Source organism: Struthio camelus, chromosome 6 (genome assembly GCF_040807025.1).
Source record: "Struthio camelus isolate bStrCam1 chromosome 6, bStrCam1.hap1, whole genome shotgun sequence".
NCBI classification, from domain to species: Eukaryota; Metazoa; Chordata; class Aves; order Struthioniformes; family Struthionidae; genus Struthio; species Struthio camelus.
Window position 1 is genome coordinate 10,890,119 of NC_090947.1, and position 288,358 is coordinate 11,178,476.

General features: G+C 43.6%; 1 protein-coding gene across 3 annotated transcripts; it reads left to right on the forward strand.

Moving 5' to 3' along the window:
- Nucleotides 1-97,680: 97,680 nt before the first annotated feature.
- Nucleotides 97,681-238,143, forward strand: SATB2 (SATB homeobox 2). Of its 3 annotated transcripts, XM_068948224.1 has the most exons (12): nucleotides 97,681-97,931; nucleotides 98,860-98,938; nucleotides 102,520-102,738; nucleotides 122,707-122,883; nucleotides 159,991-160,117; nucleotides 162,269-162,392; nucleotides 167,223-167,325; nucleotides 180,325-180,797; nucleotides 194,719-194,931; nucleotides 199,878-200,033; nucleotides 211,052-211,249; nucleotides 235,012-238,143. In XM_068948224.1, exons 3-12 carry the CDS (start codon nucleotides 102,570-102,572, stop codon nucleotides 235,465-235,467), a joined length of 2,196 nt encoding a protein of 731 aa, XP_068804325.1. In that variant the 5' UTR covers nucleotides 97,681-97,931; nucleotides 98,860-98,938; nucleotides 102,520-102,569; the 3' UTR covers nucleotides 235,468-238,143. The 3 variants fall into 3 exon arrangements, with proteins under 3 accessions (XP_068804325.1, XP_068804324.1, XP_068804323.1); XM_068948223.1 differs by lacking the exon at nucleotides 97,681-97,931 and having other exon boundaries at nucleotides 98,516-98,938; XM_068948222.1 differs by lacking the exons at nucleotides 97,681-97,931; nucleotides 98,860-98,938 and adding an exon at nucleotides 102,015-102,159.
- Nucleotides 238,144-288,358: the final 50,215 nt, after the last annotated feature.

Here is a 288,358-nt window from a genome sequence, read left to right on the forward strand (position 1 = left end):
GTTTAGCGATGGTAGTGTAAAGAAATAAAGTTTTTTTTTAAACCAAATGATACCATTAGAAGTAGGTAAGTTTTCAGGCACACAGTGCTATTCTCAGGCCTGACAAAAAGAAGAAAAGGAATGCTGAAGTAAAACCAGTTCAGTAGCGATGGCTCTTAACTTTATTACATTAACCAATTAGATAATATTAGAAAAATAAAAAGTAATATTTCTGAAATAGAAAGAAATACTAGCAGAGTGAGAAATGATGAAAAAGATAGGAAAATTATAGTTAACATCTGAAGGAGAGAGGTATAAATAGATGATAAACTAATGTTTCTGCTGAGTCTATGATCTTTAGTATCCCATAAAGTTATGAGTTTTAGTTTCTGGGCTTATTGCTTTGGGGGTAGTTTGTAGGTCTTCAGTATAATAGGGTTATGAGGCAAGAGATAGAGCAGTTGCTTTGTGAAAACTATTTTCCTACTCCCAAGTGCACATAATAGGAAGAGACTTCTTGGATATTTTCTGTGATGTTCAGGCCAAAAATGTAATGTAAATGTAATTTTAAGTGCACAGGTAGGGAGAAGAACATTAGAAAACTTGAAAAAAAATTTTTTTACTAATTCCAAGAGAGCAACACTAAACAAGAAGTCATTTTCATATTACATTAAACAGTTATTGCCTTGACTGGAGGAAGTGCTTACCTTGAAATGATTTGCTTGGAACATTTTTCAAACTACTTTCTTAAGAAATGTTCAGCAGACCAAATGAACCCCAAATGGAACCAAGAATCTTAAAGCTCAAGAGTGATTTTAAGTGCTCGACTAGCATTAATTATAAAGTTTGAATTCCTAACATTGCTCAAGTGTCTGGTAACTCAGGTACTTTTCACATAGCATGATATGATTGCTCCAAAACTAAGCCATCAAAAAGCATTGGTAACTTCTGAAATATATAGCTGTAAAGAAGGACATAAATCATTTTAGTAAAACTTCAGAATCCAAAATTCGTTGAGGCAAATACACTTTTCTCAGAACAAATAATCTCATAGATGTCTGTAGTAAAATCATGCTTGTTAGCAAAGCACTACCTTTAACAGTGTTGTTCTACTTCACATGCTTATTGGTTTTCATCTCCATGCATTTAATAGTTTTCAGCTGCCAGCTGATGAACTAGCATGTGATCAAACTAACACTGATGAACAAAGGTTTATATATGCTTGTTGACAGCTTTGGCTGAAGTCAGTGAAAAGCAACATAATTCATAAGAACAGCTTACAGGGAGACTTTCAGTGTTGTCATAGCTGTTACCATACAACTGATCTCAATAGTTTCATCACCCTGACTTCAAGGGCTGGATGCATTTTGCATCAGACCTTATTTTAGAAGTAATAGAGATAGTTGAGTTTTTTTCAGAAGGTATGGAAAAAAAAAAAAACCAAGTGGGTGAGTTTTTTCTTTCTGTGTATTACAATTCTGATAAATGACCTTTAAGTTTTTGATATAATACAACTTAGTTGTTAAAAAAAGTTCTAGTCCTTTCTGACAGTGCTGGATTTTCCAAAGCTTTATTTCATGGATAAAAATTGTCCCATTTACAGCTCTCGTTAGTTCCAGTAATCTTTCAGTTTAATACTTGCAACATGGATATCTGTATTTACTATTAATGCATTCTTCTAAATAAGTTACATTGGTCAAAAGCATAATTCATTCCTGTGACCTGCTGAACAGTCAAGCTTTTCTACCTTGTGAATAAGAGAAACGGAGCCCAGCTTTCACTCCCTTTCTCCCTAGCTTAACTCAATATACAAAGAAAAATACAAAGTAAACTATTCCACCCTCCTCAAGCGTATGCTGTTAACTACTCCAGTACTTTTCCCAGTACTCTGGTCTGTGTGGTTTTCTCTCTGGCTGCTTTGTCAGAGTTCAAGTCCCCCCCCCAAAATTGGTTCTGCTTTTGCAATTTATACTGCAGGATGTGGTTCCATAGCAATACAGGACAGTGAAAGCTGGCATAGTCCTGTGTTCCTATTTCCATGGTTTTACCCTTTCCCAACAGTGTTCCTTTGTGTGATCAGGGCCTGAGCTGATTCAGCTCTGTGACTAGTCACTTTTCTGTTGGCTGATTTTCTCTGAACTGCTTCTCCATGGGATTATAAGCATACCAGTGTCATAACTGGAGAGGAGTGTGAATATGTTGGTAAGGATGGAGAAGTGGGTGGGGCAGCAACTTTAGCTGCTAAAGTTCAAATGAGACTGAACTGCTGTGCTCCCTGCAGAAATGTGCCAAACATAAAAACATGGGAGAAACTATTCCCTATCGGTTGCAGCATGGTATGGATCAAACTTTTAAAAGGTGTGTAACAGCATCTTTCCTTTTCTTTGAAAAGGACTGCCTCTTAAATTTGTAGTGAGCAGTTATGACTTCTCAAATTCTGCTGAATGAAAAGTAAAAAGAACAGTATGCAAGATACACAGATGGCAAAGACGCAATTTAGAGCAAGCAATTTAGCTTTTCCTTCTGTTCCCACATTGTGAGCAGTCTATGATTTTCTCTAGCTTATTCATTATTCAGAATTATTCATCAAATAGCTGTGGGCATTTGTTCCTGGTCTGTAGTTTAGACATAAGCAACTGACTGCATGTATTTAACAACTCAAATTTTGAGCTGGTATTTTTGATTGGATGTTCATAGGATGCATTTTCTTTCTCCAACTTGATCATCTTTTTTGCTTTAGATTGATTTCCCACATGCATTCCATTCTTAAATTATGTGCAAATAATTTGTACTCATAAAATTCCCTATTTTCATCACCAGTGCTGATCAGTTCAAGTGCTAGAGTGTCTGTAAGCAGTGGACTAGACCTAAGAAATTAAAACAAAAATTCAAATGAATGTGGGTAGAAAATGGAAGTTTTTCAGTTCTATCTCCATCCATCAGAATTTGAAGCACAGGAGTGAGTGAGATTGGAGCAGGACATCATATTTGTGCAATTTTAGAATATCCTTTCTCTTTATAATGAAATAATTGATCCTTTCTATTTAGGAAAGGATAATGATTCTGTGTAGCTCAAATGTACTTTCAAAGGAAAGTGTGATTTTTTTTTTCGCCCTTTGGAGAGTGCTCTGGTCCTGCAATATGCTTTTATGCAAGCAGTCCGTCTTTCTGTCCTAAACTTATTTCCTTTTCTTGTCCATAGAACATGCAGATTGGAGCAGTTTAGTCTGAATCTTTGAGCTAAATACTGACTTAAGACTACAATGTCACCCTTGCAGCATGTTGTTCAAATGTTGCTGTTACTCAACGTGTTATGTGCATGCTGTCAGCTTTCTTCGTATTTGTCACTGCAAAGTTCTTTGCAAAAACCAAGCTCAGATATGAAAGGAGAGAAATTTCCCTACTTCCTCTTGATTACAACTGGAGCTCATTCATATGCTTTTGTAGAGCATTGCAGGATGAAAAGTGCCATGCAGATACTATTGATTCTGTGGCTGGTTGAAAGTCATCATTATTTCCCTGAGTTTCTGCACTTTGAACTCTAGAAGATTTCTAGAAGGTGTATGATAAATGTGTATTGGCTTTAAAAAGAAATCTTGACTTTACATAGTTGGTTGGTGCAATAAATAATGCTCTAAATAGGAACAAGTGCCAAAATACCTGTTTATGGTATTCTGGGAAGCCATAACAGCAAGCCTTAATTTATAGTTGTCTTGCAGAAAGGAATGCTTTGCACTTAATTTCCTGCATGTTTAGAAAACAAGGTTAGATTAAATGTAGCTTTAATTTTATTCAAGCAGAGATGGGTATTTTTTGTATCTCAAAAAAGACAACAAACACTGCTCTGAGGTGGCCATTTTTATGTCTGGGCAAGAAAGGAGGGAAGCTCCTCATCTGATGTTGACCCTTGCAATGAAATCTGGGCATAAGCAATTTCAGGAGTGTGGCTCCATTGCATGATAGGTTGCCTGAGAACAAGGCAAAGTGTAGGAGGTTTTTATTTGCTACCATAAATATGCGAGAGCGAACACTTGCATTTTGATTTGGTGCTTGATTTTGCTTGAAATTTTACTGTATTTTGATTCTGAACCATCTGTGTTGTGGTAGCGCTCTCTGGACTAAGGTAACCTAACACAGAAAAAATTTTGGTGGAAAGGCCTGTTTATTCCACAGTGCTGTATCTCTCCTTTTTGTTCAGCAGAATATATTTGTTTCTCATTTGTATCTCGTCAGCACAGGATGAGTTGCCCCCAGCTTTGCAACCTTACCTATTACCATGATTGCTAATTTGGGATTTGTTGTGGAGTGAAGAAGAAATAGTTGAAAAGCGTGGAGCACAGCCCCATCCTTTCTGAAATCATTAGAATATTTAGTACTGGGTAGATGGGAGCTGGAACAGATTCACAGGGAGTAGCGAGAAGTCAAAGGAAATAATGTAAAGACAGTGTCTAAATTAAACATAAACTGTTATTTGCTGTTGTCACGGGAGCTTTACCACATTGCACTTTGAGCAATGCTTTAGCAGCAGTGGAAGAAAGAGTGGTTTTGAAGGAGCAAGATACAACAGCTGCATTCATATTCTCAATGTAGTTACCTTAATCCTAAGCCCTGTGAAGGCAGCAGGGCTGGCCGGAACCACAGAAACGTTTGTCTAAATGGGCAGCAGCAGGAGTGGAAAAATGTGTCAAGTGTAACACCTTATTTTAACTCTGGATTGTAGTGAGAGGACTTAGTAATAACAGATCACGCATTTAGGCACTACTTTCATTCTTATTCACCCAGTTCAGTGGTTATTCTGCTGAATCTTTTCTTTTGCAGCTGCTTGAACCCCACGCATATATGCAGAATGCATTGTGATGTAAATTGTCGTTGTAGACCTGATTCAGTAGTAGTTACAGCAGTGCAACTTGACTGACTTCTAATTTACAGGTTTATAAACTAAGATCAGAACAAGGTTACTTCAAGTGTTTTTTTCTCATTGTGATATTTCATTTCAATAAAGAATGCAATATGCAAATAGTCCTCCAATGTCTATTTGGAGGTAGGTGGTTCTATCCACCCTCTCCTTGTTCTTCCATCCTGTTTGGAGGTAAGATTTGATAAAAGCATCAGAGAAGTCAGATACAGCTTATTTGTAGAGGCTTTTCTGGCTTTGTGTCCTCAATTAGCCATATCTTACAGAAAATACTAGTAGCAGGAGTTTCTGCTGAGTTAGTCTTTTGGAACAATACGTTGCATATGGTTCTGAGTAGCACAGGAATAGGTGAGGAGATAGCTTTCTGTCTAGACCAGAGGCTTTGTATAATATCATTTTCTGTTGAAATAACTTTTCCCAAATTATTCTTAAAGGAAAATATTTAAAATATTTCCAATGACAAAAGCTATCTTTTCTTTAGGAAAAAAAAACCCAAACCTCTCCTTTGCAATTACAAGGAATCCTTTCCTGTGTTTTACTTAAAAACTGGAACCTATCTTTGCATGGACATGGGATTCAGGTCAAGCTCCACATTCAGAAGTTAGCACTTGGCCTTAGAGAAGCTCATCAAGGACCCACTGATTTTTAACTTGACCTTTGGCTCCTTTTGTCACCTGTGTTTCCATTTTTACCTGTCCTTGTGTTTCATTCATGTCATTGAATTGGCTTCAATTTCTCCCGATTTATGTCTGTGCACATGTGTGCTGGATCAGACTTTTGGTTATTTTTAAATAGTTCAAACTGGACTAACATGAAAATCAAGGTCTTCTCCCTGAATTACACGTTGCTCATGCCTTGTGTTTTTGAAAACTAAGTAGGGCTGAGAACTTATCAGGGCGTAGGAAGATGGAATGGCATGTAATATCATTGCAGCACAAACTGCAATACAAAACCTTTCCCTGCCTCCTTAGTCATTTTTCAAATTGGCTTATAGAGCTATATGGAACCCTACTTACCTTCAAACTCTAAACATTTTGTAGATCTTGAAAATGCATATTGTGACATTATCCTGAGGTCTCAGCATTTGCAGAGTTGTGTATTTTTCACTCTTTCATTAGAGGGCAGCAGCTGGCTACTAATGTGTGAATCTCTCACAGTTAGCAGTATCCCTTTTGCTGTCATCTTGCCACCCAGTGGCTAAAGGAGGAAGGCTGCAGCGTGTGAAAAGCAAACACTTCCTGCTTTTAGAGAAAGCCTCTCCTTGAACTGAGCACAGTGGACCAAGTCCTATCTGTTTCCCAACAAATCTAGCTTAAGCCTCCAAATGAATCACTTTGTTTAAAATGCTGCGAGGATTTTCAGAGGAGCCCAAAGGAGTTAGGTGTTCGGCTTGAAAGAAAAAATTGGCTTTCTTAGCTCCTTTTGTCAAAATGAGCTTAAAATACTTGATTTGGTGTATCTGTATCTCAGAGGGCTGAACCTAACTGCTTTTGCTGAAATAAACAGTAAAATTTATGTTGACTTGCGCTTTTGTGAATGTTGTGTATAATAGAAGTAAACATAAATTGTTTACCTCTATTTAACAACTTCAGTGCTATGTTATAAAGTGGTCGTATAAAATCTTTTCTGTTTATTTTTTAAATGGTTACCACACAGTAGCATCTGAAACATACTGCACAGTTTTCCCTGATTTAAACAGACAACAGCTCTGATGTGTTGGTAGCACATGGTGAGTTTTTTTTGATGGCAGCCAGTGTAATTATTTTAAAGCCCTCATAACTGTTTCTAAATTACTTCTAAAATGCAGCTCAGTTCTTTGGAATACACTAGTGTATCAGTATCCTCAAAGTTAATAAATAAAAGTTAATGCACAATTGATGACAGGAGTTCTCTAAGTCCAGGATAACTATTCTAGGGACCCCTGTGACATTTAAAAATTTAGGCTTAATGTGAACTTAATATTTGAAATATTTAATTCCTTAATTTTTTGAGTTTCCTTATAACAAGATCCTAGTATTACATAGTTTTTCAACTGTTGCTTCATCAGGGAAATAAGATATATTTCCTCAGTTTTTAAATATTTTTTGGTACACTACTTTTTAACAAATACACACTACTGCTTAAGAAATACAAGCCTTATCTCTTCCTTAAGGATGCCATTACTGAGCCACTTGAAGTATATATTTCAATGATTACTAGCAGTAAATATATGATTATCTGATGGAATTTAAAATACAGCATGACGTAGATTTACTCTATTTTCCGTCTTTTTATAAGTAAGGTTGTAGTTTTTGAAATATCTGGTATGTTGAAATGTGTAGTGCAATGCAAGTTGAACTTTTATGTGTATGTATAAATATAAAGCCTGAGGGAATATATACACAAACATTCAATCATACATCCTTCAGTGAAAATAATTACTTCATCTTATACTCAGAAATGCTGCCTTCAGTTAATGCTGTTTTGCTGTTGATTTTGTTATGATGCTTAATTTTTAATGAAATTAAAATGTAGCGCGCTCTTTATTCCTGGACTATTTCACATTCAGTTCCTCATGGAACTGTGCAAGGGCAACATTAGGTTTGCATTAGTGTTATTTTTCAGATCATGCACATTTTGCAGTCATTGAGGGTTCAAAGCCCATGACAGTTTAAATAAGGCAGCCATTTGAATTGTAGAACTGAGAGCTTTTCAATTTTTAATGTTTGCTGTCTGAATAAAAAGATGCTAGTATAGTGTAAGATAAGTTATTGAATGAAACGCACGTAAAGAGTGTGTTCATGATGAAGGGGGTTCACTGAGGTAACCTTGGCAGTGGGGTTGGTGGGACTGATGCCGGTTAATCAGTCTGAGTATTTGACTTGGAATCTCCAGTTGTGCACTGAAACCTGGACATTGGCTTTGGGTAACTATTGTGTCAGAGAGCTATCAGATACCCGGATAACAGTTACTGAATAAAAACAGGTTTTCTGTTTACCAGCAATGGCTACCAGAAGGGCATTCATTCCTCCAAAGCATGTTGTTAGGCTGTTAATCTGCCTGGTTTGTGTAAGCAAGGCTACAGCCACTTCTTAAAGTACTTATAAATTTTGTTAAAGCATCTTCAGCTTGCAAACCAACCCTGTAGTTCCGCAAACTGCCTAAGCTGACAGGAGCCAATGCTGCTGATAAAGAAGTAATCATACTCTCCTCCAGTGGTCATTCCAGCCATTTCACTCTCTCTTCCTCTGTTCCAGCTCAGTTATTTATGCACATGGTAAATCAGTTCAGAGTCTGCGCTGTTAAAGAAAAGCAGTGAACAGGCTGATCCCACTATAAAGGAAGGTAGATGAATTGGAAAGAGCTTGTAGCATGAATGATGAGTTGATTTCATCATGAAATGAAGACAATGGTATGGCCAATTTCTTGAGGCATTCATTTGTGTAATCACCAATCTTCTTAAAAAAAAAAAAAAAAACAACAGTATGATGATAAAACAGTACTAATGCTGTTCTTAAGGAGCTATTTATTAGGTAAATCATCTCAACAAAATGACTTTATCAGTAAATACACACAATAGCTGGCAATTCATTTGAAAATTACAACTTCATATTGCCATCCTTAGGGTAAATCAGTACCTATGGAAGGCATGCATTAAAGCTCTGTCACCTTAATCATTTGATTTCTCCTCAATAGCAAAATTCCATTTTCTCTGACTTCTCCAATATACAAAAGCAAATCTGATTTCTGTTTTTTTTTTTTTTTGCGGGGGGGGAGGTGAGGTCTTATTTACTCTGTGGCTGAGAATAAACATGTATGCTATGCTACAACCATTGCATGCTGTGGTTTCACTGGCAATATTTTTCCAGCTTCCTTCTGAGTAAGGAAGGAACTGTTCTAATACCTAACATATCAAAGATCAAGTGACAAAACTGGCTAGTTCAGTGGAACACACTGAAATGAGTATCTGTTAAGGGAACAATTCAGCTGTTTCAGTTTTCACTGTGGTTGGCTGGAGAGTATTGTAACTTTTTGATGCCAAATGCAGATGCTAGCTGCGTTTTTTTTATGGGTGACAATGCTGCGAACCTTCATCTTTGAAAAGGTATACAAGAAAGGTTGCACTTCCTGCAAATCAATGCAGTTTGCTTCCTGGGATAAATTTCAATAGTGAGCCCAGATGAAAGCAAAGATGTATCCCAAAGAAAAAGGTGATATTAAGTTGCACAGAGATGGAGAATAGTATGGGAAGGTTAAAGTGCCTTTGTAGAAAAAAAGACTAGCCTTTACTTGAAAAGCTATGATTTGGTTAGCGTTTTTCAAGACAAGCAATTGCAGAAACAAAGATGGTTTTGGTGATGAAATACTTTGAAATAGTTCATAGGAGCAGAGGTTGAAAATGTTGAAACTATTTAGTTTCAAATGCTGATGACTAAGAAGGTACGTGATAGAATGAAACGAAGCAATGGCTAGTATAGATTAAAAAGGTAGAGTGGAAGCTTATTTCCCATTCCTCATTATATCAAAAGGAATCTAGTTAAACTGGTGAGGCATTTAAAATACGTAAGAGCAAATTCCTAATTAACCCGTGGAACTCTGCTACAAGATCCTGAATGACATGTGTCAGAAGAATTTGAGGCTATTTTGTGGAAATGAGAATTACTGCCCCATTTCAATGGGGGATGGGAGGGGAGACCCTCAGTTTTCAGACCATAAGCATAATTTGCAGATCTTAAACAAAAACTTGCATTGCAATCAACTTTTCCTGGAGTACTTTGAATTTCAGCCACTGCTAGATATCAACTGCCTATCCCAAATTTGTTTTAATTAATCCTATGTCAGATATATACATAAGAGCATTTCTCATTTTAATGCGTTTCCATATTCCATTTCAACACTACTACTTGACCTTTATCTATCTCAACACAGGTGATGAAAATGAACTGTATTTATCTTTTCTCATTTGTCAATTTGTTTTTTTCTTTGTAATTACATAATTTGGTCTGACATAATCACATTCCTTCAAAATTTTATATATATATATATATATTTGAAAACATTATTTATGGCTTGTTTAGCCTAGCAAAATGAAAACTGAGAGGGGAGATGGTGGTTTTATGGGAGAACTAGAGATGGAATAAATACCAAGGCAGGAAAAGTTATTTAACTGAAGGACAATATTGGCAAAGAGGTATAAATAAGGTTGTAAGTATTTTCTGATAGAAAATTAGAAGGCTCTTAACCATCATTAGAGTGAAGCTCTCTAATTAGAGGTTCTCTAGGTTGCATTAGATTAGTGGGAGCAGATGACACCACTAGTTTTAGTTCAAAACTTGATAAATTTGAGTAGGATAAAATTAAATAATCAGGAGATAGGTTCTATAACCTAGGGGAGGTCCTGTCTCCAGTCCTATATCTGTAAATTAATTGTTCAAGTGCTAGCATATGATATGGATGTAATATAAATTCAACATTTCATACAGTAACACTCTTAAATGTGTTAATACAACACATTAAATAACGATTTCTCTTTAAATTTAAGTGTTCAGCATATTTGTTTTGATAGTGCATGAGAGAGCTAGAGAACCACTCTGTAAAATTGCTTTGTAAGTTGCCATAGCGATTAACTTGTAGGGTTCTTCAGTGTTACATTTCCTTTCTTGGGTCCCAGTTCTGTTGTATGATTTTCAATCATAAGCCAATATTTCATGTTTCAGCCACGTTTTTCTGGCTATTTAGAGAACAGATCCAAATCTTTTTGATTTTTGATGTGTTCTGTATATTAACTTTGCTAAAGTATGTCAGCTATCTTAATTTTCCCATAATTTGGATTCTTTCTGTCTGTCTAGATTGCACATGCAAACTGCAGACAGCACAGGGCACAGCTAATGCTTTCAAAAGATCTCTGACAACCTGGGGATCTGTTCTTGTCTTGTAAGTATTGTCCCTCTGCATGGCTTCATTTGACAATACTTCTAAGCTGTATTTCTGCTTTAAAAAGGAAGAGAAAAATCAGCCAGATCTCTTTTCCCCATTTTTTTGCTCTTGGTCCTTACAATTGTTAACTCAGGCACAACTTAGAGAGACTAAGCAGAGCTTCCTTATTACTTATATTATTATAGTGCTTCCCAGAGGCCACAAATTAGCACACAATAAAAGATAGCCCCTCTCCTGGAGTGTTTTCAAATCAAACACACAGGGGGAGGGAGAAGAGAAAATGATTACTGCCATGTGACAGAGGGGGAGCTAAAACACCCAGGATCATATTCAAGATTTCTGCTCTAGTGACTATGGTGGAGATGGGCTCTTTCTGAGGCAACTTAACTTCAGGAAAGCAATGAACAGTTCTAACTACCTTCTATCCAGAGCCATTGCACCCTAGCCCCCAGAGACATGGAGTTCTATGACTACATGGAGAAAAGCATTGTGGTATCTGAGTGGGACACACAACCTATGCCAGCTGAATATGGCCCAAAGGGATTAAAGGGGAAGCTAGTAGGAACTGGAAATCTTTATTCTATGGAAAAATTCACAAAAAAAACTCTGAAACCTTCAGGAAATTATTCCAGTTGGGAGAAAAGCCTAGAAATTTTGAAACTTCTTGCACAAAGGAAATTCCAGAAAATTAATATTCATGAAAGCTCCAAAAAATCTGTATCATTTATTTTTCTGTTATTGAAATGGTACACACAGCTGCCCTCAACTCCTGGGAGATGTCCTATGGAATCTCACAGCATCAGCAGATCCCCACTACAGAATAGCAAATAGCAACCTTGCCAGGTGAGCTGCTGGGAGAGTGGCCAGTGTTACCGCTGAACTTCATTGAATGTACAATTTCCATGAAACATTTTTTATGAATCAATATTTTCCATTGAAAATCCTTTCAATCAGAAAATGATCAACTATAATTAGTTCCCAGAAATAATTAGAATATTTCCTACAGGCCATCCAAGAAATCCATGTCAAAGCTGAGAGCTGAAAAAAACACTTCTCTGGGTTCTTGCTGTATTGGCAAGACTAATTCCAAGCCACTGGAGAGGTGTAAATAGCTATGTCCCTCTACATGAGTAAGGTGATTAGTAGTGAATTCTACTAAAAAGTGTGTGTTTAATAAAAATCCTTCTCAATCTCATGTGGGTAGGAAAACTTTTTTTAATAGTTTACCTTGTATGGTGATCTCAGTTCACAAGACCTGAATGGATTGCTCAATTTCTTATTTTGTAATTTTCTGTGGAAAGATTATGGCTTTTAGAGGACAGCAGAGATCTCATCTTGTTTTCTAATAAGCTAATGTGTATTAGCCCTAGCCAGATGTCTCCTGTGAAATAAAAATATTTGAAATATTCTGAAATTTGATGCAAGGCTGTTTCATCCCATTGAAATGAGAGCCTCTCTGAGGAGGTGATTTTGTTGCAGTGTACTTGAAACTCCACATCTCTAGTAGGAATGAGTCAGGTGGCATTTCCTCTGGTTTCCTTACTGGATGATACCACCCTGTGGATTCTGGCATGTCTGTGGACCTCTTGTTGGCTATGGAGGAATGGCTGAGTTTTGTGCTGCGCTTCTGAGCCAGTCAGAAATAACGTATTTTTTCTGTCATGAATCTTAAGAGCTCAGATTATGTGGTTTCTGGCACAGGCACTTCCAGGTGTCTAGTTATGATGTGGGCTCTGCTGATGAGTTGTGTCAATAGGGCAGTGCCCTGGAGCCTCTCTGGGAAAAGCTGTGGTCCTAGCTAGTGGTCCTGTTTCCTGGATGATATCCTCAGGAGGAAAGGTACCTCCTATAGACTTGAAATCCAAAGTGAGACAGCATCAAATGCCTTTCCCTACCTGAGAAAACAGCTGGGAAAAAGCATATGGTTATTATTTTGGGAAGGCCTTATTGCAAGGCCTTCAGCTCAGACTGGGACTCTTGGAGGCTAAGTAGAGGCAAAGGGCTGTTTGAGGTCTGGTGGGCCTTTGTAAGATTGGATGTTTCTGATCCTGAATGCACAGCTTTAATATTCTACTATTACTAAGCTTACTTGTATATTACTTCTTTTTTTGGAGTTAATGTATGATTTTGCCTGTAAAAGGTTACCTGTAGTGCATACCTGTACAGTGTTTTTCCAGAGGCTCACAGTACAGATGTGGAGTGTTGTAAATATCAACTTAACATGAAACAATAATAAAGAATTTCATGGGAACCATGTGTGCATTCCTCTAACAGGAATCAGACATAGAGAACAGATCCTGATTTTATCAATGGCATTTACAAGAGAATTAGGCTCAAGTTAGAAGCATGTGACTGGCCATCTCAGCAAGTCATGTCATCTTAGACACAGTATTTTTCCTCCTACAGCCACCTACTTTTCTTTATTCCTACTTTTCTAGCATTGACAGATCAGCACAAATGGGACAATTCAGGTTCTACAATTTTTGGAGAAAAATAAGCTCTCCTTTATCAGAATGAGGAAACCTCCCCATGACAATGCCTGTCAGAGAGGGAATTCTCTTCCCAAATGTGGGAACCAGCAATCACCAGCTCCAAAACAGTGCTCACGGCATGCAGCCTCCCCTGCTGCCATCACCTCTCTGGAATGCTTGTTCCTGCCTTCTTCCAAAGAGAGACTGAACAGCTGCCCTCAGCTCTATCTAGGCATAGCTAGTATTGCGGACCCTGCTGTGGCAGGCCTTCAGCCAAGATACAGAACAGAAACTGGTCTCCAAATATGGAACACCCTTTTGGAAGAAACCATAATATCTAGTTACAGATGTCTTAGTTCCATCCCTTCTCAAAATAGTGTTGTCTTTTAATGAAGTATCTCCACTGAACAGAGGAAAAGTTCTTCTGTATAAACCCTGTTTTTGGGAAGTTCTTAAATCCTGGAAGAGCCTAGACAATGTTTTGCATCTGAGCACTCTGCACTGTATATACAGAGCATACAATATGTATATGTCTGTACAAATAAATACGCTTACATGTGAGTCTCTATATATACACACATGCATACACATAGACACGCATATAAATCATGTGTGTGTATTTATTTATGAATCTTCCCAGTCTGTTTTCCCAGGCTTTTTCTGGGAAGGAGTGGGAACTGGGTAGGATACTGAGACTGATGGCTTGAAGTCATCTGCTGGCATGAATCCAATTTGTGTAGTTTCTGTGCAAAATGTAAAACATATGTTAAGAAAGTGACAATCAATGCATTTACAGTAAGTGCATTCTTATGCATAAACTCTGCTTACTGTTTAGCTTTCAAGTAAAAGACTATGTACCTGTGGCCAACCAGTATCCTTTTGTTAAACAATACAAATGAGAAACCATATACTTCTCCGTTTATATAAATCATGGAAGTACAGCTGATACTATAGTACAAAGCTGGTGGTGTTAAGGCATTTTATACTGGCTGAGGATCTGGTCTCATGACCTCAGAACTGCTTGATATTATGCCAGATGTTTGAGTTCTTTGCTCACAAAATTTTTGTGCATACATTCAAGCTCCAAGAAATGTGTCTCAAATGTAATACTTTTCTGTTTTGAGGTAATAATGTTTAAATGACTGAGAAGCATCCAAAACTGCTTAAGAGCTTACATTCTTTTATTTGTATCCAAATTCTAGAGAGCTTATAGGGGGAGGTGAATATAATATGCTTCTTTCTCCCCCTTCTCACCACTGTATACAGAACATGAATAGTTAGTGCCTTGGAAGTGACAATAAATGTTTAATCACTCCCGTAGAACCTCCATTGACAGGGCAGAGATCAAAAACACTCTGGAAAATGAAAAAAATAATATTGATGTAGTATTGTTCCTTTCCAAAGTATGTACAAGTCCTATTTTGCAGAACAAAGGAGCTGGCAAACAACAGGAAGCAGTTTCTTTGCATACAGCTCAAAGCCTTCTTCAGCTACCACTCGAAGAAAGCTTTTTCATCTTTTTTTTTCAGGATCATGAAACTAGTGCTTTTTGAGACTACACTTGACTATTGTTTTGTTTTTCTCCTTTGGTGCTTTATTTATCCCATACCTTTATTCAGAACTTTATTCAGAACTCCACATACACAGTTAAAATTTCTGACTAATTTCTCAATTTCCTTTGCTCAGTATGGTGCCATACGCTAAATTTGAAAACTATTTTAATTTCATGAAGAAAAATAGCTCTTTTAGGTAAGGGGCAGCAGTTCTCTTTTTAACTTCAGGGCTGTTGCACATCACCTGCAACAATGTATTTTTGCTGGAGTTTCTCAGTAATGGTGTAATAATTGAATGAGAGAAGTTTGGTGTTTTTTTGTGTGTGGGATTATCCTTGACTCATGTTAGTATGTAATGTACTGTTTAATGTACTGCAAGTCTACTCAGGCTTTTTGAGATCTGAGGCCTGATCCAAAGCCCATTGAGGTTGGAGAGGTAACATTGCTGTTGTCTGTAATAGGCTTTGGCAGAGGCCCTTTACATCTCGAAGGGGTTAAGAACCTGATGTGAATTTGTGGTTTGGGAGATCTGATATTAACATTTTCTTAAAATCTCCCCCTTATTTCCTTTGTGCTACCGTAACTAATTTAGGTTGGTCTTTTTGATAAACGTTTCCTATTTATAGCGTAATCTTTCCAACTGGAAACTTAACATCAAGCCACAGTGTTGCATTCTTCTTCTTCCATGCGCAATAACCACAAATAAGCATTTTAAGGGCTTTTTTTTTGTGTTACCACACAGTTCAGTAACAAAAAGAAGACAGAAATAATTGTTACAAGCTAAATGTGCTTTGGGGCTTTTGTTCAATATTAGAATAATTATATGGAATGAATTACTAAGCAACAGAAAGCCCTATTTTTTAAATATGTATGTATAATATGGTATCATTAATTACAACAAAAATAACCATGAGTATTATATTTGCAGGAAGAGAAGCTTTCTGTTTTTGAGGCATTTCTTTTTTCCTCCTTTGGAGGGGAACCCCCCCCCCCCCCAAGCATTCTAATGCTGCATTTAGCTGAAGATAGGACCTAATGTTAAGCACCTAGTGCTTGCACCAGTCTTTCATCTCAGTGGGGCTACTTGGATGCAGAAAATTAAATATCACCTCTGTTTGCAGGCTAGAGGCCTTGGACATTTGATGCAGTAGTTAATAAGCAGCTTTTCATGTCTGTGTGGTAGACTAGATAAGCCCAAAGCTGTTTAAACATAGAGGTTTCACCAATCATACTACTGGTGTAATCATACATCTGTTTAGTTTGATGTCCTCTTCTAGAACCTAACATACAGGCTACAGAGATCGCTGCCACTAGGCTTTCATTGTGGCCAAACTCTCCCACAAAGCTGTTGAAGAGACCACTTCCTAATATGTCGCCACCAAACACAGACTTGCTCAGAAAGACTTGCTCTTCTAACTAAGCTAACCCAGCTGACCTTGTTTGTAACAGGTAAGGGGCACTTTAACAGTAGGTCTGCTGGTAGAGTGCAGAGGGAAATGAGAGAGATTAAGAACAAGCAGAAGAGGACCAAAGTACTGTTCTACTGGCACAGCTGTTTGCCAGGCCTAGGCCAGTACATGCTCTAAATATACCAATAGAAGGCAAGCTGATGCTAGATTGCTTGGAGAATGTCCTTTCTCACACATATTTGCTCTAGTTAATTGCTCAGAAGAGAAGTTCTGCCTTTGTATAAGGTGTATGTTTTCTGTAGAATGTGGTTTTGCACCAGACTCAGCTCAAGTTTTAAACATTTATAAAAGAAAACTGTTCTGTCAAGGTACCAATAAATAAATGAATCTAAATGACATGTTGATGGCAACTGATGTTGCTGGATCCAGGCAATAATCTTGCTGAACTGGATACTGTGGAGATTTAATAGTGAAGTCAGTCTATTTCTCTGTTGAATTATGACTTTCATTTCGTTCTTCAAGACTGTTTTCTCTCATTATCTGGGATATCTAGAGAAAGAAATAAAAACCTGAGACCTGTTCCCAGTGGCTAGTTTGCCCCTCTCATGCTACCTCTGAATGCTGTGCTGCCTTGCAGGGCATGTCCCCATTGCTGTTTCCAGTGTTGGGCCAGCTGTAGGATCAGTGGGGATCACAGTGCAGGCAGTGCTACCTTCAGTACCATGGGCCTCTGAAGTGCCTGCTTGTTGCACTGGAACTGTCATTTCCATCAAAGAGCTCTTTAACTGTGATTAACAGACACTGTTTAAGATGTGTTCTTTAACTGTACCCTATTGGATTTGTAGTGATAGACACACTATTTATACTGGATTAGCAAATCTATAGCAAAGCTGTCATGCCTGATCTAGTAATTTTTCTCCCAGTGAAATTTGTACTGCTTTCGGTGAGTGGAATGAGGTGTTTAACGATGTGGAATTTAGGAATGAGTGATGAATTTGTAAGTCAAGTGACTTCGGATTGTTGAAACACCATGGGCTATAGAGTTTGCTTACCCTATAGAAATACTAGGGCTTTTTAGCAGCGTTGCTCACCATGTGATTGGTTCACAGACTTGAAAAATTTTGTTAGTCTGCCTAATCTCACGAGCAGGGTGAAGAAAGAATGAAAATTGTACCAGTTGTGATGCACTCAGTCACTGTTTAGGTTGGTTTTAAGAAGAGGCTGAAGCAGCATCAAAGGGCTGATCTGATTCTGGTTTCAAAAAAGGAGAAAGTGGTCAGAAGTTTTACTTCCTGGGGCCTAAAAATATCCCGATTTCCCTTGTTCTATAAGGGCAAAAATATTCTTCCAGTGACCTGTGTTTTTTTTCAGAGGGTTCCATTTAAGGTTTTTTAAGTCTACGTTAGAAAAAATGGATTGTATATGGATAATTTCTAAGTGCTAACACATAAAGATATAAGTGAAGATGACCTTCTTTAAAGGTTGTAATTTTCAAAGGAAAAGATTATTCCTCAGTTCAGGTTATTATTCAAAAACGACACATTGATCATTCTCCATTATAGCATTTTATGTCAGTTTTGCAAACTTGAAGAACTTCAAGAGAAAGAATGTTTTTGTTTTCTGTGAATTCCGAAAAGTGATTGGCATTGTGGGGTTTACTATCTTCATGTGATAAGGGGAAATTTTCAAAGTTGCCTGGGAGGTGAGAGGAGGAACACTGTAGGGAACCCAATTACGTTGTCTGGTGTGATACACTGCTCAGGCCACACAGTCAAACAGTCACTGGCCTTTCTTTTCCTGGCTTGCATCCCCCCATGACTGTTCAGCCTGTGGTCTGAGTCTATTCCGTTCTTTCAAGCAGTGAAACATCAGCAGGCCAAATCCTTGCACAGTTTATGCGCTCAAACACAAGCACAACTCTGTGATCCTAAGTGGGTTTATGCAGATGTGCATATTGGTGAAGTTTAATAAGCAGTCTTATTAATAAACTAGGATGAGGAGTGGACTTTCCAGTTCTCTTTCCTCATAAGTGGGTTATATAAGGGTTAACAGAATTCAAGAGCAGTGGAACGTTTTTCCTGTGGGTGAGTAAAGCATTCAGCACTTTGGAAACACATGGGAACCAGATCTGCTGAGTGCAAAGGTGTCATTTTTCATAGCTTTTCATTGCAGAACGGCATTAAAATTCATCATCTTTAAGAATGTGGCCTTAGTGTCCCACTGTATCCTATTGCAACTGTACTGAGTTCACAGTACTCCTGGCACTTTTATACCTTGCAGTGATGTAAATCAGCTGGTGGAAGTCAAACATAGCCACGTGGACTTCTACAGAGCTACCATGCTGCACTGTAGTTGAGGTTATGGATCTATGGGACAAAATTGCTATCCAGATATTTAATGTTAGTGGAGTTAGACCTGATGTGAACTCATCCTTGTGCAGATGAAAGGAGACATTAATAGAAACATGGCAAAATAACTATCTATTGAATGCCAATATTATAAGTATTACTTGGATAAAAGTGGCTTCAGAACTGTTAGAAATAGGACTCTAAGTAAATGTCCTTATAAGTCACTTTGATATAGGGTTATTCACTTTTGATATGTTATAAATATCAATGCAAATTTCATGTCCATCTGGACAGTAGGTTTTTGCCAACTGCTACCAGACCAGCTGCAAAATACACTGACTACAAGCTAGGCAGCTGCCACACGCAGTCGGTGCCAAGAAGGAGCATACTGCTAATGCTCCTTCAAGTGCTTGGGCTGGTATGCCGTCAGCACAGGGACACAGTGTTGGAAAAGAGATTAGCAAGGACAGAGACTTCAAGCAGGGAGAGTCAGGGGCTGTGTGTGTGCAGATGTTTGTTTAAGAATATCTGGACAGAGAAGCCAGCTGAGATCTAGTTGCCTTTGTTTGCATTTGCAGTGGCCCTCATGACCCTTCAGTCTTGTTAACTTGTTGGTTCATATGGTTTTCTGTTATAATACATGTTTTCTACATATTCTCTGCCCTTTGAAATGTGGTATGTTGTAGTAATAAAAGCTACACAAATACATAACATCTATACATACCTATGATTTTGATGTCTGCTTCTAAAAGCTTTTGTGTTTTTAATACTGCTTAGTCTTTGGCTTATAGGCTGCTTATTTGAACAAAACAGTAGTTATCATTCCTTAGGGGACCTCTCTGTCAGCATTTTCAGACTCTTGTGGCCGCTGTGGTTTTGGACCCACTTGACACTCTTAAATATTGGAGATCTCCTCCTTTTCTTTAGGCAACCAGTCATCTTTGTCACTGGGGATTTTGCTGATGCTCCTCCAGCTGCTCAGTGTTTTGGAATGTGTGTCCCAGTGGGTCTGAAGATGCTGATGAGGAGCCTAGGGCTAACACTCTGTAAATTGAAACCAAGAGCTCGTAGCTAAGGCAGTTGAAACTCTGATGATGAGGAAAAAAACCAAGGTCTAAATTGGAGTTGGAGCCAAGATTATTGCAACTTTTTTTTTTTCATTAAGAAGGTGTTCTTCACCTTCAGGGAGATATCCATGCTTTTTCACCACTGATATTTATTAAATTAGTTAATATATTTAGATCCTTCTAAGCACAAAACCTGTGCTTTGAGCACCCTACATTGCCTATTTAAAGCAATGCTCAGATATGAAGAAATATTGCTCTCTGACAAGAAGTAGATATGAAGAAATATTGCTCTCTAACAAGAAGTTCAGCTGGACAAATGTACCTGTCTTAAATTGAAGACATCTGATATTCAGCTGTGTCTTCCAGCTGCTTTAAGGCTCAGGATAGATTTTCAACTGGCAAAAATCAGTATCAGCTTTTTGGCTGCATTGGAACTATGCAGGTTAACATGAGCTATGAAGCACATGTTACCGTGGTGTATAGACGCGTGCATATGTTGGGGCTGATCATGCTGCTCTGCTCCTGTTGTTCACCAAGCCTAGCAGTGGACTTGAGTGGTTTCAAGAGCAGGAGGACCATCCTGGTTATCCATTCCTGTCTTCCAGACTGCAAGGCATGGTCTAGCAGGAATTACTCTTCTCTGCTACAGAGAGCAGCATCATAGCACCTTAGTGGAGAGGCATGCATAAACATATATATTCAGCAGCTGTGAAATGCCTAACTAGCCTCTTGGGCAATACACATTCAAAAAGTCCTGATTCAGGCAGATTGGTATGTTATTGTGAGAGCGATTCAAGGTTTTCCTTAAGGTCACTTACATTATGCTTCATAAAATAGGGTTTCACCTTGCATGTAATCAAAGAGCAAAATAAATTCTCTTTTTGCCAATCTTGTTTTCCTTTTTCCATTTATGATGTTTCTAGTGGCTCACAACGTGTGCAGAATAACATCCTGATCCCACTTCGATTCATCTGTGTATAGTCCATTGCATTTGTATGGACCCTGTTAGAGAGCCAGGCCTGACATCCAACTCTGGATATGTCAGGCTGTATGTTAAGCTCTTGGTTACAGGGGCCTGGCTTTTCATACAGTGTATGTGGGGGCTGTCCTGAATCCTAGACTTCAGAAAAATACACATGGTTACCTCATATTTGTCTTATTTCCACTTTGTTTTGGAAGGTTGTTAATGTTTCATCATTTAATTTTTTTAGTGTTCCACAATACTTTTGATTAAGGCCATATTTTAGACTTTGTACAGAATATTTTCTATATAACACGACTGGTTTTATTAATTTCAGTAGAACTCTTATAACACAAGTTGAATGCTGAACATTTGTTTATCGCAATAGATAAATATTCCCTTTCACTTTTGACGCCAGATTTCACCTGGGGAGCTCAGGTATTATGAACTATAAATTGAGAAGCGGAGGTGTAGCACAAGTATATGATTTGACCAATACACAAAGCCGGGGCAGATCAAGGACAAAACCCTCAGATTTCCTTGTTCTTGACTTCTGTTTAGTCCAAGTACTTAAATTTACTATGAGAGTGGTTCTACTGTGTCAATGTGACTATCCTTAGGTTTATAGTTCAGGGTGTGCTTGCCTGCTGTACTGAATGAGAGCCCAGTTCCACTGTGCAGCCCTGACTGTAGTGTGATGGCCATCCATTTATGTAAGCTTAGTAGTGAGGAAAGGGTATACCTGACCCTCTGTCTTTCTCTGATCCTGACTCTCTTTCTTTCTAAATTCCTTTGACAGTCAAGCATATTTCTGTATTCTTCTATGACCTAATTTAGAAAGGAAATTTTTAATGAAGCTAAGATTATACTAAGTAAGAGGGGAATTACCAGACCCTCCAAGTAACAGGAGCCACAAGGCATAATCTGGAAAATATAAAACACATAGATTATCAAAATGGAAACCAACAGGCATAAACAGAAGTGATCTCTAGCTATGTAAAGCAAAGGGATAAAGGGGCATTGAATCACAGGATAATTTTGGTTGGAAGGACCTCTGAAGGCCCTGGTCTGAAGCCTGCTTGAAGTAGGGCCAACTTCAAAGTTAGACTCAGCTTCAAAGTTATGCCAAACTGCTCAGAGTCAAGGTCTGAATATCTCCATGGATGGAGATGCTACAAACTTTGTGCTGGGTTAGCACAAAGACACCCACTGGATTCTCTCCTGTTACAGGAATCTGAAATTAGACCTTGTTTGTCTTTTGACTGTAAACGTGTTGAGCAGAATGTATTGAGAAATGTGACCCTGTTACGTTTCTAGTCCTGGTTACCTCTACATAGACAATCTCCTCCCAGGTTACAGTAATAAATACTTACAGGTAGTAAACAAGAATTGGATTTGGGTTGAAAGGGATGGCTGTACTGCTTCAGAGTTTGGAAAGCCCTCCTTGCCATGCATAGAACCTTCTCCTCGAGGTCTTGAGTTGTGGGAATCAGTTATTTGAAGTTAATGTTATCTTTGTATGTTATTTCATCTTGAGACAGAACAAATAAGTGCCAAGTTACTTGCTGGTGTTTTCCCAAAATTATGACCTCTCCTAATGAAGAGGGATAAAAAGCAGGAGAGCATTGCCCTCTAGGTGTTTAAGAGAGCCCTGTCAACACATCAGTGAAGCTTGCCTTCCATGTCTCCCTGGGCCCTAAATTAATGTCTCTGATATTACTCCAGCATGCTCAGGATGTCCTGCTCTGAAGAGGACACGGTGGGAGGGTTAGAGATAGAATTGCTGTGAGGCAGTTAGAGTTGGAAGCCAGTGCAAAGGCTTAGCAGATTTGGGGGCATCTGCATGTCCAAAGATTCCCTGCTAGTCCTGCTCTTCCAATGCACTCAAGGTTGCCCAAATAAGGGGAAGCCTGTATAAAGATGTCCTCTTCCCTAGCTTGTGTCAGATTTACTGTAGATTCTGTATCCTTCAGTCTGACAGAAAAAAAGCTACTAATTAAAAGCTGAAGATTACCTTGTTTTTTGGAAATTGTCAACCTCTGCTTGCATTTCTCATCCGGGTGCTCACTGAGAGCTTTTTTTCCTAAGTGGCTTTGGAGCTGGATTGTCTTTGCTTTAGGAACAAGGCCAAGACAAACTGCCAAATTTTGAGTTATTTAGTGCCATTCATCCTTTTTTTATGTATCTATGAATTGTGGTTTCAAGTTGCTCTTTTACAAATGTTCTTGGAGACAAGAGAGTTTTAGCAGTTAATGAATCAGCTCAAACCCCGAAAATTCACGGTGATGTCCCAGGCATTTAAATCATTTCAGTGAAAGCAAATTTTTCATTAATGTGCGATGAGCCTAGGTGCAGTGTTTCTTTACAGTAGTAGTAAAAAAAAAAAAAAAAAAAGGATGTACAAAACAGGAAATTTTCTTTATATTAAAAAAGTTACATTTTCAGTTTCAGATGAGTATAATTCTTCCTACAGTACTCTACCACTGTTGTATTTACCCAACATTGTAATGTAAGTAACTCTGTAGGGGGACTGTTACTTTAAGACATCAGAGAATTTAACTGCTTGTACTATAATTTTTTCAAGTCAAGTAAAAACATCATATAGAAAATTAACAGAATTCTTCCAGAACTAAGCTCAACAGGAAGCGCTTATCCTAAGTCCTGTGTGCTAGAGTTGGCTGTTTCTACAGACTTAAAACTTCAGCTACCCCCAGTTTTATAGTTTTCATATTTAACTGTCCAGTGTTTATGAAAATGAAGCGTGCTTTGGGCTATTCATTCTAATAGATTGCTTACTGAAGTCTATTGTCAAAACTACTAAACCCCAGTATCTGTGTACACTGAGATTTTATAAGTCCTCTTTGTGTTTATGATGGACTCACTAGCCCTCAGAACTCAACTAACCCAGCTGTATTCAGCTTGGTTCCATTTCTGTTAAAATCTATTCTGTGCGAACATGTGATAACATCAGTTTGCTACTAGGTAAAGCTAATGAATTGGAGACAGTCATTCTGATGACAGGGTGGGTGTTGTAGTGTAATAATGGATTTTGATGGCTAGTGTGCTGCTTACTGTGCTATTATGGTCTCTAATACAGGCCCTGGAGAACCTTACTGTAACTGTAGAATATTACTTTTAAAATGTGAAACATATTTCTAAGAATTTGCAATAAGTCAAAGGTTGCTTTTGAGGAAAATACTGCAGTATAAAATAGCTAATTCAGCAATATAAACCACAAACGCTTCAGGAAAACTTAAACAAAATACACATAAAGCTGAGTTTAGAAATCTGCTAGCCTTTTTTTTTAATAAGTATTTCTGCATCTAGCAATGTTTCTTTCAAAAGCTGACAGGCAATGAGGAGAGTGGAGACAGAACTTTGCTTCCATGAAAGAAATGGTAAATTCCCCTTGATTCCCATTGCCAGTGACTTTCTTAAAACAAGGAGGTGTAGAGAAGAACTGAGAGACATTGATGGAATCAGGAATAACTTCTATGGCCTCAGGAGGCTTCCTTTTAATGAAGAATAGGAGACATTATTTTCCATTGTTCATTTTTGTATCTAGGTCTATAAGGCCTTGGGAGCAAATACAATCATGGAATTAATACATAAGTTTCAGGAAATCTTGGCTCCAGTGCAGCCAGTGGTGAAACTGGCCTTTCATACCTGTAGGCTTCATGTCTTGTCCACGTGAACTCAGTGTTTGTACCTTTTGTCAACTTGTTTACTCTCTACCTGCGTCATCTGCAAAATGGAACAATATTAGTGTAGTTCCCTGGAGCTAGGTAGCAGTTATTGCAAAATCCTCTGCGATCAATGGATGTTAAATAGGTTGAAGACACTTTATTGTTTCCACTGGGGAGTTTCTGTCAAGCTGCAAAGTGGACCGTTAATGAAAGGAGTGAATGCTAAAGCAGCTGAAGATTACCCACTCTTTTCCTCAGTCTCTCTATTCATTAGAGCATATTGTCAAACAAAAAGTTGTCAACATAAACATGTTTTCTGAAGTACTTCAAAGTAGACTTAACACCTTCTAAATGTTTGCTAAAATTTTGCATATTTGTTTTTCATATTAAAATTTATTTTAAAATTTATTTTTTCATATTAAAATTTATTACATCTGTGTATTACTCCTGAACTACCAAATTTTAAAATGTATTTCAAGTTTATTTTAAAAAAAAAGCAGTTCTTTTAAGCAGTGGATGAGCATTTTTGGAGAAAATTTATTCAGATTTCATGAAATAAAAGAGAAGTAACACTTTTGTATAAAACAATTTTGGTACTAGGGTTTTTTGGGACAAAAATCTATTTTGAAAACGCTGACCCACATTGCTCTTTTAATGGAAAATTCTGTTCACTGTTGTGTTCCGAAGTAGTTACTTGCCCTGACTTGTTTTCAGATGGCCGATGTAGTTGTTCAGCAGGACTTTTAAGATCATGGCTTTCCCCAGTGAGGAAATTACTCTGATGACTGTGATAGCTCTTGAGGTTGAGAGATCTGTAATTGTCCCAGTCTGTTTGAGTTCTTCCAGTCTTTGCTTAATAGAGGAATGCAAAGAAGATCTCTATGGAAATCATTATTCATGCTCTAACAGCTGCTATGGACATATTCAGATCATGAATAGAAGTTATGGAGGTCCCTGTGATACGCCGGCTCTGGTGAGGTGGTTAAATAACTCACCATCAGATGAAAGAGCTGATTTGGCAGACTGGAGCAGCTATAGTAAAATGCTGAGATATTGCCAATGTAGTTTTACCTATATAGTAGGATTAATTGCAAGTCCCAGTCAAGTTCCCTTTGGAGACAATGGAAGTCTCAAATGAGCCCAGAATGAGGCTAGATATTTGGGCTGAGATTTCCAATGCTATTTAAAGTATTTGGGAATTCAAATCCCACTGAAATGAATGGAAACTGGGCATTCAAACACTGTAGGTGGCTTGCAAATGACAGTCCTGAATTCTAACAATGGTCTCTTTCAGTCCTACTGAGACTTTTAATAGGAGGTATGAAAGGAATAAACAGCAGCTCTGACCTTAGTCTGACTTCTTTGTAAAGACAGACTATGATAAAACATGTGCAAAACTGCAGGCGCATCCACATATTCTGCCTAATAGATCAGCCTAGGTGACTTCCAGTGACGTACTGTCTGTACAGCAGAGCTACTGATTGGGTGAAGAGCTTAAGTATATTAGTATCAGTGCCTTAGGCCAGGTATCAGGTGGCTTTTTTAATGGCAATCTGTGTGGTCTGATGTTTAACCCTCTAGATACGTCAGCAGAGAAATCATTGTCATCCTCATTTATTTCTGATATTAGATAGCTGAACATACACCTTGTCTTTCAGATCTTCACCCTTTTTTGCTAAGCAGTGCTCTTTTACATTATTTCAATGAAAGCGATCTTAAAAGAGATTTCTGGCCTGAGGTGATTAACTAGTTGCATAGGGACAATCTTGTTGTTAGCGTCAAAAAGACTCTGCTCCTTCCTTTTGTATTTTTATATTTTTTACTCAGTGTAATAAACCCCCTGCAAGCAACTCTGCGCTGTTTGATTTTAGTGCCTGTTAGCACTGGAATGGATTTCAAGTATTACATCAATTAGCACTGTATATATCACGATGAATTTATATCCTGCAGGAAGCAGATAATGCTCCATCTTAAAGTAATATTTAATTAGAAAAAAACCAGAAAACAAAATTGGAAGTGATGTTTCATTTTTAAAATAATGCAAAACAGAAGCAAGTGCCTTTTGACTACATGGCTCAAGAACCAATTGTGTGGTGTGGGGCAAACAGGAGATTAAAGCATTAACATGATGATACTTAGTTTATTACAAGTAAATTAGGAACACCATTTTTTTTAATGAGACTGTCTTCCTTTTGTTCCTTTGGAGCCATAAATTGACATCAGAATCTCAGCCTTCTTTAAAAGATAAGTTCTCAAGGTAAACTGAATTAATCTTGAAAATGTGCACAGAAGGCTCAAAACAGGAGGACCAATAAAAGGAAATCCAGCTTTATTTATTTATTTTTTTAAACTCTTGATTTAGGTGGCCTGGCTCATAATCTTTTCATTTTTGGTGCAGGCAATGCAGTACTCCCTGGTACTTTATATCTTTATTGAGCTCTGCATGCACTGTTAATTCCCACCAGACCCTGGCAAAAAGATTAGCTCATTTAGAGGTAGAAAACTGAGGCAGAGAGATTAGATAGTTTGCCTAAGTGTTGGCTCAGTTGAGAGAGGCAGCAGTTGGAGCCATACGCGGTTTCTGCTCTGCCAGGCTCAAGGCTTTTGTTACTTAGCACTAGGACAACTTTTCCCTCCTATCTCTCATCTCATGTTTGTTTCAGGTCGGTTTGTTTTCTTTCTCTCTAGGCTTATCCCTTCTACTTCATGCAAGAAAGTCCTTTGAAATGTCCCTTAGCCTTAAAAGAATCCCAAGACTTCTTAAACACAGGAAGGTATTTACAGGTCTCAAAAATATATAAAAAAAAATCTTTAACCTCTTGGAAACCTGGTTGCCAGAAGTGCCGAGTTTCTGGTGACTTCAGCTGGCTTTGGGGTGAATTGGCGTTACAGCAACTCTCAAAAACCAGACTGATTTCTTTGAATGCTTAAATAGGTGCCTAGTTACCTAATTTCACCCTTGAAAATGTTGACTTTAGTTGTTTAGATTAAAAAAAAGAATATTAACCTTCAGAGGCACTGTTAGTGATCCCTGCAGTGTTAGTGGTTATCCACTATACCTTCTTCAATAGGAAGAATAAGTTTTGGGGTAATTTTAATTTCTTATTTACCTCTCTGCTTTAACTGACTTCCTGCCTCCAACCCAGCCCTGGGTGGCTGTGTCAGAAGGTGCCAGGAAGTCCAGTGCCAGATATGCCTCCAAAACTGTCCTGCTCACTTTGCTGTTACATTTCTTTATAAAGAAACCCCATCTGGAGTGTTTAATTGCCCAGCTCTTCATGCCCAACCTCAGATGCACACACAGAAGTGCCCTTTGGGGGGCTGTGGTAAAGTACCTCTGCATTGACCTAACTCGCTTGCAGAGTTCAGTACTGCAGATGATGTCAACATCAAAGATGTTGTGGGCTGAGTAGTAAAAGGTATTGTGTCAGCACAGTAGACTATTTCCAGACAATCCTAAGTAGTAATTCGTTTAAACAACATGTATCATTGCTATACATTGCCTTTTTACTTTGATTACTAGTAACTTTCTTTGGACTAGCTGGTGTTGCTGCAAGTACAAGTTCTGACTGGTCATGTGAACTACAGTTAGCTGTATTTTACAGGTCTAAGAAAAACGGACGTCTTAATGCCTGGCAGTCTAGAGGACTGCTCCTTCAAGTGCTCCCTGAAAGAGCTATTTGCTCCAAGGAGGTTATTAAAGCATTGGGATCGGTGTGGCTGAGCCCACCAAAAGAAAACCTTTGTGTGCTTTATGAATAGCTCTCATGCTAATATGGCCCAGGGCATAACAAACTTGGTGGTTTTGGCAGATTATCAGTTGTTTGAATGTGAAACTCAAAGCAAATCTTGAAGGGTGTGAACACAGATGTGAACCAAACCCACTGAAACCAGAAGAAAAGTTTGTACAGCCCTCTTAGAATTGAAACTGTCTTTTGTACTGTTCTAGTCTGAAAGGGAAATGCATCAAGACACAAAACCTCCATAGTACCATTTCAGTGAAGAAAGATACACACATTTGATACTTCTAAAAATGTAACAATTCAATTTGAGTGATCAACAGACATAACTAAAGAAGGAATAGAAGCCAATCTTGGGGTCAAGGAGGGAGTCTCCACTTTTTTGAGAATAACAGAAGGACTCAAATCTTGATTCAGACCCATGCTAGATCATTACAGTTTGATTTCTTGTTTTCTAGGATTTCAGTCCTAGTCAGGACTGAACTAGAAATTCAAGTTCTAGATGTTCCAAAGATTAAAATTCCAACAAGAAAACTTATTTTATTCTTCTGAGGTAGGTTCATCATTTAGCAAAATATGATTCCTCTTCCATCAAGCTGCCTCACTTAATTTTTTTTAAAGAAAGGAATGTTCTAGTTCCCTGTGCCTTCTTTCCCAAATCACTAGTAGTTTGCATTTATCAAATGTTCAAACATATTTAGGACCAGATTGCAAACTCCGGTGGAGGTGGACATAAATTAGTCACATCAGCAATCAATAGGCTCACCCATGTGAGTTCATCATCTACAACACAGATTCACTAATATGCCCATAGACATTTAATTGTGAAAAATGTTATTAACCAGTGACTGGCTTGATTTCTTTCTGTGACAAACAAATGTAATATTTGCATTTTGGCAACAGAAAAGATCCCTAGTAAGCATTATACTATACAAAGTGCTGACCTTTACCAGAAAAAAAGGATAGTCCCTGCCCCAGAGGACTTATAGTCACTGTGTAAATGGCAGTGCATGGGCAGGAGAGCACAGTAGACATGGTACAGAACGCTGTGACAGATATCTCATAGGCATCATGGAAGAATGTATGAGGTGATGTGGAAGAGAACAGTGAAACAGTTTTGTTACAGTTACCTCGTCTCATATGTGGAAGGCCATGAGGAAGAAAGTGTGAGGCGGCTACTCTGCAAGTGTAGCCAAGTGGGTGATGAAGGCTAGTATTACTTGCAAAATGGGGGCAGAAAGCTGCATGACACCTGAGATGATAAAAGTAGAGTAAGACTAGTTCTTGAAGGCTTTGAAATAAAGATAACACCTTGCCAAGTTCTCTCTGAAAAAAGCTGTTCAAAATTGGAGAGAGCTGTGTGAGATTAAAAAGAAATGATTCTTTTTTCTTATTCTGTGATCACTCCATAATTAATTGCCTGATTTCTGAGTGTTGTGGAATTCCTGAGAAGTGGATGTCATAAACCAATGTACTCAGAAGAGGGCAGCATCAACCTAAACAACAAGTGGAAAAAAACCCAATTTTAAGGTTTTCAATCTATGTGGGAGAGACTCCAAAAGATTTGTTGAACACAAATTTCCTGCACACAAATCCTGCTGTTAGGTTTGTTAAAACCAGAATCTAATCTGCATTCTGACATTAAAACAAAGCAAATCTACACTCCAGAATTACAGGAGTCCTGTAGTGCATCTCTGGTATGACATTATAATATTTGCCTTGCTTTCTTGCAACAGTTGCACATTCCACAGAGTAGTGGTTACAGCACCTTAACTATGGTTGTGGCACCCATAGCCTTCTAGATTGAGGAATTCAGGTCTTTTGAAACATAAAAATTGAAACAAAATAAAAAGGGCCAAATAAAAAAGGGCCAAACTCCATGACTGAAATGCTGCTGAAGTCAGAGCCACTATTCTGACTAGTCCCAAATAGCTAATGCAAGCTAGGTATCAATACAGGTAGCAACAGCTATACTGACCCTGAAGATCTCAGCTGATAGGAAGAGTCTCAAAGACTTAATTTTAGCTTTGAATCAGGCCGTGGGTCAGATGCAAGATTTGGACTAAAGTAAGCACGTGGTTATGTAATTACATGGTGGGCTTAAGTTTAAGTGAGCTCACTAAATGTTTTGACTGAACAAGGACTAGACTAAGTTTAGCATTAACGGGTTAACCATTTTCTATCCAGTTTCCCATGCAATGGGTTAAATTCTGTTCCCACTGAATGGAGTCATATGAGTGTAACAGGGTTTTGAAAGCATTTACAATAGTGTACAAGTCCCATTGGTGTCAGTGAGGCTTACGCACATGCTGAAGTGTTTTGCTGAAAGGTGGGCTGTAAAGTGAAGTCCAAATCCCTCAGGTCATCAGTGCAGTAAGACTGCCAGCCTGCACAGTGGCAATAGGCTGTCCAGGAAAAACAAGTGTAGAGGCTTTTCTCTTAGGAGTTAGCTAACTGTGTTCTAAATCAGGACACAGGGAGATAAAAATGTATGCGGCAAACACTATTTTTCTCCTGCTAGCTACATTTTTGTAGTGTTTGGGTAATTACAGCTTTTTTCCTGCATGTACTTAGAGTCCTCTGGTTGAGGAAGGTGCCTCATGATTCCTTTCTTAAAAGCTAAAAGAACTGGAGCATTTAACCTGTTGTATTTTGTGTATCTCAAGGTGGGTTATTTAACCTTGCATTATGTGTCAAAATCCTGTTTCAGCAGAAAGGCTGCATATGTACATGTTTAATGAATAAGACCCTAAAGGTTTGTAAAGAACCTGGGTTTATATATTCCATGAAACATGATATTCACAGGCTAATTAGTTAGAAATTTCACCCTTGCTTATAGTAGACACCATTTTATGGTCAATAATAGTGAAATCTATGTAAACGGTGCTCTTTATTAATAAACATTATGTGCTTCTGGCTTTCAAATAAGGAAATGGATTACTTGTTTTTCTCTTGTGTCTGGACTGCTGGCATTGTAAAATTCAAGCAATGAGCGTTATGGATATATCGTTTCATTTGAAGTATGAAAACCATACAGATAATTTTGTTTTATGTAAAAATAGCAAGACTCCAGCAAGGACACTAGCACTGCTGTAAAGAAAACTTAGAATAGTAATAACCAAACTCAGATACTGCTGGGAGGGTGGGAGATCCCTGGGGTTCAGTAATGAAAAATATGACTTTCCTCTCTGAGTTGTAGCTTTGGATCCAACCAAGATTAGTAATAACTAGAACTGATTGTAGCTGCTTGCTGTTGGATAACTTTTGTCCAGTTTTTAGTGGATATCGCATGTACCTCTAAAACCGCCCCCACGAATGTCGCTATTGGCCTTGTTGACTGAGATACTGGGAACAGAGTAACCTGGACATGCACCACCCTCTCCATCCCTGCAGAGGCCCCTCTGGGTTAGCGTTTGAAACAAAATGGTGAAATAAATTATCTCTGTGAAGCTGTAAACTTATGCGATAAGACAGTGTTCTTGCCAAGGCATACAGACATGATCATCCTTGCTATTCCAGTCTAAGAGCTCTCAAAACTATGTGAATGTTTTGGGATGCGTATAAAGGATCAACTCGTTTTATCTTCTCAGCTAATAGGAATTGCAGTTTATGTCACCAGAAAATAGCAGTGGCCTAATGTTGGTACCTCCTACTTCCCCACAGAGTGACATTATTGAAATAAAATGGCCACTCATCCTAGAGTGACAGGTTTACGATGTACAACAAGAGGCATGTATATCATATACCAAAACATACAAACGTATATCAGAGAGAACAAATATATTAAATAAATGTCTTATGATAGCTGTGTCTTCCTTAGCCATACTCTACAAAGAGATGCTGAAAATATTTTAATGATTCAGTTAGAAAAATGAACCTTGTAGTTCCTGTGGCTATGAATAAGGATTTAGATTGCCTTTATATGTGCAAATGCAGTTGTTTTAGCAGCAAAAGGGCTTTGTACTGGGTGAAGAACAATTGCTTTTTTGCAAAGGGTTCATCATATTGGTGTTGTCTGAAAAAGGCAGAATGTTCAACTTGTTATGAATATGATTTTGTTTAAAATAGTAAGGGTATCACATAGTGTATCTCCCCAGTCCCTCCAAGGCTGTTTCCTGAGTACCAAACAGAAATCTTAGAGGCACAGAAAAACATGTGAGACCATAATCAGCTGAGAACTAATCACTTCAACACTTGGAAATGGAGTTTTTAGATATGGGAGACTCCTATCTGTCCTGTATATTCCATTCTTCCATTTCCTTTTTACTGTGTTTAGAAGGACTCCAGTTTAGGAAACTTTTCCTACCTTTTTTCTCTCCTATAACAATTTCTCCAAAATACATACATTGAATTAACTTTATGGGCTATGATTGTTGCTGAGATGGGAGTCCTGGGAAGTACGAAGGATAGGGTAACTTTTTCCATTGGTGCTTTTACCTAAGCAGCTTTACAGTCCTCTCTGAAGCATCTGCAGAGTCTTTTTTTGTATTACTTAACTAGACTGTGCTAGCCAGTCCAGGGCAGAGCTGACTCATGTATAATTAAATAATTTATTCCTATGTGCTAGGGCACTACTTAATCATGAAGCCACGTTTGTTTTTTCAGTTTAGAGCAGATTCTTGGCTGATCAGTTCCTCTGAGAGGTAACAGGCAAATCCAGATGCTGTGAACGTGACCAAAAGGACCCTCCGTGGTGGATGGGTGTATGGCATTGTACAAATGAAGGGCACAATGTTGTGCCAAAACGTCACGCATGAATGTCATGCTCCTCATATCTTTTTCTTTCTGTATCAGTTTCTCTTCCTTTAAAACAATCTTCTTCCAAACATTCACACTTTTAGATGCACTCAGAGGAATACTTCTAGAGGCACCCCAAGGTTATAGGAATAATCTTTCCCTTCCCACACTCCTACTGCTGTCCCTGACCCCTTAATCTCACAGGTGCCTAGCCTCCTTCAAGTTCTTCCCCAGCCAATGGGACCAAACTGCTGGTGTCCTAATGTATTCCACATATATCAGAGCTACATAGATTAAAGCACCTAGGGACATACTGTAGGCATAGGCAGAATACTTTTTTCCCCCCTCAAAATGCAAACTCAGAACGGTGTTTAGCCAAGCTGATTTTATGCCCCTCCATTTTAAAGGAAAACTTCTCCTTCTGAACATGTGTTATCCAAAGTAAATTACCTTTTCTTTATTGAAGCAAAGGGAGGTGTTCAGATCTCAAAGGTGAACTTCAGTCTAGAGCAGAAATTGTCTCCATGTGCTAAAAGTAAGAGCTGTAGGCTTGTGAGGATGCTTGTGTTGCTGAACTTGGATGATGGATTTCCCTTAGTAGGCCGCCACCATCTTGTTTACGGGGAAATCTCAACTATTAGTATGTGTGCAAACTGCTTATGGTTGGTTGATTGGCTTTTAGCAGAGATGGCACAAGGAAGAAATGAGACATCTACTGGGTTGAGGTAAGCAGTCTATTACCACAGCTATATTTCTAACTTATGTTTAATTGCTTGGCATTTATGAGGTTCATAGTTTATTGTCTTTCTTGCCACACAATAGGCTGGGCAAGTTAAAAAAGCTCCAAGTTTCAAAGGCTAGAGTTTTTGGGTGCCTGCCAGCACTGATCTATTTAACAAACAGGCAGCAGGGTGCTTATTAGTAGGTTGTGGTTTGCAAACCGTGAAGCCTGTGGGGCCAGATGCACTGATCAAATAGTGAATCTATAGATCAGTAAGCCCATTAGATGAAAAAGAGGAGCACCACTGAGTATAAATATATTTTTCATGGGCTTCAATTAGGCCACCATAAATGACTCTTATAACTCTTTCTGTTGACCCAGCAGTCTAAATATTAAACATTAGTATAAGCAACGTTTGTTCCAAACTACTTCTCCCAGAATTTCCCAATGACTTATAATTATATAGTACATGGTACTAAAAGAACAAGTGCCAAATTGCTCTTATTATTTCTATTTATTTCAGTGTAACAAATAGTGCCTACTTACAACTCAAGGTGCTGCTATATTATTCATAAAAGCACAACACGAATTGGCAGTGGATCAACAACTGCGTAAGGCCGGGTGATTAGCTGATCTGAATTGACATAGGTCGATGAAAGCCAAGAAGGGTTTATGAGTCCCTAAAGTCACTGGGCCTGTGATAATTTCCAGTTGTCAAGGATCCAGCCAAAGGACTCTGCAAATAACACTTCACCCCTTTAATTTCCAGTTTCAGCTGGAAATGTGCAGTCAATGAATTCAGTGGCTTCAGCCATGAATTTTCCATGAGCAGGTTTTACCAAGTTAATTGCGTAAAATTCTCTGACAATTGAATTTTTGCAATGGTTTCAACCTGCAAATTGCTTGTGAATTCTTTGTGATGATACTGCTAAAAATAGTTGATATTCATGCTGTACCTCATCACTTAAGTCCTGTGGCATGGTTCCCCCTTACTGACTGCATACCCGCTAAACTCATGGCACTTCCAAAAGGTCTGCTTGAATATTCTCAATCCTACCCCTTTCTGTAAACTTTCTTGTGCATGCAATTTTACTCTCATGAATGTTTGCATGGAGAAAATGAAAGAGGTTGCAATGCCACTAAACTATCACTCTTTTCTATGCAAAGATGTGTGTATTGTTTTTGCAGTAAGAACCCAATTCTGGTTTCAGTTGCCTCCTTCAGGAAAAAGTAGACAAGAAAGACATGAAAGAGTGTTTTTCAAGCTTATTAAGACAATAAATAGGAAAAAGGAATAAAGTTTTTCAGTTGAGAATCTTCTGTTGAAAATGTAGGCTCAGCAGGCACAGAAGAAAAAACAAGCACTCTCAGGCATTTTCTATCGTGTTGTCTATGCTTCTTCTTTGTTTTCCTTCTGCTAAGTAACTCAGGGCTGCTCTAAGTTTTGGAAAAAAAAAAGGAAGAAAAAAAAGGAAAAGGCTGTTAAAGGCTGACACAGAAAACATAAAGGCAGTATCCTTCAAATGTGAATAAGGGAAGTTTGTTTCAACCTTTACAAGACTGACATCAGTCACTCTAGTTAGAAAATACTGGTTGTTGGCAAAAAAAAAAATCTTTCTAATCTGTACTTTCCATGTCAATAAGTGATATACTGCACCAATTTGTAAGGGAATCATTACAGATAGTAGTATCAGAATTGATATTTAGTTTCAGGTCTCTGCCCACTGCCAGAGAAGCACATATTGTTATTATATAAAAGGTAATCAGAACCCATGGCTTGATTTTACAACAGATCAGTTTGAATCTCTTCTCTTTTAAATTCTACAACAATCTCAGTGGGATACAATTGTATTTTAGGTCTTAAACCTGGCAAAATACTTGAGTATATACCAAGTGTTAAATATGTCAGTAGTTCCACGCTGACATACTAAGAAGAGTTGTGTATTTAAAATTCAGCATGTCCTTCTGTTGCTTATGCTAGCGCAAATTGGGTCTTTGCACTAGTGAAAGTGGGAGCATATTCAGCCTCAATGTCACCAGCTCAGCAAAATAAGAAAAAAAAGTCAGGTTGGCACTTTCAGAAAGCGTGTTTTGCTTGGATGTTTCTTACTCTTCAGTTATGAGTCTACTTTAAGTCAGATCATCTAAAGGCTACATTAGCTCTTTCTAGGTAGGACACTGGAGTATATTGTTCTGTGACTAAATTAGGACTAGAGGCCAGATTAATAAGTAATATGATTCACTCTTCAGAATTCTTAAGTGTCACTAGGCAAGTATACATCTGTGAGGTTTATTAGCCGCATTATTCCTGTGCAGAACTGACATCTAAGAGTGCAAACAGGAACAAAGACTAACTGAAAAAGAGCCTAATGCTAATGCAGAAAACCTACATACTCCGGAATATAGGGCAATCTAAAAACCAGGAATCTGTGTTATAAGCAACTTTATTTTTCAAGGTCCAGCACACTTATTACAAGGGAAATACAATTACTCTATGACCCTTGCATTAAACTGATCCTTAAATGAAGGTGTTTTCGTTCCCAATCTTTCTTTTTGAGGGCCAAAGACAATAATCCAGGCAAAGCAACCACTCACTCCTCTGTGTATGTGAGCATGGATAACCTGATGCCTCAATCCAGTTTTTGAATCTGTTTTTGAAGCCCGTGAAGTTTCAGCTGCATTGAATGGGAAAAGGGTAAGGCCAACGTGCCTCACTATATTCTCTTCTTTTTCTACAATATTTCCAGAAGGAACCAGAGAAAATAGCTTTCTTTTTTTTTCATAACAGAGCATCTCTAACTGGGGAGACTATCTCTGCATGTACAGCTGGAGTAATAGGAAAACCTTACAAAATGGCCGTGCAGGAGTTTCGCTTTCCAGTGGCCCTGGCCCATCAAGAGGAGTATTATATGAAAAAGCAGTATTAGTCTTTCGTGGCTAGAATGTTTCTTCAGAAAAAATAAGAGGGACTATTAGTCCTACACCTCTCCATGTCAAGCTCAAAGCCTCAGCCTCTGGCCAGCAATTAGTCCAGTTTGGGAAATGATCTTGCTGGAGCACGGCTATGTGGTCCTGACATACAGGTGCAGTAAGTAAAGGAGTGACACAGAAAATTGTTCAACCCAGAGTCTTTATCCCATCTTAGTTCTTGTTTGCATGACCTCAGAAAAGGGCCAGAACTGTTTGGATTACTCAAGTGGAAAAGTCTTATTCCTGCTCTGGCAAAACTCACATAGAATGTATTAACTCAGAGTGGCCAACCCAAGTTAGCTACCTTGAATTAAATGCCATAAAGTCCATAACTGGGTTTTAACCTGGGATAATGCTTGACTTGGACGCCAGGTTCTCCAAAAGTCTGTTACTTTAGCTAATAATCTGAGTTAAAGTCTTAATTGTCTCATCTTTACTGCTATTATAATCTCAGGTTATTATAATCTCAGGGTTCCAGCAACCCAAGTTAAGAACACTTTTCTTTTTTTTTTCTTTTTTTTTTTTTCCTGATTGGACATATCCTTTGAACCTGATTCACCGAGGGTAAGTGTTTGCAGCTCCCAAGGGTTTTCTTTGAGTTGGAGGTGCTCAGTACTCCTCAACTTCAAATCTTTAATGCTGTTTGGGAAAACCAAGATAATATTGACACTCCAAGAATGTCACATGCTGCATATCTGTAGAGAAAAGAAGATGAAAACTCTTTTCTTCTACTAAACCAATGGATTATAGATAATGCCATGAAACTGGACCAATGTTTTCATGAAAACAAATCTTCTTTTTTGAATTCATGCCATCTTGCTTTGCCTCAAATGCTCTATTTGGCTGAAGTTCAGCGGGGGTATTAGGAGCTGCTGCTAGCTGAATGCAGAACAAAAACTCACAGCCAAAATTAAGAACAGTGCTGTCTTCTGTAGAGTTTTTAAAACCTAATTAAAGCAAATACTTTGGAATGATTAAAAGGCACACACCATTTTAAGATAAAAGTTTATTATATTTAAAAAAGGAAGCTCTATAATTTAAAATGGAAAGTTTATGAAGCTTGAGAATAAACCTCAGCTAGGAAAAATAACAGGTTTCAGATGTTCCAAATATCATACGTTAACCCCAAATGATCATTCTGTAACACCAGTTTCCTTAGTCCGTGGTACTCGGCGTCAGAACACCCACTCTGCTTAAAGGCACAGGGCTTGCTACAGTCAGCGGCTCATCACCTGACTCCAGTCCTGTACCAAGGCTCCAAGTGTCATAATTTGATATGGGAATGATTGTACATCTCTCGCAACTGGATCTGATTTTATAGCTAGGTCTGCTTTGGGCAGGGGCTTGGACTAGAGACCTCCTGAGGTCTCCATTTCCAACTTGAATGATTCTAGGAGTCTAACAAATTAAATGTCTGCTAGAACAATGCATAATAAGACTGAACATCTAGGAAATAGCATGTTTTGCAAGGTTGTTAGCATAATATCTGTATATGAGAGAGAAAAATAGAGAATATTCAAATGTTATTTACTGAAGAGCGGCTGTTACTTAATCTACAGAGTTAAATTTATTTGAATAGTTACTATAATTAAATTCCAACTGACTACTAGGAACATATTGAAAGTTAACTGTGTAATAAACTTTCTAAGCAACAATTAAGTATGTTGGGGAGACAAGTCTACACATCTTTTAAAGGTGCAATCAGAAAGGAGGCAAAAAAATTAGTATCAGAAAGGGGTATAGTTAGAAGTAAATTTAAAAAGTCAGCCTTTGTTTTGCCCTTTTGGGAGTACTCTCCTGAGAGTGAGCAGTAAGAGACTGTGCAGTAGATTCTTAATGGAAGGACCTATAACCCCACTGTGTGAAGCTTTTAGTGTGCTATAATTGAAATCTCCCAAAACACGTAAGCTGGAGCTTCCTCACTGTAAACACAAAGTAATTAACAGAAATTTTTGATCAGGTAGACCTACTCAAGGTATTTCCTGATTCAGAATTTACTACCTCAGGTTAGCCCGCTAGTGCCTGGCATTTTTAAAGCTGCAGCAAGTTGCAAAGTCCATTTCTCTTTTTTTTTTCTCAAACTGTTTTTCTTTTTTAAATTGATATGCAACAACTATTGCTTTGGGTACTTCCCAGTAAATAATGTCATCGTATAAATATCTTGAGTAGTCAATGTGATTAACTGAGTGATAGTGTAAGCCTGTATTTCTTCAAGCTATTCTGCTACTTTTTTTTTGATTTCCTACCAAAACTGTGGAGCTTCATTGCAGATATAAGAGTTATCTTGTTATAATCCTGTTTTATAAAATGGTGTCAAGAGTGCTAAGGATTGCCATTATGGTGAAATTATTAAATGTTAAACGAGATATTTTAGAATTAACCTCAGAAATACTGTGATTTAGGCAATGAACGCTTCATCTGACATTGGGTGGTCAACTGGAGTGAAAAGATCAGTAACTGATAATTTTAAAACCAAAAGACCTTCTTAACAAATGCGTAACTAAATGAGATTGAATAACCTTTAGATGTTTCCTAGAAGCAGGAAGATATCCAATATGCAACAAAGTACATAGTGCCTTCAGTGGGCAGATACAGTCTGTTTACTCAGAAGGTCATAGGCAGATATTTGAAATATTTATTGAAATAGCTGTTTCCCAAATCAGTCCAGAAATGGTGCTACAATGCTTCTTAGCCTAATCATCAAGATTCCAGCACTGTTGGTAGCCTCATGGAAAAATAATTGTAGCTACATAGGTAAACGAATTTTCACAAAGCCTTGAATTTCGTGCCACCGTTAGCCACATGCCCTCCAAAAGTAGAATTAGTTGCATATAGCCATGATGGTATCTTTGTTAATTAACAAGAAAAAGTGGGTCAACAGAGCCTGAATAATCTGTAAAAGTTCTATTCATTCTAACAGAAAAATGGGAAATGTTCTTGATAAGCTATATGAAAGAAATGAAATAGATATTGTTTGGGTGAAAAACATCTCTCAGTTTCTAGCATGACACCTGCAGTGCTATTGGGCCTAAACTATTACATTTCTACAAGTGATAATCGATAAAAAGCTCTAATTATATCTTCGGGTGGTAGCCATTTGACTTATTTACCTTACCTTAATTCTGTAAGACCTAGCAAGATATTATACAATTTGTTCCCCATCCCATACTCATGTACGGAATGGTGGGTTGGTGTTTGCTTGCCTAGCTCACTACTTATTCTGAAACAGCTGGTGTTTCTTTGTGGTCTTGCGGCTGCCACGCAGGTGGTATTTTCTTTCTCCATGGAGCTCAGAAATGTCCTGAAAAGCCCATTACTTAGGCCAAGAAAAGTTTCTTCAAGAGTGGGCCAATAGGATAGAGGATGGACGTACAGACCTGAAGGGTGTCTCTTATCATGAGAGTAAAAACACTACAATATATGTTTTAAATTACGTTCTGGATCTTATCAGAAAGAAGATTAAAATAAATGTTTGAGCAAAAATATGTTTGCAGAGATGATTGGTCACATGTGGTATTACCTCACTGAGAGGAGAACTCTAAGCTGGAGCTTAGAGCTGTCAGTAAACACCTTTTCACTCTGGAAGCTCAGGAACCTCCAAGAACCATTTGATGCCCCAACAGATTTGCATTATAGATACACTGTAATATAGAATGGTGAAGCACAACACTTCTGCTGCTGCGTCAACCTTACTGGAAAACATGATTACCTGAGGATTCCTTTCAAAACCTAATCTTTAATGCAGAAAACCCTGCCATCCGTTACATCATAGCCAGTCTCCCAGCCCCAAACCAAAGCCAAGGAGATCTCAGATATGGACTGATGGAGCCAGAAGCTTTAGTCTGTCTGAACTACAGAGAGACCAAATGATATAACAGTCGCATCTTCTGGGCAGTGCACAGGCATACATGTATCACACCCACTGTGCAAAGACACAGCACAGCCCTTGAAGAATCTGTCAAAAAATATCTTGTTTCTTAGGATGTTCAGTTTAGTGTATTCTAGCTATTAGTTTCCTCAGCAAGGAAAGTCCTTAAAGCCTTGTCTGTATGTATAGGTGAGTGTGAATTTGCTGCAGAGCTTGGGTCCTAGCTATGTGACTAAAAGACAAGCTATCAACCTAACAAGCTGAAGAGGTTGACAGTACTGGATGGTGCTTCCTGGCTGAGAGGCTTAGGTCTGTATGTCTCGTGGAGCCTGTGGTAGGAATCCAGTGAACCTCATCATGTTTAAGAAGGCTTTAATTCATAACTATGGTGGGCAGAGTAGCAACATTTCTTGTTTATTCCATTGGCATAACCCCAGAGTATTAAAATTAAACCTTTTTAAACAAGGAGATACTGGACTCTTTCTTAAATTCAGCTCTGTTGTGATAAAGCCTGAATGGATTTCTTGGTGCAGACAATACGTTGAGGCCATTTAATTTGTTTGTCAGATACATAACGTGGGAGTTTTTGACAGTGGTTGTTCTCTGTCATTGTGGGATACAGTGATCTACTGTGCATTATGTCAACATGTGATTCCAGCTCTTCCTCTGAGTACAACTCTGTTTAGTTTCCAATTATAACTGAGATTTATCTATTGTGGTAAAACCACATATTGGTTTGGATCTCGGAACATGTGGGATGTTAACAAAGAAATGATAAAGAAGAGCTTTCTCTTGTGCTTTTTACCAGGCAAAACTCCTATTCACTTGCTGAATCTGCTCTGAAAATGGTGCAGGTTGCTTTATTGATAGAACCTTTACTCTCCTGACTCAGGAACCAGCAGGGATTTTTGCAAGAATGAGTAATAAGTGGATTTTGTTATTGCTCTTTTTTTTAAAGAAAAGAATAGTAAATACTTTGGTGCTTACAGAGATGTAGTACTTTTTAGGACCAGTGGAAGTCTAATTGCTGCCTCACTGCTCAGCATATGTGGAGCATCCCAAACAGATCCATAGAGTGGGACTTCATGAATGATATACCATCTTCACCCTTTTTATTGCACTTCATCCTTGGTCATTCTATTGACTATGCGTAACTTAATCCTGTGACTGCTTGTAACTGGGCATTGTCTTTAATGTGGTGATGGTATCTTCACAGTAGTGAACATCTGTAGGATTTGACCTTCAATATATGATCTCCTTGCGGTTGCAACGTTGTTATTCCGTCTATCTTAGAAGTGCTTCACGCACTGCACCATTTTTATAAACAATAATCCTGAGCAACTCTTTGCAGCTACAGAATTCAATAATAAGTTGTCAGCAATCAATTGTAGAAACACGTAATGTTCAAATACACTGTTTGTGTCCTTATTAAAGTAAAATAAACTCTCTTACTCAGAGAATAATAAAGGCAGTTAGAATTTTTACAAAAGATATATTAAATCTCCAGAGCCCAGTCAAAACAGCCTCTTTTCTGCCATTTTCAACCTTGTTTAAAGCTGCTTCTACTCTCTTGAAAGAGCTTTCATTCTTCCTTTTCTTCACAGTAGCTTCATGTCACCTCTATTTTATATTCTCTCCCATAAGAAAAGATTCATTTCAGGATCAGGCCTCAGTCACTGGAAATTTCTTAACCAAACTTTTAAACAAGTGAAGCCAGGGGGTCCCAAACTACTCTTTTTTGAGCACACCACTTTAAGCAATTACTTTAAGATGTTTTTTCCTTAAACCAGCATATCCTGAACTATTTTACACACCTTCCAAATGAAGTGTATGCCCCCTCTTTATCTGCCACAGTGATCATTTATTAAATGAGCATATTAAAACTACCTCTAGCATGATGAGCTTGTTCTGGAAGTGGTATAACGTGCTTCTTAGCTTCCTTAGCCTGACAAAGTTATCTATTAATGTACAATCAAACACTAATATTTCTTAGCTAAAGCTGATGACTAGCTCCAGCCTTTTCAAGGATACGCTAATATAAATGTCTGCTAAAAACACTTCTGTGATTATTTAACCAGGCCACCCGTCATTTACTATTGGAAATTCTTCCAACTCAGAAAAAAATTTAACTTCATCTTCCTATAATGCAGACAGAGCACGTAGGCTATCAGATTCTTTTAAATATATTTATGGTTGATTTATTTCACAAAGTCTTTCAAATTCTTTTTTTTGTTGTTTTTTTAGTTTTGTTTGTTTAATATTTGCCAAGCATTTGATCTTGGGAAGATGAGCTGTGGCATTGCTAGTTCATGCTCTGGATGGCACAGTAAAGGTGAGTACTTGTGAATGAAACGGCACGAGCTACAGAAAAAAGGATTGTCTGCTTTGGTTTCAGTTAGGATCAGTTCCTGTGGCAAAACTGCTCCGTACAACCTGGAACTTGGCATTGATCAGAGAACCCTGGAAACTTGTCTTGTGCGCTTTCCTTTCACAACTAGTGTATCTATTTATCTCTAAAGGTTATACCTAGCAGAGGTAAAGATTTCATGCTCTGCTGTGTCGCCAGACAGGCAATACTCTGGTCTCCTATTCTCTCTTAGCATGAAGGTGATAGTGGTATCAGAATTAGGGCATGCTGAGTAGGAGAAATTGTACTGAGGGACCTTTTGTAAAAATATTTTTTTAATCAGGCCATTCTTAATGAAAGAGGGGTCTTTGGAAAACTGTTTGTCACTCAGTTATATTTCCCAGGAGGCAAACTTTATCAACTTAGTCAACTCCAACTTGCCGCTGTGCATGAGCATATTCAAAATAACAGGAAAGTTAGACACAGGTAGGAAGTAGTTTTCCATCTCTCCCTATTTCACAAGAAAACAGTAGAAATTTACACGGAAGCACTCTGCAGTTCACAAGATGTGATTATATTTCTGTTCAGTATCTTTCACTATGTTTATTTGTAGGCTGCTTGCTTAGACTCTGAAATCAGCCTCTTTTACTATTTAATTCCTCAGAAAAGTCAAACTTCCTTGTCTCTTGAAAATCCAGTTACAAGCATAGGGTCTCTCAAACTTTCTTTCAGTAGTGCCTGCTGTGCTTTAGTAGTACTCAAGGAAATGCCTAAGAACTAAAGGAAAAAATTTTCTAGCTAGCCAAATAAAAGTTTGCACTTTAAGGGACCCAGTTGGATCCTTCCCATGATTCCTGGTTTAAGAGGTAGCTTAGCTGTATAGAGTCATCCATCCACAGTTACTGAAAATTTTGGCAATGGAGGTTCCTTTCAAGTTGTTTTCAAAAAGCAAGTGCTGGTTGATAGAAGTTAGCATAACCATTATAATTGTTCCCGCTCATCATTAAATTAAATTCTTAACCTTGTTAATGGTAACTTTTGTATTTATAGTAGATGGTACTATATTTTTGGCTCCAACTTCTTTTGTCTAACATAGCTAGTCTATTCACTTAGAAGTCAATTCTCATCAGCGGATGCAGCAGGAGGGTGTCACCTGTTAGTTATGAGTCTCCTAAGTTACATTGTATGTTGGTATTTCAACATTTTAATAGGTCTTTGGTGAAACAGCGTAATAAGATATAAGCAAATAAACTGGATATGAAGAAAGCATCCTCATTCATGACAGCAGAACTTTTCTGGATTTATTTTAATACTGTCTTGGGGTGGGTTAGGTTGACTTTTTAGACTAAAATAGCTGTAGCTTTCTTTAGGAATTATCTTTCTGAGCAGCTTTGCGTCGTTTATGCTGAATTAACTTACAAAATGTAATTTTCTGTGAATGTTATTTTGTATAATCTGATAATAAGCACAGTTAAAAAAAGGCATATACATCATGTTTTGTGGGGTGCAATGCAGTTTTAAAAGCACTTCATGGCCTGCTGTGAATTAGTGTGTGTCTGAATGGGACTGAGGACTGTTGTACCCATGAGATCTCAAAACACTTTACAGAAAAGCACATATTTCAGGTAACTTGGACACTAATCAACAGGCTTCTGAGTGTTCAGCTTTATCCACTTGACTCCTATATCTGTAACGGTCTTAAGGAGATTCATTGATTTCTTGGCTAATGGCTTGGGCACAGTTCATGTTATCAGCAGTGCTTGCTATGTTAGGGGTGGACATCATAGTATTTGCAGACTGTCAGTTCAGAAACGTAGTCGCTCACTCCTCCACCTCACAGATTCGTAAAGAGAGCTTAAAGAAAGACTCCTGAAGTCGTCTTTGTGCTGGAGTCTTGGTAGCTTTTTACTAGCTGTAGAAGAGATGGAATTTCCATCCCAGGACAAGGTGCTGGGCAAGCTGCTGTAGTTGGCCCTGCTTTGAGAAGTGAGGTTGAACTAGATGATCTGTGGAGATCCCTTCCAACCTCAACTGTTCTGTGATTTTGTGATTGCTTGCTGAGGTGTAGGACTAACCAGTAAAGAACAAGGAGAATTTCCTTTGAAGAAGTACTTGTCAGGCTCTTGAGGAAGACAGTAGGAGAAAAGAGTTAATTCCCTGCAGCCCTCAGCAGTACTATTTATGCAACCAGAAATCTTTCTTCACATGGGAGTACTACTGCTGTTCCACTCATCATGTCACCAGGGAAGTGAAAAATAAGTAGAGCTCTTCTGATGCAAGTTTTTTTTACAGTGTTTCAATTCAGTTTGTATTTCAAAGTGGCAGAAGGTGATTTAAGGTGTTTTAAACAAATTTGAAGTGGCTTATATCTAGCTATCTAGAGAAGAGTGAGTCCCAAGAACATTTAAGAGACAGCAATCTTATGTTGCTTTGTCTTGTGTTCGGGAGGATATCCCTTGCAAAAGCTGAACTTCATAGCCACATGAGAGCTTGTAATCAGAAGCAGAAGTTGTTGGCTATCATCACTGAAAGGAAGTATCAGCCCTTATTATTTATGATGTATGGTATGGTAGAAGCTACATGTCATACATATAGAAGCTACAGAGAGCACGGCTCAGATGTGCTGGGCATTACAAAAACAGAGAAGAAAACATGATTACTGCCCCAGAGAGCTCACTCTGTAAATATCCGTAACTCTGTAGCTCTGAACATACCAGTGACTGCAGGATGTCATGAGAGGTTTGCCCTTTTTCACTAGTTTTATGAAAGGAATTTATTTTTTATTTTTTATAAATCAGTGTTTTTATTTCTATATTTTATTCATCAGGATAAAGTACCACAAGATAGGTCAGAGGAGGAAAAAGAAGGCAACTTTCTACTTTCAAAAGGGGAATAATGTTGTCTTACGAACTAAGACATAAGCTAGTTATTTATATTTCCGTCCCTATTGATAGGGGCATGAAGTTGTTATTCTGCAGCATGCATTATACATCCTATATGTACCATATTGATTTGAAGAATTAGACTGTTATCATAAACATTAAGATTGTAGTCATGCTGCCTAAGCTTAAGTCTGGTGCTCTTTTAATTTGGTGAGCAGATCAGCAGCACTGTGGAATAGATTTGGAACCATTTTCAGTGATATCATTTGGGAGGTTCCTAAGAGTAAATGACATTTTCATTTACAGTCTGAAATGGCATTATAGCTGGAACTGTTGGCAATAGCTGTAGTGAAGTTACCCAAGCCTTCTCATTATGCATCCTTATTTTTAGGGCCTTAACAGTTTGAGACTTCTACCCTGAAAATTTTATTTTCTTCCATAGCAGACCTCAGCCCAAAGGTGACTGTATAGAAGATTTGAACAAGATTGTTTCCATCCTATTTGTGGAGAGAAAGAATGAGTATATTGCATAAGAGAAAAGTGACTGATTGTCTTATTAATGTTGAGAAATATAATGTCCTGAAAATCCAGGGAAGGAACAATATGAACTTGAATTTTTGAGATGATGACGTGGAAATCCTATGTGCTGCTAGCTCAACCATAATTACAAATTAGGGTTTTGTTTTTTTTTCTTGCATATAGTCCTCTATCCCCTGTAGAGGATTATTTCCCAACTGTCTGTTTTCACCCCCAAATTTCCTTCTTATTTCCTACCTCTTTTCCTTTCTCTTTATGGCGCTTGTGATGTCCATACTTTTGTTAGTAAGATTTTAACACTGGAGGGACACGATCTATTCCAGATCAACTGCATGTTGCCAAATGGAATGACATAGCGGGAAAGGGACTGCATCAATGAAAGGGTGTCCAGCATTGCATTTAGTTTTGTGTTAGTGATTTCGAGTTGAAAAGGAATTCACTAGCCTAGCACAACAGTGATCCCATACTTTGGGATCCTTGGTGACATGGCCATACAAACAAATCATGACAACAGCTTGTTTGCTTGCATCTGAAATTAGTAATTCAGACTGGGTGCCTGACGTGTTAGCATATGTGTGTGTCTGTGTGAAAATACAGGACAGGCAAAACAGAAAGGTGTTCAAACTAGATTCACAAACAGTATTTGAATAGTCTTGGGTATGAAGAAAGTAAACTGATCAAAGGCATATATTTCAACTTCGGATGGAAAGATGCATGAAACTCCTGTGCTTTCTGTATGTATTGCAAATATTCATAATTCTTTAGGAGAAGTAGACCTTAGCATGCTGTTGTTGAATCATATTATAAGGATTTTTTTTGAGGAAAGGAAGTAGTTATTGTAAGACTGTGGTCAAAATCATACTAAATACTGGTATGTAACTGTTTATCAAGGTGGAAAGGGAGCTGAGAGTACAGCCTGTTTATTCACACTGGAAACCCTTAAAAATCCAGGGTCAAAATTTCACTGATGCAGGCCTAAGTCCTACCAATGGACCTGTGCTAGCATGGACTTTTTTGCTGATCTGCAAAAAAGTAACAGAGAGCAAATGTATGTGGACTAGAGAGGGCTTAAGAGAAGGAGTGTTCCTTTTCCCACTGTGTTCCCAAGATCACTTACCACTTCACATTTAGAAATAATTAGGCAGCTGCTCAGCTGGTGTAAACTGCAGCTCCATTGAAATCAATGGTGCTTTGACTGTCCTGCTGGCTGTGGGGCTGCCCCGTATCATTTGTACACTGCTGTCTGAGCGGCTTTGATGCATATGCTGCAGGCTGTGAGATAACTACGTAAGTGTGCTGTCCACGCGGTAGGTAAAACATAGAAATTTTCAACATAAATTTTGGGGCTGTATGCATGCATCCTATTACTTATTTTCCTTTGCAAATAAAATAATTGTTCTGTGAGCTCAGAAGATGCTGTTTGCCTTTGTTGAGTCAAGGTCAGCGAGAGGGTTTGAAAAGAAAAACACCCACAATGTCCTCAGTGCTATAGTTAAGAGGGAAATACTTTTTGACAGAATGGGCTTGTACTATGGTGTTGCTGGAACTGTGTAATTACTCCCTATCTCTACCTGCTGGGAAGGGGAAAGTGACTTTGATTTTAAAATACTTTAAGGCAAATTAGGTTGCTTTTCCATGGTTAGGGTTTGCTTTCTGAACAAATGAGACGTTGTTAGCAGTGAATATAAGCCACTGGTGGAGCCACAAACAATATAGCTGCAAGCTTTGGCAAGAGCAAGCCCAGTTCAGCCTCATTCTCTCTTGGCACTTTCTGTCAGTGAGGATCTCTTAATAGGTAAGTCCTTACCAGCCTTTGGACTGTGAACCCTTGGTGGTCTCTAGAAGCTTAAAAAATTAAATTGCCTGCACACATATCCTTGCCCACAAGCAAGGAAACTGACAGAACAGAGCTAAATAGAAGTAAGGAGTAAACCCCTTCAAAATTGTATTGGATTATAAATAGGGCAACTTTGTACAGGATGATGCTTGTTTTTTCCCCACTAAGAAGTTAAAAAGTTTTACAAAGTTTGAGAAACCCTGTACTAGAGTTTGCCAGATGTAAATAGCCCTTTCCAGCTATGGATCTCAAATGCTTTGAAAGAGAGATGTTATTTGAGAACAGGTGTATGGTGCGCTAGGAGGCACAGAGATATTGATATGACCAGGACCATCCTGAAGCTCAGTGGCAGAGAGAGGAACAGACCTCAGGTTTCCTGTATAAAGGGTTCACCACTAAAATGCACTGTTGCACCGAAAAGGATCTGACAGTGCTCTGTCTCTGGAGTGCTTGTCACTCACTAGCCCTTTAATCTCTCAGGATACTGGACAACAGAAGAAATTTCTGTTCTCTACCTCTCTCCACAGACATGTGCAATTCCTTACCCTCAGTATGCCCTCAGCACTGAAGTGGGGGGGCCATCAAGAGCAATTCAGCCCACATGGTGTATTTGGTTTTTGGTTTCTCAGATGAGGCTGCCAAAGCAGGGAACAGTTAATGCCAATTACAGTTAATGCCAATTACAGTGGTGGCTTTTGTGTGAAGAACATTAGTCAAGTAAGAACTGTCCTGGGACCACCAGGCTGTTTCACAGAAGCCAGCAAACAAGCCACGCAATAGAAATCATTTTCAGTCGTGAATGTACTGTATCTGGACAGAGTCTTTGGAAAAGCTCTTGCAAATGCAAACTTTCCTTCACTTGTTGAAACCAAGAAACTACTTTCAAGTCCGTGGTGATGTTTCCACCTTGAAATATTCTTTTATAATGCAATTCTGTTTTTTCACAAGTGCTTTAAACTGATCTTCTAAATGTGATTAAGCTCTGTATGTGCTTGAGGCTTTCATGAACAAAACAGACTTTAAAGTGACTTTTCCTGTTAACATAAACTTACATGTAACCAAGGGGCTGTGCCAGAAGTTACTGGGTGAAAGCCTCTGTGCCAGGTAGGTTCGTGTTTCACCAGGATAGCATTGGATTTCTTTTCTGTCCTCAGTTTACATTTCCAAACATATCAGTACACAAGTCCTGGAAGATTAATTTGACATCTTGTAAAGAGGTTAGCATTGTTCGTGATAATGCACAGCCTTTGTTATAATTACAGCAAGTCATGGGAAGGTTCAACTATTTCATTAGCTGACTGAAAACAATGAAGTCTAAAGTTTCATTAAAATCAGATGTAATACTTGCGTTCCAAGATCGGTTGGAAACTAATAAGAATAATCTAAGCCATAATATCCTGACTGAGGCTGAGCTGTGCTAATCATATTGTGGATCATGCTGCAGTGATTCTGTATTAAAATATGTCATATTGCAATCCCAGTCTCTGGATATAATCTCCAGAAGATGTGGAGAATTAAGGCAAGAGGTGTGCTTTGCTTATGGAAGCATAATATGCGGGGGCACTTTCCTGCAGTCAGGTACTAGGTTAAAGTGCTGAGCTGGAACTGCAGTTGTATTTTTCTCTGAACTTACGCTGTCACAAATGACATCTGGAAAGCATGACAGACTGCCTGAAGATGGGCCAGCAGTTTATGGGCTCCTTAGTGTGGAGGCTGTGCAGAACTGATGCTGGGATTCCCTCTCCAATTACTTTTTCCAGGAAATAATTGTAGTTGTGTACAGAAGTGAAATACAGCATCCTGATGACTATTAATGGTCATATTTGGCCTTTCATTTCTTAAGCCAAGTTGGCCAAAACACCCCAGACAGTAAACAGTGAGGTTTGGTCATATATGCTTCATATTTAAAAGCTCAGGACTGAAGAGTAGCTCCTGATGGTAAAGAAGGGAGACGGGGATTTGACTGCTGTTATCCCAAAGACAAAGTCACTTTAATGGCAGCAGTGTTCAGTGCCAAGCTCATAGCTCTCCTTGCTGGACAAGGAGTCATGTCCATCACACTGGAGTAGGCAAAAGGGGTACGCAACTGAAGGGTTATGATGGAGTCTTCCAACTGAATTTCTGTTGCATCAGTTTCTACTTAACTGGGGAAAGAAATGTGGTTAAGGGTTAAGCCAAAAAAATGTAAACAGGCAATTTTTGACAGGTCCCTACAAGTGACAGGAGAGAGAGGGAGCTCCAGTTTTCCCCTCCCCTTAGTCCAGGCACTAAATTATTGTCCTACTTTCTTTTCCCTTGCAGATAGATTGGCCTGTGCCAACTGCTCTCTCCCATGGGTGTAACCACCAGGGATCAGCACTGGTGTCCTGACCAAAACCCCCTTCACTTTAGGTTGGAAATGAAAAACGTTCTGGAGATAATGTAGCAGCATGAGAAGAAAACAAATACCTCTTTCCCTCTCCATTTGTCAGCGTATTCCCTGCACAGCACCCTTCATGCACATTTTCTAAAATCCATCTATTTTCTCTGCAAAATTCTCTACTCTGAACTTTGTAACCAGGATCCGGCTACCCGAAGTGGTGTTTCTTTCAAAGGATCCTCTCCTAGAGCTATTTGCAGCCCTAGCCCTGTCTTAAAATAATCAATGCTTAGGACATCTGACAAAGGCCTCCCGCCGTTCATGTACAGAGGTGGCAGTTTTCAGGAGAGCAGCTAACCCTCCAGCCGTGGCAAGCTGGCCACATTTGGAGTGTTTAGGAAACACTGTATTTTCAGCAGTAACAGTAAGATGTGGTGGAATATTGGAAACATCTTCTGAGGTCTCTGTACAGGTTATTAGTGTGACCACATACTCCAGGGACTGTGACTAAATTATCTCAGCAACCCAACATATTTTGGTGCATACTATGCGCGTAGGAGAGGCTGCCTCAATCACCCTGTTGTCTGAGAGTCAGATCACTGCCTTGGAGTCTCCGCAGCATGGAAGCCGGCCACAGTTATGTGGCCTGGCTCTACTCACCACATACAGAAGCTTAAGCAGATCCTGAGAGGGAAGAAAACTCTGCCTCAGGGTGGCTCTGCAGTGCTTGCGTGGTTGCCCTCCCTTGGCCTATCTGGAACAGATATTTTAACCCTTCCTCACTGGTCACCAGGGTTTGAATGAGAAAGCACTGGATGTGCATAGTACTCCCTCATAGTGCCAGTGAGGAGGGAAGGTGTTTTCTAGCTAATTGGCAGTCAAGGAAGAGCATGGAGGTAACATTCAGAGTTTATGATGTGGACATGGGGACGCAAGGGAAAGTAGAGGCTTATATTTTTGCTGCTTGCTACGTTATGGCATGCGAAGGAGGGCTGAAAGAAGAGGTTTTAAAATAAAAGAAGCAGAGGATTTGGTTTGCTCCTTACATAAAGCATCCAATTCTTGGCCAGCCTGAAAGGCTGTAGTTGTGGAATGAATAAAATGATTACACAGTATCTAAGAGAAAAAACCAGAACCCTTGAAATGTTTTGTTTGTTTTTTTTTAAATATCTATTTAACTTTAGTAACTGACACAGTGGAGAAAAGAAGCCTTTGTTGGAGACCAGAGAACCTTGTCTGTTGAGTCAAGTTGTGAAAGCTCTCGACATACATCTGAGCAAAACACAGGACACAGGAAAGCTAATTCACCACTGATGTGCTTAAAATCAAAGGGCAATCTGGTAGGAAACACAACAGCCACAGCAAGAACAAAACAATGACATTAGAAATACAGCCAGAATCAAGACACTCATGACCAGCTTTCAGCTCTTCTTCTTAAAAGGAGCGTTATGATTGAAGGTTTGGCCTTACTGCCTGTTTTCTATCACTAAGCCTCAAATACTGAAGTAATGGAGGGTAACATAATCCATCGGCTTTATCGGGAGGTAGATTGAGAGCTTAGCTGAAAACCTGCTAAAATCAAGAGGAAGAATTCCCAGGGTCTGCAGTGGGATTGGATCAGGTGTTAAATCATTTGGGGTCCTTCTTCCTAAGTCTTAAAAGCTGGAACCCTGCCTTTTCCTTAGCTCCCATGAGAAAAAAGTCTGTGGTGAAATGGAATCAAATGCAATAGAACAAGCTGTATCTGAACCTCAGCTGGACAACGAACACCCCTTGGATAGATACGAATGAGGCTTTAAATGAAGGTGAGAGTACAGACATCAGCAGCTTTTTCAGTTGGTTTGCAGTGCAAAGAGTGAGAGCTCGGTTTGGGGAGCTTGAGAGACTGTTCAGTGTTGGAAAAAGGTCTTTATGGGTTGCTAAGCAGGAGTTTTCTTAAACTCCATGATTCTGTATCCCAAGGAAACTTTGATGTGATCCTGGAAAAGTGATTTGTTTTATTAGAAAGTTTTCCTGTGATAAAGACACCTACATAGTGAAGAAGGTCTGACTGGGAGAAAGGTTAGAAGAGAGCTGGGCATATAACAGCAATGCAATTGAACCTAACTGGTGTTTGCTTAAAGAACCCCCTCATGGAATGAGTTGAAGTAATTAAACTTCACATAGCAATGCAACCTTAGTTGTATCTCTGCTACTTTTCATCACGCAAAATGATACCCAGCCCAGAACTAAAACATTAGATCAGAGGATATGGAGTGAAATATAAGAAGCAGAAAACATGACTTTTGACTAATGAATTGGCTGTAAAAACTAGGGTGAAAATGTTCAAAGCTCTCTTTGCAATTTTTGCAGCACTTTTTCAGCCACAGATATGCTTCCCCACATAAAACAGTAACTGCGTTTCTTTGTAAAGCTATCATTAAGTACAGCAGAATGCCAAGCAAATATCAAAGCTTGGAACACAAACTGTTAGTGTTTACTTTCTTCCTTTCTTTAAAAAAAATGGAGAGATTTACTTTAATTATGCATTTCTAACAGATTCAGATTACAGATTAATATATTCTACACACATACAAAACAGGCCATGTTGTTGAGAATTTCTGTCTGTAAGATCTTTCTAAAAGAGCTATTCTTTCTTGCAGAATGTGTATATAAGGCCTTTGGGAAGGAGGAATATTTTCAGCATACAGATGGCAGTCTGCTTTCTAATTCCACTTTCCCTGATTAGCCTGGCTGAACTTTCTTACTGACCAGTAGTGACTGGCTCATGCCTGAGAGCATGGTAATGCGTAGTGCTGAGACAATGGTAGCTGACTGAGAACAAATATTGCAACTGTACATCTGACGTATATTTCAGTCTTAGTAATTTTGGAGTCTCGTTAAGTTTCTTCTTCATAATTAGATTGTTGTGAGAAGCATGATGAATGAAATGCAATCATCACAACTCCATCTAGGACTGAGGTTGCATTACAAGAAACATTAGTTATGTCTACATGGCACAATGCAGTGTTGTGTAGCTATAGCAAGGCTGGCTCTGAGGATCAGAAGTATCGCCTTGTCAGCTGCAAATATATTCCTCGTGTTGTGTGACAGAGGAAGCTCAGGAATGCAAGCTGGTGCCTAGGTAGCTACAGGCAGGCGTACTGTGAGGTCTCTGTGGCAACGACCTCCCTCCTACTGCGCTGTTGACCTGCACTTTTCATTTCGTTGTTGGCAACCACAGAAAATGGTAGGCATGCATAAGTTCTTTCTACACTAGATGTAGATCCCATTGCCGGAGTTGTACTGGAAAGAGTTCTTCGAAAAGGATATGTTATGTGGAGCTGAAGAAGAGGACTCTCCAGGTTCAAGGCCTATATTCCTCAAGGTTACTGCGTGTAGCCTTGGCCTCTAAGAATGGTCCTGTCAGTGGGTGTTTCCTTCTCTCTTAAACCAACTGCAGAGTTCACTAAAATATCATGTGTTTCAGAGTGTGTCTGCTTCTGCCTTATCTTCAGGATACACGTATACTGAAAAGTTAAAACTTCTTTCTTTTCTCCTTTATTAACAGACTGTTCTATTAGTTCTATTCTATTAGTTCTATTCTCTTAGTTCTATTAGTTCTATGTTCTATTAGTTCTGTTCTATTAGTGCTAAAAAATCTAGTTGCTCTGTGTACTGACCCCTGTGTAGTTTCATCCAGTTATACAGTGAGCTATCTCACTGAAGAGTAACAGTCTGAGGACTTTTTTATGTGTCCGTTCTCATCTGGAATATTTTAGAAGAGGATTAATCACTTCCCAGTTTTGTTGAACCTGAAACAAGACTTTCTGACTGAAAGGCACATAACTTAATTTTCCTGTGGCTGGATATAAAAACCACCAAGAAATCATGCCATCCAGTGAGGATGCTTTACTTTGGTTTTAGAGAGAAAGGGACTCAGTTTGGCACAGAGTCATGGAGTAGTGTGAGTATTTAGACAAAGATAATGCAGACAGCCATTTTCTTCTATATCCCTTATGCAGTAAGCATATTTTCATTTGCAGAAACAGCAGCCCCCTTGCAGCGGTTTCCATGTTTTTAGGGAAGGTAGAATCAGTTGATAACAATCAGATTTTTGCTCTTCCAGTTTCATGTTGCTTGCAAGGGGAGCAAAGGCAACAGCACAGATTCGGCACTGGGATGAAGTAAGTTATATGATTACAAAAATTAGGTATAGAAAAGAGAAAATCATTGTCTATATTTGGGAGTAGAACATGAGGAATGCGTCAAAATGCCCCAGCAAGCTTTGATCTTACCAGCCTGGTAGGGACAGTGGTGCATGGGAGGAGGCTTGCTCTTCAGCGCAGGCTGTGACCTTCTGTTCCTTCCCATGGAAACACACCCTTTGCTGAGCCTGCCATGGGGGTGGCAGAGGTCCTGCAGACCATAGGTGGCACAGCTGCTCCTCAGCGCTCCTCTGGTGGAGGTGGCTACCCTGCCGGAGCTCCTGGTGGACTGCTGGTGGGAGTGACGTGGAGCCCATTTCTGTCAAATGGAAGGAATTGGTTTAGATGGATTTTACGCAGGCTAGAAAGCAGGTGCCTGAGCATCTCCGATGGCAGATTTGAGGGAGACACTAACCTCCAGCAAAGGGCAGTGTTTAAGCAGCTGGGATGCACTGGGGAAGAGGATATTTCTCCACAGATTGATTGTTGAAGTGTGTCCTATTGCACATTCACTGCAGTCATTATCAGTTGATTAGGGAAGTTAGAGCTAACCTGAATATGCTAATAGTTGCTGTGATCAGACTCCAGCGCAACGCAACTTGCTCTCCGTTTTCTCTGTGAAGGGTGTTAGGACATGTTAAGTCACATGCCTCAAGAGGCAGATTCACAGCAGCTGACTCCCATCTCTCACTTCCTTGTGGTTAGGATGGATTTTTCTTGCAGGCATGCAGTGGAGAGTCACACACCCATGGGCAAAGTAGAGTTAGTTAGCGGATCACAGATACCCACCATCCCTTGTGTCTGGCACATAGTGTCATGGAGCAGGAGAGAGGCTGCAAAGCTATGAAATGTTTGAGGTTTGAGCCACATATCTGAGCTCTGTACTCAGAGGGTATTTACTAGTAGTTTAATACAGTGGTCTCTTCTCTGTTATATGAAATAATATAACATAATAACATAATGTATAATATAATATATACAACATATACAAATATAATATATATAACATAATATATAATATAATAAGATGCATTAATCAGGCTATGACACTGTCTAGTCCTAGAAAAGAATTCACTGCCCTTCTAAAGAGGAATGAACAAACTGCTCTTATTAAGAACTAGCTTCAGTTCTGCAGGTAAATAGTCCTTCAGGTTATTGCAGAGCTTCGCTTGCCCCAGTGCACTTGGAACATACTGAGGGAAAATGCATTAGAAGCACTGAAACAATCTCTTACTGCTGAAATGCTCGGCTTGAGATGGGGATTACTGCTGAGATGTGCTGTGATACTCTTCAGGCCATAAAGCACACTACAATCCACTAACGCCTCGCAGAGAGAAATTCTTCACCAATAAAAGGCTGAGAAGCTTCTAAGAGTAGAGTGGACCAACAGTTTCCTATCAAAAGATTTTTAAACCTGGCATAGACACTTTTTTTCTCAATGAGAATTTTCAGTTTCTGTTAAATGTCTCTATTTTTTACCAAAGAGACGTGGTTTTAAGGAAATGAAAAATCTTTTTCTTTTTCCTAAAACAGCAATTGAGTATGTAACATCAAAACCTTTTCACAGTAAAAAAGGAAAATAAACTGGGGGCTTTGATTTTCCCTAAAAAAAAGTTTAAAATGGCAGTGAAAATCATATATGTGAAAATTGATTTTTCATGTAATGCAAAAAATATATTTCCATATTTGAGCTTTTTCTATTTCTCTGTATGGGGAATAAGTCTTTATTTCACCATTAATAACCTCGGCAGCCACATGTGTGATCATCAAAGTGGCTTACAAGCAAATAATAAGTAGTTTGTATATCTTGGTGATTTCTTCTTCAGAAAAGTACATTTTAAAAATGAAGCTTTAACTGAACACTTTTCCGTAATGTAGCCATTTCTATAAAAGCCCAATAACACATCAGTAACTCAGTTTCCATTTCTTAAAAAAAAAAACTGCTGGGACATCTGTGTTTTAGCATTAATATCTTTATGGATGTAGAATTCTTACTCAAGCCTGGTATCATGTTAAAGGATTTGTGCATATAGTGTAGTGTCAAGTGCAAATATTGGCATTTAAATGCAGCATTTTCCAGACTGCCAGCCAAAAGTGTGCTTAGGATGTCTGGCTATAGTTACATAAATGGCTGGGTTTTTCCTACCCTTCTGTTGTTACTGGTTGCCTTCTATAACTGACTATTCAGCTTGTTATGTCAGTTTGAACATTTATTTTTAGTATTTGAGTATTTGAAATAATTTCCCTGTTCTAGCCACGTTGAAATGTAGATACCTGAGGTAGGTGGGTGCACAGCATGAAGGATATGGGGTGATTTTGGGTATCACAAGATTTATGCCTAATTTGAAGTGCCTGAAGAAACCTAGACCAGTTTAAAGTGTTTCAGATAATCCATTCCAAAACTGAAACAGACCAAAATCGCTTCAGAAACTTCCCTTGTAAAACTTTTCCTTAATGTACTGTGGCATAGCTTTGAGAAGTTCAACAGGGACAAAAAGATAAAGCTTTGCTCTGGGATATCAAATGCAATAAGCAGTGTGACAGGCAAAGAGCACTTTCCAAACAGGAATTAACGCCTATTGCTCAGGGTAATCATGGTTGAAACAGGGACAGTTAAAGAGAGAGCACATCATGGGAAGTGAGCAGGAAATACTACAGGGCTTATCACTTGTAAACATTATTGCTCATGTGTAACACATCAGCAATTATGGCTCTGCTGGCTTTCACAGCCATGACACCTTTCCAGAAGTCCTGAAAGGGGAGAGGTTGAGAGGGCTTTGTGAATGGATTTATCTTGATCCCTGTATCAGTATCAACTCAAATTCCTTTTTTTCATATATTTTGTTTTCAGGGGTGATAGCAGCTTCAGACAATCCAAACACATTGTGTTTCTAGGATCCTAAAGTAAAATGGATTGTTAGATACTCTCTCTGTCCCAGGACAGTACAGTGTGTTCTCAAGGACTGTGTGCAGTGCCGTTTGAAAAAGTTCAGCAACGGAGGTCTCACTGCTTCTCCTTAAGAATAGGCTAATAGTGCTAGACTTAGGAAGCCATTCCTCACATTCCTCATGTCTGACCAAAAGTCTCCTCAGTCAGTGCATTCTTCTCTTATTAAGGCTAATAATGGTGTGCATTCCCCCACCCTCCATCGCTAAGTGGTCTCTATATTTCCCTTCCAATTTTCTTTACTGTTAAAGAAAGAAAACCTGACATTAACCCACCAAAACCATGATGAAGGTGTATTTTTGGCGTAAGACACAAACATGCGGCTATAAAGCTTGGCTAATGCCAACAAAGCACAGGAGCAGTGCCTTGGTTTGATGTAACTCACTGGATAACGTAGACTTTACAGATATTAATATGTAGAAAATTAACAAGGACATTTTTAGAAGAGAGCTGTATTTTTTTTTTCCTGCAGGTAGAAGCCAGGAGAGTCAGGGCCGATGCCAGATCCTGGAGATCTGGGGGAGGAATCTGGGGGAGTTCAGAATTCTGAGAGCTCTTGAGCCCCCTGCGTTTGCAAACAGCACACCTTTTGCAGTTCCAGTAGGACTGCTGGTCTTGTATGCCTTCCTGTAACTATCTCAGCCGCTTTCCTGAATGGAGCGGTATAGGAAGATTTGAATACACTAAGGATCTGCCCCTCTCTTGGTAGCAGTATGGGTGACACTGCTACCTGTGCTTGGCTTAAGAACAGGAATATACCCAGGAACTATAAATATTTGAAATGTGCTCAGAGAGCGCTCAAAATTGGATCCAACTTATTTGTGCATTTTCTCCATGTTGCCCAGCTGCTGCACCTATGACTTGGCACTTTGGACATCTGGCTTTAGGGTGAAGTTTGGGAAATGAAAATATTTTTCTGTAGTGCTGCTTCATGTTTGCCAGTGTAGCTTAAACATACTACGCTGTCTAACTCACAGGATGCTGCAGCACTTCCTAGCTCCTGGGTCAATGTGCATTTCTTGGTTGTCGTGATGCTGAACGGCATGAGCATGCATCACGTGCTGACTTTCCACAAGCCTTATTTCAGTGAGAAGCCAGATGCACAGCTAGCAAAGAGCTGAGGGATGCTGTGGGACGTGCCATCCCAGATTATTTAGAACACAAATGCATGCTGCAACACACCTGCCATGCAACACGTTTAGAAAAGGGTACTTGTGTTTAAATCTCCCTTCCTTCTGATTTTGTGGCAATACGGACTCCATACATATGGAAGTAAGATGAGAAGGAAATTTACTTCAGAGTTCCATCTACCCTCTGAATTTGCATAGATTAGTTGAGGTGCAGGTATACATGTGAAAATATGGTAAATGTTATTTTTAATTACATGAAAAATTGTACTTCTATATAGAAATCAGAATATGTATTTCTATAGGACATAGCTCATGCATGCTATATGTCTGCCTCCGTCCCTGGGCAAGCTTGACCATATTTCAAGGATGCAACAGAGGAGGTGTGGGGGAAAAAAATAAGATTGTAACACTATGAATACGTGGGGATCTCAACTAGGTATGTGGGTGCAAATGTACAGCACTTTGCTTGCTCATTACACTTTTCCAAAGTGCTGTAAGACCTTGTAACATCGATGTTATTCTAGATAGAAAATAACAATTCAGAAGAGGATTATTTCTCTTGTTATGTGATACACAATGAACATAGGTCCTAGATATGCCTTAATTTAGAGCCTTTGTATGCAAGTTTCTTACCATGTTAAGACAAAATCCTCACATTTTTAATCATATTGCAAAGATGATCAAGAGAGAATACTATGTGGCTGCCTAAAGGATGATGATTACAGCCACTGTAAAGAGGTGAGGAAACATCTCTGCCATGTTCTCTGCTGCAATAGCAGAAGCAAGGGGTTGCTCATCAAATTCCTTGTGCAGTTGGTCCCTCGGGGAGATAAGTGTGGTCACCTCTTTAAGTTTGCTAGTTCTGACACATCTGCTTTGAGAGTATCAAATTAAAACGTCTGAATGGAGTGGAGACCGCTGCTGCTGGTGCACGTGGCCCACATGTGGAGCTGTGATCTTCTCGGGATCTCAGAGCAGTCGTCACAGGCCCGGAGATGGGCCAGCCCTCTTTCGAGCTGATGCAAGCAAGAGTTTCCAATCCCTGCCAGGCAGTTAAAAGGCTACAGAAAAATAAAAATCTCTCTGGGTTCCTGGAAAGTTTCTTGCATTGCCTCTAGCTGGTCTGACAGATCTCCAGTTGCTCTCTGGGAAGAACAGCAATGTTCTTTTAGCATCCAGTCTGCCTCTGGGTTTCTAGACTTGTGCTAGAGCCATTAGCTGAACGTGAGGCCTCTAGAAAGTGCCAAAAACCATAATACAAAGAAATTTCATTTGTTGCAGATACTGCAGCCTCCTACTCATAGGACACTGGTGATATCAGTTAAGTGATACAGAAGTACTTTAACACCTAGAAAATATCTCTGCCTTTTCTTTGCTGGAAATGTGTTTAGCATCAAATTAAATGTTCATGACAGTTCACCACGAGTTATTTTATGTTACTCACTGACATTGCCACATTGCAAAAGCCTCAGTGGTAACTGGGAATAGCTTTTTAGACAAATCTGAATTCACAGCATTTGATACAAAGAGTCTTTCAGAAGAAAGATGTCCAAAGAACTTTAGCTTTAAATTATTTTATTCCTGTCATTTCCTTAAATAGATATGTGAGATGAATTAATCCGTCCTCCCTCATCAAATCATTTCTCACTTCTCAGCTGTGTAATTTTAGGATATTAAGAAGCTTATGAGAAAGGGGTGTTGATTGCCAAGTCAGCAGAAACTTTAGAAGTCTGTGTCAAAACTAAGCTTATTTGACATGTGAGGCCAAAATATTTGGAGTTGTGCAATTATGAGGGGGCTTTGGTTTTTGTTTTTGGTTTACTTTTTAGTAGTTCTGGGATAGCAGTTGATGTCCTATTATCCGAGGCACTAGTATTAAAGGACTCTGATGTGGAGAGGAAACTGCACTGTTTCCGCTTGGATAGAAACACTGGAGGTTGTTGCTTCATGAGGATGGCCAAAAAGTAATGAAAACTGTAACAATCAGACTGGAGGGCTGGAGATTTCAGGCATACACTGTTCACAAAGGAGCATGTGCTGCTTTGAACTGTAGGCATCGTGTTGCTTGTTACAGTACGTGTAGTGCATGTGGATGACTCTCATATTCCCATGTCTGCATGGCTGTCCTCTACTGGGTGGAAGCTGGGGCTAACTTAAATGCATACCAGTTCCTTGATTAGATTATCTAGCCTGTAGATTTTTATAATCAGCATGCAGGTCTTTATCAGTATGCCAAGACTTGAGGATTGTGACTGACATGTCATTAGGCAGGGCTGACACTAGTCTGGCAGTGGCACAAGAAACTGTTAGTCTTGGAAATTTTGGCCTGCTTGGTCCAATTTTTAGATGATTGCTTCTTATTCATTATAAGAAATTATATATTGTAGTAACTACTAGTGTGTGTGTTCCAGCCCTACCTGTAGCAGCAGTGCAGACCTGATACTTACTCCAGGTGACCTGTGTATTCCCAGGGCAGGATGTTCTGGAAGAAGGAAACGAGTAGTCATGGTTGTTATCCTGTCTGTTTTCATTGTTTCGAACAGTGCTATCTTTAGATATGTGGTTAGTGGGATGATGCCATTCTTTGTATCTTTTGCAGCAACCTTTCCTCCCTCCCACTTCCTGAAGAGCCTTCTTACTTCTTGGTAAGGGGCTTGCATGAGAGAGTAGACAGACCTGTACACAGCATTTTCTTCCCCTTGGCAGCAATAAGCTGTTAACCTAGAGAGGCCACAGATTTTTGCAGGGCTTTGGTTGATAGGGTGGGAGCAGAGGATCCTGCACACAGCCTCTGAAACAGCAGTCAGAGATCCAGGGATTCCTGGGATTGAGCCTCATGCTGTTCTAGAGAGGGGTAAATCCCACAGCTGTTTGCAACAAGCTGATTAAAAGTCTGCAAAAGGAAAATGGCAGAGAGGTCCCCAGAAATGATATATCAGCCCCTAGAAAGTATATACCCTTAAATAAACAGTTTGATCAGTTTGAACAAAGATAACAGAAGACTTGCTGGCTTAACTGCTTTTTGGTCACTAGATCAGAAGAAAAACATTGTGATTGAGTTGACGGGCTGGAACTCAGGAGACCTGTATTCAATTCTTTCCTCGGCTGCAGAATGCCTAGGTGACCTGGGCAAATCACTTAAGCTCTCTCTTCCCCTCACAAAAGGCCTAATGATAAGACTTCTTTTTTCTGTCTTAAGGTTTTAGGTTGTGAGGTTTGATGGCAGGGGTTGCCTCTTCCTATGGGGATACAAAGTATTCAGTAGGAGGGAACCTAGTCTCAGCTGGGCCTTACAGTTGTCTTTGCTGTTACACAGGTAATAGTGGTGCCTGGGAAATAAAACTGTCCTATTATTTAAATTTAAGAATAAAGAAAAAGTTAGGTACAGACTCCAAGGCCTTTCAAGTTGCCAGGGGATTTCTTACACCTCCGAGAAGTGTGTATTGTTATAGAACTGGCAGGAGGCAGAGAGCCTGAGAATCTGGTACTGCCCAAAGGAGAATGGGAGAGAATGGACACTTGTATTAAAACAAACCCCCTCAGTGATCATCTTATCGGTGGGAGAATAAAGGCACTGCTATGCACACCAGAGCAGGTGGGCTACTGAATTTGGGGCACAAAGAGGGAAGTTACTGCTGAGACACAGGCTGGCTTCCTTTCATGTTTTAGGTGGCAAAGGCAGCAGTCATTTGAGTGTCACTGCATGACTTTTGAATGAGTACAAAGGAGCAGACGGTTCTGCTTAGTTCTGAAATGAGATGCAATCATATCTGTAAATCACACAGTGGCAAATCACAGTAATCTGCATTACAATGCATGATGCTGCTGCACTACCTCACTGCAGTGTACCGCAGCAGTAGAAATGCTGCTTCCTGGCCTGGCTGTATCTGCCTAAGGCATGGTGCCATACTGAAGCAGTAAGATATAAAAAGTGCTTTCTGATGCAAAAGAGAGCAAATTGTAATAGGAATTAAGTCTCACTAATGCAAGACTAGCATTATTTTGCTCACAGTTTGCATGATTGCATGTTGTGAGTAGTGTGTGTTGGCTATTACTATTATTGTTCTAAAAATAAGCTGGCATTTCTTAAATTGGCTATTTCATTAACAACATGACTTCCCTACCAACTTAGTGAGGTGCATAGAGTAGTGTGAAGAAAAATGCTATCTTATACCTAACCACTTTCAAAAAAAATTGAATTTCTCCTGTATTAGCTGCCACTCCTATTTCTGCTGTCTTGCGATGCTATGAATACAACCGGTTCATGAATCTTGCCAGATCAACAGGAGGAATATGGTCAGAAATAATTTGTTGGAGCATCAGGATTTTTGATTCTCTGGATTTTTGGTTAACTGTAACGTTGAAAGTTCCGCCTCTGTGCAGAAGAGTTCACATTCCAAAGACTGGCATTTATGGGAAAAGTATGTGTGCAAAACCAAATTTCCTGAATAAAATAGCATATGTATTTCTTTTTTCAGATATTCTGAACAAAACACTTTATTGTGGAGTAACTATAGAAGTTCTTGTGTTTGGCTTGACAGTAGCTTGTTAAAGCAAGGGACACGTGGATTAATGAAGTAGAAAACATTTTTGGGACGAAGAGTACAACAGATTTATTTGATTAGAAGTAGCCCTCCAGGCTACTTAGGCCTGGTGTGCCTAAACCAATGGCTAATGTGTTTAGAACTACGCATGTATTCACTAGTAATGATGATATCTAGGACCTGATCTCCTCTCTCCAAAAACCGCTATGTCTACTATTTAAGCAAAAGCATACCTTGCTATCAAGTCCAGAGTCTTTATATACTATAGTCCCCATGCAATTACAGATTACTACAAGTTCATGTTTTCAATCCACTGTGTTAGAGGGGAGAGCAATTAGAGCAACAGGGAGGAACCAAGGTCTCCAGTATCTGTGCCCTTTTGTGTTGTAAGCACAAGCCAGCTAGTAAGAGCGTAGAGATTAGCAGGGTGTGGAATTCTAGCATTACTCATTCATTTATATTAATAAGATGCAAGCTAACTAGCTGTGAAATGTTTTAGGAACTTTAAGAAGTGGTTATGCAGTTGAAATAAAATAGGAAGCAATCCCAATATGTAAATAGGCAGGAGAGAAGGTGTGATGGATTGAAGAACATGTTCATATCTAGTTTTAGGTTCACTGCAATTGCCTCAGTCTCTTAAAGCATTCTGTTTCCCAGTGGAGGAAAGCGTTCAAGACCCCAGCCCAGCCCAGCCAGGAAGGCTGTCTGCTGTTGGCAGTTGTGTGGAAACTGAGAAGAAGTAAACAAGGGGTGGTCAGGGCAGGAGGCTGTGGAGATTTTGCTCTGATACATCAACATCTCCCACTTCACCTGAGAAAGGAGGAGAGTAGGAGAGGGAGCTGGAGGGGAGAGAGAGCAAGACCATGGGTTTGAAGGGATATCTGCAGGGGTGGCTCCTTACCCTGAGGCTGAAAAACAGGTGTAAGATGCCGAGTCTAAGCTTGTAGTGCCTGAGGACTAGTCTGCACACCTGCAGTGTCCAAACAAAACACCGGTCTGTCACGGCCAAGCTGAGTTGCCTGTGTCAGTGCTGAAGCTTGGAGCCCAGCAGAGGGAAAGACTTCCTGGCGGCGCTGGCAGCACTGTGTGGAAGCCACGGGCTATTTGAACTGAGGCCTGCCTGCTTCACAGTGCTTACCCTCCAAGCAGTAAATAGCAGAGGCTGTTTTCTCCAGTGCATATAAAAGAGGACATAAGGAATGATAAGTGAATGAGAAAGAGCTATTCTTGCCTGGGATCAAGGAGGTTAGATCTTTCAGAAAGGAAGATTTGTGTGCCACATAACGGGAATATACTTTCCTGAAAGAGATTGTGAGTGCATTGCCGGACAGATGCTAAGGGAATTTTTGGCACTGGGGTGCTTGTTGAGGATCAGACAACCACACTGTAATTCTCTGGCCAAATGTTTTCTTATTGTTTCTAAATTACTGACAGGGATGACTAACAGGCAGCGTCTTCACTACTGTGACTTTCTTTCCTTCCTTCTTTCCTTCCTTCTTTCCTTCCTTCTTTCCTTCCTTCTTTCCTTCCTTCTTTCCTTCCTTCTTTCCTTCCTTCTTTCCTTCTTTGAATGTTGATATACTTTTTTAGCAGGTGCTAGCAGTGTTGCATCAAGCTGTTGTGATGAGTTCTGATCTTGACAGTAAAAGCGAGGAGTACCAGGCTGGCCATGTTTGATGAGCTTTTGACAAGTGCTCTTCACTCAGGTCAGAGTAAGGTCTCTGGCAAAATCCAACTAGCTCCCTGAAGGTGCAGTGTTGACTGCTGATGAAAAAGCTGAGGAAGAATAGATGGCTTTTTCTACAACTGACAGCATGTAGCTTTATGGCTTTTGACACTGGTGTGTAGTAATGCAGAAGTGCAGTCTTGTCCACAGTTGTGTCATACCACTGCACGTCCTGTTCCACATTGGTGTGGAGCATTCAGTGCTGTAGAGGCTTGAGTATCATCCTGGTGTAGAGAAGCTGTAAGCTGGGAGGTGAGCACACTTTTTCTGCTGAGTATTTTTGTGTAACAAGGCAAGCAACTATTTTATCTGTTTATCTATACAATGCAAATGCCTCTTGCCAAGAGCCTGTCTCTCAGTTTAAGGATGTGTTAATTGAATAATAGACAGTGTTTGTCACAAGGGAACTGTATGTCTCAGGGATGTCTGCCTTTGGATCATGACAAGTTCTGCAGAGCAATATTTTTTTAAGAAGCATATCCCTGCTGCACCGTGTGGGTTCTGCTGCGGCTATCGTTCCAGACAGGACTGGCCATAACCCCTGGAATAGATCAGCAGTGTGAGCTTTGTTTTGTTATTGTGGTAACCCTTGTAACCTGAGAAGTCAATAGCTGATTTTTTTAGTTTAATTTATCTTATAATACAGAAATGGCAATGTGCTTCTGGTAAGGAAACCCAATTCTGTTTATTTTTTCCAATCAGTAAAGAAACATTGTGTTCACCAGAACTTGCTTCTTCAATCATCTTGAGAATACAGTCTTGAGATTATGCCCCTAAAAAAGCCTAAGAAGAATTCCTCTGTCTGAGTATTCTCAGGAACCAGTGATAATTATTATGTTTTTAGTGCTTGTCTCAGTCTAGGATCCCAAGTCACTAATCTTCAGGAACTTTTGGAAAAAGTTGCAAAAGACTACCCGGAGATGTTTTAAACAAGCTTGGCTCTCAGATGGTAGCTACTCACTGCTTACTAAAGTTAGTCCCCTTTCAGATAGATCAGATGCTCCAAATCACTAGTCAGTTTTGAAAGCCAGTGATTCTCACTGAATGCTCTTCCGTGATATATCAAATTGAAATGTGACTTGTTTTTTAAAGCTCACAACAGCTCAAGACATCTAGTGTGATATGAGCTATAGCTCTATCCGCTGTATACAGAAAATTGGACTGAAATTGAATCAGACTATTCCTTCTTCTGGGACACATTTTAAAAGTATTGTACCAAATCTATGTCAGCAATGACTCAGTTGACTTTGACATTAACTTCCTATCTGGCGTCTGGAGACACCGAAATGAATTTACTAATTGCACAAGAAGACACGCTGATTTGTCCTGGTAGCTAACTTCTCACCAGTTAGTAGACCAGTAAAACAAACTGCATGTGCAGGCACAGTTCTGAGGATGCCCAAGAAGACTGAGAGCAAAATGCCAGTTTTGTGTAGGCTGTGGCTACAGCAGGAGGTTCTTGCTTAACCTTCCAAGCTATTGGCACTGTTTCGTTCATGAGATAGCTTGTGGGCAAAGTCCCTACTGCTGACAGTGCCCTAATAATCACTGCAGGGATGTGTCAGTTCACTTTGAGTAAAGTTTGATGATATGAAAACTAAACTAGAATCACATTCCTGGGGACCAGATTATAACTTGTGCAGTGATGACAGATGATAGAAGAAGTCTTAGAAAATCTATCCTAGCTGAAGTGCAGCATCCTCCTCCTACTTTTCAGCCACCTGCTCTGAATAATTTCTCTCTTTTGTTTAAATAATTATTCACTTGCCCTGGAAGTTCATTCAGAAGTGGGAATAAGTCTTGAAGCAGGGCTATAATTAATCCTTGCCTATCTCTAATATTAAACCTCTGTTTTTTCCAAGGCTGAGTATTATTTCTGGTTATTTGGGAGATAGATTTTGTTCTGGCTGACAAACTGAGCAAGGGCTTCGCAGTGAAAGAGCTTTGATAGATGACAGTGTACAATCCAGGGGAAATCTAATGCTGCATTTTTTCTATAATCTCTTTTTTAAGTCATATTGTTTTTCTTGAAGAGGAGTTGCCTAAAGACCTTGAATATTCAGTTAAAATAATTAACTTAAATATTTCTACTATGCGCTGATTCTTTCTACTGTTCATAGCTGGCCAACTCAATGAAATAAATGTAAATTTTAAAGTGAGTAACCTCTCCCATTTGGTGCATCTAAAAGTGTGCATATTGTCCTTAGTAGAAATAACTATAGTCTGTTTACTTGCCTTTACCTTCAGTGCATCTCTGACTAAACTCCTCTTTCACTAACGGTACAAAGCAATAGAGATTATAAGATAGCATCAGAGCTGCATTAAGAAACATTTCCAAGAGTCCTCTCATTTTTGAGACTCATCCTGAAGGCTTGCACGGCAGATGTAGCTGTTTTATCTGTAATGCTTTTGCCTTAACTGAACCAATCCCTTAACTCTTAAAGGAAAGAAGCAGGTGTATTTCAAGTTACCTGAAGAGTGTAGACAGAGAACTGTACTATCTTAGAAAAACTTTACTGTTACTGTTTATTGTCTCCTTTAGTCCTATTCAAGCTCTTTAGTTGAAAAGCACTGATATTTTTGATCAGTCCCATTACTAAGACAATATAAAGGTTCCTGTGGCCCAAAGAAATTCTTAGAGGAGCCATCTATGTGTAAAGATCTGGTGTAACATCACAAGTCAGAGAACTCTCTAGCCTCTTATTGTAACAGGGGCCCTGGCACTGACTGCCCTGCTCACTCTGTCTCTATCTATTGTTGCAAAATGAGAAATCCCCAGGATATTCAGTATTTGGCCAACTGTCTGTGAGGAAAACAGGACAAAAGAAAGTGGGAAAAAGGAAAGCAAGGTGTTCTAGACACACGTCTTGGTTGTTTCTTGAGTGAAAGTGTTTTAGTGGCTAAATGATGCCTGAAAGATGTTTGGAGCTATGAGCAAAGAAACTGTTTCCTGCAGTCTGATTCCCCCTTTGTTCATTGTAAATTCTTCGTAAATAGGCAGGATTGTATTAAAGACATACCTGGCTAGAGAAACAACACATGGGGCCCTTAAATTGGACCAGCTTGCAAAAGAAAAGGCTGATCCTAGTTTTCAAAGTGGAATTCACTTTCTCAGATCCCAGATGGGACCAGAATTTGGTTGAACTGAGACAAGGTGGATGCTTGTAGAACTCAAACATGACCAAAAAACTTAAAACAGAATCTAAAGCATAAGTGACTTCTCAAAGGGAATTTAAAATAAGATCCCCAATAAGATATGGAGGCTCCACAAAGGGAAATAAAGCAGCCTCTAGAGCTTTCTCAAAAGAGCTATACAGAGACCTACAAAAGGAATGAAATCTGTTCTAGATCTGCAGCCACAAATTGCTGAGACTGACAGGGGATCTCAAGAGGAGATCATTGCACCCTGCTCCATCAGGATGACGAGTGGAGCAGGCCAGGATGTGCAGGGCTCAGAAGCCGTGCTGGTGGGCGAGAAGAACTTTCGCTGGCTCGGAGCATGTGCGCAGAGGCAAGTTTCAGAAAGTGCTGGATCTTGGACTTCTTCCTGAAAAGAAATTCAAAGCTTGAATTCAAATCACAGGTCAGAGACCTATCAGAAGACTTGGGTAAATCAGCCACAGCTTCTCACCCCATTTAACCAAAAGACCTCTGGAAGAAGGAGGGAGTCTGGAGTATCTGAGTGAGTTAATGCAGGAATTTCTTATCCTTCAAGGGTAATTTCCCTGCAAGACTTCTGTGATGTAATTCAAAGTCACACCCTCTAATGAATGACTAAGAAAATGAATGAGAGCAGGGGGTTTCTTTCACACACTAGAGTAGCCTAGCTGACGATGCTGTAAAACCTAACTTTAGAAAAAAGATTCTGATTTAGTACTTTGATCGGGTACAAACTCTTTGTGTGTATTTCAGATCCAGCCAGCCATTTCAATTAGTCAGGTGCATCAGAGACCACAGAGGAGCTGCCTGCTGAATAGTCAGAGAAAATAAACTGAGACAGATCTTTAGCAAAAAATTGGTGTGAAGTTCTAGAAATTCGATTATATTTGGACTTGCAGAGAAGCATCAAAGATACAGAAATGGCCAAGCCTACTGCAGAAGTTTCCACAGAACTTGCACCCTTCTTTCCAGTTGTGCGTCTCCAAAAACCTGACTGCTGGAGGAAGGGGTAGGGGCTGCGGGGCATGAAGGCTGAAATCCTTTGTGCTGTATGCATATAAAGAAAGGGAAAGACAAATGTAAAGTAGCTCATAACATTCCTATTAGTCATTAGTGCAGTTACAATATATTTGGAAAAGAAAGAAAACTGAATATAATACTGAAATTAAGGAAGGCAGATGAGTTTGAAGTTGGCAGTATGGAAAAAAGTAGCTACATCATTCTGGAAATGATGTTTAGAACCAGGCCGGGGGGAAGTGTAAAAGTCCAAAGACTGGCTCTTGTCTTCCCCTTCCCTGCTTCAAGTTTTTGTTTAGATCTGGGCAGTTCTACAGCAGTAATGGGAGTTTGGCTATTGAGTAAGTTTGTCATAATTTTATTTTACATAGACATTTATTAAACCTAGAGCTGTCCTGGGGCATGTTCACATTTTTTGGACCAAAACTGATCCATTTCCAAATGGCCTGTGATAAACTTAAGACTGCCAATTTGAAAGTAAACCCAAAGACATGTGAGATGTTTCTAAAAGATGTGATCTATTTTTGCACACAAAATCACTGAGGGGGGAAATTTCCATTGACAGAAAAAAAATTGAATCAAGAAAGAGTTGGCTGACTCCCCTGACACTCCTTGCTGGGCAGGGTAGTAAATGATTTTGCTTCCATTGCAGAAGTTTTATTTGTGTGCTGGCCAGTATTGCTAAATCTGCTCTCCAAGTTGCAGTGGGACCATTTCAGAGGTCAGCAGAGCAGGACTTGAAATAAAGTTTCCAGAGTTCCTCAAAGATTTTTACCAACTGTTCAACTTCTTGGAGACCCCAAGACATCAGTTCTCAATGCAATGAACACGTCTCAAGTGAAGGGTTGGCTGGTGTGAGGGAGCAACTGGAAATGTATTTTGTGAAGAAACAGTGAATAGTTTTCTGCCAAGTCAGCAATGTGAATTGGCTCACCAAGAAGTCCACCAAAGGAGCCTTGGCCAAGGAGAAGAGAGGGTTCTGTGATCAAGAGCCGTGGCAGAGAGGAGCCAGGCAGGTGTAGGGGCAGCAGCATCTTTCGCTTTCAGCAATGGTGAGCTGCTCGATTTGCTGAGCTGTAATGTGGAGCTTAACCCTGCTAAAACACGTGGAAAAAATGGATGATAGGAATCAATCCTAATGGACAAATAATGACTTGAAGTGTTAAGGTGATCAGAAAGAGATGTTTCCCTTATGGCCATAGAGGGTGCTTGCTGGTTCAGAATGTGTAAGGATGCTGAAACCAGAAACCAGGGACTGGAAGAACAGATCCTCAGCTAGTTCTCCCTTGACGGACTTTGTCTGCTGCTGCCATCTTGAATATAGACATGAAAAATGATGTGGTTATTCATACGTATCTGGTACATGGAAGAAGCAGGTTTAATTCCCGATTTTATCACACATTTCCAGTGCTACCTTGGGGAAGTCTAAGTCTTTTTGTTCTTTACTTCTTCTTCTGACAAATGATCATTAGAAACAACAGCATCTCCCAGTTTTGTGGGGTGTTGTGAAAATAAGTGCATTAATGATCCTGTGGTAAGAGACCATACTGAGACATGAGATGGATGGCATTATGCATTAGTTTCTGTTCAGCAATGAGGAAGAGCATTCTTTCTTCCAACCCTTTTAGTTTTTTACTAAAGTATTGGTATAGTCTCTAAAAATACACATTACTTTCCATCAAGACTTTCTGAGCTGAATGAGTCAGGAAGGAGGAGAGCAAAAAACCATATTTTAATACGATTATGGATAATTCAATTTCCATGCTGGTGATCAGCAATTAATTAGCAGCTGAAAACATTAATCCAGTCTGTGGACCACAAAGCTACAGTCTATTCCAATGACTCCAAGATAAAGCAAACCTTTGGAGCCAGTTTAGTAATACAAGAAGAGCACGAATCTGACCAAAGTGATCTAATGAAAAAGTTCAAGCGCAACCCAATGGTCTCTAGAAAGTTAGAATTCCAGAATAATTGAATTCAGAGTAATTTCATCCATTTGTGTGGGCTTCTGTGAAGTGGGAGATGGACAAGAGTTTTGTTTCATTCTGGCTCATCTAAAGAAATCTTAGACTTTTCCTTACTGATCAGATTACCTTTAGTTTTCAGTATGACATTTTATAATGGTTTGTTGGGACTGTCTGCTATTGTTCCTCATATAATCTGATAGAAATTCTGGGTAGAAGTAAGCACGATGGTTTTACCACCATGACTGGTACACATTTTCCACACTTGATAAATGTGAGTGATTTGCTAAATGCCTGCCAATTACATACTGTAACTTTCCGCTTTTATGCAATTATTCATATATGCTAGAGACTCCAATCAGTGCTAGTTTGCGAAGCTGCCTTTAGAACAATTAAACCAGTTGTGGTATGGAAATGAGTTCTTGTATCTTCTACTGGCAGCTACAATTTTGGTTAAAAGGATGGTGAACATAATCTGCAGCAATTCCAAAAGAGGGAAATATTGCAAACAAATTCCAGCACAGTTTTTTGTCTGGCTATTTGCAAAGTTTCCAACAACTTCCATCTGTCTACCCCTGGCTTCCATGTAATAAGTTAATAGTGCAATAATAGCTGATGAACTGGAAGGGAGCAGAGGAAGCAGCGGAGCTGTACTAAGAACGGAACGATGTGCCCTTACTATGATAAACTGATCCCATTCCATTTAAATCACAAAGCTGTCTCCACTCTTCTTTTCATCCCCCATGAGCGGCTGAAGAAAAAATCATGGAATTGCTATCGCTCACTGCAGCTGTCAGGAAATGATACTAATTAGTTTAATTTGCAATAACACAAGCACTTAACTTTCCAAATAATCTAAGTTAGTAAGTCAGTTTTTATATTATGACAATGACATGTTTAAGAGCCTCTGGAGCAGTGATTTCTTTAACCTCTGACTCAAACGCCTTATAAAGGAACACAGCAAAACTCTTTGTCCCATGTAATTCCCATACCTGCTTGTGAGGGCAATTACGTGATAGGAAATTGTGGCAGCATTACTTAAAGAGGAGAAAATCTGACAGCTGTCATACAGGAGTATTTTGCAAGGCAATGTCAAGAAAAGAAATCTTATTTAGAACAAGAATGCCTCTCCTATGGCATTAATTACTATGAGATGATACCAACTGAAAATGGTCAACTGACTTTGTTTTTCACCATTTCATCTCTCTGTGCTGTTTCCACGTTTGGTTGTTGTAGTTTCTAATTTGCTTCACTTTCTGACTTTCAGGCGTTAGTCTTCTGGTATTGTGTGTGAGTTTCTAGTGCTTCTGGTGAAGGCACTGTTGCTGAAACATGCAGAAATATTAGCCAAGCTCAAAGAGAAAAATTAATCATTAGATTGGCTTGAAAATCGTGAGATTAAAAAAAATCTTTTTAAAAAAGGGTGGTTTTAGTTGCTACCTAGTTTTAGACCTCTCAGATTTCAACCTGGAGAGTCACAGGAGGTTGTTCAACTTTGCGAAATTATTTAATATAATCAGCAGCAATTTAATGTAGCATTAACATGCCAACTTTAGAGCTGCAGAGTAATCAAACCTTGGAGATGAATAGTGCACTTCATGCCACTCCACACTCTTGTTTCAGGCTCTGTGCAAACTCAAATGTTACATTAATTAATGCATTGCTTGCATTTTTCAGTGGTTACTTTGGTTTTGCTTAATATGATGATAATGATGATGTGGAGAAAGAGCAGGAATGGGCATACACTGTTATGGCTGATCTTCATTTTTGAATAAAATTTAAATTTTGGAGGAGAATTTTGTACAAAGAGAAGTGCTCAGCGGCAAGTTCCCCAACTGTGGAACTGTGGAAATTGGTGGCTCCTGGAAACAGACACACTAAGCTGATTTAGAAGCAAATCTATTCATTAGCCTTGAATATGTTGTCTTAAAGTCTTCAGTCAAACTTTAAAGAGCGGATTCTAAGAGCTCTGTATAATTGTTACAATTTCACTGAACAGGCGAAGAGAACCAGTCATATCTCAAAGTCTCTCCTCTGCTTCCTGGATTTTATTTGAAAACATTATTTAGAAACATACTCTTCCTGGCTCTGCCTATATAGTCCAGAGAGGATCTGGAAAACCTAAGTGTCAGGAACAGCAGTAACAGTTTTGAAAGTGTATCAGTACAGTAAATAGAAAATAAATTCTCTGCAATTGGAAAAAAGTAGAAAACGAAAGTTAGTTTACTTATGGAAAAAAATTCCTAGAACTCTTCCTTTGTCCTAGTGTCTTCAAACCTCATAATTCAGTTTATCAACTGTCAATAACCAAATGCATGTTTTTCTTTTCCCAAGAGCTGATTAAAGCTGTGGTCTCCTCCTGTAATTCATGGCATTCCACTGTAGTTGTTTCTCCTGGAATTTTCAGGCTGAATTACTGTAACTAATATACCACTAACTCTGTACTGCAAAAGCCCTGACCTTTTGGATCTCTCATTTTTAGCAGAAAATTGGCATAGAAGATTTTGACGCAATAAATGCTTTTAACGTTTTTCTTTATCTCGATCCAGAAATACATATACACCATCTAATTAAGTTAGTATGCCACCAGTATCAGGTTGGGTTAGAGAGTTCTGAAGATGAGAAGACAGGAAAAGAAGAACTATTCCATTTGCAGTGGATTAGCAATACCAGGAAAAGACCAAAAACGCAGTCCTTTTGGCCTCACTCTGAAGGTGGGAACATAGCGTTAACTTGTGTGTGCATGCACCCACACACACACTGATCACAAGTCCTCCTAGAACTCCTTTTCCTTTTGGAAATATTCAGTTTTTCATGTCTGCTTCAAAAACAGTTGGAGAAGGGTTTTGTAGCTTTGGATGGCTCTGATTAGTCCTTGAATTCAAAACATAGCATTAGCTTTTTAGACCCTGCACATATTGAAAATGACTGTTAAATGACCGGTGCTAAATATCTTTGCCAGGCAGACAGGTACCATTTTCTCCTGGTCATTGGAACCATATCGAGATTTCTGCTTATGACAGGCTTAGCAGTACAGTCTTGTGTCATATGAAATGGAGGAAAGGGGAGTTTATACAGAAAACAGAGTCTTTTATTAGGCTAACTGCATGCGGTAATTGGAGGGTTATGAAATGCCAATCATCTGGCGATGCTGATGAGTCAGTTTAGGACGTTGATGTTGCTGTTCAGTCTGGCTTCTTTTTTCCTTATGTTGTGGGGCAAATGTTGGTTCCTTTCATGCTTTAGGACTGTACTATGTTGGTTTTGCAGCCACATCATGCACTGAGACAAAAGCAATAAGCTTTTTACCAGGATGGCAGAAAACATTAAGTGAAATTATCCTTGGCCAAGGACTTTTGTGCTTTCTTGGAAATGTAGGGTTCCTGTGAGAAATAAAACTTTGCAGCACGTGTGAAACAGAAACCTTAAACCAAAGGTGAGTGGAAAGCAGATCTGGTTGCCGCTGGAGGGACCTCACTGGACAGGACTGAAGATAACAATATTGCTGCATTTTTCCTAAAGCAATGGTTTCTGACACCCTCCTCATTAAACTGGAGCTAGTAATTCCAGCTAAAACTGCGTAGGACAGCTTGCTAGTTCCCCCCAACACCTTTTCTCAACAATTGTTGCTGATCCTCCTCCTAGTTATACCCATTTTCCAGTGTTGACTTCAGTGTTATAAATTTAGCTTTTTGATGAGCCACTTCACAGCTAAACTAGACAAATTCCTGTGCAGCTAGATCTTTCCAAGAGTAAATAATTCAAATACTCAGCAAAACTAAAAAATGTTAAGATTATTGGTGAACAACAACAAAATCCTTATTTAAATACAGGATTTTCCAAACCAGCTACATTAAGCTAAAGTAAGTAATTAAGAGAAGGACTTTTTGTAGTGTTTGCAGTATTTGTACATTTAGTTAGAATCAAAGTCAGAAGAAGATTTTTTTAATGAAGTTTGCTCTCTGAGGACAGCAGTGTAGCTGAATTGAAATACCCACATTCTTTTTGCTGTTTTTTGAATAGGTTGTTATATCCTAAACGCGTGATGAAAAATATCTTCTCCTAAAGAGTGTAATTACCCTCTGTCACTCTCAAATCTTCTCTGGTTTCTGAGCTCATTTTATAATAGTGAACAGATGAGCAAAAGTTACAAATGAAGGTACTATCAATTTGGTACTCAGCACATAAATACCTATAATGATAGTGTGCTTGTCAGCAGCCATTGTTTCCAGTTCTGTCCATTTTCTGTTTCTACAGGGAGCACCATCCTCTTGTGCAGAAAGTGAGAGACAAATACGGATTTCAGACTGTATAGAAAGGGCTCCCAAATTAGAGGGTGTGTATAATGGTCTCTGTATTTCCCTAGGCTTTAAACTGCTGGATCAAAAAGTTGTGTTTTTGAGATTCTCATCTGCAGAGATCCAAGACAAGAGTGTTCAGATTTACCTATTTGTAAAAAGAGTGTTGAAAGCATGAATCAGGGCAATAGGAACAGGCTTATTTTTAATTTGTCAAAAGCACAAGCTCATTTTGAATGTCACATTCCACTTACTCTATCTCTTATCTAAATGAGCACAACAATGAGGAAATGTTCAGAGAAAAACGCTGGAAACTTCTGCAGGGATGAGTGTGGGGAGACCTATTTTGTATGGGGAGAGTGAAAGGAGATAAGCCAAAGCATATTATAAAACAAGAGTCCCTTATAATCTCCCTTCCAGATCCTTTGGCGTGGGACTATTGCCTTGGTCTTGCCGCCTCTCAAAACTTCTTGGCAATCACCGTGCAGTCATAACAAACATTTAATTGCAGATATTAGAATAATGAATATGCTCTAATGGGACTGTCCCAGTGATGGCTGTGTGCATGGCTGGCTCATTGTATTGATGCCTTTATAAATGAGAAAGCTGCACTGTGCCATGGAGTTTTTCAAGAGGCCCAGCAGGCATGCCGGGCTGGTGAAAGGCTACCATGGAAAGAGCTGTGTTGCATGCCACCTTGTGGGTTGCTTGTGGGTGGAGCACTTTAAATGATAGATAGTCCAGATTTGGGAGGTGCTGTCAGGAGAAGAGCTCCCTGAGTCCTCCTCTAGCATCCCAGTAAAACTGACCTGCTCTCTAGAGGCAGGCCTGGGGAGCACTTTGGCATCTCGTGTGTCACCCTGGGAGTGCCATACAGTTCGGGGTTTTTTCCTCATTTTAAAAAATGTGCTCAATTTGCATCCATACTTTACAGCCTCTTCTAAAAGGAGGCTTCAACTTCATGCTCCAGAGTTTTCTGGAAATAGAGAGTCTGACGCCACTCAGGAGACTTCATAGGCCCCAGCTTTTTTGCTCATGCACTTCAGATGCAGAGAATTTTGGGAGGGAGGGGCCATGGGGCACACATATGGGTGAATTCAAACATGCTTGGACCCTGCCAACCTTGCTAGGAGAAGTGCCTCTTGTGCCTGACCTCAGGTCTCCCTAAGCCCAGTAGGGATCCTATCTGCTTGAGCTACAGGCAGGGTAGGGCCGAGTTAGAGGTAACAATTCCCGTGGAAAGCGTGTGGACCATGGGATTTGATCCTGCTCTTCACCCTTCAGTGCAAATATGCCTATCAGCTCTCCTGTTGATTCTGTTTTCTTCAACCTTTCAATTCAAACAAAGAAAGGATCTGAATCTGCTATTTCACAGACCTGGCCCTGCTATTTTTTGCAGGTAAAGCACCACTTTGTGTGTATCTGCTTTTAATATATTCCTTTCTTAACACTTTAAATGGAAAAAAAAAAATCACCACTATTCTGTGTAATGTTTCAAACATCAGTATTTACAGTGTCGGTTTGTCCAAATGGGTTGTACTGATGTTGCCCTGAGAAAGCACAGTACAGATGGGACAAGGCTAGGCTGTGATATTTTTTTATGAGCAGTGGGAAAATCCCCTCAGGGCAATCATTTGCTTTGCTACACACAGACATTCCAGGGCAGAGTCAACAGCAGTCTCTAAAATACCTTCCTCTACAAAACGTCCATGTTACTGCGACATAAAATGTCGGGCTTCGGCAGTGCCCCCATAAAACCAGCTCTGCCGTGTTCCACTGTTTGTTTCTATAGGGAGATGTCCCATGTATCTTCACCCTAAAAGGAAACCCAGATGCTACTTGTCCGTCTTATTTGCCCCATTGCGTTTTCTGGAATCAAAGGAGCAGTCGATGGAATTTGAGATATATGTAAAACTAACAGAAGAAAATACTTTGAAGGAAAAGTGGAATTAACCTCTGGAACACGCTCCTGTGTGTTGTTCCGTCTCTTCTCCGTGGTGCCCAGCAACAGGACAAGAGGCGATGGGCACAAACTGAACCACAGGCAGTTCCGTCTAAACCTGAGGAAAAACTTCTTTCCTGGGAGGGTGACAGAGCACTGGCACAGGTTGCCCAGAGAGGTAGTGGAGTCTCCTTCCCTGGAGATGCTCAAAACCCGTCTGGATGTGATCCTGGGCAATGTGCTCTAGAGGACCCTGCTTGATCAGGGCGGTTGGACTAGATGATCTCCAGCGGTCCCTTCCAACCTAAACCATTCCTGGGCTATTTGTTTTAAAGGATGGTTTTATCTTTAAAAAGCTGAGGGAAACAGTTTTTAAACTGATGATAATTTTGGGATCAGCTTTGTTAATAATATAGATAGGTACTGCCTGGCAGGTGTCAATCAAATATTTCTGAAGACTTAATTTACCACTTACTTTTCACTTGCTTTTGGTGACGTTTCCTTAGGATGTTTGCTAAACTGCCAAAACTGCTGGCAGTTAGAAAAGGGCATGTCTGCCTTCTAGCTGAACCCAATCTTTCAGTCGAATCCTGTGCGTGCCCTTGGCCCATCTCTCATCATTTCCTCAGCTGTTAGATTGTGATTTTTATTGCAGGATTGAAGGGGAGTCTCAAGGAATCAGGCAGTTAAAAGAAAAAACAACCCAAAAACTAGAGCTTTGGTAAATAAAGGAGGACAAAGAAGAAACCCGCCCAGAGACAGGTCTGCTCCCAGCCCTCACTAGTGCTGCTTCCTAGTGAGGGTTCCTGTGTGTTAGTGCATGCACAAGCACGTGCACGCCTGCACCTCCACGGTAAGAGGAGCTGTTACGTCCTTCATTCACTGTATTTGAGTTCATTGGGTGGGCAAGACCCTGGCGTGTGGATAATAAACTGTAAGTTACATTCATAACAGAGAAAAGGGACTACCAGCCTTCACTCTGTCTTTTGTATCTTTGCTTTTGTTCAGATCAGGTGTTTTCTGTAAAAACATTCTCTGCTTTTTTGTCTTACTTTTATAAGAAAACAAGCTCTCTCACTGTTTCTGTGTATTGAAGTGAAGGTTAAAAACAAATACTCTAATAACATAATTGGATAAAAAGCCTTTTCTATATGATGGGGTATGTTGGGACCCAAACCTAGAGCCTCGCCCTCCGATCAAAAGCAGCCCAGGACGTGAATTCTTGGTCCCAAGACCAAGAACGGTCACAGACTATGAGTCACTGCCGTCATGCAAATATTCCCCACCGATCCCCTGTGTCCCTCCACCCCCTTTCACTGCAAGTTTCAGCCAGGAGCGAAACGCTGCACGAGAGCTCTACCCGAGGGATTTCTCGTTCAGCCTGTGTCCCTGCTGCTTAGTATGGCAGCACCAGTGGGCTCAGCTCATGGTGCAGAGCCATGCATTCTTTGTGCATTAAGCCCGTCTTGAAGTGAACAGGATAAACTGCAGCGCTTAACTTCCAATTCAGATGTAATGTATGGGGCAACAGACTGTGAGACTAGATGAAATAAAGGAATGGGTTATTTTTCTTATTGATTGAATAGATGTTCAATCAATATAAACCTGAGGCCAGATTTATGTTGTAACTGAGCCCAGTGATTAGTATCACAACTGTGAATACCACAATCAAATTCTCACTGATTTTATACAGTACTTAAAAGTAACTTGCAAAAACACAAGGTGATATTACCTTCCTATAGATCTTTCTTCTTATTAGTTTTTAGGTTTAATTATATTCCTACTTGTCCTGTTCCTCTCCTAGTCCAGTCTCCCCCTTCTCACCCACAAACACACATGTACAAGTAATATACAGAATGTATTGAAAAGACCCAAAAGGGCTTTGCAAATTGTGGGCTTCGTTCTCTCTTCTAAGCCATTATCTTTTCACCTGTGAAGGCGTATGACGTGCTAGCTAAGCCAGCTGTCAGGCTGTGTCACGTAACTGCAGCAGTTCAAGGCACTTGCAAGCAAGAGAAGGTTTGGCGTTGGAGATCTTGATGTCCTTTTCTCTAAAGAAAGGGTCTTCTCCATCCCCATCATAGAAACATGCCTAGAGAGACCACTGGAGTTAGCGGCCTTTATATGTATGTGCACACGGGAAAACAGATGCTGACTTCAAAAAAACCTGTGAAAAAGGACTGGAAAAGTCATCTGTTTCAGTGACCTTCTGATTCTGCTGTAGTGCTGCTCCAGAGGACATTGCTGTCAATGGCATTTACATCTAGGAACTGAAAGGGGTGTATGGCCATGAGACAAGGACATTCAGCTACCCTTTAAAATTGTTAGTTGACTCAGTTCCCCCAGTTCCTGTTTGCAACAGAGGAACGTTGTTTTCTCAGAGCATTTGTAAGACCTAGCTTTTGTTTTCCTCAAAATACAAGTACACAAGAGCCAACTGTCGGGGTTCATCATGTTCTTTCAAAGGCGACTAGAGGTAGTGTTACAATTAACAGTTGACCAGCTGTTCCAGGATGAACACAAATCAGTCCAAATCCGAGGGGAGGAGGAGGGAAGGGGACACGACTGCAACCATGGCCATGGCCACATCGTGTGACACGCAAACGTGTCACAAGTTGACTGGTGCTCAGCAAGGGCAAAAGCCTCATTTTCCCCTTGGTAAATCTGTTGTCAGGTGCTAGCCAGCAAAATGTGCAAGTCTTTTTTCCTTCTTATGGAAGGAAAAATAACAATGAAATTATGTTGTCCACGTAGTTCCCACAGTGGATTAAATCTGTTTCTATTGATGTACTTGATTTTTCTTTTCGTTATCCCACAGTCCTTATGTTATGTAACCCTGTCTCCTGTGACAGAACAGCTTCCTAATATATTCTTTTAGATATTTTTTCAGAAATACTTGTTTTCCTGTTTAAAGAAATCAAAAAATACAACTTTTGAAGTAACAAAACTTACTTGCACAGGCTCAAGTAAAGTTTGTTTTGTACCAGCGATGAGATTTTGCCAGCTGAAGCTTGGGTATGTGTTCAGTATATCTGAAAAGAGCACTGCTGTTCTCGTTGTTCAAAGTTCATACTTTGATGTCACATTTTACTCAGGAAAGAAGGAGTTTGCGCATTGTTTGAAAAAGCTCCTCAAACAAGATTTAATAACTAGGAAAGCACTCTGCTATCGTTTGAGATTATAAAGTCTGTGCAAGTTTGCATATCAATAAATTATAGTACATCTGCCATTCAGGTCTTTTTCCTGGGAGCTGGAGTGGAAGAGCATATATTGTAACCTCTGCAGTTTTACTTCTGCCTGAGGCAAGATCCTGGCTCCACTGCAAGCAGCAGCAAATCTTGCATGGGTTTAGTGAGACTGGATTGCTTTTCAGACTACCAGCGCTATAGTGAGCATCATGCGCTGTTGACAAAGTCTGGCTCAGTCTCCCTAGCATTTACAAATTTTATCTATTATGGTGAAGTTATTTTATCTATTAGGATAAGCATTGTGCACCATTGACAAAGTGGTTCAGACATCCTACCGTTTAAAATGTTATCTCTTAGGATGAAGTTCTGGCACTCTCATTACCAGAGAAAGTCTTTCTGTTTAGAGTTACAACGGTTGTGGCTGAAGATCTCACCTCAAAACACTGCAGTAGTCTAAGGCACAGGATGAGTGGGAAAGTACACTTTGCTTCCGGAACACCAAAAATTCAATTTTACTCCTTGATTTTTTCCACAGTATAGACCTAGGTGAGTAATTGTCAGGGCCCTGAATGCACTAAGAGGCCTTAATGGCCCTGACCAGCCTCACCTGGCACCTCTAGCCGCACCCCCTTCCCATGGGCCTAGGGACTCTGTTTAAGCTCAGCCCTAGGCTAGCCCTTGCTGCTTCCTGAAAATAATAAGCCGTAAATTTTGTAAGTCAGAAAAAAAATTCTAGGGAAAGACTCAGTTCAGATTTAATACAACATTATTTTTGGTGACAATTAATAACATTGAATAGGATTTCACAGATTAACCTAATATATTCCATTGAGGTCAAAGGTAAATATTTTGTTCATTTTGAACTATTGACCTCATCTTTAAGCCTTTTTTTAAATTGGGTTACATTTTAAATGAAAAAATGTGATACCAACATGAAAAGTGTTGTTTGGAAAATATTGTGAAGAAACAGTTGTGTCTAGAATGGAAGGGTCTTTGTCCCTGCATACCTCATGTGCTAGGAGGGAAATGGGAAAAAGCAGGTAGTGCAGAGGTCTCTTTACCACCCCATAAAGTTTCTATGTATAAAAGGAATTTCCTGAGGGTTCCTGACCCCCTCACGGCATCTCACTGGCTTCTCTCTCTTCAATAAATTCTTAAACCAAATGTTAGGTTCAGCCTACTAGTTTGCAAGTTCAAGAATACTGTGTATGCTGAATAGGGGCTTTTTAATGTGTATTTTAGCTCCTGATCCTCTTCCAAGTTTTTCGTGCTGTTGCTTGTCAGAGCAGTACTTTGTAGCATCCTCATCTGCCACCTGTCACTAATTATTTTTTGATGGCTGCATAATTCTCTTGGCTGACCATTCTGAACTTTTTCCACTAGCAACCAAGGACTGGCTAAAGATGCACTGAGAATATAAGGGAGGTGAGATAGAAGTGTGGTATGCAGTCCATGTGAAATTAGAAATTAAATGCACTTATGGTTTCACTTTCATGAGGTAAGCACATTTCCATTTTTCACGTGAAACTATTTTAATGGACATTGTTCTTAAAATGTACAACTAACATAAAACCAAAACAGTTTTGAGAAATAAATTTCTCACAAAGAATGCCAGCCTACAGAAACATTACAATGAGCTAGAGCATGTTTTTTTAATCAGAAATACCCCAAACAGTACACAGTTGCCTTATTTTTGCACAATGCTTATTAGTACTGCACTGTCATAGAAGAAAAAACCCAAATTCCTAAAAATCATCTTGAATAATTAATTATAGCCACCTGTTTAAAGTGAATGTCTCTAAACCCTCAGGCAGTAGGATTTGCAGAAAAATAGCTCACCAAAAACAATAGCATCTCGCTAAAGTCAAGGTGAACATCAGCTGGAAACTAGCAAACGCAAATGAGTTTGTCCAAGAATTGTAGCTTGGCTAGTTGCATGTAAGTGAAGAAGGATGATATCTTCAAGACAGGTACCTCAGCAAGGCAGCTCTGTCTGAACTGTAGCTGACTGCCTTCATTTATTGTCCTACAGAATATTCTAGGAGAAGAAAATTCTGCATATCTGTCAAAGAGTCACCCTCTGCAAGTCTTGTTTCTTTCTTAACCTCAGGTCATCTGGGCTGTCCTAAACCACTGGATCCCAGGCTTGGTTCCTATGCTGTTCCCGGCTCTCTGACTTTGTTCACAGCTAAACGTTATTCATGTTGCTTTAGATACTGGTAAACAAGTTGGAGTTTCTTCACTGTGTAGAGCCCCTTATTTTATGACAAGTTGTTTGAATCTAGTCAGGATTATCTGATTGTTCATTTTTGTTGCGTTGACAATCTCTTTCTTTGGGGTTTTTGGAGCTTTTGACCCAGAGGAAGGAAGAAAGGAAGGAAGGAAGGAAGGAACACAGCAGTAGATGTACCTGTCTCAAAGTTTGCCTGAAACCTTTCTTCCCACCTTTTTACTAGGTACTGATTTTGCCTGTGTAGAAGGGGCTAGGTGGTTTTGTTGATATGGTGATACTGATGGCTCGCTAGCTCCTTTGATTTAGTAGCAGCAAAAGAAGCTCTCTATGAAATGGAAAAGACTTAGTGATGTGAGCTAAGCATGCCTGCTGGAGTAACCCAAAGAACAACTAAAGGCAGAGAGAAAGATTGGGCAAAACTTTATTAGCCTGTTACGTGTGTTACTTGTCAATAAAGTCAACTGGCATTTGGAATAAGATTGTTCTAATGTGCTTTAGGCTGTGCAAATCCTAGACTACTTCAAAATCAGAGTAGAAAAGAAGGGAATCATCTGAAGCCTTATTCAACATCTGGACATTCTCTACCACAACAGTTGTCCGTGTAGAAAAGGAAATACCTGTGACTGGGTTTATTTGGTTAAAGCTTCAGTAAATTGGTCCGTAAAATGATAATTGAATGCCAAAGGATTAACACATTTTAGCTCTTGGTTACTTGTGTAACAGTACAGAAAACCTAATCCTGATGCAACTGTAAAAATGGGACTTTTGCCATTGATTTTTATATGTATAAGATTCAGGCCTGTTTCTGAAGCTTCTTTCCCGTATTGAGTTGATTATTGATTCAGACCAGGTGATGAACCAAATGAAGTTTTAAAATATTTTAAATATGTGAAAGAGGAGATAATAAGCACATACTGTTCTCCCTAGGGAATTTCTAGATGTTACTATGAAAAGTGACCTACGAAATGTGTAATCAAAATATTTGTGTCCCAATAGACAGTTCAAAATGATTCTAAATTTGGAAAGTTTGCAGATCATCCAAAAGCAAATGAAAATCTGAGAGTGTGAATTCTGCCTTGCATTTTGGAAATATTTTTCCAGACTGGGAAGCAACTTGGTCTGGACAAATGCACAGCACTGGGAATTGGGAATGAGGGGGGAATCTGCTGGTGGCCAGCTGTGCAGCCTTAGGCAGTCACTCATTTCCTTACCTTGCTTCCCTCTTGCACAGAGTGGGGCTCAGCACACAGAGGGGGGTGAGAAACTGGGGAGCAGGGCAGGATCCTTGTGGTCTTTCTCAAGCCTACCTCTGTGTGGAAGGGAAATGTGACAGGTCTGTAGGCTCTTGGCTCCTCATTCAGAAGGGGCAAGAGCTGCCCCTCGTGAGTTCAGTGTTAAAAGACTTTACAAATGTCAGCAAACAAGTCCTTAAAAATCTCTCTAATTTGCAAACCAGGTCAGGGTTGTTTCCTTTTATAGATGGGGAAAATATGAGATGGCTTGAGAGGGAGAGGTTCTCAGCTGTGCTTGTGTGACTTCAGAGGTGGGGTCGGGTCTGGTAGAAGATTAATTAGACTTGTTCTCCTGAGTCAATAATGTGCTTCTAAAAATCCCACCCAAGAGATCCCTCTATAAACAGAGGGAATAGGAGCAAAACCAAGTCTGTAGCCCAGAGTAGCCAGCCTGTGTGCTAACCGTTAGGACACCTCCTTAAAACAGAAGCTAATGAGTCTTGAGCTCCCCCAGACATTAATAAGTAAGTAAGAATAAGTGATCGCTCATGTGGAAATTATCCTGTGGGATGTAGTGTTGCCATTTGACAAGTTCTGTTATTTGTTATGTAGCTTCAAGCCTACTAAGCCTAAACCCACATCCGGTAAAATTGTTCCCAGACCACGCTGGCTCTCGTTGTGTAGGGCAGATATAACTCTTCACTGCAGAGCCTAGGTCAGTCTTGATTTCATAGGGCCAGATTTCAGCTGCTGCAAGCTTACTGTCTTCAGTGGTTTGTGCTGGACAGTGGAGGAACGGATCTAGACCTATATGTGCAGAACGCATGTTGTTTGCTTTAACAACTTGGGAAGGAAAAATGTGTTTTATATGTACTGTTTCTGGTCCATTGCAAATCCTTTTTCTTTACTGAGGATCTGCCTGCTTTTAAGTATCTGAGAGTTTTTATCTATTAGCAGCAGAACAAGTAACTTCCTATTTCTGTGCTCTCCCCACCAAATTCTGAAAATCTTCCAATGGACTATAAAACATGGGGAATAAGTAAGTGAGACTGCAGGTTACTAATGTATGTCCATTGAATATGAACTTTGCAAAGTTCCTTCAGCGTTTGGGATCAGGCCCTAAAAAGGCTCGCTAATCTCTCTCTTCTCCTATGCCAGCCTTTGCTTTTGGAGACTGGAAGTGCAATTAGAAAACCGTGCCCCCATCACATGTCATGTAAAACTGCCCGTCCCTGATCTGCTACGCTTTACGGTGTTGTCAGAGTCAGAGCAGTTTCTCTTTCCACCAACGGTTTCTTTTCCTTTCTGTTCTCTACACAAACATTGACTTACTGTCACTATTAGAAACATGAAGAGCAAAAGGTAAGGCACAGACAGAAAGCTGTCTTCTATGTAGTCTGTCTAAAAAGCTGAGCGTTCAAAAGCAGATATTGAGTGTGTTTCCAAGTCTGAATACTACTCCAATTAATAGTTATAGTAGTTATGGGTTTTTGCCCTGTGATTTTTTTTTTAAGCTAAATTCTGATCAGTGTTGTAATTGAGCTGATTCATTAGTGACTCTTCTTTATACTCACTGGGAAAATGACTGTGAAGCATGTAACATCAAATACTAAGCATTATTCTTCCATTTATTTTAATGTACTGATTTCTTCTATTACGGAGGCAATGTCTGAAAACTTAGGATGAAATCCTGATGCTATGGAAGACAAATGGAAGTTTTTATCATTGATTTGGCTTGGTGTAGGGGTTTACCCTTAAACGAATGAGATTTTAGAATAGTCTCCAGGAGAAATAATCGATCAAAAATCTGAACTAATTTTAGGATGGATCGGTTTATGAAAAGGATTTGATTACATGGTTGCCGGGAATTATCTGAATCATGGGAGCAAGGATTGAGGCTTGATGACCAAAGAAGCTTTTTTCTTGTCTGCTTGATGAGAAGGAGAAGTTTTAGGGTTTTACCTGTGTTCTTGCGTGGCCCAAAACATTAAAGAAGTAGATATGTTAGTAGATATGTTTTCACTGCAATGTTGCTCCCCTGTAGATTGCCAGGCTGCTCTACCCTGGGAAGGACAGATGCCATACAGACTTTGAGAATTCAATACTAATAGCACAATACAGAACAAAATTCTGATTTTTTTTGATAAAACTATAGAGACACATAACAGCAATAGTGAATGGCCATTTGTGTCCGTCTCCAGCTGGTTTATATGTTTTAGACAGTACCACATGCGTTTTTACAGCGCTGTGCAGGAACCTGGAGTTCAGAAGCCTGAGTTATGTTCAGCCTATGCTACTCCCCCTTACTCACCTAGGACTGACAGAAGCAATGTCTGCACTGGTACATCAGAAGGGCTCAAGGCTGTTCTCTCACTGAGGCTAACATGCCCAGAGCAGTCTGCATCCATACTGTTAAGCTGTCTTGCTCCCTGCAAAAAACAAGGGGGCCCACATTCACTGCCTAGTGGGGTTGAATTGTGGCCCGGGCTAACACTTGAGCCATGCTCGGGAACTGATTAGGAGGGTGTCAATGGGCTTGAGCCAAAACCATGCCAGGAATTGCTTTGCTGGCACAGACTGTTGTGTTCTGGGGCCCAGGAACCTTCCTATAACTGTTTGGTATTTACTAGTATTGATGGAGACAGAGTGCTAGCTGGCACAGCATTTGGCCTGCTAAATATATATCAAAATACAAGAAAGTATTTGAAAATTCTCACTTGCATCAGCAGGTGTGGATGCAGTGGACATGCACAAATGAAGTGGAGCATCAAAACATGGCGCTATTGAGGCTACATGGAAAGTAGCAGTGAGAGCTTTCAAGGTCCTTCAGGACTGGAATAGTTATGGAAGCTTCCACCACTTGAGCTGGTGGTAGGAATAATTAAAACTGCCACTTTGCCATAGGTGTGCAGTGCCCTTGTGGGAGGGGACTTGTGATCTTTCTCTATTTCTAAACAACAGCAAAAATAGAATGGAGAAGGAAGGACATGTAGTTCAGAAAGGAGTCACAGTCCAAATTAGATTGCCCTTACCCCCTTTAAAAGTTCATGAAACTTTCAAAATTTCAACTTTTTGTCATGATTTGAAATGGCAATTGCTTTTTGGTATGCTGAAAATTTTGTTAGGCACAGAAAACATTTCCTACCCAGCTCTAAGCAAAGTATTATAACAAACCTCCATCTAGAACATCACCAGCAGGCCAAAAGTGATTCTGCAGCCCACCAGAAGTCCTAGAAAAGACTTGGTGGTGCAGAAAAGGTTGATTTTCATTTGCAAGAAAAGAAAAAGATTGCATGAATTTAGAAGTGATGAAAGATAACTGAATAAAAGCTCAGGGAACTGTGTAGTGAGGGAAGTGGGTGGACAGATCCCTGTGTACAATAGTGCTATGAGATGTGAAATTGCTAAAATAGCCCCTGCCTAATGTAGTCACCTTTCAAGGATTATTTGAGAGGCATTTTGTCAGTCAAATGTAAACAAAGACTATGTTTGAAATTCAAAACTTGTCCAAAGCCATTTTTTTCCAAAGATTGGTTCCCCTGCTTGTGCTCATTCTAGTGTTTTGAAAAGACTTCTCTTTAAAGGAGAAGCTATTTTTAATTGTAAAACAAAACAAAGCAACCCCCCCCCCCAAAAAAAAAGTTTTACAAAGCAGTAAGGAAAGCCAAATGCATCTTTGAACAACTCTACTCTTCTAGGAGCAAGAGTGAGCACAATAGAAACTGCATAAAAGCAGTTACATCCCCAGAACTTTTAGGAAATGCTGGCACTATTTCTAGCAGAGATCTCATGAGAATATAGGGACAACAGCATGCCATGATACCGATAATTTTTTAACATTTATAAAAAGACTGTATCAGGACAATAACTTCAGATCTTATAATGATTTCTCATTCTAAAACATCTCAGATTGCTTTACGAACTAGTAGCATGATCCCTTAGCTGTCCCTGCACAGGGATCTTGTTGGCTTCAAAGCGAATGTGGTGTGCAGACTGGCATGGGAGCGTGACCTCGACCTGAGGACAAATTATTCACAGTGGTCACTTCAGCTCTCACTGAAAAGCAACTGCTGAGGGGAAAGGGAGCAAACTGCTTAATACTGTACTTAAACTGTTGTTTAAGGCAAGAAATTAAAAGTAGTCTTTTTGCCACTACAATTGTGTTGGGAATTTAATTATGGAGGACATAAGTCAATGGCATTGAAATAGGGCCCTGGATACAATTATAATTAGGACCAATCCTCAGGTATCTCATATTATCACAAATAATCAGCTCCTTCCTTTTACACCAGAAATAGTGATGTGTGGTTTCTCATTGATTCATGTCTTGTGGCTGACTATATGAGCTTTGACAAGTTTTTTTTCCCTGCAGGTAGCATTTATATGGGCTTCATAGGCTCTCCGCCTGAGTGGATTCCCTGTTGTCTGTTAAGATGAGTTTGCCTTGTGGCTTTTCTGGAGGCAGGTCATGCAGAGGGAGGGCTAACAGCATTGCCTTCCTCCGCCCATCTGCTGATTACACATCACCAGTAGAAACTTACTGCAGGTCGCTAAGCTCCCTACCCTCTGTCAGGACTGTCCAAGGCCCTGTTCGCTTTTGACCGTGGCTTCAGCTAGAAGCTTTTACAGGGAGATGTGAATGTATCACTGCTGCGAAAGATTTGTTTTATAGGAAACTGTTGAAAAAAACCACACTGCATCATTGGCACTATTTACAGGCATCAGTGAAAAGGATCTCAAAAGGAAAAGTGTCCTGGGCACTGGCATAGCTTTTCTTGCTTACACTGTAGATCACCAACAGATTTCAAATCAATATATCACTTTGTATATTCTACCCTTTTTAAACATGCAGATTCAAAAAATACAGAAGTCTTGTTCCAAGGAGGCCTCTGGGAGGGGGGTTAGCCTAGGTCTTCTCAGACCCTCCAGTGTCTTACTGGGGAATCCTTGATCATACAGGATAACTGGGGGGGGGAGGGACTGTGAGCTACCAGTGGTCCCCGCTGCAAGAGAAAGTCGCTCCCCTGCCTATTCAGGGCCTTATCCTGCTGTGCGTGTCCGTGGAGATGGCCAGCTGCAGCCTAGGCCTAGGATCAGGCCCTAATCAGTAGGAATTTGGGGAAATGAGTTGTGCATCAGTCATAGATAAATGAAAGAGGAATGCAGCCTGGCAGTTGCAGAGTTACTTTCCATGCCTAGTTTCCCGTGAAGCCTACCTCATATTTTGCTGCTTTATTAGCTGTTGTTTCTAATTTTTGTGAAAGGATTAGGAAGCCTGTTTTAGCCGCAGTGAGTAAACTGTCTTGGCAGAAATGAGGAAACTGTTAAAAGGGAGGGCCTGCTACATTGTGTGGGTTACTTAATTGTCTTAATCGAAAATATATGAATAAAAATAGACCCCAGACTTCCTCTCCTTTCTTTCTTTTTCCAAGCTGAAAGACATCCAAGGCCGTAATCAAAGCAATGGCTGTTTGGTGGAAGAGGGGAGGTGCGCGGAGGAGGAGGAGGAGCAGCTCGCCGCGGCCGGGGCGCGGTGCCGAGCAGCGCCCGGCCGCCGCGCCCCCCCGCCTTGCTTTATGGGGGCGGGCGGGCCCGCGGAGTTCGTTGGGTTTTACTGTTTGGAGCTTTCAAAAGCGGTGTAAATCTGTGTGCACAGGCTGCCGGGCCCGCTCGTAAAAGCAGGGCCATATAATCTAGGTGGAAGTCGAGAAAGTGATTTATCTGCTTCTCTTCCTCCTCCGCCCGGCTCCCCCGGGCCTGGGTGCCGCGGTTGCCCGCGGCCGCCCGGGGGTCCCCCCGAGCCCTGCGGCCAGAAGTGCGTGTCAGCAGCCGGCGGGCCGCCTGCGTGCGGGGGAAGCCGGAGGGAGGTCTATTTTTATTCGTACGCCTGCGACTAGTCTGCAAATATTTGTTTGTCTGTGGTCACTGCGGAGGCAGATGTGGCGGGAGGGGCTCGCAGGGCGCTCGGTTCCCGTCCTCGGCGGGATGCGCGGCTCTGGGGAAGGCGGCGAGCGGCAGGGCGGCCGGCGCGGAGGCGAGCCCCGCGGCGTGCCCGGCGCAGCCCGGCGGCTGGGGCCCTCTCGGGCACCGGCGCGGCGGCGTTGCCTGGCCCGCAGCGCCCGGCCAGCTCCGGGCGGGGGGGGGGGGGCGCAGCCCCAGGGGCAGCAGGGGCGAGAGGCAGCGGGCCTGGGCGGTTTGTGTAGCCTTCATCTTCCTTGAAGCTAGACTGGCCGTGCAGTCCCCCTTACACCCCCCTTCTCCAGCTGGTACAACTGCAACTCCCTACAGATCGGAGGAAAACACCCAGAGCTGAAAACCTGGGAGAACTCCCTCGATTTGTACGCGTGCAGAATACCAGCAAAACCTGCCAGAGGGACTCTGAGGGGGATAGTGAGGCTGAGGGCAAGTGGAAGGACGGAGTTAGCTACGCTGCCTGCACCCTCTGAGCCGCTAGCGAGGTTCGGCCTTTGCAGGGAGAACCGACACACTCCGACAGTGGCTGCGCGAATAGGAAGGGGAGGCGGCCGGGGGGCATCCTGCCCCGAGGAAGGGCACTGCGGGGCGGCGGGACGGCCCCGTGCCCGGGTGCTCGGCAGGGTCGGGCTGCCCGCCTGCTGGTGCTTCAGCTCGGCCGTCCTGGTGCGGGCAGTGCCGGGAGGAGCGACACAGGGGACGGGCGGGGTGCAGCGCGCTGGGAAGGAGTCTTGTGCTCCCCGTGCCCCGTCCCGCACGCTTGGCCCGCGCCGGACGCTCCCGCCTCGAAGGCCGGGCGGGCGGAGGGTCGCCGCCGGCACCGAGGGGACGGGGATCGCCTCCAGCCGCGGCTCCCTCGGTGCCGGCGTCGGGGCGCGCCCGGCCCCGCGGCACCTGCCGCCCTGCTCTCGCCCGGCTCTCGCGGGCGGTCTCGCTGCGCTGCTGCGCCCGTGGCGCAGAGAGTCGCCGAGGTTGCAAGTATCAAAGGCTGGATCGCGCTGTCATTTCCCCCCCAGGGGGGCAGGAGCAGGTCCGTCCTGTCCCCTTCCTAAAGCAGTCGGAGCCCGGCAGGCTCCTGACGGCCTCCCCCGTCAGCCGGGTACGCGCAGCAGCGTCCCGCCCGCGGGCAGCCCTACGGAAACAGAGCATCGCTCCGCGCCTCGCGGCCAGGCTTGCGCGGAGCCTACTCTGCGCCCCTGACTTGGGCGGGCACTGCTCACGGCGGGGTGGGCTGGGTGCCGGAGCCGCCTAGGGCCCCAGCACCGGAGCAGCCAGAGGGGCTTGAGAAGGGGGCAAGGTAGAGCCGCCGGGGTGCGGAGTGTCATGAGCTAAGCCGGCCGCGGTGGGTGTTCGTCCCACGGCTGCACGCACACACTCAGCTAACGCGTCCTCTGGCTCGGATCGAGGCAGCTTTTTCAAAAGCTTTCGGAGCTGACCGACAGCATGGTCGGGCATTTGAGCAAGGGTCTCTAACAAACGGATGAAAAAAAGCTGCAAAACTTTAACAAAGTTGGACAAATTTCTTCTCCCTGTTGTCCGAGGTGAAAGTGAAGCTGCACGGCACGACCCTCTCTGGCTGGATGGCAAAGTGCATGCCCAGGGCGCAGCTGCATCTCCGTGCTGTTGTCCTCGCTGTGGGAGATGTCGCAGCGCGCTCGATCGCAGTCGGAGAAATCTTGCCGAATCTGGTTCAAAATAGAGTGATCCAGAGGGTCCTGGCGCTGGCAAAGCGCCTTTCCCCTCAGTAAGCGACCGCAGAGACGCCGCAGAAGCGGAGAGACCCTTGTTGTCTATGTCCGTGTTAGCGCGGCGGGGTGTGCAGAGCTACCCCCGGGACAGAATAAATACCTGCAAAGAACTGAGGGCGCCACAAGTTATTGCACAAATGAATCGATCCAGTAATCGCTAGGGCTACAACACCCTTATTTATGCTAAAGCATGTGACACAGTCTTCAAAATGTGGTAGCTCGAAGTTACCACCTTTTTATTACTTATACAAGCTAATAGGTGAAGTGCCTTTTACCTTCTTTACTTGAAAGAGGCACAAAGAAGCAGACAGGTAATTTCCACGCTGCTAATTTTTACGATGTGATGGGTAGGGAAGGGAGAGGTTGAAGTAAAAAGTAGAGAGACCGACTGTGAAACCTAGGAGTTTAGTTAATAGTGACCAGTTCAGATCTCATATTTTTTTTCTTTTTAACTGCGGTTGCAAATGTTAGAAAATCTGGCACGTAATTTACCCTTGTGTGAAACGATTTGTTCTGTCCGATAGGATGATTTGATAATAGGCATCTCTGTCATAATTTGAAATCTCTCATTAATATTAGCATTTTAATTATGTTTTTAGTGGTCGCATTTTAGGGTACGGGGAGAGGGAAAGGGTAGTTATAGCACATTTCTCTCGATCCTAGGCTCTCCTGGGCCGGAGGAGAAAGGCAATTCAGTTCTGAGAGCGGAGCGCTAATTTTGCAGTCTCCTGAAATAAAGTTGCGGTAGTGTTACAGTTTGTCTCTCGGATGAGACTTACCAGGCTTAAGAGTAAAAACGTGTCTCGTATACAAAACAGTCGGAGTGTTTACAGGTAATTGTGGATGTCAAATACTGCAGCGTGCTGACGAAGTGCAGAGACCGCGGAGCGTTTGGTCGCGGCGAGAGCGGGCAAGGCTGGGCGGCGCGGGGCGCTGCGCGGGGCGCCGGGCGCGCCGCCCCGCAGGGAGCAGCCGCGCGGGATGAGCCGCAGCCCCGGGGCGCTCGCTGGGCCGAGGGACGGTCGCTCCGTCGGCTCCCAGGCAGACGCTGGTCAGAAAGGAAATAATCTTGTCCCCGCGGAGGGGGGGTATGGCCGAAAGGCAGTTCCCGGGGCAGAAGCGCAGCGGTTCGTGGAGCAGAGCAAAGGAGAGCTGCCATCCCCGCTGGGGACAAACCCGCTTGTTAGAGCCTGATTTAGTTGGAGCGATTCGTGACAGGCAGCAGACGAGCACTGCGTCTGGTCTGGTTTTGTAATGTGATTTCAAACGGCGAATACCGCTAAACGGCCCCCTTACAAACCTGAAATTTGTCATGAGTGCTCGCTGGCGGTGCCTCAGATCGGCGTCCCCCTGCAGAGGGGAGAGCGGAATTAGCCCGGAGGGCTGGCCAATGCCGCAGACCGGGAGAAGCGCTTGAGCGCGTGGAAAGTGAGACTTTCGGCAGCGGTCGCGCACGCTGCCTGACACCGGTGTGTGGTGCCGCGGTACAGCTCCGCGGAGGCTCGCGGGCGAGGCGAGGCGGCGGCTGCGCCCGCGCTGCGGGCTGCCACGCTGCAGCCCTGGGCGCCGGGGAGCGCGGCCGAGCCAGCCCCGGGCACACGCCGCCGGTCCGGCTCGGGCAGCCCCCTGCCCCGCCGGCCCCGCCAGATCGCCGGCTCCGTCCGCGCTCGCACACGCCGGCGGTGCCGCCGCAGGGCCATCTCGGGGCTGCGCTGCCCCGCTTCCCCCGCAGTCCGGCCCCGGCCCGCGGCGTGGGGAAGGGATGCCCGCGGTGGGGCTTCGCCTGTCCTGCCCTGCTCCTCATATACCACCCCAGGCCAGGCTTTCGCAGGGGCGATGGGGGGCGAGTACGGGGTTCAAATACAGAGCCGTGAGAACAGCTGCCGAGGCGCGGGCAGGGCGCGGCGGGGCAGCAGCGGGAGGCCGGCCCGGGAACCCCGCGGGCAGAGGGCACAGAGGCGAGGACGGGCAGGCTCCGGGGAGTGTCCCCTGTCCCCCGGCTGCCCGGCGGGTGCCCCGGAGGCCTCTTTCCCCGTGCCGGGAACCCCTCCGCAGGGCTGCCGCGGCCCCCCCACCAGCGCGGCGCTCCGGAGCTCTCGGCCTCCACTGAACCCCCTGGGAGCGAACAGGTAGCCCCAGACCCGGGGGCTCCGGACGAGCCCGGGCCCCGGAAGCTCTTTACAAATGTCTTTGCATATGGAAAGGCAAAGGTTTGAGGCCATGGGAAAAGACGATGGGTTTGTTTGCAAGAGGAAAGGGGACAGGATTTGGCCCTTCCTGCTCCGGTACCCCATAGGTGTGTACTCTGCAGAGAGCTCTCTGCTTAGTTCCTGTGGTGACAGTACAGGGCTCGTGAAAGCCTAAAAGGACTGAGTGTTCCCGGGTCCTCTCCTTGCAGCTTTCTAGCTGCGGGGATTGCGGCAGGGGCAAGCCCGGTTCGGCACTGAGAGGTGTGTGCGCGACCAGGGAGGAACTGAGCTGCCTGATATTTGCTGAAGTTGGGCTGTGGGATGTTTGCTGCTGTTGTGTATTTGGGTGCGTTTCCTCGATCTGTTCAACGATGTTTTTAGCCTTTACAGTTCAATAAAACCTCTGTTTATCTTCACTCGAAATCCCCTGCCGTGTCTGCCCTCTTTTTCTGGGCAGATCCACGGACTTCATTATTTGCACGGAAAACTATAAACCTTCAGCCAGATCCTTCCAGCGCTGGCACCCCAGCTCTCGGCTGGGTGCAGCTCTGTTACACACTGACCTTCCCGAGACTTCAGCGGAGCCTTTGGGAGCAAGGGCTGGAAGGTGGTGACCGACACTGAAACCTGCCCGTCCAGTCCCTCGTACGGCTCCGATCCCTGAGCACCATTTTGCTTGTTATGGGGAAGGAGTTTGCGAAGGAATCGCTGGGAACTCGATCTGGTTGTTGCCGTGTGCTATAAAACGGGAGGTTCTGAATACTCATTTGCTGGTCGTTTAATTTATATGGGGCGGTTTGTGTAAAAGGATCGGACTGTCTGTTACAGGCAAAGTTTGGATTTAGGGGGAAAATGGCACTGTCTTCTGCACAGAATTCAGTGTGTGATGAACGCGCCGTCCCCGGAAATCAGTGTCGAGGTGTGGCGAAGCTCGGGAAGAGCGCTGCCGGTGGGGAAGGTCCTGGGGACGGCGTTTGGAAGTGGGGTCTGTAGTCTCTACTTCGCTGTTTTTCGTATGCTCATTTTCTGGTCTTTGCCGGCCGCAGGAACTTGGAGAGAGTCTGGGAGCCGGTGGTGTCCAACGTGGGCGAGTGATGCTCTGTGCTTTCGGGTCGGAGCGGGGGGGGGGGTGATATCTTGCTAATTTACGTAAATCGTTGCAATTAAAACGATTCATGCCTCGGGGTACAAGTTCTCAGCGCTGCACACCCGGACCGTCCTGCTGAGCTCCGCCGTCTCTCGCCCCCACCTCGAGCAGTAGAGCGGTTTCAGGGCAGAGCGGGCTCGGCGCAGTCTCCCTCCCCCTGGCACCTCGCGCCTTGCCAAACGCCTTTGGGGTGAAAATGCGGGTGTCGGGTTTGTTTCTGGGCTCAGGCGGGCAGTTCGCCTCTGCAGCTCCCTCCCGTATTCGTTCACGCTGTAACTCGGGCAGTGTGCAAGAGAAAAGACGCTCGGTTCCCCAGCGCAGCGCTGCTTGGCGCGGCCACCTCGGGGGTGGGAGCTGGGAGCGCCCTCCGGCCCCAGGCAACCGGCCCTGGAGTGGCCGCGGGCTGGGGCGAAGGAGCAACCGCAAACGGGGCTCGGGTGGCGGGGCTCGTCTCAGTACTTGTTAGTGACTTCTTTCTCGGATCCAGGGAGTTTGCTTTGATCGCAACGAAGGCGGCGAAACTCTTCCTTCATGTCTAGCTATGAGCTGCTAATATGAAGAAGAGCCTCAGGGCACAGGCAGTTCGGTTTGTGCTCTCTGCTCCTGACAGTGTTAAAATCTAAACAGATTTATTTTAGAAAATCCGTACAAAACCGAAGAGTCTCGCAAATCTGCTGAGGTGAGGCGGGTCGATGACTGTGAAATCTCACGCAGGAAATCCCTTGCGGCTCGCAGTGCAGGCGTGTGATTGCGGGGAAACGCAAACCCGCGGCCAGGGGAACAGACAATAGCGAGAGCTGGAGAGTGAGAAACAACGGGATGCTGCAGATCGCGGGGGAGAGCCAAAGGGAGGGAGAGAGCCCGGCGGGACCTCGGCACCGTCCCGTCACCGAGCGGTGCCGGGTCGGCTGCCTCCGCGCAGAGCCGGCCCGGCCCGGGCTGCCCTGTTCTGGGCACCCGCATACAATATAATAATAGCCCCAGCCGTCTCCTTCCTTCCCCTGCGTGTTGTTAGCTGTAGAGATTTCCTCTCTTTAGTCCGCAGCTCCTTCTCTATGCAATTAACTTTAGCAGCAAACGACTTCGGAATAAAACTACGGAGAGGAAGGCGCAGGGCGATGGTAGGGTCTGGGGAGATATTTTCTCCCGAAATCATTTCTTCGGAGCTCGGGCGCCTTAAAGACGCTTTTTTTTTGCTTTTTAATTGGTGCAGTACCGAGGAGACGTGGGGACCCCGGCTGGGGCTGGAGGCGGCTCGCAGCGCGCAGGGGAGGCAGCGCCGCCGGCGCCCGCCTCCGCCGGCACCCGCGGGGCCGAGGCGCGCAGTGCGGCGGGGCCGCGGGGACGCGCCGGGGGGTCGGCGTCGGCCGGCGCTCCGCGTCCCGGCACCGCCCGCCCGCGCTGCCGCCGGGGAGCCCGTGCCGTCCTGCCGCCGGCACTGCGGGCTGGAGCCAGAGCTCTCCCCTCGAAGCGCTCGTGGCACGGCCGGGCTCGGCTCGCCGCTGCGGTCGGGGATAAGTCCTGCACGCAGCGAGCTTTCGTTTTGGCTTCACTCCCGAAACCTGGCCCGAGCGAGGGGTGTCGGTAGCGTGGAGAGACTCCTGCAGTGTCAGGGGCAGACGGCACTTCCATGGCAGCGAGAGCGAGATGGAGGGGCTGATCCGGAGAGGAGCTGGGGGAAGCCAGCTCCTCGGCTGCTCAGCACCTCCCCGGGTCTGCGGGAAGAGTGGGAAAAAATGCAGCCGTGCAGCGGGCAGTCCCCTCACGGGGTCTGCTCCGCGTTTTCTTGTACCTGCCTCGCCTCCCTTGGTCTCTGCCTCCCGCAAGCGCCCCCCGGCCCAGGGAGGACCTGCCGCGGGCCGGGCCGCGGGGCCGTCGCGCCGGACGAGGAGGGCGGCCTGCGGCTGCGAGAGCCTCGACGGCGTGTGGCGCGGCGGGGCTGCCGGGCCGGGGCAGCGGGGCAGCGCGCAGCCCAGCGGCGCGGGCCGGGCCCGCCGGGCCCCGCGCAGGTGCGGCGCCCTCCGCCCGGCCGCCCCGCGCCCCGCCGGACCCGCTGCCCCGCTGCCGGGGCTGCACCGCGCCGCGCCGCCGCGGCCGCCCGCGCGATGGCGCTGTGCGAAGGGGAAGGGGGGAGCGGGCCGCGCCGCGCGGTGCGGGGCGGCCCGGCCCCGACCCCGGCCGCGGCAGTTAGCGCCGGCGGGCTCGGGTCGCAGCCGCGGTGGCGGCCCGTGGGAGGGAGCCCTGGCCGCTCAGGAGCCGGGGGCAGGAGCGCCCCGGCCCTCGTGTGCTGTCGCCGCCCGGCTCTGCCCGCGCCCGCCTGCGCCGGTGCCCCGGCGGCGCTTGCTGCAGCCGCGGCCCCGCGGGGACCCTGGGCTCGGCGCCTCGTGGCGGTGCCCCGCGGGCGGCGGGCCGGGCGCCCCCGGGGCTCAGGAGCGTGGCGACCGCGGGCCCGGCTCGGGCCAGGCCGCGGAGCTCTGCCGCCCCTCGGAGGGGCCCCGCCGCGCCGGCCCCCGCCGCCGCCGGGCCCCGCGGGAGGCTGCCGGCCCCGCGGGAGGAAGCCGTGGGGATCCATCCGAGCAGGTCGGCCCGCCCCTCGGGGAAAGAGCGAGGCGAGGGGAGAGGGGCCGTGGTCAGCTGCGAGGGGCCCGCGGGGGCCCGGCCGCAGGGCAGCCGCGCACGGCCCGCGGAGCAGGAGGCGCGGGAGCGCGCGGCGGCGGCGCTGCCACCCTCCACTCCTCAAGCCCGTGCGGGAACGGAGCGGCCATCGCTTCAGTGCGTTTTGGCTATAAAGTGGTAGTTAATGAAAAACAAACCTTTCCAAGGAGGTATTTTTGTTTGTTTGTTTTGTTCCGAAAATTCTTTGGCAATCAACCACTTGAGGCGTCCATAAACTCCAGTAAAGGGGAGCGCTGGGGACTCGGAGCGCATCCACGCCTGCTCTCACCAGAGTACGCGAGAGCAGCAAATCCTCGCACTGGCATTCGCGTTAGAAGAAGAAAAAGAGGTTATTAATAATAATAATCAAAAAGATCTTGTGCTTTTTATAGCGAGATTGAGAACGGATGAGGGAAAGCGATGGGAAATAATCGCCTTTTTTTCCAGTGGAAATAGGGACAACATGTGAAAATAATGCACTGTAAAAAAGCATTTGTAATTTGAAACAGAAAGAAAAGGCTTTTATTGGGAAAAATATGTAAAAGAAAAACAAACATCATATATCATAAAATCTCTCTAAATTAAATGATGTTTACAAAACAGAAATTACCAACCAGCAAAATTTATACGCAGTCGGTTCAGTTTTAGATTCGGTTTTACTAACAAAACCTTTTGCTTCCGTGTCGAAATTTTAAAGTGATTACCGCTCATAATTTCAAAGTTACAATAAAGTTAGAGTATTTTATATAAGCGTTCAGTTTATAAAGAGGAATAAACATGTATGTGGCGATCGTAAGATTTCAGAGAACGCGCAAATGAAAAACAAGAGAAAAAAGATAATACTAGAGAAAAAAAGATAATAGTGCAAAGGATTCATTGCAAATAAAGCAATTGCTACATATATATTTAAATGTATTTAATTGTATGCATTATTCAAATGCCCTTCTGACTAGTTTAATAATTTAGAATCGATAGTTTTCCTAAAAACTTTATAAAATATTTACACTTAATAAAATATTAATCGATTAACAAGCCAGTTGTACTCGTACAGGAGCTTTACTAAAGTCCTGTAATCGTGCTGTTGCCACACGTCTCTGCTGTTAAGGAAAGGATCATTGACAAAATGTAAATGAAGATCTTCAGACGGTGGTGTTTATAAAATAGCTCATTAATGGGCTTGGATTGAATCTCTCCATCCATCCACATCATCAGATATAATAATAGTAACGAATCAGACAGGGAAGATCCTGGCTAAACCATTGGCATTTTTTTTCCAGAAGTACTGAAGTCCTAAATCACCAATTCTTCTAACTTTCTGGCCATTGATCCGCGGGAATTCGTAGTTCAACATCAAAGGTAAGAACAAAACATTATTCAATTATTCGATAGCTGGTGGAATACGTTAACTTCCCTTATGACCTGCTGCAGAGCTTTAGGAGATTAAGAACAAGGAAAAAGTTAAATTGGGCTATTTAAAAGAGAGAAACGCGAGTTCTTCGAACTTCCAGGCTTCTTTTTAAAAGAGAAAATAGGGAACGCGGCTGGCGGAGCTGCGCTCTGCCCTCCTCCGCGCAGGCGGCGGCTCCAGCGCCCCTCGGACAGCTCCTGCGAGCTGCCTGCCCGGCCGGCGGCGCCCCTCTCTGCCCCCGAGCCTCTTGCTGCCATGCGCCTCTTCCCCTGGGTGCCCCCAAGTTGAGGCGGAGACGGGACCTGGCTCCCACCCCTCCCTGGCCCGGGGCGAGGGTGGCACCTTGCCGAGGCTTTCGCGTCTACGCGCCGGGACGTGGCGGTGCCCCTTCCCCTTGGCCGGCGGGGGAGGGAGCGGCTCCTTCGGCGGGGCCGGCGCGCTGGGCTCGGCGCTCGGGCCGGGCCGGGTCGGAGCGAGGCGACTTTCTCTTACCCTGGCCAGGGATCCGCCGCTCCTCCCGGCCCCGCGTCCCGGGGCGGCCCCGAGCCGGCGGCCGCGGCCGCTCGGCAGCCCGCCCCGTCTCTCGGCACCGCGGCTCGTCCTGCCCCTGCGAGCCCGCGGCCGCCGCCTCCCGCCGCGGAGCGGGACCCCGCCGAGGCGGCCTGGGGCGCGGCGCTCCTGCTCGCCGATACCCTCCCGGCAGCCGCCGCCGCCGCCGCCGCTTGTGCGACCCGCCGCCTCCCGAGGGACCCGCCCGGGGGTGCGCGGGCCCCGCGGCCGCCCGCCGCGGCCGTCCCCCGGGAGCGCTCCCCGTGGCGGGGACCGGCGCGCCCCGGCGCTGTCCCCGCGGCTCGGCGGTGCCTCGCGGTCGGGGTCGCGGTCGGGGCTGGGGCCCGGGGCCGGGCGGCGGCAGCGGCGGCGGCAGCGGCGGCGGCAGGGGGCTCCGCTTTTTCTCACGGCCCCTCTTTTTTGACCCTCCGGCGCCACCGTAAAAGCCAGACATCTTAAGGGGGCCCTGCGGCGGCGGGGCGAGCGGGCGGCGGGGCGCGGCGACCTCCGGCGGGGCGCGCGCCCCCGCGGCGGGGAGCGCCCCGCGCCGCCGCCCGCCGCCCCGCGCCCGCCCGCCGGCCGCGCGCGCCCGCCGCCCCGCGCCGCGCCGCCTCCCCGCTCCACCTTAACGGGGCTCGCGCCGCCGCCGGGAGGCCGGTCCCGGGCGGGGACGGGGACGGGAGGGCTCGGCGGCGCGGGGCGCCGGCTCCGTCCCCAGCGCCCCCGGGGCGGCGCGGCCGCGGGGGCGGGCAGGGGGCGCTGCGGGCCCTCGGGGCCGCCGCCGGCCCGGTCCGGCCCGGCCCCCCGCGGCGCGGCCCGCCGGGCCTCGGCCCGCCGCGAGGGCAGGGCGGGGAGCGGCGGCGGGGAGGGCGGCGCGGGGCCGGTCCGCGGGGCGCGGCGCGGCTGCACCTTGCACCCGAGGGGGAGGCGCTCGCGGCGGCCCCGGCCCGTCCTCCGCGGGGCCCGATCCCGCCCCCCGCGACCGGCGCGCTCGGACTTCCCCGCCGACAGCGCGGGCGGCAGCCTCCGGGGCCCGGCCCCGCGCGGCAGTGCCCTACCCGGAGCTCCGCTACTAAATAATTTAGCAGCAGCAGCAGCAGCTCTTCCCGCCCGCCTCTCACCTCCTCCCGGCCCGACATCAATTATTCAGGGCCAGCCCGGCAGCCGCCTGGAGCCGGGCGCGGGGCGGAGGCGGCGGCGGGGCCCTGCCTGGGGCCGGGCCGGGCCAGCCGGCCGCTCTCGGCGCCCGGGCGAAGCGGCACCGGCCCTCGGGGCGCCCGCCCGCCGCGCTGGGAAAAGTTACTATCGCCTCGTCCCGGCGGGGAGAGGCAGCGGCAGGGTCCCCCGGGGCCGCGCCGGCCGCCTCGCACCGACCCGGGCGCCTGCACTGGATGCCGGTGGCAGCTTTGCTCCTCCCCGGTCGGTCCCGTCGCCCCAACTCCAGCAACCCCTCTTTTTTTTTTTTCCTCTCCCTCTTTCTTTCCCTTCTTTTCCCAGCTCCTCCTCCACCTCCTCTCCTTCCCCCTCGGCCCTCCCCCAGCCCGACTGCCCCTGTCCTTGCGCCCTTCTGCCCCGGCTCTCCTGCTGTCACCGCTAGCACCGCTTCGTCCTGCCGCGCTGCCCCCTCCCCACCAGCCTTCCCTCCCTCTCCCGCCGGTGCTGCGCCGCGCTCGCTTTCCGCGTGCGGCTGCGAGCTGTATTATTTATTCATTGGTGCTTAATTTCCTGCCAGGTGGGTCTCTGCCTCCCACCCTGTGCGCGCAGCGGTGCCGGCCGGAGCGGCGGCGGCTGCAGGCTGGGAGGGGGGAGGAGGTGGGCTGCTGCGCTCCCGTCTGCGCCCGATCCCCAGATAACACCGAGACTTTATTTTTGCGGGGGGGCGGGGAGGGGGAGGGCTGTCGGAGGCGAGGAGGGGTGGCGATGTTTGGGATGCACAGCCCTGGGACGGGAAAGCCGCGCAGACAGACAGGCAGACACACACACACACGCGCGCACACACACCAAATCTGAAACCAAGGACAACCCCAAAAAGGACTCACTTTGCCTTGATGACTCAACGCAACTAATAATCATTTCTCGGCTCTCTGTGGCGAGTCCCTCCTGCTGCTGCTGTTGCTGGCAGAGGAGGGAGAGATTGAAAGTGACACATCGGGGGCCGCCGCCGCCGCTTCCCCGCCGCCGCCGCGGAGCCCGGGAGAGCGGCCTCTGTGGGAGCGGCGCTCCCTCCTCTTCTCCGCCCCTGTCTCCCCCGGTATTGATTTTCTCTGCTGAAGGTGTGAGAAGTCGTCTCCCTCTCCCCCTCTCCTCCGCGCCGGAGCCGGCAGCCCCGCGGCTCCCCGCCCCCTCGCCCGTAGCTCCCCGCTCCGCGCCGCTCGCCACCCGGGACCTCCGGGAAGGGGCTCTGGCCCCCGCCGCCCCGCGCAGCGCGGGCAGCCGCCCCGGCCCCGGCGCCTCGGCACCCCAGGACGAGGGCAAGAAGGGGGCTGGGGGTGGGGGGAAGGAGTAGAAGGGAAGAAAGCGACGTGAAAGGAGGAAACAAGAAAACTTTCCACCCTGGATTCTCTACTTTTGATCCATGGACAGAGCCCAACTCAGCCAACTTACAGACAGACTATAAGCAGTAAGTACGGCGGCAGCTCCCGGGAGCCGCTCGCTGCAGGCTTCGCCGCCGGGAGCCGGCTACTTTGGCGACTGCACAGCTGGCCGGCGCGGGGGGGCGTGCGAGCGGGGCCGCCGGCCCGGCCCGGCCCGGCCGGCAGCCTCTGCCCCGCGGCCGCCGCCGGGGCGCAGCACCTGGCTGCGGCGGGTGGGCTGCCCGCCCGCGGGGGCCGGGGCGCAGCGCTGCCTGCCCCGCCGGGCCGGGCCGGGCCGGGCCGGGCGGCGGGACCTGCGCCGGGGGCCGCGGGCGGCCGCTCGCTGTCGCTGCGGGGGTCGCGGGCGGGGGCCGCGGCTGAAGCGCGCCTTGTTGCTCTCGCCCTAGGTCCCTGCTCCTTCTACTGCGAGCTGCCAGCGGGAGCCGCGTCGCCGAGCATGGAGCGGAGGAGCGAGAGCCCCTGCCTGCGGGACAGCCCCGACAGAGGCAGCGGCAGCCCCGACGTCAAGGGCCCCCCCCCCGGGAAGGTGGCCCGGCTGGAGCAGAACGGCAGCCCCATGGGCACCCGCGGGAGGCCCAACGGCGCCGTGAGCAAGCCCGTGGGAGGTAACGTGCGGCCGGGGCCGGGGCCGGGCGGCAGCGGCGGTGCTGGCGGGCTGCCGCCGTGCGCGGCTCGCTGGCCGTCTCGGGCCGCTCCTGGAAAGCGGCGAGCCGCTCAGCCCCGCGGCGGGGCGCAGGGCTCCGCGCTGCCTCCGGCAGCCCCGCGGCGGCAGCAGGCCCCGCTCGGCAGGAGGCGGCTCGCGAGGGCCGGGCCGCGTCCTCCGGGGCAGGGGGCAGCGGAGCAGAGGGGGCCCCGCGCGGCGGGGGAGCGCGGGGGCGGCGGGAGGCGGCGTGCCGCCGCGGGGAGCGCCTGCGGCCGTGCCCGCCGCAGCGCCGGCGCCTCCCGAGGGCGAGGCAGCGGCCAGCCCGGCGCTCCCTCCCGGGGGCTGCCGGCGAGGGGGCACGGCCGCTCCCCTAGGTGCGGGCAGCCTGGCTCGGTCCAGGAGTTTGGAAGACGTGAACTACGTTTGTAACACGTATCGCCAGGACTGCGAGAGTGGGGTCTCCTGGGCGGAAAAAGCGGCAGCGCGTGTGTTCGCGTTCGTAGCACTGTCTTTGCTGTTAATAACGTTTTGCAGCAGCAGCTATCTCTTTGTGGCAAAGGACAAGGCAAGACGCATGCAAGATTAACAGTTAGCTCTTTTGGCAAAATCATTGAGCGCTAGTTGGGCAGCATTCGTGCAGTTCTGTATGTCGAGCAGTGCTTTAACTTTCACGCGTACTTTGCTGTCTAGTTGCTCGTCGATTTTATGTCGTTAGAGCACGTTTAAGTGATACGTATGGTCGCCTGTTTTTTCTTCCAAGTAGCTAAACTTTTCAGTGACTTCACCTAAATGCCCTCTTTTTTCATCTTAACTCTGATGCTGTCGTGTTTAGTACGGTGTAGCTTCAGGTTTAGAAAAATATATTCAAAAATCTTGAAATTAGCTTGATGTTATGAGCAGACTAATGCCAGGAAGGCCACAAGTATCTTTACCTTTTTAAAAAATACCCAGCTCCTGTATTTGATTCAGAAATGTGCTCAGTGGTAATACACAAGTGTAGTTGTTTATACACAAAGAGTTTGTGTAAATGACATTTCAAGAGATACTTTGATATGGTCGTCACATGACTCTCTATTACGTGAGATTTATTTAGCGATTTCACCATTAGATGCTTGTTTTAGACCTCTTTGGCTCAATAGGCTTTCTAATTGCTGAAGTTTGCTAAGGGTCTGCAGATTTTGTTTCATTTTATTTTAAAAACATAGGATTCATTTATTTACCTAATGAAGGGTAAGAGATCTCACTAGTCTTTTATGTTTTTTGAATGACTTTTTTTTAAAACCTCTTATCTATGTTCTTCTAATGTAAGGAAAAGGAAGAAACAGCTTTGCAATGAAAGCTGTTTCCATTTAGAAATTAATGGAAAAGTAATTTATGGCATAATTGTAAAAATCAATTAGTTAATTTTTTAGAAAGTGCTAAAATAGTAATATATGCAGTTTTGGGTGCCTTTCTAGAGACTGAGGCATTATAGCTGCTTGATCTTGAAGAACAGGTTAGAGCTGGAGCTAAAGTCTTTTTCTTTAGAGAGTTATTGAAATATACTTTAAAGGAATGTTTTTGAATGTTTTGGAATATATATGTTGCTTTCTAATCGTAGCTGTGCTTAACTAAAAGAAATGCCCAGGCTTTTGTAATTATGTTGGTGCTTCAGATTGAATCTGGCCTGTTAAGGTACAGAAGATTTCTTACAGTTATGGCAAAGACTCTCGTTTCTGAAAGCAAACTTTTAAAAGCTTACACTTTTATTCATTTCTCTCTGGCTTGTTTATAAGGTTGGTGTAGACTGGAGTGTAAAAATGTGGGGGAATTGGAAACGCCAAAGTTTTTTTTTTTTTTTTTTTTTCCCCCTCTGGTGTTTTTTAAACAGTCTGAATCTCTTTGTTTTTAGGCTATTCATAATAAAGTTTGTTCATTACTCCTTATTGATACTGAAAGCAGGAAGAGAATTATTCTTGTCTGAATATTTATCTAAGTTCTATAAATACTCAATACTAAATTGGTTAAGGTAGATTTTTTTTAATAAGATAATGGTGCTGTTTAAAATTGATTTCATTTTTTTTTTCCTCCTGGAAATGCTCTCAGGATAAATCAACATAGCTAATTTTCAAATATTTTCTTTGTCTGCTCTTTTTAAGGTTTGATGTTTAAGAACCTGCGTGACCAAGCGTTCTTTCTCTGAACGCAAGTCACACTGCTTCTGGGTATTTCCAGGCTGCTGTATATTTGCAGTGAACACTCTAATGTTAGTGATTTTTTCACTTAAACTGTGAAATGTATGTATAAACATTTCTAGAAATACTTTTAATATATTGGCAAATTAGCATAAAAGTTCTCTTCAGTTAAATATTAATAAAGACTTTTCCAGTGTTGTTCATAGTACTTGATGAAAAGGAAACTATTGAAAGATGTGGTGTAGTGAAATGATATCTGAGACTTTAGTTGGCAGTCTTTGAGTTGATACTTATTTTTTAAGCTTAAAAGAAGTGCTAATATTTATAGAATGTGAATTTCATTCAGGAAAAATAAATGAAAAGCTTTGCCTAAACTAAAGACCATTTAGTTATGATTTTTTAAAATTCTCTGGGGTGTATGTAAAGATTTGAAACCAAAGATGGCCAGATGCTTGTAGTTCTTTTTTAAACTCACTTTCGGCCTTAGATATGAGAATGCTGAGATTTCTTCCTACTTATTATGTGCCTTTGTGGTATAGTAATGTGTGTTTCTGAGCAGTATCCCTGAGCACAGAGAAATAAAATGTCAAGTAGCTGGTGCTAAGACGAAACTGAGGCTCTTTAGTAACAAGTTTTGTAATCACAGTGTTTGCTACAGTTATTTTTACTGTGACTTCTCTGAGAAATAGAGAAATGTTGTCGTGATGTAGGTGTTTTTTAGCTTTCTCTCTAGATTTATGAGTGAAAAAGCATATTATAATAAGCTTTTGTAGTGCAGACGGAAAATCAATTGTTCTCGTGAGAAATTTTGCCTTATGACTCTCTCTCTTTTTTTTTTTTATTTTTTTATTCCTAGACTGAATATACATAATTCAAAGGGCTGTTACGGCAGCCATAATAAACTAGGGAAGGTCACAAAAAAGATAAACAGAGTCTTGAAGGTTGCATTTAATAGGATTTTAAAAGTTTAGGTACTATTTACAGTGCTGTTACCATCAGTCCAATGTGTTAGAGTCCAATTTTGTTTTGCTCTGACTAACCTAGTGCTTTCTGAAACATTTCAGCAGTTACCCAAAGAGTCTGTTTTAAAATTTGTATTTAATAAAGGACGAGTGCCCAGTTGTCTGAGTGGCAGCTTTTATAGAAGGTCTCTTGGAGGGGGGGGGGAAGCTAATATCTCTTTAAAAAACATATGAAGCCTGGGAGGGAGTTTAGAGCAAGCAAGAGCACTATGGTGTTGACAGCTTTATATCCCTGTTGGGTAACATTCACTTACTAGAATTGGCGTCTCCTCTCAGTTAGTAATTCACTCCATAAGGATAAAAAAAAAATATTTAAAAAAGGATGATTAATTGCTAGGAAACTTATAAACTTATATTTTCAAAAATTGTTGAGTAAAGCTCATGAAGCTATGTGTAAGTGGATATGCATATATTTGTATGCGTTTGTTTTGAAGAGCACAGCAAATAAGCCTCCAAAGTGCCTGAATGCAACTTAAAATGCCAGGATACTGAATGAGCTGTTCTGAAGTTTGGTTTTGCTGACCTAGAAATGTGAACCAAAATACAGCGAAGTAAAACATTCAAAATTTAGGCAGGAAATTATTGCATAAAATTTGTTGGTTAGATGAGTTTGACGCAGTCTGACAGCAGCAAACTTCCAGACAATTCAAGCTAAGTAGTATGATCAGTGTATTAATGTGTAGCTGTGGTTAATGTGCTTGTGTGAAGTCAGATGTACGAGAGATAAGGATGACTGCAGACTGCGGCTGCTAATTGCCGTGAGCCCTTTACAGTTTTCGCCGTCTCCTTAGGTGTGGCTCAGAAATCTGATTTAATATCTCTCAGAGGCAACCAAAATGCCAATCGAGGGTAGTTCAAGAGCTGTTTGCCAAAATCGGTTATAGCGGCTGCTGCAAAAGTGTCATAGGTTTTTGTTACCTTTTGTGTGTTTTTCAAGGATTGGAAGTACCTTACTGGAGAAGAGTGAAATCTACTTTTATACAGCCTGAGGTGTGCAGCTGAAGCAAACTTGCTCCTCTATTCTGAACTGTTAGGTAGGGTTAAGTCCCAAAAGAGGTCCTGAGAGCAGTAAGGAAGCATGTTTTAGTTGTCCTTATGAAGTGAGTAAAGTGAAAGGTTAAGTGTTACACAGTCTTCCTATCTAGATGAAGAATATCTTCTTGCTGCCTGAAAGAAGTATGTGAGTATTTGAAGAGCTGAGCATATCAACGTATAGGAGTTAGGAAAGCCGCAAATCCTTGTTAGTTGAGGAACCAGCAGTATGCGAGTCTGCGTTATGTTTTATCTGTTGCAGAATAGTTGGAAAATGCTGCCTTTTATTTTGATATAATTCAGTAGGCATTACAAAGAAATGTAAATTCTTGGATTTTAGGCATTTCTGATACATAACGAGGAAGAGACCTTTAATCTAACTTGAACAGTAAGAAGAGCAAGGCACTGATTTATTTTCCATGACTAATGGTTAAAAATAAGTTTCTGGGTTTTTTTGCTGATTTTTTTTTTTTTTTGCCTTTCCCAATCAGATTATGTCATGTAAATAGAAGAAACAGAACAGTCACTCCTGGAGGGTCATGTAGTGTATCATCTGTATTTTTGCTGAGGTAGAAAAATAGCCTTTCTTTGTGTGTTTTCAGTGCTTGGTCTGTTATTAAAATAAGGACACAGTTGGTTACAATATATATGCAATTGAACATACACATTAAACAGAATATAGGGTATCCACCCATTCAGTGACCTAGGCATAATTTGATGTTTAGAGTAATTTTGGAACTCTTAAGTTGCATCTGCAAAAAGCCACTGACAATTTTGAATTCAAGATTTAAGATTAGCTGTAATAAGATTTTATTTTATCTTTTTCCTGCAACAGTTCCTCAGTATTTAGAGCCACCTCCTCGCTTCCTCCGCTGCCCCATACGCGCGGCCAAGTTAGTTAGTAGATGCTATTATGCTCATCGTGAAGCAAAGGCAAAGAGAAAGAAACCAACATCTTTGGAAAAAATCAATGTTAATTCTTTTTTTTTTTCCCTTTATAAATTGGGTCTTGCCTTTTCTTATTTTCACTGGGACAGAACAAAGTAGATTTACTGCCAGTTATTTATAGGGCGTTTATTTGAGAACTCCTGTTGGGTTATTCTGTCAGTGACTCCCCAGAATTGTTTTTATGCCTGAAGAAAATGGCAAAATCATATTAAAAACTGTAAAGACACAGTGAGGGAACTTGCTTTCAAGAAATTAAATAGCCACATCTTTCTCATCCAGACATTAGATGAAGAATTCAAATATGGTCTAAGGAAGAAAAGCAATATTTAATTGTTATTGTTATGAATAAATACAAGGTGAGATTTAAAGATTTCTTTCCTAGATACTTAGTGTTAGGGTGCTTGGATATTCTATTTAAGTTATTTTACTGTACTGAATGTTTTATCTAGATTTAAAAGTAGAAGAAAACTAGCAAAATGGAATTGTAATAAAGTCATCAGGTGAACAGGCAACTATGTCATACTTAAAGTTTCTATTTTGTAGCACAGCCTTTCAGATGATATCAGTTACCTTAAAATACCTTGAAAATGTGTTTTTTGGCTTTAATGCTGTTGACAGAGACACTAGTCTGAATATTTATTTTTGAAGTTACCTACTTTTATTACTGTTTTTCTTAAAGTTGTCTGCGTGGAATGGGTGGGAAAAGGGCCCCGACAATGTTGTGGAGCTTAAGTAAAATACTTGAACCAGTAAGATTTTTGCCACTCACGTTGACATGGAAGATGGTAATACAATATGACATCTAGGTGTTGTAAAATGAAGGCTGTTTTACTGCAGTCATGTATTTATATTTGTAAAACATCTGTGTGACCTGCTATGGAAAACTCTTAATTTTTGTGACTGAGCAGCCCCCCACCCTCTTTTAAATCTTATTTTCAACTTTTTGAAATAACTGAAAATTGGTAAAGCTTAGGAAAATTTTGTTTCTAATCCCAAATTGTGAAGCATAGATAAATTAGCCCTTCAATTACCGCCTCCCATCCCAATACGGTTAAATTAGTAACTATTGCTGTGTTTTAGGATGAGAGGCCCAGTTTTTCAAGGTATTAAGTATTACCAGCTCCCTTTGAATTGATGCCGTCAGGGTTTGTTCAAGATAACCTGTGGCTGCTTCAGGCTCCCTGTAAGGACTGAACAAGCGCGTTCTCCTTTGGAAGCACAGAGTAGTTGTTGAGAACAAACCGGTGTGTTGAATGATGAATCAATGTCTTTTTTTATCTTTGAAAAAAATTGTCTTACAGTAATTTGTGCTTACTGTATCAAATGCACTGGGTCAGATGCACTGAGCCACGCGATGATAGGTGTCTCTAAAGCTGATATAAGAAATAAAGTCGCAACGGACAAAAGCCAGCTGAGTATTTGATGGCCTCTGGGCATATTTTCTAGCCTCTAGCCACGCTAAAAGCATTGCCCTCCAACAAGCTTAGTGTTTGCTGCAGAAAGCTCATCGATTCCTATCTTCTTTGGGTTACATACAGATGAGTTTAAATTGATTAGCGGTGTAAAAGACAGAAACTGCGTTTTCTTCTATAATTTGCGAAGAATTGTTAGCCCATTTAGTTGAGGTTCTTCTGGCCATGCACAAAGCGTTGACTGCTTTAATGTGTGATACGCTGTCTGCCCGCAAGTGACAACGTCGATACTGTTACAGTTCAACAGCTACATTTTTTTTTTCAAAAAGTTCCTACGCTTTGTACAAAAGCACATTGTAGCTATTATGTGTACTTTGTCTCTTGTCTTCGTTTGCATTGATTCAAGTATTAATAAGGGGAAAATATTTCATTCCATTTTCCAATTTTATTTCCCTTACTACGGATAATTTTTTTTAGCAGAAACTAGTATTTTAATAATTTTTTCCTTTAAATACCTGTAGAAGCTCTGGTAGTATCCTCCGAAGATTTAAAGGAGTTATCTTAAATGCATTCCTCAAAGCTGAATTAATCCTATTTACAAATATACCAAGGTGTCAGCGTTTGTCTGTTAGCAATACATTTATATTTAGCGCTGCTGATGTTATGAAATCTTTATGAGTAATGTTTGGAAGGCTATTCTCCCCCTCATTTTCTTCTTTTTAAGTGCAATTGTTACTCTGATTTTTAAGGTAGATGTGAACACTGCTGCTGCTAGTATATGAAGACTTCTGTAAAATCTTTCAGGAAGCTTTTTTGCTTGGAACAAGGCTACACAAGTAATTTACAGGATTGCGTAAAATTGACTGTGAGCGCTGCATTGCTTGTATCTTAATCTGGATGCTAGGGGAGAGATTGCATGTCTGAATTCAAGATATTTTTTAAATTTCCTGTCAAATGCTAAATGATTATTGGAGTTATATGCAGAAACATTAGGAAAAAGATAGGATGATCATAATTTGTATAAGCTTTATGAAATTTCTAAGGGAACAGCAAGAGCTTGAAAAATGAGACAGGTAGCTCTGGATAAGAATTTAAGCATAGAGAGATACCTGGCTAATAGTCTAAACCTTGTTAGTTATTTTGCTTTAACCGATTTTCCTGTATCAGAGGGGCATTCGGTACTAAACAGTCTGAGCACAACCGTAAGTTGTTAGTAGCAGTGCCAGCAAGGTAAAAAGGCTCAGAAGAAGTTTAATAAAAATAACCTGTCAGACTGTATTTTATATGAAGCTGAGGCACCCATGAGAGAACCGTACACCCACTGCGTTTTCAAAGTGTGGTAGAAATGTCTCCCACTTGAATATGCTCCCTTCTTATTTTTTCCGTAAAGACGAGCGCTGAGATGCAAAGACGCTCTACCAACAGTAAACCTTTTAAAAAGTACGAAATCTGGCAAGAAACGTTGAGGGCAGTTTCTTGCATCAGAAACACGATTTGCATCCCTGCCTACAACCACAAGGTTACCTTCTTTCTCTTTCTTTCTCTTGCTTTTTTTTTTTTTAAAATAATTTTAAAGATGTTCTATTTATATTTGTATAGTGTTGAAAAGTGACTGGATTACTCTGTCTTTACTTGTGTATCGCCTACTCTTCACTCTCTAGAAGTTGCTGACTTTGTCTATATTTGGACTGAAACTTCAGATAAGTGAGGAAACTTAAATAAAATACCATCCTAGTAATCTAAACTCACGGAGAGAGTTTTGTCATAAATTTAGCTGACGGGCATATATTGGAAACGAAGCATGTCGTTTTCAAAACGATAACCAGACTATCCAAAGTAATATAAATTCATATTTTGAGCATATTTTGGTTTATATGCATTTCCATTATTTATATATTAAAATTAGATGTGCGCAATTTCCAGCCTTATATTTTTGAATGGTTATTAAGAAATGCAGTTTTAAATTATGAGTTATACAATACTTTGGAGTAAAAGGTGCTTTTCATAATGTCTTTTCCCAACTTACAAATAACTTTTTTGCCATAACACAAACATGCTAGCAGAGCAACATGATAGATGTCTCTTTAAGTATCGTAGTAAAAGAAAATGACTTGTATTCTGAGGCTGTGGATAGTTTATGTTGTTTTGGACCCATTTCCCAAGCAGTGATCGAAAACAGATTACAATAACAATTATACAGTCAGAAGATGCAATATCCATTTCTGCTTTAATTGAGTGAAAGAATAATAAAAACATCATTAAGAAAAATGAGGTGGACCTGTCATACACTCTACCAATTTTTAGACTTGGAGAAAATGCAGAGTAACAGAAGTGTGGGCTTTTTTTGGTTGCTTTAGCTGAAAGTCTGGATAGTAGACTTCACACAGGCTGTTATGAGCAAATCTGCAGTTAGTAGGTGTATTGCTTGACAGTAAAGCTCAAGCTAGGCATTATCTGAGTGCTCGGTTTGCCTTAATAAAGAATGTACTGTTTCTGTCACTGGTTTGAGCCTTCCTTATTGTATGAGTATGATCATAGCGTCATACTGATCTGACATGAAGACAAGTTCAGAGAATGCTTTCACAGAGGCACAAAATGGTTGAGGCTGGCAGACACCTCTGGAGATCCTGTGGTCCAACCCCTCTGCTCAGGCAGGGTCAGCTAGAGCACGTTGCCCAGGACTGTGGCCTGTCAGGGTTTGGGTATCTCCAAGGATGGGGATTCTGGGCAACCCGTGAACAGGTAGGCAATGGTAAGGAAGACTTCTTACTCCTTTCAAAATAAAGTGCTGTGCTACTTCAGGGGAAATTTTCTACTGTGCTTTATTCCAGCTCTTCGCTCTCCCAGTCTGCGGACTTGTGTACCAATAAAAGTACTCAGTCTCTTAAACTACCAGTAGCTGGGACAGACTCTTCTGTGACTGTTTACCAGTGTGCCATCTTGGTCTTCTGACTAAAGCCTTGTACACAGAACGGCTCTGTGCTGGGCAGCAAACTTAAGCTGTGTTGCCCTTGTAAAAGGACCTAATTCCAGTCCAAGGCCTTAGGCTGAGGGAACCCGACTCTCCCATTCCTCAAGAGCTGCGTCCTAGAGCTGTAAAAAAAACCTGTCGTTTCAGCTGTACGTTATGTGGAAAGAGAGATCCTCTCTACGGTAGCCTTGGCTCTAGTCATGTACCGTACAGCTTTATAAATCAACGTTTGGAATGGCATCCGGAAGTGAATTGGGAGCCAGTTCAGCCTTTGGAGAACAGATGTAATCTGCTTTCTTTGGCTAACACCTCTAAGCGAGCAAGCAAGCACATGCGTTTTGCACTAGCTGAAGTATCTGATTCTCCAGGGTAGCTCTGTGTATACAGCGCTGTAGCAGTTCAAAGCCTGCTGAACCCCAAAAGCATGGATTGCTGACTCTTAGCAAGAGAACCCATGCACAGTAGGGCTGCCTTACAGGGTCCTTTCCGCTCTCTCCCCCAAAATATTCCTCACTGGCTAAACAAAATAAGTGTACTGTGCATACTTGAGGAACAGATGGTACCTCTTAACTCTTGTTCCTAGATAGACCTCATGACTTCTTTGGTTAAGATGTGGCAGTTATAAGGAACTTGGATTAATGTGACCAACTAGCTGATAAAAGTGAATGTTCCTAGTAGTGTTTTAAATGGATAGCTGGCAAATGTGTGACATCACCTTTGTGAAAAGGTGGAATACTTTCCCACTCTCTTTATCTTTCCTCCTTGAGAAAGGAGGAACTTGAGAGAATGCCTCTCAAAAGTAGTGTTCTCTCTGCAGGGGCAGGAGGATTTGAAGTTGTAAGCTGAGGTGCAGCCCAGGTGCTGGTTCCTGATCTGTAGTGTGGTAGGTCATGAGTGCAGGCTGTCTAGCAACTTTCTGCATATGCAGTGGAGGAAGCTTGTTGCCTTCTAGAGAAGGGAATGACCAAACAGCTCCTCTTCTTGATTGTGGGATTTCTCCTCTACTCATTTTTCCTGAAGATCCGAGGAAGAATTTTGTGGTCCCTTTATACTAGAAAAATACCATCTATTATTAATTATACTGCCAGAACAGTAGCTGAACCCTTGCTGAAAGCATAGCAGGGTGAAGGGCTCCATCAGTAACCGCTGAGTTTCGTTGCGGTTATTCTGAGGCAATGTTTGATGTGGTTTGTCCTACCTTGTACTTTCTGCTGACTTATGCCCATAACCAGTTCTGCCATATCTGTTAACGCTGTAGCTTAGAAATGAATTTCTTTAATGCAGCCAGGATTAATCTGTCTAAAAGGCATGAGGGAAAGGGGCAAAGATTACAGATCCGCTGGGCTCATCTTGCAGCTGGAGCCTGCGATTGGGCTTGAGCAGAGAGATGTCGCTGTATTAGTTATTTTAGACTCTCAGTAAGCTATTTATCTGGTAACATGAAGGAGGGGTGACACTGTTTCTGCTTTTTCTTGCCAGAGGGTGGTTCCCAGAGGAATGGACAGCAAGGAGAAAAGAGCTTACTGGTGGGTCCCAATGGAGATCCCAAAACAGGCCTGAGTGTGGTAGGCAGCTCTTCTCCAGAGCTAAAACCTCAAACCAGCTAAGAAAGCTTTCCTGTTACATTCCAGGGGACTTACTCCAGCACCAGGAGACTAGTTAATAGAACTTTCATTAAAATGCTTTTGCTAGAAGATGGTTTTTGCTTTAAAAATTACATAATATGGTGGCATCTGCTAGCACCACCAAAGTTAGGGGCTTATTAGTGGTTCCAGTTTTCAGGACTTTAAAATGTTGATCATTAAAATTAATTCTGGGTGGAATTTGGCGTAGATAATCTTAGCCCCTTAGGCAATTTTTGTTATGCAGCTAAGAAAAAAACAACAGAAAGCAATCCCCCAAACCAAAAACCCTCTCAAACCCTAAACTTGTTTTTAAGTTACAGGAACCAAAACCTAAAACTTATAGGAAATTAATAGCTTAAGATGACTTTTTTAAAAAATACCAATTTAATTTGAAAGGGTTTCCTTGACTGGTTTTGAGTGAAATCTTAGTATATTTTCCATTAGTTCATATTGTAAAGTACTGCTGTGGGGTATTTTTTTCTTCTTCTTTTTTTTTTTTTTAACTGGGGAACAAGTTGAAATAGCTCAACTGTTTTATTTAGGAAAACGTAGCTATAGTATGCTCATGTTTGCCTTTTAATATGCATTGGAAGGGCTGTATATGGTCCTTGGTGTGCGCATGGGACTGCGCTGACAAGCATATTGGCGTGTTTGTGGGGCTTTGACTGGCAGCGGAAGTAATGCCTTCCGCTGGAGTAACAGTGAGGGCTGTTTGTGCTGTCCCGGGCTCCCTTAAAACCGTATTTTGAAGCCTGGGTTATCACTCTTGCTTTCTGCACGTTTAGGTGGCTTTGGGGGAGAGCCGGAAGCGCTTTATTCTCCTGTGTAGTTGCTCCCGCCTGCTCCTGACGGCCCTGCGCGTGGCTTTGCCTGGGCTCCCGGCGAGGAGAGGACGTGCGCAAAACCCTGCGTTGGAACTGAAGCGGCTGCTCTCTTTCCTGCCCTTTTAACCCAACCAGCGTGGAAGATTCAAAGTTTAGGCTGAATTGGTGTAGCTAGTTTAGCAAAAGGAGTTAGTTGTCAGAAGCAGCTGACCCAGTTTCCCCAGCAAAAGGCCTCATCTCCCAGGAGTAGCACTTCTCTCCCAGGCATGCAGCAGGAGAGCGCGCGTTGGGGGCAAATACCTCATGTACTGCTTTATTTCTCTTTTTTGTTAGTGTGAGCCCACGATCTGAATTTTACTTTTCTTTTATATGGTCTTTTGAGAAACTCAAGTGTTATCGAATGAAATTAGGAGTTTAATAATATGTTTCTGCAATGGGCTGGTGGCCTGGAACGCGTTCTGTGAAATGGTAAAGCAGTGTTTCCCTTTGGAGACGGATTCTTTGGCTAGTTAAGCTGTCAGAAGCAGGGGACATCTGCAGGGACGTTAGTGACTTCTTTACCAAATTTCCTGAGATCTGGGATAGTGGTGATGGTTGGGAGATCGAAGCCACAGAAAGGTCTGGAAGCTGAAGAAGGATGTAAATAATATCTTGTGGTTTGCATTCACCATTGGCTAAAATATAATATGCAGACATGCATTTCCTGCCTACAGATTTATTGACTATTTAGAGCCAGAAAAAATAACTGAGAAGGAGGAGAAAGGTATTGTCCTTACTTTATTTCCTCTGGTCCTCCTTAGAAATCCATTACAATGTACTATTACTTAAAATGATTTTTTTATTTGTTTCTTTGGCAAACATTGTATTAAAATCATCTGTGGCCTGAAACCTTCTTTACTAAATTGCATCCTGGAACACATTATTTGCAAGAGGCTTATAAACCCTTGAGGAGAAGGAGTTTAACAGCACCACATTGCTGGCTGCGTACACAATCAGATATCTCGCGTTTTGTCTAAAACAAGCTGGAGATCAATGGATTAGCAGAAAGTAAGGTTCTTATTTTTAAACAAAACTTTTTTTGCTGTAATAAGTTGGGGGTTTTTGTTTGTTTGTTTTTTGATAGGATTGTACTGTTGTAACGATCCTGCTACGGTGTCCTATGTTTGACAGAGAGATTTCCCCTTGGCCTCCTGTCAGCGTGTACGTACAGCTCTCTTCACATGGTTCCCAGTGCTTAGTGACAAACAACTGCACAGTAATTCCTCCAGTCCCCAGTAAAAAGATTTACAGTGAACAAATTTGCAGCCTCATAACAAGACTGTTGTAAGTTGGTGCTTGTACATAAAAGGCTGAAATACAGCCCATGTACCCAGACCAAGCGTTTATTGTAAACAAGTTATGTGCCAACAGCTTATATTCTGTCTCATTTAATTATATTTAAAAGTTACGGGTAGCTTGACAGCGGGTGTGAAAGGACATGGCTAACACCTGCTGAAGTGCCTGAGCTCTGTCTCATCTCCCTCTTCCCTAACCTGCACAGACTCGGGCTGAACCTAGGACTTGTTTCAAGCCTGATCCTTCGTGGGCATGAGTAGTAATATATGTGTGGCACCGTGGAAAATGGCAGTATAATTGTATCTATTCAGCCTGCCATTACGTACCCTGTATTCACAGTCCTTAATTGGACTCTGCAGGATTTTTTGGGTAAGATCTCACATCATCGCTAGCTAGAGCTGTGCTGCGATTTAAATAAAAGCGGTGCTGAGATCAGAACAAAAATTTTTTTCAAATACTTGTTGGTTTCCCTCCTCTCAGAAAAAAGCTTTTAGGAATGCTGTTGATCTTTTCCATTATAAATTTATCTCCTCTCATTATATGTCTCTTCAGCTAGTAGACTCTCAAATAGCTATCTCCTGATTATTAACATATGCACTAGATTTTCATTTCTGATCACTTCAGAGTCTGCAGTTTGCACTCTTTTGAAGCCATGCCCTCCTGCAGCTCCACTCTTCTGTTGTTGTGTTTGGTGTTGTGCTTGGTGGTGGCGGCGGCGTTCTGCTTTTCAGAAAGAAATGATGGATTTACGTAGCAGTAGGATGTGGGATGGATGTCTTAGATGCAGAAGTTCAGGTGCTCCTGAAGAACCGAGAGCTGTCAAAGTTAATTGTTTTCTGCCTTTTCAGTTAGAGGTGCAAGACATGAGGAGAGCAGGCAAACCTCTCTAGTGCTGGCTGGATGTTGATTTATCTCTCTTAAAACAGCTTTCTCAATTTAGGTTCAGCTTTCACATTTGTTTAAAAGAAAAAGGAGGAGAGTTAAACAGCAAATTGGTATATTTAAGGTCAGCTCTATTATAGCACAGACAGAAAGTGAACGTGACTTTAAACAAAATAAATGGACTGCTTTCCCGTCACTGCCTTTGCTGAATGAAGTGCTGTCACCTAAATCATAAAACAGAAGCCCATTAGATATAGGGAGTGTTTGTAGTTTGATTGCTTCCCATGGTTAATGTCGGTTGTGTAAGCATGTTTTATCGTTAACTATGTGGAATCTTTATCCAGGTAGTTTCGTTAAGATGACCTATGCTTTGCAGATAAAGCTGCGTAGTCTCTGTCGCCGGGTAAGAGCCGCAAGCTTGGAAGTCCCGCTGAAGTTGCTAGTAATGCCGTATTTTGAAGGCGTTCAGGATTGACTCTCCTTGCAGATCAAGTGCAATCTTAAAATGCATTTGACAGTCAGAGATGGGGAATAATGTGTACTTTTAGCAGCTAGATTTTTTTAGTCATCTTAGCTTCCTCTACTGGTTTGATTATTTCTTTTTTGGCCTTTTTTTTTTTTTAAACACATTGAACTTGAAGGTGTGTGGGGGAATAAACATTTGTGGATTCTGTTTGCTTTTCCTAGACTTGAGGGTTTTTTAACTCTGCATTGGCAAAGACTAGCTTACAGAATGACCCATGTTACAATCTCAGCTAGGGAAAATGTTTTCTGCTTGCAGTAATGAAGAGTTTTCAGTAGTTTGTGAATTGTCAAATAAATGCCCTGGTTTCTGAACTTTCAGCCATAGAAATTGCTTTGTCTGTGAGAGAGACTACTCGGGGGTGTGTGTGTGTGTGTGTGGGTGTGTGTGTGTGTGTGTGTGTGTGTTGTTTAAAAAAACAAACAAAAAACCCCAAACCCAAAGCACAACAGCAACAACAAAAACTTTGTTTTTCACTTTCTTCATTTGATAAAAATCTCTCCACTCTAGAATGATTTCCTTTGGGTTTGACACCACCATTTGATCTCAGTTTTTAATAATTTTGGTGGGTTTCACTCCCAGAAGAAAACATGCTTGTGCTATGAAGTATTCCCACTAGAAATCTGGGAAGTCTTAAAGCCTCATGTTACTCAGGGCTGAGAACTGGCCTCTTTATTAATTCCCTGCTAGACAACCCCTGTACAGTAAATCTTTCCATAACACCATGCTGCTGAAATTAATCAAGCTGATGTTTGGAAATTGTTCAAATTAGATTAAATTAAATAACACCTAGACGGGGCTGAAAACTTGTGCTGATGGAAAGAGATTTTAATCTAAAAAGACACAAATTTTATTGGTGCCTCTTTTCATTGGTTGGTCTTCATATTATACTTATTAGGACAAACAAGCCCTGCTTCCTATCTAATGGGTTGGAGAGGTGGGTGGCTGTGATACTGTTTAGCCTCTTCCTCAGCTTTCTGTATCCCTTCTTCTTTGATTTTTAGGGGCCAAGACTATGGTGCTAGTATGGAAGTGGATAATGCCAAGAAGTTCAGTGCTGATAGTTTCAGGTTAATTACTTGCTTTAAAGCGTGCCCTGCGCAAAGTATCATTTGAAAATGAGCAAAAGAAATAGTACAGGACTTCTTAAATATCTGCCCTGTCTTCTCCTTCTAGTCATAAGAAATGTGCAACTTTTACTTGTAAATCTTTCAGTCAAAAGCACTGTTCCGGGAGCGGCATCGCTTGAGTTTGATCATTCTTTTAATTGGCTTCAAGTGTTTGAATGCTGTATGCAGAGGAGTGGGCAGAGTTTTCATTTCTTGAATGAAATGTTTGTTTCCTTTTTCCCTTGCTTTCAAGAATGAATTGCTCCCTAGTAGAATAAATCTATAGAATGAGCTGGGCAAGGAGAAGAAAGTGTGTATTTGGACACAAGCCTCTTGGGTATATATTTAGTTTCTCTGCATCTCAGAAGAGTCTCAGCAAAAATGCAGCTATGTTTACAAAGCCTTCTCTGTACGCAGCATTTTTCCCATGAAAGCAACAGTGGAGGTTAAGTCTCATCTTGGATTTGCTTTAAAAATACATGTTGCACAGAGATACCGGTCACCGCTAAGCATTCTGCTCTTCTGGGGAAGAGTCATAACGGTTTGTCTCTGTTCTCCTCCATGGATTATGAGGAATTCTTGCTGTGCATAGGTGTTCTTGTAAAAGCTTTTGTGTGGGTCTTGCTTTATGTTCCCCTAACATTTTATGGAGATGCTCCCTGTGTGGGGTCAAAGCATTGTCAGAAGCAGTGAGATGCTTTTATAAGTCAATGAAATAAATTAGCAGCAAGGAAAAAGTCTTTTGGTTAGTTTGTGATGATTATTAATGTTTTGTGTGCATTTCAGCATTGTGCTCAGCCTTTAAGGAAACAAAATGTGTCCTTTTTAGCCCTCAGACTACCCCTTGATTTCTCCGTGAGTGAAAATCAGTGCAGTATGTCATCTGCCATGAGCTATAGAGCAGTATTCATTGAAGCATCTCTCTGAAACTGGGAGAGCAAACGCACAGACGCTGTGGGGGATCTAGGCGCTTTTGTGGGAATATACATGGGAGAGAGAGGAGGACAGTAGTTCTGGCTGCTCAGGCGTTAGGGAAAGAGCTGCGGAGTTTCAGGATTTATGGGTCAGGCTTGGCTTGTGTTGCTGTAGCACTGCCTGCAGGACTTCATTAGTGATGCTTGGGCTCTTGCTCTCTTGAGTATTGCTGTAAATTCTCCAACTGGAATGACAGTGAGCACTGACTAACTTGCATTGCTCTTCTGCAAGGTCCCTGTAGTGGGGTGGAGGTGTAATATATGTATCTAGGAGCAAGACGCTGTGTATATCAGTGTGTGAAAACTGCGTTGGCTTTAGGCTGCATATGTTTTTTTTTTTTCTTTTGAATTTTAATGTACTGAAAGAATGTTAATTTATTTTCAGATAACGTCACGAAACAGGGAAGTTTGAGGTAATAAATCTATCGGAGAAATTATAGCTTTACTCTCTCCAATGTGAAATAGAGGGCAAAGCAGATGGAACTTCCTTGGAGTGAGATTTAATTTTAAAGAAGTTGGATTACTGTTGTTTTTTAGTGAAGTAGGTTTGGTATTAAGATTCCAGAAGCTATAGCGAGAGGCCTCCAAGTATGTTAATAATGGCAGATGTTGTAACCTGTCCTTTGCTCTCTGTTTTCAAGGTACTAATAGCAGCTTATCATCACCTGTGCTGGGTCACAGAGCTCAGAGATGTTCTTGCAAAAACTGTTCCTGGAGCAGAGGCCCTGCAAGCATGGGCAGCAGGAAGGGACCATTTAGAAAGTCATTGCAGGCAAGGGTCCTGCGAGTCCTTCGTGCTGTCCACAAAGTGAAATCGTGAACGGCATCAGTTCTAGCTTGGAGATGCTTTTAGTACCAAGACACCAAAGGATGGCATAAACTGTGCGGAGAATAGGTGCAGCTTCTGTGTTGAAAGGTGGGAAGACAGTTCTGTCACAGGAGAAGCATCCAGCAGGAGGGTAAAAGATGCTGTGGCATCCCTGTCATCAGCTTGCGTTCACCCGCTTACGCTGGCTTGCCAAAATGTCGTTTACGCAACCAGTAACAGCCTCGGCATTTGGCAAATTGTCTTAATCTTTTGTTGAGAAATTAATAGCCCCATCAAAAGCGCTGTGACAAGCTGTACGTTGGACGGCAAGTTTGTCACTGACAGAGGTTAAATTTCGTTTTACCTAGTTAAGTGGTATATGAACAAATAGGATTCATTTTTTTTTCTTGGAAGGGGACAGGGATTTTGTCACTGACTTCAGTGGGAAGCTGAAGGGACTTCAGGAGCAGCTTTACGCTGTCTTTCCGGGAAAGCACCCAGAGATTTTCTTTCACTGCGTGTTCTTGAGGGTGTCAGAATTTGGCTGCTTGAACTTGCAAAATGCATCGGTTTAGCCCAGAATCAAGCAGCAAAAAGGGAGCGGCATCAGTATGATGCCATAACCTACTTACACAGTGTTTCAGCGTGCGCTCCAAAACAAAGACCTGAAACGTATCAACCGGGTATGGAGGCTCGTACCTGCTGCTGCTGAGACGCGGTCCCAGAGCCAGCCTGGGAGCCGCTCCGTGCCAGATATATCACTGAGGGAGAACTGCATGTCCGAAAAGGGATTTTGGCGTACATCTAGTCTCTGCAAGTTCAAGAGAGGAGGATTTAAGTCCCTTAGCAGTTGCTGCTAGTGTGACAGCATCTGTTTCAGGGCAGGGTGCCTCCTCTGAGAGGAGTGAGCGTTTGTTTGTAGGTATTGAAGCTGCTGATAGTAGAAAATCTTCAAGTTAGTTAACAGACTTTGTACAGAAAGAGAACTGAAATGTGGTTTTCTCCTTTTTTTCCCATAAAGTGGTGCCCAATCCAGGAATACAGTGATTTGTGTCTGCCCTTACAGAAATATACGCAATTATTCATAGTTATTATCTTTCAGAAGTGCTTATATTTAATTTCAAAGAACAGGAGCGAGAGGTAAACTTTCTAGCAGTATTACAAGCCCTAGACAGTGCACATGGCGAAAAGCTTCAGACGGAGATTTGACTTTGCCCCCATACTTCTAGCACATCTAGAGGCTAACAAATTGTATGTAGCCAATTAATACATTTCTGTTACTGGAGATAGTCGGGGGTTGGCAAAGGAGGAACCGTTAAAACATGGCCTACAGCAAGTGATGGAAATGAAAATTTGGTGCCAGCAGGTTTGTGTGTGCTCCGTTTCCCTTCACGCACGCGCTCAGGGGAGTGCAGTAAGGCCTGCTCCAGTCAACTGGCTTGTTTCTGTACTGCTTTAAGGTTGAATCTCTTTAGTTTGTGCCCCACAATTTGTTGCCATAGATCAAGTTGATCCTGTAACCACAAAAGTAAATTTAAAATAAAGCAGAAGAAAATTGATTCCAGACCACCCCTGGAGTTTTTCCCTCTGGTGGTTCCTCTCTCGGGACTGCTCCGTTCTCATCTGTGATCCTCTTTCTGAGAGAGCTGTTCTCACTCTCTTCATACATACGTGGGAGAACAGCCACTAGCCTCCCTGGGTCAGCAGGACCATCAGCTGCCGACAGCACAAGATTATCATTGCTTTCAGCAAGATGTGTGCAAAAGTATTCTCCTTGCACAATGAGAAAACCGGCTATGGGCTAGAAACGGGCAAATTACACTATCCCACCCAAGAGCTACGTATGGGACTAGTCGCTGTTGATAGCCCCATACCATTTGCTGGGCAGAGAGGAGCAGAAGTGGTGTTTGTGTGTGTCAGGTTTTCGTGTGCCTGAATGTGGGGAAGCCCTGACCTGAAAGAATAGGGAAATTCATGGAACTGTAGAAAACTTCTGAAATGTTGAAAAGGTCTTGTTAAGAAATTTTGTTCGTGCTCATGCTGACTGTGATTTTCTTCCTGTACTGTATTCTCTGGAGCTTTTAGTGTGGTTTTTAAATGAGTCAAGTGATGAGACTTCAATGTTTCCCTTGGAAAGAAAACAAAAGCTATCCCCACAGGGAAGAAAGGCAGATCTCCACTAAAATTAGCCTTCTAGGAGGTGTTTTAATTTACAGTTGTAATTGGAGATGTATGACACACTTCTTGTTCCTTTCTTACTGATGTTTTTTTTGAATCTTTTTCTCATCTAGGTTTGATGATTCCCGTCTTTTGTGTGGTGGAGCAGTCAGATGCCTCTCTTGAATACGATAATCGAGAAGAGCATGCTGAGTTCGTTCTGGTTCGCAAAGATGTGCTCTTTAGCCAGCTGGTGGAGACAGCGCTCCTGGCTCTGGGGTATTCCCACAGTTCTGCAGCTCAGGCACAAGGTATTCAATAATGTTCTTTCCCCCTTCTCTGCACTGGCAGAAGAGAGCACCTGAGATTGTGCTGTGCGAGGACAAGGCAAGAAAATTGGGGCCAAGTCTTGGAAGCAGTTAAATCAATTGTATTGGTTGCTTAATCTTAAGCTAGGTATACAACAAGCCCTACCTTGTTAGCCTGCTTAGAAAGCTTTAGCTGGATCTTGCTGAAGTGTGAAAGATGGTAACTGATCAGTCAGCAAATTTATGACACATTTGTTCTGTATCACGAGGCAGGTTACTGCCTTGCCAAAGTCATCACAGAAGAGCCCGACTAAACCTCTAGGTGTATAGGTAGATGGTATCTGGTATTTCTTCTTGTAGCAGGGCCATATTGAACAGCATACTGTAATCTTTCTGTATTTAAAATAGTGCATTTTATATAATGACTATATACGTACAGGCTCTCTTTTTAATATATATAATCATATATATATATGCATATAAATGTTGTCCTTTTTGACTGATAGTTATAATGCTAAATGTGCAGACTGATTTCTCTGTTTTGACTTGCCTGATACACTGCTGCAAAGCCCTTTGTGGAGCTCTACAGTGCCTTGCACTTGGAGGTGATCCTCTAGCAGCAGTGAAACCTTCAAATAAACAAAGCTGTCCTCTCTCTACCAAAAATGTCAGCTTGAAAAAACAAAAAGCAAGAAAGGGTGAGGTGGGAGAAATCTTTCTAAAACAAACTGTTTTTCAAGAGGATTTGTTATACTGAACAGATTATTTCATTGCTTTTTGTATGAGAAGTCTCTAACTTTCAGTTTCATCTCTCTCATCAATAAAACTGGTGCATTTTTAGAGTAGCTTAACAGTAGCTCTGCTTGGAGATTTGGATTTTATCTGCTGTCTTTAGTTATTTCATGTTCCTAGGAAGCTGAACTCAGGATGAGAGGGAGCAGCAGTAGTGTTGAATCCAGGCGTTTAAGGCAGTGGTTAATAGTGCAGTGCTTCTCTACAAACTTCTTTCCAAACAGGGTGATAATGATTCATTTCCTCTGTCAGTCTCTCTGCTCTGTGAGAGAGGCTCACGATCCACATACAGGCAAAATTCATGCACGGCTCCAGTGTGTTTAGTTAGAAAACAGGGTATTAAAAGCTAGATGAGAAGGTAGTTTTATTTTTAATACAAAACATTTCATGCTGTTTTAGGGATAATTTTTTCTGAATGTAAAAGGTCAGTGTATCCCACTGTTTCCATCCTGGTGAGCCAGCTTCCTGTTTGACAGCACTATCCATCTCAGTTAACACGGTTGCTCAACGCGTTGTGAGCTAGCATGTGGAACACACTGCATTAGGTGGCCAAAATTTGATTCTTGGCACTTCTGAAGGGGAATGGGCTTTGCAAGAAAGCTGCTCCAAGGAGGCATGCCCTTCAGTGCAGTGATCCACACTGGCTGAGCATCTCACTGGGGGAACCTCGCTTTTGCAGCATCTCTCCGTTGTGCGAATACCAAGGAGGAGAGACAGATTGACTCACATAGGAAATTTAGGAAATTAGTCACTGTACAGGGAGGAAACAGCCACTGCGTTTTTGAACTACAGACTACAAATAAGCAGGTTCAGATACCAATCTGTCGCTTGATGTGTTGCTCAAAGATCTCATCTAGAAAATAAAAGGTGAACCTCTAGTTGTTTTAATTAGTTTAAAAGAAAAGAGTACCATTTTTCTCCTTAAGGCAGCTGTTACTTTGCACTGGGAAACAGTTGGTCAGCTACCAAATCTCTTATTTGATCAGCTTATTTACCTTCGCACTGAAGGACAAGTTCTCCAAAGTTCTGTTGTTCCTCCTGGGCAAATCCTGCAGGGCATGCTGATTTTAAGAGATGAAGCTGATGTATGCAGCACACTGTAATAGCTTGCTTCTGCGCTAGCTGCCTGCAAGCTAAGAGGCAAGATACAGGCAGAGACAGAGTGCTAACAGATCTCTGAGACTGCTTAGGTTCACGAGAAAATTTGTAGAATATTGGGCTATAATCTGTCACCCAGGGTTGACCGAAGCATGCTGGTAAATTGTTGATACAAGGATTTACTTAGGTATAGTTTGCTGATTTTAAAAAGAGGAAAATAAAGCTATTTGCTTTGTCTTTCCTGGTTGCAGGAGAAGCCTGCTTGTGTTCTAATGCTTGGGATGGATTTCATTTATCAGTATACACCGATAAAGAGTCACTTAGTTCTCCCTTATGCCTTTTGATCAGCTGAATTATAGTATCCACGTGAGAAGCTGAAGATCTTCAGATTTATTTTTCAAAATAGTCAAGCTTTGAGCAACATACTCTGCAAAACACTGACATGAGTAGATGTCCTTATGCCCTCTAGGGACAAAGTAAATGTGAGCTTGTCAAAGCTTTTGTATTATAAATGCTGTCTAGGCAGTAATGTAGTGTGGAATAATTCCCCAGCTCAAAAAGGTGACAAATGTTTATGTCCCCGCACCTCCCCTTGCTTTGGATGACTCTCAGCTAGGAGCAGCAATGTTTGCTTCATCTCGTGGGAAACTTCCTCTTGCCTTTGAACTTTCCCTTTAGAGCAGCATCTCCAGTAGCAGATGAAAGAGCTAGTTATGGGGACAAGGGATTGCAGCAGCAGAGAGAAGAGCTCTGTCACTTCATGCTGCTGTTGCCGTGGTTTGCTGTGGTGCTTGCGCAGAGCTGCGGAGGCTCTAGCGGGTGGCGCGGGACTTGTGCGCGGGGCCCCCATCTCATACTGTCCGTCGCGGTGCGGCGGCGCGCCTGGCAGGCAGAGCCCTGGCGCCGAAAGCAAACCTGGCACGGAGGAGTGGCGGCTCTTAGCATACATAATCTTGAGAAAAATAAGTATTAGGAGGTATATATCAAGGTGGTCCCATGTCTCACTGGACGAAGCTCTTTATTCCCACACAATTTGGGCAGGACACATTTATTCCACAAACAGCTGGTTGTGAACATTTTTTGTTGACGGTGGCAAGAGCGGAGACTTTTGCAGCGAGCGCTGCCCTCGTGAAACTTCCCTTTTCAGACAAGAGCTGTGAAAAGTCTTCTGGAACAGAATGGGAATTCGTTAACAGCTTGGCCCTGGCGTGTGAAAGTTGGTGGTGTGAATGGCAACAAAGGTTTAATAAACATTTATGTATTTTTCTTTCATCACTTGAGTTTACACCTGACACTAGGGAGCCTGCTCCATGTGCCTTCCTGAGAGGAAGAGTCATGCTTTAAAAGGGCACCTGTTTTGTAGGTAGTTTGATAAAACTTGTGTGCCCTGATGCTTTTATTTATATATATATATATATGTATGTATGTATTTTTTTGGGGCAGGGGGGCAGTATTCTGACTGGGATCTGCAAGAGGAGGGAACTGGTGGAGGCTACAACATCCAGTGCTAAATGTTAAGACCAGAGGCCCCGGCAGGCTGTCTTTCCAAAGTAGAAAGTATGAAAGTGGTGGGAAGCTGGAGTGCTTTGGGTGCAGTCCTGCAGCTCTGGGACCTGCTGTGAAAGCCGGCTCCCTCCTCCTCAGTGTGGGGTGGAGGAACAGGAGAGCTTGTTTGACACTTTTGGCAAATTCTGCTAATTTCTTGAAATCCATATGAAAGAGAAACTAGTGTGATTTCTTGTGGGTATGTGTATATATTTTTTTCTTTTGACCAGTTCTGTTTTAACTGTCGTGAGTTTATGCAGAAGTGGTGTACATTGTCTACAAAAGCTCATGAAGCTGAACAGGTCCTTGAAATGGAGTTTGCTTCCTCCTCCACTGTGGTCCTGCTAGCTGCGTTGGTGGGCAGTGCAGAGTGCCTTCCCTGACGGCGGTTCGTAGCCTACCTGTTTCATAGCTTTAGCTGGGCATTGGCGAATGGTTGCCTGCGGTGTCCATTTCGAGTGTGGGTGTCGTGGCTGTAATTCTGCTGTGTGATGTTACTAGTGCTGATACTAGTTCCTGGGAGCAAAACCTGTAGCAAGTGTGTGGCTGAGCAGGGCCGGGGAGAGCGGTCTGAGTAGAGGCACCAAGGAAAGGGAAGTACGGCAAAGGGAAATGGTGCTGGGGTGCCACTGGCTGCAGAAGGAGAGGTGAGAAAACAGCAGAGGGAAGTTAATACAAAGCAAGAGAGACACAGCTTTCCCACCTCTGTCACTGAAGAGATGGCTGACTCCTGGTTCTTAATGTGCTGGCCGCAAGCAGACCCACTGCAAGAGGTTTCAGTGCCCTGGAGGTCCTTTGTGCTGCTCCATTTCTCCTGGTGCTCCGTACAGAGCTAGGGGCTAGTCTTTGTGGCTGCAAAGGGCTGGGAGGAGCGGGAGGCCGGAAGCAGAGACACGACAGGAAAGGTGTTCAAGGCATAAGGCAAGGATGGGAAGTAGAGAAGAGCAGAGCGTTTTGTCCCACCACGTAGAGTTGCAAGAGCTGGGCGCAGAGGAGAGCGATGCTGTGGGGCGGGAGGGAATCGTGACTTAGCCAGCCGAGGTCAGGCATCGTCGACCCTGTCTGCCTTGCACAACTGGAGGGGGGGAAAGGAGAATTGTGTTGGTGCTGCGCCAACGCCTGGGCAGAGTAGCTGATGAAGTACCTTGGCCCTCGCGGCCCAGACCACAGGCGTGTTAGCGACAAGGTGTTCATTTCTCTCAAGGGTGTAAATACATGAGCTCAGCCCTGCTCCCTGCTGTCAATTGGATGCCTCTTGCAGTTGCTGCCTGCCTTTAAGTGGTATTTCAAAGCAAGGACCAGGTCTGTTTGGTGTGTTGACGTTCAGTGGATCAGTCCAAGCCCACAGTGTGCTCTGTGTGTGAGAGCGGGGCAGCCTGGGTGCTGAGCTCCTCTGCCCTGGCCAGCCTTTGCAAGACCACTGTGACTGTCCTGTCCCTTGCAGGATTATAACCCTGGCTACAAATACTTGAAGGATGTAGATGCCAGTGAGGGAATGGATTTGCCTAAGTTGGGATAGGGCTCTGGGGCAATTAGAAGAACTGAGCAGGAGATTAGGAGGGCAAGATCCTGGGAAATGTTCCCAGCTGTGCTGTCTGTGGGACTGCAGTAGCTTTCAGCTGAATACCAGGTAAAGGCAAAACATACCAGCTGGGGGCTGTATTGAACACATACAAGCTGATTTTGTGTTTCTATATCGGGGAAAGTACAGTAAAAATGTAGAGAAACCCTGCTAACCTGTGCTTGATGTGTGCAGCGATGATATTGAACTAAGTATGTGCAGTTGGGAAGACTAGAGATCTTACTCTTTAATACAAGTGCAAGATGGCTGTATGGGCAAAACGAGAGGAAACCTTGGATCAGGTGTCTCCTGTGAATAATGTGCAGCAAATTACAGGTATGCTGGGATCTTCTGACTCCTCAGCCAAGCACCCAGTGATATTTGCACATCTGGGCCGCGGCTCCCTGTTCATTTGATCAAACGTCTTCTAGTCAGTATTATGGTGATTTTAACAAATAGAAGACACATTGGCGATATAATGACTGAAGTAACAAGGCAGTACATTAATCAATAAACTAAAGGTTGGGTCATTTCCTAGCGCTGTCACTGTTTTCTGCTACTTTTTCCTTTTTCATTTGTTAAAGATAACTCTGTTAGCTGAGACCAGCACGTTGTCAGTCTATGTGACTTGCTGTTGATGTTGCTTTTACGGCATATTTGCTCCTCTGATTTTGTAAATCTTACTCATTTTGTAAATCATCCCGCAGCTTTCCAGTGACCAGTACAAATCACTTCCATGCAGACTTGCCATATTTCTCTCTGTTGAAACTCTTTTGCTGTAGACCATAGTCACCCTCCTAAACTAATGAATCTTAGGAAAAAAGACCAAACCAGACCTCTTCTTGAGCTCTTCTCAGCTGCATAGTCTTATTCTGTGTGTAGTTAACAGCTCTTTACCTTTAATCCCTTTTGTGCACCTTGCTTCTATTTTGGATATTCCCTCTTCTTTCCTCTCTCCAGTTTTGCAGGTGAAGTTGTCAGAGGCCCAAATGAAATAATTTAACAGTAATATATGTCGGGGGTACAATTCCAATAGACATCTTGTGATAAAGTCGGATGAGAAAGTTAGTGACAGCTTTGACAGGGATTAAGCTGACTGGATTTCTCCCACCCACATGCAGTCATCCAAATGGAAGTGTCCCTTGTAAGCAGCTCCTCCTTGAATTCCACATTGCCCGAGTTGCAGCCTTTGTCTTTGTCACTGTTGTTTAAAGAAAGGGGGCTGACTACGTCTCAAATATTTATTTCCCTTCCTGTATACAGACATTTACTGGCAAATCACTGTTTTCTCTGCCCTACAAAACTTCATGACAACTGTAAGTAAAAGTCAATTACAGGAACCAAGGGAGAAAGTCAGAATTGGAGAATGCTGAAAACCTCTTCCTTTTTGGTTTTCTAACGGGCGTTTCGGCGCCTAACGGACATAGGTTTTGAAAGACCCTGGTGTTAAAAGCTCAGCATCTCAAAGCATTTCAATTAAAGCCCTAAAGTTCTCTCTAAACATTGCTTGAAACTTTTAAGAAATCTTATGTAAAAAATAAAAATGAAAGATAGGGATTAAGGCTGCTTCTGTTTGTAGGGTTTACACAAATTTTGTGGGAAATATGACATAAAAAAGTGTTAGAATGTCATGTTTATATAGAGTTGTATATATATGTGTGTGTGTATGTGGAAACAAAAGATCAAAATCCAATTAATAAATAACCAAACTTTCAGGTTGTCACCCTCATCCTCCATGTATACTATTATTTTAAGTAATCTCATCGTCCTAGCAGCGTGAGCGTATAGTCGCTATGCCCATTATGACAATTGTTGGCTTTTAGAAAGCGGTCAGTGAGGGTCTCTCTCCTCCTTTTCTCCTCGCCCCTCAGTGCTGATGTGTGTAAAAGTTGCCATGTGGTATTGGCTTTCGGGTCCCAATATATTATTTACAGGATTCTTGTGATGGAACAAAACCTTCTACAAATAATAATCTATTTTTCTAGATGGCAAACATCTGGGTAGTATAAGTAAATGGGTAATTTATTAGTGTTTGAACAGCTTAAAGGAGAGTAACCAAACGTAGCCCTGAACAGCTCAGCACTTCTGGCGGCTGCTTTCCGTCCCATTTGCGGTTTGTGACTGAGCGAAACGCGGCTCGCGATCAGCAGAGGAGGCAGGGATGAAAAGAGGAGAGAGCTGAGCGGCCGGAGCCGACTCGGGCTGCCACATCGAACACGATGAGAATTTTAGACCCAGCGCTTTGAAACGCGTCGTGTTTCGATGACTGTTTCGAGGGCTCTAATGAATCGTGAATTTGTTGCAGCGGAGTGTGTTATCGTTTGTTCGCTCCACGCTAGTAATTGATAAAACTCATACTATGGTACAGATAGAAAACATTAAATTTTTCCCCCCTCTCTCCCTTTCTTTCTTAGAAATACTGCTAAGGCCGTAACAGCAAATCTGTGCTCCTGTTTTATGAGGGTTGTATTCTTTAATGCTTTCCATTCCCTCAGCACACGCTGCAGGCTATGTGCAAAACGATAACTCTGCGGGACAGAAGTTTCTTCAAGTTTCACACTCTTCAAGGAAATATTTTCACATATTCTTCCAGTTTTATAAACTAATGAAGACATTCTGGGGAAATTGAGCCACAGGCTTTTTTTTCTGTCACAACAACCCTTACAGTAATTTGGGGTAAAATAAAAATCAAGTCCGCTCCAAAAGGCCTGTATGTACTCAATTAAAAACTTAGACCAGCTTATAATAAATGCTGATGTTGTTGGCCCCCTTCCTAACCTCTCAGCTAAGCCCACAAGCCCGTGAACCACTGGTATTTTTGAGGAAAGTTGGGAAATGGTGTTTAGTAATTTTAATTTAAAATAATATTTTGTTGTGTTTTTCTTGCATGAATCTGATAATGAAGCAATGCTGTGTTTAAAAGATGGGAATAAATTAGGTTAGACTAGATCCTCCTCTGTCCGGAGAAGGAAGATGAGGTACATTTAGCAGCCTATTGGGTAACAAGGTAAATATACTTAAAGCAGTCAGTAGTAGCTGAGGAGAGCGAAGCCGGGTGGTGTCTAACACAAGTTAGGGTCACTCTTTTTTTTTCTTTGTAAACATCCTTGTCTGCTGAGATTTTTTCCCGTCCCTGCTCTAGTTAAGTGAGGTGGCGTTTCAACTCTGCGACGGGGAGATCGCTTTCGCCACAGCCACAAATTGCTTTGCCCCGTGTGCTTTCCCCACAGGGGCGCCGAGCCGGGCCCGCCGGCGGCGGCCGCTTTCCTTTAACCTAGCGGAGGCAGCACTCATCCCCCCAGCGGCCTCCTGCTTATCGGGAAGCACGCTGCCGCTTTTAGGCTCCGTGACCCGCCTGGTGCTAGGTCCCACCGCGCGGTATTTATGATGGGTGGGCTGCTCGGGCCAGAGCAGAGCTCTTTTTGCTGGCCAGCCTGCCCTGGGTGCCTTGGTCGTAGCAGTGCCCCCGTCCAGGTTTCGCCGGCGGAGGGAAAGGGAGTGGGCGAGCGCGTGCGGAGAGGGAGCGCGCGGGCCGGGCGGTCCCGCTCGGGCTCGTGGGGTTAGGCAGTGCTGCTCGCTCCCCTGCAGCCGCAGTTGAGCCTAACCGAGTAAGGGGAGAAAACTTAAAGGGCGTAAACGGAAAATGTGCTCTGTTCCAAGAGAAGAGGCCAAACGCTCTGAACCCCTCTCCTGTGTCTGTGGCTCTTTAGGAAATATCCTTCTGGCACTGGCAGCAAAGGTTCAGTTCAGTGTGTTCCTCGCTACTGAAAAAAAGAGCGTTTTGGAAGAGACCTGGCTTTAGCCCCCCCAGGCTTTACCAGAGTGTAAATGAACCTTCAGATCAGCGGCTGCGTTTGGTGTCTGCGTCTTTTCCCACCAGTTGAATTTTGCAAGGACGCTCTGCTCTCCTGCCTTGTTTGTCGTCAGAGGCCGGCTCGAGATTAAATGGCTAAATTCACAGGGTGGAAGAGGATGAGCAAAAGGCAGCGCCGTTAGCGACCTCCTTTTACCGTCCAGCCAGGTTACTAGGAACTCATTTGGCGAGTAACCGGCTTGGGTTCAAACCCCAGCTCTGGCTGAGAGAAGCTGAGCGTGTGCGTCCGCCTGTGCGCTGAGCCGCATGGCAGGCCGGGGGGGTCTCTCTCCCCCTCCCCGCCGGTGCCGCGGTCGGGGAGGACCGCCCTTGTGCCCTGTCATTTCTGGGCCAGGGAATACCTTTGGTTTATCCAGGCAACTTAAAAAAAAAAAAAAAAAAAAAAGTGTTTATACAGGTGCAATTGAAAAAGAATACATCAAGTTGCATGAGATGAGGTTAGGGCTTTTTCCACTCAGCATTTACAGGTGATGTTAACTTTCAACTTTATTTCAACAGAAAAACATATTTCATCTAGGATGAAGTAAATGTCAATTAAATAAAGCCACAGTAATTCTAGGATCCAGGGTCTATATTTTATTCCCTTTTTGCTCCCTGGTTCGGCACGTGCAGCATCTTCAGCTTCACCTGGCTGTTTCCCGTTAGCAATGAAGAGCTGCATTCAAACAAGCGGGCTAGGAAGCGAACGTGGGTGCCAGTCAGGATCCTCAGCTAAATTGCTTTCATGTTTTGTTTTTATAATATATTTGCTGCCTAGCCACATTTTGGCCTTTTTCCTTTCTCCAAAAAAAATCATTATGTGGGATAGCTAGTAGATAGTTCTTACTTTCACAGTGACAAGTCCGTGCTAAAAATGTCCCTTGGCACAGGGATCGTTAACTGATGGCAATTTGTCTGCCTTTCTGAGTAGGTTTTTCAGTACAAGCCATACAATCTATGAAATAGTCTGTTGGGGGGGGAGTGTTTATCTTGAGCTGAAACTGAGGATGGACCAAATGCTTGAGGAAAAAATATATCAAATAATGAGCTATAGATAATATTAAATCTTTTCAAGATCCTGGAAGGAGAGGTTTAGGCAGAACTGTACAGCACTCAGCAGGAGAAAATTGGCATTTTGTGAAATGCTACTACAGACTATATTTCAAACATCACTATTTATTTATCCATGTATATAGATAGCATCAATTACATACTTTTTAGTGTTCGTGTTGGATTTAAAAACTGCATATATTACCAACATAAAACTTACTTTTTTCTGTGGCTTGAGCGTGGAGAACAAGCCCATTTTTCTCAAGGTAAAAGCTCTGTTTGTTTGCTCAAAAGAACGAGGAATGGTATTTTGCTGGTAATAGTCACAAGCGTGTATTAGTATTATCACGATGCTTTCAGATAGAGCGCTGCACATGCTAATTCTTTTTTTTCCTGACATATCTGCTTAAACAGCATAGCAACACCGTGTATTTGCATTTTCTGATCACTAAAAATCCCCCCTAACATAAATGTGTATGTGAAATTGAGAACCTAATTAAAAGATTAACAGCATGTACAGTACTTTACCCAAAAGGCATGTGTTAATTTGTTAAAACACTAAAGATTTTTATGCTGTCTTTTTTGACGCTATCAAAATATTTTCAGTGGAAGTGGTTGAACCTGGTCTCTTTATTATAAATTCTTCTGCAGAGTAAGATGACTTAATTTCATATCTAATTGCATGAGGAATTATAAATTATCTTTTCTAAGAGACCTATGACACTAAAATGCAGAATGAACAAATAAAACTGATTTGTTCTAGTACAAATGAAGATATATGGCAGTATTTTTATTACAGACACCATTTGTTTGGGTTGAGTGTCTGAATATTTTACAATAAGATACAAACTGCTCTTTGTAGAGCAGTCATTCATGCAATGCCTCTTAAGGTATTTTACAACTAATTGCCAAGAAATGAAGAAATCCAAATCAACAAAAAACAGCCCCACCCATAAAATAAAACCCTATGCGGAATGGGATAAATCTGTTCAAAAGCAGATATGTTTTACATGCCTTCATAGAGACAGTGAAATCTGCTGCTTGGATCAGACATGGAATTTTTATGTTGTTCTCTGAGGAAAGACCTGTTGGTTTCAGTGAGTGTTTCATCTTAGGAAAACCTGACTTGCTACATCAAAAACGGCAGTTTCCAGGTACCTGGACGATGCCACAGTCTAGTTTTGCGCACGTAGGTGAATCACTGAAAGCCGGGTGTATGTATAGCGGCGAAGCGTGGTCGCCGCACTGGCGGTAGGCATTTCCCTGGTGCCGAGGGAGGGCGAGCGCGGCCCCGGCCGCGTGAGCGCCGCGCACCCTGGGGCACCGCGAGGAGGATTCACTTCCCTCCGGGTGACTTCTGCGGAGTCTTGGACAAATCATACCAACTCTCTTGCTTTGCACGTCCCTTCCTCTAGAACGCGATCGGGGTACCGTCTCCTTCGGGAACGGTTGGGTCGGCCCGAGTGGGGAGCGGCGTGTGCCCTAGGAGCTGAGCGGTTCCCTTGCGGCAGAACTTGGTAGAAACTGACGGTTGTTGAAGGTTTGTCTGTCGTAACTGCTCTCCGTGGAGTTTTATCCTGTAACGAAAGGTTAAAAATGGCTTCTAGTAAATGTGCAGTTCTGTCTTGAACTGTATGGGTGTTTGTGCCAAGGCTGTTAAAATGTTACGGAGCGTCGGCTTAATTGGGTTAGGTTAGTTCTGATCAAATTCTTTAAATTTGACGTACATATGTTGTTCATAAGGAACGAGTCCGTTCTTTACTAACCTCACCAGGACTGAATTAATAAGTTATCAAAGGGATGAGTTTGGTATTGTATTATCAGAGATTTTATTTATCTAAAAGTACTTTTATTATGAAGTTTGCTGATCTAAAGCTGCTTCGCTTAAGCTGATTGTTATTCCCCGATACTAAAAGAACAGTGCCAAATTGTCTAAATCCCAATGTATGTGTGTGGTGGTGATTTTTTTAGAAAGGGGTCAAAAGGCCCCTAGTATTTGACTTCATAAAAGCAACTAGAAAAGAATAATTTTAACTAGAGTGCTTCTGTGGTTTATTTTGAGTGAAACGAGGAGAATTGCAGCATTTAAGGTGAAATGTGGATTAAACTTTTAAAAAATGTTCATGCCTAATAGTCAAAAGTGCTTTAAATAACAAGGTTAAGGAATGTTTTTGTTACCATAAAACACCAGGTATTTCTAGCTCGCCTTTCTCTAGCTCTGTAGTAAAATTTCATTTTACAATGAATTCCTGTACTTCACAATTTTGAGTGTCTCTCTTTACAGGAAAGTGGGAGGGAAAGATCAAAAAAGAAGAGATGCAGCCCAGAGAGTAAGTGTTTCTGAGCTGTTGGCAATAGTAATTTCATGTCTCTGGGAGGGCAGTTTGATTTTGGCGCTGTAGTGAACACCTGCACCACCTCACAGAGATATCTCAACTCCCCTGTCCCACTATCTTCCTTCCCCTTCTTGAAGCAAAGGGGGAATGAAGGCCCGGATACAGCTGTAGCAGTGAAGTAGCACAGTGATACCCTATGATCACAATATGGATTTTGTGGAAGGAGAGGCTGTTACAGAACAAAATTACCATCAAAACATCTTCATGGCTTCTTTTTATACGTGTCTGAATAACATCGGTTTTTGCATGTAAATTTGAGGGAGGTGGAGAAATCTTAGCTGCAGATAGAAAAAAAAACCCCACTGTCTTGATATTAAAAAAAGATCCAGAATTAGAAGGAGATAAATTTGTGTAGCCTTTGCACCATAATAATGTGGAAAGACCTGACACAAAGCCATAAGGCTTTTTTCACAGATTCAGTTGTCTGGAAATTGTGCAATGCTGTTTAAACGGAATGACTTTTAACAGATCTCAGTAAATGGAAAAAAAAATCATGTTTTCACCAAGGATTACATGATGGCAGTGCTAACTCCCATACAATTAATAGACAGTGTGTACTTTGTTTTCCTTTGAGTGCTTAGCATTTTGTCTAGATTATATCTGGCCATGTATCCAGGAACTGGGTATGGATGCAACTGCTGTTAATTGAGCTGTATTCAGGACTGTTAAAATCACCGTGTGCTGTATGGCAAGATGTGTAGCTGAATTTGCATTTGTAGCAATGTAACTGCAGCATACGTATCCTATACTAGATAGGCAGCGCCTAGTCTCTATGCTTTTAGGTATGAAACGTAATTGAGTTATGACAAAATAACTTCTCTCTGCCTAGCATCTGTGTTTTACCAGACATGCAGTTATTTTCCCACGGCAACTTGTGAGGTGCACTTTGTAGCTTTACAGAAGGAAACATGGAGTATGTTCTAATTTTGGCTTGCATCTTTGGCCCATTGAGTCAGGTCTTGTGTTGTAGCAACTTCTTTATAGAGGAAGGTTGGTCGTGGTTTCCCCTGATCTCACACACCTACTACATGCCTTCTTACATCCTGCTACTTGAATGCTTTAGTGTTTGGGAGGAAAAAGATGCCATCTGACATAAGGAGTGAAGAGTTTAAATTTGAAAGCAAAAACCCCATTATTTTAGTGGTTGTTGGAGAAAGTCTTTTATATAACGTGTTTTACAGAAACAGGGCTACGTTTGTACAGAAGGAGGTGCCAGAACTCTAACAGAAGTATAGTAGCTCATCTGATGGAGGGGACATGCTTCTGCATCCTATTCTGGAGCAAAATTAACCCTGTGTGGGAGTAGAATACCTAGCATTGCTGATTTTTGCCATTTTCATGCTATCTTTCGCATAGTTCTGGGGCTCTGGATTGGTGGGGAGGGTGGGGCGGAGCTTGAGCTTTTCTTTAGAAATGTAATCATTAAAGATTTAAAATCTGAGGGGATTTCATAGGGAGCACAATCCCATCTTTGGTACAAAAACATGGAACAGGAAAAGAATCCAGATATTTTAATTTCGTGAGAACAGAAAGAGAAGCTGATTGGTAACTTTGCGATATGGTATTACTATCTGAAACCTGCTGCTCTGCGAGTGTGCAAATGTGTGATAGGGTGATTGTGTATGTGTCTGTGTTGGTTTTAAACATAACTGGGGCCTCCTGTGACCCACTGGTTAACTCTGAGCCTTTGGCGTTGAGTGCTGGGGTGGGGGAATGTGTAGAAATGGGGGAAAATGAGAGAATCTAGGTATCAGGAGCCAGTAGCAGGCTTAAATTAAGCAGAAACCTCAGCACATTATAAACTTGTAAGGCTATATATACACTATGGTATGTGGCTGGACCATAGACGTACTCAGCAAACCACTGAATATTATAGGACTATTCATATGTTTTCTAATTCTGCCCAGAAAAAAGAGGATTTCATTACTGAGTAATACCTTATCATCCTGTTCCTATGATTAGCAGTCGAGCAATTTGAACTTGCAAAAATAGCAGATTGGATATTTCCCTAAAAGTGTGTACGCTATTGCACGTCTTACTGATGCTCTGGCAGAAGATTGTAGGGGTTAACAGAAACTGGGGCTGACAGTCACTTCAGGGAGCGAACGTAGTTTAGTGAAGGTTATGAAAAAGCGGTGCTTTTCTTTAAACGACCTGTGACAAGTTGATTCCTTGGGCAGCATGGAGATGGGAAAGGGAGAGAGAGGCCAAAGAGGAGGCTGCACGCCATGAGCGTATCTTTTTGAACCGGGAGGAGTCTAGGCCAACAATTTCATTTTGAGCTTTGCTTCTTTAGGAGAAAAGGTTAGGAACAGAAGTGAAAGCAAGTAATAGGACAGATAATGTCCTGAGCTCTTAAAACCTAAGGTGCATACCTCTGAGTCTACTATTCCCTGCAGTGGTGGAAACTTAGAGGCAGTGGTGTGGTACTAGTGTACTAAGGTCAAAAAATATAGCTAAAAGGATTTGTCTGAGTGTGCAGCCTGACTAAAATGCAAAAATTGAATAGGCAGGCAGTTGTGTGATGTGGAATCCAAAATCAGTGCTGTGTTTTAAGTTTCAGCAGTGTAAATAAAGTCAAACGCTTCTGAACTTGGTGGAGTTTTGGATTTCCACTGATGCAATTGAGGGCAGAGGTTGAAACATGATTTTTATTTGTAGACATATCTCAAGCTACATTTCAAACTTGTTTTATGTGAAGAAGTAGATAATCTATTGGGAGGCAAGTTGATTGCAGCATAGGTAGCGCAGCTGCAGATATATTTAACTATAGGCTCATTAACCACTGTTGCTTCTTTGCAGAGAGCTTGTTTGGGGTGTTCCATCCAGACTTTTTTTCAGCTATGTCCTAGTATGAAAAAGTAAACTCAGTGCAGGTATTTTGGAACGAGCTGCTCAGCTCCCTGAGGGGTAGGCCAAAGCTGTTTTACTGTGGAACACTTCCCCTTATAGAAAAGTTATCGATCCGCAGGATTTTTTTGTTTAACGATCTTCATAGTTCCTTAGTTGTTCTTTATGATGGACCCTACGAGGACGGGTTTAAGTTCTTGCTTGCTTATGTGAAAGCCTGAGATGCAGAGGCTGGGTCAAGAAGGTGGAAACTGCCAGTAGGAGCCTCCTACCTCTGCAGAGTCATGGAGAAAGATTACCTGTGTCCTCAGAGGACAGAAGGTGGCAGCTCATATATCAAAAGTGAGGAGGCGTATTTGTGTTAATATGTATCAGATTTGACCTAGTTTCAAGTACTTTTCTTAGGAGTGCAGGAAGGAGAAAGCTGGAGAGAGTAGGGAGCGTATGAAGCCTGAGGTGACGATTCTTATTGTAGGCTAATGGTGATGTTTTAGTTTTGTGAGTGTGTGTGTGCGCACGTATGTTTGATTGGATGTGAGAGGATGGCAAATTACATTCACTTTTTTGGCAAGGATTGAGAATTTGGTCTTTAGTTTGACTAACGTGTGTGCGTATGTAGGAAGGTTTTAGAAGAAGGGGAAAGTATTTGTTAATTGTTGGACTATTTGTGCCTGAAATATCATAAACACTTGCATGTAGTAGTGGGAATACAGTACCTTTTTGTTTCCAGAGAACTTGTTAGAAATATTAGTTGAAATTAAGAGCCATATGCTTTCACAGAGAAGCCCCCTGTTTGAGGTTATCGTGTAGAAGTAGGCTTGCCTGTGTAATAAATGTCCAGGAATCAAGATGGTGGCTGCTTTGCTTTGGAACTTAAGGTAAAGAGTTTTGTTTTTTAAAGTGTAAAGGTGGTTAGTACTTGTCTGTAGACTTTTAAATAGTGCATAAATGCACACAATTTTTCTTTGATTCATTTTTTCTTTCATTTATTAACAAGGTGATTATGTAGGAAAATTCATCAGAGGCTTTAGAAATTGTGGAGGTTTCTGATGTCATATGATGTCATCCTAGCAATGCGCTGCACTGTAAAACTTCAGAGCGACCACTGCTGTACCACCAGGGCGAATAATGGAGCATTCATTCGCTCCTACCAAATCCCAGCATAAAATATTCCACAGACTCTCTCAAACCAGAAACCGTGCATGTAAGAGCAGGCAGCGCGAAGCCGCGCTTTGGAGGGTGTAATCTGAGTACCTAGAAGAGGAGCGAGCGGTAGATACTTGAATTCCCAGAATTCGTTACGTTGAGGCTGCACAAAAGCTAGAGACTCCCTGAGGTAAAATCTCTTCAGGAGGAAGTGGCTGAAAAAATCTTGACCGTCTCTTGGGGAGCTTGTGAGAACGAGCACTAGGGGCCAAACTCTGCTCTCTTACACCATCCGAAATTGGGATTAGTGCCGAGGACGAGTGTTTTCCCTGCTATGACTAGACTGGAGGGAGTAGAGCGCGGAGGGGTCTGAGCAACCAGTGACTCTACTCTAAACCACACATAAAATGAATTTAGCAATCTTGGACTGTTGAACAATGATTCATTTTATAATATGACCACAAAATGTAGCTGAGTTGGTAATGATTGCTTCAAACGGCTCGAGAAACTGAATGAGCCAGAAGGAGCCGGGGTTGCCCTTAGCCCCACTAAGTGTCCGTGGTGGGCCGAAGGTCAAGGCTTCTCGGCAAAGCCCTTGCCAGGGGCAGCGAGGGCAGGCAGGGGAGAGCTCTGCCGCTCTAGGGACACACAAAGGTCTCATTCTTCAGTGGTAAACTTGCTTTAACAGCCATCGCTGTATACTAACTATACAAAAAATAAAAGGAAGTGCCTGCTGCATCTTACTTGTTCAGGATGTTAACAGCTGTATGGCAAATACATCTATAGTAAAGGATGACGGGAGAGGAAGATGCAGGCAAACTTTTGCAGCCATTCTTTTATATCCGTAATTGCATCCAGATTTAGCAGCAGCGTCATTAGATTTTGCAGAGGAGCTTGGCAGCCGCTGAGGTGCAATTTCTTGGTGTTTCAATCCTGCACGGCGGAAAAGGTCCATCGCGCTCTGACCTGCTTTAAAACAAACTATACCAAACAGTGCCTGCCTGCTTAGAGAGACCCCCCCCCCCTTTTTATAGACACTGCCATTTGTTGCAAGGGTTGCTATGGCAAACTGGGGCAGAAAATCCTGTCTTGATGTTAAAGCGAAATACTTCAGAAATTATAAGGAGACAGATTTTGAGAATATAAAGTAATTAAATGTCAGTAATTGCATTATTGCACTATCTTGCCAGGGAAATAGCTATTCCTGAGAGAGCCCATTGCAGTGTTGGGCCTCAGAGCAGAGTATAATTCTCTGGAAGTGTTTTAGGTTTTCCAAATCTGTCTTTCTGCTTTTATTTAATTCTAACTAGCGTATTTAATTCTAAGTAGCGATAAACAGCAGCTTGGCCCTGCAAAAGTTGTCAGCATCCTGCACACCTTAGTTGTGAATGAACTAGGAAGACTGGATAAGTATTTACAGTTTAGGCTTAAATTGATGGAGGTAAATAACTGAAACCTAACGAAGCCGGCCCAAGTAGCTTCTTGATAACTTACCCAGCTAGGATCAGTGTCTTTTAACTGAGACAGGAAATGTTAGGTTTCTTCCAAACAGAAGTCCTACAGCTCTCTAACGTGCGTTTTGTTCATTGACTGCTGGAGGTGCAAAGTGTCAGGCAGGTAGGAGACTTCTGTAGTAAATTCCTTCACTTACAAGAAAAAGGAAAATCCAAAGCTGTTTTACATTGCTCGCCTTAATTCCTTCCCCTCTCCATTTCCTGACTAAATACTTACACTGCTAACCTTGCTGCAGTTGCAGTCCTTCAAATCTCCAATAAAAGGGTGAAGAGTACACTTCAGAAACAGAACTGGAAAACTGGATGCTGCCTAGCATAATTTTAATCCAATTAGGGAAGCTGCTCAGAAATGTTTTTGGCTCTGAATGCTGAAAACAGGCAGTTCTGTATCCTTACATCTATAGCGGTTATTCATTAGAGTATTTCCTTACGTTTTTAAGTGGGCCTGTGTTATGGCTTTTTGATGAAGTTTGGAGAGAAATGAAGATGAAAATACCTGCTTCGTACATCTGGAAGAGAAATTCAGATTTAATAGGAGAAAGAGATCAAATCACTACGTATGTGGATAAGTGAAAGATGGGGTTTATAAATATGTTACTGTGGGCCATGAAGAGCCCTACTCAGTTGATCCAGTGAGTGAAGTCTGTGTTTTACGTGGGGCAGGCACTTGGTGCTCTCCAAGCATTTTGGGTCTGTGCTCGGTTGAGCTGCACAGTGGTGAAGCCAAGCTCTCGTTGCTTGAATGTGGGTGCAGATCAGCGCCTCTGCTTTGATTATGCCAGTATCATTGATCATATGGACTATTCACCTGTTTTTTGCTTTTGCTTGCGTATGAAGAACTGGGCAGCAGGAGCATGGCTGTAACCCTGGCTCAGTAACTAGATCAAGGCTCAGGAACTCTGAGTCTTCTTCTCAGTGTTGCCACTGCCTGTTTGTTTTCAACAAGTCATCTTTGGCTGGTGCTACTAGTGTAACTTCATGTAGTTGGCCATGCTGGTGAGTAAAAGCAAATACATGCTTCTGTCAAACTTGCTGAGTTCATTTCAGTGCACTGAGAGCGTCATTTTGTACCTCCTCAGATTTCTGAGTAGGCAGTTGACTGGCCGATGTATTCGGGGAATGTAACATGTACAAAGCTTTTGCATTATGGATTGCTCAGATATTTCTGGGAGAGGGACCAGCAACTTCCCAAATGGGAATTAAAAAAAAAAAAGGAAAAAGAAATGTAAAAATGTTTATAACTAGCTTAAGTCAGCATCCTCATCTGGAACTGGCCGAATCTAGTCCAAGATGCTTTTCATGCCACCGGCTTTGCCAGCTACCTTTTAGTAGCATTACCAAAGGCAAGGCATTTGCAGTGATTCAAGAGTTCAAGTCTGTTACAGAAAGAAAGGCACTTCTTGAGGAATCTCATTAAAGGCCAAGCCAAGGTTTTTCTCATTTAATGTTTCTTACTTGAATCCACTGGTTTTCCTAGTATTTTGTTGTAGAATGGTTGTTTCTTCTTACGTTTATCATTACTTATTTGAAAGTTTTTTTCATTATGTTACCTCTGTTAAAACAGTCTCATGTTCAAGGCTAAAATTCAGGAATCTTGAGTACCTGGGTATTCTGATTGTCACTGGTGCAGAGATTAGGTTTAGATGGCTGAATGCATTGAAATGCAGCTTTGAGTCCACTTATCAGCTTTTCTTATCTTGATAGAAATGATGAAGAATCAAATAATTTTAAAATTATAAGAAAGTTTAATTGAGAGCTACAATTCTATAAATATCGCAGTCATTCCTTATGGGTAAACATACACATACAACACTGTAATTGCACCCACAACATTCATTCCTGTTAAATTAATACACTTTCAAATACTAACTTTACACGGCACGTGCATAATTTATATCTTAAATTCTACATTTTTCCTCTGTGCTTATAACCAAAATTACACAGATTCCCTGTGTGGAATTATATCCTGAACTGCTCTCTCCCAGTATGTATTTAAACTTTTCTCCTAAATAATGTGCATTATCTTAATTACATCATGTAACAATTATCTGGAAGCTATTGGTTATTGTGTCAGTCCGAGGTGCCACTTAAGTCCTTTTCTTCTCACAACTAACAAAATAGTAATTGTTTCAAAGGCAGGCTGTGATATGAACGCTGATCAAATCCTAGCAGACAGGTCATTATGATAGTAGGGGAAAGCAATGGCGCAGGTCCCTCCCTGGGTGAAAGCATCAGGAAGAAATGGGTGGTTGTATTTCTTTTGGCAGTCTGAAGCTGTTGTGAGCCCAAAGTCCCAGCCAAAAGCAAGTGAGCTTTGAGATGACTTGAGCCGTTTCTCAGAGGCTTTTGTGAACTCTTACTTTTTTTCATATTGTTTTAATTATACTTCTCAATGTTGGGAGCGCCACGTTAGATCTTCCATGTTTCAGACTTATTTGTGAGAGGATTTCTCATCAGCTAATAGCCCTTATTTCAAAAAATCTTCATTGGTTGGGCTAAGATCTGAGCTCAGATGTGTGATCACATAAGGGAAAATTCCTTGGAGACTTGGGGTGGAATGAAGCCCCCTCCTTAATATTTTTGTCTAACATATGTCACTGTATTAAAAATAATTACTTTGGTTCCTTAGAGGGGGAAGAGGAAAGGTTTTTTTTTAAAACTTGAAATTCTGTGTTGAGCAGGCAAATAAACTCCTGAGATTGCTTTCATTTGAAAAGGATATTTTAAATGGTACTTTTACTTGAATGTTGGCCAGTTTAATTTAGGTTATTGCTTCTGACAATTAAGCTCGTGTTGGGCTGCAGTTGTCTCATTAGCAATGTGGCGAGTGATGAACTTGGATCTGCGGAGGCCAGACCCTCACCTGGGAAGCTCGCCCGCCAGGGCTGCGCCGCTGCTGCGACCGTGAAGCGGTCCGTGCAGGGCTGCAGGGATTCAACACACAGCAATAAAGTCCTACCAAATTCAGTGAATAGTTTTTCTGGAAGAGAAGGTTAAACAGCGGGGGAAGCATGGGGAATGCAACTATGTTGCTTTGAGGTGATCTAGTTTTGATATTTTCCTATTGAAATGTTTCAACTTTTTTCATTTTGAAACAGGATTTCTCCTTCAAAATTAATCTGCTTTAAAAACAAATTTTTAAATAGGAAAGGGGATGGAGTGGCAGGGAGTAAGGATAGGGTGAAATAATTAAAAAAAATAAAATTAATTTCTGTTAGTGGTGCTTCATCTGCCAGGAAATGATCAGTTGATTTGTCTTTCATTTAACTGAAAACAGTTATGCAAGTTAGAGTTCTGTGAGCTGATTCCCCCTGCTCTTTTCTTCCTCCTGAATTTTATCCACTGTTCCCCCTGCTCTTTTCTTCCTCCTGAATTTTATCCACTGAAGCAAAATATCTTTTATTTACACAGTCTATTCCTCTGTGTTACAGAGGGAACATTCAGGGGAAAAACAGTGTCATTTTGGTGGTGATTTGAAGAACAAAAGGATTAAAGATAGTTTTCTGCAGTAGAAAATTTTCCCAACTTTGTATAGTTGAAGGCTTCACAGCTAAATAGCATCAAAGAATGACTGCTAATGATCAAACCCCAAGACAAAATACAAAGAACTTGCTGGCATTACTAGGAGGAAGAACTGAAAAATTTCTGTATAATTTTCAAGACTTTTTTTCTTTTTGTGCTTTTCATATCTCAGTTATACGAGCATTTTGCATTGCTGTGTCATCTGTACTGTGTCCAGAGTTGGTACAAATACATTTATATACAGGAAGGGGGGAAAATGTTAGTTCCTTAAAATGTTTTATGTTTTCCTTTTCATTTAAATTCACTTTGGATTTTATTGTATCAGCTGCCTACAAATACTTTACTACTTTTGCTGTGAAAACCCGTAGTGAAGCATGCTTTAAACTGACTGTTCTGTTCTCTTTCGTTACGTGGCTGTGTATAATGTTTGCAGCCACTAAAAAGATATTTTAAATGTTATATAGAAATAGCTATTCCATCAGATATTTAATATTGTATACATGAAAACTGACCTAGAAGAGATTATATGAAAAAAATGTTTGCTATGGGAGTAAATTTAAGTGGGTTATGTTAGTGGAAAAATGAAGTACTTGTTTCTCTGCGCCGGCAAGGAGAGATGGGTCTGTGCAGGCTGCCGGTGAGACCTGTAGCCAGGTGTGCGCAGTGGAGAAAGCTAACCCGGAGGTGCAAATGCGACTTGGAGAGAGCGTGAGGGTTGCCTGCAGTGGTCCTTTCTCATCTGCAAGGGTGTCCAAATGTCCTGGAGGCTCCATCTTCATGTTTTCCGGGCTGCTCTGCTCAGCAGAGGCTGAGCGAGCAGGCCTGGGTGCCAGCGACCTTGGCGCATCCAGCGGCAGCTCTCATGCTGCTGGCATCCCTCCTGAGCGCAGGAGACCAAACTCACCACGGCCTCTAGCAAACTCCTCTTCCTCCTGTTTTTAAATTCGGATAAGCTGCGTGGTGGGAAGGAAAGTTGTGACTCACGCTAAACAGTGTGTAAGTCATTGCCTGGGGGGTAGGAGGAGGGGATATTAGAGGCTTGCGGTTTGGAGATTTATTCCTGTTGAACTTGGAGGTGGCTGGCCAGCGCTCTGAGAAAGGAGGATTTTGGTGTGGGTGGGAAGAGGAAGGTGAAAATGATGTGGCATGTGGTGGGGGTGAACGGAGCTGGCCAGCTGAGCCACTCACCGCAGGAGCCAGGAGTGCAGCTTCATCGAGGGTCGTGAGAACCTCATCGAGAACCTCATTTGATTGACTGTGACGAATCTGGGCTCTGTTTTAGCAGGAAATTAAACCTGTTCATTTATTTGTAAACAAACAATGAAAGCTGCTTGCTTTGTGCAGAAGGAGGCCTAGGGGATTGGCAACAAGGTTGAAAAAATATTTTAGCTAGGGTAGTTGTTAGTAGAGGATTCTGCTGTCTCACCAAGGCCTAGGGAAACTATGCATCGTTCTTGCCCATCAAATTTATTTCTCTCTAGTGAGATTTAGCAGTGCAAATTGCCTTTCCTCTACTGGCACAAAACACCTCAGTCATGATAATAGCATAATTTTGTGGTTCTAACAAGGTCTTTGTACAGTCTGAGTCATGGCATTTTGTTACATTTGCTAATATTTTCCTTCCCTATAAGTTAACTCAAAAGAAATTTCAGACAGGACGTTCATCTTATTTAAATATGGCACAAGGTGGCACAAGACACAGGCAGTAGAATATGACACCTTCTGTATAGTACATAACTGGATAAAAGTTAGCTCAAGTCGTTAGCATCTTGGAACTGGTACCTTCATTTCATGGCTGTTTGTGAAGAGCTTATGTTAGCAGAGCCTAAAGGTGGAGCATCTCCACTGTGAACTGTTACCTTAGTTTATGTGAATTAACACTATTCTTTCAATATTCCCAAATGAAGGGCCAAGCATTTAGAGAAGCTTTGTACCTTTACTGTTAATGAAGGTCTTTCTGTAGGTATTTGAGGCTTAGTGGCAGGAATGTGTGGACAGTTGTTGCCTGTCCTGTATTTCCTGCAGATGATTTAAAAACCAAAAAAAAAAAAAAAAAAAAGACTTAGACCTCCAGATCTTTAGACCTCCCGATCTCCAGTTCTCTTCTTTGGATAAGTGATTAAAACCATTTCACCTTGTAGTAGCTAAAGGAGATAAGAGAGAGGCCAATATTTTGGGCCACCAACAATAAAAATTATTACTGGCTATGAAGGTTGGATGGAACTTGATTTTCAGCAAGATTTGGTTGAATATCTTCTCAGACTTCTTTTGAGCAACATACTCAGTCTAGAACAGTGTACCTAAAGAAAAGCATTTTTCATTAAATCTTACAGATTCAGCAATAGTTTATCCACTTATTTAATACTTAAGTTATTCTCCTAGATTGTGATTTTAATGGTGTGGCACTGATTTTTTACATTTACACCACAATGGTACCTGGTCTCACTGACTGGGACTTTTATTGCATGAGGAGCTCTGCAAATTAGTTATCCTGTGATAAACTGTATGCCAGGGCCATAATCTGGAAAAGAGTTGTTTTAATGCTGATGGAGGTCATCTGACTGGATTTCTATCCCCCATAAATTCAAGTCTGAAAAGGAAAAAGGAGGATATTTTTGATCCAGTGGATTTCTCCTTATCTGTAAGATTTGGGGACAGGCATTACGATGTATGTTTGGTCCTGACCTAGAGTGCTGCCAATCAAAAAGGCAGACAGAAAAGTTCAAATAAGTGAAGAGAGAGTGATAAACCCAAAGAAGAGCTGGAGCAGCCCATGTGATGGTTGTGCTGCACCTCCTCTTCACTCCACATGTGCTTTTTTTTTTTTTTTTTTTAAGTGATTAGAAACTACACAAGACTAATTTCAACTAGTTTTGATGTCTGCATTATTTTAGGCATCTCAGAATTTTGGGATAATTCTGTAGTTTCCACTACAGAACAAGTTTCCACTTGTTCAAAAAAACCCTATATCTTTGCAGTTTATACCTGGCTTAAGACCTGCACTAGGAAACAACTAATAATGTTTAGTCTCCAAACGAAGAACAGACTTTGGGGGGCAGTAAAACAGACTTTCATTAAGATGCAGATACCCACAGTGCAACCCACATCCCACCACCTGAGCGAGTGCCAAGAGCAGGGAATAGTTAATGGCTGTGGGAAATGGCTGTGTCAGCAGAAACCAGACTGAGGTCTTTCCTCCAGGATGACCTTTGAAATCAATCAGATTGTGAAAACGATAAATCTCCCAAAGCCTCCTCTTTGCTTGGTGGCTGCTGTGCGTGTAGTGGTCTCTCAGCGCTGAGGTTTACTCTGATTCCTTGTATGGGTGAGGAGAGGAGATTACATTTAGATGATTAAACTTCCTTGAAGGGATGTATTCTGGCTATTCTTTCTGGAGCACATGTGCATGCAGTGTCTCTAGCTTCCTGCATAAGACTTTGGGAAATACTATTACTTATATCGTATCTCTTTTACTATGATGTTATTAATTGAAGTCCCCAGTCAAATATTGTGTATTTGTGATACGTAGAAAATCATTAGCAGCAGTGTAGGTTGTACCATACAGTGAAATGGACTCCTTGCTGGATTCTGGGGATTTTCAAGTATTGGTACTATATTCTGAATAAGGCACTATCCAGGTGTATCTTTCTTTAAAGATACTCCTCAGAACTGTGGTCATGCCCCTGGACTCCCTTTCCACTTAAAAACTGAGCATTTTCAGGCCCAAGCCATCTCTAGGGCTTTGGGAGATGATTGGAAATGACAACCTTTTCCCCCCTTTTTTTTCTTGAAGTATATTCATGGGGAAGATCTTAGCTCTTTGCGTTTGAACATGAGCTCTAGTGGGGAGCTGGGGGTCCTGGTGGACACCAAGTTGAGCATGAACTAGCAGTGTGCCCTTGCAGCAAGAAGGCTAACAGTCTCCTGGGCTGCATTTGGCAGAGTGTTGCTGGCAGGGTGAGGGAGATGATCCTTCCCCTCTGCTCAGTGCCGGTGAGGCCACATCTGGAGTGCTGTGTCCTGCTCTGGCCTCCCCAGGGCAAGAGAGACATGGAACTACTGGAGTGAATCCAGAAAAGGGCTGTGAACATAATTAAAGGACTGGAGCATCCGTCATATGAGGAGAGGTTGAGAGAGCTGGGACTGCTCAGTCTAGAGAAGGGAAAGCTCCGGGGGATCTTATCCATATGTGTAAATATCTGAAGGGAGGGAATGAAGAAGATGGAGCCAGCTTCTTCTCAGAGGTGTCCAGTCACAGGACAAGAGGCAATGTGCACAAACTAAAACACAGGAAGTGCCACTTCAGTGTAAGAAAACACTTCTTCACTGCAAGGGTGACTGAGCACTGGAAGAGGTTGCCCAGAGAGGCTGCCAAGTCTCCACCCTTGGATATATTCAGACCCCAGTGGGGCACAGTCCTGGGCAACTTGCTGTAGCTGACCCTGCTTGAGTAGGGGGGGTTGGACCAGATGATCTCCAGAGGTCCCTTCTGACTCCAGCTATTATGTGACTCTGATAGTTCAGGAAAGAGAAGGAAGTGGTGAGAGCACTTCCCCTGAGCTCTGGAGGAATACAGCGGTGGCACAGAAATCGATTTAGTGCAGGAGTGTTAGTGTTAATGAACAATTTGTCATTCTGGAAGAACCGTCAATGTGGCTGTTGTGATAACCTGACTCGTGAGGTGTCTGCAGCGCTGGAGAATAAAGAGGCCCAAGAGCACTGGTGCGTTGCCCGCTTGGTGGGTTGTGAGACGCGCTGGGAGCTGCTTCTGACAGGTTGGATCTCGGGAAATACGAGAGCTCTCCCCCATCTCATGAGAGCATTTGCAGTGCTGCCAGTGCTTGAGATTTTATGTGGTCTTGGAGTGTCTGATGGTCTCCCTTAAACTCCTCAGCTCCTAAATCCTGTGATCACATGAGAATCTTAGTTGCTATTTAAATAAGCAGTAAGTTTCTGGAAATGCATCAAAGCATGACTTGCATGTGCCGCAAAACCTTCAGATTCGAAGGGTGAATAACTCTTCCCACTCTTCCCAATGTGCACACAAATTCAAATTAAAAAATCTTTTCTTTCTGTCTTTCAGTCTTCCGTTCATGAACTGGCTAATGTGAAGGGTCCACAAAAGATCTGGTGGCTTTGTAAAGAAATAGGCTCAATTTGAGGAAGGTGTGGGCTAAGAAAACAAATCTGGGTTCATCACAGCATAATGTGGGCCCATCCTCATCACAAGAGGGAATTGTTTTTTCTGAGTCTGGTAACAGTTCCTGCTTGCTCTGAGTCATCTCCACTAGTGGTGAACTGCAGTCTTTTTTTTCCTTTTGTTTTCTGTTGATAGGAAACATAGCTTAGTTCAGTAACCAGCAAAGCTTTATTTAGACTTGTCAGAAATTCAGAAGTGTTTTGCGTTTCCTTGGAAAAAAAAAAGGGAGATGAGGAACCTGAGAATCAGGTTATTGATTGAAGTGGGATTCAATGATGGAAAAAAATTGTCCTGATTTTAGTGTCATGTACCTGAATTTACAATGCTGCCCAAATTAGGAACACTGAATTTCTGGCAGTAGGGTGGTTTAAATGTATGTTGAAAAGAAATGCTGCAACCTTAAAATACCGTTCTCTGTTTTTAGTAGGTTGATTTGTAAAGGAAGGGTAAGGTTGGCTCCCTTGATTTTCACTCTTGTGTGAGCCAGGAGGAAGGCTTTGGTCTAAAGATTGACAAACCCTTAGTCTTTGGTGTATTGCATGTTCTTATATATGTGTGAGTGTGTATATATATATGTATGTATATATATGTATACGAGTGTGTGTGTATGTATATGAATATATATATATATATAAAATATGTAACCTTGCTTCCCACTAATAATTTTTTAGCATAAGAATACCAGAATGCAAGTCTTACCTAGTTTAAGTGTATCGTGGTGGATCTAGTTATTAACTGAATGTCATTAAAGATATTACTAGAATTAAGCCTGTGGACACTGTTTGGCCTTGTACGGACCTGGATATGCTGCTACCCACAGTAATACAACTGCAGAGAGCAAAGAAATTCTGGGTCAGATTGCAGAGGTAACAGCAGCTGTATCTTCGCATATTGCATTCGTATTGAATTAGTGGAAGCAGTTGTGGTTTGGGGATTTCAACAAAAATCTTCTTCCTGAGCTATTTATGCTTTTCTACCTTGCTAGTTAGATACTCTAATAGTTCTTCAGTTTTTCATGCCCCCCCCCCGATAGTTAAGAACTAGATGTGTGGTGGGAAGAAGGAAAAGACAGAAGTCAGGCCAAAAGTAATCATTTAGTGAAAAATGACTTTGGTAGTCTTTATACTAAGGATATCCCAGAACGACACAAACCTACTTTATGTTAAACTAAAGCGATTAAGCTGTTAAGCCGCATAGACCAAACTACAAATCTGCATTCAGTTTAAGGGTTTATTTGTGCAAGATTGCATGCTGTGTATCCTTATTTTTCTTTGGACCTAAGACCCATGAGTTTTCAAATCTACTTGTAGTTGACTCAACACAAAGAGAGTTGGCTACTGTATGCCTACAATCTAAGACAGACGTTTTCTGCTCTCGGTAGTTGTGTTACTGTGAGTAGGCAGGATATTCAGTTTCATACAAGGGCGAACAGTGTCCGTAGGCTTAATTCTAAGCCTATTAGCCTCTACAATGTCCTATTAGCAATGCTTTCTTATAACCTCTAAAGTATATTTTCTGTATTCAATTGTAACGCTATGTTACTGTGCTTTTTTCCTGCTCAGAGGGCTGTCTTTCTGTGTGAAGCATGTAGGCAAGCATTGAAGCTGGGAGAACTGGAAGAGTTTAGGGCGTTTGCATCTTTTTAAAAAAGATATATGTTTTTCCTCAAAGAAGGAGAAAATATTTTGCCTCTTTCTCTCTTCTTCCTTCTAAAACACCACAATATAAAACCCAAAAAAGGCTTCTGGGGTGGCAGAACCAAAGGCAATCTCAAAGGCTGTCTGCTCAGGTGCCTTGTTGTCCTGGCTCGGGATGGCAGCGGTAGCTGTGCTGTGGAGCAGGTAGTATCATTGGCGTTATGCTGCCAGGAAGCCAGCAACGAAGGTTAGGATGCACAAAGGTACGGGCAAAGCTCTGGGCTTCTTATATGTACGCAGCCTCTTGTAGGGGATGAGGTGGCAACAGAGTCACTGAGGCCACAATTCAGGGCTAGATGATCCAGGCATCGTTTGTGGCTGTTAAAGAAACATGTTGTGCAGCGGAGAAAATTACCACTGTTGAATACACCTGCATTCATGTTTCTTGCTAACTGAGGCAAGTAGTCTAAAGCCACAGTTGCAAGGCTGAGGTGCAAGCACATTACAGGTCCTGACTTGCAGCGTGTGTCTATCTTGGCTCTCTGGAAGAAACTAAAGTATAGATGGGAGCTGTGGTCCTGGTGCTGGGCCAGGGATGGCAGAAAAGCCAATGTTTTGCCAAGGAACCTGGTACTCAGAGAGAGGTAAATGCTGTTCCAATGCAAGAGGAAGAGCAGCAGTTTTGAGGTGACAAAGCCAGCCTTGTGCATGAGAGCCACTAAGGAAGCTCTGGGAGGAGGGCACAGGCTGAGCCGTGCCCCTGATCTGGCTGTAAGGCATTCGGTGGCCCCTGCTCCTGGGAGAGGCACCTTTGCTCCTGGGGAGCCGAGGAAGCTCTTCCAGGACAGAACCGTGAAGGATCTTTCAAGAGCGTAGAGGTTGCCCAAAAGGCAAACATGCAGCCACGGGGAGAGGCTCTGCTGTGGGCTTTAGCTGGGGATCATGGTAGTGAGGGAGAGGGTGCTGCAACCCTTCGGGCCTTGGGGCTACTGAAAAATGCTGTGGAGGGAGGTAGCCCCAGTGTCTTGGTGCCTCTCAGGACAGGGCACCGCTGTGGAGGGGAAAGCTGAGCTCCAAGGTGGCCGAGCTACAAAAGGCGTCTGTGAAGAGCTGCTGGATATCCTCAGCACCGTAGCTTTCCTGTCATGCTTTGTGATGACTGAAAAGACTTAGTTTTTATGCCGTGGAAATGATGCTTAGAGGAGTAGTTTTCTTTCTCAGACGAAAGATAGGGGAGAAAAAGAGTTCGGCCCTCTGTTCAGACTTTCCTTCTTGCTGTCCAAACTAAGGGCAGACTTATCCCCAAAATGCCAAAAGGGAGATATTATGCAGGGTTAAAGGTGTGTTTCCTCACCTCACAGTTTTAAAAATCATATAGAAAAATGTAAAAACTTTTTTTGATTTTTTTCATCCCTCCTTTGCTTCTTCACCCTTGTGTTTGTCTTATTTGTGTTCTATTGTATAACAGTGTAAAAAATAATCCCCTGAAATAAATACCATCAACCTTTTTTTTCCTGCATCCCTACCAATTATTGGCTATTTTTCAAACAGAATGGGGGTTTGGAAAATTAAATAAAGAGTTCCAAAATAACAAGCTTTAGAAAATTTTATTTAATTTGTAGGTTCATTCTGTTCTCTCTCTCTCTCCCTCCTTTTTTTTTTTTTTTAAGAAGATCTTTATTAATTTAGTCTAGTAACTTAGTGCTTATATTAAATTAATCTAATAAAAGTCAGGGTCCTCACATAACGTTTCCCAAATGTGAAGCAGCATCTATTACATGAGACACAATCTTTAGAGAGTAAAATGTAAACCTGATATATGGAATTACAAGGCATCAAACTGTTTGGTGCATGTTATTTAAGTCAAAACTTGAGTACAGTCATGCTGGAGGAAAGGAATGGGCAACATTAGCACTCAAAAAATTAAAAACTCAAACCAAGCTCCATATATCAAAGCAATTTTCATCCATGAAAGTACGCTAAAGTTCAGCAATTAAGGCTTACAATGCCAGCAGTCTTTCTATTGGCCGTTACTCACATCAACATGTATATCAACATTGTAATGTAAAATCATATCTATAGTAAAATATGCATGTTGATACAGGTTTGCAAGCCAGAAAAGCGAGGCATGAGTATTTATGACCAACTCATAGATGCGTGATTGCACCACAGAATTGCGCTCTGTAAAATACCTTTTGTGCATACGGTTTATGGTATCGTTTTAAAAACAGTAATGGCAAAGCACTCCAGCAGCAGCAGAGCAAGCGGCCTTGCCGTGCCGGCGTGCCGGGTGGCTGGGCCGTGCCTTCCCTCGGGTGAAGGTCACCCTGCTGCTCCCAGCCCGCGACTTGTGCGTGTCTGATCAGCGGGGATGGAGTGCGAGCTGTTCAGCGAGTGTGGGTGTTCCTGTTGATTTGTGGATGTGTACATCACAGTATAATCGCATAGTTTATTCCTGTTCTCTCACTGAATTATTTATTGTGGTCTGAAATGAGGAAGGAGGGGGATTCTTTTGTATTGGCATAAACATAGGGTTATGTTCATTCTTGTGCTTTCAATCACTAAATCACCAATATGTCAATTGGCATAATACAGTCTACCTCACAGGGATGTTATGAGACTTAATTAATTAATGTTTTTAAAGTGCTTTGGGATCCTCTGATGAAAGGCGCTTTAGAAGTGCAAAGGAGGATTATGCTGATTATTTTTTGCATCTATTCTTACCCCAATATGTCACTGATTGAAATTCAATAGAATAATATGGTCACCCTTATAATGAGGGGCAAAGGCAGTATGATATTTTTAACATTGCCATAGGAGCTTGAAAAAGCAGCGCAATAATATAATACCAAAATTAATGCTTTTTTTTTTTTTTTAAAGTTGACCCTGTTGCTTTTTTCTCCTTTCTACTTGAAAAGTCATTCCCTTTGCTGGCTTAATAGTAATAACTACAAATTATGCCTTTATGTTGTTACAGTTGGATGATATACTGCAGCCAGGGTACGGGTTAGAAACACAGGCTGAGTTATTATATACTATATTATATAGTGTTTTCCTGCAAACTGCTTTATGGAAAAATAATTCTATGTACTTACGGGACAGGCAGTTTTTAGTTCCTAAAACAAAGCACAACTGAATAAAGGAAAATTATATGCTATAGCATAGGGACAAGGAGAGTTTATCCTCTGAAGAGGATAAACAGATGCAATCAATGTCATAAGAGCCTACCCATCTTGTAAGGGGGCCATGCTAGTGGTGGCTGATAGATAAATGGCTTGGTTATCCTGGGAGCAGGGATTTTTTGAGTGTTTCATTGAGGCCTTTCATTTGGAGTTGTAGAATGAATCAAAGGTGTTTGTGTATTAATGCTAATCTCTACTTTCCTTGAGTTTCTATTGTACTGGTAAGAATTGCTGTTAAGAAGTAAAACGTTGAAACAAAACTCTTTGAACTTGCAGCACTACAGCAAATGGTGGTTCTGTTCTTCACCAGCCTCCTGCTTGCACTCAGACTTTCAAGCTGTGATCTCTGGGACAGGAAGCTTTGCTATAGGACACCTGCTTTGGGCTGGAAATGGCCATGGCTGCCCGAGGCACACCTTGGGCCCAGTGTATCTCTGCCAGTTCAGACTTGCTCCAAACATTTTGAAGGGGTCCACTGGCCCAGGCGAGCTTGCCCTGGGTGGGACACTGTCTGTCCCCTCAGCCTTTCTGAAGATCATGTAACACTGCGTAGTCTGCTGTGTCTGACTTCACAGGCATGTGTCTTTGCTGGAGCTGGATGTGATTTGTGCTGCTGCGCAGTCTGGAATGGTGCCCACCCAGCGTTCGCGAACATGGAGCTGTAGCATGAGAAACGAGCTTAGCAGGTCTCCCATCCCAACTGCATCTGTCAATCTACAAGGAGAGCGAGTGTCTGCTTTAACACCTCACCCCCATATGTGTCTTAGCAGGTTACATTTGCTTATGCTGTAGAAAATGAGAGGTTTTTGTGTTTTGCATCATGGGTTCAGATGGGTTGCCTGCTTAGCGCTGACAAGTACTCTTTGCTTAACAATGCCTAGTAAAGAAACAGTATTCTTTGCAATCCTTTTTGTCTTTAGCCACGTAACACAGAATTCTTTCTCTTTCCCCCTCTGTATATATTTGGGCAAGCATTACTGATGGTTTGTTTTGTAGCTGTCTCCAGAAGAATGTTGAGGTGAGGGTGGGGATGCTAATGTGAACATCCAAAATCTCCTTGATTGGATCCTCTGACTTAATTTTAGCCCTAGCCAATTAATATTTTAGGTAAGTTTCATTAATCCCTTGTGACCTACCTATAGATATCCACTAGAGCTATAATTCAGGTACACTCATAATTTCTGAAAGATGAAATCAGGAGTCTAACCATGGTGGGGGGCAAGGGGTGCTTTGTGAAGGAAGCTAGTAAGGATGTGAAGCATGTTCTGGTCCTGTTTGTTCCGTTTAGCTGCAAAACTGGAATTTGGAAGATGCTCCATTTTAAGAGTTTGATTTTACAATGGTGATGTGTTGATGTATCCAGGCTTTCATGAGATGCTCCAGTAACTCCCATGGGACTATCCAGATGAAAAATTAACTGTACGTGTGACTGGAGGAGGCAGGACCTGGACGTCATGCAGTTTATGGCCAAAATGTCATAGCTTGTGATGTATATTATTTGAAATCCCAGATGTGGCATTCTTAGAACTACTGTGCTCTACCCTATGGCTATCTTTCAGTTTGCAAAGACAAACAAGGCCTTTAACTCATATAAGTAAATCATCTCCTGGATCAATATAAGCTACGTAATATTGGAAAGGGTGTTCCAGATTATCTGTATTATTTGGGAAAGCAGCTTTTTGCCTTTTTATTTATTTATGTTCCTGATTAACACAGTTATTCTAGAAGTCTGCCTTAGCCGCAGCCTTATGTCCGTTCAGAAGTTCACATCCCAGCAGCAGGAAGTCCCAGGAGTAATGTCGGTGCTTTGTAATGCATCGTTCTTTCAGGTAGTATCTTCAAAACTGAAGGTCAGTAAAGATTCAATGACAAGTTCTGCTAGGTATGTAGGTCAGCCAAGATGTAACTAGTCCAGCTTTTTGTTCAGTATATTCTTCTGCTCGGACTTGCTCAGTTGTCATTGTCTTCTCCAAAGAAGCTATATTTTAAATGAGGCTAAGTTGAAAGCACTTATGGCAGGATTGCAAATCATTGGCTTAAGTGGAACAACAACAGTGAATTGCAACAGTTTTTATGTATGAATTTGACACCGAGTTCACAAAAGTCTGGCACTACTATTTTCTGGCATTCTTCTGGGTAAAGGGAGTTATGCAAATTTAAAATTAGGTTACTCTGTCTTTCATCTTCTTTGCTATCTTTGATAAAGCAAACAGTAATGAGCGTTGCCTTAATGAGAGATGAAAACATTACTGAAGCTCAAACTTAATAAAAGACTTATCTATAGAAGGACATGATATTCAAGGGCCAACAGCCAGCATGGACAGAGAATCTCTTTCAAAATAGGTTTTGAAAGACTTTCTTATGAGAAAACTATTTGGTGTTTATTGTCTTTGATTGGCTAGCTGGCTGCATTCAACCATTCCCAGGTAAGTTGTTGAGAAGTATTTTAGCGTATGGGCATTTCTTCCAGTCTGTGCAAGGTCTGAAATCTGTTGAACTTTCCCTCCAAACAACTCTTTACCAAAAAAAATAAAAGTCCCAAAGGATCATTGATACACGTAAGAGAAGTAGACTTGTTGACAGAAGTGCTTTGTGAATTCATAAAGGATGCACTTGCAGATTTTCTGAGCAGTCTCGTCTGCTGGGTATTGTCCCCATACAGAAGTGAGAAGCTCTGGAGCTCAGAGAGGAGTGGTGTTCTTGGAGCAGTAATACCTTCATTAATAACACAGGCAGTGCCTTTGCGTATTCTCGTCTACACTGTGATGAGAATCTGTATCTCATGTTGTGATAGAATAAAATCTCAGTCAGGCCAGTTAAAGCGATTTCACTAAAGGCCCGAGCCATGCTGTTTGGAGTCAATGAGTAGAGCTGTAAAGCATGTGCATGTGGAAGGGACTCCCTGCTACCAGGGTGTTCTCATCTGCGCATTGCCATTGCATTAGAAACACCCAGTACTGGATGAGAAGAACACCTTTTGGGAGGGAATATTTGGGTCCATTCAAATTTTACTGAGGAGTTATTCAGAGGCAAGTCTACTAGTACGCTGAGAATAAATTTGCTCAACAAGCTGGCACCATCTTCCCAAATGCAGCCCAAGAGTTGCCTTAAATACGGTGTCGGTGCCATCAAATAAACCATCTGCAAAGTCTGCTGAGGAGCTGGATGGAAACCATGGCTTCTGGCTATCGTTTGGACCAGCTCAGTGTGCTCTGGAAAAAAAATTTCACACGTCATATCACACCGGCTGAAAAAATAGCGTGCATCAGCACTGCTGTAACACAGAGTAAAGGACTCGCAGCAGGTGTTAACGTGCAGAGGCACAGAGCATTATGGTCACACCTGTGTTTGTCTAAATCCAGCCAAAACAATTTCCTCTCCAGTTATAGAGGAGGATTTAAAAAAAAAAAAAAAACCTACCTGACTTCCAGTAGTAGCAGACGTTTCCTGTAAAGCAATTTGCATAGCATTTCCCATGATGCGCTGCACTGTGGTTTTTCTTTGAACTTTTTTAGTTTGGGGAAAGGTTTGCTAACTTCAGTGACCCCTGCTGTCGCTTTGCCTCTCACCAGCATTGCCAGGACCAAGCCATTGCAGATGGTGTGCTCTCTGAGTGTCTTCTTTAATTGAATGCAAAATAAAGCCTCTTGTAAAATACTACCAATTTAGATGTGACGTATGGGGCACATATGATGCTTATTTTTTTAATTATATGAAAACTTGGCATGGTTAAACATGGGAAGCCAAGGGTTCTGGGAAGCTGGTATAGATGTCTGGATTTTTAGGTGATTTTGCTTTAAATTATTATATAGCAGAAAGGAGCGAAGGAAGTCAGCAGCTAAACTGTGTTTTCCCAGCATGTATTTCACTCAGTGGACCCTTGATGCTCGTTTCATGACTAATATATGCTGTACTATATGCGTTTCTTGTTGTCACCAGAGATAACATTAAGTAAACTATCCCCTTAAGAAAAACAGCTTTTCTTGGCAAGTGGAATATGACTCGAGGAGCCAGCTCTGGAGACATACGGTGCTGTGAATGAGTGCTGTGTGTTACTCTACTGGATCTGAGTCCAGGCACTATTTATACTGCAGCATATTCAGCACCAGATTGTTAAATCTTAATACTGAAACAGTGCATCATTTAAATGTTTTTGTTCTGTTTATGTCCCATTTTCAAGCACTGGATATCAAGCAACACTTAGTAACTTTTTGTTTCATTTGGACAAGATCTTCCTTGCCAAAAGCTTTCTAATCTGCTCTTGGAATCTTAGCCCGTCTGTACCAGTGTGTTACTTTGTACTACTGAAGATGAACTAGGTCTCTTGCAGCTTCTCTCCATGTGTGGTGACGGGTTAGCCTTGTAGATCAGTACGTCAATGGCAACCGTAAAGTGCAGAAAGGGAGTTGTACTAAGATTATCTCCTCCTCAGCCCGTGTAGGAATGAGAAAAAGAATTCCATAGCGGGTATTTCATGTGCTCATTAGTATTATGTCCTGTCCTTGTCCCTGTGCAAAGAGCCGTTGTTTTGCTGTTTCAGCGGCATTATTTTATGATGATGATTGGGAGCTCAGGATAAAAGATCTTTGCCATTAATTTCAGTTTGCTTAAATCCGGTGTTGGTGAAGCACTGGGAGTAGAAGGTGAGCGGGAGAGGGTTGAAATTTCCTGGCCTCACTGCATCCTTCCAGATACCAAAAGAGGTTTCTTGGAGGTCCTGTTATTACAGAGGAAGTGGTATTTCTCTTGTAATAGTGTGTTTTTGGCAGTGGAGTTTGCAGACGGTCTTTGGGAAGTCCAAAGAGTACGTGAGCAGACCTCACGTGGCATCAGCTGAAATGAGGGAAAAGGTGGTTGCTATCTTGAAGGGCTGCACTGAGAGGAGTGATGTGAGCAGAAGAGGGGGTGAGGGAGCATGAACAGTAGCTGCAGTTGCGCAAAACGGAGCTGTGCTGGTTTGCTCCCAGGTAAGGTGTCACTGTGGCTTTCTGTGTTTGGTGTCTTGCTGGAAGTCATTCCTGGGTATTAGTCATTGTTTCTGGTGTGAGTGGGCCCTGGGGAAGTGTCTAAACATAAATAATACCTCTGCATCAAATAGTTTACCATCCAAGTTTACAGTCTCTGTGACCGTCCCATCCAGAAAAGGTTACGATCCCTAATAAAGAATGAGCAGAAGTGAAACACCACTCCCCTGCCCCTCTGGATTTCTTGGATCTGTGATTAACTTGTAGTTGTTCTCTGCAAAGAAAAGCAACCATCCGCCTAGTATGATTTGTAGCTGGGAGTGAACTCTACCTACTTCACGGGTCCCAGTGCCCTGGGAATCATACCATGATTCACTTGTAACTGTGTGCTGAGACCCACGCATGGACATTTTCTTGTTTTCAAATCAAAACCAATGCATTTATTTACTGAAAGGATTAGTAGGCTACAAAATCATGACTGTAGAGTGCTTAAAGCTTGTTCTAACTTGGAAAACCAGGCTTTAGTGGGATGAGGAAAGAGGTGAAGGGAGGAAGCATCCGGTGCCGCTTCAAATAATTTAAGAGCCAGGAACATGTCAGCAGCACTCTGCTAGGAATTGAAAATCTGTTCTTACTCTTCTCCATCCTTTGCTTCAGGAATCAGCCTGAACATCTTTTCCAGCAAGATTGCAATAAATCTCAAGATAGGTCTTGAATGCCCTGACCAGACAAACTTAGCAAAGGGTTTAGTAAACAGCAGATAAAATATAAAGTGGTTTTTTTTTGTGTTTTCTCTTCAGGAATAATCAAGCTTGGGAGGTGGAATCCCCTCCCTCTCAGTTATGTGACTGATGCACCAGATGCGACAGTAGCCGACATGCTACAAGATGTCTATCATGTTGTGACATTGAAAATCCAATTGCAAAGGTGGGTGTTTCTGAACATCTGTCCTTCTCTATTCTCTGAGCTGCTCTGTCGATCACAGCGTTACTACAGAGATTAGCACATCCTGTCTTCATTAATTTCTGGGCTTTTGATGAAATGAAAAGAAAAATGAAGAGAATGGTTGGTCACCTGGCAGCTTTTTGGTGCATGGTCCAACTGATTTTATATGTTTTCGGAAATACCAAGATGGTAGCAGATAGGAGAGGGGCAGGAACTCAAACAATCGAGTAAAGATCTGAGGCCTTTAAAAGCAGACCTTTCCACAGTCCTTAATTGAATAGGTCTTCCAGGCCTTGCTGTATCTGAAAAAGAAACATCTTGCCTTTTTCCAGGGGTTGCATTGTGAGAATCCTTGTGTTTTGCTGCTGGTTGCTGCAATGGGGGAGAAGGGGAGTTTGTTGACTTTCCTTTTGTCTCCAGTGGTCTTTCCAGCGGAAAGGCGAGAAAATTAGGCAGGGATCTTTTATTGCAGCTCCATTTGGCCTCTTGAAAATATTTTCCTTCCCTGAATGCTAATTCTGATCAGCAAAGCAAAAGCTCCTGATACTTTTACACCAAGCTGCCCTATTCCCCCCTCTGTGGACCTTTTTTTGTCCTTTCTCTTTATTGGTCTTTAAAAGAGGTCTGAGATAGTTACTAGTCTGTGTGTAGGGAGCAGTGGGCAGCTGCTGGGAGCCCATGGCGTTCCCTAGGTGTGCTGGTAAGCACACATTGCATAGTCTGCTGTAGTCCTATGCCCAGGACGCGTCAGAGGAGGGAGGCAAAAATAACAGACAACCTACAATAATTTGCCCATGGTTTCCTGAAGCTCAGCATGAACAAGACAGGGGTCTATTTGGAAGAGTGTCAGTGTCCTTTGGTGGCAGGTACTCACCAACTGTCCAGGTCAGTTTGGAAGTAGTTGGTGCCTCACGGATGCTAATCTCCCAAACAGCAACATATCTTTCCTGTCATCTCTGATAGTGTTCGGGGTTTCCAGCTTCTGCCAACAGGCCAGTTCTTGGTTTTATGTGCTGTTATCATCTCTCAGTTAAGAGTATACCATTGCAGCATGCATGTGAGCTTCTAGAGCTTGTAGCCCCTGCAAAGCTGGAGTACAGTAACGCATGTCATCAGACGCATGAGCTACCAGGAGTCCATCCAGCCCTATTGTCACTTCTGTATTACTAGAGGGTATCAGCCCAAGATCAAGGTCTCATTCTTTATCTTCAAAGTGCTGGACACCAGTGTAAATAAAAGCCTGAAACTTTGAGATAAAGATGGTCATTGACTACTTGAACTCCTCAAACACAGCTGAACTTTCAACTCGGAGGGTAAAGCCTGCATAGGCGGAAAGCAGAGCTACCTCAGAGGATGATAGGAGAGTGTGCATTAAGTCTCTCTAGCGTGAATGACAGTGACAAGCTTACCCCACCCATTTGGTGTGCTTCTTGGGTCTGTCCCCAGGTAGTATGTAGACAAAGACCATGAGCTTGTTAAGCTAAAGGCCGCACGTGTCACATGAAGAGGAAGGCTTCACTGCCTGTGCAGTTTTTGTAGAATGAAAGTGAAAATGAACTGCGTGGGACAGATGTTGGGCATATGGCTTAATGCATTTCTGAAAGGCTCTCAGATACTTCAGTGGTGACGGCAGTGTAAGAACCTCTATAAAATCAAATTAATTTTTCAGACTTACTGCTCAAAGCCTGGCCTCCACACAATGAGGGCCCTTACTGTTTAGTGATTTTGTTGATGGCAATGCAGCGTATACATTTATTTTTCTATACCAGCCCGATTATCTTTCTCTGTTGGGAGAGGTTGTCTTTCTCCAGCCATTTCTGTGGCCTGCTTTACGCAGAGCTTCTTTGCTCTTTACCAGGCCCCAGAGGAAATGGTTATGCACACATATAACATCATTAATAGGATTAGCTGCTATTCCTGGCATGTACTATCATTCTTTTGGTTGAACTACTTGTCTCCTGGGAGTCAGGCCTGGTGGGGAGGGGGAAGAGGAGAGGCACACCTTGAAGGACTGGCTGAGCAGGGAACTCTAGAGTGATGTTGGTTGCTCAAAGGTCTTGGGCTCTTGTACACAAACAGTAAGTGTCTGCGCAGGTGATGTTTCTGTCTGCTTTTTGCTTTCTGTTTTAACAGTTGTTCAAAGTTGGAAGACTTGCCAGCAGAGCAGTGGAACCATGCCACAGTTCGCAATGCCTTAAAGGAACTGCTCAAAGAGATGAATCAGAGCACACTAGCCAAAGAATGCCCTCTCTCCCAGGTCAGTGTTTTTGCCAGGCTTAGGGAAGGCCAGATTTATTGAACAAATATGAACTTTGGAACTTGTAAAGTGCTTAGTCTAAACAATTCCAGAAACACTGAATCCATTTCTTGTTTTCTTTATAAAGGAGAAATGCTAATTAATGAGAAAAAGTGCGTCTTTGTACTGTGTTTTATTTGTGGATTGCCAGTTGAAAATTATGAATGAATTGGTTGATTTTTGTCGTGCTGGTCAGAGGGATATAAAATCTTCATCTATACCTTTTGCAATAGCACTGAAGATCCTAAAATGCAAAATTTCGGTGGCTTCCTCCCACCAGCAGAGGCCTGCCTCCCCCACTAACCCATGGGTAGCTCTCATCAGTCTCCAACTGTGATCAAATGTATGCATTTGCAACAGTGATGCCCCAATTTCAAGGGAAAAGTGACAAAAATGTATATATAATTATGTTTAAGAAAGAACAAAAACTCACAATCTCATTCTTCATGACTGCTTTATAAATGGCAGTGATGTCGTGTCTAAGACACAAACAGGTTCCTACTGATATCATGAGCTCTATTTGTACTTCAGATTCTCATAACAAGAGATTCATAAAATTTTTATGACTGGGGCCTCTTTGCCTCTCTCAAAACCCAAACACTTCAGCACCTGGACCCAGTAACTTTGCTAGGAGCAGGAAATCTGTTACCTTCCAAAATGCTGGTAAAATCTTAGGTTAATCTGTCTATTCTGTCTTTAAAAAGCCCAAATCTCAGTAACCCTTACTTGCTATAAATCCATTCTATTTCCTGGCCCATATTCAAAATTTGTTCTCCTGTTGCTGCTGCCTGTCTTGCATTGCAGTGCGTGATCCAAAGACTGTGAACGAGAGAAACTTGTCTAGGTGTAACCAGGACAAATTTGTCATGCTGTTTTAGGATTGCAACTCCAGGGAAGGCACAGGGCTACAGAGGTGTGATGCAGATCAGAATTTAGGTCTTCGCCATTGGTAGGAATCACTTTCCAGCGGAAAATGTTCCTCCTCTTCCTTAATCGTGTTGGGTCTGCAGAACTAATAGGAATGCAAAGGCGATGTAAGGAAAAGCCTTATTTGCTTGCCTTATTTACTGAAGGAATACTGGTGACTTTAGAGACACACAGAACATAGGTGTGTGAAACAAGAAAGTATTTTTCTTTTCACACAGTTTAAGCGTAATTTCTGTAAACAGAATTATCTGGGGAATCTGGTCAGCTAATGATGATTGCAGCATGTGGCTATCTCTGTCCAGTCTTCTACAATATCCAGTGTACCTAAGCTATGAATCATTTCATATGCAGATGTTCATTTGTTGTCTATGCCTTCCCCTTCCCCCCTGCAGCTCCAAAGCTACCAGGTGGAAATGCAGCACTGGATTTACCCTTCCTTAACCTCAGTCTGAACTGTAATAGCAAGATTGCTGATGGCAGGTCTATAGGAACAGGAATCCTTACCCTAGTAGTTATTTAGTGAGTGAAGCTAAAGGGAAATCCTTCTGTAGAAGATTGCATGTGCTTACCTTTAAGCATAAGTACAAGTGACTTTTGCTGACTAGTGACTAACCCCTGAACCAGGACTGTAAGAACGCACCTTCTGTTGTTGTTGTCGTCGTCGTTATTATTATTGCTGTAAAAAGTTTCAGTTGCTTTTGGTTTGGCTTACAAAATACAAAAGATACAATGGAAGGTTGTATAGGAGCTGTCTATTACCATCATCTGAATATGCCTCTAATACAATTCCTTCTCCCAAATCAGTTTTAAAAAAAATATCGTGCCAAATGTGAAATGTCATTACAACCCCCTTGTGGTTAATATATTATTGACAGCAGCAAATTACAGAGTGGTCTCTTAGGAGTTGAACTGCAGAGTAAATGCTGCTGTTTATTAATGTGTTCGCAGTGCATCAAGTACAGAAGTGGAGAGGGGCAGCGCAGGGAGCTCTCGCTCCTGCCAGCGCCCCTGCTCCAGCTCCTGCTCTCGGTGCCGGCGCTCTCCGTGCAGCCCAGATGGGCATCCTGATTGCCGCTAATGGGAAATGTAATCATTCACTTTGATTTAAAATTGTTCTGTTTTTTTCTACCTGGTGTATTATGTGGCTGCAGCTTAGCTTCCCTTAGCGTAAGGCTGCTGTTCAAACAAATAAATCCCAGTTAACCAAGCTGGGGGTGGGTGGTGAATAGGGGGAGTGTGCGTGGTGGAAGGAAATCCAATTATTTCAGCATTTTCATCTTTGCATAGAGACCTCTGTCTTTCCTGTGTGTTGTATAACTCATCTCAACATTGCCCATGTGCTTTGTCTCCTTGTTGGAGCAAGATTTCTTGGGGTAAGAGCGTGCCCTGTATTTTTCTCCTTGAACTTACTGCTCTGGGTTTTCTTTGTGTGGGGCTCCTCAGGGCCTGGTCTAAGCAGCTTTCATCCATGCGGCTGTCACGGCCACAAGCACAGCAAATGCATCTGCCGCTTGGTATAACCTATTCCTTCCTTACATGTTTTCCTGGGAAAAATATACCTTATTTAGAAATTTACAACTTCTCAGTGTTGCCAGTCCCTTCTGAAGGGACATTTCCTTTCTGGAGACTTATCAAGACTCCTGACAGAAATACCCCTAGGATTCCTTTCAATTTCATAGGGAGGCATATTTTTCTTTGTAGTTTGAAGGTGGTTAGAGATTTTTCCCCCGCTCTATCTGTTGTCAAGCAGACTCAAGAGAATCTGTCCTAGGATTTTTCCACCAGCAGTAGATTTACTCTTTGCTATTTAGTTTAAACTTTGCTTTCACAGGTGAAGGTTAATAGGTTAATTTAGTCTGTGATATTTAATAGGCCCCCAATTTCACTAATGCCAATTTATCGCAGAGCTAGAGGATTTGGGAAAAAATAATGGAAAAATGAAATTGTTGTATAGACAAGGCTAAACAATTTTCCTGCCCTCCCTAAGTGGAGGAAATTTAACTAAAATGATGCTAGAAAACACAAGTTATCTCAGCTCAACTTTGTTCAAAATCTTTCTTTAGCAGAGGCTGTCGCTGTGGTGCTTTCAGAATACCCTTGCTTGGTAAAGGGCCTTAGAGCAGGGGAGGATTTATGGGGAAGGAATTGTTGCTGACTACCACAATGCTAGTTTTATGTCTCAAAATATTGATTTTAATTAGAAAATTGAATCTCAGTTTTAGAAATTAAAGTAGCCCTTAGAAAGGCTCTTACTTCATAGCTTTCAGAATCTACTGCAGTGCACCATAGCAGCGTTCAGGTAGAACAGTTAAAGTGAAAAGGCAGAAGAACCTCTTTACTGAAAGTGAAATTATGTTTGAAACTAATCTGTGCCATGCAGTTGTTGTGAGAAGTCTCTCTAAAGTCAGTTTTGCTCACTTTTTTTTTTTTTTTTTCAAGTCCCCAAAGCTCATGAGTTCGGGAACAGCTGGAGTCCTGTGATATTGCAGTGCTCCGGGTAGAAGGCTGGATAAATCTGGAAGAGAGAGGGGATGTTTTTGTTTTTAAAGCATTGTTAAAATTGAGTGCCAACGTGTAAGCTTTGCAGCTTTACAGAAATGGCTGAGATCCCATTTTGCACAAGAGCCTGCAGAAGAAGCCTGCGGGCCAGAGCTTGAACCTGCAGTAAATGGCCTGCTCCAGGCAGGAGGTCGCGCTGGTTCTCACGTCTCGGCCGCTGTGCAGAAAGGTCTTGCGATGCCCCACTGTGTTTTCTGAGCTTTGACTCAGTAAGTGAGGAAGGAGGATGTAAGAAAGATGTAATTTCTAGCGAAGGTGCAGCGGCTCCCATGTCTTCATGGTATTAGACTGTATTTCTGTGCTTGAATTTGTGCGCATGCTGGCAGTGATTTGGCCCTGGAAGAGCTAAGCGGGGGAAAGGAAAGCAAACTGTTGTTAAAAAGATCCTTGTCTCTATAGCATGGATGAAGGGAGGAAAAAAAACGAAAGGAAAAACTACCAGTAACCAGACTCTTTCCCACTCTGTGGGCAGAAGCATCCCAGATATAAAGTAATATTTTTATGGTATCAGGTGCTGCAAAGTAGCTCTCCTCCTCTCTGCTTCCCTTTGGCTATACAAGAGTTGCTCACAGGGAAACCGCAGAGAGGGTGGGTAGTTAAGCAAGTGAAATTTCAGCTTTGTTGAGCTGTGTCGCGGTTTTTTGGTTGTTCTATATTGTAGTATGTGTAGTCCCCTTCACTCTGAATAGCACTGTTAATTTCTCTTTTGGGTGATTTTTCACACAAGGGCTAATCACACGTTTCTATAAATTATATTAATTTAACTCATTTGCCTAACTGTTGTTCTGCAGCGAGTAGCACGGATGTTCTCCCGTTCTTGGCTGTGCGGCCTTGCTGCATTTGGAAGCAGAACAGAGACATCTGAAAAGCATTATTTGGATTATGCATGCTGAAGCATCTAATCTTACCTTTAGGCTCTGGTCCCTAAATCACGCTTGTTCTCACCCGGTGCTGTGAGCATGTGTTCCCCAGCACGACACTGCCTATTGTTAGGCAATTGGAAGTCAAGGTTTTGTGATATCACAAGTACAAATTAGAGTGGAAGAAAAACCCAGCCTGAGCTGTAGGCCTCAGTCTAGGTTCATACTGCATCTTCTTTGCTTTATTAGTGAACCAGAGTAATTATGTCTGGGGGTATAAAATGGAGAGTAAAACCCATTTTGTGTACTCATCAGACACTGCTTTTGGTTCTAAAGTCACAAATGGATGATCAGTGTGCGCTTGCATGTTGTTCACTTTCCCTGGAAGATTTCTAATTGTGCAAGTTATTTTAAAACACTTTTGTATTTCTTTCTTTATTTCTAGAGTATGATTTCATCCATTGTAAATAGCACATACTATGCCAATGTGTCAGCAACCAAGTGCCAGGAGTTTGGGAGATGGTACAAAAAGTACAAGAAGATTAAAGGTAATTTGATCTTTTTTGTTACTTTCCAAGTTCTTGAACTTCTGCTGACAGTTTGAGATCATTTGCTTTAAGTGCTAATAAGCTTTAATGATATTAGTGAATGTGTCTGCAAAGAGGGCACAGTCATAGCACATACGAAATTAAATTTGATACTTTATAGTCAAGGCTCATGTGAAAACACAGGCCACTTAAAACATGCCGGTAATATCCCATTTAGTTGTGCTGAAAGATGAACTGTGTTTTGAATTAAGCTAAAACATTTTGGAAAAATATAGTAGCTCAGGACTTAAATTGCTATGTAAGTTACCTTAGTTGTATTTTATTCATGAAAGCTATAAAAACCTCTTCCAAAATTATGTGCACCCTCACTCTGTTGGAAATACTGCGAAGTGTCATGGCATTCCTGCCATGTTCTGTCATGTGGCGTCTGCATGCTGGCGGAGCACTTACTATCTGGTCATTAGGAGAAGTTGCTAAATACATGTTGCTGCACCCACTGAGGGTTAAGATGAAAATAGCCCATTGTTTATATTATTTCTACAATGGGGTTGTGTTAGTTGGTTAGCAGTGAATGCCCGAGGCAGTAAAATGATTCTGTGCAAGTTCTTCATCCTGCTCTCGCCACTGAAATGTCTGACCGCCTTCCAGTAGGGCATGAAGTGATGTGACAAGCATCCGTCATGTGTAGTTTGTTCTTTTATTCATCTTTTTCTTTGGAAAGGGACTTGAGTGTATACTGGACCATTATTTTGATAGGTTTTTGTTTGAAAACACACATGCTTTGAGCAGAAGTTTTGGCATAGTCCAGCTTTTCTCTGGTGAGTTCCACAGTGCCATGTGGCTGCTCTGTGCACTCCTTTCCTCTCCCCAAATGCCCATCGTCCTTGGAAATTAGCTTTACCATGCGACAGGCTTTTTTTCATAGTCTACCTTGCTGTTACACCACAAGCTACACCACAAGCTTTTAGACAATGCCTTGTCTAAAAGAGGCATTAGCTGTTTTTGTCCTTTCTGCCTGTGATCCTTTCAGTGGCTGGGAAAATCATACTAGGATTCACAAGCATTAAGCAGAGATATGACAATGTCCTGTCCTTCTTGAGGGGCCATTGTATGTTTAGTCACGGGAAGATTAGTGTCTTTCAAAAAGAGTCTGCAGTCTTTCTCTCTTAAAGAAGCTGGGATATGTGAAACAGGAAAGGTTGCTTGTTGAGTTTCCATAGGACAGGCTAGCAGTCTGCATGATAGTATCATAAAGAGCCTGCTTCTTGAGGGAGGAACACGTGGAACACAGTTGCCTAAAATGTGAGAACGAGTCCTGAGGCATCTGGTTGTCCTCTGCTGCGTCTCTGGCTGGTGGGAACTTCGAGTGGCTGCCCGCAGGGGTGGCGCGTCCCTGTGCCACTCTCAGGCCTGCGCTGGGCAGCGATTGGGCTCTCACTACGAAAATGAGAACGTTTTATGCTGAAATTGTTTGTGGCTAGAAGGAGGGTTGTTCAGGCAGAAGTGAGGTAATAGCGTATATGAGGAAGCCGAGGTGTTGCTTTTCACCCATTAGGATTATTTAGGCTTGAAGTCAAAATGTTGATTGGACAGTCTAGTTCACAATTACCTTTGTGCCAAGGTACCTTTGTGGATAGTTTCTTCTCTCTTTAAATTGCCATTGTGCGACTCAAAAGTGTTCCTTTTCTCTAAATGGTGTCTCTTATTCAAAGAATTTTATTCAAAGTGTGCTAACATATCCTCTTGGTTAAAAAACAATCAAAAGAATCAAACCACTTCAAGGTCATCGCCGTTCGCTTTTACTTGCCATTCTAGGAGAAGAGAGACACTTTTTTTCTTTTTTTTTCCTCCTCCAAACGGGGCAGGGGTGTAATGCCAGTTGCAGAGGCACTGGAAGCCCTTAGCTGTAGTGTTCTTAACCGTGGAGATGCCACTACAGCTGCTGAGTGTTCTAGCACGCTGCTGCCTTCCACTTCCTTCCGTTCTTAGAGCATTGAATTCTTTAAGCTCTTACTTTTTTTTTACTTAGTAAGTGCACAGTTAAATTGTTAAGTGCGGTAAAAGCAGAATGAGACCTCAATCAAGAGGTCAAGGATCCAAACCTGAAGAGTTTGCCAGATAACTCTGTATATGTGCTGTTCAAAGAGACTCAGCCAGTCGTTGCTGTTTGGAAGTGTATGTGTGTGTTAGTAGGAGGAGAAAAAGGAAGGTTAAGGTATGTGTGAAGTAAACACAAGCTGCTATAAAGCAGTTCAAGTAGTGTTGATTCATCAACCATATGAGTGGGAGAGAAAACAAAGAAGCTATGGCAGGTACATTGGTGCATAGAGAATAAACAGCCGTGGGACTTCAGGGCAGTAATCTAAACCCCCTGCAACAGGAAGCCCTCTGCACTTTTTTGGGTGGTTTTCATTTCTCAGCACCTCCGTTTTCATGTTGTTTTGTTTCTGTTCCATAGCCAAGTATTGCTGCAGGACAGCTCATTTAATACGCAGTATTAGTGAGCTGAGTCCTACGCTTCTGTCGTCACATATCCCTGTAATGAAAAGTATGTCTTTATGTTTTTCATAAAGGTGGCTGGATGGTGCAGCAGTTCATTTTGGGGATCGTAATCTGGATAGATTGGGTAGAACTGTAATTTGGAGTCTTTGGGACCAGCACCTGTGCTCATGCTCATATTTAAGTCTAGAGCTGGTTATTAGAAAGTAAAAGCAAAAAACAATTCACATGAGCTGTGGTAAATGCAAAATAGGAAGGAGCTTCAAAACAGCTTTATTGACGTTGCAAACTAAATGCAGCCCACAGTGTTAAATGTGTTTCCTATTATCTGCTAATGTCTGTTTTAATAAAACAGTGGGAACTAAATGGTTGCTTCTTAATCAAAACCATGATTTCCTAAACATAAGCTATGTGATTCTGTTACAAATTGCCACATATAGATCTCCTAGGTCAAACTTTTTTCCTTTCTCATCGAAATAAATAAACAGTAAAATAATTATACACTCTAGAAGATCAAAGTAATTACAACTGAAGCCATGCAGAAATAAAGTTCTCTGGAAAAAAATGAAAAGCATCAGGTTGCAGAGTATATAGTTAATGTTTAAATAAATGTAAGAAAGTGAACAATCAATAATTTGATATCATTAGCAACAGATGTAAAAGCTATATACAAATGGAATTGTATGAAATCTCAAGTAAACATTCTCAGTGTGCATTCTGTTGAACTCACCGAAAAGACAGCTAAACTATTTATGCTTGTAATTTAAAAAAAAAGTTTTCAGTTAGTTCAGCTCAGCATGGTACTTTTGTCTTGTGTCAAGACCATGCTAGAATAAAATTCTGCTCGAACTTTTTCTCCCACCCCGCCCCAGCCCCTTAAGGTTTTAAGACATTCACAGTTTACTCAGTGGCACGAGAGTTAGTACACAGACGGATCTGGGAATTCACCAGAGTGAGGATGGAGGCTTTTCTGTCTCCTCCTGGCTCTGAGCCTACCGCTTGGTATATCTGTGAGGACATGAGTGAATCTGTAGTGGGCTCTCCACTGTCTCTAGTCTCCTTGGGATACACGCATGTATTTGAAAGAGAGCTTACGTTAACACGGTTCCGATGGAAAATGTACAATAGTTGGGAAACGAGAAGCGTACAGGTCTTCTGTCAACTTTCTCTGTCCCCCATGGACTTGTGTATTCATTTGGGTGGTAATTAAGCCATCTAGTCTGTATGGTAGTTTGGTTAAAAATACGCAGCATGAATGAATTTAATATTACTCTGGGAAGCCTTTTAAAACTCTGCTTTAATTTTTTTCTTCTTTTTTGAGGGGTGCTAGGCCTTTTGGTAATTCGTTGCATAGGTGACAGAGTATAAGTGTGTTTGAACCTACCTGAAAGAAGAATCACAGTTCCCCCTTTTTACTAAAGGTTGCATATTTGATGCTGTGATGATAGTTGTACAGAGACGGGTTAGCCCAGCAGTTCTCAAGCTGCCTTTCTGCAGCCCTCTCCTGCCGGGATGCTCCTCCCGGTCCGAGAACCGCTCCACCGGGCACCCCAGAGGCCCACCTCGCGGGAGCTGGGAGAACGTGGTTAACGCTGTTGAAATTCAGGACCTAAATAATTGGCTCAACCTTTTGGGGAGGAAAACAATATGAAAGTGTGATCTTTATTCTGAAGAAGTGATCTTCCATCAGAGTTGTAAAGCCTGCATCAGGATCCGGCAGGAGAGCTCTCTCCAGGTCGGTTCATTTTTACACGAGGTTGGTTCAATGTCCTCGAGAAGAAGCACTTTCTGTTCATCCATTGGGGATGGAGCAGCTGAGGCCCCGAGGAGGGGAGTGCCTTGACCAGGCACAGTCGCTAAAGCCGGCATCAGATCTGCAGTGATACCAAGCCCTGTCAAGCTTCATGCGTAGTTATGTGATGTTTAAAAGACCTGCATTGCTTCTTAATTTGACTAAGAAATAGGTGCACAAATAAAAACAAGATGTTGTAAATAACTGTATGCCCAAATACGTGTCTGGGGCAAGAAGTATTCCAGAACTTTTGCAGGCAATTCAAACCGTTATCCGGGGCTAAAACTTGTACCACTGACTTGCTCACTGCCCAGCACCTTGGGTTCATAGCATTTTGGGTATTTTTTAGCTCTCTCTTTTTCTCAGTAGCTATTTCACTTCCCAAGTGACATGGTTTCTATTTTTACCAAAAGGACTATCACTATATCAAAATTCTTTCGCAACTGAAACTCTTCTCTGGTGTGAATCTTTTCTTTTTGCCTAATGACACAGCTTAGCTTGGTGGAGGAGGTTAGGAAGGGAGAAGGGAGAAATAAATACATTGTGAACTTAAAAATAAAAAAACATATTTTGTTTGTCTGGAAAATAAGGACGTTTCATCTTTGCTCCTGCCATCAGTGACTGTCAAAATATAGCTTTTCTGTGGATGTGAGTTTTGAGACTGTGGCTGTCTCAGAGCTTTTGTGGAATGATGAGTCTTTTCATTTTAAAGGAGGAGGACTCTGTTATTTCTCTTTCAATAGATGAGGAACTAGCTTCTGTAGGAAAGAGCTTTTATAGCTTCCTTAAAATGAGAATCTGCTTTGGCTGCTCTTTGATTTTTCCAGGATCACTGATTTGTTGTTGTGTGCTGTTTTATTCTTGAAAGTATGTTTGCTTACTTCCCATAGTGGATAGACAGAGCAATCTGTTTGTCTTATAACGTGTTTTGGAGGCCACTATAGGTCGAGAGGGGTTAGAAAAAGGATTCCGAAGGGTTCCCAGCTTTGTTGTTCGCAGGCTGAGAGAACCTACGATTGCATCAGGGTGGTGATGCCAGTGTGAGTCTGGTGAAAATGTTCATTATGTGCTCTGATGAACAGTTTTGAATTGTTCCGAATTGTTCCTCGCAGACGTCGTGGAAGCCTCGTGAAATGACACACGAGCTCTTTCCCAAGCAATGTTTTTGACTTCTAAAATATCCTATTCATTCATACATACATACATACGCACATGAGTTTTTATGTGAATAGATTGTATATATTTATATGTATATATGTATGTGTATATATACATCTTGACCTTGATCCTTTTTGATTAAGCTATTGAAGCAGAGATGTTATATTGTTTAAGAAGAGCAAATTTCTTGTCTTGTCTGGGTATTAGCTGTGGCTCTGGCACTAACCCAGATACAGTCTTTTAGGTCAGCTGTGTGGCTCTTGACACTACAATAATTTTTCCTTTACTTGCTTTTGTACTCCTGACTGTCTGTTTGCTTCACTAAAATAGGACTTTTCCTCACTTTCTTTAAAAAAAAAAAAAAGGGGGGGGGGGAGGAGGGCAAGAAAGTCACAAGCAGTATTTTCAGAATTTAGATGACATGCAGGACCTGAACATCTCTGACTCGGAGAGAGCCTTTCAGGCCATGGACTGCTGTGCTGTTTTAGGAGGACAGTAGTTAATTGATTTGCACTGGTCATGCAAAAAAGTAGAATCTCTCTTTTTAAATATAAGCTTAGAGCTGTCAAACTTCAGCAAAAAATTACAGACCCCTTGTCTACTCTTTTCCACACCCACATTTGAATTTCATAGTTCAGCGTAGTCCTTGATGTTAAGTGCCAGCTTGGGGAACTTGCACGTGTGTGTTGTTACAAAGCAATTTACTGACTGCAGCGTGTTCCAGGAGCTTTTTGTAAAGTGTGGCCCCTTGGCTATTCCCCTGTGTAAAGAGAATTAAAACATCCTTTTTTAAACTTAATTTTTATCTAAAGTAAACATGTGCATGAATTTCAGCTTTGCGGAGTGTCTTTACTGTCTTTTGGCTATTTTGTCTCTCACTCCTGTGGTACATATATTATGGCAGAAAGGTACGTCCGATTACCTGAATACCGTGTCCTGCGCGTGTGTGTGGCTGGAGCTGCAGCCACTGCTGCTTTAGGGAGCGTATGTCAGTCCAGTGAAGGTGGAAAGGCTTTCTGCAGAGAAACTGCCTAATCATTTGTCCCCTGTATGTTGTCCCTGCCGTGCAGAAGAGTTTTATGACTACTTGATTTTATTTTGTTTTAATTAAGAGAATTGAGAATTGAGCCTGCTCAAATAATGTCACTCACTCAACTTTAGGATTTTAAAATGTCTCCTGTTCCAAGTATAGCAAGATGCTTCTCTCAGTGAGGACCAGTTGTGCGCCAAGGCTGGGAGGTCTGTCCAGCCACTCCTGAATTCTTAGTGAGTAAAAAACAATCTTCATTTTCTTTTTTTAAAAAAAAAAACACAACTTTTTTTAACCTCCAGAATTGCAAAATGAATTTTCTTCATATATAAAAAGTATTTTTGTGTGCTGTCAAGTAAGGACATGATAGCTCAAAAGGAGAGGACTTTCTCAAAAGTAAGCATTAGTGGAAATTAGATTGGAAAGGAAGGAAAACCTGAAGTTGGATATAAGCTTTCCTGGTGTGAAAGCTGTTAATGTGACTGCCCCGACCATGTGAATTTGGCAGAGTACGTAATTCATTCTGTCCCTGAGAACGGAATTGAATTCTGTTCACTCCAAGTATCTGAAGGGTTTATATGTTTGTCTTAATGATGTTTGTGTTCTGTCTCATTCCTTTCATCATCTCTGATGTTATGAGTCAGTAAGAGATCCGTACTTATCTCCAAGAGGGATTGCACAATTGATTGGGATATTCTGGTAGATTTGCACCTCCCTCTTGAGGTGCCCACAAAAGGTTAGTGTTCAAATAGCAGGACAGGTGTCTGTCACAGTAGTTGGACAGGGAGGGAGATATAATTATAAGAGATGGAGACCACCAGTTCATCTAAACTGGCACTTTCTGTGTTCCTGTAAGACACTTCTGAGTAATGCTTGCCCTGCTTCTCCTTTTCTATTTTACGTGACTAGTATTTATACATTAGACCATGGTGGTCACTAAAGCATCTTCCGTGTAACGCCTTTCTCTGCCACGTGGACCTGGCATGTCCTGTCTACAGGCAATGTTAACATGGTTGTGAAATACTGAGTTCATACTACTGTATGCCCTCTTTAACCTCTACAATAGCCCCAAAATAATCTGAAAATAGGAGGGACTAAATTCTTCTTTTCTGATGAGTGGCTTTGGAAGCAATGCAGGTCCATGGTCATCCCATTGCAAGACTATGGCTTACTATGTTTAAGCAGAGTTAGCAGAAAACATGTTAGCAACTCTTGTATCCCAAGGGACAACTTGGATCTAGTCTTTAGGAAGAGACAGAGAGAGGCCCAGCTGCAAAAAGATAAAGAATTTTAGTTCACTCTACTCGCTTCACTCAGCACTAATGCTGATCAAATACCCACTTTTAATGATCATTCCTCCAAATACAAAAATAGTGACTTGTGCGTTGGTGGGAATTGGTTTGCAACACAAGCAAGAACAGACAATGGCCTTTCCTGTCTGTTTTCCATTAGGCTTGGATAAAGGCCTTTGCTACCCACAGCCAGCAGCCAAAAATGTCTGTATATGGTCTATAGCTATTTTGAGGTCATTAGTCCCGCTGCAGGAGTAGAGGAAAGGAAAGGTCTTAGAAGTTAAAATTTATTATCAAGTCTGCCCCTCCAGTCAACCTGCATTTTCTCCAGTCCTGACTGTAGAATAAATGGCTCAGCCAGCGATCAGACAGTAAATGAAGTCAATGAACAACTTTGGATAAATATGATGATTAGGTGTTGAACGAAAATGAGACTCCTCAGACCAGTCCCTTGCACTGAAGTGGTTAAGTGGGATGTGATTAGAAGAAATAAGTAATTATCCTAATTATAGATGAAAAGATACAGAATTACCACTTTAAAGCACCTCCTGCGCTCTGGAGTGGTTCTGTTATTTACAAAGTGGTAGCTTATAATTACGTAGCATAAGCGAGAGGGCACCCTTTCGGTGTACAGCAGCAGCCCTGCCTCCCTGAGACGGAGGGCAATGCTGTGTCGGGGAGCGCTGCTTCCCCCAAGGAGAGTCCCGAGGCTGGAGTCTTGCTCCAGTGAGCAGGATGGTGCTAAGCTACCAGCAGATCCTTTGTAGCCGAAGGTTAGCGCAGGGCACACAAAACTGTACGAGCAGAGCTCTCCCTATGCTGGCCCGAGCTAGCTCTGCTTGGTCATTACCACTGCTGGTAATGGCTTTTATGATCACCGGGTTTTAAATACAAAATAAAACAAAGCAGCAAGCTCTGAAGCCGTTGTGCTGGAGCACAACCCTGGGGTGGTGACATCCTGTCACAATTGAAACATGGCAGTTCTGCAGGCGAGTAACTTATTACAAAATGTTCCTTTGCCAGCCTCTTCCTGCTCCGTTTGGGGCAACGAGCCGGTGTATGTCTGGGGGACTGAAAAGCGCGGACTTGCTGGGTCCCAGGTACTGGAGGGTCCTCTGTGTCACTGTTGTGGTGCAGCACAAGGAAGCATGTTAAGCTCTTGCTCTCCCTGCTATACCCATTCTTGTGTGCACTGGAATTTGGTTTCCAGTGCTGTCAGTCAGTTCAGTGCCGTTCATAAGCCCTAAATACCCCACAGGCTGTTTGTCAGAATGTTTCTATTAACAACTCAGTGAAAATAAAGAGTGAGGGGAAGGGAAGGTGGAGAAATAAATCTTATTTTAAGTCTCTTGAGCTGGTTTTATTTCAGATGGAAAGTTGCATGCGGACCACCCCAAGCTATTGTGCTGTGGACCGCGTCAGCTATTTGACTGTGGAAGGAAGATTTGGGTAGAGGTTAAGAGCATCACACAGGGGAAGAGTGCTTTGGATTGCTTTTGTGCTGTATCCAGGAAGTTTCTAGCTCAGTATGAAGTTGAAATACATTGACACACGTGGTAATCATTATAAGAGAGAGAAGCATTGAAATACGACAATTTACTGCTCCCATTCTGGGGATTATGTTGGTCTCTGACTGTCTTGTAGAGATAGTGACATGCTGGAAGGAGGTGTAGGCCAGTGAAGGACAGAGAGCATCCTAGCGTGCCGCTCGATGGGCTCAGGCGCAGGAGCCGTTGTCGAGATGTTGACACCTGGCCTCAGCTGACGTGGTGTGTGGCTTCAGGAGGGGACTAAGAAATGCCGAGGGGCTGTGTTGTGCTTCGGCTTACAAGAGCTCTTTGAGCAAAGAGCCGGAGAATTGTGTGACCAAGCAGCACGACACAAGGGGCAAGAGGGAACATTTCCAAGTCTACTGCCATGGCCACACTGCTGATGGGAGGTGGGTAACAACCTTCTGGAGCAGCTTTTGCTCACCTAGCCCAGGCACCACTAGCAGAGGAGGTTTGTCAGCAGGACTTGAACAAAGATGGCACAAGCCCATGGACCCCTTTCCTCCCTGCTTAGGTTCCTGCTGCTCTGCCTTCACAGCTGCTGTATCCGATATATTCAGGTACCACGCAGCTCCTGCAAGGCTACAAGAGCTGCAAAGGATCTCCAGCTGAGTGGAGCAATAGTAAAGACAGGAGGGACAAGGGTGAGACTGTAATGGGGAAGAAACGTGGAAAAGGGAGGATGCACATGGAGAAAGCCACATCTCAAGAAGATCTGGGGCAGAACATCAGTGTCACAGCAACTTTGTGTCTCCTGCGTGCCTTTTTCCTCAGAGCATTGCTGGGGCAGCTGACCTTTCTCCCCAGATAGTGCCAGTCTCCATCGCTCTGTCCAGCCCCACAGCACCCCACCAAATCCTCGTTCCTGAAGAGCAGCAGGGAATCTGATATGGGTAGTGGTGCTAGGGAAGGGGAGAGTGAGGAGTTGAGTAATGCACATTTTTTCCATCCAGCGTAACTGTTAATGGTAACCTTTTATTATTGAAGTGGTTGAAATGACCAGAATCTGGTTTGTTTATTGGGAATCTATGCATGGCTGTATAGTCTAATATGTTGGAAAAAGGAAACTGATAATAAAGGAAAAGTACACCTATGGAAGCAAGTCAGGTGATGTCTCTGTGCTATTGTAATTCCAAGTAGCACTGCAGAGATTAACAGCCTGGCAGCCTTTTCATCTTCAACTTTATTTTTATAGGGGTTTATAACTTGGCACTGAAGTCAGGAGTGGGTGGAAACTTGGCAAATGTGGTTCAGCCCAGAAAGTTAATTTTATTTATATTTATTTCTCACCAGGTTTTCAAAAACACTTGGTTACTGTTTTTGTGTTCTAACAAGTAGTAGTTTGCTGGTTTCAGTGACTTATTTTCTGTGAATTTCTTAAACTACAAAATAGTTCAGAGATTATTTCAGCCCTCCTGAAACTCCTAGTGTAAGGCCTCTAGATTTCCAGGGGTGTAAAGGAAGACTGAAAGTGTCTGTTATTGTATTTACTTTTAGCATAACACTCTAATTATTTCAAGTATACTGAGCAACATCTCTATTTTGTTTGTGTCAGATTAATTCCTGATTGTCAAGTAGCGCCTGCACCTTTGGAGTGCTCCTGCGCATTTGGTTTTGCTGGAAATTGCGTGAATTTAACAGCACTGCTCAGGCAGAGGCTTACCGCAGAGAGGCTGAGGAGGCCGTAGTCAGCGTGGGCACGCGGGCTGCGAGCAGCGCGTCGCAGAGCAGGGGCTAGGGCTGTGGCAAAGCTGCCCCCTCCCCGACCGCGCGTGCCATTAAGTACCGTGGCAGGTCTGTCCCTGCCATGAACAGCACTCATGTTTCATAGTGCAGATTGATTTCCTGTCTGCCCTAAAGCCAGGGAATGGCCTTTTTGGGGAGACAAGCTGATAAGGATTTTCAGTGTTTTCAGCAAATTGAAATACTGTGCTGTCTGCCGAGCAGGCTGTGAGTAGTGTATCAAAAGCGGTTGGTTGTTTGCAATAGTGTCTGTGTAGTGCATGGGGCAGGTCAGAATTGTGTAGTTAAAGCAGACGGTGCAAATAAGCACTGTGGAAAAGTAGTTGGGTTGAAACTTTGGCTTTTGTGGAAAAACAGGAATTTTAAGAAATGTTTAATTTTTTATTTAAAATGTTTTAAATTTTTTATTTTTATTTTAAAATCTTTGAGTTTAGCTTTTTTTAAAGCAATTATTTTATTGAAGGTCAGAGGTTTTGTGGATTATTTTTCTTCCAAAGAACAGGAAGAGGCAATTAAAATTTCTTACAAAAAGTAAGAATTTTCACAAAAAGAAAAAAATCCTGGGTACTAGTCACCTAGTTGTAGACTTTCAGTATTCATGTGCAGTTGGGGAACGACAGCTAGAGCAACTGCGTGTGCTTGTGCGTGTTCAGGCCGTGACACCCTCCCCAGCGAGAGTTCAGCCCTCTTCCTTTGGGATTAACTGTGGAAGGTGAAAAGAGCCATCTCCTCTGTTGAGACGGAACCAGAGAAGGTCCTCAGTAAACTGTTGTCCTGAGTATTAGCTATGTAAAGCTTCAAAGCTTTATACACATTAAGTTTTTAAAAAGAGTTCAAAGCCTTATGCAATTGTTGATCATTACACAAGTTATCGCAGAATTATGACATTTCATGAAATAAATCCTAGCGTGTTGTTTGCTGAAACTGATGGAAGGATGAGGCAGTGGTTTCCTAGTTGCGTGATACTGGGTCCCCAAACACTTTTTGTCAGATCACTGCGTATAAATGCCTGCCAATTGCACGTAGCGAAGCTCACGGAGTCTGCAACCTAGTGTACGACGACTTCTGACTACTTACAGTTATCTCAGTGATAGTTTTATTTCTGTACTTTTTAAACTTCATTTCCTGTTTCAAATGTTACTTTTGCAGGAAATTTAGTTTTGTAGTATGTGTACTTACTTTTGCACCTATATGAAAAGAAACTAATGATATTGCTGATGTAAGATATTCAAAAGGGACAACATGCACCTGCATATGTAATTGTAGGATACGTATTTGGTTTGTAGTGTTCCATTTTTTGCAATATGGTGTCACTTAAGAGTCATGGGTCTTTGCTGCGCTAAGCAAAGTTTTCTGAGAGAGTGTGAAGCCATAACAAACAGCACCATAGTGAATAAGATGTTGTCAAAATCTGTATTCTATGAAGCTGACATGACAGAGTCATAGTGACGAGGCTTTAGCTATTAATGGAAAGGTAAGATGAAGGCACAGAAGGCAAGAGTATTGTGTCCTTCCCCATGCCCACCTTAGGTTTCTTTCCCTCACCTGAAACCCTAATTTGGGTTTCTTTCCCATTCACCTCCTTATGAGAGTTCATTCAATTTGACAGCAGGCTCAAAAGTTAGTGACAGCGTGAGCAGAAGTGTCTGAGCTTGTTGCTTTAGGAAATGAGGCTGGAGAGGGAACCTGCTACCTGTTTGATAAGGAGGCTTCCTACGCAGTGGGCGAAACCTGTGCAAAAGACTGTTGATTACTGTTGTTCTTCCTCTGTGCTGCTTTTTCTTATGTTTTTTGTGGAGCTCTTATCCAAGTGCAGATTTGCAAACTAAAGTGGGTGTGCTGTTGTGTACAGTCACCTGCAGTAATCCTTACCCTAACAGTCCTCTTGTAAGTGCACACTGAAATGACAGCAAACTAATTTTTCTCTTTTAACAGTGGAAAGAGTGGAAAGAGAAAACCTTTCAGACTATTGTGTTCTTGGTCAACGTCCCATGCACTTACCAAATATCAACCAGCTGGCAACCTTGGGAAAAACTAATGAACAGTCTCCTCATGGCCAAATTCACCACAGTACTCCAATCCGAAACCAAGTGCCAGCGATGCAGACAATGATAAACCCGGGGCTCCTGTCTCCTCAGCTCAGTCCGCAACTGGTAAGGCAGCAGATAGCAATGGCCCATCTGATAAACCAACAGATTGCCGTCAGCCGGCTATTGGCTCACCAGCACCCTCAAGCTATCAACCAACAGTTCTTGAATCATCCACCCATTCCTAGAGCTGTCAAACCGGAGCCATCAAATTCATCGGTGGAAGTCTCTCCAGATATTTACCAGCAAGTCAGAGATGAGCTGAAGAGAGCCAGTGTGTCTCAAGCTGTCTTTGCAAGAGTAGCGTTCAACCGCACACAGGTATCGATTTATATTCTATAACCAAGAAGAGCTGAGGGGCAAAGCTGTGACTCTTATGGGGCTGTATGGTTGTTGCAGATCAAGGCAGGAGATGGGCCATGGAAATAGGTCAGATCACCCTGCCTTTTCTTCCCCTAATCCCTTTGTTGGGATTGAATGAGCCAGTTTCTTCCTGGGACAGCAGTTTGTTTGCATTTGGTCACCCCCAGTGCTATTACCTGAGCTTCATTCTTTAGAGGTAATTCTGCTTGTGAACTCTTCCCTGAGTTCCTCTGCCTCGCTATAAACTTCTCCATCTGCTCCTGCCTCATGGCCAGGAAGAGACTGTGGGAGTCAGAGGGGTCTTTGGGCTTCTGCCACTTCCTTAGTTCCTTCCGTGCCATCTACTATTGATGCCAGGGCTGGTGCCAAAGGCTACTCCCCAAGAAGCATGTAAGAAAAGTGGGCATACGCTGAAAGACTATCTTGGTGCTAGCTGGCTGTTAAGAGTTGACTGACTGCTGGAAAGGTGTCTGCCATTTGCAGCAGATCATGTTTGCTTTCATGCAGCTGACACAGTTTCTCTCACTCAAATACTGAAATTCAGATGTTGAAATAATCAAAAGATAGTATCAGCTTAAGCCTAGCACCTGGAGTACCCAGGTGAATGCATGTTCAGAAAGGCAGGCTGTTGACGTTTATCCTGCTGCCAGATACCATTCAAAGCATACGAAGCATGATCTCTAGTCCATGATACTCTGTAATAAGGCTGAAGGAGTGGAAAGTGGTTTCATATTTAAATATTGGTACAAATTTCTTTTGTGCAGTCAGAGTCAATCTTTGAGGTAAGCTTTACCAACAAGAAAAAACAAGGGCCACGTGCGTATATGTTTCCTGGAGGTCTGTCCCTTGCCCCGTACAGTGCTTTTGCCTGTTATCCTGGATTAATGATTTTCTTTGGCACTGCCATTTTGGAAATGCCATGTTATAAGGGAACTAATTAAAGTATGGAGCACATTTTTATTACTTCCCTTCTTCCATTAAATTCATAAGATGGCTGCACTCAGAAAAAACATTCATTTTCAATCAACATGGCTTCGAGTTCTGGGGTTAGCCTTGAGGATATCAAATGAAAACTACATAGGAATGTATGAGTATTTCCTCTTTAAAATGCTGCTTTTAATTTGGAAAAGCTTTTCATCCCTCTGGGATCATAACCTGTTGTATGTAAAGCCTGGTATAATCAAGGTAGATGGTATTGACAGAATGACATATTCTGAACTTGAGCAGGAGGTCAGCAGTAATGTTGCCGGTGAGGGTTCTGCCACTGTCACTGAACATAAAGCCCTGCTTTAGCCAGATTGGGAGAGCTGGGTTGTAGTGCTCAAGTCTGCTAATAAACCAAAAGCTGGTCCCCAAATGAAAAAGCTGTCTTACACCTTGCATATTAAATCGACAGTTCTGCTATAGTATTTAAAGGGAGGCAAGGCTTTGATTCTGCGGATCTAGGAAAACCCAAGCCTTGCATATCACTGAACCGCATATTGACTGTGCAGGATGGCAGTGAAAAGGCAGGCATGTGAGAGAGACCACTCTGGCCTTTTTCTAGCAGTGGCACAGCATTGCTCTGCATGTGGTGTTTCCACACCATCCACAAAAGAGATTGTTCCACATTCTTGATAGATAATCTGAAATCTGGACTAAATCAGCTGCAGTATGTTTCTTTACTTTCCTGTGGTGTTCTGGCATTGCTCCAGTGGTTTTAGGACACTGAACAGGGCTTTGGGTGAAATGTGCTTTCTTCCCAACTTCAGTGGCTCCTGGCAGAGTGACTGTGGGCCAGTCACACCTGACAGCATTTTCAACCCCCCATATGACTTGGAATTCAGTGAAACTCGGTGTCCTAAGTTCTTCAAAGAGTAATGTCCACCATAACTGATATATTGGCTGAGCTATCGCTCCGTAAGCATTTATCATTCAAACCAGCAATCACGTCTTCTGCATGATCATCTCTGCATTCCAGTTCTATAGGAAAAGAGGGCAAATATGGCTACGGTTTTATTCAAGATATGGAAAACTGTTTCTGAACCTTTTTAATATTGAATATTTAAACACTTGAAAATCTATGTGTTAAGGAAATACATTGGCACAATAGCATGGAAGATAATTCCTACAGTGTCTTGGGACATTGGTGGCATTTTTTGTGTACCTAACCTGACAGTAGAGTAGACTTGTTCTTAGTGTAACAGTTTCAAGTATTACCCCTCTGCTGAGAGTAGACCTGATGGCTGGTCCCCGTCTTCTGGAAGCCAGCTGGATCTGCATGGAGTGTAACTCAGAAGCTCTCCTGGACACATTCTGAGTTTCAGACCTCTTATCTGGGAAATGGCATGATGCTGTCCAGCTGCCTTAGATTTCACCGTCAGTGCCTGAGACTCCAGCTGAGTATCCATCTCTCTCTCCTGCATGCTTCCCTGGAGAAATGCTAAATCTATTTTAGTCACATATGTTCTGCCTGCAGACATCCTCAAGAGTGAGGGAGGGCAGTGGTAGTTGAAAGAAAAATTTGGTAGCTTCAGACTGAAATTTTGATGGTTTCCCAGGACATGCCCACACTGCACAAGTATAGGGTGATGCAGAAACCTCCAAAATAGCACTGACCAAGCCAGGGGCAGGCAGTTATCTTTTGTAGCCCTGTGGAGAGCACTGTACTGCCTCTTGGATGGTGCTGTGCTTTCCCATGCATGTACCGGCTCAGATTGAGCCCACTCATCAGGAACACGGAGCTGAGCTGCTGCGCTGGCTGGCTGGACGTGCCAAGGTCATGTCCTTCAAGAAGGCGTCAGGCTCCTTTCCTGGGCAAGACTGCACCTGGAAATGTGATTGGATGATCTGTCCTCAGACAAATTTACGCTAGAGTTCCAGTATACAAAATGAAGTTTGTAGTTCAGAGTAGTAATATCACCTATTTTGTCAGTCTCCCTGTCCTTCTACTGACATGTATCTTATATGGCACTAACTTTTCTAGCTTTTCTTAAAAAACAAACAAACAAAAAACAAAACCTTCCCCATTTTTGATTGCTTCATGACGAAATATCAGACAAATGTAATTTTATACAAAAGAAAACAAAATCTACTTTTAGCTTTCCATCATAAGTAATGTCATGTACTGTACAGTCCATACAGTGGTTCCTTTAGAGCAGGCAAGTCTTTAACACCCATAAAAGATTAATATCATCTCAGAGCTCCGTTCCGTTAGACTACAGGGCCTTAATATAAAAGACCAGTGGATTGTACAGTGCGTCATTTCCCTAGGAGCCGTCATGGTAGCAAAGAATGTAGGTACATATTTATGCCTCGCGCTCCTCAATTTTTAATTCCAAAATTAATTAATTTCATACCAATCTTCCTTTGGATAAGAGACTGTTGTCCCAAGTAATAACAAGAGGTGTTCAGAAACAGTCAGCCTTGCACTGCACTGTAGAAGATATATGGGATGTTCCCAAAAGCCCACAGTGGAGAGAGAACATAAAAAGCACACAAAGTGGAGGTTAAAGTCTGCTCTCACCTCACTGCATTTTCCCCACTGCCTCCGGAGGATCACGTCCCCAGGAAGTGTAGAGACATTTGCATTCCTGTGTGGAAATGTTTAGGTTTGTTGCATTTCACAGAAAGTGCCAGCATCAAAAACTAGAGGTCTGCTGTTTCTCATGATGGTACCAAATAGTAGATGCTACATGCCAGCTAGCTAATAATTGTATTAATCACTGCATTATGGGCCACTTTTTAATCTGTCTTCTTGGTAGCTGCGTAGTGCACATTAGCTTATAATTAAGTATAGCTCCATGAAAAATGTACTGCAAGGCTTGTTTAATAGATAAACTATTCTCTAATTTATTTTAAAGTCCAATGACCTACATACTCAATGCTAGAAACCCCCCCCCTCTTACGAACATTATTTCTCCCCTGAGACCTTCCATCTGAGCAAATCTGTTAAATGAAGTAGAGGAAGCTTTGATCCAAACTAGGCTAAATCCATCGGAACAAATGACTGACACACGTATGTATGCGTGTGTGTGTGGGAAGGGGGACATAGGAAGGCAGCAGGGTCAGAAGAAGGAAAGGTGAAGTTGTGTGATATGTCAAACATCTGAATCTTCCTCTGAAAGTTGGAAATCCATAGCTTAAGACTGCAATATTTGCTTATGCCTATGGCTGTGTTGCTGTCTGCACACGTGAAAACAAAACAATCCAGGGCTCCTACTGATGTCCCCCCCTGCAACGGCGACTGAATGAATACCGATGAGTGGTTTGGTACCAGCTCTGCAGCAGGAGATCTGCACAGTGTATTTGGCCAGGGCTGCTTTTAAACAGAAAATCCCAGGATGAACATTTTAAGGTTTATTTGAAACTGGGTTTCAAAAACTCTTTAAATATGTTTGAGACTGATTTTTAGTAAATGCTTTAGGCTCACCTCGGTTTCTCCTTTTTATTTTATCTTTAGAGAATCAGCATCACAATTTTGATTCTCCTTACTACAGTATCCAAATGTTCAGCAAACAGGACAGCTAGAAAAGAGTTTTTAGACCCACACAGAGAATGTAGTTATTGTGGGTGCTTTTAATGATGTCATTTCCAATGAGTAGGAGATTCCTGTATAACCTTCAAAATACTTAATATGGTTGATCACACCATCCTATCTGTCTAAGCCTGTGTTACAGCAGTGGGGAGAATGGAGTTTGCCCATTGGAAAGGCACCTCCTGGGCTTGCTGTAACCTCCCTTTTTCTTGTGGATGCCGGCAGAGCTGCAGTTCTTAACTACAGCTCTGGTCCTCTTTTGAGGACTGCAATGAGTTGCTATTAAAATTTGTAAATAAGGTTGTGAAAGCTCTTTTATCAGAGCACTGTAGCAAAAGGGCTGGAAGTGGGGCTATTCCACCGCGTTCCAGGAGCTGTGCGAGGAAGCGTTAGGGTGCTGGCGGAGACGACAGAACACAAGGGATGTCTGTGTGCCCAACCCTACGCTTAGCTGGCCACTGTTGCCTTCCCGCTGAGGTAACCAGGTGGCCCACTGGCTCGCACAGGCAAAGATGAAGGGTGGATCCAGGTAGCAGAGAAAGCTTGCTCTAAGGCATTCAGCAGTATTGCTGGGGCAGGAGGTTCAGTTCTTTGCTCTTGTAGTTGCATAATTTCTGCGTGCCCCAGTTATTCATGGCCGAGATCCTCGGCCTTGGTTCCCTTTTGCAGCTCTGCTGGCCTGCAACCCATAAGTTGGAAGCTTGCGGGCTCCCTGATTTGAATATCTTGTTTACAGAGATAGTTTGTTCCCTTTGTTGAGACTGCTGCAGTGGACTAACAGCTAACTCATGGAAAGCTAGGCATCCTTGTCTGGCTGTGGGACTTAAAAACTGCATGCAGAAGCGTGACTGCGTTTGAAGGAAAGGCAGAGAGCTGCATGAGGCTCATCGAAGACTGGAGGGTTACGTGGTCATACCTGATGTCTTTGTTTTAAAATGAAGGGCTTCTTCATAAAGCATGTTACATGCAGCCAAGCTGTAAGGAAAAGTTGCTATTAGAATAGGCATTAGTGGAAGCTTTGCTTTCTGTAAGACTTGAGCACTTTTTGGCTATATAAGGCCATTCGAATCTTGGGAAATAAGCAAGGAAGAGTCTAATTCATACTGTAAATCCACTGTTTCCTCACCTCTCAGAGATGACAGTTCAAATAAAGTGCTGGGCTGAGTGGCTGGAGGAAGTGTGTCTGTTAGATGAAGAGCAGATGCACCTCTCTCTTAGAGATGTTCTATATGCGTTTTTAAAAGCAGTCAAAGCTTTAAAAAGGGCAAAGTGAAGGAAATGCTAGCAAGCTATAGGGTGCAGAGGGTGAGAAGGGCTTAATGGGCAGGGGGAGCAGCTGTCTCTCATTGGCCTTGGACAGTATAGCAAAATCGAAGGGGTTGTCAGTGTGTGGGGCTGGTTAGCACTTTTATGTCTGAACCAAGATGTCCAGAGATGGAGTTCTCAAAAAATGCCTATTCTGCCCTAAGTATCTGCCTTCTCTACATCAGGAATAACTTCCATGAGTGGACCAGCTAGAACACAGGTGCAGGGGAGGTGACCAGTAGACTCTCTAAATCATGAGCTCTCCTTGTGTTGGCCAGCAGAGCTATAGCAAAATGACAAGAGGGCTGCTGGCCTAAGCTGGTCCTAGGACTATAGATCTCCTCCTGGAGGAGGATACACACGTGGGTTTTGTCCATCCTCACGGCAGAGAGTCTATGTACCTTCTCAGTCTTGCCCTATAATGTCTCTGACTACAGCATGCAGGTTGCAACCAGGAGGGTGTAGTAACCAAAGCTTGCTGTATCACGGGTTGTAATGCCTTGAGAAATGGGCAGATAATAATGGTAACAGAAGTAAGAGAGGGCTATTCTAAAGGAAATGTATGAAAATGATCTCTTGGATTTGCCTTGCCCTTCTCTGGAAAGTTTTCTTGCAAATCTGGAGCTGCTGAAGTGATCCGTAATCCTCAGAATCCCTAGCTGTGAAACAGGTCATTTGAATCGTGTTTTGCATAAGCAAATTGAACTTATTCTCCCTCTTCTCCCTGCTCTTTGCTACAGAGGAAACAGAGGTGTGGTCAGGAAGGTTGGTCAGGCTGTTTGTTCATAGGAGTCCAGACAGTCCGAATCACCAGAGCAGTCACTGCCTTCCTCCCCCTTGGGAGTGCCCAGTGGACTGAAAAGTCTATAGACTGAATGAATGTTTTCTGTTTATATCTTTTTTTTTTTAAGCATCTTTTTTTTTTGCCAATGTTTTGACATAGTAGCCAAAACTAGTAAAATGTTTGGGCGAGTGGCCAGTGCTTGTTTTACTGAACAGCCTCAGAAACTGGGAATATCCGTGAACCTGAGGCTTTTTGAATGAAACAGTTGTGGTGCCAGATACAGAGAGAGCTAGGGAAAAAGAAACAGGCACGTTCAGGCTGCTTTATAACTCTCTCTTCCCAAAGAAAACTCCTCCCTCCCCCTTTTAGAAGCTCTGTAGCGCTGAGAGAGGAGAACTGGCTTTCCAGCGTGTGGATATGAAGGCAGCGCTTCCCCAGCTCGGCTCCTGCCCGCTCGGCTGCTGCCGAACCGTGGCTTTTTGGGGAAAAGGAAGTTACAGCCCAGGGAGGATGAAATTCTGCTTCAGTAGCCTCAGATATAGTGAAGTTTTGTAAGGAAATAAAACCGGCTGCTCTGCCTTGTTTGGGGGATTCTGCCATGCCCTGTGGGCCCGGTTACGGGAGTGGGTTGGGCCGTGGGGGGACGCAGCATCGTTTCTGGATGGTGCCCTGGCTTCTGGCATGACTCCAGGCAGGTCCAGGAGCAGGGCGCTGACGCTTCCCGAGCTCGCCACGGTGTCGAGGGCCAGTTATGCAGGATTTGAGGCCCTGAGAGGGCAGAGGGAGCGTGGTCGGCAAGGACGCTCCAAAGAAGGGCTTTGGGAGAAGGCAAGGAGGGGAGTGGGTGGTGACTCTTCATTTGCGTCTGATTCTGCTTTCTTTGGCAAAATTCACCCAGACTGAAGTGGGAGCTGAGTTGGATCCATTAAGAGGCCTTTTCAGATTAGAAATATGTTTTCTCTAGATAACTCTTACACTTCTACCTGCTTGTGAGACAAATTCTGGACTGAACTCCTTTCGCAAATAATTTCGCCTTTGACTTAAGCGAGAGGAAGGCAAGCGTCTTTAATATTCTGCCTAGTATCTAGTGGGACATTCATACTGCATTCATCACTATGGTGTCAGCACCATTGTGCGCAGACTTTCAATTAGCGAGGGTTCTGGTTTTGTTTTTTTGGGGGATTTTTTGTCATTTTTTTCCCCACAGAAAACTCTTTCTTATTGCATGAAACCCTTTCATGCTGCCTGCTTGTTTTATTCTTGTGTGTAATGTGGCACAAGCAGCGTTCTGTTGTACTCACAGGAAAGAAGGCAGTCTGCAAGGGAAGTGCTTAATTTAATAAATTGCAGATTTTTGGTACATGGGATATTTGTTCCAACGGTGGGTTTTGCACTGCCCAAAATTTCAGTTTCAATTAACTTAATTGTATTCAATAGGCTGAATGAAAAGATCTTAAGTAGCATGTGAGTCAGGCTTTCAGAATGTGTGCTTGTAGGAGGCGGCTGCTGCCTGCTCAGCTGATGCACAGGAGAGCTGAGCCGTGGAAGCAAATGCACAGATATACAGGGCGGGCACGAGCTGTGTGTCTTGCTCATTTTCTGGCATATTTCAGTGTAAAGGTTTGACACGCATGTCAGATAAATGGTGGCACTTGGTGGTTGCAGGTGGTTGATCTTTCCCTGCCTCCTTTTCCCCCTGCATCCACGTTCCGCTCCACGTGCACATCCTGTCTTCTCTAATAAAAAGAGATACCATAATAAAAAAGAGCCTTTATTAAACTAATGCAATAAAGGCATTTTCTTTGAGGATTTAAGCACTTCATTTTTAATAATAAAAATCAAATTGTCATTGTTGCACCCTATATAAGTTTTATTCAAATCAGCCTCTAAATGGTTCATGTCTAAGCAGCTCTCTCCTGAGATGTATGTTTTTTGGCATTAGTTAAATGAGTTAAAGTACGAAGCTCATACTCCAGCTGTAGGCACTGAATCTAGGGATCAGGAGTTTTTTCTTTGAGTGAGAGACTGATATGTTCCGCTCTTCTGAAGGGAACTAGGAGCCAACTGATCTCTCATTTACCCTGATGTGAAACCAGTTTAAGTCCTCTGAGTTCTCAAGTTCATTTGAACTGACAGCAGCGTGGCATCAGAAGTTTTGCCCGTTGAGACAGAAAGAGTTGTTTGGGCAGCAGGGTGCAAACACAGTTCTGCATAATGGAAAGTGTGACTGGATGAATATTAAGGTGCTTGGTTTGGCTAACCACGCAAAAATTTCCACTGATTATCTAAACCAATTTTGCTCAGCAAAATTGAACCGGATACATTGCCAAGATAGACATTACTAAGAGATTTCCAGCACTTCTGCTTCATATCCTAGCTAGAATTAGGAAGAGATGCAAGGAAAGGAAAGCAATGAACATTTGAAAATGAGGTTCAGTCCTAAGAATCTTGCAAGTACTTCGTATACGGATTCTTGCCGAGTGCTGTATACATAGAGACAAAGAGAAGTCTTTCTAAAGGTACTGAATGCATCTCATTCAGGCCAATATTGAGGATGTTGAAATTGGGACCCAGAGTAAATGTAGGGAGGAGTACAGGTGTCGTGCTAAAGGCCTGCCTTGGCATGAGAAAAAGCACAGCAGGTGGAATCGCTTTATTTCCTTGAAGGGCTGGGGGCTAGTGCTTCTGCTGCAAAGCTTCACTGGCTGACCTGCCTCCCCTAGCTTTGGACTGCAAGAACAGTCAATTTTAAGTAAAAACCAGTTATTCTGGCCTGTCAAAATCAAGTTTGCTATTGTATGCTGAAGGTAAGATTTCAGTGTAGTTCACTAAGAGTGAGCGGCTAACCAGTGGTTCCCTACCTGCTTGCTACCTTACCATGCTGGAAATAAGCCTTCTGTGCTGGTTGGGGATGCTGACGGAAGATAGGTTTTACATCACTGGTCTTTAAGATTGAGATTTTGAATTGGAGTAAATACCCACATTTCCTGGTTCTAATCTGACTCGCATCTATACCTGATGGGAAGCAGAACAGTTTTTCTCTTGAGACTATGAGTTATGAGTACTTCTGTTTGGGCTTTAAGTACTACAGGAGCAATATTTTTCTAGTATCTCAGCATTTTCTCTGTTGCTTTTGGCAACAGCTGAAGTAGGGAGAGGCACAAATAAACCGAAAGTATGAAAAAGTATTTATACTCTTTTAATGCTTCATATATATACATATAACCTCCTTGTACAGAACATAAAAACTGAGGTTTAGCAAATTAGTTGGGTTTATTCAAGTTTTTGCCTCAGCCAGTGTTTTGATTGTCCAAAGCCTGCTTTGAACCTTTTTAACCTTCGAAAGTTCTGCCTGTTCCCGTGGAGACATTGCTCTGGTCTGTGCTGGGGGAGCACAGCTCTGATCCCAGTCATTGAACTGGAAGCATATGAGGCCCTGGTCAGTGCTCACAAGCTCTCCTGCTGCCTGGTGTCCCTCATCCTCCTCTGTCCCCAGTACATCAGAGCCTGGGCTGCACTCCAGCATGACCTCCTCACCTCAATCCAGATTGCTTTTGAAAAGCTTTGGTTGCAAAACTGTCCTCCTTTTGGTCTCTGGTAGTGCAGTCTGCTGCCCCCTTACCAGCTTGACCCAAAACCCTGTGGCAAGAAGACAGAAAAGCTGCGCTTGCCTTCTGTGGGCTTTGGGTCAAGCCTTTGTGCTGGCCTCAAGGCTTAGTTAGTCGCTCCCTTGGATTTGGGTGCCGGTGTGAGTGACGTTTAATCTACGTTGTAGTGCATCGTCTTTCAGAAGTTGCTTAAAAAGATTCCTTGCCCTTGAGGTTTCGTTTGTTTGTCGTGTAAATCCTGTAGGTAATAAAAGAAATGAGTTCACAAATGGGCTTTCACAGAACAAGTGCAAAGCAAACCCCCAAGACAGTGACTTTGCTTGCTGGCTTGCTTTTGAAGGACTAGATTTCAGCTAGTTTGAAAAAAAAAAAAAAACAAAAAAAACCTATCAAAATTCTTCCTACTTTAAATAGCCTCCAAAGACTTTTTTATTTTGATTGAACATGTGCTCCTTTCTCCACCTCTGGTTATTTTTTTAAAAGTCCATCGTGGATGCAGTGTGTAATTCAAGAAATGGTGCAAGTTCCAAGCGTAAACCAAACTGCCTGAGCAGAGCCCTTGGCTCTGGCTGTGCGCACACCTAGCTTGTCAGCAGGGCCTACGTTACCGTTAAACTTGTCATCAGTTGCCTCTTCAGCAACGGGTTTAAAAATTATGCACAAGAGTGAAAAAAGAAGCAATATTATCAAGCTACCTATCCTAAAATGTGTTCAGCACAGATGATCTGCTTGGTCATTTAAAATCAGTTTGAGGAGTCCCTGAGGATCTTCTCTTAGGTTTGCAGAGTTGGTTACTCTGCAAACTGCCTTTTTTTTTTTTTTTTTAATATGTGAGATGTATGCAAGTTGGAATGTGCTAATTTAGCCAATGGAATTTTATAACAAACGTACGAATGCTGTGGGTTTTCTTCCCGCGCCCCCTCCAGCAGAAACATAATTTGCAGAAATGAAAACAGTCCCTGGCTGGCTTTAGGGTTTTCTCAAAAATAGAAACAGTAGGGTTTGTCTGGCTGGGCCAGTTTCCTCAGTACGCACCTGGTGTATATCACTTTAAAAAATAAATTATGCCTCATTAAATTACAATTAAATGAAATCATGATCATTTGTTTTTCTGGAAGGAAGATGTTTTTGCATATTGAAAGCCTAATTTGTTGCAGGTGACAAAAAGGCTGAAAAGATTATTTAATATCACTTTGGTTTTTTATAATGTTGCTCACTGGTTAGTTTGTGTATACTTCAGTAGCTCAAAATTGTATTATTGTAAATGTTATTGCTCTCAAGATGCTCTATTTTATGGTGCTACCCTATCACTCGGCTATCTCACCGCTGCTGTTTACCAGTGCTGTTGGTAGGAGGATCTTTAGTTGCAGGAGGACACGAGATTTTTCCCTCTGAGTCAGTTTTCTTGTCATCTGTCCTGCTATTTACATGGCTCTTAAGCTGGCGGAGCGCTCGGTGTGGCGGGGGGGCCGCAGCGTACCGCGCTCTGCGGCCAGGTTTTCTGCCTGCTCCTCCTTGGCTGAAGCAGGAGGTCTGCAGAGACTCGCCGGCCGCCCCGGGCAGTGCCGGAGGCGGCCGCGCTGGCTGCTCCTTCTCCTCCCGAGTCGCTTTTTCCTGTTGCAGGGTCCCTTGACTCCTTGTGAAGCTGTTGTCCCGTCGCTGCTGCTCATAGCCCAGCCCGCTGAACCGGTGTGGTTTACCCTACCGCCCCCGGTTGCGCAGTGCGGCGGTTCAGCGGCGAGGGGACCCTCGGAGGAGGAAGGGGCCGAACGCTGGGGTCTCCGCCCTGGGGAGCCCTTCCTCTTCTCTGATCAGAGCCTTCGAGCGCGGGGCTGGATACCTGGGGCTGGGCCGTGTGGTTACTCCCCTTGGTGCCATGCCCAAGCCGCCTGTACCTGGCAGCCCCTCGTTTACATACGGAGTCAGTGACCAGGCTGAGAAGTAATTGCTGGCATGCTTTCACGTATGTTTCTGCTCTCCATTTTGGAAATTAGACCATAAATTTAGCTGGGCTGAGATGGGGGGAGAAAAAGCTGCCTTGGACTCCAGCGGCTTTCAGGTTCGTTTTTGTCAACCCAAACCCATGATTTTTTTTGGAAGTCATATTTTTCTTTAAAAACAGAGGAATTAATGTGTCCCTTAAAAGAGCCAGAAAATTAAGAATTTAGAGAATCTGTGGAACGGATATTTCATTTTTTATTGCCTTTGGAGAATTTTCCTTTCACTTTAAGGGAAGATTATGAAAAGGATATGCTGCAACGATCCTGGAAGGGTTGACGTACGAGCCCTGGGTTCGAGCTTCTGTGCTGTCCTCCTTTTGTTAACGTCCCTCAGGCCGTGAGCCTGGCAAACTCTGGGAAGCTTTCCAGAACGCCCCCAGCTTCTCTGAGGTGTGGTGGACCGAGGAGCAAGCCAGCTACAAGCATGTGCTTCTGCCTTCGTGCAGAGAGGGGACCCACAGGAAGCCCCACCGACCGGCGCGTGGGGCACGGCAGGGTCCCTTTGCGCTGGCGGGCTGAACGCTGGCGCTCTGCTCGCGGTGCGTTCGGCTGAGCTTCCCGGGCCGAGGAGCCGGCGTTGGCGGCTGAGAGCGGGCACCGCAGCGCGGCAGGCGGAAACACGAAGGGATCTGACCGCTCTGGGCAATACGCGGGCAGATCAGCCTTTTAAAGCGCTGGCCCTCTGGCTGCTGCGCCCTGCCATGTATTACATGTAGTCCGGGTGGGCAGAAATGATCCCTCTCTGCCTCTTTGTACGCCAGTACGTTTCAACGCCTACTGTTCAGGAAACTGCCGTTACCACCTCGTGGAGTACCACGCGCGGTTGTCGAGGGGCAGATGTGGGGTGGTTCCTGCGAGCAGCTGGTGAACGCGCTGTGCTCTGGCGATGGCTGCGCGCCCTCATCCTGGTGCTCTGCGGGGCCGTTAGCTGCTGCAGAACTGTCGTGGGCCTGCCGTTACGCGCGAGTTTAATCCCATGGTTGATGTAAGCCTCTTTTAATACTGTTCTCAGTGGTTTTTTGGGAGTGCTCTCAGCTGTACTGGTTACCTCCTGGCATAGTGGCTTTTGTAAAAACTGGATAAATACAGTGTTCATTTGTTGTCATAGTGTGAGACCTGAACAGGTTAAATCCTAAAAGTAGATTATAAGGCTTTACGATTTGCTGCAGTTTTCTCCTCTCAGAAATGACTGTCCAAACCAAAATGAACGAACTATAACATCAAAACCTAGTGAAACATTTTTCTTTATAAACCTCCTGCACTGTTTAAATGTCGAAACTAAATTTACCAACCTTGGCAGATTTGTTAAAGATGAACAGGACTGTCAAGTGTTCCCAGCTTTAAGTAGAGAGAGAGATCTAACAGCTCCTAAAATATTTGCAGCAAGCACCTGGTGGTAACTGCAGTTTCTTCTCTCCGGTGCACCTACCTTCCTATCCAGTACTGCCGTGCTTAGATGGTTATTACAGTGCCAGAATAGGACAGTCCCAAAATAAACCCCAGCCCCCCGAAGACAAACACTTTCCTACAAAATATCCCCTCTGGGAGAGCCCATGAGATTCTGATGTCGGTTCTCAGTATTGCAACCCAGCTGGATACACCAAACAATTTAAAAAAAAAAACAACAACACATGACTTGTTTTCTTTTTTTAATTTTTTGAACCAGGGCTTGCTGTCAGAGATCCTGCGTAAGGAAGAAGACCCTAGGACAGCTTCCCAGTCTCTCTTGGTAAACTTAAGGGCAATGCAGAATTTCCTCAACCTGCCTGACTCAGAGCGGGATCGTATATATCAAGACGAGAGAGAGAGGAGTATGAACCCCAATGTGAGCATGGTGTCTTCAGCAGCCAGCAGCCCGAGCTCCTCCAGAACCCCCCAGGTAAGATGCGGTACCTCTTTACCTGTTGTCGTGGCATCCTGCGAATTAGTCTTGGGAAAGAGTTCCTCTCGGCACTTCCCTCTCTGCTGCTCTCCTTGCGCAGGTGTGTTGTGGAAATTCTTCTGTAAGGTTTTGGAGCGGCTGTTAAGAGGTGTTTTTGTGATTTCCACAAGATATCGTGATGACTTTGAGCTTTGATCAGTACTATAAATGCAAAAATAATGTTTGTAACATTAGTACATAAAAGACTGCATGTGGGCTGTACACACAGGCTGGTGATATATGCCCGTTACACGGCTGTTACTGATATATTATGGAAAGACTATTTACATAATTTTTTGTCTTAAGTAGTCTGTGTCCATTCCATTCTGCAAAATGCAGAGAAGATTTCTGGGGAGATGGAGGGGTTCACATATATTGCAGTAAGAAGCATGTGGTGGACAGGGGTTCAAAGTGAATTAGAAATCAGGGTGCTCTGTTTTGTGCCTAGGAAATCACAGTCCTTGCTTTAAAGGTTTGTATTAGTAATTATTTGAAGTACAGAAAGTAGAGAGGGGCAGGGTGTTGAGAAGGAAGATGATGGTTGACAGTTCCAAACCAGCTGTCATCTCATTGACTTAACTGCACGTGTTTATTAACGTGCTGTTGCCACCCACGTCCCTGGATTGGTTGTCCCTTTGCGCTGAGAGAGAGCATCCACACACCATGCTGTTAAGGCGTATTCCCCCTTTTACTAGGCTGAATGCAGTCCCAGATGTGCACGCTGAAAAAAAGAGAGGGTGCTTGCACAGAGGTTATGGTCAACTCTTGTCGTGACATTTCCCTAACTTGAGTTTGAAATTTCTAACTGCACGGACCCGAGAGCTCAATTCTAGCACTTTGCTTGGTACTGAGCTTCCTTAGTAAGTGGGCCTGTATAACCCTCCTGCTTTGGTGCCTTCAGTCTTGTAGTCTGCAAAGCCTCTGAGCACTAGCTTGGGCTGTGCATGTGTTAGCTGTGCTTTTAATAGTATTACTGAGCACTTTTCGTATTGAATTCTGTAGCCACAGCAGCTAAAAATAAGTAAGCACCTTGGGGGTGATAGTTTTAAATGCAAAGTGATTATCCTTAAAGAAGATGTGCTGGCTTTGTAGAAACCATTGAGCTTGCTTGGTGTAACCCTGGCATTTGTCTACGCTTCACGACTATACATGATCTCAATAATTGTTTTAACTGAGAGCGATTTTCTATCCTGCCAGCCCAAAATTGGCACTGAGTTGTTATTACATGTGAAACTCATTGTTGTGTAGCTCTTATCTTTTTTAGCTACCTTCCTTTAAAATACAAATTTTCTAAAGAGAACTATTTTAAGTAGTGTAACCATATTTTCTGCATATATATTAATTCATGAAAGGATTATCTTATTAATACCTAGCACGATAGATCGCACAACTAGGGTTAAATAACAGAAGGGAATGGAGGAGTTAGATGCAGTGCAGTGAGAGTAAAAGTTTGATCTGTTGCTCCATCTCCTTTCTCTGTCCGAAGAAGACGTTTTCCTATATCCTAGCCTACAGCTTTACAAAAACGGAAATGTTGCCTTCCTTTGTAAGAGCTAAGTACTACTAGAAAACTGTACTCAAAAAGTGTAAAGCAACCCATTCTTGCCTGATTTTGGCGTGAGGAATCCAGTAGAATATTGGGAGATTTTCAGTGAGCAGAAGCTTTGCAGAAATCTTTGTGTACACGGTGCTTGTCTTGCGCCCGCCGGATAACATTCCCCGGTCCTCGGAGGGCCAGCACCAGTCAGCACAGGTGCTGTTTTGACAACTTGGACACCTCTGCAAATGAGGCTGCTTCCCAGCTCAGAGTCAGGCAGCACAGCTACTTTGCTTCCCCATATGCCTGGTATTAGTTGCAATAAGACAAACACCGTCTTCCTGTTAGTGCAGCGATTCCCAGGAGCGTTGCCTCCCAGAGCGGGTAGGTTAAACAGCAGGGAGTGAGGTGCTTTGGAGGCAGTAGTGGTAACTGAAAGGAGGAACTGTACTGTCCTTTCCAGAATTATGTTACAGTGCTGGAGAAGTTGATTTAATGGCATTTTGAAACATGGTTTCCATAGATACCAATCTCTTGAGGCAATACTTCCGGGAATGATTTTTTAGTGCGAGAGAGTGTTGGCATATACCACTGTAAATGCTGGTGCTGGGGCAGCCGTGAAGGTAGGCAGGAGGAGTAACCCATGTCTCTGTAACTCAACCAGCCCTGAAACCCGCTTGTGGGGTATCTCCTAAGTACAGTCAGACATAGCTCAGGACCTAGATGAAGAAGAGAGCAGCAGATTAGTCTAGCAAAAGGATTTGAGTGCTTTGGGGAGAAAATGCTGAGCTTTTGAAGGTTATTGAGAACATGTAGCTGGTTCTCTCCCCTCTGTGGAAAACCAGCAGCCACTTGTGGGATTTCAGAGCCCTTCCATGGGGATTAAAAACGCAACCTTTTTTTTTTTTTTTTTTTTTTTTTAAAGCATTTGCAGTAAGACATTTCAATAATGGCAAGTCTTCTTGTTACTATCCAGAGTTGTTTTAAATCTAGGCACCTCATATTAAATACTTTGCTTTGGTGCCCGTGATATTTTCATTTGGTTCTTGCCCTGCCTGTTTTGGTGATTAAATAAAAAATGGCCCAACTTTCAGGGTGTCCAGTGCTGGCTGGTTTCTGACTTTCCGTTATGGAGCTCACAGGGCAGGAGACCCATGCAGGACAGAGCTGCAGTTTAAAACTTTCTTTTATGTGCTAATTTTGTTCCTCTGAGAATACTAGGCCCTCCCTTTTGGCCTTGAGGCCATAGGGATCTCACCTGCTGCGCTAGCCAAAGGCTCCCTTGGGTGGGAAGGCTTCTTCTACCCCCTTTCAAGCACAGTGGTGCCTTAGGAGAATTAGGCTCCGTTCTCCATGGATCCTGACGGGCTTGGACAGTCCTCTTCCTTCCCCAGGATCTCCTTGTTTTTTTCTTCAGCCTGCCCACAATTCCCCTAACTCTTCCCTGTCTATGCAAACTGAATTTTGGAGCCCAGCACCTCTGTCAGTCTGTCCATCAGGCCCTGTGGACAGCGGTGAGCGTGGCCCCTGGGCTGCCAGGTGGCCCAGCAGGCTCCGGTCCACCCTGCTGCCTGCGTGAATGCAGGCCGCCATCCTTAGCAGAAGCAGAAAGATCTTAGGCCCTTTGGAGGTGGCTCCTGCGGCGACAGCCGTGCTGTCTGGGAGCTGGCAGGGAATGAGCCGGCAACGGCTCATGGCCGAGGTGGTGGCTGCTGCTGCTGCTGCGGGCCAGGGTGTCCTCGCTCGGCTTTGACGCTGCTGCGATACGGCTTCGTGGTTGTGTGCAGCCAGTCTGGGCAGCTGCCTGCGTTTGACCATCTAGGCAGGGCTTCAGAAAGGAGAAAAGATACAGGGCGCTTTAAGCTTTATCTGGAAGCCGTAGGAACACCAATTAGTCTAGATTGGTGTACTGATTGGGTTTTGACTTGGTTATTAATGTGGGCTTTGGTACAAGAGGGATGCTGCCAACAGGAAGAGTTGGGAGGAGAGCTAAAGAAAAGGGGAAGTTCAGAAGGTTTGATTTTGCCTAGTTAACCTTCCCATTGTCAAAGAGGCATTTGAGCACGTCTGCCCAGTTAAAAATTAACCTTAGATATACTGTATCAGCCTTAAACTCTGGTACAAAAACAGGGGCTAAGAAAAGGTCTATAATTGGGCCAAATATCTGAATGTCACCAGGCAGGGTTTGTGGGAGATTTGGATCTATCTGGGTGTCTTAGCTTTGCCACTCAGGATGTTTTGTTTCCCAAGATCTTTATGCCTCTAAGAGAAAACGGGCATCTTATATCTGTAACCTATATATTTCCCCTGAAGGCGCTGGGATTCAAGGGTGAGCAATTTTAGGTTTAAAGCCCAGGCTCGATCAGTCCTACTATCTCTTCTCTTTGACCTCAGGAAAGCAGATGAAATCTGTGGTTCTGAGGGACCGCGGCTGCGGAGGGGGATTAGCGAGCCTGCTCCTGCAGGGCCCCCGTGGAAGGGCACGACGCCCGCACCCTGCCGCCGGGCAGCGAACGGCCGTGCCTCCGGGCCTTTACAATAAAAATCTTTTAGCAGCCTGCCGAATTGTATTGATACGAGCCTTGTAGGGGCAGTCCAGCCTGGGGAAAGTACTGGCAACGTCCGTTATTGTCCTTCATTTGTCACAGAAGCTGATGGGAAATCATTCAATTAAAAGGAGTGCAACGGAATACACAAAATCTCAATATGAGTTTAGGAGAATGAGGGCAGCACGTCAAAGGCGTGCCAAAGCCCAGCTTTATGAAATGATTTTTTTTTCATTTCCACTGATTTCCTAGGTGAAATTAGGTGACTATCTGGCTAGCATAATGATGATAAGGCTGGGAAGCCATACATACTCAAATGACATACGTATAGTTTTAATAAAGGATGAGGGAGACTTGAGGGAGTGCATTAAATTGAGTAATAATTTATTATTTAGAGACCTCTACCCATTTACTCATTTTTTCTGGGAGAATTGGCTCTTCCTCGGAGGTGCAGGCCACTTTCAGCGCCGGGGGAAGAAGGCAGAGGCCAGTGCGTATGCCGTAGTAGGTAGCTGGCAGAGCAAACTTCAGCGGCTGCCTGCAGCCGCATGCCCCAGCTACCTATCCGGGGGTTGAGCTGTTCAATAAACATGCTGGGAGAGGGAGAGGGAGAGAGTTGACAGGGCCTCGCATGTCCTATAGGAATGCACTGCAATTATTTCCAATCACAATTAACCTGATTAGAATAATGGACAGGAAGTGTCCCTCTGTAGCTAATGCAGTTTGGCATCAGCTGACTGAAATCCTTTGATAATTTCTGCACAGATGGCTGGGCTGAAAGCAGCACTTTTTTAATTATTATTTTCATGGTCTCTTGGTAGGCCAAAACCTCGACACCAACAACAGACCTCCCCATTAAGGCGGACGGCGCCAACGTCAACATCACAGCTGCCATTTATGACGAGATCCAACAGGAGATGAAAAGGGCCAAGGTATCTCAAGCTCTCTTTGCCAAAGTGGCTGCCAATAAAAGTCAGGTGAGTGGTAGAGGGGATTTTGTGGTTGCCGGGCTTTTTTGTTTTTTTCATTTTGTTTTTAAGGCAAACTCTGGGGCTGGAACTAGACCCATCTCCTCCTCACACCAATAAAAATACATCTGTTCCTACAATAATAATAATCTTCATCTCTGGGGAACCTGTCATGTTTTTGGCTTTTGCCTCCTTAAATGGTTTCCTTTTCCCATTTAAAATAGGATGGGAATAGGACGATTTCACAGACGGTTTTTTTCCCCTTTAGTACAAACAGGCATATGTCTTTTCACACGTTTGGTATATAGCTTACACCTCGGTTAGTGGGGCAAGAACCTTCCAAAATGATGGTGTCCTCCTCATTTGGTGGGTAAAGAAATTGTTTTCTTAAGTGAGTAACTGAGAGAAGACAATGGGAAACTGCATCCTAGGCAGGTGTTTCCTTTTTTTTTTTTTTTTTTTTTTTTTGCATGTTGTATATGCTGCATACGGTATGGCCATGTAAATAATTTACATCAGGCTCAATCAGTTAAAAAAAAGAACATTGCAGTGAGTTCTCTTGGATTAGTTTTCACCTTTGGTGTAAAAAATATATGCGGGCAAACCTAAGCCAGGGTGAAATTCTTGCAGAGAATCCATTAATTTAAAAATTTCATCCAGCTCTTTAAAAAAATATAAGGTACCAGAAGGGATTTTGTGGAAAGGACAGACAGAATTTTTTGTAGGAAGGGCAGCAAATGGACTGGAGACCGTTGGAAGGAATTGTTTACTCTGTGTGAAAGGAGCTGTTTCTGATCCTGGATGAAAATTACTCAGTTGTGCTAGGAGGTGGCATCAGTATGCACACACAAATGCGTTCATGAGAATGAGAGAGAGGGAAATAGAAGTATCTAGATGCATACACTCTGTTAAATACATAATTTTATTTTCCTTTATGCAGGAAAACAATATTGTAGTCATTTAAATAGATGTAAAATAAGAAGTTGAAAAGCAAATAAAAAAAGCTTCAAAGGCTATCAGTGCACATAGGAGAGCCTTCTCCTTGTAGTTGTACCCTGGCATGTGGAGGTCTGATTCATTTTTCCTTTCCCCGTTTCATCATTATTTTTCTGCCTTTTGCTTTCTCTTGTCAGGTAACAGGGGCTACAGTCCACAACCCCTCTACCCCCCCCCCCCCAACAAAATCCCAGGCACAGTATGAAATACATAAAAGGAAAATACCATGGAACCCTCTTAAACTGTTAAATGCATAAAAAATCTCATGTACCACATGGCAAAATGTAATGAGAACTGGAGCTGTTAAACGAATAAAGCTGTTAAAAGCATAATGCCACTTGGCACAACTACTGTGCATTTAACGGTTTTCCACTGTGTAATAAATGACATATGTGGTAAACGTGCAGTAAATATAAAAACTGCACAATTGATTTTGCAAACGTGCCCCTTATTCTTTACTCCATGCAGATATCAAAGTTCCACCCAGTATCCGGACTGGACAGCTTTTAATAAGGAGTGTTTAGCACAGACTGAATGCCAGCCTCTCTGAGGTTTGGTTTAAAATCGCTGCAAGCTTCCTGTCATTACAGCCAGAGGCTTCTTGAAATAGAGAGGGACTGAACCACCCAATAATAATTTGGGTGGCTCACTAGCTTCAGTCTGTGCCAGCCTGAGTGCACTTCTCTGGCAGCACTGCACACCGGCACCAAAACAAAAATATGGTCTGTGGTCTTTCACGTGGAAAAAGACAGAATAGGGCAGATTTTGAAAGCTGGATGCAGAAAGTTAAGAGCAGGATCCACAAATGTTACTGATTAAAGCAACATAAAGGTTTTAGTCCTTCAGCAGCAGCGGATAAAGAAGAATTTCTGAGGCTGATGTTTCTTTGTTTCACAGCCCTGCCAAGGCAATACTGGCTCCCTGGGATGACCCAGCATTCACCATGCTGAGATGTCATAGCTCTCTGCTGGAGCGTGAAAGTGGTTTATGGGGGCACGGGAAGGCAGGGACAGAGAGGCCATACTCACAGCCTGCAGCAGTTCTCGGCCTCCTCCTGGACCTGACAGCCCTCCGCGCGCCCACCCCTGCCTCACTGGGGGCACCCAGGAGAGCCCACCGCTGACCACGGTAGCCACAGCCAGGAGGAGTTCCAAAAACATGGGCACAGCTCCACATTTAGGGGAGAGACTGCTCTTCCCACGGCATGGTGGCTTGTCCAGCATAGCACCTTACATCTAGTTTGCTTAAAAACTAGTGGTGGGGCTTTCACAGCACTTTGTGCAGACCAGTTGTGCCAGTCCCAGGCACTTCCTGCGAAGATGCTGCTGATCTCCGCAGTTCAGTTACATGGCGGGGAGCGCTCTTGAAAACTCTGCCCGTATTTGTAGAAGAGAGAGAGTTGGAAAGAGGGGGAAAAAGAGCCAGTCTGAGGGTTTGTTTGGACTCTCTGCCAAAGTTTGTTCACTTGTTGTTCTCCACAGGCCTGGCTTGCGTTGCGTTGGCTTCCTCTATTATTCCCTCACCCCAGACTACTGAGAGGCTTCCAGTTTGCTAACAAGGCATGCGTTATGATGGGTGCTGCTGTTCTGTCAACAGCAATCCACGGTGCTGTGAGATCTTCACAGTTTCAGCAGCCAGTGAATCTCCGACAGGGTTTTGACGTTTTATACAGAGGGCTGTGTGTCATGTACCCAAGAGAGCACCCAGAGCCAATGGAGGCCTCATTTCATCTTCTGTCTTCGTACAGGAAGAGTGGTACCCACTGAGAGCAGTTATTGCGGGTGGCATCATCTACTGGTAGAGTTAATTGACCTCTAATTTAGAAAGTAGCCATCTTTATTCTTAAGGCATGGCATATTCTCAGTACAGCAACTAAAAGGAAGAAGAGCTGTTAGAAACTGAGGATATAAATCACGGAGCTCATGAGTCAGGATAAATGCAAGGAACAGGGCCTCACAGAGGTACCAAGGTAGTATGGTGGGACCCTCCTTTGAGGGAATCAACCTTCATAAAAGTCTCAAGTCATTAATTTCAGACACTGACTTATTCATCTCTTATTTTCATGAATGCTTATATAGTCCTTTGCAACTCAAATTCAGGTCTTTTTAGTCTTGTTTGTCAAGTGCTGTGCATCACTTTGTCCTGTGGAAGGCAGCAGGACCTGAGGGTCCTCGGGGCTCAGCCTCCAAACTGGGAGCTCTTATCTTATTTTAGTTGCCAGCTGTTAGTGATGTACCCCCTGGATACTACGCTGCTTCTTTGAGTATGCCTCCTGGTCATGCCCTTTGGGCCTTAAATGGCAAAATTCAGGGCCCTAAGTTATCACATTGGAAGTATTTCTGAGTGTGGCAGGAATACTGGGGTTTGGCCTCCAATTTGTGCTTCAGGCTGTCTTGGTTGAATTTGACTCACAAGGAAACGGGCTCCCAGCATGCCATTTCGGAGAGGTTCGGGTAGCCTGCGTGTCTGCAGGGCTGGGCAGTGGGGACAGACAGAGACTTTCACCTCGGGTTGCCGCAGGTCTGGACTGTCTGCAGGAAAGCTGGCTTCTGCATTGAGGCCTGCAACAGCTCTACGGTACGGTGTTGGGAAAACCACTTCCCCATGTCCTTGTGCCAGCGCTGCTGTAACACTGTGCAGCAGCGTCGCCCCTCTGGCCTCTGCCAGTGAGAGCCCTAGGAGAGGCTCTGCTGTGCTCGGCAGACGGTTTTTCTTAGTCTATGTGAAACGAGTTTAGGAATATAATTCTGTTCATAATAAACAGTTAGTCACTATCAAAATAAATAGCGGGCATAGTTGACTGGAGCCCCTGTTGACAGTCTGAGGGAGGGCAGCAATTGTATGGGCATGGGAGACGGCCAGACTTCCCACGGTTCTCTCAGGGCACGAGGTCCCTCCTTAGCAGGGTCGGGGCAGCATGGAGAAGCAGGGCACATGCTGCTGGGGATCTGCCCTGGGCCGAGGCAGATGGACAGTGTTGACCTCCAACATGACCAGTCCAATGAAAACAAAAAATAACCCCTTTAAACTGAAGCCCTTCCTCAAGGGACTGGAATTTGTTCCAGTTACACCACAGCAGAGCAAGAGAGACCCCACTGAGCAACATTTGAGAAAACATTAAGCTGTGAAGCGCAGTTTCTGGTTCATATCTTTGCCCTGTTTAAAAATAAACAAAAAATAAACTTGGCCAGGGGGAGCACAAAAGCCCTTCAGGTAATGAGGTTAGAGAAACCCTGGACTGTGGGTGGAAATCATTGCAGCTGTGTGGCAATTCCTCACCTTTCCTGTGACTTCTTTCCATATTGAGACCGTGCCGCATTGCCAGGGTCCTCTGGGGCCCTGTTCTCTGGCAAGGGGGTGGGCGTTAGCCCCGCTGTGGGAACCCACAGTCAGACTGCCCTTACCCCCTGCACGTGCTCTGCGAGTCCGGGCAGCGCGAGATCGATGAGGCGGGAGAGCTCTGGAAGCACCTTCTTTTGTCCTTCCCTCTCTTACCAATTGGTAATTGCTTATTTGGCATGGTGGGATGTCTTTTCTTCCCCTTTTACTTTATAACAGATATTTTCTGTACCTTTAAAATAATTAGCTTCCAGTGAAGATGAACAGCAGCTAGAAAGATGCATCTGGCCCGGAAGATGCGTAGCACGTATAACATATGCATACAGTGCATTTCCTATTGCTGTAGCATCTCGGGGCCTGTACAGTGCTTGTGAATGTCTACAGCTGGTGCAGATCTGCTGTTCTGATACTTTGATTTTCTTGTTACATGTGCTGGACGTAGAGCAGGACATTTCTCTCCTTGATTAAAGTTAAAACGTCTTAGAAGTACCTTCAGGCATTAACTCCTTTACAGACCTCTACGTATACTCACAGCTCGACTGCCATCCGTGACAGCAGCTGCAGTGGTGCATCAGCCTCTCCCAGCAGCTCAGCAAGGCAGGGAGAGTTGGGAGCCAGGGCTTTGCCTGGGGAATGTTTGGCCGAGCGGGCAGGGAAGGCAGGCGGCTTGCCGTGACCCTGAGCCCAGGCGTCCTGCCCAGCCTCGTGTGCTGCCTGTTTGAACGCGGCACGCTGGAAATATCCTCGGTGCCCAGGATCTTTGCCTCTAAGGGCAAGAGGTGTAAGCAAACTTGGTGTTCCCATGAATCGAAGGTTTGTCAGGACTCATAAACTTCATTCGTTTACCATATGGTTTCTTGTTTTATAAAGCTAGTGAGAAACTGGCCCTAGCGAAAGTGCTTTGCGCTTTGCCTTAAGTTTTTAGAGGTGGAAAAGTACTGAGCATTTCAGAAAATTCAGGCTCTTGAATGATTAACCTTGAACCGTAACAAAACGCTCCATGTAAAGCTTCTCAGGTTCAGTCCCCCTCCCCCTGCCCTCATCAGGGATTCATTGAAGCCATGACAGAACTCTCCATTACAGTTAGTCTTTTATCCATTTCAGCTTTCTTGATTAGGTTATCTTGAATCATTAGGGGGTTTATTTATTTTAATAGACACTTATTGGATTCATGGAAAGAGAGTTTGGCGACTAAAGAACAAGAGCTGAATATTATCTGGCTCATTTGGCACTGCAGAGAGTCCCGAACTGAGTGGAGGGAGAGTGGCTGGGAAAGTTTGCTCAGAGGACTTTGGTGGTCCCACCTAGACAGGCAGCTTTCTCTGGGCAACTCTCTCGTTTCTTTCCCAATCTTTCAAGACTTGCGTTGATCATTGCTGCTTTTTTTTCCCTTTTGTCACATATGTTGACATTTTCTGCACTGATGATGTGGGTGAGGAAATGGCCTTTTACATTTATTTTTGAGATTTATTCCTGAATCACTCTTACTAAAAACTCTTCTTTTGCCTACTCATACTTTCACTAGAGACCCTAGGAAATGTCAGCACAGAAAACTAACTACATTATTATTAATTTCAGTATGAATACAGGGAAGCACAAGGTCAGTTTGATTATGGTTTTACCCCTGCTGGAAGTGTCTCACAGTCCAGTACAAGTAAATAGGTTGTGTGTGACCACATTACCATGGGCATCCAACTGCCTCTGTGACGGCTTTTAGTAGACACACTGCTGGAAGTGTAAGAACTGACCTGTAGGCCCACCGTAACTTAGCCTGACCTCTTCCCACACGCTTTCTCATCATTTAATCAGAAATACGGTCCTTAGCTGACTACAGGTGGAGCACCATCTGCAGGAAGCCGTTTTTGGGGGTTGGGGTATTGCACTCACCTCCTTCCAGCACTGGAAAACCTGACCTTACTGTAGTCTAAGGCTGCCAGAGCAGCCTCCCCTGGTCTAGGGTAAGTCTTGCAAAGGTGAAAGGGTCAAACTGCCAAGAAGAGTCTTATCCTTCATCCCATGACCCTTTCACTTCTGCAAATGCTGCCCCAGCTAGGTGTTCTTCCAGGGGGCCTGGGGGCAGCAAGGCTGGTACTTTAGCGTAGTAAGCACACTGTTTCTTTAACAGCATAAAAGCACAACGGGAATGGCTAGCTTCCTGCAGATTTTTGTTGTTGTTTGCTTAGCTATGTGGAAATGTATTTGATTAGGAGGCAGAGAGAGAGGTTAAAAATAGGACATTAATATGATATTATTTGTTTTATCAAATAAAATGCTTAGAAAATGTTTATCTTGTCTCATGAGAACAACAGAAATAGAGGCCAGCACTTTTCTGCAGTTCTCTTTAATGAGCTCAAATGGGCTGTGTTCTCGAAGCCTCTACAAGTTTTGGGGTGAAATGAAGGAAGTTCTGAGCAGAATGCCTTGTAACCACAAGTACTGGGTGTGCCTGACTGGAGAGCCAAAAGCATCCTTTAATTGTGCTGTTTTTCCTCCTCTTGTTTTTAATGGGAGACATTCCCATTGAAGAGCCATAGGGGCTAGCATTAAGGGCCCAGTTCTGCCACCCAAAGTGACGCTAACGTGCCCCAGACGCTCCTGCTAACTCTGTGGAAGTCCCTGGGGTCGCCTGTGCTTGGGAGTGAGACTTGCAGTACACAGGGTGGCAGGATCAGAAACACGAGGTATCGTGGATCTTGGGAAGGATGTGTCATTGGTTCAATTTTTATATGTTCACAGAAGTTGGGTTTACTTGTAGTGAAATGAGCTCATGTTGTGGATGAGTGAGGGAGAAGGTGGTGGGGTAGCATCTCCTTCTTCACTTTTCCTTCCTTCTTCGTGCCCATAAATCTAGCTATAGATGAAAATTCACTGTGAATTGCTGTAGCTCCAAGAATTTCTTTATTTTAGTATTTCTTAAATGAAATAATTCTCCTGGAAAGCTCTGTGTAACATACACAGACCCAAAGAAATAAATAAAAGAAAAAAAATTGCAACCAAAAAAACCCAAGTTGAGATTTTTAACAGAAAAAGGAGATTTGTGTATTAATAATTCATGAGTTCTCATTGAACATGCAGGAAGAAACGGTGCTATTCAATAGAGAATACTGTCATCTGTCACTGTTTTATTTGACATTTACACTTTTTTTTTTCCCTGGTACTGCAAAACTTTCTTGGATGGCGTGCTAAGATTATTTAAATAAATAATTAAAAAATCCACTGCAGACTTTTCATCTGTACATGGGGAAGGCGGTTACTTGCAATCATAAAGAATGTGCGAGTAAGCTGCAGTGTTGTGTTTTCTCACGTATTAGCCAAAACCATCATCTAATAAGCAGCCCCGTAGCTGGAGAGATAGGGTCTGGAATGGATGGGTCAGAGAACGAATTCTTGAATAAATGAAAGGGAAGCATAGGAAAAGAGCAGTGAAAGGACAGATTTGATGCAGATAAGCGTACACATGCACACAGTGGGTACGTATGTGTATGCGTGGGGGTGAGTGAATGATAGCTGTTGTGAAGAAAGCTGCCACAAATACGTTGCCATTGCTGATGCAAAAATAAATATTTATAAATGGCATTGGGGGAGATCCAGTCACACACAACGTGAGCGAAGACAGAGCATTTAGCACAATGACAGTTCAGAGTTAGGCGCACCTTGCAATTTCTTGCTAATATTAGGCTCATGAAAATCTTTCTGCTCTGTAGGTTAGTTATTATTTATAAAAATCACAGAACCAGCTGATACATTCATAAGCTAATTATTGTAGCAGCTGGGTACACATGGTGCAATATGTCTGAGGCTGTGAAGTATCACAGATTTCTTGGGGCCTGCTGTGGTGGGGGTGTGCTGTTGAAGGCTAGATCCCTTAATCTGATCAGCCAAGCAAATACTTTGTGGGGAAACTGGATTAATATCTCTCTAAATACCATGGATGTGCTTCACCTTCAGAACCAGGCTCCTTTAAACGTGCCATTAGCTTATCCCCTTTGGGGCATCGGGAAGTTCTCAGGTGTCCTCAGGATGACGGGGTCTTTGCCTGGTGCCTCCCTTCGCCAGAAATTAATTTGGTTTGCTCATGTCTGCACACATGGTCACACTGCAGTCTAATCTTTTCCCTAATAGCTCCAAGGTCAGGACCTCGCATGTTGCCAGGCAAATTGAGCGCTATCCTTCTTAAAGACTAATGGCAGAGAGTGCGTAGTCCATAATGAGGCCTGTAGTGTTGCTCTAAGTGATTGTAATGAGTGCTGATTATAACGGTACAGATAAATCAAAATGCAGCAGGCAGCGTCGGGCTCGCTAGTCCAAGTTTCGGAAGTGGGGACGGCACCGCTGAGCTCCACCAGCGCTGGGGCACCGCGCGGCTCCGCAGCCCTCGGGAGAGCGCCGCGGGTCACCTTCCCGCGGGCCTGCCCCGCTCAGGCACGCAGCGCCAGCGGATGCAGGGTTTGGGCTTCTTTTCTGTGAAATGGTTGGTCTTTGGGCGGCAGCATCCCGGGGGAGATGTAAAACCTACCTGCCTGAAACATTTGAAAGAGTTCAGTTGGAGGCTTCCTCAGATCAGTGAAAAGCAGGCAGAATCGGGAGCTTATTTTTTCCACAGATGGTTTATTTTCCATTTCAAAAATTATTTGCTTTGTATGGAGAAACCCCTGAGAGAGCACTGTGGGGCTGGGAGATTTTTTTTTTGTCCCTTCTCTAAAAGAGACAAAGTTTGGGGGGATTTCTGGGGGGAGGGAAAGGAAAGAGGAGAACTGAGGGCAAGGAATGTGGTCAAACCAAACTAAAATTCAGACTCACTTGGCTGAGAGATTACCCAAATACCAGCCAAAAGACTTTGAAAATATAATATAGATTTTTTTTTTGCTAAGTAAATGATTAGATATCTTGTTTTCATCCTTGTCCCCCCCCATCCTCCTAGTTTATTGCAAGAAAAGATCAGGTCTGCACAAATGTGGCCTCTCACTTGTAAAAACAAGGCAGTGTTGTGTTACAGATTAGTTTATAAATCCCTAGTGGCTTCACAGTTCAGTGCCTACAGCTGCTGCAGATGGGCCTGGGTTTTTGTCTCTTCGCTGTGCTGCAGCCGGCAGCCGAAGGAGAAAATGGAATGATCAGGTTATTAACATGTAGGCCGCGAGGAAGAGGCTGCACAATGAGAACAGCTGGTGTTGCTGTCTTGGCTGATGCAGCGGAGATAATCAAATCTTGCCTTTTTGGGGGGGGTGGTAAAGGCAGAAGTCACAGTGGAGAGTAAGACAAACAACGGCTTATGATATTATATACGGGGTTTATAGCGCGTGTTAGAAGTTGGCAATGGCTTACAAGTTGTTATACAAAAAAAGCAATCCCCCCCAAACCCACATGGGCCTATAATGAACCTGTCTGTTCAGCTTGTCGCTGTTTTGAAAAGTACGGTTTTGGCTACTCCTAATACTGTACATTTTTAACATTGATCAAGCTATCTTTTAGGTATTGTAAGGTGCCTGTCAAAATGGTGTCAAAATGCTGAGTTGTAGCTTGAAAATGATGGGTTATAAAGCTACTAGGTAAAATATTTTGACAGGAGTCAGTAAGCCGCGTTGACAGCATCCTCAGTATTATCTTCTCATGTTCTGTCATTTGCATTGCGTCTCCTCGCTCCCAGGCAAGAGAAGGTAATCGTGGTCCCCAGCGCTGCGCAGGGGCCGCTCGCCTGCCCTCCCGCATGGGTGCAGCCTGCTGGGGACCCCACCTCATGGACACGCGAGCTCAACACATGCAGCACCGTTCCTCCCATTAACAGCTCTTGCCGTTTTGCTCTCTGCTTGGCTTTGTGTTTTATAGCAGTTTTCTTTACCTGAAGTGCTGGTGCTTCTCCAGTGGTCTGAGCTCTCAGCCGCTATGGAATTTAATAAAGTGGTAACTTTTTGATGGCGTTTCAAACTACCGTATAAAACAATATAGCAGGAATAAAGTCAACTATTGTTACAATCTGTGGTTAGGTTTAAAATTATCTCCACCTAATATCTGTCTTTCTTGATCTATAAAGTAACTTCTGCAGGGCCCTGTTTGCTTCCTTCCTGTTAAATACTAGAGGATTCCTTTTCAGTAAGATTGCATCTTCCCTGTTACATGGCCATTTGACTATTTCCAGCTGTCAAGTTTTAGTAGGGCTCAAAGCTGGGGTAGCAACAGCAGATCAGGGGGGTTTACTTGATAGTATTTTCTTCCAAGCATTTTCAGTAGTGGTTGAATTTCTGGTCCTAGGACTGCAACCCTTAGCATGAGGGTTGTTATCAAGTGTCAGGGGTTACAGCTCCCTTTCTCTTGGTCAGATGAAGAAAGAAAGGAGCTCTAAAATGGAAAAAAATGGAGATGCGCCTTCATTTCAACTCTTGGTTTTCTACAGAAAAGGTGCTTATATCTGAGCCTTCTGTACATGGTATGATTAGGACAGGGGGTAAGATGCTGTGCTTCCTGGTTCTGGTCAAGCACTGCTGATGGTTCCTGTCTCTCCAGCTTTCAGAAAATATAAATAGCATCATGGATTTATTGAGACAGAAGGGCAGCTGAGGGTAGCAGGGGTTTCTGTGTGAGATCAAACTAGCAAAACTTGCAGCACAGAGCTTTGCTTAAGTCTGGCTGACCTTCCACTCGCATCTGGTTCCTCAGTGCTCAGTGAATTAACTGTGCTGACCCCACTGTTGCAGGGCTGGCTGTGTGAGCTGCTTCGCTGGAAAGAAAACCCAAGCCCGGAAAACCGCACCCTTTGGGAGAACCTCTGCACCATTCGCCGCTTCCTGAACCTTCCTCAGCACGAGAGGGATGTGATCTATGAGGAAGAGTCCAGACATCACCACAGTGAGCGTATGCAGCATGTTGTCCAGCTTACTCCTGAGCCTGTGCAGGTCAGAGCACTAACTCCCTTCTCAATGAGTCTTTGTGTGGAAACAGCTGTCAGAGGTAGAAAGAAGCAACTGGTTCCAGCTTCCCTCTGATTTACAGGTTGAGACACACCAGTTTTAATCTATCTCTAGGGCTGCCTGCAAGCGAGAACTCTCAAGCGCTGAGCTCACTGTATGTACGTTGCGGCGTGTGTGATAACAGAAGGGTCAGCAGTAGTGATGTTATGGAGCTCCCCTAGTGTCAATAGTCGTGCTGTGGCCGAAACTCAATTTAACTATCCAAAGTTGCCAACGTTATAAGAGTACAAATGTGTCCCTCAGCAACAGAAATAGAAGTGTGCATTTAGTTAGGAAAACAGAGCAGCAGTGGAAGGTTGGTCACTAGTTCCTTTTCACAGAATCTAAAGATGCCTGATACTTGTTCTCGAACAGTGGCCAGCAGGCAACTCTAACCCATAGTTTCTCTTTTGTTAGAAAGAGAAGAAAGGTAGGTGCTTCAGGAAAGGTAGGAGTGTAAGAAGAGTAGTTAGTCTATGCATGGGTAACACAGGTATTTTAAAGAGTGAAAAATGGGAAAACATTTTTGATGTATTCACTGAAACTTGACGTACTTCTAAAGTGACCATGGTGAGTACTCTGTAGGGAACAAGCCTTCATTTTACAGCAGCCTCAAGTAGTGTTTTGCTCCTCTGTAGAACATTTGTGATAAGGATGAATTTTTGGTGTGTACACCTTTGTTTTATCCTTGTCTCTGATCTTAATGAGAAATAAATAGATAAAAATATGCATGGGGAAAACAAAAGGAAAATACTGCAAGACTTTTCGGCTTTGCAATTCTAGATTTAGGCATAAGAGAAAATTAGCCTTACTGTATCCCTAATAACTAATGATACATGTTACAAAACAAAACCTCTACTAGTGGTCAAAAGAGGCTCAGGACTTGTCTGAAATGAGAGCTGGAGTGGGAAACTTAGAGATCCTTTCTTCACTGATCATTTTTTGTGAGCCCATGCTTTAAAACAGAGTTTCATGGTTCTGTGGTGGAAAGATCATGAAGTGTTATTTGTATTTTGGTCATGGCCCCAAACACTAGAGAAGTTGTTGGTCCGAAGACCCTACATTAAGCGTTGTTGTACAAACTAACCAAATGAATAGCACCAGTCTGCTATAAAGGTCTTCAAGCTGATGAAAGCTGTGATGAAGTCAGTGAGACCAGCAAACAGTAGAGGAAGGGATTAGTCCTGTAGCAAGAGCAACAATCAGAAGAAGCAGACAGTCGGGCTGCTTCTGGGAGCGGTTCAGTGGCTCCAGATCCTGCAAAAGATTTTTCTTTTGCTTTGTTTAAGTAAATGCTATTTAGTTAGCAAGCATTCTTTGGCAGTACTTCTTGAGAACGGGGCAGAAAGTAGGGAAGTCTTATGGAAGAATGCAGAGTTGGCATTTCATGCAGAAAGGCCATTATGGAAGGAAGACATTATGAAAGGATAATGACTGGACCTTGAAAGGTCTGCAGAAAGAGAGGGCTGATCATTGACAACAGCAAGGATGTAGGGAGGATGGCAGTTATTTAAGCTCAGGAGAACTTGAGGAACAGAGGCTGAAAGATTGAGAGGGGAGATACATTGCTGAAGCTAAAAAGCAGAAGTGATGCCTTCCACAGCTGAATGGCCTTTTGGATTGTCACTGATTCTTTGCGCCATCCGCTTGATCACATTGTGTGACTGGTCTCCATTAAGTTCGTCCATGCTGCGTTCTCCTCTGATAATCTCGTAGTTCCTCCTCCTACCTTTGCTCTCCTCGCTGTTGTTTGATCACGGCTTGCGCTGCTTTGTGCATGGCTTTGCACTCCTTACTCTTACTCTGAATCTTGGCATGCAGCCTGTATTCTTTGTCTCAGCTCTTGTTCTTCTGCTGCTAGAGTTTTGGCCAATGATCTAGACACCTTTTTCCAAAGGAGGGAGTTCTTTCTCTCTTCTTCTAGTTCTGCCCCTTCTGAAACACCTTTTTCTTGCCCAGATTAACTGTTGCCTAATTTGGTCTCCTTTGTCTCTTCTGCTGCTGATTTCCTCCTTGCATTCTATCCTCAGTTTTTGCCTGGAAGAAAAAATGCGTTTGCTGGGGTTCAGATTCTCAAAGCTGCCAAATAGAAGAAGTGCTCTAAATAGTTTTAATTGCAAGTTTGGGCTTCCATGCCCCCAAAAGTTGGTGACGTCTTGGAGACCAGAAGCTACAGGAGGGTAAAGGACCAGGCTAACATGTGGGACGACCACTAGGCTTATGAAGGTTTGAATGCATTAACCCAGTTCTGGTGCCCACACCAAATAGAAAGATCCTCTAAGGGACAATTTGAAGAAAACATTTCCCTGAGCTCTTGTTGGTGACCTTGGTGATTAGCCTACTTTCCAAAGTCTTCTGCACATCACTTTTCTGTGTAGTGCAGGTTGTCTCTTCTGAGTGACATGTTACACTGCATTGCAATGTGATGCATTTGTATTTGTCAGCAAGTTACAAAGCCGTGGATTAATTATTTATTACAGTCAAAATATGAAAAATGAAGAAAAATAAATGGAAGCAGCTGGCAACCACATATAGCAAAACTCTGGAGACCCTGGTATACATTTGATACAGTAGGCTTGTGTTTTGGGGGTGCTGCATTTTAGAGCTATGTTTGCCCTTCCAAAAACCCCGGTAGGTTTCTGAGTGGCATGCTACCAGTGCAAGCCCCAAAAGGCTTGGTGTCCACCTGCTCCCTACTGTCAAAAGATACCCTGCACCAAGCAATTTTTGTGTAATATTTCGTCGCTGGGACTTGAATTGTTTTAAGCAGCAAGGTTTGTTTTTTGGCTTTGCTGCAAGGGTCACCATTAGGTAATTAGCCATGAAGAATCAATGACAGCAGCGAGAGGCATAAAACTGAGGCCCTCACACTTTCAGTCACTGGAGATTTTGTGACACTTTACATAAGGGTAGGGGTCTTGGGCCCCGACTCCTGGCCAAAATCCAGGCCGAGTAATTACATTCTGCCTATCTAAAATTCCCTCTGTAGCGTCAAGTGGGAAAGCAACTCTCATTTCCTTCTCAAAGCTGTGGCGGGTGCAGGATGTCTGCCACGGTGCCTGACTGCATTTTAGCAGGGGGTGGAAACATCCGAGAGCTGCAGTCACTGACCTACTTCGCTTTGCAGGCTTTGCTAGTGAAAAGTGCACTGTAAATCAAGTCCTTACCTTCAGCCTTGATGTCAAGATGATGGTCCTTTGAAGAAGATACAAGTAGCAGTGCTGTAAATAACAGCATGGAAACACTGCAGCAGGCGGCAGTCCCTCTTACCTCTGGTTTCTCTCTGCGCCACCCCCTTCTTTCCCTCTGCCCTGATAGATCCGACATGTGTACAATAATTTGCGTCTGATGTTTGAGATGCAGTGGGTGGTTTGAGCAGTAGCCAAGCTGTGTTCCGCTCTGAATTTGAGCCTTGGCTTGGCCTCCTGCTCCTCCAGCTGTTAGCTGGGGAGAACTTGAACACGGGCTGCCTGGTGCTGCCGGCCACAGCTTCCCTTGACCCTCCTCCCAGGAATCACCCCGAGGCTGGTTATGATTTCTGTGCTGAAATGGCAAGGTGTGTGCAGTGGAGCCCTTATTACGGTGCTATAGAAGATTGGCTGAAGCGTTTGGCTCTTGATGTTTAAAGGGATTATTGTTTCTCTTCTGGCAGGCTCTTGCCCTCTGCTCTGTACCTTGCTGTTTAGTTTTAGCTTCAGTGCTTTAAAAAGAAACATTCTCTTTTCTTCTCTCTTCCATTAGATTTTCCCTGTCAGCCATATATTAAGCCATTTAATTAAATATTTTCCTGTTTCTGAAATGAAAAATGTCTATAATGGAAGCTCAGTGCACAAGAAATTCTTCCCTGCACACTTGATTTATTTGTTATTGTGCTGAGGAGTCATAAAACCTGCGCCCTGTAGAGCTCTGTGACATGGCCGTGCTCTCTGGCAGCATAGGGTGTGACCATATGGCCATGCTGGAGCACTGCTTTTTCTTCGTGTACTGGTTGCGGCATGTCCAGCCTATACCTCCATGTTGCTGGGCACACAGCCTCAGTTTGCCACAGCAGCTCATTGGGCTTTTAAGGAAGTTTAAGGAAGGTGTGCAGTAAGGTGGCTCTTTCCCTTCCCTTTTTGTGCAGTGTGGGAATCACAAAGTATTGCTGTAGGACTAAGGAAAAGACCTGTGACTTTGTCACAGAGCTAGCTGGATACCGTAAGGACACTACCGCTGATTTGTGGAGTGCCTGTGCTACAGGTTCATGGAGGATGGGAGAGTGTACTGGAAAGCGTTATGTGTGTCCTGTTCTCATCCTCTCCCACCATTAGCTGTGGTCAGATGCAGGATCCTGCATGGACCTCTGCTCTGGCCAGGCCTGGCTCCTCTTCTGCAGATCCGCTGCACTAACCACATGCGAAGGGCATGCGGTTGCAGCCTCGTGCGTTGTGCATTTACTTTCCTACCCCTCAAAGTTGAAGGTACCTGCCTTTCTTGCCATCCCTCGCTAACTCCCGTGGCTCCTAGGCTTGTCGTTGGCATCGGCCTTTCTGGCACGTTAATCCTTAGAAGCGCCTACAGATACGCCCTTCGCTACCGAGAGATTTGGTGGTTGTTACAGACATGCTGGGACACAGTAAATCTAATTTCTCTCCCTTCTCCCACTGTTCCTCTGCTGTGTCCAAGGTGACCACTCCAGAGAATCCCTGTCTTTCCTGGCACTTTAATATAGTGCTAATTCGTTGTTAATTGCTGGGGCAGAGAAACTTGGCTCAGTTGGGAGAAGGATGACTCAAGCTGTTGTCCCTGGAGTGTTAGGGTGGATAAGCCAGATCTCTAGAGTAATGAGCCACCACTGCAGCAAAGTACCTACTATTCAGAGAGCAAGAAAACCTTGCATTTCATTTGCTTCATAAGCTGTCAGACAGATCTGCTGAAGCCTATAGGCACATTGATTTAGGATTGATTTAAGAGCAGTTGACTTTAAAGAAACAGGTTTTCGCACGCTTTCTAATACACTTACTTTTGCCGCTATTTTAAAAGGACATCCTTCCGCCCATTTTTTTTCTCAGAAGCTTTGATTTAGACAAATCTGGCAATTTATAATAATTCAGATCATAAATCAGGGAAGAACATTAGTAAATAAAAGAAGGCATAGCAGAAAGCTGTAGGAAAGCTCTTTTGTATTGTGTCTTCCCTGCAAACATTGTAGTCTCTCTTTAAACATGCAGAAAATAACATACCACAGAAGTAAATGAAATACTAATTTTGTCATTTTGTGAGGGATGGCAGGGAACAAATGTTTTAGAAATGACAATGAAATATAAAACAGTAGAACATGGAGCCTTAGTAAAAATGGGTCAAGGCAAGTGACAGTGGCAATCCAAGGAAACCCTAATTTCATATTCTCTTTTTAGAAGTAATGAAGAAGGGATGCACACCACAGTAATGCTTCCTAATGAAATATCTGATTCTAAACAGTATCTTAGAGTTCATGGGTCATGCAATATGTAGCGTGCAGAAAGGAAACACAGAGTGAGGCTTAAAATTTCTTTTCTCAAAAAATAACATTAATTAACAATACTCGGGCAATCATAGATGAAGAGTGAAGCAAAGCTGTGTTATTCTATAGGGGAATATAGCTTGCTTAATGATCTATGGGATGATATGCACAGTGAGTTTTCGCTGCGTTGTGTGGGTACAGCAGTGGATTTTGCATACTGCAAGTCAGGATAGGGTTGTCTGGGAAACTCGGACAAAAACTACTTCCCCAAACTATGCCAGCTCTCTGTTTGAGTTGGTGCTTACTGTTTTATCCAGACAGTTTGGGAGGAAGGGGGGGCAGGTGTCCTGTGACCACTTCCTAATGGCTGCACGTTCTTATCTCTGCTTTTGAGTCAGCCTTTCTCATCCAAAAGACAGACCACAAATGATACTTGCTGCTCTTTTTTCCCCTCATCTCCCTCTCTCGTGGTCGCATGTGATGTCTGCTCAGATCAAGTTGTTGAGCCGGCCGTACCCAGGAAGCCCAGGTAGACTTTTTGAGATATTTGTGTCGCAGGTTTGTTCAGTGCACTCTCAGAAAGCTCAGAGTTTGGATTTGAGTGGGCTGTACTCAGAATGTTTATTTTTTCTTTGATTTAGAGCTACAGGGGAAAACAGATGCCAAAACTGTACCTGTGAATCTGGGAGTGGAGAATATCCACCTTCCTCACCTGCGCTGTTGTCTGGGCTGCCATCTTCTCGCCCTTGCCAAACTCAAGCGCTAACCACCTATTTCAGTATCTCCTTTCAATCTAAAGCATTCAAAAATCACTGAAAAGAATCTCAAACTGCGTAACAAAGACACCTTTATTTCTGGGCAGGATTACAGTTGAGGGAGGGGACTCTGCCTATAGGCAATACATACCGCAAATGCCACTTACCCTGCCATTATTTCTGTCATGTGGGTGTGTGGTTTTGGGCAGGGGTAAGGGGCTGTCCATCTTCTAGGATCCTTCCCTGCCCTTTAGGGCCCCCCTCAGGGCGTGCGGGCCGTTGGGTCGGTTCCTCGGCCCGCTGCCTCCGCAGCAGGCTCCCGCGTCGGCCCTGGCAGAGCGCAGCACGAGCTGCTGCTTTCTGCCCGCCGGCGGGGGCAGCGAGGCGGCGGGCGCGCGCTGTGCTCCCAGCCGCCCCCCCCCCCGCTGCAGAGCGTCGTCCCCCCGAAGCTGCCCTTTCTCCTCTGCGGTACGGACGTGCCGCGTGGGCGCTGCCGGGCTTCGGCGGGCACAGCCGTTCCCAGGCCGTGGGGCAGGGCGGCGGGGAAGGCGCGTTGGGGCCTTCGACAGGCAGGCGCCGAGCGGCTCTGCGCCCGCTCTGCCCGGTGGCGCCCTGTGACGGGAGGTCAGCGGTGCACCCCGAAACACTTACGCAGCAGCCACCTGCGGCCCTCAGCACTGCCCCCGGCTTGAGGGGCCCTGTGGGTCCCCAGAGCGACGCTCTGAAAAGCTGCGTGGATGTGCCGGGCCGTTGGGAAGAGGTGGCTGCGGCTCCGTGGGCAGCTCCGTGCGCCGCACGCTGGCAGGGCGGCTGCCTGCGAGCGGCGTGCTGCAGCGCTGGCCCCTGCTCCCCCGAGCCCCGCGCGCTTCGTTTGGGAACAGAAACGGTGGTTGTGCGCTCTGGACTTCCCCTGCCTGCCTGCCTGCCTGCTGGGCCGTTGCAGCTTTTGGCGCGCGCCGTTTTAGCCATGGGCCACGATAGCTCCGACGTGTTGGCCGAGGGAGCCCTGCAGGTCACTGGACGAAGCCCGCAAGGAGCAATACCGGACAAGGGACCCCTTATATTAGACTCTGAGGTATCTGGTGGAGTTTCTTATGGTTGAGGGCTATTACAATTGCAGTGGAAAGCCGCTGAACTTTGCCTGCTACAGCCAAACCTACCTACTGCGCCTTCTCAGCTGTTTCTGTTTAGCGTGGGCATCTAATGTGGCTGCAAAGTGCTGCTGATTTTTATTAACTTCAAGTCTGCGACTCCCCTTAGGATGAGAGCAGGGACCGTACTTGCAATTAAAGCAAAACTGCTTCCATTCTGAAATTAGTTTAGGTTTATTATTACTCCATTTAACCCTAGAAATGGGAGATCACACAAACTAAATAGTTTTGTTTTTTAAGAGGTGGCCAAGTTTAACAACGTCAAAGTCATCTCCCTTGCAGAAGTCCCCCGTACCTCAGAAGACCTCGTCCCTTCTGGTGTTTGTCCAGAGCCTGGGAACCGAAAGGGCGCCTCAGCATCACCTGCTCTCGGAAAGTTTCCCTGTGGTTCAAGAGCGGTTTAGGAAACGGGGTCAGGAAGGGGATGGGGCTCACGAGAGGGAGCCCTGAGAGCGCTGCTAGTGTCCTGCTTTGTATGATGCACACCCCGAGGCTCCTGACACCCCGGTGGGGCTAAAGTTAAAACATTGGGCCCAGAAGACTTGCGCTGTCGTGCAGGAAACGCTGCCCAGTTCGAGGCAGGGCCAGGCCGCCCCCAGACAGCTGTCTGTGCGCTGCTGACCCAGAGCAACTCTGCTCACGCTGCCCTGGCTTAAGCAGCAGGATGCTTAGGGCAGAAGTTCTGTTTCAATGTGGAGATATAGTATTGCAGAGACTTTGCACTATTTGGCAGGGTGGCATTTTGCTTTAGTGTTGCTCTGACAGGTGGTCTTTTTTGCAAATTGCATCAGTGTGGCTCTGGCCGCTACCATCTCACCCTCTTGCCTTTTACACGTGACTTGGCCAGTTTTAGCCCTCTTGTCTTCCAGGCCTGGCCCTCTCTTGAATACTGCAAACAACCAGGGCAAGATTGCTAAATGAAGCTCATTAATTTCATATAACATGTGAAGCTTGTGCCGGCCAACAGCAGGCAAGTCTTGAAGGCTGAAAAGCCACCGGACGAGCTTCCATTCCACTTATGTGTGAAAATTGTTCCCATTAAAAACATTGCTCTTTGTCATTTCATTTTAATGTTCCCTAAATACTCTCTCCCTCACACTTGTGCATAGATGATAATATCATGCTTCAGAGCTGGGCGAGTTGCTGCTGTAAATGCTCATAGGCTGCTGGTTGTGGTAACCTGAGATTTCGGTAAGTAGCCTGAGAATAGAGTTGGAGTCCTGGACCATAGCAGCCAGCCTTTCTGTACAGATAGGCAATTAAAAACATTACAAGGGGAAGGAAACAATATTGTATTGTGCTACCAGTGCACATTGCACTGTTTTTCCCTGAAAATCTCTGGGAGAGAACTACTCTTTTGCCAATTTTGCATGGCTTCCCCCAAGGAAACTGCAGCTTTTGGGGCAAAGCTGAGAGTTAGACTACGGCGGAACAGGAAATCAGTCCCCGGTCTCCCAGCCCGGGGCCGGTCTTTTCAGCAGTTCTTTGGTGTGGACTGTTTTTTTTATTTTTTTTATTTTTTTACTTTTTCTGCATGGTTGCAAATATCTAAAGCCTGTAACATGTGCAGGGACTGCTTTATTCAGGGCTAGTATGCTGTGTATGTTCCTCTAGGTTTGTACGGACTTTTATAGGAATTACAGATTGAAACGGGAAATGTTTTTGTGTGCCTGCACTACTCTCACACATCAAGTATCCAGAACTACAGTAGCACATATTTTTTCTCACAGTCATTCTATGCTTACAGTGTTTCAAAGAATATTCCAAAATATCTTGGCACAGACAAAGGGAAGCTGTTTGCAAGATCCCTAGCTGTGGAACAACAAAGGCTACGTTCTGAACAAACATCACACATGACTTTAATAAGAGACTTAAACAGAAATCAGATAGTGTATTTAGAAAACCGAACACCACCGTTTATGATGCTGCTCTCACTGTGAAAGGAAGTAGATGTCCAACTTCTGCCTCCTTTGCAATATCTTTTCCCCCACTTCTACTCACTTCCTCGTGTTACGAATTAGAAGGTAAAAACTGTGAGTGTTTGAATATCAATAAATGCATTTTAACACCACTGACCAATAATTTGCGACTAGCTCAAATGGCAGTGTGTAACTTAAAAGGGACTCGGTGTTCAGAAGAGAAGAACACAAGCGTGTGTAAGGTGCCTCTGGTGGAGCATTCACAAGCTGGAAACAGACAAAATCATTAGCAACCTCTTAGGGTTACATATGGCAAAAAGGATGTGGTAAATCACAGAACATATCCTGGATGCTGTAGACCCAGCCATCCCATTAATTTCTGGTCAAAAAGCATTCCTTGGTTTCTAGTTTGGACCAAATTTAGTTTTATGCTATTTGTACCATTGTAATACAAAATAATGTTGACACCATGGGATTTTCTAGTTACTTTTTCTCAAATGTATAGGGTCTCTGCATTATTCGTCTATGTTTTTTTAATTAGGGCATGCGCATTTGACGTGTTGCACTCGAAGCCAAGGCACGTGGGCAGGGAGGATTACAAAGTGCTCCCTTCCTTCCTGCCGCAAGCGCTGTCACATGGATGTTGAGGCAGGAGAGCACGGTCTGTAAAAAGACTTGATGTAAACTGATAGTTATTATGGGTTTTTATGAGAACTGTGTGGCTAAATCTCTCAGTTAGGCTTGGAAAACCCTGGTCTTCTAAATCTTGTTTGAGAAAAGCTTGGCAACCCTAGATCTCTTTTTACTTTTTTGGGATTTGGTGATTTTTTTAGATTTGAAGCATGAAGGATATCTCAGGAATCCATTGGGCTACCATGGGATACAACGGGTTTCCGCCCACGAAGAGTAAGAGCTCGTTCTTCTTTCGGTGCCGTGCTGAGGGAGGCTGTGATAACAACTGCGAATCCGCCCAGTTGTGTCAGAACGAAACAGGCACACTAAAATCCCAAGGCTCAACAGGCCTTATAAAAAGATCTGTCTGGACAACACTTCACTAGTTAAGTGCTAAGTTATTATTATTATTTATTATTTATTTCCTCTCCTATTTTTCCCTTACTGAACAAGCAAGAAATATCTTTGTTCTTTCATTTTAGAAGCGAAATAAATGTATTCCCCACAGCATTTGAAATTTTAATAGTCCATAATAAATAAAATCATATCTAATAACATAACTGCTTTCAATTGGCAGCGTGATCTCCTAGATGCATTGCAATGGCAGAAACATAAATAGTTGCAGCCTCTGAAAGCCTCCTTCCTATTTGCTAAATATACTTGGCTTGCTTTAAATTCCTTTGTGTGCAGTCATTAATACAATCCTCTTTGACAGCATTTAATTAAAGTGCTTTTCTCTATTAAATTCATTAAAACTTTTTTTTTATATACAACTGTTTCCCAGACACTGAATGTTAAGGACCTGTAGGCCTCTCTTTAAATAACTTCTCTCTCCTTGTTGTAAATTGTTAATTAAATTTAACTTAGACTGTTTAAAGATGGCTTGGAAAAGAAAGCCAGATTTCAGGATATGGTCTCAATCATATCTGATTTTTTTTTTTAGCACAATTTTTTCCATATAGTTATAGGCGGTGTGTTATATTGTTTATGAATGTTGCTGTACATTGAAGCTGGAGCCAAGCAAAGAAATATCCTAAAAAAGCCATTTCCATCTCCCTTGAAAAATTTGCATCTTTTTAGTGCTGTTTCTTAGCCTGCGAGTATTTGCATGGAGCAGTAAGGAGGGAGGAGCTGTTTAGTATTAATAGATTATTGACAGTTTAATGTCTTGGCACCTAGACAGCCCATAAGGTATAATAAACAGGAAGCTGTCTGATGTGAGAGCAGTCAATAGCGTATTCAATCAGAACCTTTCAGTTAATTGCTAGTTGACCTCAGAGATTTCCTTTAAGTGCAACTGTCCTTCGTTCAAAACTCATCTGGTTTTCAGGGTTTAATTTGAGAATGCCCTTTCCATACGGGTGGGAGCTTATGCTGCACGGTCTTGGTTGGAGTTTTTGCTCCACTCCCATGCACGGCATCGCGAGAGCGAGCGCCTGCCTGGAGCCGCGAGAAGCGCGGGCGCGCACGCTGCGGGCGCGCGGCCTCCCTGGCAGCTGGGGCGGTGGAGAGGCGGCCGGGCTGCCGGCAGAGGTCAGGGACGTTTGAACAGAATCTGCCCGGGCCGAGCTGTTTTCCAAAGTGTTTTGGGCCCAGCAGGGCGTTTCTCGGTCCCTGCGTGGCCCGCGGGCATGGTGCGTAACTGCCCTGCTTTCTGCAGGGCGGCGCTGGAGCAGAGGCTCAGCACCGCTCCGGAGCGGCCCCAGCATGCTGCACAGGTGAGCCGCGGACGATAATTTTCTTGCTCCTCTGGACAAGTGCAAACCAAGCTCGTTTGTATTTAGTTTCCCTAATTTCTGTACGTAGCCATTCTAATTTTTCCGGACCGTGTCTCTTGATGTGATCTCGATAAGCTACAAAGGCAAGCAGGCAGGAAGCCACAAGGGCAGTCCCTGACCCTGACTAACTGGAAACCGTCTGCTCGTTCGGGGAGGAAGCCTACATGGAAATCTCTTCTAGCAAGTCTGCCGTGTTTGGGGTTTTTTTCCTTTCCCTCCAACTGCTGTGTTTTCCCTAAGCGAGATCAGGGAGGGTCAGCCGCGGCAGGCCTTGCTTGCAGCAAACCGCTTCGTGTTTCTTGACGGCAACGAGTGCTACCCTGCGACGGAAACGCTTCGCTACCAGAGCTAGGTTCATTTACGTTTCCTTCAGTCAGGAGCCGTGTTCTTGTCTCTAGGTTGTGCCCTGATTGTCTTTTAGCCGCTTACCATGCATTCAGACTGTGGCTTGCTGAAAGGAGTATTATTACTTTTAATCTCTAATTTTGTCCTGGGTTGATTCATTTCTGTGGCTGTCTTTGTCCGTCTGCATCGAACAAACTACTTGTGCTTTTTTAATAGCCGGATTAGCACCAGGGAAGCATGGCTGACTTGGAGTAATGTTATTCCTCCTTTTTCCTTGCTTAAATGACACCAGGATTAAGAAGGCCATGTTGCTGTGCTTGGAATCCGCGTAGGCGCCGTCCGGTAGCCTGTCGCTGAAGTCGGTTGCAAATTTCCCGGGTTTGTGCTTACTGGAAAGGTGAGGGGAGAAGTGAGGTTTTGGGACGGTGACTTCTTTCCTGGAACATTACAGCTGATAGGAGAGGCTTTGATCCGTTCTTTCTGGAGAGAATGGAACAAAGTTACGGAGCGGCGTCACTCAACCGTGGAAGAAATCCCAGGATACGTTTGTTCCCCTTGGGCAATCGGCTGACACGTACACTTAACTCCGAGGTGTTTCTGGCCAGAATATATTCTGAGGTACTTTCTGGTTTTATCAGGCTTACTGACCGAGCTGGTTATCAGTATTACATAGACCAAAGGACTCCCACATGGAATAAAAATCATAAGCTTTATTGGATTTTGAGATAGGAAAGAGTCACATACAGTTCCTTTTATAAACTGCATTACGTTTCACTCTTTGAGATCTCCCATCAGTACAGTCCCTTGTCAATGTGACCATGAAGTGAATAGGCAGATAGATGTCTATAAATGTCTGTACCTTGGGTGGTACAGCTTAGTGCTGTATAAGTGCTTGAACTGAGGTTAAGAGGTTGCTGACATTTCTGAAATATTGAAAGAGAAAATATGTTGGTGCTTTTTAAATTATTATTTGCAGCTAAAATAATTTTTAAAAAAGGCTTGTGACAGTTTGGAGCAACATAATGCTTTGGAAGAAAATAAAATGAATTTGAAGGGCAAAAGTTGGCCTGAATAAAAACAACCAGCATATGCCGTTTCATGAAAAATGGCCAAACAACTGCTTGAACTTTGTCAGAATATTTCCCCCTCGCCCTCACAAGTAAATGGCTTGGCAAAGTAGACTTTATTCAGGCAATACTTTGGTGTCAGTCTACATTTTTGACTGAAAGGAGGATTTTGCCTGAAAAACGCCACTTTTTGCGTTTTGCAAAGTGTTTTGCACTTCCAGCAAGAGTCTCGGGCTCCTTACATCCAGACCTACACAAACTGCAGGCTTGCCTAAAGTTTAATCTTATCGCTATGAGTATGTGTGTACAGTTGACCGAGGGCTGGACGGTCGGCAGAGCTCCCCGCGGAGGGCAGTGGCAAAGCTAGGAGCAGCTCCCAGGGCCGTAACACACTGTCTCTTGTTCTGTTTTGTCCTAATACTGCCCTGCTGATTGCATCCAACCATGCATTAAAACATTTTATTAAAAAACGAACAAAGTACCTTTTATTTTTCAACTGCATATTTTCTAGTATTGTGGATATAAACTGCAGATGTTGCAGGTAGGAAACTTGCTGAAAAGCCTTTTGCTTCCAACATCCGTAATCTGTAAAAGAGGCACAGGTCAGAGCAGTGAGACGTCAAGATCGATAACGGCAGACTAGCTTCCTCAGTCTTCCAGACGAGCCCACCTTTTCAAGAGCGTAGTCAGGAAGACAAAGGTTTTCCAGTCTGATTCCCCAAGGCCTCCTGTCCTCAGTGCCCTAATCTATGGGGGTGACTGTACTTTGATCAGTCGATTTTTATTTACCCAGTTCCAAGCTAAGGGTATAATAAAGAACGTTACGCCAGTTGTGTGTGTGGTAATGCTGGATATTTTGCCTTTTACCATGGTAGTTGATTATAATGCACTTTTTAAGACGTGCTTTCTAAAAAAAGGAATATTTATACTTTTATGTGTTTGATTCACACAGTATAGTTTGCTCAAGTCCTGTTATTAAGTGCATTGGTGGTTACATCTAGAAAGCAAAAAACATGCTGAGTAGTGTTTTATCAGCACAAATCTACTATTTTCGCTAACCATAACAGTCAGGTTCTTCTGACTTCTAACTGCCCCCGTTGTAAAAATTAACAGTACAGTTGGGTATTCCTGGAACCCCAAATAGCCATCTGTGAGGACCTAAAACAGTTTGATGGGACAAATAATTACCCCCCCAGCCCCCCACCCCAGAATGCCGTGCCTCATCCAAACATATCTTTCCTGAAATAAGTCAGAGCCTACTCCTGCTCTGAGCAACTGGAAAACAACATGATTATGGTGGCGCCATTCGTGCCACCATAGTTAGGGGTTTAGAGCTTGACCTTAAGCATCGCTCTAGGTCGGAGCTTGTCAGCAAAGATCTTGCTCAGGCTACGAGCAAACGCTCCTCTGATTTTTAGAATGAAAAGGAGAACATGTGTAGTGTTAATTAAAAAAGAAAACAGAGAGGATGCCTGAAGTATTTTGTCTGCAAAAAACAAGCCCAAAAAGCCTTTTGTTACTTCCTTAGTTCCTGTGGCATCCTGCCAACTCTTCATTAGGAATAGCAGAGTTGGAACGAGGAAAAGCAGAGTCAATCCGAAATCTTTGACAGACCCTCCGTGCAGCCCCAGCCAAACTCGGGCTGCGTTTGGAAACTGCCAAGCAGGACTCTGCACACAACAGCGCCCCAGCCTGCGAGAGAAGGCACCGAAGAGCCAAGCCAGAGGTCCACAAGTTTCGTGGTCGTATTTTGAATAAGATGAGTGTTAAGCAAATGGTTTCCTGCCCCTTGACATACACGCAGATGGTTAAAGGCCCGCGCTGTTTGGATGGGACTCCAGCTCACGTCACTGTGCAGAAGGGCAATGTGAACCTTCATGGGACTGTTGCCTTCGCCCTCGTGGGGAGGCTTCCTCGCCAGCACAGGTTAGAGGCGAGAGGGGCTTGCTGGGCCGTCGGAGCGCTGCTGCTGAGGGAGGCGCGCGAAGCCACCCCGCTGCCAGCTGCGTTGGCCGTGCCCCATCCCCAGACAATGGAGCCATCCATCACCGATGCCTTCAGGAGAGAGTCTGCGGCGGCATTGTGCAACGCTTCCCGGCCACAGCAGCCTCCCTGTCACCAGCACCCTGGTTTCCGCCAGCAGAAGCCGGACTGAGTCCGACCTGTTGCATTTTTTTACAGTAGGTGTGGGATGGCTCCACCTGTGTTTGTAACACTCCCAGGCTGCAGCCTTGAGAAAGGGATATTTGCCGTTGTGCACAATTCCTTTGCAGTAAACCTAAGATTAAACCTATCTGGCTTAAACCAGCCAAAGAAGGGAAATTCAGGGCTAATCCACTAACGTTCATCAGCATGAGCTCATTTATGCTACCCCATAAAGTCAGCCAGTTCTCAGGCACTTGCACAGCAGTGGAAGTTGTGCCTGCGCTTTTGTGGGAAGAGCTGAGTTAGCGTTCAAGAGAGAACAGTTACCCCGGGAAACACCGGGACACTGCTCGGCATTGTCAGACTTTGGTGATTTATTTTTTTAACATTATACAGACAAAATAGTGGCTATTGTGTAGGCACGTGCTGTCTATTAAGAGAGATCAGGAAAGGGAAATAAACCACGCATTACTGAAGAATAAGATCATGATTGTGGTCAAGTGATGGCAGAATTTTTTTTTCTCTTTGTCAAGCTGATTTGTAAACATTCTTCAAACAACTGTGCAGACAGCAGTTCTCCGGCTGCCTGAAAAGAAAAGACAAGACAAGACAAGATTACTGTGCACAGATGTTTTACAGTAACCTTAGCCCTGTCCAAATGTTATCTGGTCATCTCCAGTTGTCGTTGTGAGCTACGTTGCACATGTAGCCTCTTAGCAGCGAGTTGTAATCAGGCTGTAATTTATATTTTATCTCCAGTGATGATAGCTCTTAAAAATGTTTTGCGGTGTGTTTGCTCTTTGAAGCATGCTAAGCTCCTGTTAGCATTAATGGGAGCAGTGTGTGCTGAGGGGTGGAGGGAGAAGACACCTTCCCCCCTGCCTTAAGTCAAGATTATTTGTGTTTTGCTAATACTTTTATGCTTATCACTTTGGGTGGGATAGCAAATGCAGCGTGCAACTGGAAGTTTGTTTCTTTTTCCGGATCTTTATTTTTTTTTCTGTTAAGATTAATAGAGCTGTTGTCTTTTTTTTCTCTCCTTTTGGCCGTTTTTGACAGTTTGGTCCTGGAGAGGAATTGCAGGATCGGAGCACTATTTCAGCTATTTGTTCAGTGTTTTGCCATGTTTTCTGATCACTGTCCGTTTCCTGCCCTTAAGCAACGTGACTGCCATAAAGCAAAGGGAAGCGTGAGGAGTGCATGCTCAAAAGTGACCAGCTCACGTTCCAGTCTGGAAAATAAACTTGTTTTTGACTTTGGATCCCCGGTGGAACTCTTTCCTTTCTTCCCGTGCCCCCCTTGTGGTCCTTTTTGCCCAGCTCCTAGAGCGAATCCTGGGCTGGTTTGAGGAAGGATCAGACCGGATTTGTGTGCTCCAGTATGCTGTCTCCAGGGGTGGTCAGCAGCAGGCAGTGAGAGGGAAGGCCTGAATGTTTGGGAGATGTTTTTACTGGTTGACTGCTCTGTCGCTGCAGCTGGATGGGACCCGGGGCCCCTGGGCTTGCAACTTCTTCTAGCCCACAGCTCTTAAAGATTTAGTCTGCCTTCCATGAGATGGGGTACGTGCTACCACAAACTTGTGTCATAGTTACCTCTAATAGGGGTGTTTACTCCTGTAAAGCAATTACTAAACTACATAAAAAATGCACAAGATGTGCTGCTAGGATTTGAGTTACCAAATTAAAAGAAGCTCAGACTGAAGTTAGACGAAAGTGAACATATTTATCCATGTCAGACTTCCTACCATTTTGCACGCTCATATTGATTTCTTTTGACACGGTCTTCTTTTATTGAGTACCGTATATTTTTTTAAATCCCTTACTGATAACAGTACCTGCTAAGGGCAATTGTAAAAGGAAACTAAAGTATATTAAACCTGCCTGGAGTCAAAATGTAATCTAACACCTGTAGTCTGCAATTTGTCATCACTTCATAGATACTTTTTCTTTTTTAATAACAGTTTTGGATTTTCCCGAGTTTTGACCTTAGGATACTGTATAATCCAAGAAAAGCAGGGAAACTAAACCACAATCTTTAACGCAGCTTTGTGGTGTCAAGGTGTGAAATCACCACTGTGAGAATGAGCCCAAAGAAAATACTTCATTTGAGGCTGGGGCTAGCGTTGCAATGTTTACCTAAATGAATATATTTTTGCGAGGAAAAAAAAAAGAGCAGTCTAAACCACTTTTTTAAAAGGAAAAAATGAACACAGGTGCAAATTATAACTTCTGCAACAGTTTCTCGTACAGACATTCCTAGGAAGCCTGTAAAGTGTCTTGGCACAGTGATTCTGTCTAATTAATGCTCTTGCCAGTGTGACCCCAGACTGGATGGCTGTTAGGCTGCAGTCTTGCTTACTGCAGCGGTTTGGTCCGTTCTGTTCTTGTACATTGCTGTATATGAAGGTAACCTGTGAGAGACTGGGGGTACAGGGTGTAGAGTTGTTTGTTTGTATACATAATCTCCCACAGATTATTCCTGAAAGATCTTCTAAGAGAGACAGGCAGTACAGCCTCCTAGGCATCAAGCTTCTTTGCAAGGTGGTAAGAGATTGTCCTTGAGTAAACTCCTGAAATGATAGATAGGCATCGACAGTGCTACCTGAGAGCTCGTGGCTTACAAAGGTGAAGTGTTGCAAATTGCAGGTCTCCATAAAATGCAGCTGAACACCTTGGTTTGGTTTATCCTTTTTTCTGCTTGGCTTTAGCTAGGAATTGGAAAGGAGCTTTTCCAGAGGGCTAGCTCACATGGTGAAGCACGAACTGGATCAGGTTTTGCATTGAGTCAAATTGGTGGCAAATGCTGCTGACTTGCCTGGAGTGCTTCTAAGGGATATAACAAATGACGGTTGTTAGGTATGCTGAACCACTGTTTTGTAAATCCCCGGTCTTCTCCCTGGGTGATTTTGTTTTGGATTCCTTAAGCAGGCTTAAATCTTGCTCTCATTGGCATAAGAGTCATGATGCAATGTCGTGGTTGGCTACGAGAGCAATGTAAATGTGAAGGAAAGAGGAAGAGTTAGACCCCTTCCCACCATGGAAAAGAGAAGGCCAATCTGTACAACTTTGCTCTTTCTGGGAGTGGGTTCTGAGAATTGGTACTGGGCAGCGCAAGCCAGGCTAAGTGCTTGGGCGCGCGCGCGCTGGCCTTGCAAAGAGGAAGGCGGTGTCTGTCTGACAAGGGCAGCGCGGGTTGCAGATGCAGCCTTGCCTTCCAAGAGTTGGACGTTTTTGGCTTTTCTAATAGTAAGGGGCACCTCATCATCCCAGCAAAACCTGTCGGAAGGAAGGAGCTCTCCTGACCAGTCCTGTGTGCTAGAAAGTGTGGGGTACGACTGACCCACACTGCGAAACAGAAGAGTTTGGGGTTTTCATGTCGAAATGCTGTTCCTGTTTCTAATCAGCTGCAACAGCTGTACAGGCAACAAAATGTGTCTTTTCACAAAGCAAGCGTTGTTAACCTGTACCTCGCTGGCAGCTGGTGCACGTGACCGCCTGTGTGTTCCCCCGTTCACGCATCTTCCCTGGCTCCCCTTAGCGACTCACCCTTTTCATGTGTCTAGTTCTAGCTAGGAAGTGGGTGGAAATGGAAATGAACATCAGTGGAATAGTGAATCTAGCCAAAATTAAATACAGCGCAGGCACAGACTGCAATTACATGACGTTTGTTCAGTTTGGGTTTGCTCACCTCTCTTCGCTGTGTCCGTCCCTGTCCACCTACGTGAACTTTCTCGTGCGGGATTGTCCCGAGCCGTGGGGAGTGGATACATGTCAAACGGCACGGTGATCCCTTCCCCCCAATAGTTCTTGGCCTTGGATTTTAGAAAGACCACAAACCCTTAGCTTATTACAAGTAATCCTGATCACTCCCGTAATGATACACTACGTTATATACTCTCCTAAACTTAATCATTCAATATCTCACTTCCTTCCCTGTAGGCATGTACTATTATATTTTGCACATGGCTTCCAGCTGGTTTTCATTGTGGCCTTCAAATCATATTTCAGTACAGTGCGATTTAAGACCAGTCACTTTATCTTTTAAAGTCAACTTCCATCATATTAGTTTTTTGGGAAGTTTTCTACCAGGCCTGGTTAATATGTTTGAAAAAATGAGTTTGTCTGTGAAGATAAAGTCTGTCTGAATGAAAATTCCTAAAGCAGCAACTTTCATACCAGCTCTCTTCTGAAACGGTCAGAATGTAACGATGCCTGTAGAGTTTAAAAATGAAATCTCTTGAAGGAATGGAAGAAATAAGTGCTGTGGGCATGGAAGGAAATCTGTATCTTCACATTTGACTCAAAAGTAGATGGAGAATCGGTGAGGAGGGAGGGAGAGAAGGGGAAGTCAGCTCCAGATGGTGGCTGATGTGGAGAAGAGGCCGTCCCTCCTACGGCTGGGCAGCGGCGGGGCAGGCCGTGGAGGGCTGAGGGCTGCAACAGCACGAGGGTGCGAGGCTGCGGGGAGTCTCGAGGCACGGGGCGGATGGGCGAGTGGGACTGGGCAGCTGAGCGGGCTGCGGGGAAGGCGTCTGTGGGCCGGACCGGGAAGGACTTGCAGGAGGGCAAGGTGGGCGGCCACGAAGGAGGCAGCGTGCGTGCACCCTTCTAGGCACCCAGCCAGCTTTCTTTGGGAGAGGCAAGCTGAACGTGGCCATGCTTTTTATACCTTCTTTCTGAAGCTCACAAGCACGTGGTGTTTAACGGTAGGTCAGACCTTAATTTGGGGGGGGGGGGGTTACCTGCACAGGAAGATGTACTACGGCCTATACTTTAACCATGAGCAGAATAAGCAGGGATTGCGTCTTTGTATTAGGGAAGCAGAACAGCACTGACCCAAAATACAGAGCGTGTAGTGCGCTGGGCAGATCAGTGTGTGAAGTCATTAGAAATCTTACATGCAGATTTAGGAAGATAGTAGTGACCCCAAAATCTGAAACTGCCAAAAATGGACAGTTTCTTTTGTTAGGACATGGTGTGCAGAGCCAGGTATGAACTAATCGAATTGCCCAGATAAACAAGTGTCTTTTACAAATGTCATTCAAAGCAAACGTTTAGCAAAAAGTGAATTTATATTTCATATCGAATCATGAACCTCAACTGTTGATCTGTTCCCCATAGAAAAGTACACTTTTTCTATTATATAGCCTGTATTATCAGCAGGAGATAGAAAGCTGATTACAGTCTAAATCTGGAGGAAGTTCTGCATGCTTATACATCTGTGTCTGTGTCTATGGGTGATACTGGATGTATATGGGTAATATATGGGTAATATGGTTAACACCATTAGAAATCCAGAGCCAGCCCCCAGAAGTCAATTAAATTGCAAGTTTTATGTTTATGCAACAGTGGCTTTAGGTTTTTGTATTATCTGAGAAAACAGTAAGTCAAAGAAAATACAACCTCTTTCTAACATTTTACACTAATAATCCCGGGGTTATGTGTTTTTTCTTCCAGAGAGGATGGAGAGGTCACTCCAGAAAAGGAAGGGTTAAGTAAAATTATTCTTTCCCTCACGCTCTCAGCCCTCTCTTTGGTTGATTGCTTTATAGATGCTGTAGGCATCTCTTCATCTCCTTCAAATTAAACATTTTACTGCTGCTGATCCTGTGTTGTTGGATTTTTTTTCATCATGATATTTGATTGGAAGTCTTGTAACATTTTTTCAGGCTGGATCGTTTCTCATGCTGTTTGTCAACTGAAAAGGGAACAAAGTCACTTCCAACTCCAACAGGAATGAACTGAGTAATTCGCACCTTTTCAGGATGTGTTTCCATCTATGTTAGCTGCTGCTTGGATTCAGCGTTCTGATTAGCAGCGCCACTTGAGGCACTTTCTGTAAATTCCCTGGCAGTTTATTTGTGGTGTTAAATCCTTTTCTTTTTGGTTGTTCTGGGCCTTATGGTGTCAGGAGACGGGACCCGCGGGCATGACAGTGGGGATATGTAGGTATGGGCTGCGTTACCCATTTGTTGGGCCAGCTCCTCAGCTCTGCTTGTTTGTATGCCCCCTGCTGAGGTAGGTGACGCTCTGACCCATCATTTACAAAGACTCTATCTGAACATGTCGATCCCTCTTTTTGAAGACAGTCCATGGACAAAAAAAGAAATCTTCAAAAGAGCAATTGAGTTACTCGGTTCATTGGAACATTGTGCTCTTCTGCTGCAAGGGTTGGGTCGTAGCACAGGTATCTGTCATTCCTGTGTGAGTTTCCTCCTTTCCCCCAACTCCTGTGCTAGCTCCTTCTCCTTGACGCCCTGTTTGTTTACATACCTGGAAGGAAAATTAATCTATTGGCGCTGCAACATGTTTGCAATGCCACTGCCTGCCAGCGGCTCTCGCCGTGACAGTGCAGACCAGCCCATCACCGGTGGGGAGGCCTGCTTTGAAGTGACGGAGCGTGGCCCTGCCGCAGGGCTGCCTCCTCGTTCTTGCGGCGGATGTAGTCAGGACACAGAGCGCTGTCGTCCTCCCCTTTCTGCTCACGCTAGCCTGCCCGGTGGCCGCACGAGCACGCCTCCTCTTTGACAGCGGGGAAGCCGGCACCAGAGAGGCCACCCCGTGCTGAGCTCTGTCCACCGCCATGGAGGTCCATGTTGCAGGTGCACGGGTGTGCCGTTGCTCATCTCGGCCCGCGGGCACCCCCGCAGATGCACGCGCGGTGAGAGTAGAAACCCCTGGAGTCGGCGCCATGCCCTGCCTCTTTTGCCGACACTGCGCAGCCCGTTGAAGTGCCGTCCCCCTTTGACTTCGGTGTGCCTGCTCCCGCTGTCAGGCACAAGAGCAAGCAGTGACCCGTTTCTCAATTTGCGAGTTGGGTCATTTTCACAGAGTCTCTTCTGGGTTCGGCTCCCTGGCAAAACTTCAGTAGTGGGCTGTTGTTGTGCAGTTGCATGCTGCTTTTAAAAAACTGTTGCTATAGATCACTAGCAATATGAACTATAAGGATAGCGCCGTTTCATGAAGGAAATGAATACAAAGTTCTTTAGCATGAGCCCTTTTATTTGTTTGCACGCACTGACAGTGCGATGTGCTACTGCGACTTCCCTCTTGCATTAGCAACCTGGATAGCGTAGGATTTCACCGGGGGCTCTGCGTGTGTGTAAAATTCAGTACAAGCTCTCAGCAAACTTCCAGTATTTATTCTTGTTTTTTCCATTTAGAGAGTTTGAATGTTTGAATGTTTCTTGATGTTAGAGATTTTCTTGATGTTACAGTGTACAGCAAAGATGTTTTTTTCTTTGCGTGAAGAGCTAGAATTTCCTCTTACTTGTAGAAGGAAATATTTATCCGTATTGATTTTGTTAGCTCTGTAGCTTTGAGTTCTAATAATTATTTCCCTGCACCTGAAGAAACCTCTGGGCAAATACAGCCTTCAGTCCTGTGGGGGATTTTTGCTGATAATCTCTCTTGTATAGATTTGATTTTAAAGAAAGCATATGTAGCTCCTCTGTATTTCTAACAGTGCAGTGGAAGTATTTTTTTTTCCCTAGGATGCGGGCTGCACAAGGCCCTTTCTTAGTCATTTTAAGTGGCTGTTAGGAAGATTAAGAGCTACATATGCTTTCTTTAAACTTGCTGAAAAGGAGACATTGCCAGTGAAAATCTTTTACAAGACTGAAAACTCTATTTGCCCAGAGGCTTTCTCAGAATGCAGGGATATAATTATTTGAACTCAGAGCTGCTAAACTAGTGACATTAATACAGATGTAATACCAAGAAATCTGTTCAAAAGATAAGTTAAAGCCAGTTCTGCTAAGCAACTGAATTGACTACAGTGTTACTGTTCACAGAAGGGAAACTCGTTGCATTTCTGGACGACTTTTTTTTTTTTTTTTGACCATAAAGCATTTGTGATGGATTTTAATGCCAAATCGTTATTCGTGATAAAGTAGCACTTCACAGTCCCGCATGTGATTAGGCTTTCGTGGTACTAGGCACCTTGCAGGAACAGTGGGAGAGTCTCTAGCCTAAAAAAACGGGGGGAGACACAGAGGGGGAAGAAAGCAGGAAGATAACTTGTCCCAGAGGGGACAACTGGCCAGCTTGTCATGACCACCAGACTGTAACCCATTTTGACTTACTTTTGATTTCGGCTATTTGATATTTCTTTTTATCATCTGTATTTTGTATTTATTATTGAATGCGTATTTTAAAATTTATTTTCTATTGTTTGCCTTTTATATTTTTTCCCCCTGTCAATCTGTAGTTACTGGGACAGCTGTCCAATAGGTAAGAAAGGTAGCGGAAAAGGAATATTAAGTAGTACTTCACAAAAGTGAAGTAGACCCTGTGTAGAGACCTGCACAGCTGCCTCTTATCTCGAGCATCAAGAGGGCTATTTTCCCCGAGGGTCACTGTGTTACATGAAGTATGTGTCTGTTTAATCCTGTAGGTCCTGCACAGACAGCAGTCCCAGCCTGCAAAGGAGAATTCACCACCCAGAGAAGAGGCTCCTCCTCCGCCTGCTGAGGACACTTGTGCCAAAAAGCCAAGATCCCGTACCAAGATATCCTTGGAAGCTCTAGGTATCCTTCAAAGCTTTATCCACGATGTAGGTCTCTACCCTGATCAGGAAGCCATTCACACCCTGTCTGCTCAGCTGGATCTCCCCAAACACACCATCATCAAATTCTTCCAGAACCAGCGTTACCATGTAAAGCACCACGGGAAGCTAAAAGAGCATTTGGGAACAGTGGTTGACGTGGCAGAGTACAAGGATGAGGAGCTGCTGACAGAGTCAGAGGAGAACGACAGCGAGGAGGGCTCTGAGGAGATGTACAAAGTGGAGCCTGAAGAGGAGAACCCTGACAAAAGTAAGGCAGCCCCAGCGGACATCGACCAGAGATAATGTGAGATAGGAACGCAGAAAGCAATACATTGATCCAAGGATTTTCTGTTTTTATTTTTAATTTTTCCTCTTCTTACTTTTTGTTTGTTTGTTTCTGATGCGCATGATCCATGTGCAAACCGAATGAGTTCAGCATTGCCCAATCAAACATCGCCTTGACACAGACACTGAGTGTTACACTTCCTACATTTGACTGAAGTAATCATTGTAATCACATAGGATTATGCCTTCATTAATCTTGCACTTATGAAAGGGACATCTAGCAAGTAAATGGGAAGAAAAAGTCCTATGAAATCAATGAAGGAAAATTTACAACTTTGTGTGTATATATATATATTTACATAAAATATATATATATTAAAATTGCATGGGACAGAACTTTACAACCTGAAAGTATAGACTGTGAAATGAGTTCTTTACAGATGAGACTTGTTTATGTATTAAAACCACTTCACAATGAGTTGCTTTGGCTTTTTGATAAACTGCCGCCTGCTCTCAGGGTGTGGTGACTATTTTTGAATTCCTATTTATTTTCTATGTTTATCCCTGATTTTTTTTATTATATGGCTTCCTATCTGGCAACTCGATGGGTAATTTTTGAGGTATGTATTTAAAGACGTAAATCAACACTGCCAAAAAAAGAAAAGAGGAAAAAAAAGAGAGAAAATGGAAAAACAAATCAGGGCACCTTAAAAAGAAAACTAGTAAGTTAAAGTACTTTAAACACAATGCACACTTAAAATGATTACAGCATGTTCCTTTCTCTAAACTGTCCTTTCTGTAGTGAACAGATGAATTTTCATGGGATTCAGAGTGACCTGAAACTGAAATTCAGTGCAGAGAAGACTTGTCCGTTACTGAGGTCTTAATAGAAAGAGAAGAAAAATAACGTGTTGAGAGTTGATGTATGGAATTCATACTATAAACCATGTTTTACCGTGGATTTTATTTACCTGTTCTCTGTTTCAGATCTTAAAACTTGTAAGCTTCCTTCTTCTTGTTGCTTTTTGTTTTTACTAAAGTGAAAAACACACAAACGCAAATGTAAAGTTACATCGGGAAACAAACTGCTACACTCCCAACCATCCCCTCCGGGCAAACTGCTGACAGGTGAAGGGTTTGCATTGCTGACTTCCCACTCACCCTTCTTTCCCACCTCCCCTTTATTCCTGTCCTAGCTGGGCTTCCTCTGTGTCATGCATTTTGTGCCAGTGGAATGAAGTGTTTTCAGCCACCGGTCTCCGGCTGGGCCCGCGTCCCATGCACGGCAGCCCCAGGCACGGGCGTTTTCAGGCCCTCGGCAGCCCCGCAGCTGCAGGCTGCGCGAGTCGGGGCAGCGCACGCGGTCACCTCGCTGCCGAAGGGTTTTGCAGAGACCTAGCGTAGCGACTACGTTACATAAAGCAGAACTAATGCTGACTGACTCTTCAATGGCATGAGCACTAAAGCTGCAATCTACTATAGTTTCTAACTGTTTTGAGGCATCATGTCAAAAGAGACACCAAGTAGCATTTACTTTTCACTTCCGTGCAATGATTTCCGAGAAAAGACCTCACCTTCGCTACTATTGCAGCTGGATTGAATTCGGACTCCTGTTTAAACTGCAGTCATAAGGTTTCTGTTTTTCTTTCTTTTGTTTTTTTCCACATGGGCTTTTCATGTAACCTTGACAAAGACCTCATGCAATATCACTTTGAAAGTTATTTTCTGTTTACTACACCAGGCAATGTAATATAACTGTTAATACTATTTATATATTTGAAAGGTATAAAAGGTAGGAGTTAAAAACAAAAAACAAACCTCTATGTGTAGATATTTACTCAGAACAGACAATATACAGGGAGAAGACGTTGCAATACAAGCTAATTCTAGCTGCTCAGTAACCTCTGGAGTTTTTAAGGGATTTTTTCAGAACTAATGTTTGAAACATAAGAGTATCTCTGCATAAATTTCATATACCTTTGCAAAATAATTGTGGATTGCTTACTTATGCCCCTTATGCTCTTCATCCTTTATTTCTGTAGTATGCTGCAGCTTTAATCAGAATTTCAATGGTTGCTGCTTTATGTTTCTCTCAGAGCTACTCTTTCCAAACTGTCTTCTTATCCTGTTGCTGAAATCACTCCGTACATTTGAAAAGAAACTGAATTTTGCCAAGCTCTTGTAAGATTGTTCATCTGATGATGGCATCAACATTTGGTATCTTTTACACTTCAACCAAAAATTTTATTAGGTATTTTTTCAATGCTGAGTCTTGCCTTTTTATTTTTAATTTCACTGCCAATTTTGCAGTGGTTCTAAGTGAATCTGTGGGCATTTTAGCCTGTGGTCTTGCCAGAACTTTGCGAATTACAATGCATATATGTCTATTTATTCAATATCCATCATATAATATCTATTTGGAGAAAGAAACTTTTCTTGTAGTGCCTCTTAACAAAGCACAATTTTCCGCCTTTTTTGTGAAATAAAAAATAAAAAAAACAAATTGTGTTTTATCGCGGTATCAACAATGTGAATAAGGATTAACATATTGTAAATGTTCTTTTTTCCATGTAAATCAACTTTATCTTTGTTATCACTAAGTGATAATTAATTTTTAACTTATGTGCATTGTTAGGCTGTTAGAATTTTTTGGTTGTTGAAATAAAACGCATTCAATAAATATGACTTAATTTGTCAAGTAATTTACTGGGCCTTATTTTTTTTCCTGATGAGTTCAAGTGGAGCAAGGCCTACAAAATGGAGCGGGGAGGTAACGTTTGCATATTGAAAAAGAGTCGATGAGGATGGTGGTGTTGCGTAAGTTGATTGGTGTCGGTGCAGTTGACAGACTTCTGTCACCCAAGACTGAGCTGTTGCGTCCCTGGCTTCTGACGTACATGTGCGTGCACATAGAGCCTCCTAAGGGATTTCTCGGGATGAGGTGAGGGTGCTGTTCAGCCAGTCGCAGTACATGCTCCAAATACACACATAAAGATCCGCTTCCAGTCTGCTGTCTTCCTTTGCTGGTAGATATTTTCTGTTTATAATTAAAAAGCCACAAATAACTGCGTGTCAGGAAACTTTTGGAGCACACATGTCCATGGTTAAAGGACATAATAAAAGGCTTTATAATATTTATAGCAGGGCATCCTACTGAGTGTCTAGAGGAATGCCGGAAGGATTGATGCATCTTAGAAATGTGTGAAATGATTTTTGGGAGAATACAGATAAATGGAAAAAATTGCTCAAAATTCTTAAGCTAACAAAAGTGGTAAGTGCCTGGATTCAATCCTAGCAGACAGATCATATACTGCACACCAGACTTGAATTGTCTAGGAACTGAGGTAGAACAATTTTTAAAATAATTATTTTCCTGTAGTTTCAATGCAATAGCTTTTTTTTCCATTGCTCTTTTACATCCTATATGAAACATCCATGCACTCCCTTGAGAAAAACAATAAGGGAGGGGGGGAAAAACAACCACATCTTTTGATATCCAGCCACCTGCTTGTCACTTGAATTTAATCTGAGACCAAATAAAAACAAGTGTCTGTCTGTCTGTTCAGCGAATGTTGCAGCACTTGGAGGCTGTGCAGAACAGCATTTGGTTGTGTGTCGTTTGGCTGGAACGCACAATTGCTTTATTTGCACTTACTTCTGACTGGGTCCTGTGTTCCCTTTTCTCCTGCTGTAGGAAAAATAAGCCAGTACAGACAAATCTCACCAACCTTCAGAGATGTAGCCTCCTTGTATGAGACGAGAGGTAATGCAGGAAATCTACAGCCTGGCGTTAGGGAGCTACTGTTGTTGGACGCACAAGGCAGGAAGGGCAGGTTTGGGTTCCACCGCTGCTAGGGGCTTTGGGAGCAGCAGAGGGCAGGGACCGGCCTTCGGAGCTGCTCCCGCGCCCCAGGGGGATGCAGTGAAGATGCTGACGGTGCTGGGTTAGGTGCTCTTTTCTGCTTGCCAATGGGGCAAGAAACAAAAGGAGTAGCAGCCCTCACTTTGCTGACAGACAATTTTATACATGCACCGTGTATGTGTGTCTAAATACAGAGAAAGACACACTCACGTGCACATTTTAATTGGGCTTTTCTTCCAAACCTTAAAAAAAATCATTTAATAGCTGCTACAGCAGAAATATTTCTATTAATGCTTCTACTCCTCTATACTTTATGTGCTGCTGCTGCTGTATGTTGTTGTTCATGTTTTAGTCTTCCAGACATACGCATTTCCAATTTTCAAACCTGTGTCACTGAAAAAAATAAACATTTTAAGATTAGTTTAAAACGTTTTTAAGATTAGGAACATACTGTCTATTGCTTGCAGTTTATTGTTGCTTAGATAAAAGTATCTATTCAATCTCTTCCCACTTACTTAGTAACCAGTTATTTGCTCTAGACTAAATGGATTAAAATTCTTCATTGATGAAGTTCTCTTTCTGTCCTGAACCTGTTAAACATGCAGGGATAAAAGCTATATATGTTTGACAGTGAGCAAATGGCATCCTAAAATCATAAACGAGTCATTACAAAAAATCTCCACTTACAATATAAAGTGCAGTGATTAATTAAAGATGCAGCTTTAACTTATTTATAGCCATTAAAAAAACATACCAGTTCTAACACAAAATAACACAAGCCAAGTCAGCCAGGGGAGAGATGCTGGCAGCCTGAGTATCAGAGAGCAGGAAGTGTGACAAAGCCAGCAGGGAGAGGCAAGTGCGGGCCACCCTCGAAACCTTTGGATAAGTTTGTGGAAGTAACGCTGGAAAGACGCGGAATAAGGAGAATAAGGTATTATGGGCATGGGAGCTCAGGCTCCCCTGCCGAGATCCCTTCCCTTTGCTCCGTTCAGGAGCGTCAAAGCTCCGTATCGTTCCAATGGCAAGAAACCTGCGTGCTGGTTCCCTGGCTGCGGGGCAGGTGGCGGGGAGCTTGGCAGCCTGGGCACGTGCTACGGGTGAGTCAGCCCTTCCTCCATCAGAAAGATGACATGAGTGAGGGAGAGACAGCAGTAGTCCAAGCACTGATTTCCACAGACTTTTCCTCCTTCCTTCTCAAATTTTTGATTGCTGATGGCCAAATGCTGGCTGTGCTCAGTTGGCAGTAGTGGTTAACTGAAGCTGGGGGTGTAAAAGCGGTGGGAGGTGAGTACTGTGCGCTGAGCCTGCGAGCTGAAGTGCAGCTGCTGCTCCCCGGGCTGGTGTGACTATGCCAGAGGACGCGTTGCTGTGGAAGAGTGTATCTCCGCTGGTGTCCTGTGCATGCCAAGCGCCTGCCACGCTCCCAGTCCCACGGGCACTGGGAGGTGCAAGGTGGCTCCTGTTGCGCCCTGTGCAAGGCGCAGGTGCTGACGGCAAGAGGCACCCAGTCTGTCCCACGGTAACGGCGCAGGAGCTACACCCAGTTCCTCTGAAGGTGGGGGTCATAACTTATCTTCCAGGAGGAGTCTGGTCTGGATTTGAAGGCGTCAAGAGCTGGAAAACCTACTATTGCCCTTCGTAGTTTGTTTGAATACCAGTTTCCCTCCCTGTTAAATTTGTACCATATTCTAATGGACATTTGTCTGGCTTTCATTCCCAGTCCTTGTGTTTGTTAGGCTTTTCTCTTGTGGGTGAAAGTCCCAGCTATGGAAGGACTCTTTAATACTAGGATTAGTATTAGTATAGAGTCCTAATAGAGGACTCTTCTCCTCTTCTGAATTGGCTGTTCTGATAAGATGAATTTTCCTGACTTGAGGCCTTAGTGCTCAACTGATGCTAGTTATGACTATTTGAAGGAAAATTCCACTTTTGTTAATGTCAGAGCTTCCTCTTTTGCTCCTTTTGACAGTGCCTCAAGATAGTGACAGGAAATGTTTTTTTAATGAATTCTCCACTAATAAGAACCTTGAATATTCACAGATATTACCTGTCACTGTTTAAGCTACATAGTTTTATTCTGAATATATGCTACCCGTTTGTAGTATTTCATGTCATCTTATTAGACATGACAAGGAGAACATGCCCTGGGATGGAGAGAAGATCTCAGATGAAATGCTCTCAAAAAATATTTCATTTTTGTGACCAATCTTAGTCAATAGCGAAATTGCAAGAAGCAGAAGTGCATGTAGCATTCACTAGCGAAGTCCTACCAGATGAGGTGCGGGGTAGACGGAGGGTGGGTCAAGAGCTCCTCCCCGGAACAAGAGGACTGTAAGGCTGCTCTGAGAACCGGCATTGTGGGCACACCATGAGTAGCAAGGTATTTGGGTCAGCGCAGGTAAGGCTCCGGCAGCCTGAGAGGTGGTTCAGATGACTTCAGACACAAATCAGAGCCCTACCAAAGTAAAACAGCCATTTCTGCTCCTTCAGGCAGCTGAGAGCTCCAGACACAGGGAGGATAACGTTAAGGGAAGATCAGAGAAGGTAACTTCTCCCGCACGCTTCACACAGTTTTCACATTCAAGAAAGGCGAGCAGAGCAGAGTTTTTCGTTCTGGAGCAATGTCTGAAAGTGCTTCATGCCTCTGGACTTGCCAGGGCCGGGAGCGCATCCCCTTCTAGGAGTTTAGTTGGCCGAGGGAAAGAGCCTAGCCGGCTGCGTCCAAGGTCAGCGCTTCGCTGCTAAGGGCTGCTGTGGCGAAAGCTGGTGCCGGTGAGAAGGAGCCTGAGCTGGGCTTCCTGAGCGATGCCTGCGCAGGAGCAGGCGTGTGTGGGTCTGTGCCCCGCCAAGGGCCACCCGGGCCCTGCAACCGCTCTGCAAAGAGCTGTTTCCTCGTTCAGTTCCTCTGGTCTTTGCCGCAGACCGCGCTTCTTTGTGCCCCGCAGAGCTAGTGGGACGGCGTGAGGCAGCTAGTGGTAGTGTCTTGAGCACCCAGCGCTGAGCCCTGAGCTGTGCGCTGGCACGTGTGCCTCCCCTCGAGGAAGGGCACGAAGCAGCAGACTGGTCTCGCAGAGGGATGGGGAGTCTTGCAAGGGACGTGGAATAGGACAAGACTGGAGACTGCGGTCCTCGGCCGCTGGCTCCAGCCATCGGTTTCATAAACTCCTCTGTTTGTATTTAAAAGCTATTTTTCTCCCCTGTTTGTATTTAAAAGCTGTTCCAGACTCTCATCGCCCTAACGGTTTTGTTTTCACAAGCTATTTAGCATCATTTGTTCTGTGTCAACATTGTCCTGTCATTCAGTCTTCCACACCCCACGTCCCCTCCTGACCTCCGGCCACCCACCACCCCGTGTGTGTTCATAGACAGCGGCTGCATCTCCCGCAAGCCGAGTTTCATGGGGCTCGGCAAGCGCGGCTCCGCCAGCTCGGGCCCCGTCCTCCGCGCCGCGTCCTCGCCGGCACCTCCCGGTTTGCCAGCCGCGCGAGCAGCCGCCTCTCGCAGGGCGGCACCTCCCAGCTCTGGAGTTTCCAGAGGTCATTTAAGGACAACCCAAGGCCCCGCAGAGCCCAGGCCGCCCGCCGTGCCCGTCAGGCCAGCGGTCGGTCTGTGCCGACAGCCGGGACGTCCGCCCGCGCCCTCAGGGCAGGCCCTCCTCCGCGCCGCCGCTTCCCGCCGCCCGCCTGAGGCGCCGCGCCGGGAGACGGACCGCCGGCCCAGCCAATCGGGAGCTGAGCTCCCGGTGCTCTAGCCAATGGGGTGGGGAGAGAGGTGGTGCGGGGGGCGGGCTCTCTGCTGAGGTGCTGTGGCGTGTCCCCGCGGCGGCCATTTCAGTGACCCGCGGCGGCCATTTCAGTGACCCGCGGCGGCCATCTCTCCTTGCAGAGGGCGCGGGTCAGCTCTGCCCCACTTCCCTGCCGGTTCCTCCGGCAGCCCTCCGCAGGCGAAGCCCTGCCTTGCGCCTAGGAGAAGGGAAGTGCAGGAGTGAAAGGCCGGGATGCGATCCGGGCAAGGGCGATCCCGTACTCCGGCTCTGAGAAAACTTGCGCTCCGGCGCGCAGGGAGAAAGCAAAACGCCCCGCGCCGGTGAGGCGATGAAAGGCCACAACAAACAGCTACCGGTCACAGAGACATGCACGCGTTAATAACGGCTGCCTCGGAAGGCGGCCGGAGTCATTAACTTTTCCCTGACGAAGCGCGGGTTGTGAGTACGCGGCACACCAACCGCAGGGCGACCTGCCTGCCTGCAGGCTGCCCGCCGCCGGCCTCGACCCCCCGCGCGGCGCGGGCGGACGAACGGCCGCGGCCAGCCCCGCGCAGCCCCTGGCGCTGGCTCCTCGGCCAGGCGGCCCCCTCGTGCCAGTGTGCTTGGGGCTGGCCGGAAGTTTCCTTCCCCACGCTGGGAAGCCGGCAGGACGGAGGGGCTGAGGGTGAGATAAATCCAGTTGCTCCAACCGGCTGAGAGTTCGGCTCTGCCCAGGCTGGAGCGAGTCCCCGAGGAGCTGTGACCGTAAAGGGGAAGAAAGGCCAGAAAGGAGACACATCCGTCGGGAGAAGGGGCTGTAAGTAGGCCTCGGGCATTAAAGTTTTTACCTTTTACAGTCCCTTGCACACCACCCGTAGGTCGGCCGCTGGCGTTGCCTCAAGGGAGCACTAGAAACGAAAGGTCTGAAAAGTGTCTTGCGGTTTAATTTTGCAAGGGTTTGGGGGCTTCTTCAGGCCTCACATCCGTTTAAAGCCACAGAGCATTTGGCACATGAAATTGTGGCAGGTGTTTTTGTTTCTCCGGCTGGATCCTGCTGTCACTGTATACGGTTACGAAGCTCCGTCAGCCCTTGATGGGACCCTCTGCAATTTGAGCTCCTTGTGCGTTATCTCAAGGCCTTGGGATCCTTTCCTCTTCCTTTTTGCCTTAAAAAAATGTGTGTGTGACTGCTGGGTGAACATTGGCTTCATAATTGATGGACATGGTCTTGACAATATCCTTTTTAAGTGCCGTTTCTTGTCACATAAATATCATCTATCAGTGCCTGTTGTCTTTATAGCAATCTTGAGCAAACAGTTTTATTTCCAATCAGGACATCATGCATTGATCTAAACACTCATCTGTAATGGATCAATTTACATTAGGAGAGCAGTAGTCTAGCATTGCTGTTCATTATATTGAAAGACGTATATGTTTAGTTACAGGCTAAAATCAATTAAACAGCCCTCTGCCTTTTGCGGCAAGAAAGTCAACATGTCAGTCTATCTTGGACAATTATCCAGCTACAGCTCCTTCACAAAAAGGGCTTCCAGGCTCATCCTCTTCCTCAGAGTTCCCTGTTGCTCTTTCAGAGACCTCTTTTGCTTGTTTTGCACTCTGGTAAAACACTGGGTGAAAGTGCACGTGAGCGAAATGGAGGCAGCCTTACTGCCGCTGTTGCGGAGGGGGCTTTTTGAGGGCCATGGGGAGTCCTGCAGCCAAAAGGGAAACCTGCACTTTCATCAGAAGGCTGCCTGATAATGGGACAAGGTGTATTAGGAGACGATGCAAAATGTAGATGATGCTGTTTGTTTCTTCATGGGCAAGGTTATTATCTCCCAGTGGCCCTGATTTTGGGGGAGGAGAAAGGGAGGAACTGACGGGGGGATTTGCACAGTGCTCTGTTATTTCTTGCTTTATTGCTAGAAAGAAGACTGCCAAGAGAGCTGGGGCTTTCTGAAAGAGCAAACAACTTTGGTTGGTGATGCAGCTACAGAGAGAGTAGGAAGCTGCAATTTCAAAAGCAAAACACATAGGGGAACTGCAGGGAAAGCAATGCTGGGATTTCAGGAGTGCATCTCAGGGCTCTGGTGGATGTATCCATGGCAGAGGAAGGCACTGCCTGCCCCAGCCTTCTGCCAGGGGTTAGTGTCCTCGATGGCAGAAGGGAATGCATGCTAGTGCTGTGCCTGCCACACGCTGTCACCATGTCAGGGCCGGTGAATGTGCTGGGCTCTGGGCTGCCATCTCCACAGGCTCCCACTGGCGGCTGCCTGCCAGCAACAACTGGCAGAGCTCACCGGCCAGGGTGAGCCCCTCATCGTCCCGGTGGAGCTAGGCAGGCCAGAGCAAGCCTTGAGGCTCCCACACCAGGTGAGTGTAAGGAAGAATTGTGGCTTTTCTTTGTTCAAACGGTCTTGGAAATACTGGTGAACAGGAAAAAAGTGATGAGCTGTGGAAGGCTCTTACTTCGTGGTAAGAGTCTCCTCAAGACCTGATGGACCTGTGCTGTGGATGATTTCTCAGCCTTGCTGTTTTATATACATATCCCTAGATCTTTCTTTGGTCTGAGACTTTGCCACTCATTCTGTACCACCCAGGCAGCTCCAGCCCTTGTCTTACTCTTTCATTACATGCACAAAACATTGCTGCAATGCTAATAAAAATAATGAGAGGGAAGGAACAGCAGATATTACAAAGCATATTAAGAAATTGATCTTTGTTTTGCTCTTGAATAAAAAGGCAGACCTCGAAACTACTAAAGCCATTCAGTTAATTGGTTATTGGCTCTCTTGAGTGATTATATCCACCCTTGTTCCACCAAGTTCAGCAGGTCTCGTGCTGGTCAATTAGCCGTTGGCATCCAGGAGGGGAAATGCTTCATTTAGATGTTCTCAGAGCCAGAGCATGTTTCTGCAGCATAAGGTGGACTGAGTGGGAGAGGTTCCCCCACGGGCAGTGTGTGAACTTATCAGCACTCAAGGCCTGAATCCTGCCCTTGGATTGGCACCAAAGGGCTCTTTTTGCCTGTGCCCGGCCTTCTGAAAAGGTAACGGAAGGATCCACCCTGGGGATTGGATTGCAGGAAGAGAGCCAAAGTGAGAGGATTTTTGGAGGCTCGCAGTCATTTCCTGCAGTGTGACCATCACCCTGCGCTCACCAAGGCCTGGTTCTCCTGCGGGCTGAGCAACGCCTGGAGAACTTGAACTGTGAGACTTTTTCCTTGCGGCACCTATGGGTGGCCTGTTGCTTGGTCACAGCTGGTCTGCCAGCTCACTGATCACTACTACTCTGGTCCTTTCAGCATTACCAGGGCTATGCAGAGCTAAACAGCTGACGCCATTTAGTGGCTTTTCCTACAGAGAATGGTAAATGCTCAGTCCTGCCTTCACCACTATGGCTTGCCAAAGGGCTCCAACACTTGCATTGCTGTGATGCAGACCCTGTAATAATAGTTGGTTACATTCAGAGAATTCAGTTCAGATTTTAAAACCTCATCAAATAGTTAATGACTGACTATTTCAACACAGCAGTTCCTGCAAGACTTGGGAGAGAAGAGAGAGAGCGCGAGATGGAAAAGTTATTCATGTCCCATCTGTCTGGAACGCTTGTCCCCTCCCTCCCACCCACTGAGTCACTTCCTCCCTTTATATCTCACTTAAAATTTTTCCTTTCCCCTTTAGCTTATGATTAACAGGCACTCACCCTCTGCAAATTGTTTTTTTTTTCTGATGCAATGTTTGTTAAGGTTCTATGGATAAATAGAGTATATTGTCTTGTAAATACGTATATGGGTGAAATACAGCATATACTGTATATGTTCATGTAAATGAATGTATCAACCACTGCAGTGTCAAGCTGGTAATCCAGCCATTTCAAATGGAGCCAAGAAACTTGCCTTGTTCTACCACAGTTATTTTGTCCCTATTGCCCAAAATACAGCAGTAAGGTGCATAGGGAGAGGCATGTTTCTTGACCTGCAGGGTGGTGGTTCAGGGGAGCAGCCCCTTGCAGGTGAGCTGTGGTAGCAGCTACCAGCCCTGAGAGGGGATTGCTCAGCATTCAGGCCTGGCCCAGCTGGGAGTGGGAAATGGAGTCATTTGCTTAAATGCCCCCAAGGTTGGGGGGGGGGGGAAGGGGTGAGAGTGGGCTCTGATCCTGGATCTGAATTTATTGGAGATTGCTGTGTTGTTAGGTGGTCTGTATTGGCAGGTGATGAAGGACTCTGGAGGAGAGATGCATGTGTCCTGTTAAGAGGAAGAGCTGGCCTTACAGCGGTCTCCTGGATAAGGAGCTCTGCAGCTTGTGGGTGTGTGCTGACTCAGGGCACTAAGCTTCCCTGTAGGGGAGAGTGGGCTACTTAACCCATCCTGATGGCCTTGTGAAGGAGAAGGCAACAGAGCTGCAAGAGAGGAGTAGGCCTGTGAGCTCATCCTAGAAGCAGCTGGGGCAAGGAGGAAGAGTGAAGGGAGATGGTGGTGGGGAGTCTGCAAGGAGTAGAGGAAAGCTGGGAGGTGAGCTTGAACTGCCTTGAGTATGTTATCTGAGTTACTGAAGCTTGGTTGTGAAGAGTGGCAACATGAGGCCCTGTGTTAAGTGTTGCAGAAAGCTTGTATGTGCTCTACCTGCTTGAGCCTCCTTGTGCGTGGCTGAGGGATGGTGCATTCCATCTCCTTGATGCCTGTACTGTGGTGGTACAAGGAGGTCTTACTCCCTGGAGATGTCGGCACCTCTTGGAAAAATAACTTCGTTTTCCTTCAAAGCCAAAAGCTTGAGCAGCAATTTGTGGCTGGGGGAATTCCCATCCCAGAGACACCAGTGTTGCTGTGTTTTGTGTTTAGCTACTAGTTTCTGTCCTCTTTTCTTATCCCTTTTTGTAACAAGATCCTGTTAGCTTTTCTGGTTTCAGTCAGTTTGCCATAAGCTAATGGGTGATGCAATAACCTGGGCAATATGTCTAGTCTGGGATGTGCTGAAGATTGGGGCACAGATGTGTCACAGGGCCTCTGCAAGGAGGCAGCTTGGCTCCTGCTGGAGGTGTTAGCTTTGTGGGGGGTGCTGCAGAGCCCTGGGCTGGCTCTGAGCCAGCCTCCCAATTCCAGTTGGCTCTGGCTCTGTCCTGCAAAAGTAGCTGTTGTGTCCCCAGAGCTGACCACAGAGCAGCATGTGTGTTATACGGTGCTGGGACTAGGCTCAAATGCTGGCTGGGGAGCTGAGTATTTGGCATCTGAGAGGTGTCCTCATCTCATGCACAACAATGATGGTGGGCTGAGACCACTGCAGGAGCTGAGGGTGGGCCTGCATTTGCTGTAGCTTCACAAGTCTTGGTCTTGCATGAGCCGAAGCCCCAGCAGCTTCCCCTGGAAGAGCAGGGCCAGGGAGAAATGCACAGAACTTGTGATAATGAGAAGTGCAACTGAAAGTTTAGACCTTCTTGTTTTTGTGGCACCTAGCAGAAGATTGTAAAATGGCCAGACACTCATTTTATTGGTTTATGAGAGACTTAATGAGTCCAAGGATGGTGGACCTGTGCTGTGTTACTGAACATTAAACAACCATTGGTGCTGATGTTGCTGGGTGGTGTTTAAAAGGGAGGTTTGTTAGTTTGTTCTCCAGTGCCTTTACTCTGATGAGTAGCTGTGCTTTCTTTAAAGACTTCCTCTTTCAATTTATTTTTGGAAACAATTTTATACGTTCAAGGACAATATAGCTGTCCTAGTATTATATATGCTGTCTAATGAAATTAGTATTTCATTTGCCCTAGGGCAACCTTTGGAAATAAGACAATAGCCTCAGTTGTTTATTTCCCTGAGAGATGTTAATCATTAACTCTGAAAAGAAAAGCAATTCTTCTACCTGTACTACATACATAAACTTTCAGAGCTCTTTGCAACAGCAAGATATCTTTGGGTAATATACGGCTTGCCAAAAGCGAAGTTACATTACTGTGCAGATAGATTTGGCTGCTGAAGAACTACTTCTTCAGCCTAAGAACTTAGTGCTGCCAGCTGGCAGCAATGATCATATATGTAAAACCTTAAGCTGAGCCAGAAAAACCTGAGTTCAAATCTCTTGCCAGGGATTGTAGGATAGAATGATTAACCTGATTTTATATTTTTGGATAACTATCAAGTGCCCGAATATTTATAGTAATAAATGTCTTCCATATGTGCTGATACTGCATCCATGGAGTGCAATAATATGATACAGTTATTGTTTTACTTGAAGATGCTAATTATAGCTAATTCTGTAGGCACACGAATTGTGAAACACTGGCCCAATTTCTGCCAGCTCCTGTGAGGTGCATTGACTCTGAGGTGCATGTGAGTGGTGTAGGTCAGCAGAGAGCTCAAGGCAAAACTGGGGGTGCTGGGGATGCTGAGCTCCACTTTCAGAAGTGGTAAAGGCACTTGGCCTTTAAGCACTTAAAGCTGCTGGTGGGCACTTTGCCAGCTTATACCTTTTAATGGGTACTAGCAGGTGTCTGCCTGCATCTCTAAGTGTCAAAATACCACTGAAAACATGGTCTTGGACATCCTACATCTTGCCGTCATGTGGTGCTAGCCCTGTGACCCTGTAAGCCACAGTTGCCAGGGGGCTTTTAGGTTCCTAATCATTCCTGGTGCCTGCCAGAAAGGCACAATAACCCGTGCTTGGAGCAAAGCCTATGCCTGTTGGTCTGACCCTGTGTGGTACTGAGGATGCTCAGCTCCTGCAGAGTTAGTGCTTCCCTAGGGAGGTGGTGGCTTACCAGGTCAGGCTCTTAAACACACCTGAACGCAATGAAACCTCTTCAGTGCATGATCACAGAGCTATTCTCCAGCTGGTTAGAAAAAGCAATGGAGGAACTCTATGAAGGTTGTAATGCAGTAATAAGGCTATAAAAACAGAGAAAGAGGGACTAAACCAATGTTCCAGTAGTTTTGTATTCCCTTGAAATAGAGGTAAGCCCGCCCAGACGTCTTCCTTTTAAATACTAACTACTGCATCTGTTTTAAACCAAAAATAATACCTTTTGATTGGAAATATTTCAATAACATTATTTGTGCATTTTATTGAGGCAGAGGTTGCAATTATTAGAGTCACCAGGAATTCCAGACATTTAAACACAGCCTTTATTTCTCCGGAGTAAACCACATCCCTGTGCAATTATTCTTCTATCTAAATGCCTTCAAACCAAGTCCTAAACCAGACTTGACATTTGCTGGTGGTCCCTCTTACAAATCAGCCCTTGAAACGAACGTGCAGGGCCAGACGAACGCCAGAGGGGTTGGGGCCAGTCCCTGGGGGTGCTATGAGGGAGGCCGAGCTGGCTCGGGGTACGGTGTGCCGCCTGGGGTAGGTCATGTGGCTCTGAGCAAGCTACTGTCAGTCTAGTCAGGTATTGCAGTCTGGGGCTGTGTGTTTGAACTGGGCCCTGCAGACCTTAACAGAATCAGAAGGGTTTGTCTGGTCATGGAAACCACTCCTTCAGCCATGTGATCTCTTTATGGCTTTTATTTCAGCTGGCTTCTCATCAGGAAGCAAACAGAACTGTATCTGTGGCAGAGAAGAGACTTGGCCTCCCCCCAGCAAGCTCTCAGTGTTGCTCCCTAATCTTTTCTGCAAACTTTTCTGGAACTTTAATTAAAAACCTGAGAGTGCTAGGAGATTCAGGCCTTAGGGGCCTCTTGTTTTCTAGCCCCTTGACACCCCCCCCATGGCAGCAATGGGGGGGCAGGGGCTAAGCGCTTGGGTGCTTTCAGTTCCTTGATGCTTCCAGAGCTGTGCAGTAAGAATTTGGGCCTAAAAGTCCTTTAAAATTTTGACATCAGTCAGAACAACAAAATCATGAAGCCAAAGGAGGTGCTCACTTTGAAGCTTAGCTTAGGACAGAGAGGCGAGGGTTTGTTTAGGAGGTGACTTGAGGCAGGAGTAGGTAGTAAAAGATGACTCTTCCTGGCAAGAGCCTGTGTGTGTGCAGGGGCTTTTGTCTATAGAGCAGACCAGGTTTTGAGTGCCCTGTCAATTAAGGGCAGCAATTCGAAGTGATTCACAGCAGATTACACCAGCCTGTCTCTTGATGGAGCGTGCTCTGGTCCTGTGCCTGCAGGTGCTGCACAGACTGCCAAGCCTGGAGCTAGCCCGCAGTTACGCTGTCAGCCTTGCTTAGATCTAATGCTTTGTGACAAGTGTCTACCTGTAATGTGATAATGGGCTGAAAACCTCTGCAAAATTGATAGGGTGTCTTGCAAAGAAGGAGAAACTTCTAATGTGGTGGGCCTGACTCCTCCTTCCTGAAGGTCCACATGAACTGCAAAGGATCCTTTGCAGCTGGGAGGCCTGATTCCCCTTCTGTCCCTGACAGGGGTGGTCCTGTTGGTGTCTGAGGTTACTGGTCTCCTGCTTTCTCCCAATGTGAGGGGAATCGACCCATTGTATCTTCAGAGACTTTAAATCTGTAGCAAACTCTGAAACCTGAAATACTGTTGACTTCTAACTCCTAGGGCTTCCGGCATCCTCTGCCTTCACTGCTGATGTTCTGGATAAAAGTCTTCTACTTTAGAGATGTTTCCAGAGTTTATACAATGAGTTAATTATATTTAACCCTTGAAGTATAAGCCACAGGTTACAATAACTAACAGGTAGAGCCCTTTAGGTACTCTAGAAGAAATGATGTTTGACATCATCTCACAGAGCCTGCGCAGAAGGGGCGAGATGCTTGCCCGCTCCTTAGTGGTATGATATGGGAATAACTCCAGTGACTTTGTTGCATCACTTTAAAATGACAGCTGGGCCTAAAATTTCCTAATGTAGTCTAAAACCTTCCAAACTTGCTATGCAGGTAAAAGCACAGCTTGGTCTAGTTCCTGGCACAGGGTGCTATGGCAACCAAAATCTGGTTCAGCAGCCAAAGTGTTACAATTTTTAACTGGTGTAACCAGGGGCAGCCACAGTTCCCCTATCCATTTCCAGCTGCCCTGCTTCCATCTCTGCTCAGATGAGCCCAGGGCTTGCTTGAGGTGTTGGCAAGGTAGGCAGCTGCATGGGAACAGGAAAACTGCAGCGCTCTCCTTTTGTATTTTGGTCACGTCTCCCATGTGGCCAGCACAGGTGGGGATGTCCGTTGCAGACAAGCAGCAGACTTCTCGGGGGGCCCCCTTCTGTACAGAAGCAGCAAGTCTGACCCTTGGGGCTTGCTCTCTAGTGTGAGTGGTCCAGCCCCGTCTGGGCTGCAGCCCCTCATCCTTGCATAGGCGGCTGCGAAGCCAGGAGCGTGCCTTTGAGGCCACAGGCTGTGCTCTTGAGATCGAGTCCCCTTCAGAGAGAATATGGATATTTAAACTGAATACAACTCTCCGAATGGCTGTGTGATAACTGTAAGGCCTGAGGCTGCGGCACAAACCCTTCTCTACCAGCTCCCCACCCTCCAGAGTCTAGGCCCCTCTGGTAGCTCTGACCCCTGTGCTGTTCACTGTCACATCTGTGGGCTTATCTTGCTTCTTAAAGAGCCCATAAACCCATTAGCTCTGGGTAAATGATCCCTGGGCTGTCTTTAGAATAATTAAAACCAAAAGGCAAACGGTTATCCTGGACTATCAGCAGCATATCAACAAAACTTGTGTCTTGAAATGTGTGTTCAATTTCTGTTATTAAAAGGCACAGAGCCATATGTGGAACATTATCACGCATCTTTGTGAAATTAGCAGAACTATTTGAACAACCATTTTGTCTCAATCAAAACAGGCCCCTATTATTATTATTTTTTCCATACTGTATAGGAAGGTGAGAGCCTGCAGAGACCAGAAGGGCTCAGGCAGAGTCTCAGTTCTGTAGCCCTAACTTGGTCTGTTTGCTGTGGAGAGGCAGACGCTAGCTTGGAAACACAGGCAATGCTGGTTATACTAGGGAAAGGAGAAGAATGGAGAGTTCTGTGTTGCTTTTAATTCTGAAACCCAGGAGACTGTTCTGGTGTTGTCGAACTGCTTAACTACTCTACTTTGTGTGAGGCTATCCCAGTGCTTACCATACTCAATTCCCGTTACAGTCACTGGAAGTCTTGCCATTGATTTGAGTGGGGAAAAGAAAAAAGGCCAGTGCTGAGTATGCTTTGAAGTACCACCACTTATAGTTAGGAACAGATACTAAAAAATAGTGTCACTTCTGATTGCTTTTGAACTTTCAAAGTAGCATAAGACTCTTTAGAGTCTAGCCCTCTATTTCATAAACTGGCCCACTGGAAATGGCACCAGGAACACCTCGGGGTTTTCTGGAAGAAGAAAAGGAGATGTTTCCTATTTAAAGTGACCAAGAACTGTGGGCAAGGTCAACTTTCAGCCTACAGCAGGTCTGGAAGGAAAACGTGGTGTGAAGCCATGTCATTTAATGGACATTTTAGAAAAAGTAACTATTGATCTGCTTGGCAATGAGTTGGGCAGTTGATACTTGCATGTGAGTCCTTCCTGTGGAGCGAGTGCCTTTACGGCTGGCTTTGCAAGGCATACAGGGGACTTGCTGTTCTTAATGGATGTAGTTTAGGTTGCATGTGTGTGCACACGTGCCTGCCTGTCTGGCTTCCAGGGTGTTGAAAACTGAAGAGATCATCTTTGGATAAGATGGCCACTAAGGAAAATGCCAATGCTTCCTGCCAGGCCTACTTATCAGCTAAATGAATTGAGATAAAGCAAACAAAACTGAAGAATAAACATGAAATCGGTTGATTTAGTCTGCTTAGTCAAATTGAACAACAACATCCCTTGATCGTCAGAGCTGAATCAGCAAATATAAAAAAACCAAAGACAGTCAACCCTGCATTTACAACCCACTTGAGGTTTTCACGCTGACAACCTAGTCGCTAAGTATAAACGGTCCTCCCACTACTGGTTTGTCTGAGTCCTGGGATATATTCTGGGATATGACTGCATCGCTAGCCTTTCAATCATAATGTCCTTTTTTTCTTTTTTTCTTCTTAAATGAACAAATACACTAGAACTTCTTCACTGTGCCAAGTATTTCTGCTAGAAAATATTCTGGAGGCTCATGTAATAATAAACATGTGAAGGATTTCTGATTTGAAAGAGTCTTGTTTATATTCATTTTTTAGCTCCAGAGTAAGATTAACTCTGTTCAGTAACTGCTTAAAACCTAAGCCCATAGGCCTCCAAATGTGCAGTGCCCAGAACAGGCTCTCGGTGCATCTATAACATAAACAATAAGTTTAGAGTACATAACAATGTGTGACATGACCCCTCGTTACCCAGGCTCTGCTCCTTTCATTATTAACATGAAGCAGTGGCTTTTAGCTGCCTTTTTCTGTAAAGCTGTGGATTCCTATTGAAATTTCACCTCTCTTGCTTTTCTAAGAGGATCTTTCATGGATCTTTTCAGTAGCAGCTCACGAGCACCTAGGGCTACGTGGACCAGAGATGAAAATCATGGATAGAGAGAGAGGAAAGCTCTATTTGTGCATTGACACAAATAAATGGAGAGTCATTAATTTTGTCTTGTACATCAGGATTCAGTCTTTCTCTCTAACATGCTATGCAATGGCAAATGTGGAGGATTTAGGATTTCTGCTGTGTGGAAAGGGAACTGAACAAAAATGCTTTCAGAGGTGCTTTCAGAGTTCCTAGTAGATAGCACCTGGAGCTCATACGACATAACAATTCAATAAGCTGTCAACACCCCTCAAAACATGCTAAATTGTCACTGTTAACAAGAGGTTGACGTGGTTTGGGGATGGGAGAGAGCAACAAAGAGCCTCAAAGCCTTTACTTTGTGTTAGCTCTGGAGGCTCAGCAGGAATTAGAAGGGACTTTTGCACATTCCCTTGTATGAAATCTAAATAACTTGTGAAACACAGGAAGCCTTTTGGCCTCACAAAAAGACTGCTTGTGCCCTATGCCCGTAATCTTTTTGCGTTAGAAACAAGAAAGGGAAATGCCCCCTGGGGCTGCTGGAGCTAGCTGCTAGTCTGGCACTGGCATCTTCAGGAAGGTGGCAAGAAGTGGCATAGCGAGTAGTGCTGTTCTGGTTTTCCCCAAGCAAGGCTCAACTTGAACTGGCTGCCATATAGGATCAGCCTTGTCCAGTGCCCTTGTGCCACTATTGGCTATTTATTTCATATGTTTGTGTTTTTTTTTTTTTTTTTTTTTTTACCAGTGAGTGGTGAGCTCCAGCCCCTGTCTTTTCCTGGTCAACTATAAGACACCCCTCCTCCATCCACCCTGTACTGCAACCGCTACTTAATTGGCAATGTTGCAGGGAAGAGCTGGCTGAAGAGAACTTGTATGAAGGGACATCATGCTTGCAGGGTTCTACACTTCCAGCCTTAGAGAAGTATGGGGAGAAGAGTCACCACAGAGATGAGGGAAAATCTGGGGTTAATCTCTGAAGGATACATTTCTACCTTTGTTCTTTTATACGACCTTACTGGGTACCTAGAAAATGGAACTGGGCATACTTTTGCTGTAGAAGGACAAATGGGTTTGGAGAAATAAGGAACATACAAGGAGTATATCTCAAGCAGCTAACAGTACAGTTGAAAAGGAGCTTTTTCATGAGAGCGTCAGCCAGGAAGGGACCAGAGCTCAGACCAAAGGAAGTCGGTCTTATGTCTCCCCTCCCCTTTCCCTAAGTTAGGGAGCGCTCCTGTCGCTGGCCTCTGCAGCTGTTCCAGCTTCTACTGCCTTTTTGTCCATTCCCCGCAAATCTTTTCTGTGCAATGTCAGAATGTCGTAGCCTTGAGTTGTGCAGGTGCCCCTATAGCTTTCTGGCTGAGTTTCAGCAAGTGCACAGATATTTTGGGGGCATGATCTAGGAAGTGATTTTTCTGCGTTTCAGCTTCCCTCACCCCAAATGCAGACGTTGCCGTAGATGACATGATGACGTGTAGCATATTGGCACTACCAAGGTGGGTCGCCCTAGCACGTTTTGCCTAGACGAGGTGAGATTTGCCCTGTGTGCAAACCTAGGAAGAATAAGAACTTTATCAGTCTACTTTATTATAGGATTTATTCCTGAAGTTCAAAATATAGCTTCTGAGACCTGAGGGTAAGGTGTGGAAACATCTCCAGCAGGGATGAGGTTAAGAGACAGAGTCTGATAAGCTTTGGTTTGGCTCTGATTGCAGTGGAGATAGCAGTTTGGAAAAGTGCCCAGTGTGCTGTTGCAAGAGACCTATAATTAGCATGTGACCACTGCTGGTCGCGTAGCAGAGTGTAATAACAATGTGATGAACCTCATCTCTTTTCAGTTGGTGCAGGCCCTTTGTCTTTATTTCTTTATGAAGCTGTGGGTAGCCCTTTAATTAAGGCTCCCAATTACACGTTTGACAGAGATCCTCTAGCCTGGCGAGCTGTAATGTTAAATGCCAATTGATTATAGAGCGTCTCTTCCACTTTGCAGCCATGTGATCCACCCCATATCAGTATTGTACTTAGATATCTTCTGAAACGGTATACGGTTAATGTCTTATTGAATCTACCGCACCCCTGTTAAATTGTTATGCTCTGTGCATAATGGTTCCTAGAGGGCTAGATCTTCTGCTGCGTGTATAGGGGAGTAGAGGTGACTTTTACTGGTACCTCTTGCAAAGGGGATGAATGCTTAAACTTTACCTGGGTACACCAGGGAATCTCAGGCTGACAGATCCTTTGAGGTGCTCTAGCTTGGACTGCTCATTTACACCAGGCTTGTATTCAGCAGGGGTTGGTAACCAGGGCCCTCGCGGGTCTGGACGCATGTTCTGGAAGATACAGTCTTTGTTAGACTAGGTAAGTATCTTCCCCTCGCCAGATACTGCCTCTCACGTGCTTGTAAGCCTTGGATTACAGGCAAGATTTTGTAACTGTTATGGTTGACAAAAAGCTGTTTTCTTATTTAAAAAAAAACAAACAAAAAACTCTTTCTCAAGATTCTTTGGATATAAACTTTTTTCTGTAAAAGGTGTTTGGGAATTTTCTTTCTTAAAAGAAAATGAGGTTTAATTTTTTCCAATATATTAATTTTAAAAGCTTTCAAAATTGTTTCTTTTGGAATTCCTACTTTCCTTTGTCCCCTTCCCACCATTTTTTGCCTATTGCAAAAGACCAAGTTGTAAAGTTTGTCAAAAAGCAGTAATTTGAAGAATTTGAAAGAAATCCAGTTCTATTAAATTCATAGGAGGAGAAACCACAGCCACAGATAAGACTGTCTCTAGTGATGACATTGGAGCAAAACTGGCAGAGAGGAGATCAGGCCATATGAGTTCTGACTCTAGTCTGCTTTCCTGGCAGTCCTTTCTCTGATGTATCTGGACTTCCTGAAGTCCCCAGACTTCCTGAACTGAAAGTTGTACCTAGAGCATTAGGTTTGGCACCTACGAGTGGAATTACCTTTTGTAAGTTTGTTTGACCCCTTCCTGATCTCCATATAGACTACTGTTTTTTGCGACATTCTGTGGCAAAGATTTTCTCAGCCTAGTTCAGTTTGTTTAACTTGCTGGCACAAATTCTTGGTTAAATGAAGAGGTTTTCTCTATCAGACTTGTCCCTAACTGCCTGAAATATATAATCTCTTTTAAGGGAATTAATAATATGTTTAAAAAGGCCTGCTTACTCTGGAGATATTTCTGTGATCTCTTACAAGTGCCCTTTTAATGATATTCATCTTCCTCTCTGCCTCAGCCCCTGGCCATAGCATCAGCTCCAGGCTGTTTGTAGACCAACACGTTCAACTGTACTAATCAGCCTGGGCAGAGAGCCCTGCCAGTGTGGCAGCACTGCTTCAGGTCCCAGTGGCCCTGGATATCTGCCCTGAACTGAGCTGCCTGGTGCTGATGTCCCTCGTACCCATCCTTGCCAAGTGTAACTAGGTGGTGGAGCGTCAGGCCTACGAAGTACTGTGTTCCTCTAACTTGGGTACCTGTATGCTGGTGGGTGCTCACTTGCACTTGTCATTTATAATACAGCCTCCTGGAAGAGCATAGAAAGCTGCTGCGCATTTTACTTATTCCTAACACAGGGAAGTTTGGGGTTCTTCCCACCCAACCTCTGTATGAGGCAGAAGAGCTCTGGAAGTGTTGCTGCTGTACCAATTCACCTCATTTACAATGTATCACAAATACGTTACTGATTTAGAAAGAAAAGATGCATCTAGAAATTATCTCTTCATTTGTGTTTATTAGAAAATTGTGTAAAAATGCACGCTCAATTGCTGCTGAATTGCTATAATTTATTACATTATACCTTGAACAACTGGTAAAAATGTATACATATTAGAGCTGGACCCGAGCTAAACTTCATGTCTGAGGATGCCTATATTCTGTGGGAGTTTAGATATGAATTGAAGGTCTACCCTTAGCATGAAATACTTTGCAATAAAAAACTCCTTTGAAAGAGTTTGGACACAACCAATGGAGTTGAGAGCCCTCTTTGTACACTGAGTTTGTCAGCGCTGTCAGCAATGCACTGGCAAGATTTCTGCCGTCTCATTGCTACTCAGACCTGGATATATTTGTAACTTTGCTCTTAGTTCTTTCATATAATATATTTGGAAGTATTTCACCAGGTATTAACAAGAGAAACATCCTTGCTGAAATACTAGTCACAATGTATTTTTTTTTTCCTTACACTTGTTTGGGGACTTCATTTCATAGGTTTTAATCTTGGGGACTGAACACGTGAGCGAGTTACCAGGAGGAAAACTCATATGTAAATTGTGCTAAAGCGTAAACTGCTTTTACTGCTGTGCATCCATGTAAAGCTGGGAACCCACAGTCATAGCCCTTCCCAATTTAGTTTGGCAAAAAGTTTCCACTGAGCCAGGGGAGCAGCTCGGCTTGCTCAGAACAAGGTGGTCATAGCCAGTTATGGCATGATTTGAGAGAGAGCCCACCGGCTGGGGGACATGTCTGGAGTGCAGTAGCCAATGGCGCAGCTCAGGTGCGGCGGTATTCACCTCCTGCAGCCTTTTTGGTCTGGAGAGGGGATGGGGAAGTGCACAGACTGAGATGGTTAAGCAGGGTAGCAACAAACCATGGAGAGTTTGAGACACCACCTACAACCCTAAGTCTGACTTGCTAATTAGGTCTAGCCCTATCTGCCATGGGAGCAGCAGCCCGCTGTGCAGATGGCTGATGCATCACTGCCCTCCCTCCAGCACAGATAGTCCTGGGTTGCTCTGGGCACAAGACAACTCCTTGGGTGGCTGCTGAACAAAGATATTTCTGTTACAAAAGCAAGTCTCTCCCTCCTATGTCCTTGTGCATCCCCAGAAACCTGAGCCATGGTCGTCTTCAGGGATCTTTTCCAAAGTCCCTGCATCAAATCCTGTTTTAGAGTTTTCTGCTGCCCACTTTCTATGCAGAGATAGGGGGAGGTTGTTATTATGTTAATCTATATTTTAGACTTGCCTGTTGTCTGTCGGGTGTGTGCAATAGCCCTCAGCAATTCATGGTGTTTTCACTAAAGTCTGAGCACTCCGTGGTTCAGGAGTTTCCTGAAGTCCACCGCATGTCACAAGCTGACTAGAGGACAAGTTCCCTGAAATGCTGGTTTGCACAGCTGTAGTCCTCACAAAGTCAAGGTTTGCAGCTACCATTTCTTCAATAACTTGTTTTGATTTCTGTTCGTGGACAGCTGTGTTTGTGTGGGGACCTGTCCTGCTCTCGCTGGGCTCCACAGGCTCCTGGGGGGGCCAACGAACATGCTCCTCTGCTTCGTGCACCAGTTGGCCTCAGACCCCCATCTGGCAAAATAGGTCCTTTTAATGTGATTTCAAACTGAGGGTCACAAGCATACTTCCCAAGCAATTTGCCCATATTAACTTGCAGTTTAGACTTTCATTCTTCAACGTGAACGTTGGCATATTTACAGTCTTCTAAGGGAGAAAAATGCAGTTTAATAGAACTTGCTAAATAGAGCAAATGAGGCTGCAATACACCGTCTCTCTGTTATATATTAATCTGATGTTATTAAGTGTTAACTTAACAATGTATTGTATGGAGTGCTAAAAGAGGCTAGGAAAAGTCTGAGAATCAAACATGTAAACAGCTAAGTTTTTTTTTTAAATTTTATTGGAAACATGAACTGCACTGCAGCTAAATTCTTTGTTTTCATGGCTATTTTAAATTAGACTAGCAAAACTCATTTTAAAAATGTATTGTTTTTAGCACTCTATCAAAAGGTTCAATAGAATAATGTGAATCTATGTCTATATAAAAGGCTTTGTAATTAAAAAAAAAAACTTGATTTACCTTTGGTAGAAAAACTGGGGTTGTCTAAGGTCTGTTTAGGGGAAACATTTAACGCATGCTTCTCAGTGACACTCGTAATACAACCTATTGATATTCAACAGTCTTAAGCACAAGCATAAAGGTAAACATGCGTAGAAATCAGGAATGTTCTCCTGAGCTGGGCCCTGTGGGACTTAAGTGACCAACGTCCATTGAATTTCAAATATTTGGGTATGTGACATCCTTAGTTTTCCAAGGGAGTGCTCAGCTAATATCTGCAGCTAAGCAGACAGCAGAGATGACCCAGTTTTAATGACAAAAGGATCAGCAAAAATCCGTAGGTTGCAGGATGCGACAATGTCATTGATTTACTTGCCATACGGGCCAGACTGCACGTGCGCCTGCGTTCCAGCTCCCAGCGCCGCACCAAGGGTGAGAGCGTAAAGATCCTGGGAAGAGGAGGAGTAAAAGGTATGCTCAGCTCCCTGTCTGCACAAAAGCAGGGCTGCTTTCTGCTTCTTTTGGGTAACTAAAGGTTGCTGTCAGGTCTCCTGGCAGTCATCTAAGAACTGCTAGCTAGGAATGCTTTTTCCAGCATTGCCTATGGACATACAGAGAGCAGCAAGTATCACAGAGCTTTTGATTATCCCGCAGTACTGGGAAAACATCTTGGTGCCAGTTTCTGTTACCTTTCAACTCTTCTGCGCTCTCTCAGTACTGCAGAGCATTGCACGCACAGCTGAGGAGATCCCCCTGTGGCTTTCACTCTAGACCAAAGCCTGTGCACTGAGTGCAGCTCCCCGCTTCAGGAGGGGGGGATTGTCTGCTCCAGCATGGGCAGGCATTCCCTTAGCAGCTGCCATCTTAGCTTCCTGGTCAGAGTCAAGGATGTTGCCTTGGGAGCTTTAAACTTTCAGCTTGTGCTTTAGCATGTTTCACAGAGCCTCTTTCAAACTCAAATGAGATGTTTGATTTAAGCTGATGAAGTGGTGCTGGGGACTCTGTCCCCCAGGCAGTGCTGCCTGACAGAAGCTTGGGGGTTAGCCAGTCCCAGGGGACCTCTAAATCCTTGCCCTTCTCTTGACAGGCCACTTGTATGTCAGCAGATGGCAATGAACTGGATGGAGGTGTGTGTGTATTTTTTTTTTTTCTTTCCTCCCAAGGATAATGGACTGTTTCTTCCTTTTCCACTCTTCCAGGCCTCTGTTTATTCCCAGTAAAATGTTATAGCAGCCACAGAGCAGGCAGCTCATGGGGCTGCCAGAGACTTTTGGGCAAATGCCAGGCTTGCCTAGGCCCAACAGCTTGCAGAAACTCCCTGAGGAGTGAAGCTTGGTAGTAGCAACAGTGGGATTGCAGGGGCATTAGTCCTGCCCACAGCCCTGGAATTGCCCTTCTGCTTCACCTAAGCTTTAGCAGCAGTTGCACAAGTGAGTCCCATCTGCTGCTGAGCCAGGTTAAGAGGTCTGTCCTCTTTGCTGCCCCTCACTTGCACACAACTGCTCGTTCCCGTGCCTCTGCTCCAGCCTTCCCCTCTCCCACTCACGTACCTGAAGGTTGCTGCCTTCTCAGTGGGCAGATGGTGCTGTTCAGTAACCTATATTTGTGGAATGATCTAAGTTAAACCCACACGTTCATCTCTTTCATATCTATATATACATATATGCGTGTATATGGCTGGGGTTAAGGCAGAAGCTCTGAACCTGAACGTGCAGCTGACTGGGCAATAACGCACAACCATGACCTTGGCAAAATGCTATATGACTCTTTCTTTTTTGTTTTAGTGTGGGTTGGTCTGGTGAAACACGTTCCAGAATTGGCTAAACGCTGGAAGTATTTTGTATGGGCAATTGGGTGAGCTTAAAGCCTTGTTGTGGCAAGCGTTTTAGAAGGATGATGGTGCCAGGGGTGGCTCATGTGCTTCTTCTGGATGCGCTGTCCTGAGTTGTCTCTGTGAAGGGGTATTGCTCCTCTGTGCACTGTTATGGCAGCAGCTCCAGCATGCCCTCAAAAAGCAGATTCCAGGGGGAGTAGAAAACTGGTGGGTACCAAGAGGCAGAGAGCAATTGCCCTCTCTCCCTGGGGGAGGAAATTGAAAAAGACCTTAAACCAAATGTCTTAAGGGTTGCAGATGGGACAAGACAATATAGAACGAAATGTCCCTGTCCTTTCCTCGCCTTTCTGGGAATACTTCAAAAGGAATGAAATGGGCAATCAGTAAATGATTCAGCAAAATACATTCTTGATTTATCAGCAAAATCAAATGAAATTACTCAAACTATTTAGGGATTAGGAGCATTGCAAAGCTCTGTAACTCTTCCCTGAGGGAAGTACACCCACAGTTCTTATTTACCAGAGCACTAAAATACTATTTCTCTCAGCAGGCGACTGTGGGACTTCTCAGGCAGTGCTGGGTTCCCTTTAGGAGGATCAGAGACTTGCACCAAAGACACTCCTGTGGGCTGTATTTGATAATATGGATAAGGCCAATGTTTCCAAGGTTGTGCTAAAGAAAGAGCCAAGAAGATGGCAGTAACTGGCTCCCCAAATAATATCTAGGGACTTGTTGCTGCAGTGTTTCCCCACAGACCTGCTTGCAGGGTTCCCAGAGAGGTTAGACTTTATCAAATGTTAGAAACAACAGGATTTTTTGTCCTGTGTTTCTTTGAGGTTGAGACTGTCTCTCCCTCAGTGTTGCTGTAACATATAGTTTGAGGTTGAGAAACGCTCTTAAGACTTCCCTGTTCACATACCGTATTATATCGCAAAGAAGCCATTTAAGTAACAAGCTCTGCGATGCCTTCCCCCTGCACTGAGGAAGGATGTGGAAGTGTAACAACTCCCAGCTCAGGCCTGGGCCTGGACCCTCCAGCGGGAGCTTGCAGGCAAAGCAACCATGCATATCCTCACCATCAAACAAGAGCTTTCCTGGAGCCAAGCTATTATTCATCTCAGTGTACAGACCCTTCATTGGGGTTTGCTCACTCCTGCCTTAGCCACAGCAAGTAAAACTGTGCGGTAAGCAAAGGGCAGGCATTCAAAAGGCTCTTTGGGGACTCGCAAAGACTGAAGGAGTCAAAAGTTGAAATATCTGTGATTGGCTGGGGAATACTTTTATTGCCTGATGCACCATTGCCCCTTTAATTCTCCTTTCAGTTCCTGAAGTTGGCTCTAACACTGGTGGAAGAAAATATGTGAAGGCACTGGTAAATGTGACTGTAGCAATATTCTGTGGGAGGGGGGAGGGTGTTTTTTTCTTTTTTTCTTTTTTTTTTGAAGAGGAGCAGCAAGACACAGTGGAGCTGTGTTTTAGTGACTCGTGCCCTTCTTCTCAGTGCTAGAACAGATTTACATGCTCTTAGGCAATAACCTAAATATTTTTAAATGTTTCTCTCCTGATAGTGTGTGCAAAAGCCTTTGCTGGGCTAGGGGGGAGGGAAATAATTAAAACAAGTATTTCCCTATTTTTATTCCCCGCTACTTTCCACACATCGGAAGGCAATTTTCCACCCTCCTCGGCTCTCTCCAAGGGATATATAGAAAGGTTTTGTTGAGAGATGCTTGGAACAAAATCCAGAATTCAGAACATCCTGAGCTTTGCGGTTGTTCCAAGTCAAACCCAAGCAGAGCAGCTGGAGTCTACCTTTGCTTCCCCCCACAGCTGGTGTTCGTTCCTTCTTAGTGAAGTGTCCTGGGAGGCGGGGGAGGTAGAAGTCCTTGCCTAGATATAATGTCCTGTTTTTGAATTGGGCAAGGGGAGCAATACAAAAACCTTTTCTGGCCTAAACTATAAGATTGGGTGCAATTGCTTACTTTTTCATAAAATCCTATCAATCCTTCTTTTGGATAAATGAGCAAAGTGAGCATTGGCAGCAAAATTCTGAACTGGTATGAATAAAAGCAAGGTACTGTAGCAAATGGGCCAGTGCGCTCTTCCAGCCACTTCTTTGCCCAATCACTGAAGTTTCTTCTTTGTTGTAGGACCCCCAAACTCTGTCAGTGCAACTGATGGATGTGAGAAGGTAATAAATACTGTGCCTCATGGCTGCAGCGAGTGCTAAGTTGCTTCAGGATGGGGTCCTCAACAGGCCTGCTAGACAGCGCAGCCATGTGCTGCACCTCGCTCCTCTGCTTCTCAACCTTGCCAAGTGGCTAAAGCCAGCTGACCAATTAAAGAATTTGCCAGCTGGTTCCATCTAGCAAAAGGCTGGAAGAATATGGTGGCTGTTTCATGGGGTTTGCAGTCCTCTTGCACCAAGCAAGGCCAGGTTCTCCTCTTGTATCATGTTGTGTGCATGCAATGTCCGTGGAGTTAATCCCACCCTACAGTGATGCTGGAAAACTCTGACCTTGACAACTAATTTCCAGTTGAAATCCTGCAAGAAGAATGGTTGGCTAGTTTGGTTTTTCTGCCCGTGCTTAAGTGCATTTTGCTTTCATTATGGGGTGTCAAATTGTTAATATTTATGGAGTATACAAAAGAATGAAAATTCTGTTTCGTGTTCAATCTGACATCTTTTGGCACCACAACCCTCTAGTCATGGTAGCAGTTCTGTTTCAATTCGGCAGTGTTCTTTCGAGACGAAGTCCTTTAAAGCGTGGTTTGGCTCTGAGGAGGGATTCTATGCAAATGGTACTCAGGGGGTCTGTCTTTATTGTCTCAAATATTAATAATTTCCAGATCAAATGCAATTTGCCTTAGAGAAATGGGTTTATTTTCATATTCTTTCTTCCTGTTCTGTCAACTGGGTAAATGTATCCTAGTGCTTTTAAAGTCAACCTGCCTTTCTTTCCTTGGCAAATATCCTGCACTGTGAGATTCTGCGGACTTTGTCCTGCTCTGTTACCCCTTCAGCTGTGCAACCAAGTAGGATGGGGAGTGTGGCCTCCCTGGGCCTGCACGGAGCCACAGCTTGGCCTGGGTTGGCATGGTTATTAAGGGTGTGCAGTTACAAGTGTGGCATAGGAGGGTAGTAACCAGTTTCTCTCTAGACTATCCTTGTCTCTGCAGGGGCAAAACGAACATAAAGGTTTGAGTGGTAAAAAAGTCTTGTGTAGAAGTCAAAAGAAGCAAAAAGGGGCTCCTGAGAGCCATACCAGGGACCTGTGCTTCTCCAAGCAGGTGCACTCAATCTCCTGGGCCACATCTGTGGAGACACAGGCTGCTGCTCTGCCGCAAGCCTGCAGTGGGACAGTGCTCTGCCTTGGTCTTGGAAAGCTGTGCTTGCCCATATGCTGGCCTTCATCCAGATCTGCTCAGCTCAATTCAAACCTATAAGGTTGTTGCAAAGGATCACTGGGTGATGGGGTCATCGTTGGCATCGTGCTGAAATGTTTAGCCTTGGAGGCTTTCTCTGCAGTCTGAGCAGCGCAACCATGTATGTTGACATGGGTGAAGTGATACTGCTTTGAAGGCTCTTGGCTCAATGTAGCTTGCTCTTAAGGAGACAAGGAAGAAGGTGCAAGCCGCCTTCATACCACTGTAACTATGTGCATGCTATGGCTTGACAGCAAAAATAATAAAAGAATAAAAAAGAACAAAATCCTCCACAAAGCTGGGTGGAGAGAGATTATTAGTGAAAGGGACGTTTAGTTGTTAAAACTTCCCGTTGCTCTTCACGAAGTTAAAGAGCATTGAATTATAAGAACTGTGTACCTGCATGTAAAGATACAGCACATGTGTTCAGTGAACGTGTGTTTGCATACTATCTACCTGCTTATAAGCACATATCATTTGTAATGCATGCCTTGCATGCAGAGCTGATACTGAAATGTAGCAAGGATGCAACAGGAAGAAAAGTTTTTACAAGACTGTTAAGTATTTTGTAAAAGCAAATGTAACTCGAAATCACAGTTGCTTGGAAAGCCTTGTCCCAACAAGTGCATTATATTTCATTCATTATTTGGTATATTAGTGTAGACATACATTGCATATCCATAAGTCTCTGCACACAAAATATTCATTTAGACCAAATCTGTTCTTTCCTGGAATAAAACCTTTTAGGATAGAATGATAACCCCATACGGGTATACGCTAGGTAGTTTCAACTTCTTATTTGTTCATTTCTTTTATAGTTTATTGCTGCAGTATATTCTATTATTGATCAGATACTCTACTACCGAATAGATTTATATGTGGGGATATGTGTATGAGAAAAGAAATTCATATATAAGTAGCAGGATATAGCCAAAAATACAAAGAAATAGCGACCTTTGTGCTAGGTCATCAGTCACTTAGATAACCACTTGTTACTGCCAGTGACCCTGTAAGCACAGATGTTAATGCTGCACGTTCTCCGTAGAGTACACTTCATGACACACTCCATGCTAGCATTTAATGCACTCTACACCAGCTGAGTGGGATGTAACATAAAAGTTAATTTGCAAACTTTCACATTTTCTGGCATATTTCAAAGTCCATCTAGACACTTTAGCTGGGGTTACGGTGCCAATGGATTGTGCCCTTTGATCCAGAGGAATCCAAGCTTAGCTTCTGCTGTCCTTGCCTCCTGCCGTGGTCTGTGTGACCTGATGAGCTCTCTGACAGCGGCTGTGCCCAATGTCCAGGGAACGGGAAACTGTATCTTGGCTTAGTTTGATGGAAGCAGCCTGTCATGAAGCTTGGGCTGAAATGTTCTGCTTTGAGACAGTTTTATCATCTCTCCTTATTTTAGTGACTCTGAAAGAGCAGCTTGGATAGGCTCGTCCTACAACACAGAGGCAGGATGCCTCTTTAGCCACAAAATGGAAGTAACAAGAATTTGGGAGTGGGGGGAGAGGGGGAAGGCATTGTCCTTGCAGCCTCTCTTCTGCTTCCTTGTGTTTGATACAGAAAACACCTGTAAGTGTGACCAACGCTCAGTTTGCTGCATGAGACTAGTTATAGTTCCAAGGAGCTTAGGGGACGCTTTATGAGCTATTAAGTAACTCATTAACTAGGAGGCTGCGTGCTTGACATTAAAGAACCAGGTAGGCCGTCAGGGGATGTCTTCTGACACAACGCGCCACAGTTTACAGATGCAGTAAACGAACGTTCACCTAATGGTGCAATAATAATGTCTTCTCTCTCCCCACTCTTCCTATAGACAGCCTGTCTTGAAATGGCAAAGCCACAGTTTGACTTTGCTGCTGGACCTGTCCTAGAAAGAATACTTGTTTTTTGTAGTGCTGATATTATTACTAGATATTTTGGGGGAAATCAGAAAATACAGGTGTTAGAAAAGGGAAAGTTCTGCAATCACAACTCTTTTTTTTCATAGTCTTAATCATTAGTTTTGAACATGTGAGCTAATTCTGTTTGTGGTGGCGACTGCTCTTGGTTTATACCTTTACCCTGAAGTTCTTGGGTCAGCTGGAGAATTTGTTACTGCTGTAATCCTACACTACCCACCTTCTAGTAGCTCTGCATCTTCCAGGCATGAGTACAGTGTAGGGAAGAGCTATTGCAGGTAGGTTGTATTTACAGAGAAATTGAGGCACAGAGTGCCTTGGGCTTTTCTGTGCTGTGGCTGAAGGAAAGCTGGCAGCGTGGGTGTACATACCCTTATTAACTATAGCTTCTTAGCACAGTTAACACCAGCAGTAAAACTTGGCAGCACAGATAGCAGCAGAGTAACCTGCATACAGCCTTTTCTTCCTCTTCTCCTAAGGAGAAGTCCTGTCAGCTGGATTGGAGCTGTTAGGGGGTAAGCTGTTGCTTACCTAGTAAAGACTCTTGATTTCCTGCTCAGTTGTCTTCAATCCAGGGAGCTGGCAGAAATATCAGTAGCATCTGCTTTACCTCTTCTCTTTTCCGTTTGCCAGGTTAGGGAACTTTATTCAAGAGGAATATTTGTCACTTGTATACAAAAGCTGAAAAAGCCTGGTGTGAAAAAGGGCACAACGGAGAGGAAGGCAGGGAGTGAGGAAGTGTCAGGGCCCTTGCAGAGCCCTGCATGCAGTAGCACTAACTGACTGAGGAAACAGGGCTGGAGAACATTTCCCCCCACAGTAATATGAGGAGCAACCCCTTTCCCTAGTGGGAGAAGTGACTGGATGCTAAGGAGAGCAGCTATGCAGTCTGCATATTCATGGGGGAAGAAATTCAAAGAGCTTCTCAAAATAACCATGCAGTGGTGCAGGAGAAACATCTGTGTAGTGTGATGTGATGTCGGCTCCTGCAATCTGGGCACGATCAGTGGAGGAAGACAAAGGACATGGAGTGTTTGTGTGGGGAAGCTGACAAAGATCGGGGGTAGGCATCTCGCTTGTATAGCTGCTCCCACGGACCACCGTACTTAGGGGGAGAAAAGTTTAGTTCACTGTTGGAGCACCTTGTTTGGGAGCTATTTCAGCTAGGACCTGGTTCCCTCCTTCCTGCTCCTCGTGCCAGCCCCAATTCCTTTGACATGCCTGGGACATGAGGCTAGCAGGTAATCCACGGGCTACACAACTCCACCGCGTTAAATATGCAGTAGCGTCTGTTTTGCCAGTTGCAAAACTGGGAATGGTGATTCCAAGTTAACTCAGTTTTCCCATCATTGCTAATGAAGCAAATGGGCCATACATGTGTTTTTCAAGGCTGGCAAATTAGTTCAAATGCTACACTTTTTTCCAACTTTATCTCAATTTATTTGTTTCTAACTTCCTAAGCAAGCCTAACAATTGGGATATTTGATGTATTTAGGCACACTTCCTTGTAGCTTGTCATGATTAATAAGAGGTGCAGTTAGAAAGGAAAATAATAACGTGCTATGTCATTTCATGGTCAGTATAGATTGTGGCAGGCAGATTCTTGTGCTAAATTGACATCCTGACTGCTTAAAATCCCTCTGCATCCCCTCTGCTTGTGCGTGACCACTTGTCGTGCTCCAATAAGTCTTGGGTAGCATAGAGAAGTTTGTGCAGTAGGGCAGGTAAAACAGAAGGCAGGTTTTTTTTCCTCTCCTGAATAAAGTTTCACTAGAGACAAAAAGAAGGAGATTAGGGTTTTGAAAGGCAGTTGTCAGTCTTCAGTCAGCGTGCCAAAAGCAGAACCGAGATTCCCAAAAGCATCGTATGTATGCGGTTTGATTAGAAATTCCCTCTAGGGATACTAGTTTTATGGGGTTTCAATACAGTCACAGTCCTTTGGTAATGCTAGAGGAGAAAAGAAGCTGCTCAAATAATCCTGCGAATACTAGGCCGTTAACTACATCTTTTTCAGCCTACTTTGAGTCATAGATTTTCTAATCCAATTGCGATCTTACATATTGTATACTTTATACAATAAAAAAAATAGTTACAAGGTAAAACTACTTATTTTACATTATAATGTTCATAACTCTTCTCTATATAATATATAACGTAATAATACGAAAAATTCTCAAGTCCAGCTCTTGGGGGAAAAAACCAATTTCAGGCCCACCAAAATTGAGAATCTTAAATATTATGAGATTTTAGAGTAAAGACCCTCAGTTTAGGCTCTCTATTTGCCCTCCTGATTTTTGGCTCGTCAGAGTGCATTGGACTTCTCTTTTAAGCATTTTTTCCTCTCTAACTGGGACATCTTACAACTGTGTGGTGTAAAGAAATGCAAGTTAAAACTCTCCCACGGTCACCTTACAGCTAGCTGATGCTATAAGATGCTTAACAAATATTGCAAGACTCCTAAATATTTTGGCAAAACTCCCAGTTGTGTCCAGCTTATGGATGTGCATCAGTTTCTGATTGTATTAAGTATGGGAGGATATTCTGGAGTAGTCCCAGCTCTCTCAGCATCTTCTCGTATGAGAGATGCTAGAGTCCCTTAATCATCTTCCTGGCCCTTTGCCAGCAGGTCCATGTCGCTCTTGCCCTGGGGAGCCCAGAGCAGGACACAGCACTCCAGATGTGGCCTCACCGGCACTGAGCAGAGGGGAAGGATCACCTCCCTCACCCTGCCAACAACACTCTGCCTAATGCAGCCCAGGAGACTGTTAGCCTTTTTTTCTGCTGTGAGGGCACACTGCTAGTTCATGTTCAGCTTGGTGTCCACCAGGACCCCAGGGCCTTTACGGTGAAGCTGCTCACCAGCCGGTTGGCCCCAGGCTGTCCTAGTGCCTGAGGTTATTCCTCCCCAGGGCAGGACTTGGCACTTCTCTTTGTTGAACTGCATGAGGTTCCTGTTGAGGTCCCTCTGAGTGGCAGCACAACCATCTAGTCTATTAACCACTCCTCCCAGTTTTGTATCGTCTGTACTGGGATGCGCTGGCAGGGAGGTGTGGGTGCGGGTGCTGCGCAGGGCACGGGCCCGGCAGGCCCTGGCCGAGTTGGACACTGTGCATGTGCAGGCAGGCTCTGCAGTACGCGCATAATGAGCGTTGCACATCCACGTGCCTTGTACCTAGGGCCGCTGTCACGCATGCGTGTGCTGGCCGTTTCCCCACGGCCTCCAGGCAGCAAGTAGTCTGGCTGGAGCTCCAGTTCCCAGTGTCTCAATATCCCAGTCAAGTGGCCAAGCTTCTCTTTTTCTACACAGCCAGTATTTCTGCCTGGCAAATGAGGCTGGTTACAGCAGGGAGTGGGTGCGGGTTTGAGTGGCAGAGGAAAATGCACTTGGTATTTCAGAAAATGAATTGCTTAAACTTGACTGGAAGGCAAGGAAGAAGAGGAAAATATGATGGGCTCTTAGGAAGGAGAATGTGGCTGGCTTTGCTGACCACTTTTCACATGTTTACTCTGAGTATGCTTCTAGTGCTTCTGATTAAACATCCTTACATGTGTCTGCCATTAAGGTGGAAATGGATACAAAATCCCAGAAGTAATTCCCTCGGCCAAATGATGACAATGAATATATGCATACATATGTATATTCAAATGAATATCATGCTAAAGAAAGGTAGGAGACAGCAGATGTGCAAAAATTTTAAATCTTTTCTTCAGACAGACTTCCTTAATAACGCATTTCTATAGCTGGTGCACAGCAAGAAGCTTCCTACCTCAAGAGCTCAGGCTTGCAAACAGGCACTTCAGCTGCAGAGCAAGTGCAGTGAATGAACTGCAGATTACGTGTACGTCACGCATGTTAGGTCTAACAAACCTCTGAGGTGGCGTATTTCTAGCTGCCACCACACTCTTGGCTCCTGGGCCATGCTGCTGGTGCACCAAAAATGGTGCTTTGAGCGATGTATCTCCCAGGGCGCTTAGCTTTGGTGGGGTTACTTTAAATATTATCTATAAATGTATGTGCCACATGTAAGATGGAGATCACAGACTGATTTGCAGAGGCTGTCCAGCAAGTGGAAGGGAGCAGCAGTATCTTTGGGGACACTCTGACCACTGGGACTTAATAGAAAAAGAATTATTGTGGTCAAGCGCAAGTCTCCCATCTGCCTAGACGTGACGAAAGGCCATTTAGCAGAATTGTGGGTAATTTCTGTGAGGCAGTGACTTTTAGGAATGAATTTTCCTAAGTGCAAGATATGGACAGGAAACAAGAAGAGCAGACCGTGGGAGACGAGACAGAGGCACCTGCAGTGTCTGCTCCCTGTGGCACACTGGGAGGGCTTCTTGGACGTGGAGGAGCACACTGGCTTTTCAGCTGAGGCTGCTCAGAGCTTGGCAGAAAAACAGGCCAAGGCAGAGCCAGCGCTCCCATCATATCCTTTGGTCAGAGCAGTAGTTTGCTGATGCTGCATGGAAAGCTTTCTCTGTGCCCCTGCAAAGATGCTGAACACCGAGAGGTGTGTGAGGAGCAGGCTTTGGTTGGCAGCGCTAAGCCCGTTACCTTCAGCTCTTCTCTTTGCTTGCGATGTGCCGAGCCCTCTGACATAAAAGCGTGACTGCTCCGTGCTGATACTGGCAGCTTCGCTCTGTGCTAACCTGTTCGCTGGGATGTCTCCCAGTCACTCTCACAGGAGCGAGAGGCTGGCGTTGCACCAGTGCTTCCAGTGAGCTCCCCCGAACTTGGAGTGGTGGTGGTGAGGGGCCAGAGTCTCCAGTGGGAGGGATATCTAAATATTTAAGAATTAAAATTCACTTGTTATTGAAATGCAAAATGAAAATCTCAACATCTTATGTGAAACAAATTCAGGGAAATGTTGATTATTTCCCTAGAAATCATTCTCTTAATGTTAGTATAATAATTATATTAAGTATGACCTGCATAGCTACAAAGAGTTAATGTAAACATTTACGATAACTGTTTTGATATTATTGCAAAGGAACATTTAGGCCTTTTTCCCCATTACAGTTTTATCGTAATTGACATGCTTCCCCAAACATTTTGGTGTGGACAAAATGACATTGATTTTTTTTCAGGAAGAACTTTTTTAGTCATAGTTTTTCCAGGTAGCTGTGCCATACAGGGTAGCAGTCAGGCTGACTTTGTCCTTTCCAACACCCAGCAAACAGCTCTTCTGTTGGCTTGCTCCTCTGGAGTAGAGTCTTTGATAATGCTGGGGAGACGTTGCACTCCCGGAGTGGCTGGACTGACTCAGATAGTGCCGCCGGAGAAGTTTGGGACCGCTGAGGAAGAGAAAGGAAAACAAAACTGATGGCCTCACTATGGCAGTCGAACAGCACAGACAGATGACTCCAGAGGCAGCTCCTCACAGGCATTTGTGTGTTTGTCTTTCCAGTGAAATCAATGGGCGTGAGGCCCTAAGTGCCTTCAGGGCTCAGTCCCTTGGTGTTTGCAGCCACAGGGGCTGTGCTGATGTGCTGGGCTAGCCCAGCCGGGCGCGCTGGGGGACCCGGGCTCCATGGGGTTGTAAATCCAACGTGAAAACCCTGGTACTGAACTGAAAATGCCAAAGTGCTGTAAGCTCAGGCTGCCAAGGAACGGTCAGCTCACTGCGCTGAAGCAGCTGCTATAGGAAAAGGTAAAGGAAAAGCTGATTTCTACCTGTTCATGGTGGGTTTAATCGTTTTCCACTCTGTGCAGAGGCAAAGCCTTTCCTACTGCTTTTGCTGTCTGTGTGGTGGAATAAACATCTGCTGGGCCAGTTCTAATTTGCAAGTGAGGGCAGTTACTCATGGCACAGGTGTGTTGTCCTCTGAAAGATTTTATTTCTCTCAAATGTGGACGTGTTTGCAAATAATTTGAGGCACTGCTATTTTATAGCCTTACATTCTACGGAGGATAATTACTGAGGTTTTTTTTTTTTTTTTTAACCTTACTGTATCTTTATTTTATTCACCAGAAGAAAACTCACCCACTTATGCCCCTCCCTTCTGTGAAATAAAAACTCTCTTTGAAGTGGGAATGTTAGTCACAATAAGTTTATTGTTAAAGTAAATTAGCACTGAATGAGAACACAGTGTATGTTTATGAGCCAATACATTTTGGAGAATGACCCATTAAATTCCAGTAGTTTGGCTCCTGGTCTTTGTGTCTTTGTCATTCGCAGCTGGCTTGTGTGAAGGTTTGATAAGAATCAGTGGGAGAATAAGCTGACCATCTCCTGCAAACAAAACACTTTTTTTGACCTTTCTGTCTGCAAAATACAGAACCTTTAGGGATCTGTTTCCTTTCATCACAAGCTGCATCTGCAGATGATTAGAAACATACCTGCAAGTCCCAGGATGTTCAGATCCAAAGTCTTGGAAGTTCAGTTCTGCATCAAACCCTTTGAAGTTCATTCCCATCTCTGCAAATGACTGATGGAAATGACTGAGCATCTGAAACTTGTTAAGAACCTAATGCAAGAACCTCCATTTACTTTAGTGGCCTTTGGATCAGGCCCTCACAGCAACCCCTCCCAAAATAAGAGAGATGAATTTTCTATGTCAATTTTGTTCCATTATTGATTAGTAGGAATCTGAAGTGGTCAGGGAAAATCTGCTAAGAATTTTCTTTACCTATGTTTATTTCAATAGTTTTTAATAGCAGCCTGACACAGTGCTCTGCTTAAAACAAAGTGAGATTAACAGAGAATGTTGTGGGCTTTGAAATGCCAAAGGAACCTGAGGTCCTTGAAATTTGGGCCAGGCTCCAGGGCTGATTTACTTACTTAGCCATTTTCTGGGTCCTGAGGCTCATCCAATTTGATTCTTCCTGTTCTCAAGCACATGGTAGCAAGTTTGCCGGGATGGTGGGGATGGGGAATGTTGTTGCCAGATTCACACTTATTGGCCTACACTCCTTGTTTTGGGGGTGGTTTTAAATTGTGCTATTGGTGCATAGCACTCAGCAGAGCTGTATATGGGGAAATCGCCTTACCGTAGCACTTTCCTGAGAGGCACTGCATGGCCACAGTTATTCCTGTATCAGCCTAGTTCCCCGTGTTCTCTGTGGGGGACTTCAGCAAATTCTCCCTGCTCACCAAATCTGGCTCAAGGGTGAGCAGTGCTTGGGGTTTGCTGACCTGCCTTAGAGTACTGGCATGCACAGAGCAACGGCAAGATCCAATGAGCTCAGAGGTGTCTTAACATGGCCTTGTGTGTTTTTGCAGTGAAAGTTATGGAGTTCAGGAAAAATGGTCTTTTTTTTTTTTTTTACCACTTTTCTTTCTGTTGGCTATTTAAAGCAAATGGAAAAATTGGAGAGAATGTCTCTCCCTGACAATTAATGTGGTTATTTGCCAAACTGGAGGCATTTCTACCTGTGCAGTCTCTCTTGGTAGCGCCGTTACACACAGGATGGAAGAAATCTGGCTTTGCCCATCAGTCCTTTGGTTGATGTGCCTGTAGAAAGAACAGCTTTCTAATTTTAAACAAGTTTTTCTGACCTGGCACCTTGGAGATGAGGTGAACGTGGAGTCCTTTAAAATCAAACTGCAAATTCATGTGGGAGAGTAGAAGGATACATTGATCTTGACTGAAGAAATACCTTCTCATTTCTTATGTCTGAAGAAAACAAATCTTTTGAAGTGAAATATTGACCCACTGAGGTTAATGGTGAAGTTAACTTCTAGAAATAGTACATGTGACTCTCCGCTTGGGCTAGGAAAGTGTCAGGCCACCTGGTGTGCTGGTTCCCTGCAGAGTCCCTTGCCCCAGCACTGGGGGGCGCCCTGGAAGCAGCAAGCCCAAGATCTGGGATGTGGGGCTGGAGGGCGTCAACCAATCTTCCTTGGGCCCTGGCATCTCCTAATGGTTGCAATAGCCAGTGGCAACTGGCAGACATTGCTGCAGCTCTCAGGTTGCTCTAGTGAGCACAGGAAAACCTATGCAGTGAAATATTTCATGCTCTAGGAACTAAAGTGCTAAATTCAATCCACTTGGGAACACAAGGCCAAGTAAAGCATTAACGCTAGAACTAAGACAAACAAATTCAGGAATAACTAATATTGTTGACTTTGCTTGCACAAAGTGTCACTTTCTTTGAGCTTTTATTCTCTCACCCCAAAAGCAGGTTTAAGGGCAAGCACAAATATTAGTCATCTTTCTCCTATTAATTATTGTTAAAGATTTAAGGGATCATAGACTTTGAAGTTAATGCCCCATTCAATGTGGGAAAAGGCAAAACTGTGCATCCCTGGTGGAGGTGTTCTTTCTGGCTGGCTGGCTGATCACAGACCAACTGTCCTGCCTTGCAACATCAGCAGCACATTGCTTTACATGAGGGCAGTAATCACAAGATGGAACAGATTTCCAAAGAAGAGAGCGAGCGAGTGAGAGCGTGCCTGCATGGGTGCACTGCGCACATGTGTATGTGCACCCCTGAAAATGCAGATGACTGAATGCAGTGGTGAGCCTGCTTCTAAATCCTGCTGTTGCAGGCTGGCTTTTTGCAGTAGTGCGAGATTAGATCTTATGCTTATCCTGTACAAAGATCTCTTTCATGTCTCATATGCAAAAGAACTTCTGAAATCTTGGATTAACTGTGAAATAAAAGCTTTGATTTTCTCCAAGCATGGGCAGCTTCACTGGCCTGCTCCATTCTAAAAGCAACTCTCAAAATGGGATTTTAGGGTTCCTGGATCCATGTTTGCCAGTTTCAGGCCTGATCTGCTCACTTTGCGATGGTGAAGATGTGTTTTCTAACCCTCTGTACTCTCCCCGGGATAACAAAGATGAGCAGAGTTCTTCCTTTCTTAGGAGACTGCTCTGTCAGCTATATGATGGCCCTTTGACAGGCCCACACAGACATTATGAAGGATGGACTTTGAGCTAATGGTCAGCTGTTGCAGGGGATATGTGTAGGAGAAAAGGAGCCAAACCTGCTATTTAGATTTTTGAAAGACCTGAAGAACAGTATTTGTGAACTTACTGTGTTTGTTACACGCTGAGTATTGAGAATATAGAGCTGTTGGAAGATAAATGACCTGACTGAAGAGTGGTGTGAATTATTTTTACCTTATCAATTTCATTTGTCCCAAAGTGCGGTTTTGGAGCAGTCAAAGCTAACTTAATTTGGATAAAATTTGATAGTTTTGGCTGAAAGGGTTGTAACATTTCACATTATATCTATGTAGCTATACCTTTATCAAAATAAGCTACTTTACACTTTTTAAAGTGTTTTCGTTTGCAGGCATTTATAGCATATAGCTGGGCACTTTTTCTTCAGCGAAGAAAAAGGTTACAAGGTTACAAACTCAAATTTATGAAATGACATAATTTTTTCAATTCTATCTGGAAAAAAGGATAGACAGAATGTTTTGAAAGAGAAGTTTCCTTTAGTTTGCTTAAGCTGAGATGATTTTTCTGAAAGGGTTAAATAACCATAAACATTTTTTCATCAGGAGGACTCCAAGAATGTCTGCTCCCGTTCATTGTAAAATTGAATTTTTTAATATTTCTGCTCAGCCACTGAACCAAAAACTCCACTGTTTACACAGCTCTGCTTGTAAGAAAAGCCAAGGAAATTACTGCCTAGAAGTGGGATTTGCACCCACATTGTGTGCTTGCCAGGGGAAAGCCCTAATTCCCATACTTCCAGCTACTCTGAGGTGTTTGGCTATCCTTATTTTGGTGATATGTCATACCTTCCCCGGACTTGCTGGAATATTATGAGAAGGAAAAGGAGGAGACTGACTCTGTAGGCTGCTCCCACTTTTCTGTATATGGGAGTCCCTGATACAAATCCTTGCCTTTACTGAAAAAAAATCTTGTTAAAATAAATTTATTTTTTTGCACAACACAATTTGAATTGATACCCCCAAGTCTGTTCTGTGCAGCAACTTTCATCAGAGTGAAGCAGCACTTCTAGCTCCTTTCCGAACTCCTCTGCCTCTTCCGTGACACTGGCAGGCTTGGAAGTGCCTGCTGCTTACGACAGGTGAAAGCCATGAATGCAGAGGGACTTAGAGGCAAATTGCATTGCAATCTGCCATCCACCCGGGAAACCAGAAGGGCGATGGTGCTCTGCCAGCACGTCCTCCTCACGCGCTGTTTAAGGGCAAAGTGGGAGCTGGACTCTCCCAAGGATAGATGCTGAGCTTTAGCACGTTTCAAAAATCAGCTCTTTGAGCAAATGAGAGCCCATCCTGGAGGCAGCCCCAACTACGCAGCAGGGGACCGGGCAGCAGGAGACCATCACCTGGCAGTCAGCAGGTTGAGGCAACGCTGGAGAAAACCACTTGGCACCGGGCAGGTGGACCAGACAGCAGGAGTGCGGCACCATTTGCTCCGCGGCTTGGCATTAATGAGACACCTATTGGAATTCTGCGCACTCTTTAAAGACCTTCTGTGCGGAAAATCGTTACGTTTACTGTAATCCTTTGCAAGTGAAAAACCAAACTGGAATCTTCCCTGCTGTACTGATTTTTGGGCTTCCTGGGAGGCTTTTGGAGGTGTGCAAGTCATGTTACTTTCAGGACAGAGGTGCTGAGAGGTAGACAGCTACTGGAAGCGAAACGCGAACTGGAGAGTCACATGCATGAAGGGGGAAGGGTTCATCTCGCAGGACTGTTATTTGACTTGACAGTCAGGGTTGGGTTTTTCCAAGTGGTTTCCTCTCTGTGTGTGCACACTTTTAAAAGCGCTGTCACAGCGCATGCAGGAGAGAGCTAATGTGCCATGGATGGGAGTGCACAGCAGAGACCACCTCTTAGAAATTTGGCCTGGAGTACTAGGGTTATGTTTTCAAGGAACTTAAATATCCAACATGCTGAGCTCCTCCCAGAAGGCTGGATATAGGATTACTGGTGAAGGGGTAGACTGTAAGCCATCCAGCTTATGTTTAAAATGCTTTTTCTTAGATCACCTAAAAGGTTTTTGATCTCTCAGGGGAGGTTGCACGCATGCATTTGTGGAAGAAGGCTCCGTGAGAGGATAATACCAGCCTCATGTGCTCTTTGGCTTAAGATGTAGCTGGGCAGTGGGGGCAGAAGGGTGCCTTTCACATTTCATAATGCGACCATTTATGGGGACCTCATCGTTTGCTTCCCATGGAGACCTCCACCTCCGCTATGGTTTGAGGCACACCCTTGCACTCCTATCCTGGTGCTTTTCCTATGCTATGGCTTCCATGAGCAGGGAGTGCACTGATCTGCAACCCCTGCTGGTTCAAATTTGCAATTCTGGCCCAGCAGCTGTGGAGTTCAACTGGAGGTCCTCTTGCCCTGCTCCTGGGGAGTCTGTCCTCGGCTGCTGAGGACGAGGAGCTGCCTGCTGACTTATGTGGAGCTTTGCTGACTCACGGCAGCACAGGATACGGCCCTGCAGCCTCAGCCCCTGTGCCTCCCTCTCTCTGACCTATAAACAGAGAGGGACAGGAAAAGGCAGAGAGAAAAAATAGAACTGTTCTTTTGTCAGGGAGCTGGGGATGCCCTACTGCTTTCTGTAGCTGGGAACAAGTGTAGCATCCTCTGTAGTACCAGAGCTAAGAGGCAGCAAGAAAAATGTATAAGCTTGTGCCTAGCATGGTAGGGGGAGGGGAAAACGTCTTTTAAAGTGTAATAGCACCTAGGTTTTATAATCCTGCCCAGCTCAGGCTTGACAATTCTTCCGATAGCCCAAATACTATAAATTTAGTCAAAGATAACAGAACAGATGGGAAAAACATATGGTTTGTAGGTAGTGTGTGGTGGTTGATATTTGTGGTACATTAGGGGAATTTATTTTATTTTCTCTCTTTCCCTGTATAACTTTTTGATACTTTCTTGAGTTCTGCCTGCCTTTAGGTGATCTTAGGGTTTTGCAAATGTCTGGTAGCTTGGCTTTGTTCAACCAAACAGCTGAAGCTGGATCAGATAAAGAGTCCAATCACTTATTTCATCTGTCCCATTAATATCTATGGAGAGCTTGAATGGACAAACAGTCCTGGACTGAAGTTTCCCTTTCCTCAGCTGCTTTACCATAACCACCACCATGTGAATTGGATACCAAGATACCGCAGGAGCCTGTCAGAGGTGCTGGGAGCGTACCTGTGTGGACAGGCCAGCAGGAGATGAGCACAGGATTGTCCCACCAGGCTGGCCTTCCACCCCTACTCAGCAGCGCTCCCGGCGTCTCTGTCGAAGGGCGAACGGGAGAGCCCCGCCAGCGGCACTTGGTGCTGCAGCCCTCCCACACTACTCCCCTTTCAGTTTGGTTTTGAGAGAGCCTGTCAGTTCTGCCGGGGGCTGCTGGAAGAGCACCAGAATATTAACCCCCTGATTCACCTGCCAGTCTGCTCCCCACCAGATTTGTGTGTTAAGCCAGAGCTAGATATAATGATCAGGTTTTTATACAGTGTTCCCAACCAGGCAAGCCAGGGAGGGTTCAAAGTACAAATAAGCAAATACTTGAAGGATTTGTGTATAGGAGAGCTGAGAAAAGATGTATAAGAACACAAGCCGCAGAGCATAGGCTTACAGTGAAGGAGAAGAGACTCTAGGCAGAAGTACAGGAAGAAATAACATGCCCATAACTTTAAGATGCTTGAGGACCCCCCATTTTTCTTCGAAAGGACATTTGACAGCTGGGCTTTCAATGTGGCCATAGTTTGGAGGGAAGGAGTGAGTCTTTGCCATAGTAAATAGAGACAGGATAAAGTCCAGCTTGTGAAAAAAGATAAGGTCAGACTTGAACCAAACTCTGTCTCTGCTCTGATAATTTTCTGTCCCCAAACCCCACCTGAGTGCTGTGAGGCCTGAGTTGAGCTGCTGACTTGCTGGGTCTCTACACTGTGTCTTGAACATGTTCTCCCGGGGGAGCAACCTTGTACTTGGACCCAGAGCTCTTGAGTATGTGTGAGGCTTTGCTTGCTGTCCACTGATCGGCCCTGGTTCACTGCCTGGCAGACTTGCCTTCCTGCATGCCCAGGCACCATACGTGTCTGTGTCCCTTCTCACATTCAGCCCCAGAATTATATGTGGTAATGCTCTCGAGGCACTGCTGACCTAATGCATCATGCTTTGGTAAATTTGTCTGAAAACTGTTTATAGGCTTTTGATCTTAGCTTGAGCTAAGGCTCTCTTTTGTATTATTTCAGAGCCCTCAAATCAGCTTAGTGGTGCATGAGCTGTCACTAGCGATGTGGAGTACGTGAGCACCCTGTTGAAGTGGATGCTGCAGATACTTTCTATTTTGTAAATACTGTAAACACGTTGCCTTGCGGAATACATGGCATAAGGTGCAGGGCACGAAGCTTATCCTGATGAGAAAGCCAAATGTGCCGTGGGGGACCAGCTGCAGGAAGAAGTGGGGAGTTTGGACTGATTCAGCTGGGACAAGTTTGGGCTGATGTTCATGCTGCTGAGAACAGGAGATACCAGATAGCTATATTCTGACCCAAACATTGGAAAATCAAGCTGAAGGTTATTTCTTTAGCTGCATCTGGAAAGAGGCTCTGCAAATTGATAGAAACCAAGGATGTGTTCCTCCAAACCATTTTGGATTTCCATGATAAGTGTGAACTTGATGTGTAGATCTGATCCAGACAACTACTGGGCTCCTGTTGACAAGGATGGGCTTCAGGACTGGCTTGTGGGATTCACTGGGACGAACTCACTGATGTTGATTTATGGGGGTGTAAAAGCTTTCAGGGACAACGGTCAAGTTCCAGGCAGCAGAAGGTGACTGTGAGTTGCTACTGCAAGCACAGCTCAAAGGCTAAGGGAAACTGTAGGAGAAGGATTTTCTTGGCCACACAATTTGGGATTACCAGAATTTGAAGACTTTTAGAATGTGCACATGCTGATCAATGAAGATCCTTAACTCTGGCAACTCCCCCTTGAGGCCAGACTTTAAAATTACAAAACTGTGAGGATCAAAAGAAACTGTTCAAATCGGCTCAAAGCTGCGGTTCCTAGCAGAAGGTCTTGTGAAAGCTCCTCTGTGCCACATGAGCTAGGTAACCTGTAGGTTAGGTCTGCCTGGGCAGCCCAGGAAATGAGGCAGCTGAGTTGTAGGTGAAGGGGACTTTTCACCCTATTGATACCAGTGCAAGCAAAGCAGAAATGAGATCCAGGACTTGGAAACGAGCCTGATTTTTTTGGCGGAGGGTGTATGTTGTGCTGTGTTGCTTGTTCCATCTCTGAGGGCTCACAGAGAGATGCTGTACTTGTGGACAGGTTAACTGTAGCTGAGGAGCTCTGCGAACTTGGCTTTTTGTTTGACTGGAGAATACTTCTGCTTTTACGTGCAACCTTTGTAAAAGCATAGTTTGCTTAAAAAGCTGCACTTCATACCTAGAATACATTCTTAGGAAGAGAGTGCTCTATGGGTCAAAAGTTTAAAAAAAGTGACTCTTGAGTTTCTGATGGTATTTTATGTATATATTTCACCTTAGAAATGTTTCTCTTGGAAGGATGCAGAGACACAGAAATATTCGCTTGGTCTTTAAGTGAGGTGTATTTTTTCAGCTGTAATTGTATCTTTTATTCTTAAACTTACTGTTATAATTAAAAGGATATGACAAGCCTGTGCCTTCCTAAACTCTGACCCAATTAATGTGGTTGGTTGTGCTTGATGTTCTTTCTCCATTTTTGTCTATCTTATCCGAGCTCCTAACTCCCTGGTAGCCAAAATTATTTGTTTGCTCCTAATAGCTTTTCCACCCACTTGCCACACCTAATTAGTGGTTCAACAATGCAGTATTTTAAAATAACCCAGAACCTGATTCTGCTTTGGCTTACACTGACTCTGGCTGTAGCTCCAACAGAGAGAAGGGAATCTGTCTCGATCTATAAACATTATTGCTCTGAAATATTTGGCAGCCACCTTTTTTAACCTTATTGCAGAAATTTCCTTTGCAGGACTATGCAGAATGTCTTCTGCATCTGATAGGGCTCTCAATAAATATTTGGTTCCCTCAGTTTCAGTAAATGCCCCTTGCTGAAAATTTTATAAACAGCCTTATTGGCAAGGGAATGGGACAGATTGGACCAGTGGCCTTTAAAGACCTTTGGCTGGAATCACTGTTGCACTGCATTTGGCTGAAGGGGGGTAGCTGCTTGCACTGGAGTAAGCAGGTAGCAAACGCCATCCTTCTGATACTGAAGCGATTTCCATCTGCTTTGACTGCACATACACCACATGGAGCTGAGCTTGCCATACCTTTCTGGATGCCAGAGAGAAATTCAGGGCTGAGAAGAGATATGTCGGTGTTAAATGATTCTAAGAAAAAAAAGACTAATGCCCCTCGGCTTTGCTGTGGATGACCGATAACACCGTTGGTAATAAGAACTGTAATGAAAGTGTCTGTAGATAGCGGCTTCACAGAGAGCTGTGGACCACAGAGCTCTCGATTCTGCAAACTGTTTTATTAATGAAGGTACCCAGGACCGCAGCCGTCACTGCTGTCCCTGATGTACTTCGACCAGGTCCAACCCTTTCGTGAAAGCCTTCGTTCAGCTGGCCACCTCCCAGAGCTGAGGACTCGTAGGCCAGTTTGCTAGTCCCCTCCACTGGATGCAGTGATCGTGATTAGGTATTAAAAGGGGCTCCACTGTAACAAAAACATGAACTAGTGAATAGAAGGAAAATGTTGACTTTCAACTCCATAGCACTTATAATCTGTTCAAGACCAAAATTGTTATTTATTACTGAAGACTTGTGTTTGTGCTGTACTTTGTATTGTTGCAAAGACAGCCTAATTATGTTTCTGTTTAGATTCTTTTACACTGCTTGTAAAGTGACCTCTTTCCCCTGTCCTTTAAAAAAGGGAAAGGCTGGGAGAGTCTGCTAGCAGATTGAGGCTGTCTCCACCCCCGGGGGAAGGGAGCACCCTGGCCTGCCCCGAGCTCCCACGGACGCCCAGCCAGTGGCTATATTCGCTCTGTATTAGTGGGAGCACGTGCCTGGCCCAAGGTGAGGACGTGCCTTGCTTGCGGACAAACTTGTTCTGGTTCCATTTTGTCCCACGGTACTTTTCCTCCCTGATATTTCCTTGTTCTCATAAATTCATCTCAAGGCTTGAATTTAGCCAAGGGAAAGGGAAGGAGAAAAGGAGAAGCTTATAGAGGTGTGGAAAAGGGGGCTGTCGATGGGCAAGGGTAGCCCCAGGGGAAGCGGAAATGGCTGCACAAAGCAAATTGCACAGATAGGTTTTCATCCAATTAGCCAGTGCAGTGTTTATAGCATTTTAAATGGTGTTTGGAGAGGGTCTAGCTGGGGCATAGGGTAAACTCAGAGAGCCCATGCTTGTGTTCTCTCACAGTCCCTGTACTACTGCTGGACTTGTGTATAAAGTGAATTCAAACAGGGTGTTTCTGTTACCCTAAGGAAGACAAAGGCATAATAAATAGGTCAGTAAAATATCTCTTGAGGAGGAAGTAAAACAGGCAATTTGTGTATGTACATGCCAACGCCCAAAGTGCTCTCGTAAAACAGAAGCAGCAGCTCTTCTCCCAGGCCCTTCCTGGTGTAAATGTGACAGCGGGTGATATCTGCGCCTGGCTTGGCCGCTAATATGGAACAACAGAAGAGCTAAAGCAAAAAACCCCAATACACATGCAAACAAAGAGACAGTGGGAGTTTGACATCTGACTGGAGAAAGGAGGATGTATGAGTAAATATTTGAGGGGAACTATCATTTAGTCTTTTCTTTCAGGGGCTCCAATCTTCCAGCTTTGCTCGAGCCAGGAGGATGGGGCCCGGTGTTTGTCATTAGGACTGCGCACATACGCACATACAGTTCTGTGGATTTTGTACTTCTACGGCTGCTCTTTGATAATATAAGAGAAAAATTAATCCTTTATAGTCCCTGATTATCAGGTTACAGTTTATTAGAGATATAAATGCCAGCAATTTAAATTACTCTGTATTAAGTTGTCCTTGAAAAAATATAATTTGTAACTAAAAGGACAGTGCAAGGAACTCTTTATGAAACAGTAATACCACATTAGCTGGGCAGAGTATTGTATAGATAGAAATTTTAAGCCATTGAGTGTTTTTGGGCAAAGTTTACATGCAGTGATTATCTTTCTTTTTTATGGACCAAAATATTTTATTGCTAGCTATTATGAACTCCACAATCTCTAGGCAGAGATTATAATGGACTAAATGCAGCTCGCTATCAATAATCCTAGTTAATATTTCAGTTCTATTAGCTTACTACACTGATATCATTTGTGGTGGATTGAATGACAATCAAAAGTATGCTACAACAATAATTGCATGAGGTATATATTTATGAAGAATAATTTTGCAGGACCATATATCATGCTGATTTCTGAAAATATTACTCTTCTTCATGTTACAGTTTTCTACTGCCATTTCACTGTGCAAATGACTGTAAAGCAAAAAGGTTAAGGGAGGATGCTCGTATGAAGCTCTGTTGAATGTCGGCTGTAGTTGCTTGCCTGTACTTGGTTGTCTTCCAGATCTCTGGAATTGGGCTCCACCTGTGCCAGAGAAATGTGTAGTCTAGTGGTTCCCATCCTTTCTGGAGCCAAGCTTCATGTTCCAACACTGGCAGTGTCCCATGCTTCCTTGGATCTAGCTCCAACTGGATCAGGGCTTGGAGTCCTCATTTGCCGCTTGCACATGTATGCGCGCACCTGCTTTTTGATGTGAAGTGTTAGCAAGTACAGTTTGGCGCATTAATGCAAAATCTGTCAGAACAGGTTGCCCACCTGAAGTTGGTTTCTTAAATGTAGGGCAACCACATTTCTGCTGCGATTTATATGACTCTGGAAATCCTGTTGCAATTTAGAGGGAGAGGTTATACTGGTCTCCTGCTCTTTCTTTCTCTTCAGACCAGTAACTGGACTGGTTTCTAAACCGCTTCTTTTCTCAGGGCTTCTGTGCCTCAGGCTTCCTTCGCTAAGGAACAGAGAAAGCACAAAGCTGGTTTTCTGCACCCTTAGATGCTCTAATGCGCTTGGGAATCTGCTTGGTCTCTCTCGGATATAGCAAACCTTTCTCAGACAAAACTTGGGATTAATCCATTTCTTTGTTTTTTACTGAAGCTCTTCAGATCGGTTTCCGACCTGGTGCTTTGAACATGTGCTCATCTCCCATTGCTTTACAGTGAGACATATGCAGATGCTTCATGTTCTCTTGAATGGGGATGGTGTCCACAACCAATGCCCAGTTTTGGTGTTTATTACAATTTTTCAAGAATTTCAGTAGGACTCAGTTTTGTTTCTCTGCCTGTAAATTATGCCATTTGTCAGATGTGGTATGTTTAGTATCTAGGAAATCTTTCATGTCTAGTTATTAAAGCTAGTTGTGAGTCAGATGGGCAAAAATTTAAAAAGGTCTCTGACACAGCTTGGAAAATCAGTCTTTTAATTTAAAATAGTTTTTGGTAAGTAGAACTATTTGATAGAAAGTGTCTGCTGGAAATTTTCCATTCACAAATTTTTTACAATGGTAAGTTGCAACTTCTGCCAAATGAAAAAAATGTTGACTTTGCCTAAGTTCTGTAAGTTTATCATTAGAAATATCTAATTGTTTCAGATCAGTATGACCATAATTTGTGTGTTGGCGTTTGTTGAACCAAACTGAAACTGTTATTTTTGCCTTGGTTCATCCTAAATCTGGCTGACTGACCAGATGGAGTAGTAGTCCGTCAGGTGCTTCATACCCCTCCTCTGTGTATTTTAATGGTATGGCTTCCTGGCCAGACTATGCCTCCCATGATGCATCACTGTTTCTCAGCTGTGAGCCTTGCAGCTGAGCTGTCCTGCCATGTCACAGGAACCCGCCAAGCAGTGGGATCAGGAGAGGGGCTGTCTGGTTTAGGAAGCTGGCCCATACAGAGGACGGAGGCTGGGGGCACCCCTCCTCTACCTCTTGTAGCAGCTAAAGCACCAGCAAAGAAGGGCCAGAGAGGCATGAACTGAAGCATAGCTCTTCGGGAAAGTGGAATGTCTTCTTTCAGTAATATTATTGAGGTGCAATATGTTGGTATTTATGACTTCAGCTTTTTCAGTTGTCTTTTTTCCATGAGTATGTCAAACGTTGCATCCTAGTTCCTGACAGAGCAAGTGTTAAGATAGCAGTATTTCTGGTGGCTTTCCATACTCTCTCTGTATGTTTTTGATCTCAGGTATGTTTACACGGTATATTGCAGGCAGGCATGAGCCAAAAAGGAAAAAAAGCCTCAGGACTGCATTAGCATGGCATCAAGCTTGAGCGAATAAAACTAGTTTTTCGACAGGAATTGGAAGCTTGTCTTGTACTGTGCTAGTGTGCTCCTGCAGCTTCTCTTTGGGAGTGAAGCCAGAGCTCTCCTGCGCCACAAGGCAGCAGAAAGGTGCCCAACGTGGAGATCCTACCAGTCTAGTCTCATCGGTACCTGCTCCCCTTGCCGTTTCGGCACTGCAGGTTGTGTCTCTTCTCAGCTGGGAGGAGTTGAGCAAGGTTTGCCCCATCCTACCTTCACCCCCAGGAAGCCACACAGGTAGCAGGCTGCTCTCCAGCCCTCGCCTGGCCTGCGATGCCCACTCTCTTCCACAGCGAGAGGGGCTCGCCTTCTTTGTTAACACGCAGAAGTCCTTGGGGCAGCTTCAGACATACATTTTGCTTTACATAATGGCATACTCCTTCGTCTTTGAACCCAAACACTTTGGGTTGTGCTCTTACTGTTCTTCTCAGATGTATCCTGCTCAAAACCTCTATCCTGAGGATCCCCGCGCGGGAAGGAAAGTGCAGCTTCGCTCTACTGCAGCACGAGGTGCTACGTTGAAGGCCTTCCTCTGGAAAGCAAGGTCAAACTCTGGTTTCTGGGCGGTGCTGACTGGGGAACTGTGATGTGTAGCTGGGCTTTTAGTGGAATAGTGCAAGTAGAAGTTTATGGTCAACTCCTTCCCAGTTTTACTGTAATGTCCGAGGGAGTATGGAAGATACTGCTGAGCAAATCATGGATATTTGGATTTTCTTCACACTTACTTTATTAACATTGCTTTGCTTTGCCAAACTCTGTCTTCATTTGGAACTGTGCTGCAGCAAGGCAAATTATGTTGTATTTGCTTTAGCCCAAAAGAGTACACAAAGCGCTGGAGCTGTCCAAACCCACATCAAAGGTGAATGTACCCTCTGTTGCTCCAGATGAGTCTGTCAAAAAGGATAAGCAATTGCCGCTGCATGGAAAGATACTTAACCTGCCTGCTAATGCAGCAAATTACTTCAGCCCCTCCTGGCTTGGAAAAGTAAACTGAAAAGTACTTGAAAAGTAAACCTGCATAGTATGGGCAAAAGGCAGAGCACGTTCAGATGGAAAACAGCTCCACAGAAAATAGCACAGCACAAAGATGCGAGAGAGACAAATCTTATTCTAAAGTAATTTATTTGGTGGCAGTGCCTTAAAATCTGCAATAAAAAGGGATCCCCTCAAAAGAGAACTCTCTCTTCTGCGCCTTATCCTATGTGGATTAGGAGCAAAACGTGGAGGACTTCCATGTGCTTCACAAAGCAGGAAAAGAGGAACTTGTTTTGCTAAAATCTGTCCCACTGAATTACTGTCAGGCTGAGAACTGGACTTTGCTCAGTTTGTACAGTTAGCCTCAGGCTCCTGTAAATTACTCAGATCTACAAGGATCCCTGAGGATCTCTTAACTTGTGAGTTAGGCTCTACACCCTGTTCCATAAAATGGGAAATTGTGTCTTACTGACAGGGATCTCACTGCAAAGTTCCCTTTCCTCTACCCCTTCTTACAGCAAGAAGGCTGTTTTGAGACTCATAATCATAGGATCTGGTACTTTTCTGAAAAGTGGCTTTCCAACAGGGTAAATAGAATTAATGATGTACTGTAAATGCCATAGATGAAGCCGCATCAGCTATTTAAATTAAAAATTTATATTATTACTTATAAATATCTGTTTTCTTTCTAAAATCACCACCCCAGTT

What these genes read in the sequence shown, in the direction of transcription:
- SATB2 (XM_068948224.1), top strand. Translation starts at nt 102,570, where the DNA reads ATGGAGCGGAGGAGCGAGAGCCCCTGCCTGCGGGACAGCCCCGACAGA. An exon ending in CGTGAGCAAGCCCGTGGGAG is followed by an intron (nt 102,739 to 122,706) that starts GTAACGTGCGGC and finishes TTTCTCATCTAG; the next exon opens with GTTTGATGATTCCCGTCTTT. An exon ending in AAGAATGCCCTCTCTCCCAG is followed by an intron (nt 162,393 to 167,222) that starts GTCAGTGTTTTT and finishes CTTTATTTCTAG; the next exon opens with AGTATGATTTCATCCATTGT.